This window comes from Rhopalosiphum padi, chromosome 1 (assembly GCF_020882245.1).
Source record: "Rhopalosiphum padi isolate XX-2018 chromosome 1, ASM2088224v1, whole genome shotgun sequence".
Classification (NCBI taxonomy): domain Eukaryota; kingdom Metazoa; phylum Arthropoda; class Insecta; order Hemiptera; family Aphididae; genus Rhopalosiphum; species Rhopalosiphum padi.
Window position 1 is genome coordinate 2,617,489 of NC_083597.1, and position 256,313 is coordinate 2,873,801.

General features: G+C 28.5%; 11 protein-coding genes across 20 annotated transcripts; 5 read left to right on the forward strand and 6 right to left on the reverse strand.

Annotated features, from left to right (window-relative positions):
• Nucleotides 1-402: 402 nt before the first annotated feature.
• LOC132918555 (netrin receptor UNC5C) lies at nt 403-117,358 on the forward strand. Of its 3 annotated transcripts, none has more exons than XM_060979825.1 (17): nt 403-730; nt 22,968-23,175; nt 35,422-35,859; nt 67,733-68,011; nt 89,252-89,419; nt 98,551-98,583; nt 103,953-104,117; nt 104,551-104,601; nt 111,064-111,210; nt 112,105-112,464; nt 112,560-112,769; nt 112,964-113,130; nt 113,244-113,486; nt 113,572-113,721; nt 113,964-114,247; nt 114,785-114,845; nt 115,402-115,542. In XM_060979825.1, the coding sequence occupies exons 2-16, from the start codon at nt 23,100-23,102 to the stop codon at nt 114,798-114,800; spliced, it is 2,787 nt and encodes a 928-aa protein (XP_060835808.1). In that variant the 5' UTR covers nt 403-730; nt 22,968-23,099; the 3' UTR covers nt 114,801-114,845; nt 115,402-115,542. The 3 variants fall into 3 exon arrangements, with proteins under 3 accessions (XP_060835808.1, XP_060835806.1, XP_060835807.1); XM_060979823.1 differs by having other exon boundaries at nt 405-730; nt 114,744-114,845; nt 115,402-117,358; XM_060979824.1 differs by having other exon boundaries at nt 405-730; nt 35,425-35,859; nt 114,744-114,845; nt 115,402-117,358.
• A 7,931-nt stretch (nt 117,359-125,289) lies between these two features.
• On the reverse strand, nt 125,290-130,200 carry LOC132927694 (peroxisome biogenesis factor 2). 3 transcript variants are annotated; one of them, XM_060992289.1, is made up of 8 exons: nt 130,063-130,200; nt 129,400-129,617; nt 129,109-129,186; nt 128,669-128,731; nt 128,436-128,603; nt 128,184-128,372; nt 125,662-125,877; nt 125,290-125,590 (listed from the first exon to the last, which is right to left on the reverse strand). In XM_060992289.1, exons 2-8 carry the CDS (start codon nt 129,418-129,420, stop codon nt 125,507-125,509), a joined length of 819 nt encoding a protein of 272 aa, XP_060848272.1. In that variant the 5' UTR covers nt 129,421-129,617; nt 130,063-130,200; the 3' UTR covers nt 125,290-125,506. The 3 variants fall into 3 exon arrangements, with proteins under 3 accessions (XP_060848272.1, XP_060848266.1, XP_060848281.1); XM_060992283.1 differs by having other exon boundaries at nt 129,784-130,100; XM_060992298.1 differs by lacking the exon at nt 130,063-130,200 and having other exon boundaries at nt 129,400-129,681.
• Nucleotides 130,201-130,420: 220 nt separating this feature from the next.
• On the forward strand, nt 130,421-135,708 carry LOC132927651 (SUMO-activating enzyme subunit 2). The gene has a single exon (XM_060992233.1). The coding sequence runs from the start codon at nt 130,850-130,852 to the stop codon at nt 132,692-132,694; it is 1,845 nt and encodes a 614-aa protein (XP_060848216.1). The 5' UTR covers nt 130,421-130,849; the 3' UTR covers nt 132,695-135,708.
• A 2,615-nt stretch (nt 135,709-138,323) lies between these two features.
• On the reverse strand, nt 138,324-148,894 carry LOC132927670 (protein kinase shaggy). 4 transcript variants are annotated; one of them, XM_060992260.1, is made up of 9 exons: nt 148,053-148,894; nt 144,323-144,513; nt 143,732-143,815; nt 143,556-143,666; nt 143,250-143,487; nt 142,341-142,534; nt 141,134-141,335; nt 140,034-140,224; nt 138,324-138,893 (listed from the first exon to the last, which is right to left on the reverse strand). In XM_060992260.1, exons 1-8 carry the CDS (start codon nt 148,135-148,137, stop codon nt 140,037-140,039), a joined length of 1,293 nt encoding a protein of 430 aa, XP_060848243.1. In that variant the 5' UTR covers nt 148,138-148,894; the 3' UTR covers nt 138,324-138,893; nt 140,034-140,036. The 4 variants fall into 4 exon arrangements, with proteins under 4 accessions (XP_060848243.1, XP_060848259.1, XP_060848237.1 ...); XM_060992276.1 differs by having other exon boundaries at nt 141,134-141,320; nt 148,053-148,892; XM_060992254.1 differs by lacking the exon at nt 148,053-148,894 and adding an exon at nt 145,854-145,961.
• Nucleotides 148,895-151,640: 2,746 nt separating this feature from the next.
• Nucleotides 151,641-159,360, reverse strand: LOC132927662 (aspartate--tRNA ligase, cytoplasmic). The gene is made up of 13 exons (XM_060992243.1): nt 159,132-159,360; nt 158,617-158,688; nt 158,059-158,146; nt 157,682-157,871; nt 157,519-157,621; nt 157,270-157,453; nt 156,066-156,206; nt 155,458-155,629; nt 155,238-155,385; nt 152,333-152,522; nt 152,187-152,267; nt 152,007-152,118; nt 151,641-151,922 (listed from the first exon to the last, which is right to left on the reverse strand). Exons 2-13 carry the CDS (start codon nt 158,652-158,654, stop codon nt 151,759-151,761), a joined length of 1,611 nt encoding a protein of 536 aa, XP_060848226.1. The 5' UTR covers nt 158,655-158,688; nt 159,132-159,360; the 3' UTR covers nt 151,641-151,758.
• A 3,366-nt stretch (nt 159,361-162,726) lies between these two features.
• LOC132918738 (protein Spindly) lies at nt 162,727-165,368 on the forward strand. Its single transcript, XM_060980176.1, has 9 exons — nt 162,727-163,078; nt 163,259-163,429; nt 163,550-163,729; nt 163,818-163,976; nt 164,056-164,262; nt 164,322-164,420; nt 164,483-164,601; nt 164,676-164,851; nt 164,925-165,368. The coding sequence occupies exons 1-9, from the start codon at nt 162,995-162,997 to the stop codon at nt 165,095-165,097; spliced, it is 1,368 nt and encodes a 455-aa protein (XP_060836159.1). The 5' UTR covers nt 162,727-162,994; the 3' UTR covers nt 165,098-165,368.
• Nucleotides 165,369-166,423: 1,055 nt separating this feature from the next.
• LOC132918739 (OCIA domain-containing protein 1) lies at nt 166,424-168,412 on the reverse strand. Its single transcript, XM_060980177.1, has 6 exons — nt 168,089-168,412; nt 167,849-167,972; nt 167,440-167,629; nt 167,244-167,380; nt 167,063-167,186; nt 166,424-166,671 (listed from the first exon to the last, which is right to left on the reverse strand). Exons 1-6 carry the CDS (start codon nt 168,140-168,142, stop codon nt 166,512-166,514), a joined length of 789 nt encoding a protein of 262 aa, XP_060836160.1. The 5' UTR covers nt 168,143-168,412; the 3' UTR covers nt 166,424-166,511.
• A 179-nt stretch (nt 168,413-168,591) lies between these two features.
• Nucleotides 168,592-179,812, forward strand: LOC132918737 (rho guanine nucleotide exchange factor 10). Its single transcript, XM_060980175.1, has 17 exons — nt 168,592-168,963; nt 170,169-170,440; nt 170,509-170,782; nt 172,472-172,610; nt 172,681-172,852; nt 172,994-173,149; nt 173,225-173,521; nt 173,582-173,674; nt 173,747-173,971; nt 174,045-174,206; nt 174,285-174,458; nt 174,561-174,732; nt 174,790-174,932; nt 175,345-175,565; nt 175,650-175,941; nt 176,014-176,142; nt 176,266-179,812. The coding sequence occupies exons 2-17, from the start codon at nt 170,189-170,191 to the stop codon at nt 176,797-176,799; spliced, it is 3,435 nt and encodes a 1,144-aa protein (XP_060836158.1). The 5' UTR covers nt 168,592-168,963; nt 170,169-170,188; the 3' UTR covers nt 176,800-179,812.
• Nucleotides 179,813-195,463: 15,651 nt separating this feature from the next.
• On the forward strand, nt 195,464-222,166 carry LOC132931969 (echinoderm microtubule-associated protein-like CG42247). 3 transcript variants are annotated; one of them, XM_060998111.1, is made up of 22 exons: nt 195,464-195,680; nt 197,669-197,753; nt 197,818-198,039; nt 198,992-199,192; nt 201,043-201,270; nt 212,639-212,848; nt 215,960-216,076; nt 216,138-216,375; nt 216,444-216,582; nt 217,050-217,199; nt 217,280-217,451; nt 218,026-218,121; nt 218,211-218,351; nt 218,427-218,558; nt 218,618-218,746; nt 218,808-218,936; nt 219,002-219,130; nt 219,678-219,840; nt 219,994-220,176; nt 220,242-220,337; nt 221,077-221,191; nt 221,351-222,166. In XM_060998111.1, exons 3-22 carry the CDS (start codon nt 197,845-197,847, stop codon nt 221,502-221,504), a joined length of 3,117 nt encoding a protein of 1,038 aa, XP_060854094.1. In that variant the 5' UTR covers nt 195,464-195,680; nt 197,669-197,753; nt 197,818-197,844; the 3' UTR covers nt 221,505-222,166. The 3 variants fall into 3 exon arrangements, with proteins under 3 accessions (XP_060854094.1, XP_060854095.1, XP_060854096.1); XM_060998112.1 differs by lacking the exons at nt 195,464-195,680; nt 197,669-197,753; nt 197,818-198,039; nt 198,992-199,192; nt 201,043-201,270 and adding an exon at nt 211,032-211,659; XM_060998113.1 differs by lacking the exons at nt 195,464-195,680; nt 197,669-197,753; nt 197,818-198,039; nt 198,992-199,192; nt 201,043-201,270 and adding an exon at nt 211,037-212,030.
• LOC132931970 (protein deadpan-like) lies at nt 222,159-228,736 on the reverse strand. Its single transcript, XM_060998114.1, has 3 exons — nt 228,297-228,736; nt 227,279-227,374; nt 222,159-224,970 (listed from the first exon to the last, which is right to left on the reverse strand). The coding sequence occupies exons 1-3, from the start codon at nt 228,408-228,410 to the stop codon at nt 224,023-224,025; spliced, it is 1,158 nt and encodes a 385-aa protein (XP_060854097.1). The 5' UTR covers nt 228,411-228,736; the 3' UTR covers nt 222,159-224,022.
• An 8,940-nt stretch (nt 228,737-237,676) lies between these two features.
• LOC132917929 (protein scarlet-like) lies at nt 237,677-255,444 on the reverse strand. Its single transcript, XM_060978930.1, is given in 17 exon segments — nt 237,677-239,624; nt 239,716-239,816; nt 240,087-240,192; nt 241,171-241,306; nt 241,495-241,722; nt 246,786-246,891; nt 248,862-248,893; nt 249,006-249,162; nt 249,717-249,912; nt 252,464-252,557; nt 252,642-252,770; nt 252,827-252,963; nt 253,050-253,099; nt 253,171-253,219; nt 255,032-255,152; nt 255,223-255,285; nt 255,287-255,444. Coding segments are annotated over 17 exon segments (1,914 nt in total). The 5' UTR covers nt 255,314-255,444; the 3' UTR covers nt 237,677-239,442.
• Between the last annotated feature and the right edge of the window lie 869 nt (nt 255,445-256,313).

Below are 256,313 nucleotides of genomic sequence, written 5' to 3' on the forward strand. Positions count from 1 at the left end.
TGAAGTGGGCAAATAGTCAAATAGATCTACTTGGGAAAAAAACCGAAATCCGACCAGCTGTGGGCCTATTTGCCAACAATCGAATTTATTAGAAGCACATATTATTATACTGCGGTCGTGTTTTTTCATCGTTATTATTATTTTATTTCACAGATTATACGGTTTTCATTCCTCCTCCGCCGCCGCCGCCGATGCTGTTAATAATAATAATAATTCAATTTATTATTATTGTAAGGTATCGAATGTCCGTAGGACTCGCCCTCGCACCGAAGGGATCGACGCCGCCGTGCGGAGTATACACACGTCGTTGTTCGCTATACGACGGACGACGACGACCGTTCGGTTGGCCCGACTGCGCGGCGGCACACCGTTAAAGAGCACGTCGGTTTTGCCTCCCCGCGTTCGTCGGCGGCCCCGCTTGAACAGTTTCGTTCGTGTGTTTCGTGTTGTCGGACGCCCGTCGTCGTTGTTGTCCGTTTTGTTTCGTTTATCGTCGTCGCGTCAGTCGTCGTAGTTTTTTTTACCGTCACGCAAACGATTTTAATTTTTCGATCGAACGGTGAATGTGTTTTTTGATTGTGCCATCATAAATAAAAGCCGAATACCGATAAAGTGCTGGAAATATAATATTGACATTCAATAATATCGTGTCTTTCTCCGTACTCGCAACTTTTGGATTATATCTCGCTAGTGGAGAAATCACCGAAACGTGGAATATTCACCAAAAAAGGTATGCAAAAGTTTTATTTTTGGTATATTTTTACTTTTCATCATCGTGTAAGGAATTTTATAGGGTTGGCGCGCAAACACGTTGCCGGTCGTGTAGTGGCAACTTAATTTAAATATTATGTTAATTGTTTACCGGCACCCTTTGAATTTTTCGTTTGCGTATCCATAACCTGGGTAGGTAATGATGGGGTTCGACAAACCTAGGAATGGTCACAAGATATTCTCTGGTTGACAGTTGCGATTACCGGTTTTACCTATATACATTTCCTCCTAACCTTTTATGACAGATTTTGTAAATACACTGTAAATTTGACTGTATATGTCGAAAGTATAGAACATTTTTGATTTTTTTTTTATGTATATTTTACCGTCAAAACTCATAAATCGTTATAAATCTAAAATAATTTTGTAAACGTATCCGTTAATTCATTCTACATTAATTTTATTTAAAAATGTATTATACAATATGTAAGATATACCTACTATTATAAATTATAATATCAAAAATATTGAAATATATTATGTGCAAATATATTGATTATAATATCAAGCTAGAATTCGTTTTCGATTAATTTCTGCAAAAATATACGCTAAATATTACTTTATTAAGTTTTATTTGTTTATTGAATAACATAATTGATTTAATTTTTTTATTGTTTCAACTATACACATATGTTAACATAATATTATTTATTTTATTACTATTTTTAAAATACCTACATTATTCGTACACCGTAAAATACCGTATAATAGCTAATATTGATTGTAAATACTACTAGGTATTTACAATTAATGGTAATACTATCATCCTTTTACCTTTTACCGTAATAGGTACCTGTTTATTTAATATATTATATTAAAATAAGACGTTTAAAAAAAAAAAAATTAAAACATTAAGTAGACATTTAGTATTTTTATTAAACATAATATTATATGTACATACATAGAATATATATATATATATTTAATTTAACGTGGTTAAATAAAAACATGTTATATTTATTTTTGCATTTACATAAAAATTAAGAGGGGTTTTAAAGATATTGGTGGAAAAATAGACCTCGTTACGTGATAAAACGTTCGTTTCAGTGATTCCGGAATACAAATAAATAAACTGGAAACCTGGTGATTCCTTCGTCTTCATGTAAAACCCTTGAAGTCGCTATAGTATTGGTAACAAGGGACCTGGCACGTAGCCTGTCAATCAATTGCCACCGACCGTGTGCTACCCTCGTTGAGAAAAAAAATTGTCGTTCTTAGTAATTAATCTCATGACAGGGGTTGACCATGATTTTAAAATATTTGGAACTGCTCCAAAAACGATGAAGTAGGAGAACTTTAATTAGTTAATCGAAGTATACTATAATATAATATTTTAGTTTAATTTTATTCAATTAATTTCATTTTTTTTATCTTATTGAGAATAAAAATTACGTAAAAATAGATATAATTTCTCTTAGTAATTTAGATAAATTCAGATAAATTATGTTGTACTACTTTTATTCAGCCATATTATTTTATTCTTAGTTTGTACTTAAAGCTCAAATCAAATATAAAACTTTATCTACTATATATTTACATATCTATGTATCTATTTAAAGCAACTAGCTGAGAACTAGTTATGTATATAGGAGCTGATATAGGTTTTCCAAACAAAATGTTTGATATTATAAGTGAGTTAGTGTGTGAAATTATACACTCGTCTCTTGGACATTAATCTCGTATTTGAGTGGTGGTAGGATTAATGAGATATGTAAATTTGGTTCACGACAGGTAGCACTAACTCTTTCACCTTAGCTCCCACATGCATGTATTAGGTAGGTAGTATAGCTACTCTCCGAGGTTTGCACAGATTTAATATCAATCTTTGTGTCAGCAGTATAACTAAAATTATTGTTTCTTAAATCAGATTTCGGTAGGAAGAGGTTGATAGTTATTACACTTAAACCATACAATATGCAATATTATCAAAATAATAATAGTAGCAATATGTATTGTCGATGACAGGTATTTACATAGGATTATCATGGTCTGTGTTTGGGGTACTCCGTATATGATTTATGAATACCACGATAAAACATCACGTCGTCGGTGGATGCAATAAAAAGCATTACCTTCCCTCTACATCTATATACTTTTTTCTGACTAGAAAACCCGTTAGATTTTCCACCGACCACAAAAATATTGCTTAGATATCTCTAATGCCTAACAATAATGGTATAAGTCAAAATGAAAACTATTGTAGGAACCGTGACTGGAATGGGCAACCTGGATGAAGTCTTTGAATAGGTATACTCTGGGTATACGTTATACAATTTTCCTGTAATTTCTTCTATCCTTGAAATACGTCTAAAATGTACAAGTGCAAACGTGAGGTCACGAACATTGATCATGTCAGTATTCGGAAAGTAATGTTGTATGTATACGCATACTTAATATAAAAAAAATCATTTTGTCTTAAATATTAATTATTTTTGAAAATATTGAGTTATCATCAAATTCTGTAACGCACTTTGATGATTTACAACTGTTTATAACAATTTAAATTTTATTAGCTACCTACAATGATATAAATATTATATCAATGAAAAATTAATGTTATACATAGGTTAAGTAGGTAATAAGTAAACGTTCTACGAATTAATACTCTAATGTTGTACAAAAAATGTATAGATATATTAATTTTTTTAGTGCCTTTATGGTTAGATGTGGCTAGATACTTGTTGTTGGATATTAATTCCTATAATACATTACAAGAACAATATTATCTATCTACCTAATACTTTTACAAATAATTACAATTTGAAAGTTAGGTATCTTCATTAAATTAAATAATAGGTAATAGTTTTTTGAATTGTTAAATATTATTAGTACTAACTACTGATGGAAGTAATATTAATTTTTATTACTTTACGCTGTATTTTATTTTATCAATATAAATAAACAACTTTACAATATACAATATTTATTGATTTGGTGATTTGTGTTTTATGTATCTATATATTTATTTATTGAAATTGTATGATAAAAATTAAAATTGTACACATACACTTTGTTAACTATACAAAAAATGTATAATTGAATAATGTAATAGTATAGGTATTATCGATATAGTTATTTATTTATTATATATACCTACGAAAAAAAACATTCAACAATTAAAACCCAATACGAGTCCTTTGTTTTGGGATTCACTTTATTTAATGGAACTTTATCCACCGATCAGCTTCAGGGTTCTAAAATATTTTGAATGCAGACATAAACGCCCTCAGGACTTTATGCACCCTATTTCTTAGAATTTGCTGGGACTGCAACTTCTTTTTCTTATCTTTATCTCTGTCTTTATAGTTGTTAGTGATCAGCCATCTAAACATAATATTTTACGGTTTTTATTTTTAGATTTTTAGATTAGTATAGATTTTTGGCGCCAATGATAATAATTGTTGTGGATTTGAATTATATTGTATTGTCATCATCATTGTTGTCATATTTAATCAAGCTAGTAAAATAACGATTGGTTTTTCTCTGGAAAGACTTTCAATCAATTTTAAGTGTCATCTAAACCAGTTCTCTATATATTATGTTATAAATATTTACCTCCAAATAACCATGTTTCGTATAGCGTGTGTGTATTTGTCTATCTATGTCTGATGTTTCGCTTAGTCATTAAATGTTAATTCCTCTTTCTCTCTTATACACATACACATATTATATTTCTCTTCTATAATGTCGGCAGCTCGACACCTGCCATCATCGCGTGTATACAGAGAGGTCGTGCTGTGTGTTGTAATCCTCGTACACGATGCTGTACGCACATATTTTTGTTTTATCTTTTTCAAGACTATCGACTTATAATATCGTAGTGTATTACACTATAATATAGTATACCTACATAATTTAGTAGCAAAATTCCACAGGTATTAAGTCATTAATCTAAATAAACATAAGACATAATATTCAAAGCATTGATATTTTTTCTATAGGTACCTACGAGTTCTGGCTTTGCAGTTTGTCTATAAATTTGTGCATGTCGACCATTTTACTAACAATAAATTAAAAATTAAAATACAAGTAAAATAAGTTTAAATTGTTTATTAACTTCCACACACGTTTTCATATGAAAAATTATACGAGTATTGCAGTTTTTTTTTAAAAATCATTTTTTCTAAATTTTTATACCTTTAGTTAATAATCAAATATTTAATTTATGTGACAATAATTTTAGTGAGTTATTAACTGTTGATTTCATAATTTTTGACACAGTATTTCTCCGAGGCATTGTTTATAATAAGGTTAAATTATTATGTTTATTTTAACATGTTTGATTAAAAAATATAAATATTTAGAAAATAAATAAGATTCTGTTGGTTTAAATGTATTTTAATAATAGTTTTTTTTATTAATATATATAAATAATTATTAGTAACATTCAAAATTATATAAGTATAAAAATATTTTATTATTATTGGTTATCAGCTTATTATTTTTTGATAGGCAACACATCTTAATCGATATTTGTCTCTCTTCAATAATAGTCTTAACCAGACGTTCACTTGAGCTATAAAAACGATCACGCCCATGTGTTTTTCATCCGTATATCCTTATTCCATAGTATACTCTTTCGAGAGTGCCTTATGATTTCCTGTGGTAGAATTAAATAACCATAGCGACATAAAGGTGATGTGCTATTTATATTTGTGAATTTCTTCAGTTCAATTTATTATTATCGTGCGCATATACCATCATGAAGCTCACCCTCTCATACCTTTGGGATGTCATGTAAACGTTCCAAGCCACTCCTGACAAGCCGTTTCCTACTTGTCTCGTCTTACTTGGAAACCCGTCGCACTCGATCTCCATATTTATTATATGTACTGTACATATTATGGTTGGCGTGGTTGCTAATTATTATGCCACGAAAAACGTAGATAGATTGGAGGTGAATGGGGTTCTTTTGTTTTTAAGTTTAAATGTTTTCCAACCCCCTTCGTGTCAGAATCTGAAACAAAAGAATGTGCCGAGAATTAATGAAAGTAATTATTTCGAAAACACTCGCACTAATATATATACACATAGCACGTCGTCACTGTTAACATTACAGTCTCGATGAGGTCGTATAATTCATTTTTCACCACTCCAAAAGCATTTATTGCTTTTATAATATACATTTTCGATTATTGAGCAGCTGGATTTCTATAGTGGTGTTTCAAAATATTATATACTATTAAGCAAGCACATTTATTTTCTCTTCTTTTAAATGTTATTTTTTAACGTTAATATGAAAAAAATTATGATTAATTCTATGTTCTTATGGTTATTATTCAAAAATATATATTTATATCTCATTAAAAATGTTAGAGTAACATATTTTATACATAGCATTTATACATTCCTATTCCTATGATATATATTAAATATATATCTACAGTGGATATTATTTAATTTTTATTTCTAATTCTTTAACATTTTTATTAATATCTTATAAAAAACATTACATAGATAAAATATTATCTGTCCGATATATATTTAGATAGATTATTATTTAGTTAAATAAATTATATTCATTAAGCTCATAAATAAATGATTTTGAAATTCTATATAATCAAATAATAGGTTTAAATTTTAATCACCTACAGCTAAAAATTATAAACATATTTTTTACCTTTTAGTCAGTGACAATGATAGATCAACAATTATTTTTAATTTTAATAATGACAAATACAAATATTAAATATCGAAACCAAATTAATTCTATTCATTTCGATAAATAGACTAATTTAATTAAGTAGGTATATTCAATTTTGTAACATAATTAAAATAATTTATCCAGTAATAGTTAATACAATAAATTTTATACAAAAGTAATTTTTACATATTTCTTACAATGCAAGAACAATTCTGTTAAGAAACCCTAATCATCATACCTATGTCTTTTATATTTTTATTCATGGATATTTTATCATTTTAAAGGAATCCAATTGTTTTTTTTTTCATCTATATTGGAAGACATTCGTTGTCTATTCCCTTGATATTTGATGAAACTGCAAAGATTTTTTTCTTCAATCGACCGATAACATTATGTATTCCGCAACCATACTATTTGTGCCGTGTATAAGGGGTGTATATTTTTCTTTTCTCCATATTTGAAAATTGTTTCTAGTACTTCATTCCCATGTCTTTTGGAAATTCAGTGGTATTATTACACTCTCATTAATATTAATAATTTATATATACCTATTTATGTTTTGATCAGCTTTAAATGATTTGTAGGTTCCTATATAATATACTATAGCCACTATAGACCATAGTAATTTTTACATATAAATAGGTACTTAATATTTATACTAGTTAAGTACCTGAATTTAGATGGTCAAAAATGTTTGCACATAATAAATATTTTTAAAAGTTGTTCAGTTATGTAAATTGGTTTGTGTTTTAAGTGTCATATACTCTTAGGTATAAATCTACGTTTGGAATTTAAATAATAATATAAAATAACATTTGATTTTTATTTTTAGAGAAAATGAAGTTTTTTTTTAATTAAAACTTTATTTTTTTTAGTATTTTGTACCTATACAAAATAAATACCTATTTAAATAGTATATATAAGTTCATAAATAGAATTCTTTTTAACTTTATTAGATTTTATTATTTCAAGCAACACTACTCATTGTTATGAAATTATCCCAAGTCGTAATAAAATTTAAATTACTATTATTACTATCGAGTTATTAATTTTTACAGTAAACCTGTTATTCGGAATATATGTATATCCATTTATTACTTAATGTAATATATGATATATATTACTTGCAACCGTTTTAGTTAATAGTCATTTTAAGAGTTAAAAACGTTTTTGGCAGTTTAGGGCTCCATAAAATGAACCCAATATCCCTGTTGTGTTTTGTGTATAATATATTATATGAACTCAAAAAGGCGTGACTACAAACAATGTGAAATAAAAACGGAGAAAAGTAACCGTGTTTTTTATTTTACTGTGCACTTACTGTGGTGGCTAGCCCTGTAGAGGTAACTGCAATGACTGGCGGTGTGAAAAGATTGTTTTTACGTCACCTATTACAATACACACGCTTGTGTTTTCTTTCTGTACACGTTTTTTTTTCGTTCCATTTCGTACTCGGACGCAAAACAATACAGCCGAGGCTTTTCGAACCCGATAAATCACATACAGAGGGTGTGTTTTTCGCGGGAAGAAACCGAAATCAAGGGTGGTTTCGCACAAAACACAGGTAGCCAGTGGTATAATAATATGTATATGTGTATAAATTTTAACCCCGCTCTGCTACTACACCAACAACAATAACGCACCGCAGTTAACACTACTACAACTACTACTACAATTGCAATATATATATACTAGCTACGGTCTGCAAAAAATCAACAATAGCTCTTGCTCTGGGTCGGTGGGGTCGACATGGGGATTTTCAAACGATGGATAGACCGGTTTGGAACGTTCGGTGTGTACCAAATCCTTAACCTAACCCAAGTAATGTGTTAATTATGTAAATGGCGTTTATTTAAAGCCATTGTTTTTTTTTATTTTAGTATTTTGGTGATATATAAAATAGAACAGGAAGATGGGAGGTCACCGACAAAATACCAAGGGATTATGTATATCGGTTCTTGTATCAGGACGTATCCACCCACAACTATTGAAAACGATGTACAAAAATCGGATAATACCCTATATCTATAAATGTAAATAAAATGTACATCATACGTGATGTAGTGTAATATTTCATACTTCACAAGTAAATTGACGAATTTCAGTTCAAAATAATTTCACGCTCAAGTAATTACTTTTTAATTAATTCAATACATACTTAGGTACTTATCTCACCTTTATCTAAAACAAAAACATCTACATACTAATTTAATTATAGAAATTTATTTTTTTTTAAAGTAATTATCAATAATAATAACTCATATGAATATAACATGTTATGTAATATTATTATAGTACATAATATATTTAAACAAAATGTGTTACATTTTATTTCTTATATTCTAATAAATACATGTTTAATATATAAATAAAATGTATAAAATATTTCATATTTAAATCAACAATTAAATTTGTTTAAAATATACAATATAGGTACGCAGATCAGCAATTTGCATGTTATGTTAATATTGTAGAGTCATAATATGTATTAGGTACTAGTTTTGGTTAACCGGTATTTTTAGTTTTTCCGCCATATACTTCTTTAATAATTGTTGCCTTATTGATTTAGTTTAAAAAGTAGAATGCTATTTACATTACTTTGTAATCAATTGAAATTATAGGCATGTTTTGAGGTATATTCCTTTTCAATCAAAATAATAAACTTCATCGAATGTTTAAAGACAAAAAAACTAATATCCATACCAAATTAAATTATTTATTCAAAAGTTTTTTCAGAGTTTCACACCCTTGTTAGTTGTAATTAAATTTAAATGAACTCCCACGGAATAAGTTTTATTAAAAAAACGTCTAACTTTATTATACAGTGTCGATAAATCTACTTAACTTGGAATTAATCCAAGCAACGTTAAATACGTGTATGGCTAAACATAATTTGTTGTTATAGGTACCCATTAGATCAAGCAATTGAAAACATATTTATAAGCAAATATATTAATTTATACCTATGTATTTTGTTTATGACTGAAATATGATAATATACTCACGAGTGTCTACTTTATTTATTGTTAATATCAGTTTAAATACATTTTTTACAGTGAATAATTGTAAAATAATATAACAGTATCATGTATTTTGTTTCTTATTATTATCAAAGTATGTTCACTTAAAAATTAAATCGGTATTTCAAATATTGTTATTTTAAAAATATTGAATTATATTGTATAATGAAGGTTGAATTTCGTGCGTTGTCTATAAAATGTGAATAGGTTGAACTGTAGAAATGATAATTGTATAAGAATATAACCAGTCACTTACAATTGACCGGGGAATAAAACAGTAAACAAAATAGTATTTCTTTATATTATTACGAATCATGATGATGTATATAGCTATATAACAAATAAAAATCTAGATTTTTAGATATCATTAATAATAAATAAAAATATAGGTGCTTATCTATATTGAACGTTTTACTAGTAAAATATGATGTTTCTAAAAATCTAATTTCCATATTTTTTTTCCTTAATTATATGACACATTATTATATACAACCAAAATTCAATGATTGTTTTTGGTATCGCGTGGTTGGGGAGGGGGGATGGAATTAATTGCTCGCGGATTTTATTATTCATGAGAAGTTTTACAAAATTGTGGCACACTATAGTTATAATAATGTATCGACAATCGGTTTCGCTATATGCAATAGGTGGTGGTTTTATTAACAAAAACTGCGAAAAATACCGGATAAAACATATCGCGAAGAGTTCAGTATAGATATTGTTATGTAGGGACAGGAACAAGTCATTAAAACGTCCCCTTGGGGACATTCTTATTTAGTTTTTACACACATGTTTAAATGGCGATTCTCGCCAATATTGTAACGTGTAAGAGAATGTTCTACAGAAATCTCGTTTAGTTCACGGCGTTCATATTTTTGAACGCATTGCTGAACGTTCATATACTTGCCTCGGGTAGTCGCCCGAGTTACCTTCTCTTCACTGATAAAAAAGCAAGTGCTGTGTGTGCAGCATCGGTCGTCACTAAAGCTAAAGCCCCCGCGTCCTGATATTCGCTAGACCTTCGTCCCATTACCATAATTTAATCGTGTTCACCAGACCTCACACGTAGCGTAAAAAAGCTACCGATGACGTTTCCGTGTTAATAATATAATAGTGAATTTTGTTTTAATTTTATAATGTTACCTACGTTTACCTTTTACTCATAAAACATTAGGAATCATCGCTGTCGTCCGCGGGTATATATATTTTCGAGATGTAATCTGCTCCTCAGGTAGTTCGCCATCGTAATTCGATACATGTTCACTAGACTGGACGACATTTATATTTTCATAAATTATACCGGTTTTTACTTGTGTTATGTACTATATAGTGTGCTTTTGTCTTTATACACCGTCTATATACCGCAACCTATCACCGCGAGCAAAGTAGGTACGATGGATTAATGATATAAAATTATAATATGCGATAAAAGTGTCATGAGCCGTATAATATACACATTATTACTACATTAGTAACTGGCGTCTTTATAATATAGCGATATACTTACCTAGAAACATTTTGTAGCGAATTCACTCGCAAAGCATTATTATAGGTAATTTAAAATATTATAATAACAATGTTTTTTTTTTATTATTATAACAAAAATATATCAACATTGTCAATATATTACGTGTTATTACACATGTTTGATAGTTAATAATATATAAATATTTATAATTTATATGATATTCACTATTTGGAAAAATATGTGTCTCATAGTTTGTGACAATAAATAATTGTGTTAATAATAAATAACATTAAGTTTGTGTACAAATATACATTACCTACTTGTCGTCATAAGAGTTAGCTGTGTTATCTGATAAGAGAATAATATTGTAACAGCTGTGATCGTAGGTTTCTATTTTTTTTATGGACCCTAATTTGTAGTAACACACTTGTTAGATTAAAAATATTTGAATCATGTTTTAATTTATTCTTGTAGAAGGTGTTACATTATGAATTTCCCTATTCCTAGTGAATCGTTGTGCCTGAAATAATACTCTTAAAATTCAGAAATTAAAAAGCAAACAGTTAAAGATAGCTAAACACAATTATTTTAATTTACATTTTTTACTAAATACTTACATTATTATATTACTCTGCTTTGGAAATACCGATAAATAGTTATAAATTAATTAATTGTTGATTATTCAATTTTATAATTTTTAAACATTATATTTTCCAAATTGTATTTCTATAATATTTAATATTTATTAAAAAATATTTAATTAATTTGTTTAATTACATTTCATTTTATTTTATATGGGTTTAAACTTTAATAAATTATTTTACAGTTCGCTTTTTTAAATTTAAAGTTTCAAGATCGTAATACACCTTGAGTTATAAATTATTATCTATAAAATAATTATTATAAAATCCACGTTAACAGTAAAAAGGTTAATTTTTATTGTTTCGAATTTTGTGTTTACTAAAAATATATTTCTCATTATTAAGTAAAATGTATTGCTAATTATAGCTTATTCATACGTTATAATTATTTATTTAAATAGTTATCACTTATCATTATTAACAATGACGTGTTGTATCTCGGGTTGTATATTAAGATATTTATGTGCGTGTGGTGGGATAAATTAACTCCATCTTTCTCTATAGCTATACATTTTATTCATTTTAAAACCAAATAAATGTTCTAGTCTACACATAATTTTTGTTCAGCATTTATTTTAAATGTTGACTCGCTTATTTTTTCAGTATAATTATGTAGTTTTAACAAATGGCAGCGAGTTTCAACATGGTTATGGACTTATGGTAAATGCCAATTTAACAAATAATTTAAGCTATGTATACATATATAAATACATTTTTTTTCTATAAAAATGAAATGTACAATTTTTAACAAATAATAATTTGTCATTAATTTTTCAAGAATATATTTAAATATTATCAATTATTAAAAAATAATAACTTCAGAATAGATTTATTTTGTTATGTTACACGCCTTCGATCTTTTTTAGCCGAAAGACTAAAAGGTGTGCTGACTGGTGCACCTGTCCCAATTTATCCTCTGAATATCAGAAACACACGGATCGTTATTTTTTCAAATTACATTTCTTTAGAATACTTTTATATTGGATCTTCCCCTCCGTTTTCAAGTCGTCTGCCAATAACAAAAAAATCCACCCAGCTCGTTATATTGAATCTATTGTATAAAAATATATATTATATTGCCACTCTTTTTCTTCCCACCCGCTTCTTGTAATTAATTATTAAATATAATCGAAATAGGTACCTAGTATTTATAAAGACTTAAATAACTAAACATTGAAAATTCTGATCGGTATAAATATTCGTATACTTGTAAGTTATAGATTATCATCATACTTTAGCCACTGCGTGTTATTGTAATGATAATCATCATAGTTACTCGAAATCGTGTTGTCACAGTTGTCAAAAAATTGATGATGTAACATCATTTTGACTGATTGCTATTCACGCCGAATCTTTCCGGAAGGCTTGTTTGGACAAGTGCCTTGATACTTCTTATTAACAAATATACGTACTGTACTGTGTTTTAGTATAACTATAATAAGTTAGCCTCGATTACAAAATACTTCGTTAGGTCATTGTGAATACCATTTATGAATTTGCATACGTGTCATACCCGAACAAGTAGTGTCTAATCAGTTAGTATCGACGTTCGAATGGAAACTCATAAGAATTTCAAAATCTAATTTGTATTCTGTGGATATATTAGTATATTACATACATAATAAGTCAGATAATAGTAGTTTTAAGCTACATGGTACATAGGAGTAACATGATGGCGTTTCTCTAGTGCTGGTATGTAGCTGAGTGGTGAAATTTATTCACTGTTTTTAAAGATAAAGACCCTTCTATGTTCTCATCCAACAGACATACATATACTTGACTATATACGTTCCAAGGCCTCTTCTGCCTCTCAAACACATCCCTCTTCATATCCTTAGAAGGATGCACGTTTTTAAACGATGTAGTTAAAACATTCTGTCGATACTTTAAAGATATTAATGTAAACATTTATTACCTAACTGGTAAATTTGGTTAAAACAATAACTTTTTTTAAGTAAAAATATTTTAAAAAAAAATTTCTTGTAAGACTGAATATATTAAGTATTATAAGTAGTATAAGGCAGGTTTTCAAAACTATTAGTGGTTAAATTGTACATAGTATAAGCAAACGCCCGTTTTTAGGCAACCGAAACCGTGTATGTGTTAACGCTCAGAATTGTGTTCAAGTAAAATATCAAATTATATTTCACTAAACAATTATTGGAAATTTAAATGTTAACTGCACAAGATTTTTGTTTTTATATTAAATTGGAATTAAAAATTAAATATTTACGGCATAAATAATTATACGGCTGACGTGTAATGAACTACATTTAACTAATAAGCAATATAGAGGATATATTTTTAAGTACAAAACATAATATTTAGACAGTGGATAAAACAATTATTTTAAAATCAATAACATTTTTAATATTGCTATAGATTTGTTTAAAATAAATTGTGAGAACATAGTAGTATAGTAAATACCTACTATTTTCCTGAACATCTGTAAATAACCTTAATATTGAAATATTATATCGCATCTACACATACTTAAAGACTATACTTTTCATTTTTAATAATTATTCTTTTTTTCATATATGAATGGAGTAAAATGTATTTCTTTATTTGGTAGGTATACAATTGAGAAAATAAAAAATATAAAAGTAAAGAAAGTCCATTAACGTTTGTTAGTAATTTTCCTTATAGATAATGACGGTGATGATGTAGTTTTATGATTTTTTTTTTTTTTTTACTGTGGTATAATTTTGTTGAAATTTTAAATTGAAAAAAAGATTATTATATTAAATCCAAGAAGGTAAGCCACTAACCGGTCAACAAAAATAAAGGAATGAATAAAAATAAAAAAACCCGGTAGATTTGTTTATAATGACCTACAACATTAGGGGCTATAATATATTATAACAATTTTTTGAGGAGACCCCCTCGTATAGTTATAGGTAGGTAGTAGGTACGTATTATGATGTTTATTGACTCTAATAACTTCGCAGCGGGGCACATAGGTATAGTTGCAAAAAAAATAATAAGTAGGTACCTATATATACATATTAAATAAATGGAAAAAAACCATATGGAGACAGTTTTTTCCCTTTTATTCTACAAAGACCTCCGATTATAACTTATGGCGTCCCGTTTGCCCTTTGTCGGACAACTAATCATCATCATACCGGCAAGAATTCCTTTAATAATATTTTTTATTGCTATGCCGTCTTCGCTGTACCTACCTCTTGTTACTACCCGGGGTCATTGAGTCTAGATAATTTGCTGCACATGTGGAGTGGATACAACACGAAAAACGGTCTTATAATAAATAATAATATGTACAATTTGCGTGACGACGATCTAACTTAATAGTTATCATATTTTAGTAATCGATGACATCATCCGATAGTGATTTTTTACGGAAACTATTAAACTTAAACAATATTATTTACCGGTTTGAAAGAAATGAAATATTTGACCGGTGGTTATATATTATATTATAGTTTTACTTCCGGACAATACAGTTGTTTATAGCTATTAAAAATATTACCAATGCCATATTCTTGTCACGTAAACGCATATCATCCGGTTATTTATTTGGTTTGTGTTTTTTTTTATCTTCCCACTCTTATTTATTGCTGTGCTATGATATGTATACGCAATGAAAATATCGATTATTTTTTTCTCGTGTCCACAAGAAATATTTTTTTCCTGCCCATCGTTTGGTCGTTAACGGAATCAATTAAAAAGCAATAAACCTATATCTATATATACGCAGCAATACGTCGTCCCTCTCTTTCACTCTCCCTTTTTTTCACTATCCGCAGATGCCCTATCACCCTACACACAATATATAGCATTATACATATTAGCTACATCCAACTCGACAATGTCACTAATTTTTTTCCCTCACGATTGAAAAAAATTTGCCCTACTTGCTTTAGTAACAGCGTGATGAAACGGTAAGAGGAACATAAGACTCGGTCGGCCGGAAAAATACCTGGAACACTTGGCTTTTGGAAACCGTCGACGCTTCTCTAATTCGCCGTTTGTATACGCGTTTAAAAGCATCTTCATATAGCCTTAACCCCTGCACTCCAGACATCTCGGCTACTCCAACTCCGAATAGCCGCCGTGATTACCTTGTTAAGATAATTTCGTTAGTCGCTATTGGGGCGTTAATTTCGCACACAATCGTCTTATTTTCATTATTTTTCAACACTTGCACCCTCTTTTCTCATTGAAACGTGGCAGAGAACGTGATGGTAGATGAGTGCTAGTACACAAGGTCTAAAGAAAAAGTACGTTCTTGTGTTTTACTCTTATGTTTAAAAAAAAAAAATAATAATAATAATTCAATGGCTTACGAATGTTATTTCTCTTCATATCTATCGCTCCACTGATCTCGCAAATAATAATTACGCATTAAAGTCCAAATCTATGCCATTTCGAGTTATCTTGCAAATTTACGATCGTGTAACGATGCCAAGTTTAATTAGATGCAAATAAAATAATACTTTGCACTTTCGACTGTACCTATAATTATAGCTACTGGATATATAGTTTGATAGGTTGCAGTGTACACTGTACAAGTAAAATGAGATTCGACATCATCGTTCGTATTAAACTCTCGATTAAATAACATACAGCTATGAATATAATAACAGTTGTTTTACTTTAATACACATAGAAACTATGAAGTGTATATAAAAATGTATAATGTATAATGTATAATGTATATATGTTTGGTTACAATAAATTATTATTAAAATGATTAATAAATAATTTGTAAGTATAAGTATTATTATAATCAGTCTGATATACAAAGTTTTATTTCTAACATATTATTTCAACGAAATCACTAAAATCTATTATATAGCGTACATATTATACAAAGTATACTGCGTGAGTCTAACTGTTTCTGAATTCGATTATATCATGAAAGTTGTAATTTTTTTCCTGGATCTTCATTTTTTTTAAAGTATTTAATGCTAAAAAAAAATTACATTTCTACATTACCTAATAGCTGTTCTTAATTAACGGAACAATTACAGATTTACTGGTTAATGTCTGCGAGACATTGTGCACAAATTGTATAATTTACAATTAGTTTTATAGTTCAATCTCATTCATTGATAGAAGTAGTTCTATTATTATGCGTGTCGCTTGTTAAATATCAATGATAAAATGTATTTATTGAACGTGTATAATACATATGATTATACTATAATAATATATGATATACCTACTTGTATAAGTATAAGAATATATTTGGAACAAACAATATATGAAACTATGAAGTATGAACAGTACATAATGTAGACGGTTAATTATTAAACGTTTTAGGCACATGCTCTTAAGACTTAAGAGTGTTAACTCGACAGTGGTAGTTATAACGAATTGTCATTAGTGTCTGTTAAGAGTTGAAATGCGCACATATATTAATTTTGAAACTATTGCGCGGTAGATGGGCACTTAAAAACCCAAGACTCCTGTAAATAATTGCTCAGGTTTTTACACTCCTTGGACTGGATCCAAAATTCATTAATTAGCTCATCGGTGTATATTCGTATAGCGTTAGATTCGAAGTATAAACTTACACACGTATTATGTCTGGTTGTGCGTGTTTTTCAAAATATCATAAAATTTAATAACAACAATAATAACACGACGCGTGTAAAATGCAGTCCGGGGGACGTGGAATTAATTACTTAGAGTCGTATATAGAGACTCCATGTACAGCGATGACGTGCGAACACGACGAAATTAAAAAGTCCGACGACACATTGGCTATGAGGATCACGATCTCGACGATAGAATGTACGAAACCATACAGTAGCTGACGATCGCAAACAACCAAGTACGCGTTCCTCTGATTAATATTATATAAATAAGTCTGAATTTGTTATATATATTTTAAAAATTATTATTTTTACTGTACCTACTTACACATTTTTTTTTATTGTTTTGAATATACAAATGTGCGTTAAAAATGTTTTTAGGGAATTAAATATAAATATAAATCATTGATTTTATTCTTTTCAATTTTTCATAATACGATCGGTCCATGGTCCATACCATACGCATTAATAAACTGCTGTCGGTCACGGTTTGCTGTTTATTTCTTAGGGCGTAACAATTAAATTATCAAGCGGCCGCCCATATTTGTTAGTATACCATTAAACGTATGTACTGGTATGCTATACGTATATCAATATATTATATTTTCCAATGCTTTCGCTTCTCAAAAAATAAAAAAAAATGTATGTACCAAATCGGTATTTAACATTTGTATGTCGTGCATTACATCAATTCAATTAAAATATGTATATTTAAAATATAAGAACCTATAATTATTGTATATTTAGCATTGTGATTTATTTGTGCTGAAAAATTCGTAATAAGCAAGTTTATATTTTAACGAGAAAAATATATTAGAAATAATAATAATAACTAAAATAATGATTTCAATGAGCTTATTATAATTTAAATATAATTATAAAAATCTGATTTATTTTGATTAACGTGACTTAAAAAAAACTACTTAGTCAGCATTTAAAATTATGTATCAGTCTTTGTCTCCATTCTATTAAGTTAAATTGAATTTTTTGAAACGTTTGAAAATCTTGTGCGAATGAATTTGACTGTAATAATCATAATTAATTTCAGAAAAATGTACACTAGTAATTCCAAATAGATTTTCTCGGAAACTATGAGGATCTGACTGAATTATTTCTTTGGCTCTTTTTAATTCAAATGTTTTTTTTATTCATATACTCTTAACTTATTATTTTATTAAGGAGTCCCAGACCCCTAAACATAGTTATGTATGTATATTTCACCCTTAAAAATGTCGAAAGAAAAAGTAGGTAGATATGTGGTTGAAACATGATGCTCGCAAATCTCGAAGACGCAGGGGGTCCCCGAGGCCTTGTTAGGTTGTTGAGTGTGATGGGGGAAAATATAATATGTAATAACAAAAAAATAATATTTCGTATTTTTTCCTTTTAAAAACGTCTGCCGTACACGATGTAAAGAGTTTCCCGTGTCCCTTTAGTTAGAAACCGGTCGTGTAAATTGATATTATATATATGAAGAAATTAGATATGTATACTGTATAGTAGTATAATATGCAGTGGTAGTTAAAATATCATCATTCTTCAATACAAATTAGATTTTTTCTTATTTTCATTATTGATTGTTATCCAATGTGTCTTATATTTAGGACTATTAAAATATATTATAATTTCATACACGATTAACTCATTTAAGTGTATTTAAGTCTAAAAAAGTTGCTATTTTAATATAATATTTGTCATTTGTTTGACTAATGGTATGGTAATGTAATATACGTATAGATATTGTAAATTGTAAAAACTAATATCCACCTTATAAAAATATGTATTTGGTTAACGTCTACGACTTTACGTAGATACAAAATATAGTTAAAATATAGTCTAATATAGTTATGTACTTTAATCAAAAACAAAGTACTATTTGTTTTTGGGTATCATCAGTAGAATTGTTTAATTTGGTTGAGAAATGTGCTTGAAATACTCTATTCATCAGTATTATTACAGTTACTATTTGCTAATTAGTTTTAGAAATTATTAATATAATTTAATTTAAAATTTTTCTTACCAAAAGATTTCTACAAGTAATATAATATAAACGAGACCATTCCAATAGACCACACATATGTTTATGGGGTGGGCAAGGCGCCAGAAGTTCCACTATGAGTTTCAGTTAGAAAAAATACTAGCAAGAGGAGAAGAAAAATTCGAAGAACGAATGACACAATTTTAATTGGGACCAGTGTTTTGAGTGCAACACGTGAATGGTATTATCTGTGAATATTCAAATTTTATGTTCTTTCCTTCTCTTTGTATACCGCGTATCGATATCGTAGGCGGACTTTTATGGTTGTCATTAACGATAAAATCGACTGCCTACCGCATATACAGTGTAATAAAATATGTATTCTATTCGTTTCTTAAAAAAATATATACTTATACACTTGAGACAAACACAAACGTCGGTCTTCATTTTTTTCTTTTTTGTGTGTTCATATAATAACTAAAAAAAACTAAATGTATAGTATATAATATATATAATAAAACGAAAAACAATAACCATATGGTGGAGACTAAATGTCCATTATCCATTGTCTATAAACTACTGAGTGGCATACATGTTCTAACGTATAATATTATAGTGACCATAACGCAGAAAGAGAAAGACGTTTGGCGGAAGTGATATATTATTTATTTGGGGGGAGGCCGAAATGACTTCGGGAGTGGTGGTCTAGTTGGTCAGCGGCACAATTGTGTTCCGTATCGTAAACAATATCGCGGTGAATGATAAGATAACAATAATATTATTATACGAGTATAATATATGAAAATAATGAATGGACATTAAACGCGGTTATTGTCTTGTTTTAGACATTTTTATGGTTTACGGAGGCTATGTCGTTTCATATTAGTTTATTTTCCCGTTGTTTATAATGACAAACCGTTTGTTTCATTCAAAATGTATAGCTGAATTGTAATATTATTTTTTATATATTTTTCATTAATATGAGCATTGTAATATGAAATACGCTGGTTCTTGTGTGGTCTAAGGTCTTGTTTTCAAAATCCTATCAACATTTAAACAAAAAATACCATATTTTTTATGGTATACTTGAACATTAAAAACTATATTGTTTGATATTTAAGATAAGTAAAATTAATCAATTTTTTTGTGAGAATAGAACAAAATAACATTTCATATATTATTATACTCAAAGATATATTAGATATTATAGTAACTACCCATATTAAATTCACAATATTCAACTAAATACATCATATATACTTATTACTTAGTACTTACACATATTATACATTTTCCTGGAATTCTTTCATTAATAAAAAAAAAATAATTGAAATAAAAATATTCTAAATAAATATATTTTAAGAATAGGTAGGTACTATACTCCATACTTACACAATGATATTATTGGTTTATTTTATGATATTATATCTATTTATACTAACCTATATTTTTACGGTATGTACAGAAAGGTGTTATTAAATTTTGAGTTTTATAAGTTGGATGAAAATTTAGTATAAATACATATTATTTTGAAAATAATGTGCAGTAACAATATTTGCCAACTAGATATAGGTATGTATAATATACTTGATTTTATTTAGTTCGAAAAATACATCAAAGCTTAACCAAAATTACAAAAAGTCGAAAACTGTAAGAATAAAAAAGTTTTACTACTAAGAAATTATTTTAAGTTCTTAGACTTTTTTTTATATTGACTTACCAAAATGTTACCCTTCCTGTTGAATCCAATATAGCCACTATCAATGTTTTTTACGGGCTATGAATTTATATTCTAATTTGAATTATTATGCAAACATTGTCTTATAATCTTATCTACGGATTTCAAAAAACGATCATTTTTCAAATTGTATACAATATATTCGCAGTGTTCACTTCTATAAAATCGACAATTTATGTATAGATGTTTATATTTTAAATAAATTCTATTGACATTTATATTATTTTAATTTAATGTTATGTAGAGTTAATATTATGCGTACATGTAAAGCATGGTGTATAAAAATAATAAATTATAAATATGTATACACGTAGTCTCAAACTAACAAAAGTAAAAACGCTTATTGAGAATAAAAATGTACCCCGTGTATATTTTATCGAGTCATTTACATTTATATTCAAAAAATGTTTGTACGCATATTTTTCGGTTCGAATCATTCAGGTACTTAACTGCGGGGTTTCTATAAGTGTTGTACAAAGCCATTTTATACAGTTTGACACTTTGACATAGACTTGACCGCTATCGATGGGAGACATATGGATACGTCGGTGTCTGGTAAACGTCTTCGACCCAGTTCGGTCGATTTACCACGAGGGGCTAAGTACAGAAACGTGTTTTACGGCTGCTAATTGATTCTTATTCAGTCTCGACCTCTGTATTGTATGTATTTATATATATACTAAAACCCTCCAATGTCTCCTATATAGGGACATTTCGAGTAGGGTTGTGTGTTGATATATATATATATATATGTATGTATAATAAAGAAGAACTACTTGACCCCGAAAGAAAAAAAAATGAGAGGAAAAATAACCGTTAGTGGAAGCTATTAGAATATTCTTGACCACTTGACTCTATTGTCCATTGTGGTTTTCACTCGCCGTCATTGAAAAAAACAAACAGAAGCGTACCGAGTTAATTTTCACTGGATATACATTTTTGTTTACATACTCATAGTGAGAATAATATGATAGTGCTAACTTCAATATATTCCAATTTGTGGATACAATTATTACTTAGTATGTTTTGCACGCGTTTAAGAAAATGCAATTACTAACCAATTTAAATTACCATGATACTATTATCAAAATAATTTATTCCAAGAGTAAAAATCTTAGTATTTGTATATATATTATATACATATGTTTAATATATCAATGTAAAATATTGTACTTAATTAACTATAATATTAATAATTCTTGAAATTATAATGTATGATTTAAATTTAAGTATGTAGTATGCATAGTTTATATAAAAAAAATGATCATATAAATAATAATAGCATTGTAGTATTGATAACAATTTTAAACTTAATTATTATAGAAGACAAAAGTCAATTAAAAAAATAATTTATTTGTATTATTAATATTTGAGTATACGTTTAAATTCAGCCAACCATGAACCCTCTAAAAAATGAGAAAAAATTAATTAATTTGATAAATAAATCATATATATATATATATATATATATATATATAATAACTTGCTGAGGACTTATTTAGAAAATAATAATTTCTAACATTATAAATCTTAACTGTTCATTTATTATGTATACAAACGAGTTAATTGCGGACAGTTTAAAACTTAAAATAGTTATGACAGACTCACAAATTTACAAAATACTTATAAAGGTACTCGAGTTTAGTTGGTCTTGTTTTTTTAAGTTTATACTTAACTCGTATCTATATTGGATTGATTTATACAAGAGGGTTCCGAATTTTAATTATTGTTAGAAGTCAAACTAAATAAAAAATATTAAAAACATTGTTTTTGTGTTTTAGTATTTATTTTATCTCATAATATGCAAACCATTGGTTATTTTGGAAAATTTAATTTATTGTATAATGTTAATTTAATTAGTCGGACATATTTTAATAATAATCGATAATAATAAGTAAGTAGACACTTACCTAGTTTAATAATTAAATTCATGGAAACAATGATTTTTGATAGACAGTAATATTTAGTACTTATTCAATAATTTTATTTAGTTGGTGCAGTAATAATATATTAGGATGTACCTACTACTGTAACGCTGCGTTATTACGTTGCATAATAATTAATACTGTAAAGGTATACTGCATTGTACATATTGTTATTTATACGCTGTCTACAATATATACATGTTTTTCATTGTTCACAGGATCCGAGTGAGCACTGCACGCGCGTTTTATTCATGCGTGTGACCTAGTAGTGGAAGGGACTCCTCTTGCGTATGATGTAAAAAACCAAGTGGACCGGACACGAAGAGTATATACACCCGTTCGGGAGAACCATGTGTGGTCAGGGTAGAAACCGGCCTGGACCTGTGGCCATGTTTACGTTACTGCTTGTACTCGTCAACGTCCAAGGTGAGTGTGTATAATAATAATCATATATCTACATACACAGTTTATTATAAAAAAAAAAATACCTAATATATATAGGTATATATATATATAGGTAGGTAATCTGTTTATTTATACGAGTATGCATTTCGTGTCTGTTGATATATTGTATCAATCGCGATACATGTTATCGTCTCCTCGGAAAATTATCCTGAAGTGATTTGTAATAGTAATTTAGTCCTGTAAACAGGATGTCAGTGTCGTGTTGATTAATGATGATTTCAACCATACATCGAACATAGAATATTGTTTTAACGTTGAATAATTTTTATCGTATTGAATAATTATATTTTTAGTTTTATTTTTGAAACAATCAACAAACATTATTTGTTCAAAGTATGTTACACTTTTAATGTCATATTATTATACAACTGTTTAGATTCTAACATATTTTATATTACCAGTTATTATAATAATTGGGTGAATGATATTAACGTAATTCATGTTCGTAATAAATTAGATTTTGCCATTGAATTATCTTTTTAAAAATGTTTTCATTTAAAAGAGTTGTTTATTTTTTGACGAGGAGTGATAATGGTTAAATAAGTTATTTTGATTATTTTTCCTCTAGTCGTATTTACTTAGTAGATACTTGAATTATTTTCACGAGACTTATAAACTACACATAGGAATAACTTATATCTTAATATTCTATTGTTAGACATGATATATATATTATATATGTGTGTGTGTATTTTAAATCTTTGTAAGCATATGCTAGGATATAATAATTTGTAAAGAAACGTTAAAATGACTTAACGACATAATTCTGTTTTAAACAAAATAATAAAATGTTATATTAAAGGTATAATAATTTTCACGATAGTTTGGATATTAAATAATTTAATTTTAATTCAACAATATATATTTATTATTTATGAAATAATGTAATCAAAATTATGTTATGATTTTATAATATAATATTAACGTTTATTCTATAATCAATAAATATTAATATTTTGCTTTGAGATTTTTTATTGACATAAGTACATAACCATATAGCATATAGTATTTAACTCCATTTCTAAATAATTTTTTTATACATGTTACAACAACTACAGTCTACTCAGTTTAAATTATAGTATTATTTTTGTCATTCGAGCGCATTACATATTTAATACAAACTATATATATATACAGTTGTTTGTTCTATACCAGATAAAACATATATTATATTGCTGATTTGTATTTTTTTCAATGGAAAAGTTTACAGATTATAAGGATGTTCACATGATAGTATGTGTGGCATTATGCAACAGAGTACGCGTATACATATTTGACTATGTAGGCTTGCATGTTATTTCTGTGAAAAAAGATGACGTTTTACATTTACATTTACGTAGTGATGTTGTAGACTGATTTTTGCCACCCTATATGAATCTTTGTGTTAAAAATAAAGAACAAATTTCCGAGAGATTCGATTTATTGTTCAGTGTACAACGGACTGAAAAATTGTGTTCGATGACCATGAAGAGAAAATAGTTTGACTTGCACAATGTGGGTGCGCTTTTCAATGTGAAAACGATGGTCTTTTTTGCGGATAAGATAATGAAAAAAGTAAGGGGTCCGTATGTATAGTGATGTTATGTTTAAAACCCATTTCTGCAGTGTATCGACCCTTATTGATTATACTGTTTAATATTTAAAGTTGAATTCGTGTATAGATACAAGAAATATAATTTTTTCCAACAAAAATGGTTGACATAATATATTTTATACCAATACAACATTTTATTTTATTTTAGTAAAATCAATAGCTTTTTGTAACCGTTAATATTAATTAGTATTTAATTTTAAGCCTAATATTGAGTTTAATTTTATTAAAAATCAACAATATTAAATTTGTTTTATATATTTAAAATTAATTTATTACTATATATACATAAGGCAAGTTAATTATAATAAAAAAAAAACTAGTCTGAATTGCATTATTTTTATGCTGGAAAATTTTGAGATAATATTTAAAATTTAAATTATTATCGTGAATGACGCCCTACTCTGATATATAGCTAACGGTTTAAAAAAATATTTTAACTTACATTGTAGATTTTATTATACATTACAACACTGCAATTATTATATGATCACGCCTTTACTTTCAGAAAACTATGCAATCCAATACTAGATTTTTATAATTCGGATCAATTTATATTATAGCGTTAGGCATTTATTTTATTTAACAATTTACATTATTTATGAGTAGTCATACTTTATTATTATTCAAACGTTTCAATAGTATTAAATCATGATATCCAGTGTTCCGTTGGCCCTCCCAATTGTGATTATTGTTGAGGGAGGGGATGCTGATTTACAAATAAAACTCAAAGTTACAATGGTCAACCGGAAACTATGAGTACGTGATTGTGTACTGGGCTATCGAAAATCAACAATCGATATATTTATTACGTGTAAGTCGGAAATGCTGAAATATGGAATAAGTACGTTTAATTATACAATAAAACAATTTTGAATTATACACACGTGCTGTGTATATATAATCGCCGCTTCGCACAGGTGTCATACTAATTGTGTACAAACAATTTCTATGCATAATGATGCTAGATTAATAAATTCTTTACGGGGTTAAAATTTGAGTAATATCATATTTGAAACATTTTATTAAGTTTTCATAATTTAATAAAATCATATTATTTTGTTTTGTTTTTTGAAGTTTTAATGAACATTTTCAATTAAAATGTATAGACTAGATTATTTGACAGTCAAAAATATTTTTCCAAAAGTGTCTGCCACCTTATTAATTATTATTTACTTTAAACATAAAATACAATGACAGGCATAAAATCAATATCACGTTTTGAAATACGAGTTTGACGTTTTAAACCTAAAAGCTAAAACTCTTTTTTGATAATATTATATAATAAAAAAAACAAGTTTCATTTACCCGTTCTATAGTACTTTAATGGTCTGATGTGTGATAGGTAGGTACTAGGTAGGTACAATAAATTACAAAGAATAATGGAAAATCGTGTTTTATGCTTCTATTAATGTGGTTTTTTACTTAAGATGAATAATGAAATTTATCACTGAATAATGATAATTAGTTTTGTGAACATAATCCTTCCATATAATTTATTAATAAAACCAATAGAGGTAAGTAATTTACGTATTCCTGTGTAAATTATTAAATTAACATATTATTGATACCATATATAATATTTAGATAATTAATATTAATATTTGGTAACAAGAAATGTTTTAAAAATTATAAAGCGCAATGGGATTATTAAAATTAGTTTGTATTGTATTTAAAATTTAAATATAAACTACCCGTTTGATTCTTTTAAAATGTACAATGAAATATTAAATAAATAATAGTAGATATAACACAAATATTTATTTGTCATCGTCTTTCATGAAAGAACTTTTTTTATTTGCCACCTTGTCAGAATGAACCAATGCCTAAGTTGAGCTTGAATAGGTGACTTAATATTTAAAAACTATTATTTCTGAAAAGAAATATTTTGATATTAATATCTTAATATTTTAATTAATAATATTTTTTTATCACTTGCAAGATATTATTATGATAGGTACTTCTATTGTTAAGTTTTTCTATTTATATATTTAATATTTTAATTATATTGTTTAACCAATACATGATTAGGTATACAGTGAATGTTGACTTTTTAAGTACGAGTTTTTTTTTAATGGGGTATTCAAAAATATATTTTAAATGCTTAACTTATAAATTGTTTATTTGTACCTTAGACGAGTTAAATAATAAATAAAGTTTACCCGTATAAAAAAAGTAAGATTAAATGTAAAGAAAATCTTATGTTTGAAATCAAAGCATTAAAACTCTAACGGATTATTTTGATTAAGTTGTTTATTAACAAATATTTTTAACATTTTCAATCAAAGCATAACTAAATGAGATATGATAATAATAAAAAAAAAAAACATTATTTTCATTCTTATAAATTATAATTTTATAATGTGATGTGCTGTCCTCTTTAATTGCAATATAAAACAATATAAACCGATAAAATGACATAGTTTTATAACAACAACAATATATTTTAATAGAAATTATTACCTACAAGAGAATATTAAATATTATCATTGGGCATAATTTGATACAGTCGTAAAAAAATATATCTGGTATAATCTATTTATCCATACAAAATACATTAGGATTAATAATATTATTATTACTGTTACGAAAATCATGTATTATTAATAGAATGAAAATCTTCAAATGCACATACATGCACACAACTCTTATAAATTAATATAGTTAAAGAGATATAAAACTTTTATAAAATCAATTTTCGATGATTTTTGATACACGCGAGAGGGCGGTTCTTCTTTTAAACCCGAACACGTTTTTAATGTTTCGGGCTTTCTTGGAGGTCTAATGATATATATTTATATATTTATATAATATGCATTTCTAGGCTTTATTCTACATTCTTGTATTCCTATTAATCTTCAGTTCCCTGTGTAACAAGTGATACGTATATTATTATTATTATTATTAACGAGTATGGGCAGTGTTTGTCTGGTTTTGATCGATTTCTCTATTAGCCCGCACATGAGTTATCGTGTACCAACTCTCACAGGTTTTTTTTTCTTTTAACTGGAGGTATTTACGTATATATGTATGGATTCCGTTCGGTTTAAAACTGGAACCGAGATTTGGTGACAAATGAATAACCTGCAAGCCTCCACTCATACTCCACCTAATCGCCCATAATCTTTACCCATCACATCGGTGAGAGTATAATAGTATTCGAGATCTGTCCGATATGGTGGCCAGCGGGGAAACGGTCGAAAAATAATTACTGTCGTGTAATAATTAAACACGTGCAGTCAAAATAGAGTTGTACCGTATATACAAGAGGCGGTTTACAGAATTTACATAATCTACGACCACGGTGGAATTCTAGAATATTGTGTATGTGTTGTTGGGAGGACAGAACATGGATTTTTATTCAAATTAACTAAACGAACGTCGGTGGTTGAAGCGAAAAAAATCGAGGAAATTTGTTAAACAAGACGTGTGCCAAGCAATCGTTTCGAGTTTTTTTTAACCTTGTAAAATCAATTGAACCTGCATAAGGATTAAACCATTAATTTAAAACAAAAATAATCCTTAGTTTAAATAAACGATTGTGTAACATAATTATAATACTACTTTTCGATTTAGACAATACAGGTAGGTAGGTATATTTATTTAGTTGGTAATTTATTGCTTCATTTTGAAACAGATATTTCTATAATAATTGAAGTTCAAAAAAAATATATATAATATTATTTTATATTATATATTAATGAGCGCTATAGTTAGTAGCAATAAGGCACATTACTTTGGAATGGAGACACTAGTAAAATCTTATTTTAAATCTTTGTTTATTCCTACGTATACAAATATTTTAGAATACGTACAACTGAAGTCGTAAGAAAATGGATTAGGTACCAAATATTTATTTTTGTTTTTGAAGAAGACACGGAATACACCCTTTGTCACTGTAATACAGACTAAGAATGAAATCTATTTAAAGAAGTCGAAACATTCATTACTGAATAGCTGTGTATAGTAGTTCTGTGATTTTTATTCTTCAACGTTATGTGAGTATAATTTTAACGAAAAAACTGCAATTTGTGGATATATTTATAACAATGTATTGTATAGAATTTAAACATTTTTGAAGAACGAATTTTATTTTTAATTCGTATTATACTTATACTTATTACAGTTAAAAATGCATAAAAAAGATTTAAAACTATACAAAGATCACGTGTTTATTCTTTATCCTACAAAAAGTAATAATAATACATATGTATGTAAATGTATCTTGGTTTTTGATTAATCGTGTTTCAATGTTGTTGTTTTATTTCAGATTTAGATTTTAATTATTGAAATAGGTAATTAGTCTGGTACCTATTTAATTTATTTTATTATTATTATCTCATTTATTGTCTATCCATTATAATATTAATTATCTCTTTCTAATGTTATTCAAAACAATTTTATAAAAAATGCTATCTATCTATCTTCTTTGCGTCGTGTGCATTCTAGAAAAACAACATCATAGCAATCCAGTCAATTCAATAAACAATAACTTACTAATATAGATGTCTAATTAAGAAAATTAAATTGATATAGGTAATATACTAATACTCTTATGGTAAGGGGGTATTGGTAAAATCCATTAACAAAAGAATTGGATTTATATGTTTTGTTCATGTATTCATTGCATAAATCTGTGAAACGATAATTTCCCCAACGGCTACAGTAGTTACGTATATATAACTATATATTTCATATATTATTCATATATATACTCGCCCTCGCATATACAAAGACCACCACAACCGTCGAATACGAGAGTCTAATTAACTTGTAGAAAAGTTTTTCAAAATAACAATATTATAAATAAATATTGGACATTTATAAATAATTACTAGTTGTAGCCACCGACTACGATATGTCTTATGGTGATTGAGTCGTGTATTTTTTCCTCTACTCTTACCTGTAACATAATATATGCAATGGGTGGCATTGTGTGTGTGTGTGTGTGTGTGTGTGTGTGTGTATACATTGGCTTGTTGTGCGATTACCCAAACGGATAACCATTATTAACTGTATTTATGTAGGCGTGGCAGCAGAGTGCTTTATCGGAAATGTAAAATTATAAGTCTCGCAAAACAACTGAAAAAAAAACGAAGAGAAAAAGTCATGTAAACTTCTTGGATATCTTAATGGAAGGCCACATTGTGTGGGAATTTTGTTTTAGATGTGTATATAATATAATCGTGTCGTCTAAGTCTCCGTTATATAAAATGTTATTTTCGAAAGAAAAAAAACTTAAAATACATTGAGATTCAAGTTTATATAATGTTTATTCTTTCTATAACAAATCCCCTACGATAAGTAGGTACGAACATATTTACAATCATCTCAGTTAACAAGACACAAACACAAAATTATATTTACTATTCTCGGAGGCTCAGTTATTGACGAACAAAATAATAACCAAACGTGATTTATAATTTATGAAATTTTTGACTTCATAATATAAAGGTTAATATGAAATTATTACCCCAGTGAAATATTCTATAATATAGTACATATTATAAACTAAATACTTTATGATATACACTTAAGATGATTTTAATATATACATACTATTTCATATGTATTTCCCCAACTAATAATTTAATGTTTAAGGAATAATTAAATAATTTTATTGTAATATTTAAACTCATTTATTATTTTAAATATTATTAATATCTAACTATAGATACTTTTTGTTTATAGAAGCAGTGTATAGTTTTCATTTTTTATTTATTGTTTTCTAAAAGGTCGATTGGTATACTCAACTTAGTTAGGTAGATAATTGTACATTCGACTTATTATTTATAAAAATGTTAGAAATTTGAAAAATATTTTTATTCATCATACCTATTTCATAAATATTATAATTATTTGAATTACTTATTTATATTATAGTATAATATTCGTATACAATTGTTAAATATACTACATTAAATATTATTTATCATGTCCGGTCACACATATGAAAGTTATTGGCCTGAATTCAAGGGGGTTACAGCTAAGATTTCTAAAGCACTTGAAATGTGCGCACAGTCAAATGTAGCAGTTCCGATGAGTGAATCTTAAAATACGCTTACGCCTTATTACCCTTCCGGTCAAGACCCCGGATGCGAGCGTCGGCTGAAGAAACCCTCTGATGTTATTCTCACTTTTCACAACAGTTATTTTTACATATACATATTATATCCATTATATTATATAATAAATCACCGGCTCGAGTAGTCAATGTTTTGAAAAATCGCAGCCTCTCCGCACGAGCCCGATTTTACGCCTCGCAATAATTTTCCTCTTCGCGTTTCTATATATATAATATTATATACATATATTATTATTATTATTATTATTATTCCGTCGGACATCTCTATCTACTGGACCACTCGTACGTGTCTTATATACACACATGGTATTATACTGCATGTGGTCGTTATGTGTTATTAAGTCACGTATATAGGTACATATATTATCGTTTTACACACACACAAACAGCGGCGGAATCGTCGTCAGTCGTGACCAGTTTCAAACACGCAAAGAAAAATCCGCGAACGCTTGTCAATTATTTACTTTGAGTTGTGTCCGTTCCGCTACATGTGTGTCATAGTTCAATATATATTATCCAAGTAAACATTATATTATATTCCCAATTCCCATCAAATAGATATGTAGGTGATCAAAGTCGCGGTAATAATAATATTATATAACAATCGTTGCAGAATAAGAGATGGAGTAGGTTCAATATCCCCTCGAGTCTGGGGGTTACGCCTTCCGCTTATATACTTATAATCTATATTATTAACTGAAATACTCGTTTATGACAAGAATATAGTAAAACTATAATACTAATGTAATTGAATGCAACCGGACTATATCGTATGATAATACAACATTTTGTATAATATTCGTTTATCCCAAGTCTACGTTGCGGTAGTTTGCACAATTGAGATATGTACGCAGTGGGCAATGATTTATTTTTGGTTCCAAAATTTTACATTTAAAAAAAAAAAAATAAGTTGACTTCACATATTACGTATGTCGTATACCAACAATCCGTTTATATTCGGAGGATGTACGGTTTTAACCTTGTTTCGAAACACGAAGGAAGAGAAAGGAAATAATAGTACCTGACGCTCCTGTATGCGTATGTATAGAAGATTAAAAGGAGAACAAATCCAGCACACATATTTAACTGTCACACAAAATGTTTCGTATTCTTACAATAATATTATGGTTAACTATGCATATTGTATACGCATTATAATATGAAGGTATTCCGACTTTGGGATAAAAAAAAAACGTTTTAGGAGAACAAAAATATGTATAAAAAATATAATTTTTAACACTGCACAGGACTGTATTACTGTGACGGGGGACTAATATTCGTAAAGTTTTGCTGTAGTTGACCCCCCCTTCTTAAAACATACACACACATGTAGCAGGTGCTACCGACGTGCCAACAAACAAACGGTCTGAGTATTATTTTAAAAATATATGGAAACCAGTGCGCGTGACGCCATCGCTACCGCAGAGACTACTATTATATATTATATTATTATATACGTTCGACTGCAAAAAAGAAACACAACATCTGTCTAAAAAGATATTTCGATGTTAACGCTTACACATTATTATGTTATTATTTATTTACGGTTTATTATGAAAAACGTAATTTATTAAATGATTTACCGCGGTCGGTATACATGTATACACGCTATTCGACCTACCTCAGTGTACGTTTCCGTAAATACTCTTTCTTTATTTTATTTATATAAATACCTACTGCATAGCGACATTGCTAAAATTATGTTATCGATAAATCTTCCGAGTCGCAAAAAAAAATATGATGTTTTATCCGCTGTTTTGAATAAAATTGCACATTTACATATTATTATTCATATAGATAGGTACTCAGAACACATGTAAATTATTTTTGGTGGGTTGGAGAAGTTTTTTTCTTTTACATTTATTACTATAATAAATCGATTCGTACTTGACTCGATTTCGGTTACGACTTAAGAGCGTATATATGGTTAATTGTCGTGTTCTCTGTGTGTCAGGCTCTGGGAATAGGTCAAGCGTGCATGTAAATTGAACTCGAAAAATGTCCAACGTTGTAGGAATATAGGTTGTTTCCATTATCAAATTACGGTCAATCCGATGGGTTCAATAAAATTACTTTTGCTGTTAATCCTAATCCTAATCCTCTTGGCTGGATATTATGTCGCATCGTTCCAACCGAGGTCATCCACACAAGCAGCTCAGGATGTTAGATATATTATAGTTGTATATATGTACTTTAGAATATAGTGTATGATTTGTTGCGTCACGCTAGAGCACGTCTGGGTCTCTAATATAGAAGACCTTTCCATGAGCGCGTTACTGGCTGATTATCAGTATTGTTATCAATAATAACAATCATACTGTGAACGCTTGGTGACTCGGAAATACAGAATTTACTTTTCCCGATAAATGTCCACTGTTTTAATGGATCTATGACATTATGAACGGGTCGCTGGCCACAGAAACAATTTATCGTAATATGAACTCATGTTACCCCGGCCTGATATTGTACTTAAGGGAACATGTAATATAGTATAGGTATTTACGAATATAGGTATTATAATATATTTATATACCTACTTACCTGAATATATTATTACTATCCTGGAACAGTTTATTTTTTATTTTTCGTTTGTATAAATATAGCCAGTCTTACAAAAAATAATAGTATTATATTTAAGTGTACCAAATCAATATAAACAGTAAACGCTGATCATAGCGAGGGTCGCGGGTGTAAATACACCGGAAATAATGGCTAATGGTGTAAACCCAATGTTAATCAATAATCTCTATTTCCATGAATATAATAATAAGCATCCACTGTTTATATTTTATATTTACAGTCTAGTTATAAACACTATAAATACAACTATTTTTATGGTAGGTAAGGTACTTAACTAAAAATGTTATTGTCATTCGGACAGTAGGCGTCTCATGGGATTACAATGAAAAATAATACGCTGTATACGTTAACACGCTATCATATATCTTTACGACTAAAAAATATTGTCATAAAACGTCACAAAACTATTTACACGAGTTTTAAAATTATTATCTGAAAAAATATCACCTATATTAACATGTGTCTATATCGTGTAATATTTATTATTTACTTATAAAGTAAATTATTGTCTTTATTTTATTTAAAAATAGTTGTAGGTATAAGAACCAGATGATTTAGTGAACGAATGGACTTTTATACATTATCGGGAGTCTATCGAGTGTTGGTGGTTGATGTGTGTAGATGGCATGACGAACTAGAAGTAAGAAACGAAAGATCTATTCTAAAACGTCGTTAAAGGATAAAGTGTGAGAGTAGAAACCCTAACCATCCAACCGAAACTATGGGTTTCGGAAATTGTTTTTTTTTTTTTTAATGGAATTCTCAAAGAAATTGGGTTGAATGGAATAAACAAAATGTGTTGATAAGTTGAGTTAATGGACTTTGATTATTTTACGTTGCGTATATTCAGTTAATTATGGTAATAATAATATGTTATAATATATATATTATAAACGTATATGCGTTCATTATAATATACTTGTCTGAGTGTATTTTAAAAAAAACGTACCATGTGTTTAGAGTTAAGATAAAATTATTATTATCAGTAGAAACTTATTCTTATATTATAGCTATTATTGGTTTATTATGCATTTTCAATACATTCTTTATAAAATTATATACATACAAAGATATAGATAATACAATAAAATATGGTCTTAACTATTTGTTATTATATAACCGTAATCAGTATAGTTATAAGTTCATTTAATTTTAAAAGTTTAAAAATCTATACCACATACTATTTATAAATACAGATCTTATTGTATTTTGTTCTTATAATATTATGCGGCATTATGAATTATAAAATAGTTAACACAAAAGGGTAATATTGTTTATGAAGTGCCAATGAAATGAAATGAAAAAATGCATGTAATGTGTTGAATGAATAGTTTTTTTTTTTTTTTGTCACACATTTTTTGCTCTTCACTAACAGATACGACAGTATATATATAAATAATATAGACAAACTGCCGATATATGGTATGAAATATTTCCCGTACGTGTTCGAAAACTGCTTTCTTTTGGGTATAATATTCTAATTTTTTTCCTGAAAACACCATAAAAACATTACTACAATCCTTCGACATTCTTTTATCGAGTTTGGTATATTTCTTTGCGTACAATACGTGGATTTTAAACTCGGTCTTATCCATTATTATTTGTGAAGTTATTTTTTTTTTCAAATGGATTGCATACCTATACATAAATCTCGATGGCACAAGATATGGTTAAAATTTAAATGTGTGTATATTTTTTGGTTTTATCTTTGCCGAAACAAAAAATATCTGATTGGTATCTTAGATGACCATATATAAACCTATATAGTGTTATAGTGTATAATGTATAGAAATGTTTATCAAAGACTGTGCTTATATATGATTATACATATAACTAACATAACATTATTCAATTTTTATTTAAATTTTAAAATCAGTTTTATAACAACGCTATACAATAGTATACGTTTACATATATGATAATATAATTGAGACGAAATCCTTTTTTCTAGCAGGTTTCGGGTCTTCGTCGGAAACCGGTGGCGGAGGTGGAGAAGTCGACGAGGGGTCGTACTTGCCGGGTGGTGACACTCTCATGCACCCGGTGACGGCGTCCAGTTTGGACGCTCCCGTCCAACTTCCGATATTCCTCGAAGAACCGATGGATGCGTACGTGATCAAAGGTAAACCAGCCTCGCTTACTTGCAGGGCGGCTCATGCGTTGACCGTACACTTCCGATGCAATGGCGACCGGATTGAAGATACTATGGGTCCTGTAGTAACCGACTTCGTGGACCCGCAGACCGGCGTCCGGAACGTGGAGGCTATTGTAAACATCACCAGGAACCACGTAGAAGAGTATTTCGGAAAGCACAACTATCAGTGTCAATGCGTGGCTTGGACTTCGCGCGGAGAGATCATTAGCAGACCAGCCAACGTGGTCGTAGCTTGTGAGTATCTATTACTATACTCAACATATTAAAACAATATACTAAAATTATTGGTTAGGTAGTTATAGGTTAGGTCAGGTCGCTCATTTCAGTGCACACTCACTACCTCCAATATATTTAAGTAGAGGTAGGTGAGTAGGTTTTTTACTCAAATCATGCCTAACGATCGATTCAAGGGCAATTCGAGTATACTAGACGTATGGGTGCACTTGAATTGTCTCTCATAATACAATACCCGAAAATGTATACACATCATATTAACCGATCACAGATATTTAACGAGTTTCATAATAGATTATAGATAATTCCATGTTATGTAAGCCTATAATACAATTTTTATTGATTTATTATTATTATTTATTTACTTTTATTTTTATTAAAATACCTAACATTTATTTTAAAGTATTCTTGACTGACATAGAAAGAATCTATTTATATATATTATCTACGAATAGAAATTTGAGTAAGGAGATCAACTACTTGTGGTAGGACTGTAAGATGCAATTCAAATAATACTACAATATATAATATATAGGAGTCAAATCGCAGGTCAGACTAGAACACGCAAGTGGGTTTTATGAGCTTTCGGATCGTTGTAAGGCCGGAAATATATCAAGCGTAGGTCCTTTGCTGTGACACGTAAAATAAAGCTATTATACATACATAAATACATTGATATAAGATGCACCGTGTACATATTATAATTTATAATTTAGATTAGTTCCCGCACGTTGTGTTTCTGTGTGTATTTTTTGCTATGTACAATATAATATTATATGCCACAGTATAGTCATGCTTTTTTTCAGCTAATATACGATTACTAGTTCGATTTCATATATTATGTTTTTATTATTTATTACCTTTTATGGTCTCCGCGTCGTATAACTTTGCAACCGTAATTATTATGACAGGAATGTATATAATTGTTTAATATACTCTTTCGTTTTATCAACCTCTCTGTACTTAGGTTGAAAGTATATAACTTTATATATTACAGACATTATGTGAATTGTACTTATACAAATAATGTGTTTATACTGATACACAAAAAACGATATTTTTTCTATATATATATTCATATGTATGTATCAAATAACTACAAGTATATTATATACTGCCGATTTGTTTTTATTGCGTGAGCACAAACGAGATGTGTTCGCTGTTCTCCACAACAGATTGTCATGTCATATCGTACCGAAACTCGTGACTGCAAATCTATGCAGACACGCGTGTAAAATTTATATATATTATATATATATATATACACACACGATAGGTATATCGTATGTAGTATAATATACTCATAGGAGGTGCTCGTCGAGTACCTTGCAGAATGTAATAATAATATTTATTATCAATGAACACAGATTACTCGCAAGACATATGCGACGTACCTACATACAATTATAATTCAAACGCTTTCTCTGCGCAGGTATATCATACTATGCACTGCAATATATTATGTTCTTTAACATACGTAAGTACTTTTTTCTTTTTGGTCTCGTATACAAAGGTTTTTGCAAAAGGATTACGTCAAAGGTCTTAACACGACGCGGAGAAGCTTTATTATGTAGGAACGAGAATATTTTTTCCACCGTATGGCTCCCTCACACTTACCGCCATTAATATCGATTGGATTGTTAAAACGCGTCCATGAGAAAGTTTGCACCATTTGTTGTCGTCGCTGCACGTCCCCGCCATACTATCCACAGCAGCCACCACCCGAAATCCGTTGAAAGCGATTTCCGAACGAAAGACGAGTGTAGTCACAGCTGGTGTGTAATCTGCTTAAAAGTTAAGTCTTGTTTTCATTCGTCTCCACGCGTGTATGCTATGTACTAGTTGCTTATACACACACGCATAAATATATATGGATATTATATATAGGTATGTATATAAATGTGTTATGGAAAACCGGCCGTTTAGACTTTTTCGCGACACGTTGTTGTCATAAACGCAATCCGTGCGGTTTGATATTCGAGTATTATATAGATATACAAACACTCATATACCGATTTACACGACGTATCGAAAACTTTCCGTGTCGTCAGGTTACAAAATACAAATCAACGATGATTGTTCCGTAATGATATTTTGTATATTATGGGCGAACGTTTATACATGAAATACTCATTATTTAATCGTTAAACATATAATATTATAATTAGTATGTACAAAACAGTATACGGTTTGGAACTATGGCACGAAATTTGTTAAATTGCCCTTTTCGGTAATAATAATATATTATTATAATCCTCGACAGCTGTCTATAATAAGATGCGGTTAAATCGTGTAGAATACTAAGCGCCACCGTGACCAATCTTTGCATTATAATATTATTACGAAGTTGAATACGATATTGAAAGCCGCCGCGACGTTAACAATATTATAATAGTATAGTGGAAAAATATACGATTTTTTTTTACATATTTTATATTTTAAAAATATCAGCAATAATAATTATTTCCACGAAGGCTGATCGTCCATGTACAAATAACAATAGTCATTGTCAAGCGCATAAAACACTGTCGTTAAGCCACGATCAGATGACTCCGATGAATACTTAATGAGAATAAATAAAGAATCGAATAACAGCGTAGTTCTTTGGGTGTATATTATATATAATGAAAAACAATAAAACTCCGTGTTTGGTCCAATTAAAAATGAAAACTTTGTCGACTTTAGACGCGACATGCCGGCATTAACGGATCGTCGGAACGCCTTTGTTTTATCCGAAACGAAGTTTCTTCCGGCGTACCCGGCCACCATTATACATATATATATATATATATATATATATATATTAACGCCACCGCTCATATCACTGCTGCAGACTTATGAATCGAATGCGGCAGGCCGGGCACAAGCCGACATTTGTGTTTCGTATATTTTATTATTTTTGCGGCCGATTAATGGTGCATCGTTAGCGGTACAACTGAACTATTCCGATAACGGTTTTAATTACCATTTCTATATCCATCGTCCCGGCACGGTTTCTCTTTACGACTCACCAGAACTTTCGCCCACGGTCGAGATTTATTGTTCTTTAAAATAAGCCCAATAATATTTTTCCGTTTTTTGAATTTGTTGACTATTGCCGTTTTGAGTGAAAACATTTACATAACAAGAATATTAAAATAATATACTCTATAGCTCTCGTTATCTCTGGAGAAATGGGGTGTTAATGTTAAAAAAAAAAACTGACAGTTTTGACGTTATATATTTTCTGAATGGTCGCGGTGAATAAAGGCGACCAGAGTAATTCCTTTAGAATATTTTTTCGGTTCACCTAAGCCTCAGTGTCTTTATTTTTAAATCTTAGCATATTTATTGTAGAATATAAATAACATTACATTATTTTCATTTTATGACAGGCGGGCGATTGCTTACAATTTTAACTTGTTATTCGTCTTAAATTCGTACTTATAGCAATTTTCAAACTACCACCAGAATTCCGTTAAAAAAAGAGAAAGATAATTTTAATTTTATATTTATATTTAATTATCTCAAACAATGAAACCCATTACCATAATTATACCATCATCAAATTTAAATAATATATATTTGTATGCGACACAATAGCTGTTTTTGCAAAACTCAATTATTAAATAAAGTTACTTAAACCCGTATTAACAATATAATATTTAGGTCCTATAATTTTAACCAAATTTGGTCGTCAATGCCTTAAAAACATTAAGTTAATTTAAAGGTATCAAATTCTTACAATTCAGTTTATTTTATCGCCACTCGTTTCAACATTATTGTTGTTTTTTCTTTTAATTCAAATAAAAATGACAATTATTTATGTAATTACATTTTGTCATTTTTTTTTTTTTACATTTTGTGTCCACTTTCGTTTCATACAAAGACTATAGTTACATATGAATTTGGATAGTACACATGTGTCAATCGAATCGTTCCTATATAACCTTGTGATGTGAATCACCCTTGTTTGTGAATCGTGATCAAGTGGTAGTTTGCGATTTTTTGAGTGTACACCTCGTATTTTGGGTTGCCCTTATGGACGCAAATTAGACCGGCGATAATTTCGCAACGATTTGTGTGAAGGGACCAACAGTTTTTGTCACGTACGTGTTCGTGCTTTTCACGTGACAGTTGACATTTCTAGTATAAAGGATAAAAAAAAAGAAAACTAAAGAGTCAGTCGCAGCTGGACGTTTTCGGTCCCTTTTAATAATCGTCGGTGTGTAGGAGGGTAAAAATTCGGCCACGTCAAAAGACCAAACCAGTGGGGCGTCCTAATAACTAACCATAGACCTCATTTCCATCATAATGAATACTCGATCCCTGGCATAGCCGCGTGCTGCCTGCAGAAATCATTAGGTGGTCAATGGTGGCAATAATAATAATTAGAGAATCGGCCCAATTACTACAAAGGTTTGAATTTTGTCGGTTTACCCCCCAATGGTCAAACTACATATAATTTACAAAACGTTTAGGCTCCGCTACATTGTTATGAACATGTCAAAATCACCTATATTCAGTTGGCTAATAATACATTATATATTTAAAAACTTATTTTATGTGTTAATACTATTTAAATATCCTTTTTTTTACGTTTAGATTTCTAATAAATTTTTATTACCTAATTGTAAAATACTTAAATAATTTTATTTTTATCTATACTTAACTATCATCATATTTCAATGAATTTAATTATATCTTACGAGAACTACACAATATGATATAGGTACAAGTGTACAATACTACTGCTGTTATAGGTATTAAATATAGTTATGTATGAATGGACTATTTGATATATTATTTAATCAACAATGGTTTAATTGAATAGGTAGTGCGAATTCACTAGTAACAGTGATCTCTATGTAAAGAGAATATAAATGTTGTATTTATAATATCCTCTATAATATCACGATTGAAGTACGAGTGCTTCCCAGCTCCTACAATCAATAACGATTGTCGTTTTTTTTTTTTCATCATTGATGTAGAGTTATTGTTTTAGTAATCGAAATCACAATAATTATGTTAGTAATTTATTAAATAATAAAGTAATGAATACGTTATATTTCATTAAAAAATCGATTGGGAAAGGTCCAAATATTGTTCCAATTATATAAAAATAACGTTCCGCAGAAAAACACTGAAACGTTCCTAAGAAACTTGCCTAAAAGTTCCAAAAATGTGACTGAAATGTTTTATGCTGTGTATTATCTTGTAACTATTAATGTAAGACATTATTTAATATAAATTAGGAATGTTTCCTAAATGGTTTTCTGGAACACTTCAATTAAATCTCATAGATTTTTTTTTTTTGGCTTTAGAACTTTTTTTATCGGTGTCCCATAATATACGATTATTCCTCTAACTAGTCTAACCTCTATGATGTTTTAATAAGAGGCTAAGGTATCAGTATGTATCAAATATCTATCGTTCATTAATAACTTAACCCAGAAATAATTAAATAATTATTATTATATTATAGGTACGTCCATAAAAAAAATAAGCATATTTATATTATATAAACACTTATCTTGAATTATTTCTGAATTATAAGTGATTACAGTAGGTTGTAACTTTTTAGTGATATTATTATATGACTTAAATAAGAAATAATATTATTGAAGAGCGAAGAGAAATAAATAAATAAACTAATACATTTATTAGAGAAAAAATGTTCAATAACAATACATGTTTATTAAAATTGCAGTAATTTAAAAATGTTATTGCATATAAGAATGTTAGCCAGTTATGTTGAATAAGTTAAAATAATTCCTATAGATTTCATAATTTAAGATTTCAGTGCTCCCGTAAAAATATCTGTATTATTTTAAATATCTATTAGATATTTTATACATATTCTATTATTTTTTAATAGCAGAACGTTCATAAGTTGGCATACAAATTATTTCTAATTATATTTGTATAATTCCCTAAGAACTGTCAAACTGAATATTTTTTAACAGAATATTGTATTCCTTCGAATATTTGTTGAGATTAATTTTAAATATTATTTGGCAATGTTCGATTTTTTTCTTCTTATATTTGTTGGCTTCGTGACTAAACAAAACCAATAACAATAATAATTATTGTTTATACAAGCTGTCGTGCTGTGTATAAGATTCCCCGTCGAGCCCATGTAAGAACTTGGCTCTTGTCTGAGTAGACAAGAGGTCTACGTGCCTTACGTTTTTATTTTGACAGTATTCTGATGTCCCACCGAGATATCCTATCACCATCCAATTCTCAAATACACTTAACATTATTTGTTTGTGTTTTTCAAAGTTAATAATATGTCTAAGAGATTTGACATATTAATTTCAGATATATTTTCATTACTGTAACTCTTTCTGCACCCTTGATTGCAAACAATGAATCGGAAAATTCGACTTTTTGCATATGTCATATTTTTTTTTGTTACAGCCTTACAAGGGTGGACATTGTTATGTTAGCACATGTTTAACACGTGCCCAGAGAGGTTTTTTTTTGTATAAAAAGGGGAGGGCATCTGTCTGTTGAGGGAGGCTTTTTACGTCAAAAAAACATCTAAAAGAATACGTCCTATAAAATTTTGAAAACAATAGCTGACGAATCATTTGTATTGCATATGCGATGTAAAAATGACGTGTGACTAGTGGTATAAGGGGAATAAAGGAAAAAGTAGTATGTAAGGGTGGTGGTGCTTTTTGTTATGCAAAACTCCCAGAGCTTTCGAGAAAATTAATTTTGAAAGATTATTTCCACTCGGCGAGTGGTGTTATACATTGTTGGAATGTTTGAAAAATTTACTCAGGAAGAAAATATGCGTGTATGTGTCATGTATCATTCTTCAGCGCATTTAAGAATAACATAAATGGTATAATGTACAGTAATTACAAAATATAATAATTTATTTTATACTGACAGTGTTTTATAATGTTGATTTTCTATCTAGAATATCATTGTTTGAAAGAGTTCACTAATATTATAGATTAAGTATTGTGGATTATAAAGAAACAAAATAATAGCCATTGTTGTTTGACAACATATTATAATATTATAGTACAAGAGACTATAATATATTATTAGTACTACACAAACCTAATGCATTTAAATTTAAAGAACAAATTTTATATTAAACATTATAAAAACTAGATATAAAAAAATAAACAGTTTTCTCTTAAAATATTTAGTCAGTAAAATTTTACCATGATAATTTATTATTTTTTTGTATATATATTTTTATACTGTAATTTATTGATAAATGTTAAATCAAACTATCACTTTTAATTTATATGTATTTTTTTACATATTTTTTTATGTTTTACAATTTAAACGAGTTTAGAGACCACGGGATAAAGTGGTCGTGTGTCATGAAGATAAGCAGAACTATCATTACCGTTGGCTAAGTCTAACTATGTCTGACCGCTGTCAGATGCAATGGGGTCTGTGCGTCTATTTCTTACAGGAACGTGGTTTACCTTTTAGTATGTTTTGAGCAAATGAAGTCACCACAGCATTCTAGTTGGATTTATTTGAGGTCAGTGTAGTGCAAGGAATTTATTGCTAGGCTTCTTCCCGGATTAGCTTTACACTTAAAAGGGTGGGAAAAACCCGTCTTCGTTGTAACCAAAGAGCCCTCGTTTTTAAGTCGGGCGAGATTTATTTTTTCAAAGGTCTTGAATAGGGAGTCATCTTACAGTCTAGGGTTGAACTTGTCTGGTATCGGCTTGTAAGAAAAAATGTATAAGTAGTTTACACCTTATAAACGCATAAGGCGTATAACACACATAACCCTTTTATGAAATCATAAGAAACGACACGGTACAGTGTATTTCTGCGCACATTTAACTATCAAAAATACCATTTTAAACCGTCACAAATTGACAAGCTTTTATTATCAGCAATAAGTTATATCAAGTTACTTTCTTGTAAAATTATTTATCCAAAGTTGAAATACCATATATATTCAAATAGATTACTAATTAATTACTAAATATATAAATTATAGGCATTATAAAAATGTATTTTATGTATATTGTAAATTTACAATAATACGATTGTTGCCATTTACTGGTAAGTTAAATGTTTAAAATAATCGTTTAAAATGTGAATAGAACATCGTGGAACTTCAAGCACACAGAAAACAACCCGTCAAGGGTTTGATGTTTACATTGGCAAATCAATAAACTTGACTTTCCTTCTTTTCAACCATGATAAAAGAACAATAAATAAATTACAGAGAATAGAAAGCCTTTTATAATCATCGAAAAAGTCTCTATTTTGACGTTTTCTTATCATTCAGTTTCCTCAGTTCTTTTAATTTTCAAACATGAAAATCCTGTATTAATTAAAAAAAAAAAATAAAGTCGAATAAGTACTCTTTTAAATAATAATAAAAAAAAAATAAGGGATGAAAAAAAAATTGAACAAAAATGTAATTAAAAACCTTTATCTGATCATATTCGCGTTTAATTAAATAACTAACTTTTTTCATCACAAAAGCTTTATCCAGTTAACTAGTCTGTGGTTTTGTTACGTGGGCTTGGAGGGGTTCTCGCAAAACAAACTAGTGTTTCCATTTCATCCAATTATGCGGGCGTGTGATATTAAATCTATGATTGATAGCTAGTTGTTAAATCATTTTTTTTATTTTTAAACACTACTTAATGATTGAAGCATAAGGTTTATTATTATTATTTTTTTTTATCCTTTGTGGTCTTTGAATGACTAATATAAGAATAAAAAAACGGCAGCTCTAATATGGAAATCGTGACCACCAGATGCACAAACTGTATTGGAAAGCCCGTATATTACGTACGAGTATATATTACATACGCCCAATATTTTTCTTGACGTGTGTGTGCGAACATTTAAACGGCATTGATGTTGTTTATGGTGTGGGTTTTCTGTGGTCATGTGACAATCTGACTACAGTTAGAGAATATGCAGCACCTAGACACGTATATAGTACAGTAACTTTGGATTAGTGATTTTTATTGGTAATGTTTAAGTTTGAATGAACGTGGTTTTCTATTAAAAAAATATGTTTATTTTTCATTTTTTCCCCGATTTTGTATAATCCAAAAGTAAAATTGTTCACCGTTTTTGTCATCAGTATAATATCTAATAATTAAAAAAAGTAAAATTTTTTATAATATTAGTATAAGTCATAAGAATAAGATATAGCTATAATGAATACATTTTAACTTGCCTTACTTTCAATTACACTTGAAATCAAAAATATGGTTTTTAAAACCATTTAGATAAATATCAACAAAAATATTTTCTTGATATAACAACTTTTAAACACATAACGCTTTACAAAACTATTCAATAAATATTTGATAAATATTTGTAAATATCAATCATAATATAATAGTGTATTATTTATAATCTATAATTATTTTAGATTAACTATTAGTGTTAAGTTGATGAAAGCATACAATAATTATTTATAAATATATAAATGTTTAGGTACAAATATAACATACATTAACATTAGTGACTTAAAAAATAAAATTCAATTTAGATGGCTTTAAAATAAAACATTTTAAATTCATTTGGTAGAATGTTTATATATGTCCATTATGTGTGTAGGTATGCGTATATCAAGTTAAAATAACTTATACATATAATGGTTGGTATTGTTCATAATGATAAGAATATATATCCTATGTAACGGAAATGGTTATTTAACGTAGGAATAAAGTATGTATTCAACTCCTTATTAAATGTTTATTTCCAATCGCCTTAAAGCATATACCATTGTCTCTTGTTTGTGATATGATCTTATAGAATATTTAAATTACATTGAAAAGTCGGTTAGTTGTAAACATTTAAGTACTAATTATTATTTTTTATTATTATTATTATTATTATTATTAGTGTAGGCTAATAAAGAATACTGTTATCTTGCGCTTATATTCATTTGATCTTCGTTGTGTATAATATGTTTCGTGTAAATGCAGCTGTGTAGTTAATTTGACTCATTAGAAATTATTCTTAGTTCTAAGTATAATATCGAACAGAATACGTTAAAATATTTTTCAATTATATAGCAATATATGAATACCCAAACACTGTCGTGTATAGTTTATACATTTTTATTAGTGTTTATTTGTTCAGGCTTTATAATATTAGTGGATTTGAAATAAAGGTAAAACATACTTTTAATTTCAAAATTGACTAGTTTCAATATAACCCCAAATAATATAAACCATTCTATACATAACTTTATAACAAACAAATATAATGGGTAAAATAATACTACGCTTCACCATACGCTATTGTCCAGACAACCGTTTTATCATACTGAATGAAGAATATTACATTTCAAAATAATCAAAGTAAAATAAACTTCGATGCAGTTCCGATTACCACCTATTGGGTCTATATAAAAAAAATTATAATAATAAAGTATTCTGCATTTACATTATAAATGAAAAAGGTAAAAAAAATTCTATCGAAGTACCAATTTGCTGATGAAAATAATGTAAATAAGTGGATTATAAAAACCCTAGTAATATCCGATTTCCAATGGCTTTCAAAAATAGTTTTTCCGATGTTATTGAAAAGTTTCTAATTCCATTAATCGTCCTCCCCTCTAGGTTTAACTGGACCACTACAGACGCTATATAGCACTGCGCCGTATTGTGGTCAGATTACACGATCCAAATACAACAGTAATTTAATTCCCGCAATTTTATCCGACAGTTTTTATTAATCGATTTAAATTGTAGTTTTTAAACTTTGCTCATAAAACATAACTGGTTCAATTCTAAAAGACGGCAACTGAGTTTTCATATTATTTTTCGCTTTATGTACTTTCTAAATTATACTAAGGTTATTTTTATTTTACCTATTTCGTGATAAATTAATATCTTAAGTATATATATGGTTACATTTTGAGATTATTAACTTTAAAATAATAAGCCCAGATATGAAAACAATTTTTATGGGAACCATATTCGTTTTCATGAATTTTATAGCATGTGTCCATGTAACGTGTTCATTAGTAAAATCATATGCACAAATTACGGAAACAACGGATGAAACAGTTTTTGGAACCGATTTTATTTTGACGATATTATATTCCCTAGGGGGTCTATCAGAGGTTGCAAAATTCAATCAATTGCCAGATGTTGTTGAAAAATATAGTATCGCACATATGCATACACCTTTACACTCGCATAATATATATAGTTGTTGGTATTTACGTATTATTGTTACACTATATCAGGGGTCACCAATTAATATTTTTGAAGTGCCACATTAGGAACCTGAACATTTTTCGTGGGCTATCAACATTCTAAGTACATATTTACATTATTTAAAAACCAATAATATTTAACAAAAATAATAATCTACAACAATAACACACATATAATATTGTCGTGATATGTGTTATTTATTCTTTGTTAGCGGACCGCTATTTGGTGACCCAAAAGTTATTTTAGTTATATTATTATAAATATATAAAAAGATCATGAAACGTCGGTAAAATCTAAGTTATGATTTACTACTGTCGTGTTTATCTCAACAGTATTTTTAACGTAATATTTATTTTATTTAACTAATTAATACGTTTTAAGACAATTTATTACTATTGGAGAAATTATATGTTAGAGTTAAAAAACTGCGACCTCAGCATTTAAATTATTACAAGCATGCAATATATTATGTTACGTTACAGGTACTAGTTAAGTTATCTATTAGAATAGGACGAAAGTACGAAAACCATTTATGTCACTTTAAACTTATTATTTTAAATTAAATTATTTTTAATCAATTAAAAAAAAAAAACTACCTCAAATTCCAAGCGGCAACTCTTTAATTCAATACAGTGGGGTCGTTTTATTTAGATTCTAAATTAGGCTAAGTACAATGCCAAAAGTCGCAGCTACTATATATACTGCATAATCTATAATGTGTGCCCATTTACGGACTTAAGTGTTTCCCTGTTCTCTATGGATCCCATTAAGGCTGGTCTGTCATTGTTTTTTTGTTTTTGTTTGCATGTCGCCGCACAGACAATGCATATACGTTTATATTATTCCGGTCTGACATTTTAACACGTCCCAGCAGGTTGTCGTGTTACTATTTTTTTTCCTTATCCTTCGCTCATGCATTTCATTCATCAACACACGCCTTTCTCCTCTAGCCCTGTGTGCAACGTATTTGACGTACGCGCACGCGTACATTCATGTACCTATATGTTATATATAAAACAACGGAAACAAGATCATCTCGAGTGCTATCAAGATCGAACGTGTTGGTAGTAAACCTAGCATAAAAAATAAATAAATAATTGTATCGATAAATATTTTGTTGGAAAAATATTGAATTGCTTTTGTCATTTTTACATAAGAACTTGTGGGCGAAGTCACGTAGGTACATGGAAATCAATAGATATAATATGCGTGTATAATATACTCGGGCCAGTGATTTTTTTTTTTTTATTTGTTTACATGGCGTTTTAGTTTGAGTTGCACATCCGGATAGACATCGTATAAATTTACATTATACCATTGTAGTAATGTCTGAGACAATCACGATCGAACCAGTCAAACGTACAAATGATACTATAAGCCGCTCATATTTTACCGAATTATGCTGTGTCAGTATACTACAGAACTTAAATAGTATTAAATCTAATTGTAAGCACCCGTTGATAGTTAATCCTGTTTTATATCTATCCATACGTACATAGTGGGAATTAATATATATATAATTTTGATCATCTATATAGTATTAGCATAACTAGTCCTAGGTTCTCTATATTATGTGAAACAGCTGAAATTCATTTAAGCATTTGTTGCTCGGTTGCTCATTATCTACGTATTCGTACCAGAATTACAACTAATAGCTAATAATTTGTACAATTTTATAATGACAATGTACGTACATAATACAGTCAAATAAATAAACCGTTATTATCTATAGGCTACGATAAGTATAAAAATAATTATTAGTCAAATAATTTTAATTTCAGAATGTACCTATACTCTCTATACAATATGCAATTCTACAGAACACGTAGAACGTTTAAACATCGATTATTGGCGTATTCGTCGTACATTATAAAAATGTTCTAATACATGCTATGCTTATTGCTTACCTATGAACTGCAGACAATGATATTTCGACGCATGAGTCATGACAATAACAAATGGGCTGTAAATCAACTTCCCCTTTCTTTTGCACGCGACTCTACCGCCTGGTGGAGCCACAAGTAATTATAATTTTATTTTTACTACCTATAGGTAGTCCCAAATCATAGGGAAAATAATACATAATATACAAATGCGTTCGGTCTACCTTTACTGTGCCCAAGAAGACCCCCGAAGGTAATTATATTTTATTGGACGTTCGTGACTGGCTACGTAGCTTTTGGTGTATGTGAAAACACGTTTACTGATGTATGGGGTGTAGTATTAGTGTACGTTCTACAGTGAATTGTACGTCTCATAACATTTTTTTTTCGTTTTGCCCTTTACACACCCCGGTCGGGTCGGCATCCTTTTATTTGGTCGCTTTGATGTTGAAAAGACAATTTTTTCTCTAAAAACGCTGATATCATAAATATTATACATCATATTGTCGGCAGTGTATTTGTTGTTTATAGCGGCTTTTCGGTTGGTGAAAAAAAAATAGAATTTGGCCTTCAGCAGTAAGTACCTATATACTCATTTTGTCCGACGCCATATAAATTGGGTTTTACATAAATATAAAAGAAACACGAAGTTGACTGTGCTTGAGGACCACAATTCAGTTTTAAAATAAATACGGTTTGAAATATAATAAGTATATTATACACTTAAATAACTACCATTCTGAACTGCTATATCTTATGTTAACAATCCATACAATTACCTTTTTAGATATTAAATTTTTAAACTAATAATATAGCTTGAATTATTTCAGCTATTTCTATTATATCGGATTTGATTTTTTTTTTTTAATTTACCGTCACATACCAAGACTAGATCCAGAATAACGAAAAATAAATATTACATATTTTATGCTGTCCATTTCATATTGTATTGTATAATAATTCGAATAAATGAACTTTTAGCCAGTCATAATTTGCATATTGAAATTTCCCCTTGTTTGTTTTATATTTTACAGTGACGAATTTAGAATAATAAATGCGTTCCTAAATATATATGTACGACACACGAACGATGTGTCATCGAGGTGCAAAAATTCACCCACCACGATGTCTTGCGTGTATTAAGACCGTTATTTCAGGTCTCTGACATTGCCGCCGCCCATATTTCGCCTTTTTGCTTTACGCAATCCATTGCACGCATTAACAATATTACAAAATAATGGCGATCGATTAAACTCTATACATGCAAATATCCTATGCGTCGATGAGATCATAATAATAAATGACTTTTCACTGTACCTGCACTCAGCAATGTATCAGATAATAGTCGTTTAAAAGTGCATTGTCGAGTAAATTTCTTCAGTCCTACATATCTATTTCCAACAAAAGAAATCACGCTCGACACGCTAATGGCCACTGATGCTCACGGTTATATAAATACGTAATACTATTATGTAAGTAATATGTTTATGGTATATAGGTACTATAAATTAAATTATATTTTATGTACAAATGCACGATAATTTTAAATATAACTCGCCAAAGATAAATATTTCTAAAATATTAAATGTAGTTTTTTGAAATACCTATGAAATACTTTTTTCATTTTAATTGAAATCTGAAGTGTAAAGATTATTACTAATTACTAATTATTACGTATTTCACTAGAATAAATTCTTCCAGTATTGTTTAGTTACATACCTAAATTGAAATAATCATTATACCATCACATTATTGTTTACTTAAATAATATAATAAAAACATAATTGATTTGGCCATTTTCTTTCTTAACGCGTTAGCAAATTATCATAGATCACTGTATGGTACAATTCCATTAGAGATTCGAAAATTATTTTCATCTGATGAAATTAATATTTGATGTGCGCCCATTAACTACACCCGGTAATTACGCTTTCTTCTCTCCAAAATATTCAACCATAAATCCCCATAACTCATCGTATACACTTCAACCAGAGTTGATAAATTTATTTTTAATTATCGTAATATCTGTTAAGACTCACATGTGTGCCACATTCCTTCCAAGATCGTGCCGTGTTGAGTATAAGTCAACTGAAATTGAATGGTTATATGTACACTATTTATGTCTACGAATTTCTGGTAAACCGGATTTTTAAACTTATTATTAAAATTCCAAACATAAATTGATTTATTTTTATGATAAAACAAAAAGTATAATATTGGTATTATATTATATATGAATAAATATAATTATTTATCACAAATAAAGTTTGATAAATTTCGTTCTAATCTAAATAGTACAATATCATTTGAAAGCGTTCCCAAAGCATGAAAAGTACCGCTATTTTTTACATTTTGACAAGTAAATATTTTGATTATTCTACGAATGACACAGTGATACTTTTACCATTGTTATCTTTAGTAGACACATGTGTACAATTTTATTTTAATTTATTTGTTCACGATATAGTAAAATCATGTACTGCGTTGTTTTTATCGCTTAGCACTAGATTATAGAGTATTTTTCATAGAAACTTATACAATTCCCATAGTTTGCAAAGGGTTGAATGTAAATCGATTTCGTGTTATTTTTAACATGTGGTGTAAACAAAATAAAGATATAATATTATATACTATATGTATATTTTTGTCTTAATTTGTCATCACTTTTTGAACATCTTAACAAAAAATAAATCTATATTTTTCATTTATAAATATCATTCAATATTTGAAAGTTATTTAAATTTATTTATTTTGTTGTCACTCATGTATAATATAAAAACAAATAATTTAAAATTACAACCCTTGTTTATTTATTTTTTAAAGTTTATTTATAATGGTTATCGATTACATGTCAAAGATAAAAGAAGCCAGTAGAGTGCAAGTTGCAGTTTAGTTTAAAGTAAAGAAAACAATATATACAATACACTCCTTGTACGCTAAATCGTCTAGTATTACATACCTTCTTTAATGGGATTCAGAAGTCGTTTTCTGTGGTTTTTCTTCCCCCGCTATCAACGATTGGGTTTACACCAAAGGTTTCTTGAGCCCATTAGCTATAAAAATCCGTACAGAAAAGTCCTGTGAGACGGCTGTATGTTAGGCAGTATTATGGTAAGCGAATTTAACTGCAGAAGTACACCATCACCCATCTTTACTGGTTTATTTCTTGTACGCACATTGTAAAACATTGAGGATAACATTTTTTTTTTCATTATTCTTTTGTAAACCACACAATGTTGTGCATATAACAATAAATGTAGTTTAAATACGTTGTTTTTTCTACTCTTCTCGTGTTCGCATAAGCTATTGCATTAAAACAAAAATAAAAAATAAAAGTGCTCTGTTAACAACAAAAATGTACTTCAAGACACAGAATACTGTGGTGGTGTTTGAAAACTTTTAACATAAACTAGTTCTTAGAGCGAATTGCATTAAAGTTGAGTACGATATTTGCAGTCGAGATGAAAAAGAAAGTCACTATACATTCAATTCTTATGTGTACTCTTGATGCCTATTAGAGTGCCTACCTACTCGAGCATTTTATTCAATTTTGAATAGGATCGTTTCAATTGAATAGGGAAATTAAGTAAAATATATTCGTATACAAAAACCATTTGTCGTCCCTTCTCGGTTTTATAAATACAATTCACTTTAAATTCTCTACTGGATGACGAGAATGCATTGTGGAACAACATTGGTGGTGGCTATAACAAATCACCGATGACTTGTTAGATATCTAAAATAAAAATTAAAAAAACCTGTAATCGAAACAATAACTCGAAACCCAAAGATAACTATCGAAATATTATACGCTTGGGACCCCGAGGCCGTTACGTAATAATTAAAACCAGATTTCCTTTCTCTGTCTATACGCCGAATGGCATTTCAAATTATAAATTATACTTTGGTGTGATATTTTTGAAACACCGGGCACACATTATGAGGGGGGCGTAGGTATACTGTTGTCCGTAATCAAAATCGAACGTTCATTAAAAGCTTGTCAAAACACTGTTCGCTATACATAGAATCACTATGTGAGGGGGTTTGCAACCAGGATTTGATGATAAATTATAAAACTGTTTTTGACCTAAATTATAGTCAGGCATTGTAATAGCTAGGGGGACGTGGCTTGGAGGGAGAAATATTGTGTTATGGTTAATAGCAAACGAGGGAAGCTAAAGACTAGATGTATTGTTTTTCGTATGTCACGTAAATCAACAACGGGGCATGCGTACTGTAAATGTTTTAAAAAATATGTTTTTATAAAAAATCTTTAAAATATGCTTGTTGAAATGTCTCTAGGTAAACCGCATGCCGCATGGAAATATTTTAGTAATCATTTTAAGTTGTTTATTAGTATAAAATATTTAACTATATTTAAGTTATTTTTAATGCAAGAAAAAAATAGGCATTTTTATCGACATTTAAACTTTGTGAATAACTAAATTAAAATAATACTTTAATTGTAGATGTGGCGAAGAACACAGATCTGACGTATGCACTATGTCACCAGAATCTCCGGCCAGGTGTGCTTTATGCCAAGGTAGCCACCCTGCCAATTACAAAGGCTGTCCCGTTTATAAAAAACTTAATTACAGACCACCTCGTCGTAAACATTTCATATCTACTCCCAAATCTCATACAAACTTCCTTAAATCCACCTTAAATTCCAATACCGATAAACCATCATATGCCGAAGCCACTTCCTCCAATCATAACCATTCCCACCTATCTCCTAATATAGAAACTTTATTTACATCTTTTATTACCGAATTCAGTGCAATCATAAAACCCCTCCTGTCTCTCCTAACGGCTTTATTAAATAAAGGTAATTTGTAATTCCATATACCGTTATACGTCCACCATAATATATTGTATCATTTCATTTTATATTGTTATCTAATCACCAAATTATCCAAATTATGCTATAATTAAGATTCTATTTATTGTAAATCTTTTATACATATATTATATATTGTAATAACTGTCGAACTATAATAGTTATATACTGAAAGTTCTAAATGAAAAAAAAAAAAAAAAAAAAAAAAAAAAATACTTTAATTGTATATTTATCTTATCAACCTTTTTATTTTTTTTAAATAATCTTATTTTTATTTTAATGCTAACTTCAAAAGTCAATTTAATAAACCTAGTGTTTCTTAAATGTTATTTTAAAAACTTAGTAATAATAATAATAATAATAATAAAAATACGTGTACCTATTATAAAAAGTTTATTAAATATAATTATTGTTCGTGTCAATTTTGAATATCGTGGTTACAAAAGAAAGTCTTACTAGTATATAATTATTTTAAAACAAATGTTTATTCGTGTTTGGATAGTAAAACGTTTTTCTTTTCTTTTTGGATGTTCTCAACGTATAATATAAATATGTATAATTTTAATCAATAAACCGCATCTAAATGTTATTTATTTCATTTATTTAATCAAATTATACGATAAGTCTGCGTGCAGTGCCGCGGCGTAATATTACTGCAGTCGTGGTTACGGATTCGCGATTGAAAATCTCGTGCACTCGTTTCAGATCGTGCAGACTTCACCACAGTGACCCGACCCACCGAGTTGATGATCGTAATGGTATACAATAGTAATAATAATAATAACAACAACAATATAATATATTCTGTACTGCAACGGACAGCATGTAAAAAAGAAAAAAATTCAAACGCATTTATAAACGATAAAATAATAATAATAATAAAAATGCAACCGACGAGAACAATGAATGTTTAAGCGCACACAGCGATTGCCATAATGAACGTCGACGATTTCGTGTCCGGCAATACTGCAACAGCGGTGGCGGACCACCCGGACACCAGCTACCGGCGACAAATCAATCCCGAGAGATCGGCATCATAAGATATACACAAACCGGCTGTTGCTGCCGAGTGCGATTACCCGCCGCAAGTTAATTAGAAAGAAAAAGAAAAACACAAGGCGATATATTTGTGTGTGTGTGTATTCAATCGATGCACATATAATATGAGATGATGACCACACTACATAATAATATACGTATAATATACCTACACACTACTTACATATTTTAACAAAATATATAGGTAGTAGGAGCATCGTGCACGTTCTTATCTTTAAACGCGGTCTTAAAATACAGAAAGAATAGACTCGCCGATCGTTTTACTAGCGACTAATTTATGTGAGTTTACCTACATCGAGTCCGTTGTGTAATACACACGATGACAATTTAGAATCATTAATTTAATCTACGACATTTGACCCTCTCACAGTGTACACTTTATGTGGTTAGTTGGTTCGATTTAGTTTATGTTTTTTATAATAGTTTTTTCTCGTCCTGCCCGAAGAAAGAAAACAATTTTTATTATGTAGACGCAGTGCATCTTGTTTTCCATTTATATTCAAAATCGACAATTCGTTTTGATTTTTGGCCAATTATTAGTTCTATTATTAGTTCTTATATTTCTAAAATTATAATTTGTATAAATAAATAGAATACATTTTTATTACTCATAGTAATAGGCTCGTTATCGTAATAATTGGAGTTATATAATAACCGTGTGTTTTTAATAAAGTAATAACTGTTATTTATGAATTTTTATGGTATGACAACTCGCATGTATAAAAAACAAACAGACGGTAGTCATTTTTTGTTAGAATATCTATACCTATATATTGAGACTCGGTAAATACGTCAATAATTAGGTCGTGATGGTTCGTTCTTTTTTTTTATGAGTTTATGTGTGGGAAATGTAGAACGTAATAAGGTCGGAAATCGGATAACCCGTGGGTCGTCATAAATCTGCCCTGTTAATTAATAGAAAAAAAACACCACGTGTCCAATTAACGACAAAACAAACCGTAACACGAAACCGATTCGACATGCAAATGGTCCGAGGGCTTACGATTTGTGGTTCGTCCTTCATTTCGAACGAATGAAATAATGCTGGTTATATATCTATAAAATATACTGCGGTGGCACAGTGGTGATCCCGATCAAGTTAGTTGTACACCAAAAAAAAGGAAAAATAAATCCGCGAAAACGTCAGTTTAAATTTCATATGTACGAGTATATACGAGTTACGATGGTTTTCGAAATTACGTTTTCCCGAAAAGACAATCGCACCGGACGCGCGTGGGTGGTCTGACTGCGCCGAAAAACAATAGTCCACGACAACGACAAGGGCCCTAGATTTATGTTGCCGCTGCCGTGTAATGAAGAGACTTTAATAATAAAGCGATCGTGTATACGTATAATGTATACCAAGCTTGGCGCGTATAACCGGTCGTGGCGAGATTAAACAGTAGTAATGTAGTATAATATAATATAGCAGAATTACATATTATATGTATTATATAATGGTAGTTCGAAAATTTAGCATAATCAGCAGTCCCATTGTGCACTGGACAAATTGTATACGAGGATTTATACGTCCGATTCGTTGAAAATAGGTTTTTTTGTCTATACCGCTCCGTTTTGTTTAACATAATACATTAGTATATGTATATATTTCTAATTTATATGTATATACTTATCCACTCATATAGAATTTAATTTTTTTGGTGTGTCGTTGCTTAATGATTTCGGTTAGGAAAAAGTTTAGTGATGGAATTGTAGAAACGTCGAATAATACATATAAACGAACATGCAGGGTTTTAACGGACTTTTTAATTTTAGTTTAATCCTTTCTGTCGTCAGATGTATTAATAAAGGGTTGTGTGCAATACCGACGAGATACATTTGATTTAAATAAAGTTTTGAAATTTGAATCCCTGTAATAATAAATAGCTTTTCAAAAGTTGTATTGTATGAGTATGACATAAATTATATGCCCAGCACCCTAGCGACCAGACATGCATACATATATATAATATTATAATAGTGTTGTTGTTATAGACATCTATATTGGCGTACTCGACGACAGTTTTTTTAAATTTTAAAATTTTCACGCATTCCTTTAAAATTAAATTATCAAAATTCCTACGTGAGATCACAATTACGAACTTAAAGTTTAACAAAATATTATTTTAACACTATTCAAATATTACACCTATTAATAGGTTAGAATTTATTACATTGATACATATTTTCTAGTTGTTTGCCTATATAAAACATGTTTATAAGTAATCTATTATTAAATAAACTATACTAAGTATAGTCTAGTACATAGTACAAGTCTTGTACGTAGTCCAAATACTAAAAAATAATTATTATTGAGTACTTAAGCAAATTCCTGAGTACGTTGTACATCACTGATAGTGATAGTGATTGCTGTTAAATTTACAAGTCACGTATTTATAAACTTATTATTGTTCGAATATACAATATATATATATATATATATATATATTATACTTGTACCTTTTTACTATTGTTAATAATCTCACATTTTATATGTAGGTAATTAATTAAACTGGATAACATAATATGTAACAGAAAAATACAATTTAATGGTTTTTTTTAAAAAAAATTTGTCGTCATATAAAAAATAATGAAAAACGAAGGATTGTTTTTCTTATTCTTATTTCAATCGTATTTTAGTACGAAGGATTGTTTTTCTTATTCTTTCAATCGAATTTTAGTACGAAGCCATGTTTTATAAATAAATATATGCATATCGTTGGCGTAATAATTTTACTTCACTTTGGATAAGATAGCCAATTCTTCATACGCCTTCGTGGTTTTCCATTTAAAATTCAATTTATGAATCGCAAAAATGTTTTAATGTTCTTTCGTATTCATATTCTTGTACATATAAGTCTCGCGTCGGACGATTAAACACGCTTGTTTTTTTATACTTTTTTTTTTTTGGCTAAAACATCTCTGAACTTACCATTTAATAATAACTCTACAACGACGTTGAAATAGTGCGGTGGCAATTTTTAATGACATGTCCGTTGACCTTTTATCAGAAGATTATGTTTATATCTATTAAATTGTATGAACGTATATTTTCGATTATATCATTTCTGCGGATTCGAAAAAAAAATTATCGATGGTGACACGTGTCATGTGTGTACACAATTAAATACAATTTCACAATCATAAAAAAATTACTGAATGAATCGCAATAATAAATTATGACGTTACACGCGAATTATTTGATCTCAAATAATAGACTTCTAAGTATTGGCTGTTCTATATTTCTTAACTATAATTATTGTCTTATAAAAAATTCTAAGAAAATCAATTACTTAACCTAACCTAACCTACCTATCAGACGTGACCAATTAAAATTTTCAGTTAGTTGCATATTATATATGTCAATAACATTTAATCATTTTAAAACACCTAATTCATATTTTCTCCACTTTATATAATATACTCATATATATATATATATACTGTATGTACGAGTATAATATAATATTTATACTTATATTATACAGCTGGTTTATTATATGGTATTATTTCATAATATAATACATTGAAAAATAATTAAAAATCTAAGAACGATTTTCAACTATTTTTTGTTTTGATGCCAACTAACAGATTATAATATATCCAATGTCTTAGTGCGACGATTGTCATATCATTGTCATCGGTCGAATACATTTATAATAATACGTAATATATAACACGGTGCAACCATAATAATATTGTTCGTTCAGTCAAAATATTACTGTGCAAAAAACTGTTGTTGTAGTGACCGTTTATGAAATGTGATATAATATTAGCAACTGTATAATATAGTGCGATGCGTAAAGCGCATGTACGCGGGGAGCTTTTCATTGTCATCATCTAATGGACTACACGAGCCCGGGACATTAATGAACTAATGGACCTTTGCGTGATCGCGAAACCACAGCGCCATAGGGGTCTGTGTGCCTGCTGCAGCGCCACCGTTACAAAACCGACTGCAGAGTCATCATCCTGCTCCGCACTGATTTCTTCTCGTCCAAGTCGTTGATTAATACATGTATTATGTAACCCGCAGCTCCCCTCTACCGGTCGCTATCCTCGCGTCACGCGTTATCGTTGTGGTGAGGGTGGTATTACAATTTTGTTCGATAAAATTAAAAAAATAAATATTTAAAAATTGTTTACTTAAAATAACAATAACGTATAAATTCGACCACAATATAAACATTTCGCGTGCGTGTGTGTTTTATATAATCTGTTAACGTGTTCTTCAATTATTGCGGGGCGGTAAATTGCGTCGGTTGTGCATGACTCGCGGTCGGTCATTAACTATATAGGAAGGTACGCGCGTATAGACGCACGTCGTGTATTATTTACACCTGATTTATGGTCGGCAATAATTACACACACGTAGGACGTTTGCGCGACACAATTAAATCCTCGTGTACACGCGATATATATATTCGGATCGGATATTTAATGAATTCCTTATAAAGCAATAAACGCAATAATGTACTCGAATATATTATCATTATTATGTTCAGATATATTAAAAATATAATCGATTAACGAAAATCTCTGCGTGGGATTTCATACTTCAAATAATCATATCGAATTAAGAAGTTAAAACCTAAAAAAAAAAAATAATAGTTTTTTAAGTAAGAATCACTTCAACTTTATTATAATATACGCGCGCGTATTGTATTTTGATCCACGCACTATATAGGTCTAGTTTTTCCTGCAATTCATGCAGTATAACCCTTCATGTTCATGATAAGCGGAAACGCAAATTATATTTTACAAATATGCGGACGAGAGTTGAATTAAAATCATCAAAACTTTATTTTTTATTTTTATTTGCTGACCCATTGAGAATTGTTTGTTTTTATACTAAAGACGAAAATATTACGAGAAAAATTTAATATAAAATAAAAAAGGGTTAAGAGAACCAAACACTAATTACTTTGGTTATGAATACCGCGCAAGAGTGGGCTATTATGCTTTTTAGTAAATGAACTCATCTCTTGCCTTTTTTGTTTTGTGTTCACTATTTCTTTTTATTTAATACTTTTTATGTATACATATATAAAATTAGACGTGTAATTTATTAACATCATATATTTCTTAGCTGTCTTTTGAAATCTCGGTCTACGTCTTTATCCAATTCCACGGGAAAAAATAGCACTAAATTCGTCGTGTACACGTTTGAGGTTTATTGTCTGTGAAATTTGTTCGGGTGCGTAACTTTTATTTTCCATGCAAACGGCAAACGATTTTATTTCTTTTACAAATCCTTTGAGTGGTTTAATGTCATTATTTCGATGTCATTGTGACAGGAATATTTATTATTTGAGTATGAAGAATATAATATATAAACCTTATATACTATTATGTCACTGTATACAATAATCGACTTAAATACGTATAAATACTAGGTAGGTACAACATTTTATTACTATTAACCTTGGAAAAGATATTGTTATAATATTATTTGCTGGAATAAAAATTATAATCTCGCCTACCTACGGAATTTCGAAGTACATTTCAAAACTTTTCTTATAATAAAATATATATTATACATTATATACATATCTAATATTTTGTAAAATTAAATTGAAAACCCGTTACTTTCGTTTAGCAGATTTATTTGTTTAAGTTGGAAGTGGACAGCTTGAGAAAAAACGAAATTAAATAAAGGGTTGGTAAATCCAATTCAGGAGGTCTGGCATTTGTTCAATTAACTCTTTGTTTCTTCCTTCATACGCAAACATAATAAGCCCAGTACCTCTTAAAGTTATTACTTTAGTCCACTCAAAAGAGAAAAAGATCATCCTGACAGAAACTGTTCCAAACGATGACGTTTTTCAGGATTGGATAAAAAAAATATATACGCGTCGGTGTTCCTATATTATAGTGTATATTCCTATAATACACATCACATACATGGAATTGTACTGACACCTCGGGCAAACAGTGTTTGGGCGGCAACCGAGTGATATTGGACTAAGTGTAACATGAGCATTCACATAAAACACCTCTGTACATTTCAATGTCTTTTCGTGATGTATATTTCTTATATAGTAATATGTACATGTTCAATATTATTTATTCTTCTATGTTCCATTATCCTTTATGTGGTTTAAAACACGTTGCGTTACTTTGAACTAAGTAGTTACAATGCATTGTATTTGGAAATATTTTATTTCGTATATTATCGTTATATTTAATTTATACATTATTATATTATTATATTTCCGGTGTTTTCGACATTTATTATGTACATATATTTTTAAATATTTAAAACAAGTTTTAAATAATTGATTTTAAATGTGGTCAGTAAGAAATATGCCTATTAAAACATTTCCGTCGACGTTTGATATTTGAACAGTGTATATTATATTCAATGATGAATGGTAAATACTAAATATCGTTAAACTCTATATACCTACTTATTATTATAACTGCAGCCGCACTGTGGATAGTGGACAACCTAACCTAGTAGTATACGCAGTAGATATAAGGCGATTGATTATTTTTTTCAAGTATGCAATAATACAAACGTGTCGACAATATCTGCGAGAAAACATACAGTCTCTATATTCTATATATATATATATATATAATATATGCAACCGATTTCAATTTAACGCCACCGCATGAATCACCTTGTCCAAAGCGCGTGAAATAATACACTTATTTCTTAATGGCTTATATTATAATATAATACGCGTACAAAACGATTTATTCAAGCGGCCACGTGTGCCGTGCGTCGTGCCCCCACGACTCGACGAAAAAAAAACAGTGTATAATAATAAGAATAATAACAACAACTAAAAACGTTTACCACCGCAGCGACTCGATGAGATTTCACGGCCGCGCACTGTCATAACACTGTCTTCTCGTAGCGTTCCGCGATGGATACACATTATACAACGGCCAGGGCAAGCGTCGTCTTCGCATCGCGTCTATATGTTTAAAAACACACGAAACCGTAATATATTTATCATTTTTTGACGAAACCGCGTTATAGATAATGTGTATGGGCGAGTTTATTACCTATAGGCTATGTATATGTATAGTTGTACTAGTTACAGTCATGTTAAGTATAAAAATATTTTAGTATTAGGGTCAGTAAGTGTAAGCGGGCTAGTGATAAACGTGGATATTTTGGAAAAAAATATGTGATTATATTATATTAGTCGATATTTGTTAATATTTTTTATTTATATTATAATGGCCATTAATAGTATGAGTTTTCGTAGTACAATAAAATATATTTTTTTTAGATATGCCATAATATGTACCCGAAGTAAAAAATATTTAATGTCCGTTGATTGCAGTACATATTATACACATATTTCTTGTTATCTCATTTATTTATTTTTAAATTTCTGGTAATCTCCGTCAAGTTTACAACATCGACTGCAACAAATGCATTTATTTTTATTTCTCATGCTGTAAATGTGTGAGTGGGGGAGTAAAAATTATATTAGTATAAATTTATAGTTTTTCCTGGACGTGCCTAATTTTGCACAAGCCTGTACTGATTGCGTGTCATCGTTCACCTGTCGGCAAACAACTTCAGTTTAGGACTACAGCGTGCAGTTGATGACAAGACGAAATAGGACAACTATACGACACCGACGCGATGAATACGAGCACGATTCCTGTTCGGATATTATAAAACGGATGATTCGTGTGATAATGAAACGGAAACGGTAACGGGGGAAAAATCTTTGGACGCGTACCTATATACTTACGTGTGTATATAGAGAGAGTAGAATGCGTTTTTAATTGGATCCTGAATGCGAGAAATCATCTCGCGCGCTTTCGGTTAATCGGCAGCGTAGGTACATAATAATAATATTATTATTATAGTGCAGGTATGTGTATTATTATATAGTCGTTGCGGTAATCATTCTCTGCTGACGACACGGTAAATAACGTAGTTAAGCTCCGGACTCTACCCCCCTCCATCCCGCCCATGCATCACAAACTCGCTTTTCGTTTATAATAATATATATAGCTACTGACAAAGACCGTACGCGAAACAAAAAAAAATATATAAAAAACCAGCATAATATAATAATATATACACTCAAAGGGATATTGTGTATTTATATATATATATATATATTTGTATATGACATTTTTTTAACCGCCCTCCTTTTTTGTGCTCTGCCTGAAATTCGATTATCGTATCGATTCGAAAACGCGTCCACTGTAGACGGCCGATTGGCATTTACATAATTGGCATTTCTGCAGTCGCGTTGTATATTCGTCAATTATTATATAGCGGTCCTGCAGATTTTGCGTAACAGAAGGTATGCCTATATGCTTTGAAATTCGATCGACTAATCTCTAGATCGTTATCTTTTTTCATATTGTATTATTAGTGCGTAGTTATAATAACGCTCCTCCGTGTTTCTTTTTTTTTTAACTCCCTGCATGACAGTGTCATTTCTCATTTGTCAGCTAGGATGCTGTGCACGTCTCACCGGACATTTTAGATTTAATGCGCTTTAAAGTTGACCCCATTTACAATTTATATGTAGTGAATTCAATAACACGACTATGAGTAAGATTTTCAAAGCTAATTAATTCTACCGAATTGTGTAAGTTTTATCGTTGGAGTTCATATATGCGCCGTTTAAAAGTACTACATTATAATAGGTATGTATACATCACATATACAACTCGAAAACTAAACTCACAGAACTTTAGACTCGTTCGTTATAATAATATATACATACCAACCCCATACAGTCCGCACGATCTGTTATAATTTATAAAGGTACATATTGTATTATTATTGTTATAATCGGCTGTGGGAGATGAACCGAGTCCGTCCGCTTCATCACAGCAACGTCACGTCGTCGCTTCGTATACGCACGCCCGTCAACGCTCTGTGCCTATATGAAGTTTAGTGACCCGCCACTTAGGGTTTACTTTGGTTTCTCGTGACGTGCGCTAGGCAAAACATAATAGTGTTTATAATAATCGTGTCGCGTTAAACCGTCGGTCGTTAATCACCAACAATATTATTCGTAGCCTGTGCTGCTGTAGTCATTCGTCAAAATAACTTTATACATTATTATGTGTGCGTTTGCAGACAAAAGAATGCAAGAAGCAAACACAATTAACACGGTAACTAAAAGGAGAGACACGAAAAAAAAATTGTTACCATAATAACACGCATAGGCTAAACGAAACAAATTGTCTTCTTCCTTGTGCCAATCGCGGACATAGGTCGCAACAAACTCTATACCTACATACATTTATGATCTATACTAGGTCTACCTATCTGAGAATAAACCATTTCCTGTTTTTTACAATTCACAAATTGTCAAATTGCTAGGTATAATATTGCTTAATAAAAAATATTTAAACTACTGCGAATAATCAACTGATTGCACATGCACGTATTCTTTGACAATAACTGAAAGTTTGCAACTATGATTGTAAAATAATGTAGGTAGATAAAACCAATATTATCTAAATATTAACGAGTCTATGAGACGAAAAAAATAAACATATTACATATTAATTTTGTACACATTAATTTTTGTTTAGAAAACAGACGCGTGTTAGTCAAAATAAATAATTTACTTGGTAGAAATATACTTAAAAATGTTTTGTTGGAATAATTATGTTTAAATTTACGAATTACGCTATACTATATCTGTCTATTTATAACTCCAAAATAAAATCAATGAGTTGAGTAAATTGCTTTAAAAAATAAATGATTTTTGTCATAAAAAGATTTCTAAACTCTAAATTTCTACTTTGGTTATAACAATTTTAGGTATTTTTTTTTTCACGTATATATGAATATAGAAATCTATAAATATAATAACTATATATGTGATGTGTGAATGATTCAAAAAAGAAAAAAATGATTTAAATCAAACACGTTTGTTTAACATTTTTTATTCGTCCGGAATCATACACCGCTGTAGCACCACATGCCAAAGACTTGCGGTCGACAAACACATAAATATATATATATTCGAGGACATGAGTTTTTTTTTTTTGGTAACACCATATATATACAACGCACTGTAATCCTAAACCTTTATCATAACAACCGTACCGGATTATTTTAACCAGCCGGAACAGTAATAGAAGTATACTATTTAGGTGTCGCATTATCGTGTGTAACCCCAAAGCGGATACGCATCTCTTATTTTCTATACATTTTGTTCTCCGGTAAATATAATATATATATATTATTATAATATACTATGCACTGCAACTGCAGCAGCAGTTAGTATATATGAACTGTCGTCATCGCCGCCGCGCCATATACACAGCGGCCTTAGTAATAATATATAATATGTTTAGGATTTTCGAACCAGTAGCATTAGCATAAAATTTATAACACTATGCTCTGTTAGTATAGTATTTTTTCACCCGAGGATAAAAATGTTCGTATTCTAGTCGTCTCCCATTATCGTTATTGTTATGTGTGTTTGACGCCCACAAAAATTATACATAATAATAATAATAATAATAATAATAATAATAAAACTAACAAAAAACTGTTCTTTTGTCAGTCGTCGGGGGAGGTAAAACGTCGTGGGTACCTACTGACTGAATCGATCCGGTCGTGACAGAGGTTAGATTATCGTAAGTTTGTTACTACCTATTATTATTATTTTATAAATATTTCATGCGCTATATAGTAAGTGGCAAAGGTATATAACGGGGAGGTTTACCGCTATATAGGTATTATATAATAATATGTATTCCTATACTATAGTATATTATATCCTTCCGCGTATAATAGTTCTCACTCGTGTCAACCGACTGGTGGATTGAAGCCTGACATTGATTTATTAACTGGAGTTGCAATTAAGAGGGTTGGAGAGGTAGAGAGAAACTGTACAGTGCACATATACACACGCGCGCGCGCACACACACTGTCGTGCAATGCTGTGTATTTGATCTGATAAATTATTGGCAATATAAACTCTGGTGGACGGGTTTTTTATTTCCCTCTTTGTCCTCTTAACTCGCTGCATTGTTTTTTTTTTTCTTCGGTGTTTTTTTCCGTTTTTCTTTCTCTCATATACTTATGTACAATAATTTGATTTATACCTCAAAGAAGAAAATAAAAGTAAACATCTGGAAGAAAGTCTTCGACTTTATCGCGGCGTATTCCACACTTCGGACAAGACGGCTTCGTTGTCGTCGTCGTCGTCGTCGTCCCTATAGCTACGTATGTACAGTGGTACCTTCGGTCAGGTTGGATGATTTTTTTAGGCGTTGTCGTTTTGGTAGCCGGTTTCGATTAATCTTCGACATCATCAATCAAAATCTATTGTTATTTACTTTTACACCTCATGCGAAGCTCCTTGTTCGACCGAATTCATTACCTGTATTTGTACGCGTCGGGCGACAGAGTAATCGACTTCCCTCCTATTGTCGGGTGTTATATGTATATATTTTTTTCATTAATCACGTCTCAGACAATACGAATTCCATTACTACCCATACCAACGGCGCGGGAATAATACGGTTTCGATATAAATCGGTCTATGCCGTTCGTCGTAGTCGTCGTCGTCGTCGTAGTCGTCGTCTGTGTTTTCTGTATACTACACCTAAGTATACACTCATATATAGTGTGTAGTGTGTATATTATTATATACAGTATAATAATAATATACTCATCCTACAACAAAGACCCCAAAGGCAGGTGCACCACTGGACTCGACTATTGCGGTCGACTGAAATATATATACATAGTATGTATATGCCTATACACATAAGGGTTACCAATACAATATATATATTTATATATATATAGATTATAGGTATATAACTTCACCGCCGGCCCCGTTTCACTGCGTTTATATAGGTACGTTTGCTGCTGTGCCGTATATATGCATTTACATTAAACACACATATATACACGTAGAGTGTGCAGAGTTTTGTATATACCTCGTTTCGGGAAAATAATATGTATAAATCCTTCCTTAAATATACGGTATAGGCATGTTTGCATAGGCTTAATGGGTCGTCCCGCTCGATAACGTAGTAATGTATATATGTATATACATGAAGTGAAACGGGAAACGGTCGTTTTTGTTTTGTTTCGTGCGGTGAATCGAAGCCGATGTACATAATATACGCGTTCCGCGGTCTCTCTTACAGCGGACGGATACCGCCGCCTCTCCCTCGGAAACACTACGTCGTTGATTGATTGTCTCCCGGAATACGCGAGCGAGCCCGCCGCGTTTCTCTACACAGCACATATGTCTTCCGTATATTTGTATAATCCGTATGACTAACAAAATAAACAGTGTAGACGACGAACGACTGCAGCCACTGTGACATGAATGCGGGCAGTTCGCTAAAAAAAATATAATATACACATCTGAAAGAAGGGGGCCCTATCGTTAATGCGTTTCGACATCGATATATATACGTACGTTTTCATTGTATCGAATTTCGTTGTTTTTCATTTAATGCGTGGGACCGATTCCGTACATACATAATGTTGTTATAGCCCGGAGAGTATAATGTTATAGTCTCCAACGCGCCGTTATTTGTCGTTCATATATTTTATGCTTATATAGGCATTGTATCCAAAACACTAGTATGATATCACATTATATATATAATAATATGAAACTATATATTATATAGTTGGTATATTTACGCGTACGAGTAATGGAATTCAGGACGAAATCGCCTAAACTAAACAATTTAGTATAATATGTGCATCTCACTTGGCGCCGTGTTATGATGAGGGAGAAGACCAGCCTCTGTCGTCAAGCTTTTAGTGGCGTCAACATTTTTAAATTGCTATTTTTCTTTTTTTTGTGTGTGTGTGTATTTATATAACATATTATATACTCCTACTATTAGACATTTATTGTGTACATTAAATAATGATAATAATAATAATATATATTATATGTGACTTAAACGCTGTTTTTATTTATTTTTCACAGACCTGAAAAAACCGTTCACGTCAGTTCCGTATTCAGTGAGTGTGGAAACGGACCGAAACGTTGAGCTTCGATGCTTGCCGCCGGATGGTGTTCCACCACCCCGGGTGTATTGGTTGCGGAACAACGTGCCGATCGAGCCAGACAATAACATGATCGTGTCCAGCGAAGGAAACCTGTTGATCGGCCAGGCTCGACTACAGGACACGGCCAACTACACGTGCGTGGCCGAGAACGTGGCGGCCAAGAGGCTCAGTGACCCGGCGTTACTCACAGTCTATGGTGAGTTTTCTTTTGCAAGTATTACACACTATTATAAATGGTTTGCGTGAACGTCACGAAGTTAGGTTGTAAAGTATACCAATATCGTTTTCTTAAAAAGTTGTATTGAAACTTTGAAGTTTGCTGCAATATTATTTATAAATAGAAATTATCGATTTATATACCAATAGTACAGATACCGATATTGCAAATATGACCTAATCGCTGTTTGCACTGAAAACGTGTGTAATATGCATGCACATTTTTACTCCGAAAATTGACGAGGTTTGCTTTAAAAATCTTTAAATAAACAAATCATACAATTTGGTTTATAAAAAATATTTTATACACTCCAGAGTTTAAGACGTAAACATGGGAAATATTTAGTTGGTTGAGATAATATTTCCAAAAATATCGCATATAGGTAGCTTATAAAAACAACATCGATGATGATATACGAATAACTGAGTAAGTCCATAGTATGTGAATAAATAAACCGTCTAAAAAAAGACTATAATGATTTGCTGAATGATAAAAAGCTTCAATAGCGTCATGCAATTTATATTTTTAAAATAACAATAAAATAAGCCTAACCTAACCCCTAGTTTATCGAGGAAAATTATTTAAATATCGCTTTAAAAAAAAAAAAACAAAATAAATACTGTTTAAGTCTCAACAGTTATTTATTTCTAATGATTCTTTCTGAAAAAATAAAAAACAAAATTGTAGAAAACTGGTTTTAACATATTACTGCCGTTGTTTTTCCTAATTATTAAGAATATAACCGTAAATGCCCTTCTGTTCATTACTTTTCCATTTGACCTCGTGGATATATTATTATATTATATATTATTGATATGTAGACATAAAAATTTATATGTATTACGGGTTATTTGAATCTCGTTGATTTTCCAGGAATCAAAAATGCATTTTCCGTAGTTGTAGAGAGGGAGGCAGAGTATGTGGTCGATATATATATAGTGTATAGGTAATAAAGACCTACGATTTTTTTTTTGTTTTTATTGTGCGCGCGTTAACCTCTCTGGGTCTCCGACAACGCGACTAAAATCGACGCGCGTGTTTCACTCGTCGTTATAATATAATAAACGTGTGTATAAGAAATGCAGTGCGTATACACTACTGAGCGGTTTATTGCCTGTTGCCCTTCTGTGTGCGTATTTGTGCGATGGATATTTATTTTTTATTATTATAATTTTTTTTCCCCGGCGCCGCCCCGTTCTTTCGCGACCAGTGGCGGCGGTGTATCGTAAAATAAAAGAGCGCACATTGACGTTATGTGCACGCATATTTCGTATACGCGTATAATATATATATAGCTTTAAAACGAGTATATAGGTCGTATATGTATAATATAAATATATATATAATATATGGTGTGTATATATTATATAGTACATAGTATATTATAATATAGTAGTAGCCCTTCTTCGCGTTTTATGCAAACACGCTTCGCCAATATCGTGTGCCCGTCATAATAAATTTACATCTACCGTGACGACGACGGTGTGTGTGTGTGTGTGTGTGTGTGTGTGTGTGTGTGTGTGTGTTTATGCGTTGGAGCATATATAATATATAAATATATGTTGTATAATATTATTATCATACGTGAGCCTGGCCACAATAGACGGCGTATTTTTTGATCAGTTGTCGATCTAGTTTATCAACGGCGGCAGTAGCGAAAAAATAAAAACTGCGTTTGTTTTCCTTCGCACAAAATATGTTTCGGATTGTGTTTCGGCGTTTATTATTCATAAACTAGATAAAAGATTTTTGTATACACTTTAAAAACCACTCTCGAGGTCAACGACGTAGAAAACGGCGGTGAAAAACGAAAAGCCGTTGATATACTACCTCTATAATACAACACGCATATTGTATAATATATTCTAATATATAGTACGCGTGGTCGGGAGGTGTATCTTGATACTCCGCTCCGCCCGATTACAATTATTAGCATCATAATGCGCGTAGCTATTTCCTTTCCGAAAATATAGTGAGCGTATTACATATGGATTAGATTATTTAGTTTTTGATGGACCTATAAACCAAACTGGTGAATAATATTGCCTGGACACTTAGAATCATTTTTTTTTTTACCTCGAATTGAGATTGAATTAATTAAATTGTTTTCATTATGTTTCTGTAAATGCATTGCACGTTGTATCATCATACTTAAAAGTTTATATTAAATTCACACACAAGCACACACATATAGTATAAATTTATACATATATATATATATATTAAACACACGTGATTAGAAGACGGTGTTATTTACACATTATATTATTATAGTCATCTCCAAAAACATTAAACAAATAAACATAAAAATCAAACGAAAAGTATAATTTTTATGTATGATGGGAGGCACCTTTATATTATACTATGTGTTCTCCGAAAAGATATAAATAAAATAATATTTTTTTGTTTCCAAACGGTTTTACGATGATGGTTTTTAACTATTAATTCGAAATGCAATAATACGACTCTCGAAGGTTTGCACCTGTCGACGCTTTCGTTCGTTTTCTTTTTTTATGCCCGATTTTTAATTTTTTTTTTCTCTCTTTTAATCAACGGTATAGATTTCTAACATACATACTGATGGCCATAAATTTACTAATGAAAACAAATGATTTTACCCGAATGTCATTTCTATGTAATATTATTTATAGATAAATACTTGAATGAATAAACGAATATTTTTTTTTTTTGGTTAAATCATTTGTTTGTTTATAGTCTCATTAGCGATTGCTGGTCTAGTTAGGCACTCCTTTAAAATAATGGCCTATAAAAAAATTGCGTAACGTTTTCAATGGATTTTATTTGAAAAATAACGTGCGTATAGAAAATTATTCTAAACCTACATAATATTATGTATTATTATACAACATACATTTTTACCTCGATCCCACCCACACGCATACACGCACATAATATATATAAATTTATTTATTTATAAATAAAACGCTTTGCCAAGAATATACGGACAATTTGTATTCAAACGTTTTACCCAGTCGTATTTCACGGTTCCCCTTAAAACAACCAGCTACCACTACCACCGCCAATGACAACACCACCTACACTCTTCCGGCCACCATTCGGAGTAAATCTTATAGGGAGGGTAAAGTCGTTTTCGAGGAAAAACGACTCTATTACCGCGACTGGTTACCGCGGGTTAGGTGGCCGGGATATATACGTATATTAGTATATATACCGTAGTGGTGGGTATTTCATTAACTCGGCGCCTTACATAAATATTCATCAGAAATTAATGAAATAGAATGATAAAAACAAATGGAAATCGTCGGCGGAAAGTATATATATAAAGTTATATTCTACCCGTTTTTATTTTATTTTTCACCAACACCTCGATCTCTTGCTGCCACCCCGACAACAACACGCCCCCGCCGCGGGGATCGCTGGTAATGAAACCCGCTGCAGTGGTATAGACTACGAGCGTTGCATATATATTTTAACCCCTCCAGTAAATCTCGCTAGGTACCTACTTCATGTATATAGGAGAGAGAGAGCTTATAAATATTCCTTTTCAACGGCTATTTGTCATCGGTATAATATTATATTGGACGTCGTTCGTCGGTAGGTATACTCATCAAGTCCGACTTAAAGGATTTATATCCCCTTCGTAATATCTATACATTTATATTATGTACATGCATTATTATACATATAAATCGAACATAAGCATTTCGTCAAACACGAGCTTATTGTTCTATATTTATATTTATATTTTAGAGTATATTCTTAGTTCCGTAGGGGGGGGCTATATATACGACTTCTCAAATATTATGTCTGTGCATCGCTTTGAATAATATGAACGTTAACCCTTTCCACACTCAGCTATCGCAATGCAGGGGCGCCACTTCGACAAAAGCCGAGTTTTTCAATCAAACTGAGACGACTATACGCAATATATATATATATATATATATATAATACGATAGTGATGCCCTCCTAAATGTTTTTTTCTCCCGGCCCGTGAAAGTGATTGATAGAGTATTTTACATAACGTAATAGATAGTGCCTCGTATACGTACAGGAAACGGCCGTTTTCCTCGGAAATAATATGCGGACCTTTGTGCACAGGCATTTTTGAATACCCGATCCATCAGTTTTATCGAATAATACCGAGGCGGGTGTTTGTAAGTAAAGGTACGAGCGATTGAGGAGAATATGTAGGTAATCTAGAGAGCGAAAAAAACCCGTCTTGATTAAAATGTTATTAGGTATAGGTATTTTTTTTTTGTATATACAAGTAATAAACCTCATTGCGTTTACCCGAACCGAAAAAATAAACATCAATAGAATGCCGGGAATTAGTAACGTCCATTACTGTTTCCGTCCCAATCTGTATAATGGACTTTATGTCTGCTATTTAATATTTGCCCTTTTATAAAAAACAACATCTCGTTAGATTTATTATTATTATTATTTTGCTTTTATTCTTTTTTTACCGCGATTTAAAATATGACTCGCCCTCGGGTATTCGTTAGACGCCATTTGAGTCTCGTATTGTAATAATTATAATTATTATTGCATGTATTGTGTGTTGTTTTATTTTTTATTTTTAAGTTAAATTTGTCATCGCGTGAGATCGTAGTGTATTCAACGTATACGTTTTATTTTGTAAGATAAATTTACCGTCACCTGTGAAAACAAAAATTGATCGCACTCCGTAATTTACTCGGTGTAACGAAACTGTCGCTCGTTATTATGGTATTATAACTAGGTAATGGAATATTTTATTGACCTGAATGTGAAAATCAATTTTACTTTAATATATGTCTGCGGTTGACGTGTAAATAATAAATATATTATAATAATACATAGTTTGCAGTCATCGTTAATTTTAATATTCGGTCAGTCATGTGCGGTGTGTGTATTTATTTATTTGAAACTCCTGTATCGAACAAAACCGTTTTGTATTGTTTTCAATTATTAATGCACCTACCTTAATCGCATGATATTGCGGGAACCAGTTCGTACGCGTAGGTCGAATATCGTTTAGTGAAACTCATCAATACCCGAAAATAATCTTAATTTTTTTTTTAATACAAGAATATAATTCAACGATATAAAAGGATAAACCCGTATTTAAATGGTTTTTTAAATAAACTATAATGAAAAACAAAATGGCTCTTGAAAACACCGTGATTGCTTTGTGTGTATAGGTACTGCTGCTGCTATTTATGAACTCTGAAGGCAATAACATTTTGTCGTAAGTGCCTATAATTATTACTCGATTTGATTTACATTATAAATCCAACAAATTATTTATATTATTATTATTAAAATAAATATGTAGCTCGAAATTTTAAAATCTAAAAAACATGCGACAATGGAATTTTAAATAAATTACGTTAGGTATATTGGTATTTATAGTATAGGTACAATAATTGTAGGATAGAGATATAAATATTATTTTTAAATCATTCGATGAAATTTATTTATTCGTTCAACGCCTCGTCGATTTGGAATGAAACCAATAACCATTTCATTTTGAAATTTTTCACTGCGCAAAACAAAAGATTAATAATACAATAACTATACATTTTTCGATAGCATAATCTAGGTATATAATTTTCAAACCGCATATTAATATATGTTACCTTGGAATAACAATATTTTTTTAACGAAACCCGCTTTTTGAATGCGAATAAGAAGCACGTGATTTATGAGGCTTCGATTTTTTTTTTAAACAAAATTTGTGATGTAAAACCAAAATTATTGCCATTAAAAACTTAAAAAGGTTGTACGTCATAATAACTACGTTTAAACAACGGCTTAAGATAATGTATTTTTTCGTAGCACATCCGTCATCGTTGTTGCTATTATTATTATTAATATTATGGAGCGGCATCAGTTAAATCAGTATAATATAGATACTATAGTCTTTAAAAACGAAGCACTTCAACCGATAGACTTGCGGCAGAAAGGCGTACGCGGCGGGAAAATGAAAAAAGCAAAATTATAAATAAACATCGTAGTATATAATAGGTACTACCTACCTATGTACGTATTATATATATATATATTGTTTAATACGATTAGCCGATATTGTCTTACCCCGAGCCGTATACCTATGTATATTTTATGTTCTTTTGCTATATGAGTAGAGTTGTATACAGTTAGACACGTTTGTCGTTGAATACGAGCACGTAAAAAAAAATCCGCGAAGAATTTAACCGAAACCCTCTTTACCGCCTCTGTTACTATGGCGGTGGGAAAGGGGAGATAAGTGGCGACGTTGTCGACGAGGGGTGAGAGAGACCGTAAATTACGTGCGCCGAGGCCAGAAATAATTAGCCCGTTATATATGCGCGCCGACTACGACGACGGCGGCTGAGTGTAAGTCCGCCGAGTTGTGACTTTTATGCGGCAGTGGTAATTGAAAATCTCTGGATTTATTATTATTTGTCCGCGCAACACGACGAGATGCTATATTCAAGAGTTCGTTTGTGTGTGTGCGTTGCAGGTTTGTTTATGATCGAGAGACACGTCTCGCTAAAGTGTCGCGAGCGGGACACGCGCCAAGATAAAACAGGAAATATTAACACACAGACGAGACGTATAAACGGTTTTTCGGTCGAATCTTTCTAATGTGTAGAGACAATTTTAACGGGGAAAAAAAATCAACTAATCGAAACGGATATAAATAAAAAAAAGTATAACTTATACTGCGAATAAAATATCCACAGCACAACTAAGTTTTGGCTAACCATAACCTAACATTCAAAAGTATAAGCAACACATTAGATAGATATTTAAAAAATGTTAGTAGAATGTTTAATTTTTATTTTCTTTCAGTAGTTAGTTTTTGGTTAGAATATTGCGCATTAAGTAAGGATCTTTATACATTGTTTTACAAACGACCAATTTACTTTTTGTTTATTCGAAATGATAAACATATACATATAGATAATATTATACTACATATTATGCATTTATTTTATTTTAAATACACTGACTGATGTGATTAATAACGATTATATTATTTTTGATTTGTATTATGGAAATCGAAACAAAACCGATGTGATTTCAATGTTTTATTTTTCGATTTTGTTTATCGTTTTACCACAATGCTTGGTGTACTGTTATTTTAATTCAATAGTCACATGTATACTATTATGCAAGAGTACATAATTTTTTGTTGTTACTGATTTTTTTTTTCACCACCAAAAAACAATGAAAAACAGGTGGACTAATATTAAAAATAACAGAGATGGTTAAATTAATATTTTTGTCTAAAATTGGCGTTCGAATGCGTTTTGTGTATACAAAGCCTGAAAAGTCGTGTTGTCGAAGTTGAATACGTGATTTTAGAACAAAAGCACGCAGGATGTGACGGATAATGAATCCGGTGAATGATTTATGGCAGAGTCGCGCGTACTATATAATATTATTTTATCCCATGTCCCTTTATACGTACTCTCTAACCCTCCACAGTTGTACACCCACGCGTGGGCCGGTCGATTCCATGTGTATGGTTATATAGGTATGTAATAACATATATAATATAATAATAAAACTAATGGACCGAATATCCGATAAGGATTCTCACCGGTCGACTCGTACGCGGATGCTCGATTAACGATGATGTACGTATAGGTATATATTATATACATTATAGGATTGAACACAATTGCGCATTAACCGCTGATACGCACTTTCTCCGACAAAAACAGTTTATCAAACGCCGAAATTCGTCGTCAAAACACTTAGACGCGACTAAATACATAATAATATATATTGTTGTACAGTATTTTATCGTATAGTTTGGGCGGGGTCGACGACAACTTATTGTAATACAACAGCTATGACACAATTTGATTCGTGTAAGCGACGACTAAATTCAATCGTATACGTCATCACAAGGACACGTATTTTATTTCGAATTAAATTGTTTTAAATAAACATTTGATATCTGAAATGTTTGATAATGCGTATACTTCAGAGTAATTTTAACATAATTCGATCCTAACATTTGGGTTTCGTTGTACTTAATTATGATGATGAGTTAAACTGCAAATAAGAAGAACTCGTTATTTTTCTTTAAATTCAATACTAATATTTGTATAGTTAGCTACTTAATTCGATTGTACGAACTTTCTACATGTGACATAAAAAATGATGTACATAATATAATATTTGATCCCTTCGGATTTTCATTAATTATTACCTAGCTATATAATTGCACAGCAGTAACATGTTATAGATTATAGGTATGTCCGCATTATTATGTGTTGAAAATATATTTTATTTATTAATTTCCTGTTTTATTTTCTGACAAGGGTCATGTTTAAAATTATCTTTTTATAAATGTATAGCGGTAAAAATTGTCAGTTTTCTAGTCATCAACTTATTTTCCAGTATTATTCAAGGAACTCGCATGAATAACCAAATGTATACCCCGTTTTTAACTCATTTTAAACAAATAATATAAGGGTTGACTTCTCTATAAATATAACAAGGATCCGATCGTCTTTATTACATATCATCCCTTCACATGAAATATGTTGTTGTTATCACAAAACTACCGGTTACATATTGCACCTTTATTTAACTTTTTTATCGATTTTTTAATGTCACAATTGACATGTTGTATAATATTACTCTGTAGCTAGAGTCCATATAGATGGTATTTCCAAAAAAATATTTGATTTATTTTGTTTTTTAAGTAAAAAATATCCAACAATTCATTTTGTAAGTATATAGGTATATAATTATACCATAGCACATTATTTATTTTCTAGTGTATTTTAAATTTATATTAAAAAATAGACTATAGTCGAGCTAGTGGTAATATTATATTTATATGAATCCTTTTCCATTAAAAAATAAACTTATCAGTACTTTGTTCGTACCAGCCAGGATGAAGCCATCGACGGATAAAACGTACAACAATTCTTTTTTTTTATAATAGCAGCTGTTTGCCTCTTTGTTTTTATGCTTGAGGTATGTACAATTAGGTGTAAAAGCTTTTTATCGAAATAGGTTAAACCAATCAATACGTAACTATATTATTATATAATATATTTATGATATTTACCATGTATTTATCCGGAACAATTTATTACAGTTTTTCAACATATTTGCATTTTCATAAAAATTCGTGGTAGTTATTAATATATTATGTCATTAAAATACAATATCACTAATAACACAAATTAATAATATTGTCGCACACGTGTACCACATGGACTGAAAAATATATCGGTTGTTTTACTAACATATTCATTGTTAAAACCACTTATTATTTTTTTAACTTTGCATTTATTTAAATATTTAGTTATTCAAGTTTTGAAATTTTTCCGTATGGTTAAAATACCGTCATTTCAGTTTCTTAAATTTTTATATTCCATTTAAGGAGTTCTGTGATGATACAAATTTCATTTTTTTACAAATTTAAAATTCCTTTTTTACTGTGTTTTTAATCAGATAAATATTATTTCAATTTTTATGCATCTAAAGCAATGTTTTCCAACTTATTGGTCGAGAACTAACATTGGGTCACGAAATATTTTTGATGAGTCGCGACTTGTGGTCTTTGTACTCAACAAACAGTAAATTTGTAGATCGGCATTACAAAAAGGTTGGGAAACACTGATCTAAAATATAATCCAATCGTTTTTTAGTATTTTACTAACTTCACAAACGAACTTATATATTATGTGATATGGCCTTATCGGTATACTATATACTAAATGTTTGAAGTTCTTATTTAGCCAACCCGTACTATTATATTATCGTTATCAATTTTCCTGCTAGTTTATCAAGTTTATGTAAGGTATATTATATTATATAAAATTCTATATCGTGAAATTCTCGCATAAATCGTAAAATCGTATTATAATTTATAAATACTGTAGAATGTTTACCCAATACACCTAGCTTCTATTTATTGTTTTTATTTACTACAATATTTAATATAAAAAGGAATTTTAATAACATAAAAATAATCAACGTTTTAAAATTGAATTCGTAGAAAAACAATGTTTTTTTTATTTGAACGAATACGTAAGACCTGAACATGAGAAAAATAAAAAAACTGCGCTTCTGAAACTCGTGAAATTATATATTGCTTGATCCCATGGCCGCATAATAGTAAAAAGTTTGCCCGACAGTGGTAAAATTCCAATCAGTCCTGGATAATTGGAATGCAGTCCCCTAAGCAATTATATATCTTTGGCGGTGGCGTGTGTACTTAAAATTCTCGAGACACTCAACAACGATGCTTTTTCTTTTGGTAAATTTTCGGCCATTATTGCATTCTGTCGGTACCGCGAAGTTCGTTTGAAGCGGACGAAAAAAACCTGAAAACAATTTTTTCTTCTTCCAAAAAGTACCACCGGTGGGGTCGTGACAACACCAGATATAACTTTGCGAAATGGTTTTTCTCTGCAGATATTGTTAAATATGAAATTACTTTCCGGCGACAGTCGTTATAGGTATATAAGGACAAATATGGACGCAAAGAACCGTTCATTTACATTTTTACAATAATAATAATAGTAATATAACATTTTATATATTGTTTGTATATACCGGAGTAGGTATATACTATATATACGCGTATTGGTCGGCCATTGTTGTTAGCCATTTATTTTTTTCTTCATTGTTAACGTGTGTGCATTTCTTGGCCTGCTACAAAGAGTCCACGGGACAGAGCGGAAGGGTCATTGGGGTCACGTGGATTCCCACTTTTTGCAGTTGTAATTATTATTATTATCATTATAGAGAATAAGCACACATTTTCCAGTACATTTTAAAAATAAAATAATAATAATAATAATAATGAAAATAATGAATAAATTTCATTCATCCGTTTGTGGTAAAATCGATTGACGATAAATTATGAACGGTATAAATTACTCTTCGGAATCGTGTTGAATAATTTATGAACGTCAAAAGAGTTGTGACTACCCAATATAAAATGAAAACCTTAAAAGGTGTTAATTGTTAATGTCATTCGTTTTCAAAGTTACTCTTTAGTTTTATTATAATTTAATTCGCATGGCTTTGGTTTTCATTTAAAAATTAAACCTTTCAATAAAATATATAATATTTTAGATGCTTTATTTATGTATTATACTTTAATGTTTATAAGAAGTTTTAAAAATTGTCCTAAATATGCCTTAAAGTATAATTCAGCTGTTTTTTATGTTTAAAAAATTCAAACCAATAGAAAAATAATTGAATTATATTTTCATAAAAAAAAGTTGAGGCTAATTAGTATAATGCTAATCGACATCGCAGTCTGCAGTTAGTCGAATCATATTTTAATTATTCTTAAAAATAAGAACAATAATATGCTTTTATTATATATAATGTTTTTTAATGAAATATTTACGTACAGTAATATTGTGGACACAAAACATAAATTATAATAAATGAAAATATAGTAGTATTTTAAACAAATTTTGACCAAACAAATTTACTTAATATGTTCCTTATTGTATATATATAAAAAATTACTTGTATGCATTCATTGTCCTGGCTAAAATTAGTTATTGAATTTCATTTCGAGTTTTGTTTAAGTTAAGTAAATATCTTAAGGGTATTATAAAAGTTATATTAATTACATAAATGTATTTATGTCTCACATTTTTATCTTATTTATAATCTTTTTAAAAGATAGCAATATTTTTTCACCCATCAATTTTTCTCTAGAAATCAACCAATTCACTTTGATAAGTCAACAGTCATCCACATCTAAAATAAAATTTAGAAGAGGGAGTGTAAAATTAAGCATTCTTTACCCTTCAAACTTCTTTCACGGATTGTTTTTCGGTGCACATTTTGGCAATCAAAACTTTTTTACCCCCTTAAACTATATATAGTGACATAGTAGAACTGCAAGCCGCATAATGAACTTATTTAAATAACTTATTTAAGCACGTATTTTACGAAAGCAGAGATTATGTGATTTATTTATTAAATATAAACATCGTTATAAGTCTCAGGAAATTATAACTTTAAATATGATTAAATTCACCAGAGTGGAAAAACCTATTGCAAAATTCATATTTTTCAAATCAAGGTTATTTAAATTCGTTGTTAACGCCATGAAAGGCTATTATTTTTCATTTTTTATTATATACATTAATTCAAAAAAATAGCTGAAAAATCTCGGAAAGAGCACGAAAACGTATAAATTGTTTTTTGCACTCTGTTTCATTATATTATATCTAATCGGTTCCTAAATTTACCTAATATATAATGTAACCGTGTAGGATATTTTTTATTTAACCATTCAAGTATGATATTTTCGTTATAGTCATCAGCTTAAATTCAGCTATTGTTTGTTCTCTTTAGCCTATGCCATATACTATCCAATGGAAATGGTATTTATTTAAACGTTTTAAAATCATATATATTTTTATATATAATATCATACTAGTATGATAATAATCCTTGTATTATATCCAAGCTATGCGGGATTTTAACTATTGGGTCACGCGTGGCGCAACGCCCGGGATATTATGTACAAATAATAATATTCTAAATGCGAATAATTATATCGGACCACAACCCCTCACAACATAAATTTCGCTATTCGTTTTTACGATGGGTCCTCGGTCATTAAGCCGCGTGTTGTATAGCCGTGTGGGTGGCGTTTCAGGACAAAAATATAAAAAAAAAAAAATACCGAAACGCAACTATATGTGCCGTGGTAGAACCGATTCCGGGCGTAAGAGGAGGAGCGACAGGGACAAACCTATCGTAAATTTTACACGCATAATATTATTATATACATATACACAGTCGCAATCAATTATCGCACACAAGAGTCCCTTTCATAAACACTCTGAATCCGAAATGCTGCGGGCGGCTCGTCGAGGGTCTCTTTTTCACTCGGGCTCGCTCACACACGCTCGTTGCTATTATTGGGCTAATGATCCGGAACTAACAATACCGCGAGCGTAGAAACGCCAAAGCGTGTGCAGTGTGTATAGCTTATAATATTAATAACAATAATATTCCTACTTGTATCCGTTTTTGGTCGTGTGCATTAATACACGTGGGTAGGTATATAGGAAATCGAAAATTCACTTCAAGTATTATTATTATTTCTATTTGATCATATTATATAATATAGGTGTAAGGTGTTATACTTTATATAGTCGTCGTCCTCGAGCTTATTAAAATCGGGTTTGTCGACAAAACATACACATATAGGCAATCAAACTCTTTTGACTATGCCTCCCCTCCCATCATATAGATGTGCCACAGCAGTACTTACGACAGCTTTTTAATCGCTTTGGCAACGTCATCGTCAGTCGTTGTGGTCGTTAAACAGGCCGAAGTGAAAAAGGTAAACGTGATATACAATGACCGGGTCTGTAGTGTGTGTGTGTGTGTGTGTGTGTGTGTGTGTGTGTGTGTGTGTGCGCGCGTGCGCGCGCGTATTTCTAATGTTTTACACAGGTATACACGCGTACTCTTTTTACGTAATATACTTAATTCGAAAATAATGGGTTATTTTTCACGATCGATTTAGTATTTACGATCAAAGCAAAAATCACTCTATTGAAAATGCTGTACACCGGCGCACGTTTTCGAGATTCGAACGTAATCGTATTATATTTTTATTTAAAACTTGTTTCTTTTACAGCGTTCCTTGTACACTTTTAGCTACTTCGAAAATGGTCACAAAAAAACTATCCTCTTTGTGATGCCGTACAAATTACTCTGTACACACACTGCACTGTTCCAATTATGTTTTCTTTTATCATTGAACTTTTTTCGGTTAAGGAATCAATTATAACGTATTTATCATGTATATACTAAGTACTATATATTGTACTGTTGAACTACTATTCCACGTACTCAAATTTAATTGTCAGTTACAATAGTCATCGATTTTACACGGAACCCTTCGAATAATTCATCAATTATTTTATATTTTGTATCGCCATAAAAAGAAATAGGTACTATTATATTTTAACACTTAATACATGTGATATAATTATTTCGATATGCATATTATAATTAAATATTTTATTATATTATTATAGTTACATTGATTAGTTAATTATGTTTTCTAGTAAAACGTATTATTATATTTAAATAATAGCGTTTATAATTATTGCAATATTATTAAAACGAAAATAGGATATGTTTTTTTTACAGTAATAATTATTCGGTGGCGTCGCATTTAACATCAATTATATAATTATAAAAATAATAATGTGTAATCAAAGAATTTGAAAATCAATCATCTCATAACTGTGGTGACGCGACAACTGGTAGAGGATAATGTGGAAATTTTCCCAATTTAATTTGAACAGTAGAAAAGTTAATACTATTGTTTGAATCGGCCTCACTTATTACGATTGAGATTTAATTAACCACCTCGTATGATCCTTTTGATTTTTCCGTTAAATTATGTACTATTGTTATTATCATTATTATATGAATATTGATGTATAATATATATAATTTGTATACATAGTAGTAAGTGCTAGGTGTAGTTGTTATAGTATTTAATGATATCAAAACATGTGTTTTCAAACCGACGAAAATAAAATTATAGCAAACTTATTGGGGTCGATTGTGATTTATATGTCCCCGTCGAAAATAAAAATCATAATTCCAAAAGAGGAGACTGTCATCACTGCCCGCGGGACAAAAATCATCTAATACAGTCAATACAGAACTCATCTATTATATTATCAGCCGCATGTGATATCATTATTTGTGCATATAATAATACAACACAGGCGCCACATACGGTCGTGTCATTGTCCCGTAACTACGCTGGACGATCGGCGTGTGCAGGCAAAAAGTCCGTTTACATATTTTGTTTTTTTCCCCCGTATTCGTTTACACGTACTCACGTGGCGTTTCCCAGAGATGTATCTGACGGGGCTGGTGGGGGGGGGGGGGTATAGCCATTGCGCGTGACTTTCCGGCAAAAAAAAAGCAATTCGAACGTACAAATCGAAATCCCACTGCGTCTTTCCTGCCACTCTGCGGCACCCCATAGTCGGTCGACCCGTCACACTACGCCGCGCGCACACACATATACGTATAGTATGCATAATATCTTCGGTTTACGTATTGTAATATTTTATTGTACGCATATATTCACGCCGCCGCCGCCGCAGGTGTGTGCGCACGTGTGGTGGTTTGCGGGTAAAAACGTCTTTTGTCGCGGGCGCGGGAAAAGTTTCGTTATTGAAAATCTCGTTAACGAGACGGAAGTTTTTTCTCCTCCGCCGCAGCGGCCCCGAACTTTCCGCTGCAAATCGGCGACCGACAGCGAAAACTCAGCAATAGCAAACAGTGGTGGTGCCTTGTTGATTCTCCGTACGTGATAGTGTTGCGCGACCCCATCAGTGCGGTAGCGTCTTCACGAAACGCGCCTCGTACAATACAATAATACGAACATAATTATATTATTTATATGCTATACATACCGAGTTTGGAAACGCGTTTTGTACGATTCAAACGTATAATATTTTTTGGGAGGGGGAGAGCTTTGTATATTCCTTACTGGAGAGACCCTCCGCCGAGCCAATTTTTCCGTGGCTCACGAGAAGTTTACATTTTTTTAAACTATATAAACCGTAATCATAAAGTATTATAAATCCCGAAAATTACCCGCAAACCATCGTATACTTTTATTCGTGTTTTCGAATGACGAATATTGTCGATACTACGAATGAATATTCTCAAATTCCACCAACCAATTCACTTGTGCAATGGAAATAAAAATAGATCAGTAGTTTGTCTGAGAACTTCTGCTATGTCGGTTGTTATAGATTTTTGAAGAAAAATTTAGGCCATGGCGCTAAAACAGTTTAGAAGCACTGCTATGTTATAAGCGATAATAATATATTATTATGCGCGATCGGCGATGATCGTTTCAACTGCGATTTATATTATATATCTATATATTTTGTATTTAATTATAATAATATGTGGTACACACGTACACGTTCGTCGCGAGACGGTCCTATAAATACAATATATATTTATAATATATTTATAAAACAGATAAAACGTAATATAATATCCAATCGTTATTGGATACTAGCATATTACACGGCGAGTGTTATACACACACACAGTGTTGTATATTGTATCGTATATGCACGCGGCGGGGTGAGAGTAAACATTTTTAACGACCCGATTGCACCGACCGCGCGTCGCGGTCCTTATAATGAAAGTTGTTATTACCGACTATAAAATGCGAAACAATATTCGAACGTTTATGTATATAAGTACCTAGGTACATGGTATATTATTATGTATAGGTGTAAATTATATTATTATGGTGTATGTGTGTAGACGTGTAGCAACCTGTTTGCTGCAGGAGAGGCGAACGTCTCAATTTATACATTATACATTTTAAGAAGGTATTAAATACGATCCGTTTAATGCATTTTCGATACAAGAACCTGGTAACAATAGGAGACTGAACAGCTCCTAAAGATACTACTTCAAAGTTGCCTTTATCGTTTCTAAGTCAATTTACAAGAGAAACTTAATGCTTAGGTATCTCAAATTACAACTATTTAATATTTTTTATTCCCGGTGTATTTAAAAATTTCCAGAACATTTATAAATAACACGAAATCTAAAAATATGCTGGGAATTTTCATTTTTAGAGTAGGTAGTATATTCCAAAACATTAGTAAAGCCTATTTAGAGGTTTTGCATCGACTTAGAAATACATTTATATCGTACATCGTATAAAAAACAAAACTTGGCAGCTTCGTCATCACGATAACATCATTACATTCCTCAGTTTCTCACACTTTGTATTCAGTCTGTCTTGATGAAACACGTAGTATAGTTCCGACTGATTGTCAAGCTCTTTACTATCGCGACATAGCTTCTTGTAATTTTTGATTATCTCTCAAATATTGTCGTTGAAATGGTCCACTTTTTTAATCATGCAAAGATATTCTAAAGGCTAAACTATACGCTCTTCGCTCAAAAAGACGTTCCAAAAATGCTTTTACCAATGCAGTATCACCTCGTACGTTAATAGTTGATATACCTATAGTAAAAAGCATACTTTATATTTAGTCTCTCTCTCTCTCCTTCCCATTTTCTCGTCCCTATATCCACCCCTTGATGGTCATCAGTCATCACACTCCCCCATAGTCGATAATAATATATCCTCATAAGAACTCGCAATGTTTTAAACAATATAATAATAATCACAATTTTTATCATGACTAGACGTTTTGCTTTGATCTCTGTTTGAACAATCTATGTTTTTTAAACTTTACCGGAAAGTCATTCTGCGCCTACTCACGTCTCACGTTGCTTTTTTCGTTTTCATCGAAGCCCTTACTAATTTTTCTTTCTCTTGTATAATTAATATAAAAATAAACTAATCACGTTCTTAATTATCACTAAGATTAAAAATCACGCCCCATCGATACGCGCTATATATATAGTAGATATTATAATGAAAGGGCGGCAACGGATTTTCGAAGGAGTTATTTTTTATTTTAAATAAACATAAAACATATTATTACATTGGAATAACCGAATATCAAATTAAATAGATATCTGTGCATTTTGCTTATAATATATTTCCTCAGAATCACCAATGTTAATATAATATTTTAATTACCGTGTAATTCACGATTTCTCTCTTCGAAATGCATAGCGTTCCGCCCCACAACTGCAGTGACAGTTAAAATTAGTTTTTAATCAACGTCTATACCGTGCATACGGGCATCACAATTTTTTTCTCTTGTTATATTATTATTTTAATTTTATATGTGGTCCGTCCGGAAACCGCTTTTGCTTATCACTCATGGACGGTCGGCAATAATACAGCGTATGTCCGCCAGCCGGTACTATACGGAACTCCGGTCACGTGTTTCAATTGCATGGCAGCTAGTGTTTGCAGTTTAAAACTATAAACACTCCAAATTCCTAATTCAATGCACTAGCGATGCTCTTACCTATGATATAATATATCGGTATGCACTCGATTCCGAAACGATTCTTGCTCGGGAAACACGATATTGTTGTAACTATAATATAATGTATTCCCGATTCCGGTCTGGAACAAAATATGTATCATAGCGATCCAATAGCACTATAGCAGTATATATAATATATATATATATATATATATATATATACTATGTAGGTAATGTTTTTACTACGGGCAATGAACTTTTAAAAAAGTATTCTTATTTTGTATAAGTATTTGTGCAAATATATTATGTTTTTGAGTTAGGCAAATATTTAAAAACTACGATTCAAGTTTAGTTTATTATGAATGCATTTGATAATAATATACGTATCATGTATAATATAACCGTCATTACGAATTTGACGAATTCCCGAAATATCTATGAATTATTAGTAACATTTGTTACACATATAACTATCGTATTACCCATAATTATATAATATTGTACATACCTAAACTAAAAAAAAATTCACTTAAGTATAGTCAACAACCTACTTTGAATACCCCGCTAGGATAATGCCCGCTGCAGCGGAAGGTACATACTATAATAATTAAATTAATTATTGTTTCACATTATAAGTGAACTGCAGTTCACTTATATATGCTGAACTATTTTGTATATCAAAATGTATTGTAAATAATCTGTGTATTACAATAAAAATATGATTAAAATATATAAAATCATTCTTCTTTTTATAATTTAAAATTAAATATTTATATACTTACTATCTACTTATAAATTAATTTTTCCTTTATAGATTTAAATACATAACATTCAAAATATAACTTATTTATCCGGTCGATCATTGTATATATATATAAAAAAAATGCCTGTTCTGCATCAATTGTGATTTCTACATTGCTTACTTGCATGCATTAGGCGTTCTACACCATTGTTCAGACATTTAAAAAAAATTGTCCCGTTTTCCACTTTGAATTGTTTATTATTTTGTATTATTTATTACTAAATTTTTACTATATTAATCATGTGAGAATAACTCTATGTATGGCATTCCGTCACCTACAAACCGTTTCGTACACGCCTGTCGGACAATAACAGCATTATATATATATTATTATTATTATTATTATGTATAAATGTATAGTACACTCGTACAAAATATAAGAACGAAATCTTCGTTCGAATTATACAATAATGATAATATATAATAGTAGTATGCACGCGTGTGTCACTCCTAGCCCGAGTCTCTCATATACGTCAAACCAGCTTCAATGTACCTCTCTTCTCGTAGTATATTATTGTCATGTACCTACATCCGATGCATAGGCATATAATACTCATCATCATATTCGTGCGCAGTACGCGTCAACAATGAAGCGCGCAGTGAATCGTGTTGCGAGTCAAATTATATATAATATTCCGACTGCGCTGTATAGACACGATTTCGTTTTGTCTAACAGCATAGTTATGTACTTAAAAGAAAAAACTTCTACAATAATACGACTCTATACATTGTTGTTCTTTTATTTCTCGCGTACATCGCATAAGTTGTGCATGTGCAGAGCGATTATATTTAGTGGAGAATTATTACGTTTACGTGCTTTTACGTCGGCAACCCTCCCCCCTTCACCATAGACATTTGGATTTTTTTATAATTTTGTCTGCTGTTACAGTTATCAACGTCACACGGGACACGTGTGTTTTCGTTTGTTTGTTTATTTATTATATTATCATCATAATTAACGACTTTCGATGGGCTCGCGAGTATAAGACACGACACGTTTTGAAAATGAAAAAAATCGTTCTAGATTCGCGAAATTAATAGTGTGTATATTATGCTAATGCGTGTTGTCACGCCCGTTGACAATTACATTTCATTATAATAAAAACGTTCTACAAAAATATTAAATACTGAAATCTCAAGCTAAAATGAAATACAACAATATACACAAACACCATATCATTATTATATATATTATGTGTATGGTATATATACGCCGTACAACAACAGTCTATTTAGTATTTACGTTTTCATGAAATATTCAACATTTAAGTAGTTGTTTACCTTAATTGTTTACACGAGTCTTGCGGATAAAAATAAAAAAGTTCTAATTGTTTAATTTTGTTGAACGTTGTATGCTTTTCATTGTATATATGCACGCCGGCGCGTGTACATAACAAATATTTAAACGCGTTTCTACGCATATAATATATGTATATAATGTTGAGTATATAATTCGCATTTACCTTATCGACTGGCTTAGGTACATAAAATAACGACTTTGCGTGAAATTTTTTTCCTTATGGGAAATAAAGGGAAGAAGAGGTTTCACAAGTCGTCAAGAATACAACAAATGCATACAATAGATATATCGCGCGTATAGGGTATAAGACATAAGTATAGCGATTATTATTTTATGATCACTATGAAAATCATTTTATTATTATTATATATATCTAGGTACGTGAAATCAAAACACGGCCGACAGGACAGCATTATCGTGACATCGTCTACTGCTGCAAGATTTATGGGTCGGGCGAGACGTTTACGGGTTCTTGACAGATGGTCGCGTGGACACAATTTTTTTTTTTTTTACTGCACTGTATTATATACATACAGGTGTATATAAATGAGTCGTCACCGCGCAGATTTCGGTTTGACGGTGGACACAAAAAATGAAAAAAAACCCGAAACATTCAGGTGTACACGTATATATTATCTACCTGTACTGCTGCAGCAAAATAAGTCAAATAAAACATTTTTATTGCTTTTATTTTCGGAAAGAATCAACCGTGTGTTTCACGGTTACATATCGCGTATATTGTATGCGCTCCGTAAAATAATATAATATAACGTAGGATTATCGTCTTAACCGATCTGCGGACATTTTTTTTCTTTCGAAAAACGCGATTTATTGTCTGGTCGGCGTGTGTACACAATTGAGACACGAAACCGACGTGCTCTAAATCACAAGTTCGTGATCTTTGGTCGCCGGCCACCACGTCCACTGCAACCAGTGCATCTCGGTGTACGTATACGTTTATTTCGCTATCACGATTACGACGCGCCACAAAATGGATTTATATATAATATTAAATGTGTTTAGCAGTGAGACGAGCGGTCACGTGCTCTGGTTGTAGCGTGTATATACCTTATATACCGCGATTATTAAAACGAATAAAAGTATAGGTATACTGTTGTGACGCTTATCCGATTTCATATAAATTATTATGAACAAAACCCATATAATGCGTGCTCGTGGGTATTGATTCGCTTACTATATTGTGTATATATTATTTCTTTCCGCAGTGAACGGAGGCTGGTCGCCGTGGTCACAGTGGTCCGAATGCAGTTCCCGGTGCGGCAAAGGGCAGCAGAAAAGGACCAGAGTGTGCAACAACCCGGTGCCGCTCAACGGGGGCAAACCCTGCCCAGGGTCGGCGGTGCATAAGGCCGAGTGCACTTCGATCTGTCCGGGTAAGTTTAGTTAATAAAAATTTATCGCGTTGTTAGTTCGATTACCACGCCTCGGTATTCAACGGTATATAACGGCGGTGGCCGTCTGTATACATATGGGATGTCGAAAGTTCATTAATCGCGAAGTTAAATAGACTTTAAACTTATTCTATAATATACTCCACCGCTGTTGCGGCGTACGCCATAATAATATATTGTTATTACTGTGTACAGCGAGTATAGACCAAGCGATGTTTGTTTCAAACGTATATATAAATACTATATGTTAACAATGCCGCCGCCGCTCACTTGTCGGCAAACTAGTTATCCACTAACGAGTTTTCTATAGAACTCGATGGCTGGGTCTTTATTGCGAGCCTATACATATATTATTTATATATATATATATATATATATATCGAGAGACTTGACCGATAATAATTACCGACTATATGTATATACACACAATTACCTACCGATGATTTTTTAATTGCTGTTCGACGAAAATAATATTGTATATATATTTTTTTTTATATATTATCCGTTACAATCAGCAGCTATATTAATATATTGATTATATTATACCTATTTTATATTCTCTCCTGGCTGACCGGGCACGTTACCGGTACATTTTAGATTATAATATTATATATAGGTAGGATATTGTATATTATGCGCGACGTGCGTGTGTTTTGTGCGTCGGTCTAACAATATTATTGACGCGTTATCCTATTTAGCCGCTATTTAGTAAATTATTTCACTCTTAATATCTTCTCCGGGAGATATTTATCTCGCACGTACGATTTGTACGACTTAACGTCGAAAGTCTTCTCGCGCGCACGTTAGGCTTCATTAAGTACACCTTTTAAAAGTCTCACGAAATCGTGTCGAAAGAAAACTGGTTTCATTAATCTGGTATTCCCACGCGTGTCGTTTTCAAATATCTCGAATGATTAAAAAAAATATATAAAAAAATGTTATAATAACTGAAATTTTGATTAAAATTTAATTTAGTTATAATACATGTTATAGTAGCACTTGTTCGTTGTAAATGAAACTATCTATAAACATATATATTTTATGTATACATGGAAATAAACACGTATATGTACAAGAGTAAAAATCATATATAGGAGGACATTAATCCAAGTTGCATGTCAACGTTATTTTATTTTTTTTTACAAAACTCAAAACGTCCTGCAAAGGCAAATAATTATAACTGAACAACAATATAATATAATAATATCCCCAAGACTCGGGGTAGTATATCCATTTGGGGGAGGTAGGTAAGTACACACGAAGCACATAAAAATATATTTATTATTTACACGGTTTATATCGTGCGAGTTCATTCGCCAACAAACTCATAAGAAATGCAAACTGCACTTTGCCGACCGAATGGAAAACAAGAAACGGAAAAATATATATACCTAAGTATATATACCCACAATTGGCCATAAAAATTGTATATTTGAAAAAAAAAATCGGTTATGAAAAAAAAAGCGAACGGTAGCGGGTGGTAATGCAAGACATATTACGTGTTCTGTATTTCACTTATTTATACAACGCGAGTACAAAAAAAGTATCTGATTTGAATTTTATTTTTACAATACTCAGACGAATTAAAAGTTATAATACTTTATACGTCTTGTATTATTTATATGATATTACAGTTATAGATGAGCCATCAGCTCTCTAACCCGACGCACAAGGAAGTTAATATATGTAGGTATCTATATTAAATATCAATACAACAATGTAATTTACATAACAACATATAAGTATGCATTGTTATAATAAAAATTAATATTTTAATTTGTAGTAATTCTCAATTATGTCATACCTTAGAAGAGACACACTAGCATTATAATAATTGATATTGACATAATGTCATATACACATGACATATACATATCCAGAAAGATATTTTTGATAGAGGATATTTAAAATTAATTATTTGAAAATTTATAGAGAAAAATGAGTGTCTCATAATGGGTTATTTATTATAATATATACAAATTACATAACATAGACGTGTTTTGTTAAAGGTAAAAAAAAAAAATGATAAACACCTTAATTTTTTTTTCTTGCCACTCACCGCCTAAAATCTTTGTGTATTTCTGCGTTTTACATAATATTAAGCGTGCGACTTTTTTTGCTCGTTTAAAACGTCCTGGAAAAAAATGCAAAGAAAAACACTGAGGGGATAAAGGAGACACTGGTTTCTCTCGGGCAACAATAAGGGCTAATTGTTCCCCAGCAAGGGATAGAATCGCAAAACAGCATCTGTGCCGCCCATGCACTTAGTTTAATTCCTGTAATTTGTATTCTAAATCCGTTGCGCGCGTTGCTCACGTGAACAATAATTAGTACACCGTGCAGTATTATAATGCCACGGAGTTCGGTCGGATCTCGCAAAAACCTGGTCACGAGCGTCCACTTTTGGGTGCGTCGGGTCGCGGGCCGAAAACAAAAAAAAATATATATTCCAACCCAAAACAGTAGTTAACCCTATCGTGCCGTTTAGCTTATAATATATTATATTATAAGTACTCATCCAATATTCCCCGCTTAGAACGACGCTTTTTAGTACATATTTCCAGTCACTGGGTATAAGTGTATACATATACCTAATATAATCTATAGGTACCTATTCACTCGTCATCATATTAACGTACCCAGACAAATTGTGGTCTCAGATATCTATTCTGTTCTATTACCACAACCAAATATATAGCAATTAAAAAATATATTTTCTAATAACGAAATTACCAGAAAATTCATAATAAATTATAATGTAATAATTACTCAATAACATTTCATTTTCTGCAGTAGATGAATTATTATTTTAGTTTTATTTCTTCGAAATACACTAACTTAAACAATCAAGTATTACCTTATTTTTATAATAAAATAACAAGAACAAGAAAATATTTCTTAAAATGTTGAGTACTTATATTTCATATAATTATATAAATAATAATAAGGAAAGTTCACTTTACGCGTATTTACATTATATTTTTCCGGTTGTTGAGATTTTTTAGTATAGGTAACTAATACCTATTTATAGTTTTTATTTTTACTAACATTTTTATCTATTATTTTTTTACAGCGCAAAAACATAATTTGTCATCTTTATCGAATTTTACTTATTAAGTTATTCCTGTAACTTTTATTTTTATCTATTTTAGAATTTTTCCCTTATCGTGTTTTTCATTCTAATTCATGTTGATTGGTTTTTTTTTCATCGTCAATAGATGCAACAAATATTTTCGACTCACAATATTATATCTACATACTTTCAATATTTTTGTACGCTTGGTAAATTATCCATAACTTTATCGTATGTCATACTGTCATCACTCATCGCCAATATAGTTATTTTTTTTACATAGTTCTTTTATAGTAGTTAGTATATAATATTGTTTGCGTGTTTTTAGGTACCTAAATATTTTAACAATTTTGTAGACCATAATTTACACAATATAATATTATATTATTTTCGTAAATTTATATAAATATATATTTTATCCGCATTAAAAAAATCTCGTTGTATACCTATACATAACATATAAGAATATATAGGTCGGATAGGTATTTATTTAGAATATGATATATACCTACACATATAAATTTTTTACTCATTATTTTTAATTTTATAAACCGTTTTTATTCCCAGTGTACCTAAACTTTTTTTTATGCATCATAATAATTACTATTCTCTTTTTGGATTTCACCCCGCTGACCGTGATGGACGTATTTTTTGTGTTATATACAATCGATCGTCAACCCTTTTGCACGCTGCAGAACCCCCGTTTTCGATCTTTTGTGTCAACGTGCAGACGATATTATATGCAACCTATAGTGCAACAAATTTACCACACTCAACCACTCGCGTCAATGTCCCTTCATGCAAACAAATCCAAGGCGACCATCTGCCGTTAATTGTTGTTAATGGAAAAGTCACGTTGCTGCCGGGTATTTAACTAGGTATACCAGATATTCATAAAACTTATCTAACGATTTTCACTTTTTGTTTAACGATCGTTTTATTTCGACCGTATATTACGGCGTTCATATATACTATATTCGCGTATTTAAAAATTAAATTATACAACGAAATTTTAGATGCGCAACGCAAATATATTTAAAAAAATATGTAAAAACATAATTTATTTAACCCCAGGCTTGATGTAACCACAGTTAGTCGAAAGCCGGAGAATTGAACCCACGAATAGTCGAAATCCGAAGATAAACCACAAGAAGGCGGGCGACAAGACGAGAAGTTTACATGTTATTCCGAACGCATCTTTGACTATAATAGTAATTAACGGGTCGATGAAACCGCGGGTGGGCCACCGCAAAATAACACGTATGTTGCAGGTTGAATACGCCCAAATTTATAATGGAATCGATCGTAGCAATTTCATTCCAGCTCAATGCTGATTATATATTTCTAATATTTTTTTTCCATGACAACTTCTTGTAACTAAATACGCAAGAAACGATTTCAATCTAAATTAATAGTATGTATAAATCCATTTATGCATACAACATATTATATAATATATTACCATTATTTTATATTATTTTTAATCAATTCTATACTTACGATTCAAGCGAAATACTGACTCATCTGTGAGTTTTCTATTGATAAAGGTGTGTTTGTTTCAAAACGTTTTGAAGACGTGATTAAACGGTTACTAATCAAAGTGTTCACATAATATGCTCGTCGGTGTTTTACAAGACTAAAACACGTTTTGTTATAAATTGCCGCCTAATATATAACGAAGAAAATCGCACGTGCGAGCTTATAAACGATCGAGAACTCCATTATTCATGACCAAATTCAAACATCAAAAAAGTAAAGCCGGGCAGTCTGTGCTGTTGTATTCACATCGAAATCTCAAAATTCAATTCAATTCATGTATTGGTAGTAGTTTTTTTTTATACCTGACGCTGCGCAGATAGTATATAAACAAAATTTATTCGTTAAAATCCGCACCCAAACCGTAAGTGTATCAGTGTATGGAATTATAGACCGTTTAAAAGGTAAAAGGTTTTTGTTTTTGTAGACGCTTTTTTGAACAAAATAAATCGCCAGTGTTTTTGACGCATATAAATTGGTACGCAGTTTACCGCATAAAAGATCACACAAATTAATGTCTGTTTTCGATTAACTGTAGCACGGCGTGCATATTCTTTATCGGTTATTCGGGTCTATCGTATGTAATTACTAAGGACGCGTATCATACTATTATTATTATCATTATTATAATATATGCATATTTTCGAGCCGTCATAAATCCTAGTGTCGTATATCTTTTAGTTGCAGGTGGTATTTTCATTTTCCACGTCCTCACGCACTTATACCACAGCTTGCGTAATTAAATTTAATGTTGCCGCGTCGTGTGTATAAGAACGCGTCGCTTAGTCATCACAGGCCATGCTTATTCAAACTTGATCTCGCGGATAATAAAAAAAAATAGTATACGTATATTTGATTAAATATCGTGAATGTTTCTGAGATGGGGATAGGTATCATACACTTCACCCGTCCCCTAAACGAATATAAATTATTTAATAAAACCGATTATATTGTATATGATACAAACCCATCCGAACGTCTGTTTTTATATTTTTAAGTATTAAGATTATACTACGCCACCGTGGTACGTTAAATTTTACAAAAATGTCACTTACACATCAAAGTCTACCCGTAGTACACCCTTCGTTTATATGTACACGTGTCACTGGTCGTAAATATTAAACGCTCGGGAATATACGATCCCTCTCAAAATGCGATTTCACACGCGGCCCAGGGTCACTGGCCCTGTTATAAAGTTGCGTTCATACATTTTTTAAATAAAATATTATATTCACATTCAGATACGTATTATAATAATTTAAAATAACGGTAATTCATTTGATTAATCTTTGTTGAATAACAATAATTCCACAAAATTTAAATTCATGTCTTTTCATCTTTCATATTTCCTTGTTTAATCACTTATTTAAATATCACTTAAGAGGATGTCAGCGCAATATTTGTTTTCTCTGGCCCTTTTTTTTAAAAAACATTTTTGAGTAATATTAGAGTAAAATCATCCATTAAAAAAACGATAGAGAATAATATTTTTGAGAGTATTACATATCGATTTGTCTAAATATCGTCTAAAAACAATTTAAACTTGATTTAAATCTACAAAAAGTTTTTGTTATTTTAAAAGTCGAATACAAAATCAAATAACTAAAAAATATAAAATCGAATGTCATTCCTTCAAAAATATTATCCTCTATAATTTTTGTAATAGGTGATTTTACTCGAAGATTTCTCAAAAATCATAAAAAAAATGATTTTATGTGAAACTGTTTTATCTACAAGTTACACGTGGGTCTGACAGAGAAAACAAACATTGCGCTGGTCTCTTAAATTAATTTATCTTATTTCGTTGTCACTATTATATTAGGTACTTCTATACGTCATATTTGTTGTCAGTAATGTCAGTTGCCACTGTAGTAAGTACCTACGTATAATAATAGATAAACAAAGTTCTCAATGTAAACTACATATAGTACATATCATATATTATTTATCTGTATGATAAAATATACCGAAGTAAATTGGACTATGAAAGCGATTTAGTTTATAGCGGTCTATGGGTTTCGAATATTTACTAGTGATTATGAATATTAATAATATAATAATGTGATTAATATGATTTTAAAATACTAAATTCTGAGATATAAAATTATGTACATAAATAAAATATCAATAATTAATTATATTTATTATAGAATAGTTATGCTTAAAAAATAAAAACAGATCATCGATCAAAAAACTAAAATAAAACTTATTCTCGGACATAGTGGTGTTCAAAGAAAATGTTATGATATTATTATTTATTTTTATTATCGTAACATTTGTCGTTATTGCTTTCGATTTAATAACGCTAAACCCACTTGCGGCGATACTTCTTAAGTGTCCGTTAAACGTGTATAAGTATAATTAAAACAATTTAAAAACAAATGTTAATAAAGTAATTTAAAAGTTACCTTATAGTCTCAATAGACATTATATATAGAACCGCACGCAACTGTTGTAGTTTTAAGCTTAATTAGAGGGTTTGGACGATGTTTTATAATAAACAAGATAATAGATCTTTACTGTATAATGTATATATGTATATATAACTATTATATAATCCTATACTGCAGTAACATTATTAAAAACGTTTACGGCTGCAATTCTATGATTGACAATATGACCGAGTATATGCGACATTTTAAAAGTTTGTTAATGCCTGCCTATACCTACCTGCTATAAATTATATTAAATGACTGCGAAATTGGATTCTTGATCTTCTGTCAGCTCACCGTGTCAAAAAGTTTAAGGTTCGAGTATTGACTTATATACATATTTCTACTTGGATATATTATAGAAACAGTATAATATACGTTCTTAAAACCCGACGATTTTCTGTATAGTAATTTTAACCTCCCACGCCCCGAAGATCCTTGTCATAATATTAACGCGCATAAGTTCAGATTTTCAATAACATGTAATATGAAGAACGGGACAACATATTATATTATTGCAAAACTTGTCGAACGACGATGATGCGAAACAGTGCTTAAGTACATCTTTCTTGATTCCGTTATCTCTGAAATGTATAGACGGCAATACGGCAAGCCTGCAGTACAGCAATATTATAATATGTTTAATAATATTATGATATTATATGCGTTTACGTTATATTAAACTCACAACGACGCGGGACAGGGCGGCGGCGGTGTTTATGATATTCCAATCAGCACGCGGTTAATCCTATCTGTGTAATTACAACTAGGGATCCGGATTAACTGTATTTGATGAGGTTATATTATTATATTTATATAAAATACCCTCGAGTATAATATGGCAGCGTTGCAACAAAACCAGTAGAGACGTTAATGAATGCGTTGACGAGGGTTAAAAATATTTCGCGGGCTTTTAGACCGGCGGTCGTTTTGTGGCTCGGACCATGTATTATTATAATAATATTATTATTATTATTATTATTATTATCATTATCGTTATATTAACCTGTTTTATCAACGTTTGCAAATTAATACGCCACCTGAAATCGGATTATTATCGTCTGTTTGGGAAACAGTTGTGGTGGGAGTATTTTTGGTGATACAATTTGTAAACACTTCCAATATTTCCTCAATGATCGGTGGGTAGTAATAAATAACGCATCTTTAAATAATAACGTTTGCGTTTTTTAGTCATTAATGTTTTTATACAATATAATTGAAGTTTTTTTTACAAATCGAATAAGTAATACAATAATTAATTTTACTTTATTATATATTTACCTAAGCTAATTCGTTCTTAATAGGATTGAAAATGTATATAATGTTTAAAGATGCACTATATAATATATTATATATAGGGGTACAATTAAGGTACTTTAATTAATGAAAGCGTATAAATTGGTATATCTTATTAGAATTTTAATTTTACTTATAAAATTTGTACTCGATGTCTCGGTATAATTATTACTAAACTTATCGAGCTTCTTGGAAGTTTTATAACGTAAGCCAGGGTATGGAGAAGGATCAATATTTGTCGAATTACAGTTAGGTAGTGACAAAGCTTTTATTATTATACGAGAATATCATAACGTGCGACGCATTTGACGTCTTCGATGGGTGGTTTATAGGTATTGATCATTATACACGACGTTAAAGTAAATCGTGCATCAGACACGACTTTTGCTTGCTAGTCCTACACTCCTACGCCAACAGTTCGTGCGACGGAGACAAGACGTGCGATTATATACGTATACGGCGTAATTGATAACATCAAGTGTACCGAAGCGATAAACGAGGCGGTCGTGTGCGCGTATGTATACTGCTCGCACCCTTCGCGGTGTTGTCCCGAGCTGACAAATTATCAACTTGTGTGTCGTCGAGACGGAAGACTTCACATTAAGTTATCCCCGTGGGATTATCGTTCGTGAATTTAGAAATTATAATACGCCCGAGTTTCGTGCACGTGTTTATGTATGTGTGTGTATGTGTGTATCTGTTATCAATTTGAATTGTAACTTGTGTAAGTCTAAATAATATACAAATCTGATTTCTCGTTATTTGTTTGATTTCAGACGGCGAATACAGTGACACCGTAGCCGAAGAAGGTAAATAAAATATTTTATAACTATTATTTAACCTTTTTGTTGCTTAAAACTTACCAAAATTTGTTTTATTTTTTTTTCTGTTTGTAAAACATATGGCGCCTTTCGTGTATCCGTTATAAATATTATCGTCGTATAATTACGCACGGCGGCGTTCCTTTATTATATACCTGCAGAGCTTCAAACCAAACGGGTAATCGATCAGGTCTAAATTGAATAGGCGTCTCCCGTTATATTATTATTATTTTTTTTTTTTTATCTAAATAGAAATAAATAATTGAACCCGTAAATCGATGTCGAACCGTTTCGTTTATTTTTTTCGACCATCTTCATTTTAATATGATTAACTATAGCTATACTACTATATACCTGCTGCTAGATTATGTTCACGATCGGTATAGTATAAATTATCAATATGCCGAGATATTAAAATCCCATTGCGGAAGAATAAACTCCATTTGACCTTATCGATAGGTATATTAAGCGCGTTTCACTATACAAGTTTCCACGCCAGAGGATTCGTGGACGCATTAAAAACGTAAAAATAAAATAAACGGACGCAAGTCGCAAAGCATGTAGCGCACATAGCCGCTCGAATACGTTTTTATATTTTTTTATTGCTAAGTTAAAATTGTTTTATAAATAGGTTTTTTTTTTGCCATTGTTTGCCGACTAAAAACCGTATTTTTTGCGCATCAAATATTATAAGATGGCGGCGGCAAACGAAATAAAATTCTTAATTCGATCAAGGGCGTATAACTGCAGGAAACGTGTACCAGGTGTTACTCTGTATAAACGACGTGGACGAAAAACTCGGAGGATTAAAAACTGGGCGGCGAAACGTATATACACCCGGTCGTCGTTTTTGCATAATTCATTATAAAGTTTTTAGCGCTCAACTTTGCACGACGATAATCGCAGTCGAAATTTTATTCCGGCGTTTACCCCCTTGAGGTGCTGGGTGGGTAGAGTACTCGGGCTGGTATTATAGGCATAATGACAGGCGAATAATAAAAATAAAAACAGACAAGAAATTCAGTACATTTTACAATATATTTACATATACGCGCGTTAGTTAAAACGTCAGAATAAATCATTTGACGACAACGGCGGTAGTGGCGGCTTCGACGAGATATGTGTGGCGCAGCAGCTATAGCCATATTATAGTATATATAGCGTATTTAGTAAACTTCGAGGGTGACCCCCCGACGATTTATGGGCATTGAAAGATTTTTATCGTCAACTGGCCAATTAAATTTTGGGGGACTGGCAAGAGTCAGTGGAAGAGTGTATTGTGTATATATATACGCGTTGACCATCGTCCACTGCCATTAATGCTGCAGCGAATTCCCTGTACACGCGACTCTCTCTCACACCCTCTCTTCCTCGATCTCTATCACTATCTATCTCTCTCTCCGGTACGGATGTCTCAACCATTGTGTTTGTGTGAATATTCATTGTGCTCCGGGGCATAAATTAACCGTCGCGGATGTGCGGCAATAATTGCCGGCCGTGGCTTTTCCGTACACCGAATGGGACGGACTGCTGCAATGTGCAGCTGAGCTGCAGAGGTCGTAGTGGAGGTTACAGAAGATTGATCGGAAGTTGGATAGTGTCGATTTTGGCAAACCGACCGGGTACTACTATTACTAGTTACTACTACTACTACTAATTCTACTACTACGATGACGACGACGACTATAATATGGAATGGCTCTTGGCCAAAAAAATAAAACGCCGAAAATCATCTATATCCGACGAATATGTTCGCTAATGGAATTATATTGATTTAAACCCCCCTCCTCCCTTTTACACCACTAGACATGAAAAAGATAACAAATTTCCAAACGGGTGTCTATATTGTCTCAAGCCAAATAAATTATTATTTTAAAATACCTATCTTTTTAAGCGTGTTATATGTATATTTTTCTAAATATTTATATTGTATCAACCAAACAATTATTATAAATTTGTTTTATCAAATACTAAGTTAAATTTTTATTCAAAAATAAACATTCCTAATATTTTAATTTTAAAAACATTTTTATTATAGTGTACTGTTTATATAAGTATAATTACTATATTTCTATACTTTTACTGTCATATAAAGTTAATTTTTTTTTATATAGTTCAATGCTTAGATAAGGGATTCGTTTAGATATAGGGGACGTTTTGTTGTAATAATCGATGACGTTCTAGATCGTATGGCGGTGATGGCGATGCTGATAGTCGATATGGTGGTTGGTAGTGGTGTCGCCAATACGACACGAAATTATTAATATTATATATAGCATAATATATCGTTAGTTATAATTATTTATTATTTTTTTGGTACTTAAATGATTTTTCCCCCGCACCACAATGGGTGGTCATTTAAAAACAATTTGCTCGTAGATACGATATAATAATATGTATAGGTGTTCCCCGGGGACGCGGTCGTCGTGCAGCCATTATATATTGCTATACATGCTACAGTACGCGAGGCCCCTGGGATGATGATGGTGCCGCTGTAGCGCAGGAGAGACAGGGCGCACAAGACAAATGACCCCGAGGGTTTTCGAGTCACGCACACAAACACACTCATACTCACACAAACATATATACGTAGTCAAATTTGAATTGAAACAATAGCCGAGCACTAATTCAAAACTGGTTAGGGTCTCGCGCGGGGTGGTAGGAAGTAGACGGGTCGCATTATTGCGGTTGTTTGGATATATACCGGCAGTATTGTACACAAGTATATATAATATATATATATATATGCGTGTGTCTACGTCGGTCGGTACGACGAAAGGGGTGTTGGTGGCGTCAATTCCGGCTTGCTCGCTGTGTGTTAAATGCACCGCGAACAATGTGCCTGCGGGCCACGTGACAGTTGGCAAAGGACTGAGGAGATTTTATTCTCAAGTGTGACTGTCGGCCGTGAGCTACAAGCTATAACTATGTATATAGGAGCAGAAGTGTATAATAATAGTCATACATAATATATATTTTATATTATAACAAACGGTTTCTGTAAGTTGTCGCGGTGTATTGTGTTTGCAAGTGCATCGCCACGACGACGGACATCGGGTGGTTGATTAATTTCGAAAGAGTAGGCGGTCGTTGTGTATTGTGTTTCAAATAAATTTTCGAGAATCTCAGTTTACGAGATACATTAGTAAATAGGAAGTAAAATCATTCTATTTCACCGCGAAAAGACCACTTATAAACTGCGTAAATTCTGGAATGTAAGTATATAATATTATTATATCTGCCCTTTATACATTTTCTTAAAAATAACCCAAAGAAATTTTCCCCCACTCCCTATTCATTGCCTATTTAGTATTTTTATTATAAGAAATTATATAAATAACAAAATATTTTTTTTTTACTCTAGTTTCATTTTTTTTTATTAAAACTAATACAAGTTTTCAAAGTTTTCCTCAACAAATTTAAAATCAAATGTATTATCATTTACCAATTTTTAAAAAGATACATAGTATCTTGATTTGTAAGATACTTTTAACTTTGACTGAATACAGGGCCTGCGTGTAATTTGAGTTATTCGCGATAAAATAAGTGTTAATCAAAATGAAACAAAATTTCAATATCAATCTTAACAAAATATAAATACACTTTAGAAATCATTAAACAAGTCAAAATTACAAAATGTCTAATGCAGTTATGTTTTTTTTGTGATATCCATAACATTGGCGTTGAATATGTGTATGTCACATGCCCTATTTTACTTTCAAATATGCATTATTGTTGTTAATTCATTTTAAATTAATATTATATGAGTTCGAAAATTAATTTATCTTAAGGGGGCTATGAATAATTTTGAAGAGGTTAAGTTTCCAGCCTCTCCACTAGTTACGCTAATGCAGTATGCACAGTAAATTTAAAATAAAAGATTTAACTATACAGAAAATGATAAATTAATAGAACAATAATTTAATAATTATAAATAATAAATATTTAATGATAGATAATATAATAATAACAACTAATTAACACAACAATACCGATATAGTTAAACAAATATCGATAACTTATTACGGAAACTTTATTTATTAAATATAAATTTTTATATAAAACAAATCAGTTTTTAGCTTATATGCTGCAACGTCACAGTAACGACGAGTTTGTGATTTATCAAAGTAACATTATATACAAGCACATTCGGCACGACTTATCGGTCGTTTGATAAACGACTGTATAATGTTATGTATGCGTGCGGGCGTCTGCCGCCCAATCGTACACGCGTGCGCACTTGTATACAATTGTATATTATAGAGGTATAATATGCAGCCCACCGCGTTTTAGTGCCGTTTACGCGCCGAAGAAGGCGCCTGTTTAAAACGCATTTACCACCGAACCCTCTTGAGAATAGCTGTTTTTGAACGCGTATAAGGGTGAGATCAACTCCGCCGAGGGCCTTTTCTACTCTGACCCCCGTTCGAGTGCTAATGGCTCGGCGAACACTCCCCCGCCGTATATATAAGACGAGGAGAGGGACCCGGCTAGAAGTTGACCGAGAGTTGAATTATTATAATATCGGGTCAGGTACTGTGCGAGAATCTCCGACAACGACCATCGCGGTTTTCGGCCCGACAAACAAACTCGAAAACCATCGATCATTCGCGACCAGTCGTTTGTACAAATATTTAAATATTTTGTCGGTTTTCTACTTGATATTATATATTGTGTAAGCGGCGCGGCCAAAAGTCCATTTGCCCCAAACTTCTTTATTCTCGCGGCGTAAGCTGATGATCGTTATCGTCGCGGTTTAATCCACGCCAAACTTTTTCGTCGTATATATTACGCGCGGTATACGTCCAATATAAAAAAAAAATACAAATGACAAATGTCTTCTTTTTTATTCCTCCGAGGTTTTTTCTCGCTACACCTATATCAGAGTAACTACACGCACATAGGTACTTATATGTAACGGCAATGTAAATTATGTGTTTATGGGCATCGGAAATGTGTGTTTAGAAGTCTTTTATATAAACACTATATACGTTGGCCGTTATAGTTAAATCGGCCGGAAAACTAAACTCACTGAATCTGCAGACGCGCGCACAGCCTAGATCGGGCTTTCACGTTTTTATGGCTGAAATAAATATATATTACGACTACTGCAGCTTTCAAGTCCCCTAACCGGACAGTATATCTTATCTCGCTGCAGTCGTCTTTGCTGTTAAACCTATTTTTTTTTTTTTATCCTTTTTTCTATTCTAACCTATTCACCTTTGAGCGTGCTCGCAGTACATGTTTTAACACGCACTTGCAACCAACAACGTATGATATTATATGTAAACGAAAAAATAAATTTTCACACAATATAATAATAATATGTTATGTTTTTTTTTATTTTTATTTTATAGCCGTCGACGGTCATTGGTCGGCGTGGTCGTCGTGGTCGCCGTGTGGTCCGGACTGTCGTCATCATCGAACCAGAACTTGTACCTCCCCGAGCCCTTCGAATGGAGGAAGATACTGTGTAGGTCGAGACTCGTCAACTGGAAACTGTTCAGGAGGATCTTGTATCGGTAATGATAACACTATGTCTTCTAATATGGTTTTTTACAATATTATAGGTTTATGCTACCGTATTTTAAACACATATTATCGCGCTATTTGATAATAAATATTAACAAAATATAATATTCCGTTTTGATAAAATATTTACCCACTCTTTGTATTGTACATTTCTAAATTTCTTATAGTATGTAAATAAATGTATTTAGTTTGCATACATTAACTACGCCAACCAAATATTATTATCCTCTTTTCCCGCACGTATAGATATAAATTATATAATGTACAATATTTGTTTATATTTTGCGAATGGGAGTTGAGCACTGGCACTATTAAACATATTACTGCTATATACTAATAAAAAAGCGAATTTTATGACGGAAAATATTACCCGTTACACAGAATAAAATATTACATTTATTATTTTTATTATACTTGTTTCAGGTGGCAGAGATGACCCTGTGAATTATGATGATGAACAATTCACCGAGGAAGGTACGTGTTTTTCGTTACATGATACTTATATATTATATTATAGTTTTTATAGTCCGACTGTATTCGTGATGTTATGACGAAAATGTGTATTGATTGTTATGGCCTTTAGGGCTGATAAAACGAACTACCACAATATACAAGGCATAAATTTCAAGAAGCTTGCTTATAAAAAATAACGTTTCTTTTTATTTAAGATACTTATTCTTACCGCATTCCACACAAATTGACGTTAAAGTTCATGTTAAGCATTTAGAACATTTTTAGCGTGTTTATATGCCATTATAAGAACGTTTTGTAGAAAGTACAACGCATTATTAAAAAATATTGATAAAAATAACAATCATGATAGTAAAAATAATAGTATAGGTAAATATTTTTAAATGATATCGAAAAATAATTTGTTTATGTAGGTAAATAAAAACCATATAGATTTTATTAGTTTTATTATGATATGTGCGCGCGGGTATTCGTATTTCATTTAATTTTTTGCCGTAGTGGCCGCAACAGTTGTATGTCGTGTATAGTACACCTACTTAACATATTTATTTTCTTTCCTAGTGAGGAATACATATTTAGTAAAATTATAATCGCATAAAAGTAAATTTGAATAATAACCATAATTTTTCCAATATATTTATTTCAAGTATAAGTATTATAATCATTCTTTATTATAGTACCTATTCAAAATGACAATTTTATCAAATTATATTTAAAATATTCTATTGAATTTATAAATATTTTTCTCGTTTATAAATATTATTAATGATATGAATGTGTTGTATTTTAGTACTACTTATAGGAGGGTATATTTTTGTAAAATACTCTGCTACAAAAAGTTATTGATATGGACCGTAAGTTAAATTTCGCTGAGGTCTAGTGCAAGAAATCTTTAATATTATATTTTCTGGTCTATATATTAGCAGTTTCCAGAAAGTTTGGCAGCTTTTATGATTGGGTTGGGAGGGAGAGGGTAAATGAAGATTGAATCTCGCGTGCTGCTGTGCAGGATATACGGAGAAATTCAATTATATCAACAGGAAATTAAAATCACCCTATGTAAAAAAGGGGGGAAATAGCAAAACGATATGACCGTTTTAATTTCGTTCAAAAACATTGGCCATCCGTTACGAAAAAAATATTTACCTAATATACACATAAACATGATTCTCGATTTTCCTTTTTTTTCATGCTTCTTTTGATAACTTCATTATTTAAATAAACTTAAAACACTTAATGCGCCAAAATTCGATTAGAGTATTTGGGTAGGTAATTGAGTTTTAAAAAGAGACGAATTTTTGTGACTATAAAGTTCAGAATTAATGAAAAAACCGACAGAACTTCCTGAAACATTATAATACTCAACTCAAAAAGAGTGTGCACTATAATGATGCGTAATTCAAAACGGTTGTTATATTCGATTGTTTAACTACGATTAGTCGTCGGGCTTTACAGGACACAAATGGTTCTTTCACGACCATCCGGAAATTACGAGAGAAACCCTACGTGACAGGAAATCCATTTCCACGCGTATATATTCGCTTTTTGTTTTCGTGTTTTTGGACGGATTTCGCATAGTTGGTTTTTGTTTTTTTTCTAGCGCGCGTAAAAGCTCCAGATATGTTTCAAAGAACCCTAAGGCTTTATTTATGAAAGTGTGCAGCAACGACCCTCTCATGTGCGATCCTGTATTTAACGGTTGTAAACGGACAGGCCCCCTATCACTCGCGAATGTGTCATATTAAATATTATAAAATACGAAATAATAAACCATCTTTGGGGTAAGGCGACGGATGCATTGGAATGCTATACTGCAGTGCTGGGTAGTAACGTTACTTGTGGGGAGACAGGAGGGCTGTTGAATTTTGTACGAATATTTAGGATCTCGCTACCCAGGGTGGACGACATGGTTTCCGGTGATGTGACGTACGGACAAATTGTCATCGTAACGACCCTGACATGTAACTTCCAACCCCTTAGCTTGTTCCGAACAAAAGAAGTCTATATATATACGCGAGGGATGATGAAGCGACACCGGAAGGAACAAGTTTATTCGCGCAGGGGAATGAATCGTAACTAAAATAATTGCTGTGCTCCGGTTTTCGTCTTGGGGTGGAGTGTAAATCACTAAAACGTTGACGACAATGATAAAGCCAATGAAAACATTAGTCATGCGGTCCATTTAAACTGGATACTAAAATCTGTTGGATATTTTGTTATCTTAGAGTTTTTTTATACATATACTTATATATACTTGGAAATAATTTTGTCAATATCATGAAATAATATAATTGATTTTCGTTAGTAATTTACAAATACTATTTTAATTGTAAAATTTCAAATAAAATATTTACTCAACATAATAACTCACACAATTATTGATTATTATATGAGTATTATTAGTATCGTATTGAAATGTAAAGTATGCATCATCAATTTCTCAGGCGTCTATGAAAATTATACTTGGATGGTTTTTGAAAATTAAGTATTTATTAATAATACTTACGATCCCCTTTGTCTAATATTGTAATCGCTTAGGGAGTTTCATAAAGAAAATAATCATTTCAAACACAGCGGTAGTTAATGAAAAAAACATAACTTCTGATTAAATTAGATTAAAACAATAAAATAACTGAAAAAATGATTACATTTTATCAAAACGAAATATATCATTAATTAAAATATCATTTAAAATCAATACATCCGTTAATTTTTTATTTAAAAAAAAAATACGAGTACAGTTATATAATAACGTGAAAACCAATTTTAATTATGATTATTGACTAATTTAAATTAAATAAACATTTTAAATACATCCGTAACCTTAGTTTAAAATTATTTAATATAATGCCGTATACTATTTTATATAATATATGTGTTTAAATTATAAAAAGCGTCCGGATGGTAAATTTGTCGTCAGCCGTATAATGTAATACGTAAATACATACGTATATATAATATAATTATTGGACCGTGTTTTCGATTACATCGGTTTCCGATCAAAGACGAATCGAAACAAAAGACTCGCATTCAAACTGACACGAAACGATGGGGAATCTACCGTCGGCCGTTTCTTAATACTTATAATGAAATAGTTCCTTCGAATCGCAGACGAATTACTTCAGGATCTATATATTGGGTCTTTCATGTACACAAGACAATCCGTGAAAAGGATACCACTGGTGGACTTACCCTCCCGCCATCGACGATATCATTCCTTTTAACATCGGATTTTCTTCGGTTGATTGGCCGACTGATATATAATTGAACGCCAGTGATGCTTTTTGACTTCTGACAGTTAGCTTTTATCTCACCAAAAAGTTCGACTTCTTTTTGCCCACACACGCGAGTCTTAATTAAACTTAAAACCGTCTGCAGCACACTCCGATTCGATTGCAAACATTCTCCAACGGATTCCTAAGAGTCCTGCAATGCGATGGGTCAAATATTTCAGTTTATTCGAACTTATACTATATAATACTGCTGGACATTGGTGAAGTTTTTGCGACCTTACCCGCGTGGTATGATACTCACACGCGCACACACGCGGGCTTTCGCACGGTTCAATACTATAATATGGCTTACGATTTCGCTGGAAATAAAACACTGACTTAAATGAAAAAATCGATTAAACCTCGGCCGGCATATTAAAACTGTTCGGCGTTTGCTGCTGCAGGTCTCGATGTAGACTAATCCTACGTTTGTTGATAGCCAACTATAATACCTACCTAGCCCAAACTTAATTGGTTTGCAGACTAACTATTGTTCTGCGATGTCGTGGAAGTAGTTTAACGCGTAAAAGTTTTTTTATTTTTTATTTATAATATAACGTTGCAATTCGCCTTAACATTTAATATAAAATTGGACGGTGAAAAGAACGTACAATTTTATGGTTGGCGTTTTAAAACAACCAATACATAAACTCGTTTATATACAATCGCGTGGTACAGAGATTAATAAAATGCCAAAAACATCTACTGTGTTTTAATGAATTTTAATTCCAATGGCAAAAACATACGTTTATCCGTGCATTTTAATCCTAAAGGGCTTATCGATGTAATCGGCTATGAAGTCGCGTCCAACCTAAAATAAGTGAAAGTCGCGTAGAAAATAATAATTTATACTATTTTATATTATATGCTATATTTTTAACACGGAATAAAATATAACAATAAATAATGCAGAGACCTGCATTTTAATTAATAATATATAACCTTAAATCACTACCATATCGTCTTTTAACTTCTGCCCATCATTTTTAATCCAATCATATAATTATATATTTTAAATCGTAAACTGGTTTATAAATTATAATATATTACCTCTACTTATTTTACAATTATAAATTTTTATCTTTCTATGATCTCGGTTTTTTTAACGTCTATATATTAAAACCACAATTTAACTGAAGTAATGTTAGAATTAAACGATCAAATTTAATCACTAAAATATTGTTGATGTCCGCTGTTCAAACATGAATTTTTAGAAAAAAATTGTATTTTAATTATTAATGACTCATATTTTAAACTAATCACCAACATACAGCAACAACATGTATACAATAACTATAAAGTATTTAAATTAAATTTTGTAGAAAAAAATATGTATATATATTATATACCTATAATAACTATTAATTAATTGTTAACTCTTTTTGTTATTGCAGTATGAATAATAAATTAAAACGTGTTTACGTGAAATACACACATAGCGTAATATGTATAAATCATGTTTATATAGGTTATGTCATAAAATATAATAAGTGATTCGAAATCCCTCATTATTAGATATATTTAAAACTCGATTCTTCTTACAATTCGAATAAAAACTCGCTTTTCTTATCGAAATTTCAGTCTGTCGTAATACTTTGTGGACGGACGATAAATTATCGTTGATTAGTCATCGAATCGCGTCGGTCCACATAACATACTGATCGAAAGATAATATGGATCTTATAATAATACGCCGCGTCCTAAAGTTACCAAATTTATTTATTTTGCGAATTGTATAATTAATGTTTCGATCGAAAACTAAAAAGGAAAAAAAACGGCAATCAGCCGAGGTTGAGCAAAAATTTCGGGTAGTCGCACTACTCAAGTACAAACATTTTAGTTTTCGTTCACGCGTGCGCGGCCAGTGTCCTGAACCAGTGAAACGATATATTATGTATAAAAATCAGTGGAAATGTAAGGCGAAGAGTGTATATGCGGTCGATTCGTGTCAGAGGCCAGTTATAGGTCTGATAAAATCAATTCACGCGAACACAAAACTGGTCGCCGACAAAGTTTTTGATAAACCGTCTCGGAACACGATAGGAACCCGGCACGACGATGTTTTTATTGGACGGCCATCGATTTTATTGGATATTATATTGCTGCGTGGCGCAGTGACGGTTCGGAAATAAGAAATTAGTCCTAAGCCGTTAAGTGTTGTTGTTATACCATCACCAACAACACCACCTTATAATATGCCTACGGCTACCTATACCCCTGCTGTGTTATATATACCACCACCGCATAGGCGTGTAATACATCGCGTGCAATAAATCGCGAATTTCGATTGGAGACTCATTTCTAAATTACTTCGTTTACTTTCTTCAGTTACTAACAAATGTACAAGGGATACTACAAATGCTTAATTATTTTATACATCGATTATTATTACAAATGGAATTTTTATTAAAAATAATAAAAACAACCGATTTTTGACTGCCGCCAGATGAAATCCCCCCCTCATACAAAACATTTGAAAATTTATTTTCCCCTTTATTCTGCTATATAATATTAAATACACAAACCACTTATACAAATCACACAGTGGAAAATGTATTTACTAACTTTTTCTTATAATTTATAATATTTAAAATCAAATCCCGGAAAACTTGCAAAAATATAAAATATTAAGTATATTACATGAATAAATTTATTTCCCTTCGATTTTTAGTTCCAATAAAATAGCACATTCCAAGGAATAATGTAAAGATCACACTAAGCAATTCATTCTGTATAAATTGATAATATATTTTTAGTTTTTATATTCGCAAAAGATATGTATATAAGATACATTATATAAAAAAATAATATTTAAAATTTATTTAATGGTATCTATAATTAATGTTCAATCTGGCTTCTGTTAGTCACACAAACAACATCTAGTTGGTACTAGATTTCATTAAATTTATTTTTTTAACTCCTCTGTGATTAATGATAATATTGTCTTCAACACATCTCCAAAAAAAGTAATCACCTGGCGTAAGGTTAGGTGACCTTGGAAGCCTAGTGCAATGCATCGAATAGTTTATTTTGAATTACTCTGTATATAAATATCAATATCATATACGACAATGTATTCATTTTAATTCGTAATGTTTAAAATTTATTTATCTAAACACTATATATTGCATAAATGAAACATGTAAAAATTATTAATTTAATATTATGTAATAATTTGTTTCGTTTGTTTTAGCGGCTACTAAATCGGCGGTGGAGACAGATGTGGCACTGTACGTGGCACTCATAGCCGCCTCCGTACTGCTTGCTGGCATGGTACTGTTGTTCCGACTGTACAAGAACAAAGGCCGGGATCACAGCATGTACAACATGGCCAACTCGGGTATGTTTCTCATCAAAACACAATATCATACTTATTATTAAAATACAGTGATTATAATAATACTATTATCACATGATCACATTATACATGTACGGTGTACCTACCTACATACGCGTTGTCCTTGAACTCGGTCGAAATATAATAATAAATCTATCGATTGATTCGTCGTATGAATAACGTTTTAGGCATACGTGTTTAATGTTCACCGAATGATAGTTATAAAAAAGTATAATCCGTCCTTCGTCCTCCGACCTACACGGTAGTTATAATACGCGTTGCCAGTTAGGACAAAAGTGAAAAAACAAATGCGTATTATAAAAAAAAATGTACGAATGATTGATCCGTCTAACAACAGCATTTAATGACGTGATTATCGTCTTCGCTGAACAAAAGAAATGTTGAAAATGGATCTTGTCGCGATAATTATTTTTTGCTCTCATTTTTATTGACCGACAACTTTAATATCATCACCGGAAAACCGTAACGAGGTATTATAATATAACCGTAAAACTAGGGTTATTTGGGTATACCTGTATATGGTTGGTAAATACTACTACAACTACAGTGACCGAGACTTCATTTAAATGTCAATCGTTATTATTCGAATACTAACAAGCGACCTGTGTTCTAAAAGACTGCGCACCCTCTCGAAACTGTAAATTATAGTTTCCTTAATTGTGTTTGTATAATTTCGACAACGACGACATTACGTGAGTGCTGCAGTGGTATATTATATAAACTACTCAACATAATGTGCAAGCAGAGGCGTTTGTAAACAGCCGCAAGAATGATTAATTACTCGCATACGGGTTCATATTTTAAACGTGTGCAAGAAAGATATTTCAATAATACTTATTAAAAGTAATGTTTATTTTTTTAATCGTGTTCGTACAGATTTTCAACCGGAATTCTTCCCGGATCAAGAGAAAAAGACTTACTCTCTGGAATGCCATTCACGGAACGGTGGCTGCAACCATTTCCAGCAAACGCAACCAGATCTAACCAGAACCGTAGTAGTGGTACCGTCGTGCTACGAGTACCCGTTTACCAATGACCAAAATGCGTACAGCTTGACTAGGTCTTGCTCGGAACACCATTATGACGTGCCTCATCACAATGCAGGTGGCGGTGGCAGTTCAACGGTTACTACGGCCATCATGGCACCGCCGGTTCCGTCTGTGGCCCCAGACAGTCCGAACGCGCTCTCGTCTAGTCCCGAATCTAGTCACAGCTTGACCAGCTATACTTGTTCGAGTAAGTAAAGTGATTTAAATAGACGGTCACCGGTGGGGTAGTCTGACAAAAAATTAAAAGTTGTCATTTTTTTAATAATAATATCATATTAACAGGCAAGTCCCAGTCAGACTCAAGTGGCATGGCGTGCCATTGCAAAGACTACTTGTGGATGAAAGAGACTGCTGTGACGTCGACAGGTTGTCGTTTAGAGTGCAAAGAATACGGGTTGTCGCTGACTATTCCCGAAGGAGCCGTCGCTAAGTCTCAAAAGGAACCCGTACTGTTTGCCTTATTACAGGACGAGTACAAGCCGATACTCTCCGGTAACTATGCACACAAATATTATTTAAATTGTCTTATAAATCGAGGTGGTGCCCTATACTGTATTCTATATAATATTTATAATTATATTCATTTTTGCGATAAGATAACTTAGGCAATTATACAACAATTCTTCAAACAATAGAAATGGATCTTCGTGATTGTCGTTTTTTAACAAAATAATTTAATTTTCCAGACGGGCAAACGCAGTTAAGTCCGGCGGTGATGTGTGGCCCTAACGGAAAGAGCTTCAAGAAACCAGTAATCGTCGGAATGCGACACTGTGCAAGTCTGATGCAAGGGCCCTGGGTGATTTCGGTGCTGAGTTGTGACATGCCCTTGGGCACGAAACCTAAATGGAAGGTATGGCTAACCTGAACAATCAAATGATCGTATTTTTAATATTAACACAATTCTAAACGATTCAAAAATAATTTTAATCCAATATTAATGAGTGTATAATTTTGTGTCACTAGAAAATTCTGACGTTGGGAGAGGAAACGATCAATACATCAGTGTTTGTGCAAATGGATGCAGAACACGTGTATCTGATGAGCGAAACGCTGTCAAAGTTTGTGTTGGTTGGCGAACCGGACGTGACGGTAGTTAGCAGTCCGCCCGCCAAGACGCTTAAAGTGGCCCTGTTTGGATCGCTGAATCGAAAGTTTAAGTACGACATCCGGGTTCACGTGGTCGACGATAACGGCGTGGCTTTAGAGGTGCGTACACAAACACATAGCGCGCGTACATCTTTTGTCGTTCTTTAATATACATTTATAATAAACAATTTCGATGTATGTGTAGCGGCTGAAACACCATGAACGCAGTGTCAGTGGAGGCGTTATGTTAGACAAATCCAAGTCTATATGCTTTCAAGAGGGTGGCGGCAACCTAGTGGTTACCGTAGACGACATTGGCGCCAATTGGAGGAGTAAACCCCAAGACAATTATAAGGTCAGTGGAATACTGTAAATAATATACAATAGTTTTTGAATTGCTGATAGTATTGTATGAGTTTCAGCTAAAATATTTTAAATTATGAATTTAAAATTGACCAGGAACTGAAGAAGGGGGGAATAATATTATATTTTCGTATACCATCTCGAATATTATCATTTTGGCTAAGACTTTATATCTCTATTTTAATGTGTATCTTTACACATTTATATCTAACCAAGCACCTTTTCGCTCCACAGGAGATCCCTTTCCAGACCCTGTGGAACTCAGGCGGCCTTGCGGTGTTCTCACTAGAGCCGTACGAACAACAGTACCCGGACTCGTGGGTGAACGTTTCATGTAGAGTGTGCGTATCGCAAACTGCAGCCACTGGGTCGCTGCGTAACGTTAAGCACACATTCAAGGTGAACCAGGACCCGAACAGCCTGTCATCCGTCGGCCATCAGCCTAGACAGCCGAGGACAGTGACCAGCACTACAGGCAGTGGATCTAGCGTCACGTCGTGCGATCCAACGCCATTTCGGTAAATCTGCGTACATACATAATAAATTGTTTCTATAACACATACACACATTACTATATTAAGAGGGTACAAAAGGACTATTTCCCGATTTGCAATTTTTTAATTAATTGAAAATATAAGAAGAAAAAAATAGTTTTCTAATAAACAATAATTTTTAGGGAAACATATTAATAGTTATTGAAAACAGTGGTATATTTATGGGGGAAGGTTAGTGAGATTATCTCACCTCTTGACCCACTTTTAATTTTTTTTTATGGGTTGAATAGTAATAAAGGGTGCAGATACATTCGTTAATAAGATACTACATACATGTGGCATATTATATAACTAAAATATATTATTATATGTGATGATTTCCCTCTCCACCATCGTCGCCTATTTTCGATTTATTTATGTTTTTACGTTATTTCTTTCCCCGTACGTATAGTAAAATATGTGTTGTATATGACATATAGAAATAAAAAATAATTTATTAATCTTTCGGTTGTTTGTTCAGATTCAGTAAAGTCTTACGTAAGCAACTCTGTCAATGTTTAGATCCACCAAATTCTAGGAGCAACGACTGGAGGATGTTGGCCCAACGGCTCTCCATGGACAGGTGAGCGTCATATAATGGACAATATTAACATATTGCTTAAACGTGCTATACATATTATATCGTATTTGATGAAGAGTGACGTTCAAATATATACGGTTCAGACTTACCGTTATTCGTTTTGTACATTTTTTTTTTGCGTGCTTATCACAGTATTACCTACATAACAAATAATTAACAAAACGCATTTTTATTATTATACACTAATATTAATGTATTTTATTAAGTTTGATAAATTTAGACAATATCTATAAATTTATTGTTCTGATGTTATACGTATATGCCCGTCTAATTTCTCATTAAATTGAATTTATATCTTTTGCTTGATTAAAGAAAAAGAAAATACCTACCGCGTATCGGCAACGGCTTCAAACTATTTTCATCGACACTGCTCTACACCATAACCGCTAATTAATAATTTTCGACCTGAAACCGAATAGAACGCGTAATTTTTATCTTATGTCATTACGAAACGTCTCTTATTTGAATTTAGTATATAATTATACTAATTAATACCTATATTATAATTATATAATAATCTTGTGGTGTTCCCTCAAAGGTACATTAACTATTTCGCGGTCAAGCCCAGTCCCACCGACCAGATATTGGACCTGTGGGAGGCCCGACACAGGGAGCCCACGTCCGTCACGGACCTGTTGAACGTGCTGAGACTGATGGGACGCACGGACGCCGCCTCGCTGCTGGAACGCGAACTAGGCCCGTGGCTGTGAGCAGCACCGGGAGCGGCAGCGGGCTACGCTCGTCCCCGGCCGCCGACACCGACGCCACCACCACCGCCACCATTAGCAGTTCCTACGACGCATATTTTTTTATAAGTCTCCACGCCATGCGATTTAGTTTCTTTATTTTATGTTATTATAAAAGTTTTTTTTCTTCAAAATTTTATGTGTACATTTTCTTGTTTTTGTTTGTTCATTATATTTTTTAGATAAAAAAAAAAATTGAAAAAAAAATGCTAAAAATTATTGATGAATAACATTATCACCGACAATCAAAAAGTTATTAATATATATATATTATATTTATGAACAATATGTGTGTATGTATATTATTATATTATTGAAGCGCGCGTTTTATCGTTATATTATATTATATTATTTTCTTCTCTCTTCGGTTCGTTTATGGATAGATAATATCTTACCAATACATGATATACATATATTACAGTATAACAAAAAATGTTATTGACTCGTAGGTATTTATTGTCAAAACACGCGTTAGATTTTAACATTAATAATATAATATGTGTATTTTTTTTTATATTTTCCATACTAGGTATACCTAGTACCTACCTAATATTATTTTGAAAAAAATTTGAGTCCCGGATAAAAGACTATATTTTAGTGATAGATTATCTGTGATAAAACATTAATTGACGAATGAACGAAAAAAAATTAAGCGGAACTCCATAATAATAATAATAATACGATGATTATGATGAAATCATACATATATTTCTGGAAAAAACAATAAATTCTCATATCCGTTTATATGATAAATACATATTATATAATATTAATTATTAACGCCGTTAAAAAATAATATAATCGCTCCATTGATTTATTTTCTTTCCTATCGCTATATCGTAATACGCGTTTTTGCAGCGCACTTAAACCGTACCATAATAATACACTTAAAACTATATACATAAACATATTCAATATTGTGTAAATTAACTGATTTGATATTATATAAATATGTAAAACAAAAAATGTGTAAAACTAAATCTAATATGTATAATACATTAATACTTTAAACATCTATAGTACCTATAGACTATATACGTTATACATTATATATATTATTATGTACACGCGCGGTTACTTGTATTTACGACGTGTACACAGAATATATATATCTATACACGTATATTATAATATTACACATACGAAACAAAGACTATTATATTATATATATTTATATACATTATGAATGTATATTTATTAAAAATAATATTTTCGCGTATTCGCGTTGTATTTTTGTGTTTATATAATTTAATTTGTAAATAATTGTACCGATTATGTATATTTAATCAGCTATATATTATTATTATTATTATTATTATTGTATATTGTTGACGACTCACTAGTTTTCATTTTATTACTGCCTATTATTATTATTTATTTATTCTATTATTATTATTATTATTATTACTATTATTATTATTATGATTTATGATTATAATATTATGATTGTGCAACGTCGTGACCAACGGCGGTCGTCAAACGATAAATTAGGTACATCTATTATACTTATACCTATACATTATATGTAATTATTTATATATATGCGTGTGTGTGTAGGTATACCTATGAAAATAATAATATTTTATTTTAATGAAAACGTGTAAAAAAGAAAAAATGTAGTGTTAACGTGCTGAGCCAATGATTTAGTTGATTTTTTTATATATATATATATGTGTATATATAGTCCATTGGACTTTTAACGAGAAATAAATAAACTGAATATAAAATGTTTGTTATAGTGGACAATAATATCTGATGGTTTTTATTTATTCGTCGTTTATTGTCATTTAAATGTTTCCCATCATTAAGACATCAATAATATGTATTCCGTATGCTGTGGGTCTGTGGACCTGTGGTCCTTTGTAAAGATTTTTCACCTAGCCTTAACATAAATAAATGATTGGCTACCGGTTATAATAGTTAATAGTTATTTTAATGTCAGGATAATTAATTTATTTGATTACACTTTTAGGTTTTGTTACTTATCAGCTCAACTAGGTTTTTATGTATTTGTATTTCACTAGATTTGAATACTTTATAATATGTATAGGTATAAGTAATCAAAAATAAAATAAAATAAGTAATTCAATATTCAATTTAGGTTCATCTACATTATTTTATGTTATGCAATGAAGTGTATTATTGCTAAAATTTCATTTTTATTGTTTTATTAATACAATAATAGCTCTAAATTAAAATGTCCTATATAAAGACGTATCTTTACACATATATAAATTGTGTTACAAGAATTAAAAAATATACTAATTATTAATAATTGCTTAGTCTGATAATACCTATTCGCCTCTATTTATAACAGCATAAAAAAACGAGAGAAACCTCTACCGTTTTCTCATTATTATAAAATATTTCAAACCGTGCAGCTCGCGCATATACTTATACATATGTAAATAATTACTCGAACTATAAAACATCACAGCAGTCGAACCAAACTATTTTCCTTTAATTGACTTATGTTTCGACCCCTTAAAAATATGGCGTTTGGAGATAAATTACAAATGCCGTATACATAAGTAGGTAGAATTATCAAGTTCCAATTTAGGTGGCCCATGGGAACTCAATGACTTAAACTTTTATGAGCATCTAATTTTGCACCTTATACATTTATAATACTGTAATGATTACTGATAAAATATTTTGTGTAGGTACCTATAAAAAAAAAATAATGATTTTAAAAATAAAACATGTCTTATTGATACTTTTTAATTTCCTTCTTGGAATTTAATATTATTATTAGGGCGTGGATAACAATGCCCTTAAAACCATACAAATATGCTCTAAAAAAATAGCCAAAAATGCACTTTAACACAAAAATGACCTTAAAAATGCCCTATAATTTGGTAATTTATAAATAAGGTATTATTATTATATGAAAAAAAAAAATCTTAAATTTGAAAAATTGAGTTGATGTGGCGGTGATGTGACATTCATATTTTTTGGGACAGTATTATCCATTCTAAACATACATTATTTAACCGGTAAACTTAAAAAACGTAAACAACTTAAATATCAAGAAAAAAATTTATCTTCAGTTAATATTTTAAATAGGCTATAAATTTGTATAGTATAATGGTAAAATATAAAACTAACAAAATCACCCAATACTTAATACCTAATAATAATAAAAAATGCAAAATATAAGTTTCAGGTTTGAAGTAGGTACCTACCCGTTAGATACATGAAACGAATTGTGTACTTGGAAAACAATGTCTAAGATCAACCAAAAAAAGATGCATTTGGCATTGAAATCTGGGCCCTAATTAGTATCAATGTAATGAATGATATATGATACAAAAATTTAGTTCAGAAAAAACTAGACAAAACTTTCAAAGTGATTACTTATTTATGATTTATGTTTAATATTTTATGAAAACAAAAATACAAATATAGACAATTTTTTTAAATCATTTTAATGCTTTTAAAAAATTAGCCCTGATGGTGCCTCAAAAATCTTGATCTGCAGGGTTTAAATAATAAATATTATGCAAATATACACAAATTAGGAAAATATAATCATGGAAACACGAAGTGAGAGTTTGTATCTATCGAAAAGCTTAGGTTATTTATTAATTTAAATATTAGTAACAATTATTATTCAGAATGATCACGACACTACCGGGGACTAAATAAAAATTGACGACTTAGCGGTTAACTAGAAACAAGTAATAACGCAATAATAGGCATTGGAGATAAAAATGGGTCGGCGAGAGACGAAGCAATGATGTAGGTATGCAACTACGCAAAGAACCACGGTCCCCCACTCCCTCTAGACTTCAATCCAAAAAATTGTCGGTTATAATTTATTAATTTCTTAGCAAAAATTCGACTTCCTTATGATACGTGAATTTTAATTACACGACAACTATATAAAATTTCGCACAGAACTATCTTTCACTCGAGCGGTAGAATTGCAGAAACTATATATAGAACAGGGGTGGCAAACCTTTTGAACACTACGTGCCAAGAATTACCCTTTTTTTCCGAGCGTAGGTACCATGAAAAATATTATATATATTATATTTAATATAATAAAAAAATTATTGTAATCTTATTGTACGATTAATGTATTAATATAAAAAAGGTTAGTTTATATACATAATATTACATACTAAACACAACATTATATATATATTTTTTTTTCTACAGACAGTTGCGGTATCTTGAAGGGGGTACGTGAGGGTGCAGTTTCACCCACGATAATTTATCTAGGGGGGCAAAAGTATCATTTTGCACCCATGCGGCCACAGACATCAGTCAAAAACATTATACCAATTTAAATATAGTCAATATAGAATACAGTTTTACATTAAGATTTTTTTTTTTATTACTTTTGTAATAGCAGCAGTTAAATATTAGATGGTGTGGGGAAACATACCCCACAGGTTTGTGAATCACCATAAACGTTTGCACCCACGTGAATTTCTACCAAGTGCCGCTTATGTCTACAGATAAATTGAATAATCGTTATTCACCGATAAAAGCAGTATGCTCAAAATATTTTTACCTATTATAGGTATATATAGTAAAATACTTTAATTTTTCGTGTACCCTCAAAATCTTTTCGCGTGCCACCCCGAAAAAACTGCAGATTACATCTCTAGGAGCTTGATGCTAAAACTAAAATAAATGTATAAGCGGGGACATTGATTTTAGTTGTTACTGTGCGTCTGTGTGCACCTAGTTGATTGGTTTTTCAACTTCTCCCCAAGCCAGAGACTGAAAGACATACGCCTCGCGTATAACCGATGATGATATTATTTAATATTTGAAATGTTTGAAACGAAAATATTTGAATACCAATAATGATGACATAAATAATGCGAGAGCGTATATTAAGGGAGAAACAAAGTCACTATGGTTTTGCTTTATGACAACTTACAATCAACACTACAATAATGGGTTCAAGTTATTTGGCAGTGTAAATAATATTTGTACGGAAAAAAACAACAAAGAAAACCATTGCAAACATTTAAATTGTTTGGCATATCTGTTTATTTAATGTACAATAAAAAAAAACAGAAAGTCCAATGCGAAATAATTAGATAAATGAGTATTACGGGTATAATAAGTATAGCGATGACGGGTTGTGAGTAAACAGCCAACAGGCAAGAAATTTATTTTGGATAAATACCCATGTGGTTAAATGTGTAAATATGTATTTATGCAAATTGCCCCTTCTCCTTTTCAAATGCGAGTAAGTATTTTTACGTTATTTTCGTATATTTTTATGGTTATTGAGTTATTCTGTAACGCCATCGCGTGTTTATTACCGTTTATCTTTCATTTATTATTAATATAAACAACTTGAATTAATTTTTCTCGCATCATGTATAAGTATATACGGTTGCAGATGCACTGAATGCCCAAGTACTAAAATGTAAATCAGTGTATATCTATTATAATTATTACTAATAAGTATTATAATTTATAATAACAAATAACAAAAATCACTTTGTCTTCATTATTTTAGACAGTATATATAATATACAATCTACCATATACGCGTTGTGTATTTGCTTTATTTTCCATTCAAGATTTGTAGATGATAATAATATTAGGTAAATTACATTATTACAATGTGTTTCTAGTGGCAAGTGGCATTTTTCCATCAACAATGTATTTATCAAAGATATTTTTAATAACCAATGGCGTATTTAGGAAAATATCAAATCGAGTAGGTACTAGTCACAGAATAGATGAAATGTCATCATTCTGTGTAACTACTAAGTACACAATATGAAGTAATGCCCGTTGTTAACAACATATATATTATATACCTACAAAAGACACAAATAATGTGATAAGTGTCTCGCACAAAGGTGATACTCTTTTCGTCTACGTCTTCTTTTCTACCAAACATAATAATCTAGTTTTCTCTTTAAATCACAGGGCACAGATGTCTATATTATATATATATATAGACATAATATAAGTATATATAGTAATATAGTATTATTTAGACATCTGTGCTTTAAACATAAAACATAAACCTAAACATAATCGCATTTTTTGCTCGCGGTTTCACGTTTGAAATTTTAGGATGTACTGTCTCGAAATTAGTTTAATAAAGCCATTTATCATAACCCATAGAACACTACGAAGAAAAGCGACTTCTATTATACTCTCAAAAAATGTATTGTGTAATGTATTTGAGCTTATAGAAAAGTACATTATTTGACAAGCATTTTAAAAACGATAACGAGTCAAAAATTATTTATCAACTACCACTTATTATCAGTCATTTATGATACCATTACAAAAAAAGTAATATAACTAGGTATATCTATTTGTTATTTGGCCATTTTTGTTTATAAAACTTAAGCATCTCAGTCCTCAGAGTTTTACTTAAGTCATTCACTTTATATATTTTATTTTATTTTCACGATTTTTATTACATTGTAAAATGATTAAAGAAACGTGTAGAAAAAAATGAAAATCCATCATTGGTATTAGGTAATTTGATCATAAGCACCGTCGCCCTCTAAGAAAAATCAGTATTTGGGACCCGGGATGATTATTCCTCTGAGCAAACGCCCTTTAAACACGCCACTGCAAATAACGAGGTTATTTATCCAAAATATATTTACAAACTTACCAAGTATTCGTCACATCGACTAGCACTGAGTGTGACTGTCGACTGATGAATCTAAGTGTATCACAATTATTGTGCACGTAGTTAAATTCCATATCCGGGACGCCCAAATACAATAATTTTTAAATCTATAAAAATGTATACTATTTATGTGAGTCGTGACTATATTAAATACCGGAAAATGATCCCAAATTTCCAATATAAGTTTGCTACAATCATCTGTAAGAAAAATAAATGAAAATTCGCGTCGAAACTGAGAAGTCGGTTTTCGTGGAATTAATGCTATTTGATGTTTAACAGAATTAACGAGTTATGCGTAGAACGTGTACATACATATTTTACATCTCGAGATCTTATAAGAATTATATATTTTATACTTAATAGTTAATGGCAATAGAAATTACCACGGTTACTATTGCTTTCGAGTATTTACTCCATGATCACCGATTTTATACACAGATCGAATTAGGCGGCCGTCACACAGACGGACCACAGATTAAAATTAGATGGTCTTCATTAGAATTTAGAGTGCCTTGATCTATCGAGGCACTCTAGTCTTCATTCATTTCCTGACACACGTCAATATACGTCAATTAATGTATCCGAAATCCTGAAAGTATTGGCCGGTATACCAATTTTATTATTTTTGTCATAATTTGTTATTAGTAAATTAAATTACATACGTATACCTACATATTTTGTCAAATTGTTACAAATTTGTCAAAAAAATAACACATTCATAAACATAATATGAAACCTATTATAATGATATTTTATTATAATTTATATTTGCAGATTTCACTCAACTGTTATTATGGCCGAACACAAACTTATAAAGATCTGTCTCGTCCGGCACACGCAGTGAATATATTTTGTTTCACAATACGCACCTACGAGTTTGTCGGTTTAAATTTGTTCGTCTATGAAGAACGATCAGGTGTTTACGCCATTTACGGTGGTCTAAGAAATGCCAATAATATAGATTCAAAACGTCAATACGTATATGATGCCCGAAATCCTATATAAAAACTTGTAAAAGCGGTTTCGCGGACTAGTGTAATAGCTACAGTGAAAGGGAATTACGCTTGGGTCAGACGAATAACGGCGGTGATTCGACATGGCATATAATAATTATGTTATATTGGATTAACCTATTATACGACTCATCCAATGTGTGAAAAAAATTGTCTCCTAGGTTTGTTTCCTACACGAGTATACAATAGTCAAAATAATGCCATTCCACTTTATGCGATTAGGTACTCATTTTTTTTTTTTTTTTTAATCATTGTTTGCGTAGCCGCATAGGTATATATGTATTATAAAAATGTGTATGTTTAAATGTTTGTCTCAAAAGTAAATAATAATAGTAGATTTTCTATACATTCATACCATAAGCGTGCGCCGATTTTAATCGCAGATGCAACATACAGTAGCATGAGCAGCCCACACCGACTTTGACTAAACGGCTATAACTTACACCACCGGGACCAACAGGACAATCAGTCGGCCCAAAAAATGTTGCAAATGCAGCACACGAACCAATATAACTGTACTGTCTAGTGTCTGTACTATTTTAAGTGGGCTTCCGCCCGTCAATATTAAAATAAGATAAAATATAATTAAACGAAACGATTTCCAATTATTAATAGTTTTAAATTAAAATACTGGTTTCGTGGAAATATTTATTTTACTCGATTTATTTTTACTCAATCCAAGAATTAATTTTATTCCGTATCCGGCCCATTCCCGCATTATTAAATATTATTTAAAATTTAATAGGTATAATAGGATAATATTATTGCCAATAATAGTAATAGTAATAATTTAATTATTGTGTAAAGTTAGCTCAGAATATTGTTCAGATGTCGGTTTTTTGTCAAATTGCGGGTCTGTGTACTTTTGAAACAAACATACGAAAAACCGTTTTAAATTTTAATTCTAAACAACGATAAACGCAAAAGTTGTAAAACGCTTTAATTCTAAATAACATAAAACGAAAATTTTTTTTCAAATGCAAGCCCTGGTCCGAACAAATATGTTCGAATGAATTTGTGTTGAATAACTTGAATAGTATTATATAGGTACGAATGTTATATTTTCCTATTTGAACATAATTACGAGTATACCAATATGGCTCATAGTCACAAATATTGAAATATAAATATATAATAGTGATAATACACCTAATAATTTGTTGATAGGTATACTTTTATGATCCCGTTATAAGCCACCCATAAATTCGGCATTCGCGTATATATAATATTTTAGAATTTTTAATGGAAATTGTTTATAATTTATCTTTTTAATACATTGTTTTTCAGATAAACACATAATTCATAATATAATATAAATATATAATTTTGATTATGATAATTTAGAATTAATTTTAATACCGATAATATAGTGTATTATAATATATTATATATATATATCATAACTATAATAATATAATAGTATATATATATATATATATATATAATCCAAGTATTTAGTATACTTATCTATGAGATAAACCAAGTCAGTTTAGAAAAATTAAATTTTGTTGGTTTCACGATAAAAATGTTCGAACACTTTTCATTAGTACACATAATTTAACACTATGAAAAATATGAAATATTAGGTATATTATTATATTTTTGTTTATTTTATAAATATCAACAATCAAAAATTGTTTTTGCCATTTTTACTTTGTAATAAGTTTTAAACTCCAAGTTACTATTTACAACCACAAAATGAATCCTTTTTGTTGAGACTTGAATTATAAATAACAAATATCATTAATAAATAAAATAAATTCAAGTATTTTTTGGAAGTAGCAAATTGAGATCCTTGCTAACACAAAAAAATGTATGGAGACTAAAATGTCCACTTGTTACTTTTTAATAATACCTGTAGTCCGAGCATTATATGGTATCCCTTCACAAATAAATTTGGTGTGCTCTACTTTGACCAGAAAGAGCATCACCTAAATCATCATTGCTTTTGCCAATTTAGAAAATATTGTTTAAAATTTAAAAACGTATTAAATTTTTAAATTTATGTACATAAAATAAAAAAATATTAAAAATGATTATAATAAATACCACATTTATTTTCCCTTAACATAAAAACAAGAAAATATAATATATATTATTTGTTCAACAGTTTCAATAAAAAAAAACTACTTTAAAAATACATTAAAAATAACAAACTAATTACAATTTACACAACCAACAAAAACTAAAAAACCAAAATATGTACAATACTTTATTGATATGTCTCAAGCATTTTGAGTAACATAAATAAATTTAATCGAGTATGACCGGTATTATATTAATTTCAAAATGATAACACTCGGGGCATTCAAATTTTTCATCAACCATTCTCATTGACTGTAACAACAATAAATTATAAAATTATAATTATTTAGGACAATTATATATCATATTATTTTTAAACTTACACTTATACAGTAGAAACAAAACACATGAGAACATTTTATATGATGTGGTAACACAGGTTTTTCTTGACAAATACTACATACTGTCCTAGCACATATAAATGGTGGTTTTTCGATCCATTTTTTGTCATTGGATTTTGAATTTGAATGCATTAATCTGAATATTTTATGTTTTAAAGATTGATAATTGATCAGAGGCAATGTGAATAACAACAACTCCTAGAAATTTATAAACTTAATTTATATGCTAAAATGTTAACTAGTAATAAATAAAATTAACTTTTCAAATCCTAACTAAAAATATATAATAAAACTTGTTTATAAATCAATTAAATTTAATAATTGAAATTTATTTTCAAACCACAATTAAAAATTATAAATAATCTGTTTTAAATATAAAAAAAAAAATAAAATAGTTTAGGAGTTTAAGTAAATAATAATTTATAAATTCATTAAAAATTATTAACAATTAAGGGGCCGCTACATCATTCAACATTTGTTTTCTCTGTCTATCTCCCACATAATACTATAGAAACAGAGATATTTTCGATTACGACTCTGGTTCGGTTTAGGATAAAGGCACCTATAATATATTTTATAAAGAAGAATATTTCCTGTGCATTGATAGGATAGATTTTTAAATAAGTTATTGATGATTAAAAATAATCAAAATTATTTTAAATAAAAACATGCTTATATTTATAAAATACATGTAAATATTAAAAATCTATACAATCAAATGCACAGGAAATATTCTCTTTTAAATATTCATCGTACATAATAAGTAGGACTTGGTTTTTAATAATCACAAAAACTTAAAATCATACACTTGAACCATGTTAAATTAAAAAAAAAAACTTTGATTCCTGTAATCTATTTTATTTTTTTATCCTATTCAATCAGAAACAAAAATGAAAAATTTTATTTTTGAAATAGAAAAAAAAATATTAGAATTTTATACATTTGAAATCTGAGTAGTATTAATAATTAATAAATTATAAGAAAATCTATAAAATTACTTAATTTAATATTTTGCTATAAACGTTTAATCTAACAATTATCAGTTAAATATATGTATATATAATAATTATAAACATCTTTATGAATTAAACTACTAATCAGTTAGGTAGAAATTATACAAATATATCATACAAAATTTAAGTTTTTTATTTTAATAAATATGATTCAAATTTAGTATTAGGCTAGTATAATTAATTTAATCAAACATTAAGTTTTTTAGCTATACTATTTCCCATGCTAAGACATTCACCATCATAATATCTTCAGTACCTACTTTTGGTCAAGTATAAAATATAATTAATGTATTTATTTGTAAAGATTAAAAATCTACACATTTAATATATAGTTGTTGTAGAGCTAAGGATGGAAAATTATAAAATTAGTTTCAAATATAATTTAAATGTATCAAAAGAATATTAAGTTTTACTGTACATTGTTAAAATATTTTTGCATAAGAGAATACCTTTGTGTTAAGTTTTACATACATACAATGTAGCAAAGTTGTGTTTAATAGAACCCATTTTGTCTTGTTACTAACTTTTTAGATTTAATATTAGAGAGAATTAGTGAATTAACTTAACAAAATTAAATGTGGGAATATTATCAGTGTTTAAGTGACTTTTTTCAAAATATTTTAATTTTTAAGCTAGAAATTAACATCTTTATCTTAAATATTTACAATTCTCATATTATCTTGCTCAAAAATTAAGCAAATGTAGAATCTTCTTAAATTATATAAATGGTTTAGAAAATAATTATTTAATGAAGGAGTACACTATCTTTTTTAGAATTGATATCATAATATATCAGCATGAAATAATAATTAATATTGATATTAAATATAAATAGATTAGTTGCTTAGTATCAACATTATTAGGCATTTTTTTTTTACACTCACAGTTAACTTTTAATAAATTTATTACTTATATTATATTTATACAATAAAAAAAGCAAGCAAATAAAGTTATAAAAATAATATGAATGATATTAAATAATATTTGGTTACTTAGATTCAATATAATACAGTATAATACTATAATAGCCATTAATATCTGATTATATTGTTACATTTATTTGCTATCAAAATAATAAATAAAAGTTCTAACACAGCACTAGATTGGCAAGATATCGGCATACCAAGTTTTAGAATTTCTAACATTTGATTACAGTTATAGCTACTTACTTTAGAGTTTAAATAATTTGAATCAATTAATAAAAAAGAAAATGGGACCAAACACTCAAAACCGGCCCATATTTTGAAGGGCCCACCGAGTTTTACTTGGTAACTCGTCGGACTAATCCGACCCTGTATATTGATATATTTAGTATTTATTATTTTACTGATCAATATTGGAAAATTGGTTGGGAATCAAATTAAAACCTCAATATTTTTCTGCCTCACTAAATATTAAAATAAATGTCTATCTTTAAGTTTTATTATGAATTATAATGTATGGACTACAGGCAATGTACATAATATATACAATATATACAATAATACATACAGAAAAACCATGCCACAGCAGTTCTCTTGTCATATAAGTGTATTCAATATTTCTTTTACGGGTCGACTCTTGTGAAAGACTTAAAAGCCTTTGAGTCAATGTCGGATACTTGCCTTGTTGCAGGAAAAGCAGAAAATTCAAGAAAGATGCCGCTTTCAAAACATCAACAATTAAATGTAAGACATTTATCTGAAAATGTTCAATCATTAAATATTTTTATAATCAAACTGTATAATATGATAAAATATTTACATTGTTTATAAAATTTTTTGAAGGACTTTCTACTTTTGATTGTATATATTCTGCTCCAGCCGTAAACAATTGAAATAGAACTAACTTTGTATCTGTCAGCTGGTCTGGATTGAATCTAATCCCGAGCAGTTGTTGACCAAATGTTGCTTTTGCTTTTGTCACAGAATACTAAAAATAAATTTTATGTAAGATAAACATTTAATAAATAAATCAAATGAAATATTTTCACTCACATATGTCAATAGGAATTGTAATATCACATTTATTTCTGACTCGCAATTATTTAAAATCCAGGACTGAAAAAAATATAATGAATTAAAATTTAGCATCAAGCAATCAAATGCTTAAGAATTAAGAGTTTTTATAAAACAAAGATAAGATACTGATAATAATAAAATAAATTATTATAAATGCATATAATTATAGTTTAATTTTTAACTATACCTATTTGAACTATTTTATTAAAATATGTATGTTGTTTTACACTTGATAACAAATTGTTAGTATGCTTCTAGTCAGGGCCAGCAATAGGTGAAGGCAAAGCGGGCCTCACATATTTAAGAGCCTTGCGCTTTTAATTACACCTATGGTTATTAGTTAAATAAGTTTTGCCCAGAGCCTCGCAAAAGGTAGCGCCAGCCCCGTTTATAGTAAAAATATAGTAGGTACTAACCGGTAAGAACTTAAAAACCTTTAAGGTCTGGCCAATGAATATTTTTGAAATGTGATCGTCAAGTACATGGGCATCAAGCTAGAAAAAACAAAAGTAAATGAATGAAAAAAAATATAGATATGTAACCATGCATTCATCAGTATTTAAAAAAAGATTAAAATTTGAATATTTTGCACAGTATTAGGTTAAATATAATTTAATAGTGACATGTTGAGCAGTAACTTGATTTATCCAAGTGGCTGTCAAACATTGCATTTTAATAGTTACATTTTTTTAATTTTTTTAACTTACCATAGTCACACGAGGTGCCATTTTTACATTTGCTAAGGTTTAACCTGAATTAGCAAACCATTCAAAAGAATCAATAGTAATCCGAGGACAACTAATGATTTAAACAATTTGTGTCCGCCCGTTCCAAAATGGACAGTAGCATTATTTTTTTAAGAATCACCATTAAATTGTATATTTTGGAATCTAAATTCTTGTCAACCACTTCAAGTTTCCAAATACTTAAACATGTAAAAGTGTTTGATCATAAATCATTCATTTACAAAAAAATAATAAATAATAAATGGCAATGATAAACAAATACTTATAATTAACAGGTGACGAGTACCGATCAAGAGGTAAGATATTTATAGTATAATTAATTAATTTACATATAATATAATATACCTAATACGGCGGTGGTTAAGAATTTAAGATGACGGTATTAAAATACTTATTCTACATCGTGGACCGAACGGAATGCACATAAGCGGTAGCCGGCGAGAAACCGACTACCGAGTACCGAGAACTAAAATGTAAGGACTGAGGATGTGACAAAGTGAGATATTGTTGAGATTATAATTTATAATATTTAGCATGATGAAAAATCTATTTATGATACTTAGTAAATATTAAGCATTTAAATATTAATATTTAATTATCTTTAATAGCTAACATCTTACATACTTGAATAATTTTTATTTAATATTATAGTAAATACTAAATAGTAAATAGTAATGTAAAAATGTAATATCAGGTCCGTAAATGATAACTGACATAATATCAAAATCATGATAATAATCTATCGTTTTTCATTCCATGAGCCGTGTTTCCGTAGATGTTTACTGGGGGGCTTCATTATTTGTTCCAATCACTATTTGTTCCGCAAAATACTTGTTCCAAACGTGGAAAAAGTAATTTGTGGAACAACCGAACAAATAGAGAATTATGATGAAATAGTTGTAGTTGGAACAAATATAATGTGGAACAAATATTTTGTGGCACAACTTGTAGTGATCCGTTTACTGGTATCATTAAAATATTAAATTTTGAACCGCTATTGAGTTTTTGGTGGCTATTGTAAATCGTTTACTCGGACGCTTTGACACCGAGTTGCAGACGCTAATACGCCATTGGCCCTAAATTCTACTAAGTATAATTCAGTAATAATCTTAACCTATCCAACATTCTGACCAATAACCATCATCGTCTTTGGCGTTCGGTTTCCCGCCATAGTTTACTGTTGCACTTCACGTAGTTTTTATTTGTAAGTCTTTTAGTGTTTACTTTTATTGCAACTCGCGAGTGTCAGTTTATACCTTGAGTACTGTTTTTTTTCTCCGCTTACCGCCTACACCACGAGTCACTAAACTCACGAGAACACTGTCCGTGGTAAGTAGTCTTGCAGTGACGCCGCGTGTGAACGCCCGACTAAAACTTCAAGCCGTTTGTACACGAGAGCCCCAAGCCGACCATGGCAGCCGCCATTGCAGGAGTCTTCCAACCCGAAATGCAAAATCTCATCAAAGAATCCAAGGTCTTGTTAGTAGGTGCGGGCGGCATTGGCTGTGAGGTTCTCAAGAACCTCGTGTTGACGGGTTTTAGCGAACTGGAGATCATCGATCTGGACACTATCGAGGTGAGCAACTTAAACCGTCAGTTCCTGTTCAACAAGGAGTCTGTGGGCAAAGCCAAGTCACATGTTGCAAAAACCAGCGTACTGAAATTCAACCCCAATGTAAATATCACGTCGCACTTAGGTGACATTATGGACACAAAATATGGTGTGGCGTTCTTCAATAAATTCAAATTGGTCATAAACGCTTTGGATAACAAGAAGGCACGTAGCCATGTGAATCGTATGTGCCTGTCATGTGACATCCCTCTCATTGAATCTGGTACAATGGGTTACACTGGCCAAGTGGAGTTTATTAAAAAAGGAATAAGTTTGTGTTATGAATGTTATCCAAAACCCGAACCCAAATCGTATCCAATGTGCACAATCAGAAACACCCCAAAAGAACCTATACACTGTATCATATGGTCAAAGTTCTTATTTGGACAACTATTTGGAGAATCAGATGAAGACGTGTCCATGGATGAAGCTGTTTCTCAAGACGGCTCTGAAAAAATGTCTGCACGTAATTGGGCTATAAATAATGAGTATAATCCAAAAAAATTGCTTAAGAAAGTTTTTTATGATGACATCCAATACTTGCTAAGTATGGAAGATTTGTATAAGGATAAAGAAATTAAGCCAGTACTTTTGGATGAAGCACTCTTTAATCAAGAACAGGTCGATTACAACCACGTACCCGATAGCGAATTGTTAACCCTGGAACAATGTATATCTATGTTTTTGGATTGCACATCATCAATTAAACAAAAATTAGAAACATCCAAAAATGGATGTTTAGTTTGGGATAAAGATGATGATGACTTAATGAACTTTGTTGTATCAAGTAGCAATATTCGTTCAGCAATTTTTAACATTCCATTTAAAAGTCACTTTGATATTAAGTCAATGGCAGGAAATATTATTCCTGCAATTGCTACCGCAAATGCTATAATCGCTGGGCAGATTGTAATACATGCTTTGAGAATTTTAAGTGGAAAATACGAACGGTGTCAAACTGTATTTTTAAGAAAAATGCCTAACCACAAAGGTGGACTTCTTGTCAAAGACAAACATCTCGAAAAACCAAATCCAAAATGCATGGTTTGTTCTACTGATGGAGAAATTGTATTATCTACGGATATATACAATTTTACGGTGAAGCAATTTGAAGAATTGGTATTGAAGAAAAAATTAAACATGGTAGCACCTGATGTTTTAGTGGATGGTAGAATGATAATTTCTAGCGATGAGGATGACGAAGTCGATTTATATGGGAAAACATTAGCAGAAGTGGGTGTGGGTGATGGATCCAGATTTAGTGTTGATGATTATTTCCAAAATTATAGTATCAAAATCAAGTTATATCAAAAAGAAAAATCTGAGGAAGAAGATCCAGATTTTGAAATTTTTGGCAATCTAGAAGAACTGAACAAAGCAGATGATATAAAGAACAATGTAGCTCAACCTGAAGAAAATGATGATTGTTTAATTGAAAAGGATGAAAATAATGTAGATGGTGATATGGTTACCATCAAAGAACAAGAAGACGATACAGTAATCAAAGAAGATACAATGGATAGTGATCCAGAAGTTGTAGGTATGGATCAAGAACTCAGTAATGAAGAGGTATTGGCAATCAAAAGAAAAGCTGATGAAGCAATTGAAGATATTAACGGAGCTAAGAAAAGCCGTGTCGACTAAGATACCATTCATAGTTACTATTAACAGTCAATTTAAACTTAATAATATATACATTCACAAACACAAATGTTGAAACCTATTTTGATGTTCCTTTTTAGTAATACTGCTGTAATTTTCATGTTCTTATTATCAGACTACATTATTATTAACTTCATCAAAATTTGTATTTTCATGATTGTACCTACTAATTATTATTTTTTTGATATCCAATTTATAAAGAGAAAATGAATTCATATTATTAAAATTATTTTTTATTTATATATGCATAGGTTTTATATTTTACATGTATGAAGTTTTACTTGTATTTTCTGAGATAAAATTAAAATTAACTCCCTGGCTAAATTGCTTAAATTATTTTCGCTTTAATTAAGTATAGACGACACTTTTTATTTGCAAATTAAATTTTTTTTTTTTTTAATACTGTCCTTAATGACTATGAGTTGAGCTAATGCTATAACCTCGTACAATTATTAGATTTAACAATATACAAATATTTATAATTATTTATTGCATTTTTGTAAATGTATTCATTTACTTGGCGTCCTGTGTCAAAATAATAATTATCTACTCACAACATTGTAATATTTCGTATACATTTCTAAAGCACGAAACAATGTTTTTATTTTCGTAATGTATTCATAGTATCAGTAGTGGTATTTTACTTATGTTGAAATACAAATTGGTTTAAAACGCATAAAAAATTTAAAAAGGCGTATGGTATAAGGGCCAATCAACAACAATACATCAAAGCTGGGTGTTAAGTTATCATCATGTATAAGTTAGTTTAGTCAATAACTTATTAACTTCCAACTGACTTAGTAAATAAGTTATTAGATGTTAAATAATTAGCTTTAATCTTGAATTACTAAAAACAATACATCACATCAAAACTTGACTTTGATCATAAAATATCTAGTTAATTCAATAACTTTTGACTGAATACATTAAATAAGTTATTTTATAACATACTATTAGATTTGATTATAAACTAATTTTAAAATTAATTGTTTCAATTATATAATTTTATTTAAGTCTATTAAGATAAAATGTAAGGAAACTTGCAGTATGCTCAAAAAACTATATAGACAACTATCGACTGCTGATCAAATAATGCAAAGAACTTACATAACATGGCAGACAATATTTTAAAAATAAAAATTGATTACTCGAATTTAAAAATTAATAATAAAAATTTACTATATACATGCATATAAGACTTATTTATTTTATGGTTTTTTTTTTATGTTTTTAGGCTAATAAATAAGTAACTGTTAATTAAAAATTATTTGATTTAAAATTAAAGTTAAGTTATTAATATATATTTTTTTTATATAATTTAAAGCACATTAAACTTTTTGGTGAGGTGCCAAAAATGTTCATTTTTGTAAGTTATTATGTTATGTGCTTATTAATTATAATACAGATACCTTTCCATGTTTATTTAAATTGTTGTTTCATTCTTATTTGACAATAAACATAAGAAACAGCTTAACAGTACATCACTTGTTGTTCACTTGTTGTAAATTGGCCTTGTTAGAAGGGGGGGGGGGCTAAAATTATAAACAGCAGGCCCGCGGAGGGCTTCACTCCCACACCCTCTACATATAAATTTTACAATTTTATTGTAACATTTATTATGAAAAATGTATATAAAAACTTCAAAATTATTTATTTAACGGCGTTTAATACATAATTTTTTATTGTTGTCATTATAAAATATTAACGTATAGCTCAATCATTTCAATTTTATTACAAATTTACAATACAAAATTCATACATAAAACTTTAATGTTCACATAACACATACATATCGGCTATCGGATATTCTGATTAGGAATTATGTTTAACAACTTATAAATTTTTCTAATAAATAAATAAAATTTCTTGAAAAACTTAAAAAAATGTAGTGTGGCTAATCCCCTCTAAGTCCCCCCCCCCCAATTTATGCCTATGGTCCAAGTAATCATGCCGCCCTAATATTCATACTATTCTCAGTGAAATTGTATTATAACATTATTCCTATTGTGAATATTGATCATTGATACAAAATTAATATTTTACTACAAAAATAATTAAAATTAACCAAACAATTATTTCTATAACAAACTATCATAAATAATAGATTATTTTAATATTTATTTTTGAAAAATTAATTTATTAAGAATAAACATTTTATACAATATAATTTTATATTAATTTTGCTGTTTTTTAACTATAAGAGTTGGTACTTTTTTGTCAGTTTAATATTTATTTACTTTATCTAAACCTATAATGCTCATTATTAATCTGTGGTTTGATATTTAACATTTTTATATCAAAATATTGTACTTCAAATTTGAAAAAATATAATTAATCATGACAACTTGGGAAATTCTTTTAAAAATAATAGCATTTATTAATTGTCAAAATAACAGTGCGAGTAGGTACATATATAATTTTACAGAGTATAGCAATATGTAGATAGGTATCTACTATAAACTTGCCAGAAATAAGTAGGTCAAGTATATATGGCACGGTGGTTATCGTTAGGTTTCATCATATTTTTTTTTTATTGCAAAACTGTTACTTACAACACCTTTGAAGTGGCAGGAATATTGTTGACGTTATATCTTATATTATGATATAAATATAACATATTATAACGTGAGAAACAAAACTGTCTTCCAGAATTGGACACAAGACACAAAACGTAATCTTTTGATTACAACATCATGAAACATCTGAATCTGAATCATATTATATTATAAACAAATACTTGTTATTGTATTTTCTTTCTATTAAATTTATCTATATGAAATATGTTTTTTTTATAAAATGTAATACGTTAATAATAATATAAATATTATATGTATACTATAAATAATAAATTGTAATATGTTAGTATTGTATTGAACTTGCTGCGCCCACCACAAGCTATGCTTTGGGGCGGCATCATAAATTGTTTTATTTTTATTTATTGTTATCTTTATTATGTAAAATGTTATTTTGACAATAAACAATTATTATTATTATTATTTTTTTTATAATATATAGAATAAGCTATAGATAGATCCCGTTCAAACTTTATTTTTTACGGAATACTATTCAAGATATGGATATGAACCGTAGTAGTGATAATATTTGACTCTCTGGAGACCCTAGATAATAATCTTACCTTAATTGTTGTCTTAATTTAATTAAACTTTGTAAAATAATGTTTATTGAAATGTTGAAAATTTCGTAATTTTGGTGTGTCATCATTCATCATGAATATATTTGAAAAATTGAATTTAGGCAGCATTCATACAGGTACTTTGGTTGGACGCCGTTTTTCTCAACCGAACCATTAAGTAATAACTAGTGTACTAGTGTTATTTAAAAATCTATGGTTGAACATATGACAGAACATTAGCATTAGTTTTTAAATTCACCTTTCCGTAACGCCATCAATAACAAAAACAATACTAAATTATGTAGGTATATATCATATACTTATTTGCATATTATTTATTTTTCTACGTGAACATGCTGCATACATATAATATATATCTATGATGCACTGTAATGTTCATTGTACACAGATTGTATATGTAAATATATAGATATAAATATAATTAAATTTTATAAATTTAAGAGTTATGAACTAACAAAAATTTTTATACTTTCATAACTAAAATCTTCGGAATTTTACATTACTTCCTTTGATACCTATATCATTATTTGGATGATTATACAAATGTTAGAATTTTTCATGATCAAAATTATCAAATTTCTAGTACGCAAATAATATTATATATATTATACAACAAAAACTGCAAAATCAATAATTTATTTAGGATATAGATAGTCCATGTAAGTATAATATAAAATATAAATTATACATCAATACATACCACGGAAAAAAAAATGTAGAGAGACAAGAACATAATTTTAATTGTATACAATTTGAATAGTTTTCATATAATATCAAAAAAGAAACACTACATATGCAATAAACATATATATTTATATATGAGTGTATCTATATACATAAATATATAAATATATATATAAAAAAAAAAAAACAACCATTTGAAATTAAAGTTAGTATTAATAGTCTGTACGTTGTACAATTTGTATAATTAAATAATAAAAAAAGAAAAAACAACATATTATTACTGTATATGTTTAACTAGCCACAAAACTATATAGTCATACTATGCAAGTTTTACATATATATATTATGAATATACAATATTATTGTTAAATACTTTACACTTGTACACAGTTATACAGAGCTTCTAATAAAATAATAGTTCTCTATTATAACAACATTGAGCTCTAACTAATATTGTATCTATGCAACAGCTGCATCGGTATTGTTAAATATATAATATTTAATTAATTATTATTTTTTAATTTTTTTGTTTAAGCATAAAAAAAAACATTTACGTACTTGATTATATAATAATATTCATGTATGAACAAGTATGGTAGTTGGCAATAAACACAATGGGTTTATTATTATCATATTATACATATAAATAAATTACGTTATAATAACATAATACGCCAAAAGAGCAATATTTTTGTTGAACTTTTTGCCAAACAATCTTGGGTCACTATATAAAGAAATATATACTATAATTGATGTTAAAATGAAATTACGGGCTTCTATATTTTACATGCAATGAATTATATTAATTGGGAATACGTGCCAATAACATAAATTGCATGTGATAGTAACTAATTTGTACATAATTTTGAATAGTCATTACTCATTACATTTGATTTTTTTTAATTAACAATTTCAAATCAATGACTAAAATTAAAAATCTATTTAGTTTAAAAAGCTTGTTTTCTTTCCAATACTCGTATAGTCTTGAGAAAAGAGAGGAACCCTTGAGTATGACAAAAAAAAATCAGTTTGGATTAACTAAAAATATACACGTCAAATAAAAAATTGTATATATATTATAAGTATAATATATAAAAAATAAAATTAAAACATTTATACATTGGAATGAACGTTTTATTTTTGACAAATATTTTTTTTTCAATTTATTATTAATAGATTGCAACTATTATGAACAATAAAACAAATTTTTTCACAAATAATATACATTAAACCCATTAGTAAATATTTTATTAAAAAAAAAAAAAAAGAAGAAGATATGAAAGGACAGTATATTACAATAGGTATCTGCTTTATGTTAATTAATATATAATCATTGAATTTTAATTATTGCTACCTCAATATTAAATAGATGCAATTTTGTTTAAGGTAATTCTATTTGTATAGATTTTTTGAGGTACAAATTATACTTATATAATAATCTACTAACAATATTGGTTATCTGAATAAATAATATGAATGATATTTTATTTTTATTAGAATTTTGGAAGTCATTATAACATATGCTAATATTTAAGTAGTCTACTAAAAAAAAACAGGAACGTTAGATATGCAAAAATATAAAAATTATCAATGCAATATGCAATAGAAGTTTTAAAATCGCTGCACATTTTGTATGATATACAAATTGTCTGTAGTTTATGAAATTAACTATTACTCTAGACTTGTATTAATATGTATTATGATTGAAAAAGCATTAGACCTACTCCTTCATAATATGGACATCAATTACGCACATAAAAAATACACTACAAAACCATAAGAATTTGCACTATATTTACACAAGTTTATTATAGTATATATATTAATACACATTTAATTGTTTATAAAATTATCTTTGGACTTAAAAAATAACACAAAAGGCAAGTAATGGGGAACTAAATCAAAATTTGAATTTAATTTTTAAAAGGCTACACGTTTGACGAGATCCTTTGGGAAAAAAAAAACAAATATCTTACCATAAAAAAAGGAAAAAAACAACAACATAATAATATTTGATTAAAATAAGACTGATTATTAGTTCCAATAATTTTGTTTCAAGTTTGTAACAACAAAAAGAAAAAATATGGTTGTTAGTATTATTGAAAATGAGCTTAAAAACGTTTTAAAATTGCGTAATTCATTCATTTCATAAGGCGAGTTTAGGTATCAACAAATTTACCTAATAACAAAGTTGACAACCTTAGACTGTACTTTTTAAAAAAAAAACTTAATACATAAAACAATACAGATATGATGAATTTGTAATAAGTTTTTTTCGGTGTACAAATATATTACCTTAAATGTTTGTGAGTGGTTTGATTGCCAAGGCATTTTTTGGTCGCACTGTAAACAAAAAAAAAACACAATATTTATAATTAACATATTAAAGCATTAAAGGCCAAGGTCCTTTGTTTTAACAGTTTAGTTTCAATAGGTTAAAGATTATAAATTAACAAATGCATTTAATATTTGCTGTAATCATCATTTAATACATTTAATTAAGAATTACTAAAAAAAACCACTTAATGTAGGTAATATATTATAGTTATTATTAGCTATTATAAGAAAATAAAGCCTCATTAAATACGCTTATTCTTCAGTCACGATACATGGTAAACTTATTTACCAATTCTACACTAGAAAAACATTTTTTTATCATTCTAAACAGTTTAAAATTCACAGTAATTTATTTGAAAGTAGAGATAATATTAATTATCAATATACCAATCAGTTAGTTGCACATGCTGCTGTTTTTATTTATTTATTAGACAATAAGATTAATTAGTCTAGTTTTAATCAAATATTGTATCTAAATGTTATTGTCATTGAGAAATGAAGAAATAAAGAAATAATATAGTATGTAAAATATTAAGATAATAAATAATAATTTACAAGTAGATCAGAATTCGCAATTTGTACATTTAAATTTTATTTTTTATTTAATTCCGATCTATTTTTGTAGATACATTTTATTTTCACTACTTTACTTTAATTTATGGAAAAAATACTTAGGTAAACAATAATGTAATAAATTATTATTATTTATAATTATATTAATTAATAATAAGTAATATACTTCATTGACAAAACATTATTGCCAATATTTCATTAAATAACGTCAAATTGCTTTTGTTACCGTTTGAATCAATATGCATGCTTAATAACAATAATAAAGAGATTAAAGAAAAGGAAAAAATTATAAACTTAGTTATTTTTGATTTGGCAATACATTTTAATTAATGTTAATTGCTAAATTTTATGTTATAAAGTATAAAAATACAAAATATGGGTATAAATAATAAATAATTAGTATAATTTTGATGAAAATTCAATCAAATATAAATTTAAATAACTCACTATTTAAGAATATAGGATTTTAAAATAAAAATTGTAGTTTAATAATGAGTTTTTTGACAACCCCATTAAAATAAATTCACAGAAACTTATCTTTATCTACATAATAAATACATAATTTCCATTTACCTTTTAAACTATTTCATTTGAAGGTTGCCTGGAAGTAGTTGATGATGAAGGGTGATTTGGACTGTCGGGATTAATATTCTCTGGAGTAGATGGACCACCACTAGCAGCAGATGCTTCATTTCCACTTCCCACGGAATCTTTTAAATGCTTGGGTATCAAAGCAGATTTCAAAGACCCAGCTGCACTTAATTCTAAAAAAAAAAAATAATAAAATAGTTTAGTTTGACATTTAAATTAAATTAAAAACAATATATTAACATTATTTAAGATAGATTGAGAAATAATTGCAATCAGTGGTGCCTCTATTTTACAAATATAAAATTTGCATAACCAACTTTATGATAAGCTTTGATATTAGGATAAATTGGTCAATTATCAAACTTTTAGATAAGAATATTATCTATTTGGTTTTTCTATGCTGGTTCTTTACAATATTTTAATCTTTAAAAGAGATGTGTATTTTTAATTGTTATATTTTACATACCTACTTGATGACTTTTTTTAAAAATGTAAAGAACCATAAGATAAACAGTAAACACTGATAATATTTTAATCAATTGAATTTGGTTTAGGCTAATTTACTGTAATATTACAGCTAACAATCAGAAATTGGTTCTGCAGAACGTAAATTTGTAAATTATTTTTAACTGGTACATTTGTAAGATACAAATAACACATGCACATGTAACACATTCTTAAAAGGACGCCATACCCGTATGTGTTGTCTCTGTCTTACTAACGTACATCATAACAAATTTTCGTTCAGCAGAATACATTTTGTGATGTTAGCTTTAATATTAGAGTAAATTTACCTATTATCAACTTTAAAGGTTAAAAGGGCTTGTTAGGCTATTATCTAGACAATTTCATATGCTTATATTGATATTATTATTTTAAAGTGAGTTATAGCTATGTAAAATTTTACGACTTTAAAATGTACTATAATATTAAAGCTAGCATCACAAAATGTATTCTTCTGAATGAAAATTTGTTATGATGAACATTAGTAAGACAGAGACAACACATGCGAGTATGGCATCCTCTTAAAGAAAATTTAGTATAATTTTTGATTTTATAGGATAATTATGTTAATTACTTACCTAATTGTGTAAAATTGAAAAGTGGAGGTAATGATCGTCCATTTGGTAATCTATGGAGTGGATCTCTTAACTCATCGAAAAATGCATGAGCACAAGCTTGTAATGGAGACACCCTAAGTGATGGAGTGTATTCAAGTAACACCGACACTAATTCTACAGCTTCTGCTGGTGTCCGCATACGGAAAACCTTTACAAATGACGCCTTAAGGTTAACACATAGAATATACGCTTCAAACACACACACTTCATTGTAGTTAAAATATTAAAAGAAAACTGCATAAATTAAATAAATATGACAATTCAAAAGACATGTTAGAGCTCTAATTTTCTTTAAGTTCTACGGTAACTTTCAAATATAGCAGTAATAACCACAAGTCGAATACCACTTTTACGAGCAAATACTTAATTTGTTTTAAACTTATCAAAATATAATATTTAATAAATTATTATTATATAAAACTGAAATTATCTTCATAAAACATTATAATTATAAACTAAATAATCAGTCGTGTAACCTCTGTAGGCCAGTTGTTAAGACTCTTTTAATATAAAGAGTATGTCAAAAGGTTATAATAATTGAACAAGAAAAACCGGTTAGATATTCAAACGTCTCATTGTCATTTTTTGACTTACTCTAATCTTTTGATGAACATTGCTGTTTTTTGGGAACGACATGCGTTGCAGCATAAACTGCAAGGTACAATATGTACGTTAAAAATAAAAGTATAGATATTTCTCCTCTAACATGTCTTACTAAAATGATATTAGTAAAAAAATAAACATAAAAAAAAAAAAGAAATTGAAAAATTAGTTTTATTATTTGATAGATAAAGAAATAAAAACACCCTGTAAATTGAATTTGCTCACATAATTTAATCTTTAATAATCTAAACTTAAAAATTAATAAATAGACAATAATGCTTCTTATTTAATATTTTTTCTTTATAGATTAGTTACAAGTAATTACTAACAAACTATTAATATACTAACTATAATACTTACTATATTAATTTGTATCATCTAGATCAAATTAATTTAACTTAAACAAGATTTAATTGACTACAAATAATACTTTGAATTTAGTAATGTTTGTAGAAATGAAATGTTTTGAAAAATACCTATGAGCAAACTCTAAAATTATGTTATTTCTTTAACCTTACACATATTAGTTAAATTCAATACAAATATAATTCAAATAATAACTTACCTTTGACCAAGGATGAGATTTGATCTGTGGGAATTTGAATTCTGTATAGTTGGGATTCATTTCTCTAATCTGTTCTCTTGTTGGTGTGCCAAGGACTTTTATAATTTCCACTAACTGATCAACACCAGAGTCTCCTGGGAAGATTGGCTGACCTAACATAAGTTCTGCTAATACACATCCAGCACTCCATACATCTAAGAAATCAATATTTCACTAAGAAATTAAATAATTCATAAATTATCATTTTAAAATGAAAAGTTTTTAAAATTTAATTATTTAGTACCTATAAAATATAAATTAATAAAAATAAAAATACATAAATATTAAAAAAAAAAAATCTAGTTTTGAAAACAGAAATAAATATTTAATAATTTTACAAAGATATTGGAAAATTTGTATTTTAAATAAAACTTAAGTATTGTAACTGTTGAGTATTGATAATAAATTAATTAATCAGTAATAAAATTCTATAAAACACTAAAATTATACCAACATCTTTAAAAATATTTTATTAAGTAAGGGAACTGTAGCAAATAATTAGCTTTCTAAACATCATCTTCAAATATTGGTTTTAGATTATCATATAAAGTATATAAATTAAATATATATTCTATATAAGTAAATAATAATTAAAACACAATAGTTGCTGTTAAATATGACAAATAAATAAAAGAAAACAATATTAGCGAATGTTAAATGTATGTATAAGAAATATTTTTAATTCGAAAACAATAAGTTATTATGAACTAATAAATAATTATATCAGCAATAATTATTATAAAATATTATAATTATTTTGAATTAATATCTCAATAAATAAATAATTTGTAAATATAGAAATTAGTATAGGCTCACCTAATTTTTATAAACCTTAAGAATATCTAAATAAAATGTATGAAAAAAAATTACCAATTTTTGTTGTGTAATCTATAGCACCGAATATCAGTTCAGGTGCTCGGTAGTATCTTGAACATATGTAGGATACATTAGGTTCACCCTTGATAAGAGTCTTAGCACTGCCAAAATCACACAATTTCAATACCCCTGTTTCAGGGTTTAATAACAAATTTTGAGGCTTAATATCGCGATGACATATGCCTAATGAGTGAATATAAGCCAAACTTCGGAATAACTGGTACATATACAGCTATAAAATAAATTAATTAATACCATTTTCTTTCATTAGTAATTTTATAATTTGTTGAAGAAGCAAACCTTAATGTAGTTGATCGGAATTGTTTGCCTTAATTTGCTATAATGACGAGCAACTTTATATACAGTATCTGGTATGTATTCCAAAACTAAATTTAGATAAACTTCATCCTTCTGAAATAATCACATTTATTTAAAAAAATAAAAAGATATAACTAGTTTAATAATTACAAAATTACCTTGTCACCACTTGAATAAAAGAAGAATTTCAATTTCACTATGTTACAATGGTCTAGACGTTTCATTATTTGTAATTCACGATTCTATAATAACCCATAAAATTAATATTAATAAATACATAACAAAATATTCATAATTACTAATTTAAATAAAAAAATAATAATTTACAACTTTTATTTTTAGAGTTAAAACGGGGATAAAAAAAATTTTATTGGGAAGCAATTTAAATCATTTTTACTTCTAGGCAAAATACAAAAAATAAATAAATAATAATTTATGGTACCTATTTAAGGATGATATTTTATTTAATTAATTGTATACATATTGTAACTAAATTCCTGAGTAATATGCCAAACCTTAAACAAAATCTGTCGCTGAGTAAAGCTCAGTTAATTACAAGATATTAAGCAATTTGTACCAACACATTTTTCTTTAATTATAATACTTATGTAATATTGAATAATTAATGTAAAAACACTACATTTTATAGGCAGTACAGAGGAAGTCCTCAAAAAAATCAAATATTTTAAAAACAAACTAACAAAAGCAAGTTCATATTTTACTGATAAGTACAAAATAGTAGAACTTACTTTAAATCTTTTATCTTGAAGGACTTTTTTAATAGCAACCATTTCTCCAGTATCACATAATTTGGCTTGGTACACAACACCAAAACTTCCATTGCCGATAACCATTGTGTCTGTATACGACACCTCCAAGGGTCGATCTGGTCCTTGGCACGGATTTGCCACAACTGTAGTGACTTTACTGCCATCTTTACCTTAAATAAATAAATTACCATAACTAAATTAAAAAACAAATAAGATTAGGACAAAAACTATTTGACATCAATATATTTTAAATGGGTAGGTAATATTATATAATAAATATTTACATATTATTAATTTAATTAACAACTGCAAAATGTTTTCTAATAAAATTACATTGAAAATTACCAACACTTAAATATGTCTAATAGTTGTGAAATATTGTACTAAATAATTTAAACTAAAAACAAGGTTATTGAATTAATATGTTATTGTATAAATCACTATTAGATATTATATTATTATGATTTAAAACAGTGACTATCATGTTGCTTATCAATCGTGGAATAATGAATATTTAATACCTTGATAGGCAACAACAAATAATAAAGTCACTACTAATATTATAAATAAAAATGTAGTTATTTAATAAATGTAATTCTATTAATTTACCTAAGTTAGAAACTATTTTTAGTATATGTTTTAAATACATGTATATGTAAATAATAAAATATCTGGTAGACATAATTATTAACTATAAGGTATAAGGAAAATTATAGAATTAAAAAAAATAACCATAATTTATGATTAAAATATATAAAAGCAGTAAACTAAAAACCAAAAAATAACGAATCTAAAAAGGGTGGTAGTTTAATAGTTTTAATTTTTTTTGTTTTCATTGAGTATTGCCTATGAGTAATTTTTAAATAGTAAAATTAACCTTAATATTTTTAACTTCTTACATTTGATTAAATAAAATAATTTATTATTTGCCTGTTTAAAAATTAAGCATTCGATAGAGTTCTTATCATAGTTACAAAATATTTTATATATTTTCAATATTAAATAAATTCAACAGAAATAATGCAATTATTAAGATAAACTATGACAAGAAAATATTATACAAATACTAAAAAGAATATTAATTCTAAGAAATTAGGACTTATAGTTATACCTAATCATTTATTTTAGTTAACAATTATTACTTAAAATACTATATTATTTAGTAAATAAAGTCATTCCAATGATATTTAATATTAATAATAAATAATAAAATATAAAATATATAGAATAAACATAATACATTAAATATATTATTCAGATTAATTGTATATAAATAATCATTAATTCAAGTATGAATTATAGATTTTAACTGTTCTTTAAATTATTTAGATAACTAAGACTTCTTTCAGATCATACACAATAGTAATAAGAAAACGGAATAAAAAAATGTTCATTTAAGTTAAAATTAAATTTTAAAAAAGAAATATGTACCTATTAAATTATTTATAGTTGAGAATTTATAAAAGTTTTTAAATAAACCATTAAAGGGTAATATTAAGAAAATTAGTACCTTGAAGTCTTAGACGTTCAGAGTTTGCTACCACAGTTGGATTCCAAATAGGAACCACATCATTTATTGAAGGATCCTCACACGGGAGATGTAAATCCATCACTACTTAGCTTACTAACATTTCAAGCTAATGTATTGACATTGAATTGGAAAAAAGGTCTGTCATTTCAAAATTAACTTGGCACAATGAAATCAACTGACCAATATATTTTTAGATTCAATAAAGGTTATTTATTTAAATAAAAAATTAAAATTGATAAATTTAATTTGTTCAATCACTTCACTAAGATACTTAGGTAAGATATAACATTTTGATACCAAAATGTAAATCACGCTTAATTTGTTTAATAATAAATAATATTTTCTGTTTCATAACTAATAATAAATCGATAAATTATATAAGACTATAGCATAAATTGCATTTATTCAATACCAACCAAAATTATTTTAATTAATGAATCAAACTAATTAACTGTATAAGTACCTAGATAGTTTTAATAAATTAATTCATGATTTAGGTATATGCAAGTAATAAAGACAAATGGGCGAGCATACACCTGTCACCTAATTAACTGGCAAGTAAGTAACCATAGATACATAGGTAAAAATTATTATTTTTATTCGGCTAAAAGAAATACATATACTTCTAACCTAACCTAACCTAACCTACTTAAAACATAAAAATATCAAAACTCTAATTAGAAAATTGTATACCTAAATAAGGTCATACACTGCAGGTTAAAATTTTATTGTCTTCCATTGCGACAGTAAAATGTATCCAGCTACATTTTAACGCCAATACCACTGCTGCAGTGTGTGTAGACCTTAATAAAAATATCCTCTAAATATTTTAATTTGATCATAAATCTACCATACTATAACATACCTACCACCAAATTTTAGATTTTCTATAGAAATTAAAAGTACCAAATTATTTGGAATTTGAAAATTTTATATAAGTAAGTACATCCTTATTTAACGGCTCTATAATAAATATTACACAGCATTAGAGAATTTATTAAATGTACTTGCATAATAAAGCACTGATAAACACATTTTTTGCATAAATAAACTTTCAAATATTGCATAATGAATTGAATGCAATTGCATTATAATTAGGAACAAAAAGTGAATTCTCAAAAGAGAATATTTTAGTTTAATTAGATAATACAGATATTTACTATCATATTTAATTTTGAATATACATATTCATAAATTTAATCAATCATTTATAAAAAGGTTATAATAATACATGATGCAGAATTTATAATTTACATTACAAGTAGGTTAGGTAGATATTAGTACCATAATGTGACTAATGAAATAACAGTAGGCCTAGACAGTTTTTTTTTTTTACTGTGATAATAATTAATATTTTATCTAACATAGTTAGGAGAATGACGTATTTAAGTACATTATTTAAACATTATACCTAAAGGTGGATAATTTTATGATTATAATTCAATAAAGGATCATAACTAATTTCTTTGTTGGAAAAATAAATATTTATCTCTTTGTAAATAATTATGACCATTGATTGATTATAGAATAGATTATAGTAAATTCTATAATCAATGCTATGACTATAGAAAATATCTGAAAGTATTGTCATATACATAATTAATTAGCTACTTTGTTAAATCACAAGAATAGTAATAAGACCTTAAATGTAATTTAAGTAACCTAAAATCATGCAAGATTCTTTAATTTAATGTATACCTAATATTTATTCATTAACCCACAAATAATATAACAAAATGCTAATAAGTTATAAAAAATTAAATACAGAATAAGGAATGTATATCTATACATATAACCAAGTACATAACATGCAAGATAAATTTAGGAAATTACCTTGAAGGTAGTGTATCATAGATAATTTAGTAGAATTACCTATTTGATAGGGATAAAAAGCCGTAATGACCTAACGGTAGACCAAAAAATGTACTACAGTCAAATAAAACAGATTAAATCAGTGATATCCCTTCGCCACTTCACAAAAAAGTATAACAGTATGCAGAACATTTGATAGATCGGTATAAATAGTGTGGGTCAATTTGTAAAGACAACATACTGTCATCGAAAGTAAGTATTGCGATTATACTAGTTACCTAAGTAATTTTGAGTGCACTCGAGAATGGATGTATGTAAGAATGCAAATGTGTGTATGAGTATATACGTGAACGTGTAAGTACATACTTATGACTTTAATTCCGCCCAGAGGAGGATTCGGAGAAGTTTTATTTCCTTCAGCAAAGGAAGTAGTCCTGGGCCTTCCACTCATGTCCACCGGTGGGTGGTGTGAATATTGTCGTCGAGTTCTCTGTTCGGAGTAGCTCTTCTATCAATCGTCGTCGTCTTCGTCGAAGTAGACAGCACTACAGCAGTCGTCGACTAAGTGTGCGGCGGATGGCTGCTCTTCGGTTTTACATAATTCGTGCGAACTCGCGAATTCGGCGTAAACACACACGGGTGGTACCTAAAGGAAAATATGTGCCGTACAAAACGGAACGAGAAAAGGAAACGTGATTTATTGCTCCGCACTTTTTTTTATTGATAAAAAAAAAAAAGAAGAAAAAGAAGAAATTTTTCTGATACGCCTATCTGGCCTGGTTCGCGGCCCACATACTACGCTACTACCTGAGGGTAGTGGTGGCGGCGGCAGAACAGCACATTGGAAAACGACGGACTGTACGCAGTACGCACGCACACTCAAACACGGTACACACACACACGAGAGCGCGCACACGCAGACCGCGGCTTAGCGTTAACGGACCGACCGAACTCCTCGACCGCGGGAGAAACGGACGAGAATATTATTGTTATTCGCCTTTTTCCGATAATGGGAACCTACAGAAAATACTGAAACGAACGCGCTGGCCGTTACTCGTTTACTTGTTTGTACCGTCGTCGTCAGCGGTAATCGAGCTTTCGCCTTGGGTCATTCGTAAATGGTGTTTTAATCACGAGTTCGACACGGCTGTGTCTCCATTTTGGAAACGTCGGCGGACGCAGCACCAGACGGCAGACATTGACCCAATCGGAGCGGTTAAGGGGACCCCCCGACCCGCGACCACGGCTGACACACCGCCACGGCCCGCACACGCCATCGCGCAATGTCGAAAACGTGACTGTGACGTCAGTCTATTGCGTAGTAGCGGCCGCCGACTGCCGCGCGCGGCACTCCGGCGGCGGCGGCCCGTTCCGCCGCTTTTTCAATATTTTCATATTTTACTATTAATCCTTTTTGGGAACGGCGGAACATTTTATTTTTTTCCAGTGGTTCGGACGTTACCGATCGCCGACTTTTTGACAGTCGTTGACAACACCATTTATATTGGAAATTATCTATCTGTTCGATCCGCCAGAAAAAAAAAACTTCCTATATATTTCTTTCGTTGAAAATAAAATTGCCTTGTATGCCGACCGTCTCGTCGGTGCATTCAAGGCGCGCAGGGTCAGCTCGAACCTCGAACGCACGTCATAACGATACCCATTATCTGTGTCTTTCGATTTATTCGATGTAATCTATTCCTTGAATGTTCGGTCAGACGACTGGAACGAACGTAACCTTAAAACCGCGTTCATGGATTGAAAAAGAGTAGAAAACTAAAAAATAACCACTTGCCGCCGAATTTGGTATTTTTATTTTTTAAAGCCCGCCGCCGACGTGATTACATTATAATTATAGTAAGCGAGCGCACGCGTTAAACACCATACTTTCTTAATTCTTTTACTTGGAACTTGGTTATTATTAACGTTCGCGTGGGTCAGGCACTCAGACTTTTGGCTAATACGATTGACTGTAATTTATATTTTATATTCCCCAAAATTGCATTTTTTTCACTATCGTATTATATTACAGGTATCTAAGTACCTATTTAATAATATGTAATGTCTGCGTTTGAACTCTTTATACTCTTTTACAAATTTTAATAACTAGTTAGGTATTACGACCGAAATATTAATATTTCCCAATTACGTACACGCAAATATTTACGTTAATAACGATTTTGGTGACGGGTGACGTTGCATTTAGCCCGTTGATATAAAGTAAACGTGTACCTATCTTTATCCGAATAATACATTCGTCAATTCGTCATGCTATTTAGGTTTATTTTAATTACGTTTAAGACGCTTGTAAATTGTAATCTGTATAATTTAAGGCAAAATGACTTTATTGTTTGTACCTATTACACGTAATGGCCAATGTTTAGTAGTTTAAGTTAAACTGATCAATGGAAAATATTAAAAACAATATCTGTGAAAATTCCAAATAATAGGAAACAAATTGTGCTTATATGGGCTACATACTACATAGTCTATAATTTATTATGTTCACTTTCTTCGTGAAATGTTCAAATGTTATTACATCTTCAATAAAGAGCTATTGAACAAATAATTTGACTGTCGAAAACAATAAACATATTTTCCTTATGAAATTTATTCAACAATTAATACACATAAAATAGCTTTATTCAGTACCTAATCTTAATAACACTACTGCTATTTTCAGAATCTCAGTAATCATTTATATTTTGTATGAAAGCGCCAATATCGTACTTAGACCTAGGTACACAATAAATATTATTTATACAAAAAGTTAGTAATAACTAAGAATACGTAAACGTAATAAATTTAATATCATCTCGAAAAACGCACTAAAAACCTTTATAAGTCAAAATATTCTGTTTAAAAATGATTTGTATTAAAGTAGGTTCCTAGCTACTTAAGAATTATAATTTAAAAAATATTTCCTATTCATTTATATGTATAATACGTCAATACTACAATTTGCGTACAGAACACGTAAAAAATGTATAAAACAAAAACTAAATAGGTAAATAAAAATAATTCATAAAATATGTGTAAATTCAGTGGCGCCAAACTCATACAGTCATATATCACGTGAAACAATCGTTTCACTTCTTAAATGGGTGGGTGGATATAGGTAAATGACTTAATGGGTGTTATGTATATTATAATTTATACACCTGATACCATGAAACATAGAAGTTAGATATCCACATCTATATGGCTATTGGTAGTATGTATTTTAATATCATATTACATGACTGAAAAATTTGGGTGAATGGGTGAGACCAAAATTTTAGTTTTCACTTCATAAAAAAGTCTATTCGGCTACACAGTGTTAACTTTAACTGTATTAATTGACGTAAATTATTAAAAATATCAAAAAAATAATCTTAAAATAACAAAATAATAGGGCTAAGCCCCTTCCATAAACCTAATATTATAATATATAGTAGGCGTTTAAGGCATTGATTGGGTGTACCTCATCATTGAGATGGTGAGAGATGTTTTAAATTGAAATTCAACAATAAATATTATTTTATAGGATGAAATATAATTCTAAACAGAGACAGTCTATAAGTCTGTATTAATAAGTGTATTGTATAGCATATTTATATTGCTATTAAATTAATTAATTTTATTATCAATAATATGCTAGGTTAAATTTATTTTTAAAATCATATCTATTAAATCTATTAGCTAAATATTTAATATGGACATAAAATAGCTTATTTAACAGATATCTTTAACTCATACGTTAGATATTAGTAGATATGTACAACTCTATTATATAATAGAACCTTAGACCAATTTGGATTTTTTTGTCAACTACATACTATATTAAAAAAATAATTTTTTAAGAATTTGATAACTCAAAATGTTTAGCAAGTTGAATTTTTTTTTTTGCACCTCTTGAAATTCAAGTTACAGAGAGTCGACTGTATTTTAAGTATAAATATAGAACACAAAAAAATTCAAAATATTTTTTTATTTTTTGTTATTTAATGCGCGTCATTGATCTTCAAGACAATTTCATAACATAATTCATTATTAACATACTTTATTTAAAAATAATAATAATAAAATTAAATTATGGAGTAAGTCTTTTAGGATCACGGGGAAACATTGATGCTTTTCTTATGTTGTCTAAGCCTAAGTACAACATGACAACTCTCTCTAACCCAATTCCACCACCAGCATGAGGAGGACATCCATACCGGAAAGCGTCTATATAAGCTGCAATCTTCTCAATATCTAAACATATAATATTATATCAATAATAAACTTAATAAAATCATTATTAATTCATATGCCAACATAATTATAAAGTAAACATACCAACTTGATGATGTTTAGCTCTTTCTATTAAGTAATCAGAATCATGTATCCTTTGAGCACCAGATATAATTTCTTCACCTCTCATAAACATATCATAAGAATTAGAAGCTACCTATTAAGAATATAAATATTAGACCAATTTAAAAATTTTAAATGCTAAAGCACAATTCTAAGAATTACCTTTGAATCAGGATCTGGCATGGTGTAAAAAGGTCGAATGGCAAGTGGAAACTTATCCAAAATGTAGAAATCTGTATCATACTATGTAATAAAATATAGTTATAAATGAAAAAGAATTATTTAATTTAGTAAAACAATGATTATACTTTTGCTTTGACTAAACGTCCAAGTAATTTTTCATTTGGTGTTGATAAATCATCTTCATCGCCCATTTCAACTCCAGCATCGCGAAGCATATTAACAGCAGTTGGAAATTCAAGTTTTAAAGGTGGATCCAAGAATTTAAATGGTTCTACAGGATATTGTTCGCAAATGGTTTTAATTTCAGATTGATAACTATAAAATAAAAATATATTTGTAATATTTTATAAAATGTTTACATATAGATTTAAAATAATATTAAAAATATCGATTGTTTTATTTTTTCTTAAGAATATTTATAAAAAATAATATGTATTTAAAGATGTATTTCTATTTATTTCTATTTATAATAACATCAATAAAAAATGAAAATGTATGTCCTAGATTTAAAAATTTAAAAAAATTAAATTTATTGGTCAAGTTCAAAAGTTCAACACAGGAAAGTTGATATTTTTTCTATCAAAAGTTTTTTACAATCTGTTATACATAAATAAATAATAAGTAAGAAAATTTAGAACAATGCCATGAAAAATGTGAAAACAAGACCATTCAGTAATAGAATCTCAGAATTTAAAATTAAAATTTTTTTTTTCATATTTTATTTGAAAAGGTCTCTAGAACAGTTTCGTTTTAGTCAACAGATAATTTTGTGGCAACGTAAGACAGGACATATTTTTAATAAATATTATGTATCATACAGCACTTATGAGTTATGATAAGCCTTATGATTAAGTTGATTGACTGGAAGGTTTGAATAGGGTGAACGTTAGGTAGAACTGCAGTCATAATGTCTGGACGATTTTTTATTTTTATGTACTGAAAATGACCAATTTTCACTAGATAGGATTTGATTATTTGAAAGTATTACAGTATGACAATGGGAGAAGATGTTTAAGTTAGAATTAAAGCCCATCATGCCAAACATAATCAAAAACCTGGGATATATTTAGAAATACCTTACAATAATTTTTTTTATTTTTAAGGAGGCTGAAATTGAATTTATGATTCTATGAATTTATCATATTGTGTTAGGGATAGACCAAATTAAGATTTTGGTAATGTATTATGTTTGTCCATAGATACAAGGTATATTAAAAAATTAAGGACCATTTAATATAAAAAATTATAATCATAAGAAACAAGTTTTATTAGCACATTTTAGTTTCCAACAAACCTACTTCACTTTACCACAAATTTACCTCCACGATAATATGCATCCTTACAACTCTACCAAAACCAAGGAGAAAATTCAAGATTTTCATTGACAACTTTTTGACCATCCACTATACAGTCTTGACCTTGCACCTAACGATTAATTCCTCTTCTTGCACTTCAAACAACCATTCAGTAGACAATGTTTAGAAAACAATGAGGAACTCAAAAATGCCATTGTCAACTTGATCAACTATCAGGCATGAGCTTTAATGGAGAGGCGTTTAAGAAACTGGTTCAGTGGTACAAAAAATGTTTAAAAGTGAACAGCGATTAGTTGATAAGTGAAGTAGGTTTATAGGAAAGTAAATGTGATAATAAAACCTTTTTTTTATCACAAAATATCCCTTACTTTTTGAATATGCCTTGTATGTACAATAATGTTTATTGTACATGACATATCCACATATCTGTATATTTTTCAATTAATGGTGAAATTCTATGTAAAAAAAGTTTTTCAAAATACTTTGTTAATGTAGGTAGTAAAGACCTGCAAGGACCGGGCCGTCTCAAAGCTTGGCATGTCTAAGATTGGATCAGGCTTAAAAAAAATAATAAAAAGGGCTGGATCAGGCTTTTTATTAGTAGAACTTTTCGGGCCGGACTCAAATTATTAAAACCAAAGATGGACCTGGTTTTTTTTAATATAACTTTTCGGTCCAAGCTTTTTTTTAGCAGAAATTTTTGAACCAGGCCAGGCTGGTCTTAAACCAAAGTTGGATTGGGCTTTTTAAGAATTTTTTACATCTCACTTGGACATTTTTTGGTTTTTTTTTTTTTTTGTATGACAAATATAATCATTATTTAAAATTAAAATGATAAGTTTACAGTTCGACGTTGTAATACTTATGGATAATGAATATTATGTAATTCGTGGGACTTGGGTTATGGGTATAATAATAAAGTTATTTATATTATAATTTATAATTAATAAATATGTCAATAACAACATTACTAAAATATACAGATTAGCGGGATAGGGGTACTTGTTTATTAGTGGAATTATTATTTCTACAGTATCATAGTACTAACTGGAAACTGACAACTAACAATATAAAATAGAGAACAGTAATTTGACCAAACTGAATTTTTTTGAATTATTTTTGGGCTAGGCCTGGGCTTTTTTCAAAAAATATTTTGGACTGGACCTATCGGGCTTTTTTTTATAAAAAATAACTTTGGACCGGACCAGGCTTTTTTTTATCAAACAATGTTTTAAACCTGATCGGCCAGGTCCGGGCTTTATAAAAAAATATCCTTAGTCCGGAATGGACTTTTTAAGAGCTCAGGATGATTTTCGGGCTGGGTTTGGGCTTTTTTTTTATAACATTTCTTGGACCGGGCCGAGCTGTGATTGTATGTTCCTTGCAGGTCTTAGTAGGTAGTAAATTGATTAGGTGATAAAAACTTGTGTGGTGTTTGAGTTGATTTAGTTTTGGATCAGTCATTCTCAAAAATGTATGATCCTCAATACTGTTAACCATATATATAAATATCTAATACTGAAAGTATAAAATACTGGTAAATATAATATCAGCCTAGGCACAGCCAATACAATTCATTATTGAAATTACCTATATTACATAGTCATGTTTATGATTTTTATTGTTATATTTATATTTCTTAAGGTTATTTAATTTTAGTGGTTAATAATTACTTATTTAAAATTAAAACGTTTAAATGTATAAATGTATTTACTTGTCACGTAATCCTTTAAATATGTTGGTAAAAAGTGAACCAATAACATCAACTACTTCATGATAGTGATATTTAAAAGCCATTTCTAAATCTAAGCCAACAAATTCAGTCAAATGTCTATATGTGTTGCTATCTTCTGCTCTGAAGACTAAAATATAAAAATATTAGGTAATTAACAAATAATTGATGATATTAATAATTATAAAAAAAATAGTCATACCTGCACCAATTGTGAAGACTCTATCAAAATCACCAGCAATTGCCATTTGTTTATACAACTGAGGTGATTGAGCAAGATATGCAGAGCCTTTGAAATATGATATTGTGAAAACATTTGCTCCGCCTTCACTTGCTGCATTTATCATTTTTGGAGTATGGATTTCAACAAAACCCTAAATAAACAAAATACTTCAAAACTCTAATTGCAGTTAAAAAAAAAAAAGTTTAAATAGGTTAAATTTGCAAAAGAACAATAATAGTTGAGTTTACTTAATATTATGTTAAGTTGTTTAAAAAATATTATAAAATTGTACAAATATAAAGAAATTTAATAAAAAATTTTAAGGAAAATATATAGTAAACACTATTTTCAAATCAATAGATTAAGTAATAAATAAAAATAAAATATTGTGTCAAAAAAGTTATAACAAAACCTGATTCAATTAAAAAATGTATTAAATTAAATATAAATTTAGTTTTGAATTTGAATTTGGATTTTATTATTTATTTACCATAAATTGAATATTTCATCCATATAATTAATAAACACAAAATATCTTTGGGTCATTAAATAATAATTGAACATAATATATTTTATAACTAATTTACTTTTGCAGTGAGCAAGTCTCTGAATAGTTTACAAACACCAGCTTCAAGGCGGAAAATAGCTTGATTTGCAGGAGTACGTAAATCAATTACTCTATTATCTAGCCTTGTATCTTGATTGACTTTTATATTTAAACCTTGATCCTAAAATAAACATATAATTCATTAATTAATTATAGGTAAATAATCTGTCAATATTATCAGATATACATATTGTGCTAATTATCATAAGCGTAACTAGTCCTTTAAGTCAGGGGGTCTAAATTCCTAAAAATATTTTATAGCAAATTGTTTTAATTTGATTATTATTTATTGTTTTTATTGGTGTATACAACTGATTTGAATGATTAGATATTCGTTTATATGAAACATTATATTTTTTAAATATTATAGTAAAAATAAAGTAAAATATGTTTATATGCACATACATTTACCCAAAAATTTTAGGGGGGGGGGCTGAAGCAGATCCTAGTTATGCCTATGCTAATTAGTATAGATTATATATTTTAAATAAAGGGAATAAAATTAAAAATACACATTTTTAGTGTAAAACATTTTAACTTTTGGACACGAAAGGTTATATTATGGATGTATGACAGATAAAAATAAATATATAATATAATGTCGGGAAACTATAATAACAAGGTTGTAGTTGTAGGAAAAAATTGTTATAAATTTTAAGTAGTGTAAACATGCATATATATTTATATATACGTATAATATAGAAGATTATCATTAAGAGGACATCGTGCCCACATAATATATATTATTATTAACATATTATGTTGTCTCAAATTTGTGTTCTGCAAAATCCATTTTATACTGTTAATTTTATTAGGTCAATTGACCAATTATCAAACTTAAATGTAAGAGTATTATAAAGGGCATCACACGGCTTTTGATGAAGTGAGTTATAAGTATTTAAAAGTTTTAATATTTTACATAGTTATAACTCAGTTTAAAATTAAAAATGAATAAAAGACTACATGATGCCTTAGATAATATTCTTATTTTTTAGCTGAATAAGTTAAGTTAAATACAAGTAAATGTACTCTACTGTAAAAGCAAACAGCATAAAATGAATTCTGCTGAATTCAAATTTTGTACGATGTACGTTAGTAAGATGAAGATAGCACATGCGGGTACAACGTCCTTTTAAGTGCAAATAATGCACATTTTACTAATATCAATGTAGATAATATTTTACATCATCATCCCCTTTAATTGGCCTTGATGCATCTTCAATAAGTAAAGGAAGTTGATTAGCAGACTGACTAACAACCCACAATTCTTCAATATGTAATTCAACATCTTGTTGTGAGCATGATCCAATTTTAGAAGGGGTTTTTGTAACTTTACCTTTAATGTCTACTATAGACTCCTTGTTAATACTACAAATCAAAATAAATAAATAATTACTGATTGTATTTAGCAATTAATATTTTTTCTTCCTTACTTAGAACAAAACTTAACAAATTGTTTACTAATAGTATCAGATACTACAGCTAACACCTGAATAGACCATTGCTGCTGTCTGACAACCATAAAACATTGTTTACCTAAAATTAAGATATGTTAAAATGCATAAAATAAATACTATATTTTAATTTTTTAATTGCCTTTGGCACGACTAGTATGAAGTCTTCCACGTATCCAAACACTATTATCAGCTAAAACAGGTATAATGTTTTTTACATCCACAAATATTCGATCGGATATAAAATTTTTTGAACTTTGGATCATTTTTAAAACTCCATACTTTCCAACAGAAATATCTTCACCAGATGCTTGGTCATTAGTATTTGCTTTCTATTTAAATTAAATATTATAATATAAGATTCAAATTTATTTGTGTATCTAGTGAAATATAAAATTTAACTTAATGCATTATAATAGAACAGTCATAAAAATTAGTAATTAGTTGATAATAAACCGATTATTAATTTGAAACTCAATTTTAAGTATAATTAAAAAAGTAAAAATATTATATATTTACATTTATTGCTTTGAATTGTTCCTTCTTCATCGCTTTAGCTGCAAGTTTCTCTTCTTTTTTCAATTGACTTTTAGATTTAACTTGCTCACTGATAAAAATTTAAAATTAATATTAAAAATAAAAAATAAAAAAAATACTATTTATGAAAAATAAAGATTATACTATAATATTACATATAATACCACTTTAAAATTAAGTTATATAAAAATACATCTATAGTTACAAAATCAGTAGGTATTATAATTTTTTAATAAGTTATTTCACAAATTATATAATTACTTAGGTAATTATTTATATTCACAAGGACTGTATGAAAAAAAATATAACTATTGAATCCTAGTTGTTGAAAAATATTTAATAAAAATAAAAATACACATCTTACATGAAGGAACAAGCTAAGCTACTAAATAATAAATTTCAAGGTGGTTTTTTTTCAAACAATATAATTCTTAAATGAAAAGGAATTTGAATTTAATGAATAATGATGTACAGTTGTAGAACATTTTTAACTAAGGAATGTAAAATACATAAGAGACAGTTATAAATAAAATAATTTACCCTTCAGACACTTCAACAGCACCACTTTTTGACGTCATTTTTCAGTTTTACACTAAAATCTGATTGAAATATCTATAAGAAAAATGAAATTTATAATGACTTAAGCAATAGTATTAACACAAATAGAATAAACCATGTTGCAAGTTATAGATAAGCATATATTTATTTGAGATTATAAATTAATAAATATTTTATGATTAGTCAATATAAAGTGTGTTTATTATGTATTATAATAAAATATACTGGGGACGGGGTGGCCGAGCGGTCTAATTCGTCGGCTGCGGAGCAGCTGGATCCGGTTCGATCCTCGGCCACTGGGCGGCATTTTTCTCCGGGTAAGTCACGGTGTCCGGAGAACAAGTGCTGCCATCCCCCCACCCCGGGGCATGGCAGAAACCTACGGGTGCCCCATTAAAAATTCTGCCAATCAGGCGCCGGGCTTACTCCCGAACTACATACGCCATACGAAAAAAAAAAAATAAAATATAATTAATACAGTAACAAAATATACTTACAAGTCTAAAATTGTACTGTAACTGGATGTCAAATACCAATACCACAATATTAGACTTCCAAAATGAATTTAAGTTTGAATGTACAAACTTAAAGTTTTAAGGATTACGCAGAAAGGGTAAGTCGTATAGAAAAAACAACTGATACAAGTATACCTATACTTATTACTTAATGACTATTTACCACGGCTTTAGATAAAACTATTAATTATGAAATGAACTATTATCTAAATGTTAGTAGATATTATTTTTATCAACTTCATCTTTATCAACTGTAGATAAAAAAAATTCCACAAATATATGAAAATATATAAAAAATAATATTATTATTTATATTTATTTTATCTGTGAAGTCTTATATAAGTATCATGGAAGAAAAATATAATATAAATTAGTTTCAGCAGTATCAATATTTGGAATCTAGAAAAAATACGACATTTTATAAATAAAAATACACATTTAAATAAATAAATAATAATAATAAAAATAAATTATATAGATATCATATCGAATAGTACCTATACGGCACGACAAAAAACATTAAATGCAGTTAAATTTAAAATTTCAAATAGATATTAATTAAGTATTAATATTATTCATTAAATATATTATAAAAAGTCAATTATTTTTAGTTAATTATTAAATTTCCGTAAAGTAACGCGTATTCACGTCGAACGATCAAGATGTAACTGACACCTAATGTTTTACAAAATATAGTAGAACCTATAGTTTATACATCCTAAGTCGTAATTTCAACTTTTATTATACTCAATAAGTAAAAGGTGTCTGTTCTCTATATTATTATTGTTATCGTTGCGACTTTACTCATCAAAATTACTAAGGTACGATTACATTTTTAACGATAAAATTTGGTTTATCGCAACCGATGTGTATCATTGTGGCAGGTATACAAATATAACTTTAGGCTAATGAGTAATGACCTGTGATGTTGAAGCCTTACTTCTAATAATATATATATATATATATATATAACTTACATATTAAAAAAATTAATATAAATGTAAAGTTTATTTCAACAAGCGTACTTTCGAATTTCGATGTAATTTAAAAATAATTTTATTTATGACGACAATTATTTTAATAACTTTTAAGTTTTAACCAAAATTAACGTTTTTCACTTAGTTGTTTTTTTCCTTGTCGTTTTTTACAGATTACCGATATTTGATAACTGGTAAACGAATATAAACGAATATAAACAAATATAAAAAGCAAAACAGTATTTTATATTTTTATGAATCTGTATTATCTTTTATTGAAGAATATAAATCTTTTTAATAATTTTTGAAGTTTTGTGAACTCATTATGGATAGACGTACAAATGTACAATTATCAAAGTTGTACGTTCCAATATTCCATCTACAGTAAAGTTGCATCACAGAATATGTCATTCAATTATAAATATAAATCAACTGATCAAAATTATACAATCACTCTAATCCCGAACTTTTACACGGAACCCCTAATTATCATGATATTTATATCTCTTATAGTCTTATGAGTCTTATGTTCATTCTTCATTCGTGAATTCGTGATCACGCTTTACAAATTCACAACATATTTGTTAAGTTTTGCTAACTTGAGCTAAAAAAATGGATTTTGGTAATTAATAAATTAACACTTAGCATTATTACACTTATTACAGACTTAAGTAATATCTTGAATACAGTATTTAAGTACTCTAATAAATATTCTTCTTTTAAATACTTTTGTACTATGTAATAGTAATAACAAAATAATAATACAAAACAAATTGTATTAACTTTTCAACAGATTATATAAAAAAAAAACAACACAAAAGTTAATGACTAATATTACTTTGCCTCTTTGCAGGTTACTTTTAGAAAATGTATTTAATATTATATTATTGTCAACAGTAATATCTTTTTCAATATTTAATATTACTAAATTAGTAAAGCGATCTTGAGCCAAGTTGGCTCGAACCTGCAGTGGCGGTCAAATTATTTTGTCATGGAGGGTGGTTAATTTTTTAATATACACAATTTATCTTTAAAATATAATTTATGGTTATGCACTTAGCACTTATGCCCACGATTTAAGACGGTGTCTTAAATCGTGCTTATGCTTAATATTAATTTTTTAAATTAAGGTAAATATTAGTAGATACTTTTCGTATAACAAGTGAGGAGTGTGTTGTTATTGAATATTCACGATCATGGAGTGGGGTAATTCCCGTATATATTTTGTATAAGCAACTAAATATTTAATATTAATAGTAAAATAGCCTTGTTCCTAATGAGTCTATTAATAAGATAATAATCAAGTACGCTCATAAGTCATAGGCGTTGTTTTGACAAAAATTAATACATTAACATTATAATTTATAGTACAATATACATAAATTTAATTGTTTTTTTTTTTTTTTTAAATATGACTTTATTTTGAAATATTACAATCTATACAGGGGTGTACAATAAGTAATAATTATGGTGAAAAGAAAGAAACTACGAACTAATGATAACATGGTAGGAAATCTCTCATTAGATACACCTAGTATTTTATAAAATTTAATTGTTATAAATATAAAAGAAAAAGTCATGGGGGATCTATTCCGATCATCCCCTGTTTGCCACCACTGGTCCCTGAAAAAATAACCCTATAATAAAAATAATTGTGTTTCTACTCAATTATAAATGTGTAATACAATGTCAATCATTTATAAATATAAAACAAATAATCGATTTTTTCAATCACGGTAATTTTTTTTTGAAATATCAATAATATATAAATAAATAAAAATTCAAAATAAATGTGTAATACAATTTCAATAATATAATAATTTACGTATGTATGTTATAAAATATAAATTGTACCTATTATACGTATAAGGTATAACGCAATGATATAATACTAATATTTAGATCAATTTGCAAAATCTCATATGGGGTTATTTTTTTTTGCGGTACCGGCTCGAACATATATATTTGTTAATCCTTTTCAAATATGAAAATGACCTTTCGCATATGTCTGAATTCACAGGTAATGTGATTGCTACTTGCTAAATTTTAAATAAATTAGGAAATGCTTCTTTAGTTCTTTATCTAAATGTACTCTTTAATATTTTCAGAATTTATTTCTTTAAACATGTTTTTAATGACATTCATTTTTCATTTTAAGTTAGAACAATTCATGTCAAAAGTATGAGTATCCTACATACAAACACAAAATTGATAGTTAAAAAAGTATTTTTTAATTCCTAAAGTATTATGGAATCGTCTTATTTTTTATTATAACGGGCCATTTTAAATACTGTAGTTTTTGCCTTGTTAAGAAAAAAGAATAATTTATTATTTAATCATCTTTAATTTTATATGAAAAAATATGTTTATTAAAACCCCTTATAAAAACATATATAGAGAATATAACTTTCAGTAATACGGTTACTTCTACGGCGACTAAAGTAATAAACACTGAACAAGTATCATAGCTATGGTTACCAACAAAAACCACTGATAGACAAGTGATGAGTGACAAATTTACGGAAGGTTGGCGCAACTGTGAAACTCATCCAATCAGTAAATTAAACTTAACCGTTTTTTGTATGCCAACAATGATTATATTATTGAATTCAATTTTAACATTTTTAACGCACCATTTTAAATTCGATTAAACGATTAACTATGTTAATCAGTATCAACAGGTTTATATTTAAAGGTTCCATTGTTTTTAAGTTCTTACAAATAATAAGTGGCTAGTGCTTATACTTCTGTCATATTAACTACCCGGTAATTATTATAAGTTCTAACTTCGATTGTTTAATATTCTGGTGTGACGCTCGTTACAAGATTTTTGTTCTCTAGTTTTAAATTTGAAATCATCTAGACAAAATGAATGAAAATTCATCTCAAAATAATGAAAGCTCTGTAAGCGCATCATTAAACTATACTCGTCCTAGTGTGACTACAATTGATGTAAGTAATACGTATTATAAGAACAATTAAAAAGTTCAATGATACAAACAAAGATGTTTAAATTATAATTATTTATGAACTATTTACTTTCCTGTACAATGGTATTAAGATTGTCTTCAAATAATAGTGTTGAATTAAACCTAAATCTTGTTTGATAATACAAATTTGTTGCTTATATAGATTTTGAAACAAGAATTATATCAAACACAACTGCAATTGAAAACCAAAAATGCATTTATTAGTGAACTTCAAAACGATGTAGAGCAATTACAAATAGTCGAAGATGATAATATTAAATTGAAATCAGAAATTTTAACAAAAGAATCAGATTTAAGGCAATGGACTGTAAAAGTAATTTATAAATTACTTATTGGCTATTAGTTATTAGTATTTTGACAAGCATGTACAATTTCAGCTATAAAATATATTTATAATTCAACATTAAATTGTTTCAATTTAATTATTTTCCAGTATTCCAATTTAGAGTTCAAATTATTAGACCAACAAAAAGACCATTTATCACAGATAGATTTATTGAATGAACAACTATCAGTTTTAAAAAATTTAAAAGATAAACCAAAAGAAGATTCCCCAGTAAATTTAAATGAAAGTATTATAACAGAATTAAAAACTGAGTTAAATGAAAAAAAGGTATTATTAATTATATATAAATATATGATAGTAAAATATACTTGGATTAAGATTGTCATTAAGTAACGTTTTAAATTATTTTTTAAAGGAAAAATATGAAGAGATGCAAAATATAATAAATAATCAAGAAATTATCATTATGGAGTTGGAACATTCAAAAAGTAAAGCTATTGAAGAATTAGAAGAATTTAAAATAAAAGTTGATTTTAAAACTGATCAATTAAATGAATGGAAACAAAAATATGAGGTATAATTTCTACATTATCAATTTTTTTGTTTGCATTTTTTTTTTCCAAAATTATTATAGTAATAATAACTTATGTTAGACATTGCAAGAAGAATGTGAAATGCTCAGGTTGCAGCTCAATAGTATAAATAACCTGAATGATCATAATAAAAGAGGAAATTCATTGTTTGCTGAAGTGGATGATAAAAGACAAGCATTGACAACCGAGTTGGAAATAAAAAGAGAAAAATATGAGACTTTAAAAAAATGTTTATCAAAAGCCAATCATGATAACAATCAAATGAAGGTTTTAAAAATTGTTAAATTTTCACTTATACAAATTTATTTTAATTTATTATTATTTAGATGGAAATGATGAGATTGGAAAAACAGTTGTTAGAAACTGAAAGAAATGATGACTTGGAAAAATCTACTTTAATTCAAAGTTATAAAAATCGTATAAGCGTAAGATAATTTATAACAAAAATTGGTATGCATGTTAATTTACTTATCTTTACTGTTTATAGGATTTAGAAGCCAAAATAAGAGAATTAGATAAAAGACCAGAGACTCCACAAGTATTAAAAATAGATAATTTAAGTAATGATGGCATGAATGTTGTTCTTCAAATCGTATCTGATGTCCGGTATGCTGTAATTTTGAGTTATTCAAAATATTATATTTTGATTTTTCATGAATTATGACTATTTTTTGTTTCAGAAAAGAGAAGAAAGCCTTAGAAGAAGAAATGAATAGAAGGTCTATTCGAGATATGGAAGCTCGACAACAGTGTTTTAAAGGTGAATGTGAAATTCGACAGCTTAAGAAAGAGATGAGAAGAGACAAACTGCAATTAAAAGAATTAGAACAACAAATTTCTGTATTGAAATCTAAATGTAAAGAAATTTCTAGTATATATTCCTTGTATAGTTTTTATACTCGTTATTTATTAATTTTTTTTCTTTCTAGTATCTTCATCTAAGGAAAATATTGGGGAAGATAAACGGATGACATCTAAAGGGGTACGTTTTCACAATAACTGTAAGATAGAAGATGGAGGCCCTTCGTTGAAACTAGCAAAAAAAATACCACAACAAGCTGTTTTGAACACAATTGTTTGTCCAAAATTAGAAGAATTATAAATTATAATTTATTAAATTGTTTTATTATTTAATTTGATTTATAGCTCTTATTATATGTTTTGAAAATATTCAATTTGAATTTTAAAATTAAATTATCTGCTACCAATTTTTAAATATTAATTTAAAATCAAAACTTCTATATTGAATTTATAACAGCATATATGTATAATGTTCCATAATCATAATAATTATATTTCAATTTATATAGATATATAATAATATTAATAATAAGTTTATTGTAACATAAAATAAAACTTCTGTATAAATATTATTTTGTTATTTTTATAATACAATGTCAAATTTCTTACCAGATAAAAAATACTTAAATTTTAACATACATAAACACATGCAACATGCTTGTATGCTTTATTGAATAACTTTGAGGTGGAAAAAAACCATGTTGACACTAATCTGTGCCTGTCTACTAAATTATTGTACATGGAAATATTGTATACTTTTAAATAATTTTCATTTAATTTTCATGAATTGTTTTTAACACAACAAAGGGTTGTTATATATTTTTACTAAAATCAATATTGATAACTTTGGGGGGTCATTTTTAATGATATTTCATATTAATAAGTAATAAAATATTTTTTTTAATACTGATACTGTAGTTTAGTTTATAGGGTTACTGGAATAGGTGACAATATTTTCAGAAGAACTTTATTGAGTTTTTAAGACACAACATATACATATTGAAAAACCAATTTCTATCTAAAATTTGAACAGATAATATATTATTAGTACATATTTAGTAATTGCAGTGAACATTATACAAATATTTCTATAATACACTATCCCACAAGAGAAACATTAAATGGCAGTTGTATATTTTTTTGTTAACTTACTATTATATTATATTACATACAAATTCAACAATGATCACAAATTAGAAACTCATTTGATTGTATATTGTATAATGAATAATGACGCATACTAATATCATAAAATATTATCTAATATTTTAAAGTAATTATTACACATCAGTGAGGTGCCAAAGTAGGTTTTTTTGAGGCAATTGCCTCATGACCAAAATTATGGTTAGGTGGGCATCAGCCAATGGATTTAGTATGATAAAAAGTTTTCACTGTTCAGTAATAATATTAATTAATAATTATATTATTAAGTGAAAAAAAAATTGTAAATTAAAAGTTGTTGATGCATCGCCACATGTGTGGTCGAATAGTAGGTGCTTCAGGTTTGAAAATTGTTCAGCACGCCACTGGTATACAATGTTATTCTGTGCTCATATTATAAAATCTACAGTAGTCAGAACTCAGGGGATGACATTCTAAATCAATAGCATATGAATTAAAAATGTACTTTCGAAAGCTTAAAAATTTATTAGGTTATAACAAACAAAACTAATATTATATTACATTTAATAAATGGGAAATGATTTTATGTATAACTATACAACATCTCCATATTGATTACGTGATTCCCTGTGTTGAGGAGTCCTTGTTTGATCAGAAGGTGGATAAGCTTGATTATTCCATATTGGTTGAGTATTTGATGGTGGATAAGCTTGATTATCCCATATTGGTTGAGTATTTGATGGAGGTGGTGGCCTAAATATTTAAAATGTAAACAGTTATAGTCAATAGTTATTATTATTTTTTTTTCAAGTTTGAAAATAATTTTCAAATCATAAATAAATTAAAGCAAATCATCACTTATCACTATTTAAATTAAAAATAGACAATTACTATTTATTTATGTCATGAACATTGTTACTAGTTATTTATGTATATAAAACAAAACAAAACATTAAAAAAAATATATACTCTATTTATATTAAGGAGAAACCTCAGCACCAGTTTTCGCTGGGCAACATTCATTTGTCACCTATGTAGTCAACCATCTGAACACCTATAAATTGAAGGCCACAAACCTGTGCACAAGTCATCAACCTAGGTTTTTTCTTAACATGAATAGAGTATAATTATTTAAATGAATTACCTGTAAGTTGGTTTATTTGGTTGTGTTCTATCATAGTCTTGTCTATTACGATTCCTAAGGTCTTCATAAGAAGTAGGTGTAACATTTGACAATGAAAGTTCATTATCCTTCCTAAGTGGTAAACCTATTTAACAAATGGATGTAAAATATGAAAATAATAAAATTAAGGATATAATCATACCATCATAATTGGGTCTATAATCTGTATCTAAAGAATTCATAGGTTTATGCATATCAATATCTATATCAGATTTGTAATCAGTCATAAGTGTTGGTACATCATTTCCAGCTGTAACGTTTGTTGGACTAATGGCATTTCTGAAAAATAAATGAAGATAATTAGATATAATTCATTGTGTAATATGATTCTCTTTTACCCTTGGAAAAATTCACCACTCGTTTTTCCTCTACGTTCCCTGAGAACTCGTCCAAGTTCACTATTGGGTAATTGCATTAATTTTTCAGCACATTTTGCTTGATAAGAATATTTACCAATTAAATAACCAAACAGACCACCAAATATTACTTTAGGCCATGGACCCCATTTCAAACTCTTCTTTAAATAACCTTAAACAATACACAAATGACAAATTAACATATAAGATATAACAGTATATAAAATGATTTCTAGGCAATTTAGACCAGATTTAAAAGGTTTTTTAGGCAGTAGTGTACAAATCTATTACATACTTAAAAATACTTATTTTTGTTTAAAATGATAGTTTTGAAATTAGTATTTTAGTGCTATATAAAAACAAAGTAAAACACAACAAGGGATTAGCTTACCGGCATTAACCGCAGCATATGAAACAGCACCTGTGATCAGCGATAATGGTAAGCTTCTCTGGAAAAAACTTTCGGAGTTGCATTCGTTCATGACTCTGGTTTCTTCTGGCGAGAACTGATAGAACTACACAACAAAGAAAAATCGAACTTAAGTCCATACTATAATACATTTCACGAATGCCAGAACATAGACACGATATAGAGAGGTGCAATAGTACTAGTCATCAAAATATGATTTACCAGAGAATCTGGAGATGGTTTCTGCTGCGGTGCACCGGGATGTAGATTTGCCATCGTCACTCAAGTATTTTGATCGGATGGTATTTTTATATTACACTCTTTTGGTGTCGTTAAGAACGCGGGACTTCGACAAAACAAAAACGTAATTCGTTCATCAGTCGGGAGCCGCGGACTGCAACAGTGCAGCACTAAACTTGACAATTGATTATTTAACAGTTGAGTGGTAAATGCATAAGCTGCAAATTACAATTATCAAAAATCAGAAAGCCTTATCCCGTGTTTTGTGAACCTGTACCCGGTTCCCTGGATTGTAGGATGATAAATGTTATGATTTTTGATTTTCAAGCGTTATCGTTATCGTTTCAAAAAATCCAAACATGGAGGAGAAACGCGTGCTATGACCGTGATAACGGCAGACAGTCAACTGAGCGCAGCCACGATCACTGTTTTCCAAACGCGTCCTAATAAATAATCTGATCACCACTCCATCATTATTCATTTCATTACTATACAGGTACATAATATAGTATTGTTTTTTATGTACGGTTTTTTTTTTATCCTTCTCCCAAATCACACAAGTCGTTCCCCCAATAATGTCAATTAACCAATGTTGTTATTCTGATTTCTGATTAAGTATTTTTTACTGTTAATTTGTAAATTTTTTTTATTCGTTGTACTTGTACACATTGTAGTCTATGATAGTTTCGTCGGATGATTTCCCAATAGCTGCTGTGTAGTGTTATCGTCGTCGTCGTTGTGATCTTTAAAATATTAAGAATTTTATTTCTAAGCAGTCAAAATGTTATATTAGTGTTTGTGTTTCGAATTACATTATTGTACCGCTGGCAATGGATAGTATTACAAAAAACGTAAAGGTATTAATCATTTTTGTTTAGTTGATATAATATTTATTTTTTTACGTAGAACAATTTATAAAAACAATATTAACTGTAGGCGAGACCAAATGATAACACTTATTTCGTCTTTTATTACTCACCCCAAAATTTAAAAAAAAATATATATATATTTATATATAAATCTATTAATTTTGGTATTATAGTCTTTTGTTTCAATATCTAAATGTTAATCAAAAGTTTATATTTTCCTCATGTATAGTAATATATTTATTAGTCAGTAATATTATATTTTAGATGAGGTAGTTACTTAAATAGATTATTATATAATTTAAAAATCATGAATATTGAACTTATTCTTAAGTTTTATTAACATATATTTTGTGGACCACCTGTATCAATATTAGACAATTTAGTTGGTTACATAAAATAACTAAATACCAGCTCAATTCTAATACTTATATTATGAACATTAGTTATGATTAATTGTTAAGTACTTTAAGTTTTTAAATATTAGCTAGCAACTATAGGTTATTTTTAGTTACATAAAATTGTCTTATGGCAGTTTAAATTAAACATAATCTTTTGTTAATATATAATATTTAATTAGAACATTGGATATTGTTTTGAGCCTCCGTATTAGTTTTTCTCAGTGAGGCCCAGTAATCTTTTGATATTAATTTAAATAAAAAATATTATTATTTTAATATAGGTACTTCTATTTTATTTGCAACTTATTATTATTATTTTAATTTTAATTATTAAATATATAATATTTTGGCTCTAGTTTTTGATATTTGGGCCTTCAATTTTTTTAAACATGAGATAACATGTTAAAACTTTTTCAATATGAATATATTCATTATTCATACATTGTCAAATGTCGAACATAATTATTTTATAATTAAAATTATATTTACCTACTACTTTTAATACCATTCTATATTCTTCTTTTGTTAAAATGTTATTACTAACTTTCTTAAATGTAAATTGTACAATATGACTTGTAAAAATGGGTCCATCCCATATAATATAATATAAAAATATAATAATAACAACTATCAGATATTTAAATTTCTGTTTTGATCATATCTTACAAGTTATATTGAATCATTAAATACATTCATAATTTCGAAATAGGATAATAAACTTGCTTAATTGCATTTTAGATTTAAATGTTAAAAGTATCTAGGTAGTTTAATAAATTTATTTGCATATATGTTTAGGTATATTATAGCTGATTAAAATGGCATCCAGAGATAAACAATCACAATATGTGGATGGTCGACGTACCTGTCCTCGGTACAGTGGACCCGCTTCCAGCAACGGTGACTATGCTTATGCATATTATGAGCATGGTCCTCATGGGTCTAAACCACATTCATGTTCAAAACATAGTTATATCAACCGATATGGACGTGAAGAGAACATATATGAAGAGATTGGAACATCTAAACTTGATGAAGAAGTTAGATATGTCCACTCAAAACATTTACAGGCAAGTATTCTGATAACAACATGATATGTATGATGTATTTTATGTATAATTATGTATTTTTGTTTAAGGTTTTGGATGAATTAAATTTATCAATGGAAGCGATGATAATGCCTGACAATGGTGCATGTTTAAACAATAATGGTTCATCTGGCCTTAATTTAGGAACTTCCAGAGATGGTTCACCAGTAAATTTGAGTGTAGATAGTGGGGTTGCTTGTGATGCTAGCAGTTGTGGAACAAATAGTTTAAGCCGGCCTCGTAAATCTCATTTTAGCACAAAACGGTTTTGGAATAAAATGCCTACATTAATTTCACCAAGCCCAAGTAAAACATCACTTCCAGGTTAGTTGATTAATTTTTATTAGATTCTGAGTAAATTGATAATTTTTTTAAACATACACAATTTTATTTTAGATTTACAATTAGTTATAGATGTATCTCATAAATATCATTATGCACATATTAAGAACACTTAAAAAACATTTTATATTAGTGTTAAAATCTAAAGGTTAAAATAAATATTTATTTAATTTTAATTTTATTAATATTCATAAAATACAAGCAAAAAATTGAAACATCGTGTTGTTAACTAATGTTCTTTTACAAATATTAGGTTAAACGATATTGATAATTATGAATATTTTACAATGAGTAATAAAAATAATTTTATCTATTTATCATGGTATTTAGATAGTTCTATTTTATAATTTAAAACATTGATAAAAAAAAAAAAAAAAACATATTCCCTTTAGTAGTAACAATTACAGGATGCATGAGATAACGTATAAATTATTGTAATTATTTCATATATTGGCTGGACAAACTCATTGTTAATATAGTTATTACCAGGGCTAAGATTTGTATGCAATAAAAAATTGTAAAATATGTATTTAATTTTTTAAAAGATATACACAAAAATGTATTTACAAAAAAAATATTTATTTATTGAAATACATTAGTAATTGGCTGTTTGTCTTAATTTAATATAATTGAGAAATAAAATAGTTTAGAAATAAAATTTATAATTCACTTTCACTTGTGGAAAATTGAATTTTATGTTTGAATAATTGGAATATTTATGTTTGATAAAAAAAACTAAATTTTATACTTTAATCAACAGGGTTAGAATTAAATACGAAATATTAATATAAAACTATAAATATTAATTACAAAATATACTATAAAACATGCATTATCCAAAATATGCAGAAGAAAAACACTATAATTTATCTCATCATGAGGTGATTCGTGGACGTTACTAACAAAATCAATAATCAGAAATCGCAAAAAAGAACATACTGTTGTATATAGCTCTGGTTATAACTATCAACCATATAGTGATTTTAAAGTTGGATAAATAAAATAATTAAAAATAAAAATGACATATTGTGAATTGTTACACAATGCAACAAATTTTTAGCTTGGTTAATATTGTATATCACTTAAACACAGTGATTATTTTATCATGAATCACTTATAATTTAAAAAAAATTATAAATATTTTTAAAAAACTGAGCTTTAGATATTTTGTATAAGTTTTTACTTTTTTGAATGGTAATATACATATTTAATTTTATATTCTGAAATAGAATATTTTGGAATATTTAGACACATAAAAGTCAAAATTCGGACAAGTAGTTTTTAACTTTATAAGTATTTAAAGTTTAGGTAAGTTTAGGAAGGCCAACATTTTTTAGGGTATCTTTGCACTACTCCACCCTACTCACCTAAATGAAATACTTATAACTTAAAAACTACTCGTTTGAATTTAGATTTTTATGTACTTATCAAAATATTCCAAAAAATATTTTGCTTTAGAATATGAAATTAAGAATGTTGCTTTTTTTTTACTGAAAATTATATCTTATTTGTGGTTTGTATTTATATAAATTGGATTAAAAAACAATAACACAACTTAATATATTTTAACTATAATAATTTTTATTATTTAATTTGGTTAATAATAGTTTTAAAAATATGAAAGGATAAATAAGAAAAATGTACTTACTTAAATATTTCATTTATAAACAGATGAGTCTGTGCGATGGCGACAAAATTCGTGGGATGAAGTAACACAATCAACCACTATTAATGAACGCCATACTCCTTCACAAAAAAGTTCAAGTTCTGATAGAGATCCAGAACTTTCATCAGAAGAAGAAAGTAACAAGTATGTACTTACTTTTCTCTGCTATTCTCTTAATAGTTTCTTTTTTCATGTTTCTTATTTTTATTTTTAGGAGTTATGATACTAGAAACAATGTTTCTAAGACATTAAGATGGACTAAGAACCCTCCATCTCCAGATCCACCTTCTAGTCCTGGTTTATTATCGAGATGGTTTTCATTAAGAAGATGCTCTCAATATGATCTAGATGTTCGACCAAATAGTAAAATGCCTCTATTACCAGAGGTATATTAATATTATCATTTTAGTTATATTTAAAAACATTGTGTAAATACTTCCATTAGAAAAACAAAAAAAATATATTCTAGTTGGTATAATGTTGGATATTATAGTAATATTTAATGTTAAATAAATTGTTATTTGTAGGTTGAAGAAGACTGTTTTTCTAGACGACTTATTCCACCAAGTCTTCCACCAGCACCTCCTGATATTTCTGAACAAGAACTAAGACGTAGATATATTGTTGATGATATTGTGAGAAGTGAAAATTCATATTTAGCTACTCTTCATAGACTTGTGAATGTGAGTTAATAAAAATTTATTTAGCATTTTAAAAGTATATTATTTAATTTAAAACTGCATATTTTATGATATTAGGATTATAAAAAGCCTCTCGAACAAAGTATGCCATCAATTTTAAGTCAGTCAAAAATTTCAATACTTTTTCATCGAGTTCCAGAGATACTTCAGTGCCATACACTATTTAGAATAGCGTTAGCGGAAGCTGTTGCAAATTGGGATCGTGATCATAGAATTGGTGATGTTTTTGTAGGATCTTTTAGTAAAGCAATTGTGTTGGATATATATAGTGGGTTTATTAACAATTTTTTGAATGCTATGGAATTGGCTAAAACTGAAACCAAAAGAAAAGCATCTCTTGCAGAATTTTTTAAAGTTAGTATTTATATTTTACTTTTGTGTTGAACATAGTTTATTTTTATTTTTATTTTTTAGAATCGACAAGAAGCATCCCATGACCGTCTTTCGTTTTATAGTTTAATGGTTAAACCTGTACAACGATTTCCACAGTTCATTCTTTTCCTCCAGGTTTGTATTTTATATTATTTTAATTTAAAACTATGATTTAAATATTTTTTATTACATGCATTTATTTTTTAGGATTTATTACATAATACAGGTTATGGTCACCCTGATAGAATGTCTTTACAGTTAGCATTAACTCAATTGGAATCATTAGCGGAAATGCTCAATGAAAGGAAACGTGAGAGTGAGCAGGCTCAAGCATTTAAAGAAATGTTAAAATCTGTGTCTAGTAAGTTAGCTGTTCGTCCAATAGCAGACAGCAACAGATGTCTCCTAAGACAAGATGATGTTACTCAAATAGTGAGTTCTTAATATAAATGACAAATTTTTATTACTTTTTAAAATAAATTATATTTATTAATATTATTCTTAGGAAATTAATCATGGAGAGGTCATTGGAAAATGTAAACCTCGACGTCTGTTATTACTAAATGATTTGCTTGTATGTGTCTCTGTCAATAACAAAGATGATTCCAATAGCACATCTCAAAAAAGATTAACATTCAAATGGAGTTTTCCAATTGCTGAAATTCAAGTATGTTACAGTTATTTTATTTTTTTCTCTTAAAATATCATTTTTAAATTTTATTTTATAATATATTTTTATTTATAGGTCATTGACACATTGTCATTACCTAGTGTTTCACGTTCAATTGCTGGTAGTGCAGGATCGCATAATAGTATCACAACAGATAATTTATGTAATGAAATGAACCATCTAATGCATGATTATCAAGTAATCAGTCGTATTGTTGAATTAGCATCAACATTAAAAGGCACATATTTGGTTAGTTTTAATTTCTAATTATATAATTAAAATTATTAAAATTATATTTTTTTATTATTAATAAATAATTTTTCTTTTATGAAATGATGCTTTTGTTTTTAGGATCTTGCTCCAGATAATTTAAAAGGAGTCTTAAATGCAATACAGTGTGAAGTGCAATACAAAGGAGATCAGGTAGCATGGATGGATTCTTGCTGTCTTCAGTTATTTATTAATCGTCAAGGATACACTTTTCAAATGGAAAATCCTGATTTACGTAAAGGGTGGATCACTGGTAAATTTAAGATTAATTATGTATTTTTACTTTTCTTACTTTAAAAATGTTTTGTAGAATTAAGGCTTGCACGATTAGCTCTCGATCCAAATAATTCTCCAGCTTGGGAAGTTCCTGACCAGGAGTTGATGCGACCGATGACAAAAATGCCTCTATTTGTTGGTGCTCATCCCATAACTTCATCTAGTAAACAAGCAGAGGTAATATTTAAATTGAATTAAGAGGAAAATACCATAACTGCATATTATGTTGTGGATCCATTTTAAAAACATACAACATAACAAATTTAACATTTGTGTTCATTAGATCCTATTATGTGTTGTTAGCTTTGATGTTGGATTGAATTAACCTATTATTAAATCTTAAAAATAAGAAAATTATTTTATCTTTCGTCGGTTTTTTACAATGAATAATAAATTATTATTCTTACCTTTATGTTTGATAATCTGTCAGTTTATTCTGGTATTAAAGTTGATAACACAAAATCAGTTATACTAAACACTAAACGCAAATGAGCCATGTTGTATGTTTGTAAGATGGAGACAACACATGCAGGTGTCTTCTTAGTATCTTCTTAGTTAAAAATTAAAGTTATGTTTAATAACTGTACAGGTGACTTGTGGATGTTTTTATTCTTCTGGCTGTGGTAAATTTTCATATTTGTGGGTTTGCACTACAAATATTCCGATGAATACACATATAGCCATCATGTCTGTTAATAATACTTGTATTCTAAAACAAATTACAACATTAGATTTGCCACAAACTATTGTAACTGCTATAGAGTATGTTAGAGCATCTGATACAGTTTGGATGGGTACTAATCATAAAAGGTGACTAAAGTATTTTTATAAATCTTAAAAAAATATTAGTTTTAATCAATAAATAGTAATACATTTTTCATTTTGATTTTACAGTATTTTAATTTTTAATACCGCTGATATGTCGGAAGAAGCAAGTATTTCATTACCAGGCGAAGACGAGAGCCTCAGAGTCACAGCAATCAAACACCATTGTGATACTGTTTTCGTAGCTTTATCAAATGGCTCATTGTTACTTTATAGAAGAGGTAACCAGTCCAAAGAACCAGAGATTGTAGTATTAGGTCCTGATGCGCCTATTACATGTATATTACCCATCAATTTATCATTATACGTAGCGTGTGGAAAACAAGTGTTTGTTATGAGTGCTATCACTGGAGAACTTCAAGTAAATATCAATTTAAATAATATATCATTATTTAGTATTTCATCAAATAATTGAAATATCAATTTTATTTAGAAAAATTTTACCATTCATCATGGAAAGAATGTTAACCTTTTGGCTCATTCTGGTGTTGGACTTTGGCTTTCGTTAATGAATTCAACAACTGTTTGTTTGTACCATACTGAAACATTTAAACATTTACAGGTAAGATTTATAGTGTCTATAGTAGTATAGTGTTTGAATAGTATAGTATTTATTTTATTTATAATATTAATACTTGCTTAAAAAATATATATATATATATATATTGTTGTTTTATTATTCTAGGATATTAATATTGCATCAAATGTTATAAGATTAAAAGGCACTGCTACACCAGTTAATGTTACTGCACTGATGGCTTGTAAAGGCCTTCTGTGGGTTGGAACTGATGCTGGTATTAGCTTAACGGTTCCATTACCTCGTTTAGAAGGCGTACCTATAATCAGTGGCAAAGTAAATGTATCTTATCATGGGCATACTGGTCCGATATCTATTTTGGTGCCATTACAAGATCCACCTACTGTTTTGAAACGCCCACCTTCAAAAACATTAGCTAGTGATATTTATGATCTATATGGTCGTTTAATGTGTGTCAAGGATTATGATAAAAATGAAGATGTTTTAAATTCAAGTCGATGGTCTTTGCGGTCAACTGATGAATCATCAGCAGTACAACATGCAAGATCGTCAGATGTATCAAAAAAAGATTTTACTTTAGTGACAGTGTCTTGTGGACGTGGTTATGTCAATTATCAGCAACCGTGTTGTTCAACCATTGAAAATAATGCCTATATAATACTTTGGGAGATTAAGTTATAAATGTAAGTAGGTAATGGTAATTTAATTTTAAGAGTTATTGAATTGTAGGTAACTCTAAACTCGTTATCTTTAACCTACAGGGTGTTTCTGAAATTGCTAATGTAATATTTTAGAACATATAACTATTGTAAAAACAATTAAAAGCTAATTAAATTCACCTACGTAATCAACTACTTAAAAATTAACAATAAATAAATTAATAATTATTATTATTATTATACATTGAATATTGTGCTAAATTAAAAAATAACTAATATTCAAAACTAATCTTGGCTTTTAAAAAAAAAAAAAAAAAAAATTCCAAATTCTATTATTTACTTTTATGTTTTTTAAATAAATATATACTAACATATTTCATGAAACACCTTTTTGAAGCCAAATGACCATTTTATCTTGCCAAATCAAAACATTCTTCTTCCTTAGAGCTGTATACTGTAGCTGTAAATAGTATTAATAATACATAATTATAAGTATTAAATTAAAATATTGTTGTGAAAAGAGTGATTTTTTTTATTTTCTTAATTACTTGAGTAATGAACCTTTTTGACTATGATTTTGATTTTTCATCTTATAATAAAATTATATATTCTAATATTGTCTATGTTTAAAAAATATGTGATAGTTATCTTCTATGTATATTCTGAAAATAATTATGACAAAATATAAACAGACAATTAGTACAACATGTTCCTTTCAACTTTCATTACATTTTAAACAATCAGTGTTTATCACTTAATATTACCTAACTTTTTTTTTTCATGTACATTCTCCTTCATAATCAGTCTTTTAGTACTATTTATTAATAATTATTTTAGTTAAATTAATACTTTAATATTTTTAGTCGCTCAATAATTAATTTTTATTCCACAATTATTACTTTTATTATTATTAACTTTCTATGTATTACTTAAACAATTCTAATGCCGTGAATTTGTTGATTATAAATAGTTATAGTTAATATATAATTATAGTATTTAAGATAGTATTTATTATTGTATTTGTATACAATTAATAACATCATTTTATATGTGCTGTGGAATGATTTTGAAAAAATTATTAATGTATACGTTGCAATAATAAAAAAAACCATACAAATTTGAAATTGGTAGATAATTTGAATAGAATATTATTGTATGGCAATCCATAGTTATTAAATTATGTATTATGCATGAATTTCCAGTATTACACTAACACCCAAGCACATTTTTCCCAATTTAAATACTTGAAATTAGTAATGTGAAGTATTAACCAATTTTTTATATCTTTACATCTTCTTTCAAACAAACTATTTATTTTTGTTGATAATATTTAATGATTCAATGACAATTGTCAGTATTCTATGTTACTTTAAAATGTACACATTAATTTTATTTATAATTCATGCATTTTATTTGGTTTATGATTGCTCACTACTCTTTTAATTGAATCTCTATACTATATTTGTATCAGTTTATGATCAAAAACACTATAATATTCTCAAATTTTTTAGAACGTTTATAGCAATATTATTTATTTAAGGCTTAAAAATTGCCATCGGATGACTAGTATTATTAGTTTTTAATGTAATATTTTTACCGGTGTCTATTTTAATACAACCTTGTTGCTCCTCATTGCTACTTGTACCTTCAACTCATTTAAGCCCTCGAAGAAACAAAAATATAATATAATATATAGTGTATAAGTTTTACCCATGTTTAATACTGTGATATTCTTATTACAATTCACCCAAATGCTTTAAAATCATTTTAATATATATTAAATATATTGTAATATTATCATAGGTGATAGATAATAACTTAAAGTTTTGTATTATTTTTTATTATTATACCTATTTATCTAAGGCGTTGACAAACTGTAGTTTACGGTATTAGTATTACACCTGATACACATTTGTCACTTACTATTAGTGCATAATAATAATATTACATATATTTTATATATTTATATATAAATGATTTGTGTTTCTTCCTAGATACTGCGCCAAACTTTTAGTTTTATTTAAGTAATAAATTAATTACAAAAACATACACAAACATATATATTTATATAATATATATTAACATGATATATTTAGTCAATTAAGTACAAAATAAGAAAAATATACACAAACACAAGTGCACATACACAAATATGCTATCGTAAACAGAAAATCGCAATTTTAACGCTAGTTCGCTAGTAGCTGTAGAAGTTTTACGATGGTTAACTTATGTATTAATTGTTAAACTTAAAAAAAATATAATATTATGTTCTCTCTATTCGTTACTAATCAGTATAATATGTTAATATGTTTTAAAACTAATTTATACCCTCACACATTTATTGTCAATTTATATTGTATAATAATAATATTAAAAAATAGTGTTTGCTCGGTATTTCTGTATACACACAACGCAACAGTACCTGTAATTGCTTATATAAAAAAAAAAAATCGATTATGTATTATTACTACTATTATTACCACTAATGTTACACGGTGAATTATGTTTACATTTATTATAACTGTTTGTATTTAAATGATTACCTCTCGCGCTGCTGCAAAAGAATGGTATTTTGAGATTTGTATTTGTATTTTATTTTTATCGCTTTTTATACAAACATTTTATTTGTTTTCCTTTTGTTTATCCGTCTTGAAAAAAGATTATATATATTATTTTATATTATATTTTTATTACAATACTCCCATTATATTACTATATTTCTATTATGTAGTACATAATTTAATACAATATGTACTAATTTTAATGTCTATTTGAACGAGCTGTGTCTACTATGTATATCAAAGTCGAGAATCGAAATTTTTAATCATATATTATAACAGTATACCTATATATATATTTTTTTTTTTACGTCAATATGATATGTTATAATTATTGAACGTGGTTGTAATATTGTATACACTATACATGATTATAATTTAAACCAACTTAGTTTTAAACGATTTTATTTGTAAAAAGAAATTCTTTTGTATTTTGTGTAAAAAAAAAAAGAATAAATATATGTTTTTTCCTTTAAATATTATGTAATATTTATTATGTTCGTCTCATCGTTCATAATTATAATTAATTAATAATCTCTTCTATATACAATATCCAGAATCATGAGCACCAATTGAAGGGGTGTGGCCAAATGGGTCACTTGACTCTCTTCCCTGAACAGTGGTGTAGGCAGGATTTTAAAATGGGGAGGGGGCAAACCCAAAATACTAAAAAAACATAATCAACAACTAACAAATTAACAATAACATGTTCATTTTTATATTAAGTTGATACAGTCTGAAGGGAGGGCTCGGCCCATTGATCCTCCTTCCCCGCATGGCTACGCCATTGCCCCTGAACAAATAATATGAACTCATAACTTATTACCAGTATATAATAAGACTTAAAGTGTATACAATTTTTATTTCTTCTTCCCTAAAATGTAACCTATGGTCGCCCATCATGTTCAGGACATCTCGCAGTGTTCATCTTCGCATAATACACTGCACCTAGGCAGCTGGATTGGTAAATTTTGGTCCCGGTAAAAAGGTAATAGGTAAATCGGTTTCTAGGAAAAAACAAATTGCATTATATTTTTTAATATCTAACAACGTTGATTAGAAATCGGCTCAATAGTAGGTGTATTTCATAATAATTATGAAGTTTGTATTACCACGGGACACTTCTTAAGTGGTATAAATATTTTCAAGAATTTGAAAATACAGACTTAATAAGTAGGCAGTTCTGAAAATCAGATATCGAATAACTGCATAATTATAGCAAAAAAACGAAGGCGCTTACTGTGTATGAAATATTAATGGTAATACACAGTCGTTAATAACATTATTACAAATTACAATCATATTCTTTTGTTGCTGTTTTGTTCAGTATAATAGCTACATAATAAAATATTATAGGTACCATATGTCTATTTGTGTGTAACCTAGGCACATATATTTTGTTACGAACCCTTACATAGGAGCAGAAAAAAAAGCGAAATTACCATATTATAAATATTAAAACGACAATTTAACGAGGTCAACGCAATAAAAACTAGTACACGCGAACCGCAAGAAAGCACCGAAATATACTACGCTTCGATCGAACTAAGTTCTTATACACACGTACACATATACGTAGTGCAGCATGGTCAGTATGGACTCTTGAATGAAAGATTATAAAAACGTTTATTTAAATTTTCCTTATCGGACACTAAGCTAAGTCCATCGGTTGGTTGGTGTGTTTATTAAATATTTTGGGTTGATCTGTTATTAAATATTATATTTAAGTAGTATTAACATTTATAAATTTATATCGTCCAAATAAAACTACCTAGACTATTATATTATATAATATATTATTACGCTTACACGCCACCTTTCATTGACACGTGACCGCATTTTATATTAATTGTATTATATAAGTAGTTTTTTTAAGGGGGGGTAGGGGGAATAATAGTCTATTATAAAATCCATGATAACTATACCTTATTATCATAAAAAATAGCTGCCTGTCTATATATGTATATAGCTATATAACGAAATTTATTATAGTAATGATTGATATTTTTATACGGGATAGTGGATATATATAACCAAACATGTTTATTTATTTTTCTTCAATATTTTAATTATTCAAAAACTTACTTGAATTTTTTTTATTACTTATGGATTATACTGTGGAGATACAAACTTTTGTTTTTAATGTAAGGTAACCTTTTTTTTCTACTGTAAATCGTTTAGTAGAAGTAAAAAATATCAAAAGTTTGAAAGAATGGTCTTTATAAGTATATTTAAAAATTCCAAACATTAGAATTAGAGTAAACTCATTATTTTATGAGAAATTGGGAAGAGTATCTATGTTTTTTGAATAACCCAAAGGGGTTATTTAATCAATGGTCAGTGGCGCAACTAGAACTTATTGTGTATGTACTCTGGAGCCCCAGTGTAAGTACCACCCAACACCCCCGCTTGTTGCGCCACTGTCAATGGTATAAGGCGGGTAACAACGATATAGTATATTCGCTATAAATGATTTAAAGCTGACAATGTAACATGATACTTTCAAAATTCATTGATGACAATTTATTATGGTGTCAAATTATTTTGAATTTGTTAATCTATAATTCAGTATGATTTAGTATTTAAATCTTTCCTTGTGTGCTTGCCAAATTTGTATGTTTTTATAATTATTACAATTTTTTCTCAAATCACATAATATGCTGTAGTTTATTTTATTGCACACGTTATGTTACGTATCTAAACATTACATATTATTATACAATATGGATATGCAATTTCTGGCTGTATATAATTTGCGCATCGTCTATTTATCTGTGCTAAAATATCGTACATCAAATGAGCATCAATATTCTGAACAACAATAGGGTAAAAAAAAACAATTTTTGGTTGAAATATTAAACATTTTTATTGGGGAAATAATTTATTTTTAATTAAAAGACCAAATAAATTAAATAAATAATTTAATCTATAATTATATCTTTTTGTATAAGTAATAATATATAGTTTTAATTAAAAATATTTAATATTAAAAAGAAGATAAATAACAACTTAGAACTTGAATTTATTAAATATTGAAAAGTTGTTTAAAATATAAAAAATTATAAAAAATAAATCTTTCTAATGTTTAAAATAGAATTACTAACTATCTATTAATTTCTATACCAATACCGACTTGGGTGTTATTAATTCAATGAAATCTAACTATAATACGAGAGTACACGTGCCTTACATTTTTTCATTTATTTCGATAATTTTTTCAGTTACTCAAGTACGTATACATAATTTCGATAATATTATCATATTATAATTTTACTTATTAAAGTAACACGGCGTCCTGAATTGGCAATTTAGCTACACATCTGAGGTTTTATTGTAATAAGTGTATGGAGTATGCTATACCGAAATATTAGCTATTACATACAATACTGGGTCCTGCAGTGGCGTATTTACGGTGGGAGATTAGGGAGATATATCTCCCTCGTTGACCCACCTATTTTAGCTATTTTTATATGGTCGTAGTTGTGGTTTTTTCTTTTTATCACCCTATACCTACTATCAGTATAGGTAATACAATTTTGAGTCGTTTGGCGTCGAAATTTTAATTATATCTCCTCTCTTAAAGAAATCCTAAATACACCACTAGGGTCCTGACTCCAGAAATTATTGTCCAAGTGACATAAGTGTGATCTAACAAATTATTTCCCTTTGATTTTTTTGGACGTCACATGGCAACGTTTTGAATTTGATGGTTTGGATCCAAGAAAAGTCATTATGTATCTAAGTATCTTATATCTTGGGTAATGATGAGGTTTCGTTTATACCTGTCTTAGGGATTTATAGACTTTTAGGTATAGTGTTATTTTATAAATATATCATCAAATTGAGCGTACCTATAATAAGTAGCTACTTAATACTTTGTATTAGCTTCAAACCTCTCTTAAATGTTATAGCTGGGTTTAATGCAAACAATTAATTGACGTACAATGTTATTGATGAAATAAATTTTTTTCAATTACCATCACATGGATGAAAAATATTCAATTTTAAGTATAATATTTATAAAAAAGGTTTTTTAGAAACGTTTATTTAGTTGTAACTTGTAATAAATTATTTTTTTTTTTTTTTTTTTTTCTATCTACCACCTGTAAGCAAGCTTGTGATGATGGTAGAGAGTTACAAAATCTAGTGATTAATACAAAAATTAATAAAAATATAAATAAATAAACAAATACATGAATTATAATATACATAAACGATAAACACTAGTCTAAATGAGTTTCTAACCAGTTGAAAATTAATTTTTTGAGATTCGACTTTTTAAGATTCCTGGAGTTATCGTTTATATTTATTTTAATATTAATTGGCAGTGAGTTGAAATATGTGGGACTAAGATAATTAATAAATTTTTTCCCAAAAGATTTTTTAGTATAAGGTATCTTAGCATTGTATGCTCTATTTTCTCTTTTTTCATTAATGTTAACGACGTCCACCCATTGATAATAATTTTTAATTATGAAAAATATAGCTATTTTTTTGTAAAGTTTTTCTAGTGATAGAACATTGAATAGTTTAAAGTTTTCTATTGTTGATCCTTCTAGGCTTATTTTACTCAGACAGATCCTAATTATTAATCTTTGTTGTATTACTAGTGGTTGTAGTGCGTTTTTGGCTACAAAAACGCACTACTTTTTTTATTACAATGCACTTCATTTTTACATGTATGTATTCAATCACAAATATCTACATGATGTCATTGCAAATACAAAGAAAAACATTATATATTATGTACGCTGCAGCTATACACATAAAATTTAATATAATAATATATAATTTATATTACATAATATGTATATAGTTGGCATAACTATGTTTCGTGTTAATGAAGAATTGTATCGTTAAATGTTTTACTACTATTTGAGTTGTAATAATATATGTTAGTCAATTTGTATACAAACTACACTACAGGCCATAAAATAATTTACAGACCTTAAAACATAGTTTAATACCTAATAATAAATATATAATGTGAAAGTTTTAACATAACCAAGAATTTACTATAACCAAAATCTAAAATATAAAAATGAGAAAAATCTTTTACTTGCGGCCATATCATAGACTTTATTAGAACTTCATAGATATTGGTCGTTCAAAGTCGTTTAATTTTAATATGGACTGAGTGTTATTTAAAAAAAAAATATTTTATTGTTCAGTATTTTTATAGACTATAGTCAGTAGTCTAACTAGGACTTAAAAGTGGAGTAATCACACTTTAATTAGTCATGGATTTTCAAAAGCCGTCTAATAAATTAATAATTATATTTTGGGATAGTTGCATAATAGGTTGAACTTATTTTTGCCAAAAACATTACATTTTTATGTAATTAAAAATATTATAATAATATTTTGTAATAACTTATTAATGTATAAACCAATACCATACAGGTACCTAAGGTACCTATAAGAACTATAGTGTGTATAAGTTTGTAGTAGAAATATAGCTTAACCATTGTATAAATACTTTTAAAAATTGTATCGTATATAGAAAATGTTTGTTTTTTTCCAAATATTTTGAGGTGTTCAAAAATTTTAATTTATTACTTCCCAAAACACCAACTAGACATAATTTTCTATTGAAAACCACCCTCAAAGTTGAATAATAAATCATTTATACTGTTCCTAAAAGGTGGCGTCAGATACAAAAAAAATCACATATTACTGATGTAAAAACAATTCATTCACTATCGCTCACATAGGTGGATAGGTTATTTTTGGTCTACCGGGAAATTTTAAAAAGGGGCCCCCACATGAAAATAAAAGTCTAAAAAGGGCCCCATTACCGAAATACGAAGTGGGGGCCCACCGGGAAATGCCTGGTTTCCCGATAAGCCTATCCGCCCATGAATTCGCTCCACTTTTAATTTAAAACCAATGAGGTATACTCGTATAATATCGAAATAACCCTTGGATACGCTTGCTATACTATAGCAATATAGGTAGTCAGTACATTATCTCAAATTAAATATTATCACGAGTTTATTATTAACGTATTCCCATAATGTGCATACATCGTGGCACTGCGATTAAAAAAAATATTTTTAACGATTACGTATTGTTTACTTAGTTCATATATAGAAATAAATTATATTCAGATTAAACCAAAGTTATTGTACTTTGATAGTTTTGTTAAATAAACTTAAAAGATTCATCATACTCATGCATCCGTCAATTATACTGTATACTATCTTCTGTAAAAGAAGTGAACTGTACGTCTGTATACATCATTTATACAGGAATACGAAAATACATATCGCACTGTTGCTTATGATGATTATTCGTATAAGTAGGTCAAGGTATTTTTAATTCGTGCATATTAAATACTTACAACTTCAAAATATTATTTATTATTTTTAATTTAAAAAGAAAAGAAAATATATATATACAAACATATAATCTACGAGTATTACATCAAAATATATATGTACATATTTGGTAGTAAATATAACACGCGGTACAGTACCTAGTACTTTGCAAAGGGCTGTCGACCTTTTTATCACAATAATTACTACTTTGTATACTAGGTATAATAATATATATATGTTTAAAGTGTTGGTGAACAAAAAAAAAAACAACAACAAATGTTAAGTTGACCGGATTGTATTAAAACGAACTCCAAAATATAAAAATAACAAATTCTACAACGCATTTCACAATTCGTGTTAAATTATATATAGGTACTATAGAGATACCCAATACAGTTTTTTTAACAAGGTATTTTTGATAAAATTTACTTTTATTTGAGTGCTTAGCTTTGTTGCTAACTATATTGTATGTATTTTAAAAGTAAAATGTATACAATCTTTTAGTATAGTAAAATGTATAATATTTTATTTATAATACTATATTTTATTACACGACTTACATATAATTGATTCTGCTATATAGATTTCGAGTTTACTTCATCATTGAGTAGGTCATTGTAACGGATGTGTTGAATTTGAATTGTATAGTATACAATGTGTCAACCTCGTTTTCCAAGGAAAATGTATTTTCTTATTTTTATTTTCATAACAATATAATAGACGATATTTATACAATTATGTAAAATAAGTTTTTATAAATTGCTATACGAAGAAAATTTAAAATGATATGAATTTATTCTTAAAATTATTATTAATTTTAGTGATTTTGACAAAACTGTGCTCTTATAATATTTTCCATATTTTTAAATTACTGTTCGAATAAAACTCATGAGGAATCTTGTTGTGAATTTCAATCATTTTGACCAAAATAAAGAATTTTGTTATTATAAATCGAAAAAGTTAAACAATTTCTAACTTATATATTTATATTACTTATAGTTCAAATATAGTAATAGTTAAGTTATTTTTAAAATTATATTATGTTCAGAAAGTACTAATATAAATATTTGATAAAGATTTTATATATCTGCGGTCATTCATTTTTTTTTTATGATTGTAATTTTTCTGTTATAAAAATAATACTCATTTGTAATAAAATAAAACTTTATCGTAATAATATATTACCACGACTCCTCCCACAGAAAAAAAGTACTTCCCTACGATAAACATCCAAAATTGACATACTTACTCGACAATATTCGTCTAATAGCATAATTTATCATACCTACGTATTCTACACACACCACACTTACGCGACTGAAAGAGATCGTAAGCAAGATCACCAACAGGATGCCGATAATTCAGTCTACTATAAGCTTCCACCTGAAGCGCTTGTCACATTTTGACAACCACCGCTGCCACCCATACCGTATCCGTTATTAATAAGTAATAAAAAATCGCTAATTATTTTTATTATTGAAGTGTATGTTATTAATTTATTATGTTAATCTACATGATAAATGATTATATGGGTATTTAATATTTATTATAATGTCGTATTGTGTAGGCGGTGTTCGCTAATTACCACTTTTTTTTATTATATTTTAATATTATATACCTACCTATCGAGTACCGTGTACTTGATATTATGTTATGTTATAATTAGGGAACGGATTTTATTGTAAATACATATTTTTATTGAAATGAGATATTTTTAATCTGATAAAAATGTGTACGATTAAGATCAATATTATAACTTATAATAGAATATTATATTATATTGATTCACAAAGTGTGCGCTAATCGCTACTTGTTATTTGTGATGTATATAATTTTTTGTGTATTGTGTGTACAAAATTCTTATCAATTTTTATTAGGATAGGGACTAGCTGACCAAACTGCGTTCCATGATAAAATAGCCGTAGGTAGTTCAACAAATTTGATTTCCAAAATCTTAATAGGTTTACCTGACTGGAACACACTACACTATCAGAAAAATAGCCTAGTCAAGGATTTTCCTTACTCACGTACAATCCTGATTCAAATACAAGTAAAATTTTCTTGCCATTGGCTCTTTTTCAATACCATGTCTAGTATATTAATTTGAAAAACTATTGCTATTTAAGTATTTATATGCTTTTATTGGTCAGTTAGGAATTTTGTTAGTAGTGTATGTATGTAAAGAATAACATCGTGATTATGATATGGTGATTCTAAGTTTCCTCTCTTTTCCCCATATGTATTTAGAAACACTGCTTTTAAAAGAGATTTCATCAACATCATCACACATAAATTCATCAAATAGTTTCTAAAAAAACTGTCTCTAGGGACCAAATATATAATTTAAGTAGATTATAAAAAGTTAAATAATATTAATATGATCAGAAACGCGAAGTTTAGTAGGTACAATAGGTACATATAAATATAATAAAGCACAAGTACACGCACTTACTCAGTTCGTAAGTAGGCCAATGGGTACCTATGTATATATAATCTAAGACTTGACCACGCGATAGAATACGATTTTCGGCGGGGTGTAATGCCCTAACGATGGCTATACACTGTGTATAATACGAAGGTGGCGGTAGCGGTGGTGCAAATGCGTCACGGCTATGGTCACGAATAGCTGTTTATCAATTTCATTCAACGTAATACGCACGTTGGACCGCGTTTCGGTTATTCGTCGGCTTATATGCATAGCTTATATACCTATTTACATAATAGAAATCTGACTATATTATACATTTATATACAACCTTTATATCATGACTATGTGTGCTTGTTAATAATTATTATCACAAATTTACAAATGTATACAAAGTGTTCAATAAAGAATGTCTGGGTTTCAAAAGATATATTTAATAAGTAATACCTTATTATCTTAAACAATTGAAGTAGGTAGGTATCAAGCTTATCTCCTTCTTTTTTTCATAGAATATGTTCTTTCCTCTCTATCGAAGTTTATCATATGAGTTCGCAACTCATCCCAAACCTAGTTAACATGTCAGGTGTAACTAAATCGATTGTAATTTCAATTCATTCACCAAGTAACTTAAAAAATGGTTCTTTAAAAGTTTTTGGCATAGGTGGAAACACTTTAATCTCACCAGGTTCATTTGAAAACTGATAAATCATTTTACAACTAAACTCTATTGAATTATGACTTTTTGAAAGCCGGATAAAAAAATATGGTTTTTATTAAAATCGTTTTGAAATTTTTATTTGTAGATTTACCTAAATAATTGCTATAAAATTAAATTTACTTTAGTTTTATGTATGGTCTAACTTAACATAACCTACTATTAATAATTTTAATAAAACTCGAATTGTTTCAAAGAATGATAGTGATCTAATCGTCGTAACCTATCTTGGGATATATTTATATTATATTATTAGTATAAACAATTGTTTTACTTTAAAAATGAAAATTAATTAAGCAAATAAACTTAAACTTATTATTTTAACATAAATTAATATATGAAATTAAACTCTTACCAGTTATTTCTAGACTAGTTCTTTGACTTTTTCTCCTACACAAGTTTTTCATTGCAAAAATTCACTTTTCCATATTATGAAACAGTTACGGTTCTGAAATCTAAATCTGAAGTCTTAACAAGACTAGCTGCACATAAAAGACTAAAGTTGTATTTAAAATGTCACGTATTCGTTACTGACACTAGAGTCTTGATACTAGATGAAACTTTCCAGTACGGGGAATCTAATTAATTGAACACTGGATTCTATCAATAACACGTTTTCGTACAGTGATTTTAATTGGTTTCATCTATCATTGATTACAGTAACAAACAAAACATTTTGGATATAACTAAAAACTATATATATAACGCACGAATTCAATGATTAATGTTTATTACATCCATTTATCGATTTTGTTTTATGTTCTTGTCACACGTGCACTATTATTATATAGATTTTTAATCTCATTAAACGATTGCCATGCGATTTAAATAAATAAAGTTTATCGTCAGACTCTTGACAATAACTTACGATAATTAGAATTTATTAATGTTTTATTTTTTTCAGTTTCCTGTCCATAAAATTATTACTTTATTATTATTTATAACTTTAATACTTTATAGATGACAAGTAATGGCCAATTGGTTTAAAAGTAAAATAATGAGATTCTTCTAAATTGAAATTCAGAAAATATTACACATATACCTATAATTTATGCACCTGTACGATATTTTGGTTAAATATTTACACAAATATATGTCAACAGATGTTATTTTATCTAATTCAACGATGATACTTTATGGTTAAGTAATATTTTGTAAGCTAAAGGTATATTTTATTAATGTAATCATGATATCCGAATTTTCAGTTTTGTTTTTGTTATACATATATTCCGTAAAAAAATAATAGTAATATAGATTTACGATTTATGAATTTATATATATATATATGGTTGTTTAGAGGGTTACCGGTATTTTTCCTGAATCAAAATTCTCGAATGAACTTTTTACCGAACGGTATTTTATCCGAAAATCCGAAAACCCGTAACCCTTTTTCTCGAATCGATATTAAAAACGATAAATTATGTTATTTATAATGCATATAAAAAATAAAAATTAGTTAATAAAATTAATAATAACATAATAAATGCAGTAGTGTTATTATTATTAAATATTTTAAAATCGATAAATTATAATGCATACCTAGCCACTATAGCTCCTAGTTATAATACAATTTTTGTTTCGGGAAAAAAAAATTTCGGGTTTTTGGATTTTCGGATAAAATACCAATCGGGAATTTTGATTCGGGAAATACGACGGGTACCCGTTTGGAAAATACTAATTGAAATTCAGAGTTTTATACTAAATGAGTATATCTAAATTTATAACAAATTTTTAAATATTAAAATTAAACAAGTTATCACGGATATGATAGGTTTTAAGATCTATGTAATTGTCAAATTTTATATTGAGTTATATTGCACTTACTGTTAGACACACGCGGTTCACTATATGTAATCAAACATTTAACTAAACAGTAATATTCCATATTTCCATATGTCTATACATGATTGATTTAAACAATAATACAAATTATGTATTAAATTAAATTATTTTTAAAATAGTAAAATTATACCTTTACGATAAATCTATAAAGTGGAAAGCGGAGTAGTTCCGTACGAGAGGCCAAACTGTTACTGTATGATAAGTAATTGATAACGTTTACTGAACATTGAGAAGAGATAAAAAAAAAATGATTGATGTTTATTTATCCATAACCAAATTATGTGATCTATAACTACTATTAACCCTTCGACCATATAAACCTAGTTTATAATTTGTTTAACCTAGTTTATATGGTCGAAGTATTAACCTCATTTCTAATAAATTCCCGCTCAAATTCCTATTATCATAAAAATATGTAGGTATGATCACTACTTTTTTCACATATTATAATTAGAAATGTTTATTCAAATTACGAAAAAGTAAATACAGATTATTGAATAATGTAATTTGGAAGAATATTGCTTATACTTTTTACTTAATTGCTGTTTATTTAAAGTCACCCACTGTGGGGAAAAACCGTTGGGACAAAAACGTAAGTATACCATACGGAATTGCCACAGCGTTACTATTCACACGTGGCTATATATATTATTACAATATTACGTGTTATAATTTACTTGATAACTTTTTATTCAAGACAGGGGTGGGCTGGATAGTGCGCGGCCCCGGGAGGGGGGGGGGGTGTAATCAACTGATTCAACTTGACCTATTATTATCACATTTCAACTAATAAATATTTTTAGCATGAAGATTAGAGATAAATCTCTAATCTTCATGATTTTTAGTCAATATAGTACTGATAACATTCTATTATTATATTATTGTATATTCAGATATTCTAATATCTAAATATCTAATAGTAAATAAATGGTGTTTTACTATTATATTTTAATATTAAATTTTATATACACAAATATATTATATAATTTTTACTATGATACTATCGAGGGCTAGGGAAGCGATTGTCCCTTTGCCTCCCTAGCCAGTCCATCACTGATTTAAAATTGTTATGACGTAGTTAATATGTATTACAAAGAATATGTATATGTTACCGTCAATGATGTAAAGTAAGTAATGAAGTAAATTCCTAGCCAATATCATAAGTTACTAACATTAGTTGACGATATCGTCAATGAATAAGCATTAACTGACAACATTGAACATAGCCAATATTGTGAAAATCGAATATTTTGTTAACGCATTTAAAACTTTGCCTAGGAAATCACCTTAATGACCTTATACTGATATACAATGTTGATAATTTTGTTTAGTGAAATAATAAATTGGGTCAACATTTTAATAATATAATATAAGATAAATTATACATAATTATTTATTATCATAATTTAATGAACTGTTACACTTACACTTTGAATTGCATAAAACCTTATTTTTTTTACAAGCACATCTATTAGTTTTGCACCCTGTTTTATAAATACATCTAGTATATCCTTGTAATCCCAGAATTCCATAACCAACAATCACACAAACAGTAACTTCTTTTCCGGTACAGTCGCGATTTTTTGATAGTCTAATATATTTTTATGACATGAAACCAATTATGATATAGTGACCATATGTTTCAACATTCCATACTCAGTACCTAAATAATAAATTTAATATTGTTAACAATTTTATCAATTATGTCTGAAACAGCCCGGAATTATCGTCATTACCTAGAAAATATTTCTAAATGCATCATTGCCTGAAAATAATGGTCATTAATATTATTTCCTAATCGATATCTGATACTATCTAATTTGATCGGAAATGTTGTTATCGGCTAGGCGTTTAATTATATTATAATGTATAAATGTATAATACGTTATATTATATGTATTGTCTATACACCGTAAAGAACTACAAAATGTTGTTATATTTTATAGTAAGAAAGGACATTTTCATTTGAAATTTACAGGACACTATTTTTATTTGGCATTAAAATTTAAGTATTTGAAAACATAGTCTAATTTAAAAAATTAAAATATGGATAAATGCGTTTGTGCTATTAAATGATAAACGTATTTTTTTTTTATTGTAAGAGGTGTCAGTATGCTCGGTGAATGATTTTGCAAATAAATGTATAATATAGTTTTTATATATACGAGTGTATATATTTCAATATATAATTTAATATACTGTATTTATGCGTGAACAAAACAATGAAATGTATATCTTATTGGCTATCATTCTTTAGACATGCTAGTTAATTTAAATACAATTAACTTTTACCAGAAATATATAATATAATTATGGGTTAATATAATATAATATACTATACTTTTGTTATCTTAAATAAGTACAATTTTTTAATATTTTAACCTTTATATATTTGTTTAAAACTTTGTGATATTCTTCAAAATGCAGGTCATCAGTCTTTATTTTGACAATAAACGAACCATATCTCATATTCTCACGCTACAGTATAATTTGTAAACTAAAGTATCAAAAATACTAGTTTAAATATGTATGTGTATTTTGATTTTGATCACGAATAATAAAAAATACTTAACCCAAATATTTCAGTTAGCTTGTATAAATTAAAATAATAGTTTTTATGCTTATGATACCTAATTGTTAATTATAATTTGATAATTATATACAAATTCATATAATTAAGTAAGTTTTATTAATCAAAGCCTAGTTATAGGATAATATAATATATAATTACCTACATAAACATAACTAATAGCAGTTAAAATCGAAGTTTAACGTCATAAGTATTAATCATTATTAGATTTTAGTTAATTTTTAACTCTGCAATTAAACAAAAAAAAAAAATATTAATTTATTGAAATAAATTATATTTTTGATTCTGAGTAGAGCGACGAATGTATCGATTTTATCATGGTGTGTTTTAATTTTTTTTTTGTAGACGAGAAGTTGTTGATAAAATGCTTCGATTTTAAAAATGGGAGTGGTTTTCGATATAAAATTTAAAAATTCTTAATTTAAAATAATTATTTCTCTTCAACACATTTTTGATATTTTATTTTATTTAAAAAAAATAATAATAATAGATACTTGATATTTTTTTCCAAATATTTTTATTAAAATTTTCATTATACGATAAATGTTCAATATTTTTGAATAATTGATAGGTATGAGCATTTTTCAATGTATTTTAGTTATTTTTCTATAGATTTTGATAAAATATTATTCGTTGTTTTAACATTCTTGATAGTTTAATATAAGATCCTATAGTTATTTTTATAGCTGTTAAAAATTATTAAAAATATATAGGCATTATTAATTTTAAATGCATTTAAAGTTAAAATTTAAATGAAATTCGTCAAAATCGTAAAACGATACAAACTATTTTGTAATTGAAAAATCATAAAAAATTTTATTTTATATATTTAAGTTTTGAAAATTGAATACAAAATTCTTCATAAGTAGATCATAAAATACAATATTTACTTGACTGCCAGTGTATCTCCACGTTATCTTGTTAGATTGATTAAAATGTACGTATGATATATACTCTATACAGCCGTTGTATTAGAAATTAGAATATAATAATAATCGGAATATTGTAAATGCACTGTATTAGTGTTTTATTTTTAAGTTTAATACTACTTTTTACAGTAGGTCAGTAGACACAATTTATACACCCATCATTAGACATCGGTAGATAAGAGTAGTTACTTAATTAATTAATTTTATACAATGGTATATAATGAGTTTTTTTTTCGAGTTCTTAAACCAGAATTTAATTTAAAATCAATAATTGAGCTAAGATGACTTCATAAGTTAACATTTTCTAAATTGGGACATATCACAATAAGATCATTTAACGCGGTCACTCCTTTTAATAACATTTAATAGGGCTATAGCATGTGAAATGCTCGTTAAAAATTCGATTTTTACGTATTAAACTATGCATATAAATTAGTTACGTTAAAAAAAATATGTAGAATAAAATGATAGTGTGAGATTTACATAAATAAGAATACATTTAAAAAAATGTTTATGTAATATCTATACATGTAAAGTGTATAAGTACATTATATATCTATGTACATGGTAATTTTTTTTAAAGAAAATTAGAAAAAAGAAGAAAAATTAATACCTACCCCTGAAACTCCTCCATTAATTGTTCCAGTCATAACTTAAAAAAATTTGTAATTTATTTGTCCACTATACGATTAAAAATATATTTTATAAATATATTTAATATCAATATAATATTAATTAAAAAAAGAAAACGTTATGTATTTATTTAAAAATAATTAGTTTTTTAAAAATAAAACTACGATACAAATACTGTATAGTATAGTAATCCTGTTGTAAATATTTGTTTACTGATATTTTTTTATACGACACTTCGTATAGTTTGACAATATTTTTTTTATTTAAAATATATAAATAATAACCCTGGTAGATAACCGAATGTCCACCAAAACAAACGAATTATTCAAGATAATAATTCAACACTTAATTTCCAGACATTTTTCTAGTCTTGATTTTATCCGTGTTTAAATAATGAGAAGTCTGTCAAATGTGTTTCGGAAAAATTACTTATATTATATTGCCAGCCAAACGTTTTCGGCGATATCATCTCAACGTTTTGGTTAATTTGAATCGCAGTCCGTACAGACTAATGACTCGTGCATGTTGATATTGTGTCTTGCACATTTTGCGCTAGCAAAACTTACCCTTCCAGCTGTAATGCCCATGCAAAACCTATTGAGCTCAAGGTAAATGTGGCACAAACGTGGTTGGTCAAGAATTGCGTGACCTGTGGTCAACAGTCGCCAGTAGCGCAAGGGGTGTGCTTGTCGGCCTTCTAAACTCCATCCGTAGTTTTACCGCTGTACAAGCCAAGCGTACGACGATTATGTCAGTGACCGACGTTACAATATTTTTGCTGTTATAATTACAAATTTGTCAATCTCGGTTCTGTTATATTTTTGTTACTTTTCATCTCAGACGATCGCTCAATTCTTCTTCCTGTTAAAATAATAACGATTTGGAACAAAAGTAAGTAGACAGATTGCTGCACTGTTTAATATAATGCGTAAATGCGTACAATAAATATGTAAAGACTATGAAGTTTGAAATTTCAATACATAAATTAAATTATATTTCGATTTTAATGAATAGAACAATTTGTTTAAGTTGTAAGATGACTGATTAATTGATTATTTATAAATACATAATATAAACGTTTGCCAATTCGGTAGGTTTATAAACGCGCATGTTTTATATAGGTAGATGAACTATTAAATAATGAAACAGTGCGTTATTTAATAGGTACGTAATATATTTAGGCGTAATAGGTTTTTTTTTTAGGTCATCTTTAATATTGAAATTCTGGCTTAAAATTATACGAGAGCCGAAGTGCTTATTTGAACTAATGCCACAATATTACTAAATAGTCCACGAAAATACTTTATTTACTATTTACACAATACACGAAATAAATTAGTAAACTAAATTAAGTATAATCTTAACTGATAGATTATTAATATATATTTTTTGTTTTAAATTATTAATTTAATGAATCTATTCAAGTTATCATTTATTTAAATTTTGAAACAATTATTAAATTATACAAATACTATCATATTTTTATATTATTATGCCAAACTATAATTTTAAATATTTATTAATAGTATTTTGGATTTATTTATGATACGTTTCTATAAATATGAGTGAAAAAAATATTAAGAACGTAAACAATGATAGGTATAATCATTACAATATTAAATTCATGCTTAAAATAATCCACGGTTAGAAAAGTACACAAACTATAATTAACAGATAATACTTACATTAAGTACTAAATAGTTTAAAGTAATAATATTTACGTAATTTAATTTAATATGCTTGAATTAATTTGATTAAAACATTAAACTAAAATAAATAAAAATCCAATCAAAGCTTTCAAATTATGAAGTGTCACCATTGGGTGGTTGCTTTTCTTGATGTCTGTCAAGTGATATATCGTAAAATTAAAGTATAAAAATAATTATATTGATAAATTTTTCATTATCTATTATTCAATAGGAAAATAGGATTTTATTATGACACCTAATAATGTCTTTCTTGATGCTCATTTTTAAGTCTGAATATTTAACATTCATATGTAACTTTTAAAATTGGACATCGTTAATAAATGTATACACTTATTTAAAGACTTCAAAATTTTAATTTTCACTTGAAAGAACGTAGTACCCGTATGTGTTCTCTTTGTTTTACACACGTACGACATACCACATTTTTGTTCACCAGTTTCAATATTGTACTGTTAGTTTTGATATTAGAGTGAACTAACCTATTATAAAATATAAAGGTAAGATTACTATCTGTGAAACACAGCTTTTTATTTATATTATTATTTTTAAGTAAGTTATGTTTTTTTCGAATCTGTAAATTTTTTTACCAAAGTTTAAATATTAACTTTTAGAAAAGGTGTAATTTTGTTACAGTTTACCATCTCCCCTTTTTTTATTTCAATTATCATTAATTATTTAACATACATTTTAACAATTAAATTTGTACGTACTTATTTTGTACACTCTTATTTATTATAATTATGAGTGGATACTGGATAGACAGATAGTATAAATAATAACTGTAATTTGAAATTAATATACATTATTTGATATACTTAGTCAAGAAAACATGACCTATGTAATTTTAAATATAATTCTGTACCGAAAATATAATTGATAAAAATTAAATTTCAAACCCTAGTGTTTTGTTATTGTAATAATTAGACAACTAATGGGTTTTAAATAGATATTAAGAAAAATTTGCTATTTTTAATTTTAAATTTATTTTTGCTTATATACTATGTTTATATTATATTACATATGTTTTTTAAATTATTAAAAAGTTAGATTCATATTATACAATTTTTGGAAAAATATTTTACTTATTAGATTACCAACACATTTAAGGTTATTGAATTGTTTAATTATTAATTGTGAAATCAAATAATCGTATAATCATATGTTTTACAGGATAACGAATGGAGAAAACTATGTACTTTGTAGTTACTTTCTAATGATAAAGATAGTTTCACGAAAGTTACATACGTGTATATAGGTATTTATTTTATACCTGAGATCTAGCTGTAAATATTTAATATTTTTGTTCTTTTAATATACAGACGAAACATACTTAATGAACTGTCAAAATGTTGGCACCAACTGTTACTATTCAACCATCATCCCGACCGTCCAGTACGATGGGAGAACGAGAAGTTATGGCGTCCGCGGACGGCAGCGAAGAAAAACATGAACCAAATGTGAAAGAGATTGTTGCCCCTGCAAGATTAAACGTCCCTCAGTCGGACAACAAGTCAGAAAGTGAAGATGAAGATTATCAAGAAGTAAGATGGTGTAACATATTAGGTCTAATGATTATGCTGAATAATTTAACTTTTATTGTAAAATATTTATTAGGTGCTGTATAAATTATTTCATTAACATGTTACCAATTGATTAAAAAAAATATATGGATTTATAGTTTATCAATAAAAATTATAAATTGTTTTAGATTAGTGAAAAATGTATCAATTAATGAAAGGTGAATTGATTTAATATGCTAAACTTATTAAATCAAACAAGTCTCATATTTTTAATGAATTATTAAAAATTACCTTATTACCACATAAATATAAAAATGTTCATTGTTTTTAGCTTAAAACATTTTTAAGTTCCAAAAATATGAATTATAATACTCATATGTTTAGTTTTAAATTATATAAAACCAATTCAAATTTAAATTATAATAATGCACTGAAAACTGCTCTATTATTTATTTAAAAACATTTTAATTTTGGTTTTATAACCTTAAAGTAAAATAATTGCATTATTAAATGATGCTACAGGTAAACTAATTTTTGTTAATGGTACTGAGTTTACTATGGTATGGTTACTTTTATTGTATACATTAACAAATTTATCAAATATTTATTTTATTTTTTATATAAAATTACTCATGAAACTATGTTAATAACTATAAATCATAATAATATGAATATCTTTTTTACTGCAATCGGTATTATAAAATAAAGTATCTTTAAATTAACATTTGCCATTTATTTTTAATAGTAATTTTTATGATTTAAAGCTTAGAAACTAGTATGGCATTATTTTAATGATATTGAATTATTTAAATTTATCCATTGAATAGTGGATTATTACGAATAAATACATTTAAAACATATAATTACAATATAATATTAAAATATAAATTACCAACTGTATACATTGGTTTTACATATTTGAAATTTATTATCGAATATTAAAATATATTAAACCTATTAATTAAAATTTCAGGTATCACGACACACACAACAAATAGTACATGTCGGACCACCAGGATATTGGCAAAGTATGCCCAATAGTAGAGCAGCTAGTCCTGGAAATGACAACGGGAGCGAAACATCATCAGTTATGCCTGCTCCAGTCCCTGGATTGGCTGCTTCTAGAGTAGCTAAAGATAAATATAATCATCTATCGTATTGGAAAGCTAGAAAAGTGAGGATATTTTAATTAATAAAACATGGGGAAAATAGATACAAAATATGTTCATGATGTTTACTATAATATTATGTAATACTGCCAGGTTATCCTAAATGTAACTAAAAATATGTTATACAATTGTTAAATGTTATTATATAATAGTATTAATAATTACAACACAATTTATATTCATATATTAAATGTTAGTAAATTATATTTAATTTTAAATTCTGAACGGAGTGATAAATGTATTGATTTTACAATGTTGTGTGTGTGTGTTTTTTTTTAATTTTTTTTTTTTATTTTTGTGTCTGTCATCACTTTTTGGAGTAGTAATAATGCTTCGATTTTTGACTTCAGTCCTTCTTTGAAAAGGAAAATTCATCTAGTTGGTACTTTGGGGGGGGGGGGTCAAAGGTAAAAAATTTCCAATAATTTTCAAAAGCGTCAGGAAAAACCCTGAAAAAATTACGGAAAAACGGGAATTTTTACGCGTAACCACTTTTTGACAAAATCGATTTTTTGATTTTGCTGTAATTCAAAAACGAATCGTTGTAAATATTTGAAATTTTCACCAAATATTTATATTAGCGTTATCTATTTACGATTAATTTTTCAAAATATTTTGACCTTTTTTAAGCTACTTATAGACAATTGAAATTTTCGACTTTTCTAAGTTTTTTTTTCTTAGAATGCCGATAAAAAAAATTTGGCTATCCAAAAAAATCTTTAAAATTTAATACAAGGTTTATTATAAGTTGTACTATCGTAGTAAAAAAAAATCAAAAATCGTTAGTCACAATTTTTGTTTATAAGCATTTAAAGTTCAAATGTTTACAAAATATATCAAAATCACGAAAATTTGCAAAGAATTTTGAAGTGATTTTTGTGATTTATACTTAAGGTTCAAAAATACAATACTAGGTTATCCATAAGTTTTCCTTCAAGTAACTGTAAAAAAAAATTCCATTGTAAATATAGAAAACATTTTATGAGCGTATTTTTTACGAAATCGCGTAAAATAACGATATATTACAATTTAAATATAGGTAGTAATTTAATATATCCAACTAATTATCATTGACTGATAAATCATCTCCATTCAGAATCGTTTTTCGTATATAATGATACCCGTCATTGCATTCAAATTTAACACATCCATTAAAGTGACCTACTCTCCATCTCTACTATACAGCAGAGCGATATCCACTTGCCCACCTTTTTTTATACATTTATATTATACATTATTCATATTATGTACACAGTTATTCAATAATCATTAAATATTAATACAATGTTTGATTGATACTTGGTTGTAAAAATTACTATTTAAAAAACTACTAATTTTACTAATTATACTTATCAGTTATTGTTCATTATTATTGGTCAATAAATATTATTCTGTCTATATAATAATTATTATTTATTAATAACAATTTATAATTACAATTTTCACTTTTGTTTGTAATTTTTATTTAACTTAAATGCGAAGTCAAAAATTTTATGGAATCATTTCCAATTATAATGTGTATGTAATTTTTTTAAATGTCTTTTTAATAAGTATCTTTTTTATAATGTATTTACAATTTTTTCAATTTTTCGATCGCTGTATCCGAACAGTTTTATTAATAGTCGAACACTTTTATAAGAATTTAAAAATTATAAGTATAGTTACATTTTATTATTATTTTAGTTTTTAAAATCATTAAATGATTACACTACGACAAATCTTTTCTATCAGCTATATTAAGTGTTAATAACTATCAGGTTAATTGAGATTAGTTAAAAGAATAATCTGTTATTTAGTGAATACATAACTTAAACAGTATTATATAAGTTAACATATATATTTATTATTCTTATAGGTAACGTTTTTTAAAAATGGAGATTTATACTTTCCGGGATTAGAACTACGTTTCAGACCTGGGAGAGATATTGGAAATTTAGAAGCGTTATTGGACAAATTATCAACACGAATGGATTTACCTCGTGGTGCACGATATTTGTTTTCAATGGATGGAATCAGGGTTGTCAGTTTAGACCAATTAGAAGATGATCAGTCATACGTGGTTTCTTCTTATAAAAGTTTCAAGGTATTTATATCATGAAATTTTAATTGAATGAAAAAAATTAAAATTATGTTATACGGTAAGATATTACAGCTAATCCTTCTAATACTTTATACTAAGATTTATAATGTCATTAAACCAAAATTATTATAAATTGTTATAAAATTCTTTTACTAGCGTATATAGGACAAGTACAAAATAATCATAATTGATTGAAATACATTTCAATTTAAGTTAAAAATTTTTAGTGAAGTAAATTTGTAATACCATTTTATATTGTATTAAGCTATGACATAATATAATTAATTAAAACTATATAAATTCTTATTTTAAATTTTAAGAAATAAAATAATTCAAACAATATAAATTTTAATTAGTTGAGTATTACTTTATATGTTATCAATAAACTCTAACGAAAAAAAATCCATAAAAATAATTTATCTTTGAAAATAATAAGTTATATTTATAATTCGATTCTAACATTTACTACAAAGAATAATTTGAAAAACAATAAAAATGTGATTATAAGATTAAAAAAAGGTGGGTAAGTGGGTATTACTCTGGTGTACAGTACGTGTCGTGTAAATCATTGTAAAGAATTAATGATATATCATCGTATACAAAAAACTACTATGAGCAAGGCCGAACCTAGTATAATAAAAATTAATACTTCATATTTCATGAATTTAGATACAAATTTTAATAATAAGTTTTAAATTTATTAACAATAAACGAAACAAATTATATAAATTGAACAGTAAATAAAAATTACAATACAAATACAATAAGTTTCAAAAAAGTTAATATATAAAACAAAAACTATTTTATCAATTGATTCATGCCTTATTTGAAGACAATTTTCTTAATACTTAATTTAAGTTTAATAATTTTAAAAAATCATTTTCAGAATATAACATAATTTTTATATCTTAAGTTGTCTTGGGTTTGATTGGTTCTATATACTTATTTTTTATTCTAGTTAATTTTGCAAAAGCTCTTTCAGCAAAACAATTAGCCATAGGAATTGTTGAACATATTTTTAATAAAAATAATTTATTTTTTAACAAAGGGTCAAAATATTATTGACTTATATTAATCTTCTATATTATATACTAAGTTTAGCTTTAAAAATGATGCTTTGAAAGTAAAAAAAAATTCATAACACTTTCAAATTATTTATAGCTCAACTTTAAATTAAAACATTTTAAACTAATTTATATTTATGTATATTATATTGTATATCATAATAACTACAATAATTTGCTACTTTGAACTTATCATGTTATTATAATATAGACTATACATAGTATGTATATTATAAAAAAATTGTTAATTTGTTAACTTTTGATTTCATCATTTTGTCAAAAATGAAGATTATCAACAGAATTTTTTATTTTAACATAGCAGTATAATAACTAATACATTACACAGTAGCAACGTGAACTGTAATAATATTTAACTAAATTATTATTATTTGTTCGCAGATAATTTTATTTTATTTGTATGAGATTTAAAATAAATAAAATGAGACTAAGTCAATGTATCATAAACACCACGGGTTGCTATAAATAACTTCATGCATCGAGATAAGATATATTAGTATTGTATATCTTATCTCCATGCGAGCGATTTTCCGTGATTTTGTAGGTATTTAGTTGATAAAAAATGGTTTTTAAAAATATAGGAAAACTGTTCTTTAAATTCACACGTATATCAGCCTAAAATTGTATGAGCCCCTTTTACTTTAGTACTTGAGAGGGCCCGGAGCTTTCACCCCGGATAGACTCCCCCTTAATCCGGCTTTGATTATGAGTAGAAACAGTCTGTTAGCTTAAATATACGACTTTTAATGCCTTTCATTATATGTACCTATATAAAAAATCGAAATATATAATTTGGATAACATGGTGAAACGCGTTAGAATGTATTCTCCAACAGTATAGATTTTATTATTTAAGTTATTGCTGAGGTTTTTGTTTATCAATGACGTATAACGTTTGAACTTTGAGGTTAGTTAACTGCATTTTTTAACATTTCTATTTAGTCTATATTATATATATAAATAAATTTTATTTTTTTTTTGTTATCATTTTATCTACAATATTTAGTTACTGTTGTACATAATAAAAAAATTTGACATGAAAACTCGTTTTAAAATGACCCCACACTAAATATAAGTTATCATGAGTGTTGTGTTTACATATAATTGACTTTTGTTTGTCGAACACTGAAAAGATCCTTACTGAGTAGATTATTATAATATATTTTTATAGACATGTTAAATTTTTGATTCAATTAAAAATATAGAATACAATGATACACGTGATTCTGAAAATGTTCTACTGCCTATAATTAATATATATTGAGCTTGAGTTAGGTACAACATGATAAATAAAAAAATTGAAGAAAAAATTCGTTATTTTTTATTTGAATTTCCAAGTTTGACAAAATTTTAAGTTAAGGAATGAGTAAACCAGTTATAGCACTATAAGAAGTTTAATTTAAACATTCTTGTTCATGCCAATTAATATATAATATATTTTAGAAATATCTGATACTTACTATTATCATTATTATATAACATATTTTTAAATCATCAATCTATTATTAAAATTTTTTAAATAATTTTATTTTTTCTAAGGAATATATTTGTAAATTATTTTTTGCAGATATAATTAATTTTTAAACAAACGGGTCGTAAAAATGTTTGATTAGGTATTAAAATGACATATTAACATTAGATATCTTCTAATATACATTTCTTATTTCATTTATATATTACTAAATTAGAATATGTAAAGGTACCTAAATATTTAAAATATTATACATATTGTTTTATATGTCTGTATTCAAATTATGAGCGTTTTATTCAGATTAATTTTTAGATAGTAGCAAAACTAAATACTAGATCGCGTGAGTCTTACCCAATTATGTCTACTAAGTATAAAATAATTAACGATTTTGTTTAAAAAACCTCAAGAAAATTCTGTTTTATATTTCACATGTTCTATAGTTGAAACTATGCTACTAATTGAATCTCCTAAAGCAATAAAACTTGTGAGTGTCCGATTTATAACTGTAAAATATGATTTACAATCAAAAGTAACAAATACAATCAATTATTTAAATTGTATATAATATAATATTTGTATAAAAATTATATTTAATATTAAAAAGGTAGATAAGTGGGTACTATTTTTTTTATACGTTAGGTGTCGAGTGGGTTAATATTTTAGGTGTGTTAAATTTTAAATTTAATGATAAATCATTTATACGGAAAAGGTCGATAAGCCTATAATATTACTAAGTTAAAGTTTAAATAGCTATTTATTTTAAAATAATTCATTATATTTTGAATATCATAGTAAAATGTATTAATTTTATAATCTAACTACTTAACTAGTACATATTAACCATAAACATAGTTGATGAAATCTGTATATTTATTATTAAAAAAAAAATGTTTAAAACCAAAAAATCGTTTTTGTTAAAATTACAGAAAAACAAAGAATCTAGATTATGATTTATATTATGTACTGGTGCAATTCATCAACATCATCCCCATCTTATAATAACAATAGTTTGCAGTGGACCAAGTAAGTAATCCTTATATCCCAGACCTGGGTAATTATTGTAAACTCCGCCAGAAAAAGATTAGATAAAAAGATTATAAAAAGGCTTAACGTAAACTCCACTACTTTTAATTACTTACTTTTAATAGGTATCTGAAAACTCCGCTAGCGTTAAGGCTTTTCCACATTAAATACATTGACATCCGCTGCGATGACAATATGTCATACATCGAAATTGCTAAAGTTTAAGCGTCGTTTAATTTAAAAATAATTTTATTTTCGTACCTGATATCAGAAAACACTAAACAATATTCCCCATGCTGATATTCTGATTAAGAGTAAGTACGTTTTTGGATTACCTTATTGACAATTATATAAGCGATGACGCAGCTTTTCCCCTTATTTGTGGGATGGTCAAATTGCAAATTTTAACTGAACTATAAATGCTTGCGAATCCTTTCATAGTCATCTAAAAATTAATTTTATAAGAGCCACCCAAATATTAGTAAAATTTTTATCAAATTCATGTAAAACTCAACATTAATCCCAACCAAATGAACTTAAAAATTCAAAATAAAAAAATAAAAATGATAATATTAGAAAAGAACGCTATAAATAGTTATAATAATGGATATATATTAGACTTAGAATATTTACAAATTATATTACATAATTTTAGTTTACAGTTCAAAATATAACATCAATTATTTAATTATCTACATATTTTATGATTATTACGATTATTTATTATGATTGTTTCACGGAATACACAAAAAAAAAATTTGTATCATTGATTTATTCAGACAATTACTCGTATTATTTTTATTTTTAAATTGTATATATTTCTTTGTATACGCGTGACTTTTTTTAATATGAACGTTTATTATTATAAAAATTATGATTTTTTTTAATAATATATTATAGGTATTCATTTTATACTGTTAGTTGATTTTTTTCTGGTGGAGTTTACACAAAAAAAGGTACTTGTGACGGAGTTTAAATGCGCTTCTCAGTCCCATCAACTACCAGTCAACATCAATTAATTTGTTTAAATGATATAGAATCATAGGATTCTAAATGGCACGTTAAAATAAATTATGAAAAGCCATTCATATTACTTTTGGACTTAATTAAGATATCCACAGTTACCACAATTCTTCTGAACAATAAAATGTTTCCATCAATCTCTATATAATATAATACAACTATATTATAGTATATAGTAATCGAAATTTAATTTGACATAAGTTATGCGTCTAAGCCCAGGTAGAAAATATTAAAAAAGTGATTTTGTATAATTTCAGATTAGCTTCTCTTTAGTTTTAACTCACTTTAGGAAAGCATTGAAAATTTAGCTTAAAAGTAAAATTTTGCTGCACAAAACACTTATAAAGCCATTAATGTGGTATTAAGGCATTCGATTGCTGTAAAAAGTTCTAATACAATACACAAATAAAATAATAAACCTTCTAATGAATACCATTACATATAATTAAAAAATAAATGCGTCCCTTTATATCTAAAATGACTCAAACTATACTCTTCACTTGAACATAAAAATTCAAACAATCTTAGATACAGTAACTGCCGAAACTTTTTCTTGCACATCTTGTAAATCCTTCAAACTTACTGATTTTTTTTTCTAGATTCTAATATATCTCAAATAATTCGATAAAGACGCTGAGACATAAGATGGCATAGAAAATTGTTAGTGTAAGAAACGAAAAAAAAAAAAGTTATATAGTATTATTGTTTGGTAATTCCTTCTACATAATTTGTCTTTTGTAAATATATATAGTGTGAATTTGTACATTATCTTTCTATTTTAATAAAAGTAATGTTTAAATGAGAGTGTATGTGTGTATGTGTGAGAGCCAATAGTCTATTTCATTTATATTTGTGAAATTAGTACATTGATAAATGATAATCTAAATACCTCAAAGTCAATTTTTAAATTTTGAATTTTGAAGAGGGTTATCACAAAACTTTGTTGGAACATGAAAAACGAATATTTTTTCGTTAGTATAGCATTGCCATTAGTTATATAAAATTAAATAGTCATTATAATTGTATATAATTGATCACCTATATAGTATATGTAAAAAATATGTATAAATGTTTTTTAATTTTCGTTAAAACTACCCAAATGTCAAAAGTTAAAAATATGTGTAGTTTACTGCTAATGAAGTTAAAGATAGGATATATCCACTGACATTATATAATTTGTCACGAACAATCGTTTAAAATCATCTTTTCAAAAAATGTTAATACATTTATATATTATATAGGTATTGAACATAAGAGTATTGAGAATCGAGAGCCATTAGAATAAATAAATATAGGATCATAAATAATATAGATCCATACTGATTTTTATTTAGAACAAAATAATTGAAACCACGTTTTATAATTATGTTAAGATATTGTAAATACATTTTTGTATATTTTGATTCTGTATCCTAAAAATCATCTTATATATAGTCTATAGTCTTATAGAATAAATTTAATTAAATTTTCAACGTTACAATTTAATATGGTAAATAGTTTGTTAAAATGTAGGACAGAGTATTTTAATTTTCATAAATTATTATAACAAAAAATAATTAACGAAATAATATAAAAGGTCATAACCTTGTAAACTGAAGTTTTCAAAATATAAGTACCATAAATTAATGTACCACAAATATATAATTACGAGTGTTGATTTGAATAGTTCTAACTTCCAAGTACTACATTACTATACACTGTTTGCACGCTAACTGTTAAACCTTGTCACATTGAATTAAATGAATATTTATTAAAGCTGCGTTCGTTTAAAATTATTCATAGAACTTCCATACATTTTACACAAAACATTATTTATGTTTTATAAAAAAAAGCAATTCAATGTAATTTGTATTTTGAGTAAATATAATTTTGTTATTAAATGAATCAATGTCAAACAAATATTTTATATAGCTATATAAGAGTATGTAGAGAGTGTTAAAAATGTAAATTTTAAGAATAACTAGAACTATTATTTATATAACACAAGACTTTTTGTACAAAACGCTGTATTAAATAAAGTATAGTAGAAGTAACGGGTGTTTCTGGTGACTTAGTTTTATTATTTAGTGGTAACTTTAATGATAAATTGTTGTATTTAAAAAAAAAAATTAAGATTGGTTTATACAAAAATTGTCAAGATTTTAATACGAAAAATGTTTTAGTGTGTTGTTAATTATTTGAAATTATTATAGTCATAAATTGTTTTATGTTTTATATTCTGCGAGGATCTATGAATAATCTATATATAGATGCTAAGCTAATGCGGTTTTTACGTTTGTAAACACTTCATACGTATCTTTCAAAGCAGAAATAATACTCCAAATGTAATTTGTGACTTAAAGAGTAGTTTCTGCCATTTCTGGTATTAAGTTGAATCTAGTTAGTACTTTGGGAAGTCAAAATTAGGTAGAAATGTCCACAGTTAGTACCCGCTTACTTTAAAAACTAAAAAAAAATATTATTTATAGAGATATAAATAGCTCTTCGCCATTTCATTTATTATTATTTATACTGTGTTAACTATAATACAACATTTATGATAGGTAACAGTTAATAAAATAACTGATGGAATCTAGTTAATATTATTATAATGAATGGTATATGTGATTTTTCTTTGTTAAAAATGAGTTTTACTTACCATATTACTAATTATTATGTAGATTAATAATAAAATATCCTTAGATAAATTGCTGATATTCTATTTTTGCTCAGAATTGTTTTTTGTATATCATGATTTATAACTTAATTCGAAAAATCCATTATTGAGGCTTAATCAACGACGAATCTACTACTTAACACCTTAACAGTAGAGCAACTTCCTAGTTTTAGTCGTTTTTAATAAATGCCTACTATGTTACTTGGGTACAGAGTAAACTATACTAAAACGTAATATCGTAATAAACAATAGTTAATTATAAAAATTTGCAAACTAATTTGTTTTTATATAAATTAAAAACATTATTGTAGGTTAAAAATTAGAAGCATGTAACAATTTTATGTATAAAGTACAATTTAACTGCAATTTAAATTTGAATAATATTATTTACAGTTAAAACTGTATTAGACAAATATTTTTCAAAACCTCCATTAATCTATTTTAACTTTTTATTGAATATTTTAATTTGCTTATAATTAAAAAATGATATGCAATTTTATTACTATAAAATATTTCAACCATGTTAATTTACCTTATTTCATTCAATTCTAATCATGTAGTATTACTCTTATTAAATATTAAGTTAAAATGTCATAATAATTATGTACTAATATATTTTAAATAATATTCAAAAAATGTTCTGAACATACTTGTATTATACCTCAAACTTGTGTACGCATTTTTATCAATATCACAATCAGTCTAAGTTTTTGTCTACTCATAATATGTGTTTTTAATTTCTTTATTAAAATTTCCATAAAATACGAATGGCATTAAAGAAAAAGTTATCTATTGAGTAATAAAAGCTGTGACCCAAAAGTATAGCGATACCTTAGGTATTATAATTTAAGTTAATTACCTTTTGTTCGTGTTATGTTAAGTAGGAGGTATAAAGTTTTATATACCTATATGGTTTCAAAATATTATATTGCGGGTATGTTATGATTTCGGTTTTGTTCGTGTCGGTGGTCATTTTGTTATGACCTTCAGATTAATTTTTACATTTTTACAAGAGATCTTGAGTTGTTCATTTATATTTTCACATGAGACTAAGAGCGGTCAAGGACTCCAAATGATTTTAGTTTGTTGAAAAAAATGCATGTACCCAACATAAAATAACTAAAAATTAACGATATAATTTTAAAATACAGCTACTTAAAGTTAATTTGTTACGATTTACTTATTTTTTATTTGCATAAAGTAGTTACACTGAAAAATGAAATAGAACCTCGTATAATAGTAATATATAGTAAATTAATAATAGGTAAAATAGAGTATATTATATTATGTGTTATAACGTATAGTTATTATTCAAATATTTAAAATGTTAGTCTAATACATCAATTAGAAACTAAAATTATATAATTGTAAAAATGTAACGCATAACATCTAAGAAAACAACAACATTTTTAATGCTAAATGGCTGTAATATTGAGTAATATTTAAAAAAAATAAAACTACCCCAAAATCCTTATAATAACAATATAATAATAACCATATTAACTATGACAAGTTGTTATATAATCCTAGTAAAAAAAAAATATTCATCTGGCCTTAATGTATCATTACTTCTTTAAGACTTATTAAGTATTATAATTATTTACATTGCGCATATATCATAGGTAATATTATATTATATCATCGATAGCTAATATTGAATCTATTCATATTCATTTTTAAAAAGAAAACATATAATTGGAGAGAAATAAAATTTTTATCTATAAACATCAAAATCTCGAAAAATACGACGAAAATTCTATAATAGGATTGGTAATTCATAAAATACTATAGTTAAGATATTTTTGAGAATGACTCAACTTAACCTTTGCCCCCGTCGCCAACATTTTAGGGGCAAATGACCACCCCCCCCCCCCCGGCCCCACACACACATACACCAAAATTACACTAATGGCTAGACTGATTTATTATTACAGTTCCTGTTATCCTGTTATCCTGTATCCTCCCGAAAAAAAATGTTATGTATATTCTTTATATTAAGACTTTTGTATGAGTGTGAGCGTGCGTGTGTGCGTATTTTATTATCGCGGTGGTGTTGGGCCCTTCAGGCGAAAAACATCATATCCACGCGACAATGACCGGAAGCGCACCTCTCCGCCGACGAACCCGCGCGAAAACAATATACGCAATAATCATATTATAATAAATATACGGTATGGCGTTTGCATGTCTGCGAAAATTATAATAATAATAAGTATGGTAATTATCAAACGGCGGGGTGAGCGTTGGAGTTCGCTACAGGAGAATATAATATACGTACCTACCTCAATCGTATATTATAATATGTATTATATATACTACCGATGTACCATCCTACCTAAGCGTAGGTATACGCAAATATAGCACCTTACCGATCGAGTCGAGGAAAGGGTAGGTTTTTGTGGGGGATGGTCAGTGGGAGGTCATAGGGGTCGGATGAGCGGTGCGGTGTTGTGTATAATTGCAGTCGTAAAATTGGTGCGCGCGAAGATGGTCAAGGGCTCGGGGTATGCGCGTACATTATACACGTGTATATGCATAATATCGTAAACACTGTCTTGACCACCGCGCCCCAGACCTTGACGCCACCGTCCGTCTGTTATAGAACCGCGATATTATCATAATATTAAACAGCAATCGTGCGGGTCGTATATTTACGCGCAAAGCAGTCGAAGACAGACTTCCTCGTGAGACTGCTGCTGGAAATACATCGCACATTTATAACATTATACGTTTAGAAAAAGATATCATTATCGCAACGGTTTGCTCGAAATTAAAATCGACGTGCTTTCGCCGTGCAAATCGTGGTGTTTCGTACATCGCGCGCGTTGTGTTAAGTCGTTTATAATATAATATTTTATAAAAAGTATACGCAATCATCGTGTTTAAAATCACTTATTTTCAGTGTATCGTCACACACACACACACACACACACACACTTATATACATATCCGTAAAACGTATCGCGTATAAAAATAATTATATGATACATACTTCTCCTGTATGTAATATATATTTCCCGTCGAGGTCATTGGCGTGGGCTTTTTAATTTTCCGCCCGGCGCAGCCTTCTCGCACACCAATGGAATGGCAGTCGCGTTCACCGTGTTGCACTCGTCCATCGCCGAGCACGCCGAACAGGTACACAACACTGCGGATAAATATGATGTTATATTCTTACGTCTTATTGTTATTATTATAATCAATAAATTAATTATTGTGTACGCATCGTGGCCGAATGCTCGCTAAAATAAAAACGGTTTAAATCATTTTTCTTCAGACAGTGGTAATTTACGTGCCCGACTGTATCGTAGACATAATAATATCGTCATTATTATTAAGATCAAACCTAACTCACGTGCGCGATGAAGTTTTTGTTCGAAATACTGATAATTTTTCGATCGTTGTATTTTTTCGACTGCCGTCGCGGTAGCACAATGTAGTAAAAGTGGTGGTTCGATCGCGTTATGGAAACGTCTTATAGATTTGTCACTGAACCACAAAGCAATGACGTATGTAATTGTTTTTGTATAAATAATTAACTTTGTACGAGTATACCATATTGTTACATAAAACCATGTCTTTTCAATATTTTTTTGGCACATAACAATTAATATACCTACGTAATATATGATACCTACCGTAGATGAGAATTTAGTGCCGAAGACAAGCATTTTTAAATTTGTTGTACATTTTAACGATATAATATATACGATTTATATATTTGAATGAGCAATAATGCAAACAGAAAATAATACTAGAATCTCAAGCCTCAAAGTGTTATTTTAAAATGCTTATTAATTAAATACCTATGTTTGACTAATGTTTTTCGGTAGAGATTCTAATTTTGGAGGGATTAACTTCCCTGTCCCATATTTTAGCCGCTGTCAATGAAACATTTAAATAAATTATAGCAATAATAAACGAATGTGGTAAAGTAAAATCTAAACTATCATAATGATATTTTGTGTAATGTAAAAATTCTATTGCAATTTGTGTCTACTTAACTGCAGATATTAACTGTTTTTTATATACGTTTTATATTTTGAAGTTATTTTCATCATTAGTATTATATAAAAGATAAGTGATATGTATAATTGTTTTAACTTTTTTTTTATAGAATGCAAACTACGGTAAAAAATCTGGTAGTTGGAACTCCACAACTGCCCCGACTACAAGTTCGGGTTGGTCGAGGCAATCGTCCATGAGTAGGAAGCAATCAGTAGCTGATGCTAACGAGTTGACTTCAGCTACTTCAGGACTTAATATAACCAAATCATCTACAACTAGAGTTATAAGGATTATTAACAATTTCGATCACACAGTACAGGTCAGCATTGAATTTTAATATTACATTTTTTTCTAAACCGTTCATCGTAATTTTTAATTTTCATTATAATATGTTTTAATATTCTAAAAATGCGCAATTTAAGATTAAAAAAAAATAAAACTAAAAGGTAACAATAACAAAATATATATTAAAATATGAGTTAAAAACAATAAAATAAAAAAACTGATTGTAAGAATTGTCCATATTTCATTGTATTCAATAATCTTAAATTTTAGAGAAACTCGATGTGGAACTCATTTACTATAGTAATTTAAGATATTAAAAGCTCATACAATATATTGTTAAGATTTTCGAAATATATTAGATACAGTTCAATTAGCTAAATTATTAATAATTCAATCTTTAATATAAATAGTTATAAATTATAATACTCTAAATTTAAAACAATTAATTGTAAAATAAATAGCAACCCTAAGACTTACTGTATTATTAAAGATCAAATTATTTTATACGTTAATAAGGTTTGATTTAATTATAGAGAAGTATCAATCAATTTATCTTGAATTTAAAATCCTGTCTTTGAAATTAAAATTTAAACTTATATAAGTCATTGTCATTTGTAAAGTAACATTCACCACTTTTCAAGTATTAGATTTTACTAAAAACTATTGTTTTACGTTATGGTATGAATAATAAAATGGTGGAAAATTTACAGTACTACACTTTTAGATCATAAAAATAAACATGATAATTTATTTTAATTTTTCTAAATTATCTATATATTTAGCAAAACAATTAAAAATATAACTAATATAATTATTCAATTTGTAATAATTACAAAAAAATAACAAATAAAATAATTAATTAAGAATTTATTTATAGATTACACTTTATAATGTAAATTTAATACAATGAACCAAATTTAATTTTTTTTGGAAAATGGCAAAATAATCTTTAATAGGTAATTAATAAAAATTTGATTGATGTTAATATATATTTAAATTTTAGTGATTCTAAATTCAGTATGAAAAAATTATAAAAGCATTCAAGACTATTATTACTTAAGTCTTTATTAAAAAAAAATGTTGGTAACGAAAAAAAATTATATTCGTATTAATTTATCAGAATTATTAAAAAATTCTAATCAGAAAAAAAAATAACCTATGTATAAAATATAACTATATACAAACTATTAGAACTTTTAATAATCACTAGCAAAACTTAATATATAATATAAAAAAAAATTATGAAATTAAAATATGTACATACTACAATATGACTATTATACTTTATTTTTATTCTAAAAATTTTAATTAGTACTAGTAATAAGTTGTAGGTCTAATCGAAGTTGCAGTTGTATAGCATAAAAGTTAATATTAAGTTTTTAAGTTATTCAGTTAAAATGTGACCTTGAAGAATAATATTTTGATACAAAATATAATTAGCTATACAACGATATTGAACTTTAACCTGCTTTAATGTAGTAAACATCTACTGTATATATTATTATTGTTACAAAACTCCTATACACGCATGCACCTGTTTTGCATAACCTGAACGCCTGTTAGTAATTTATAAAAAAAAAACTAACAATGATAATAATAATTTCATAAATATAAATAATATAAAAAATATTTATAATATCTAATATTCTTATTTATTACACACGAAGTTATGTTTTAAACATATTGAATATAGTTTTTAATTTTTGTACGACTTTCAAAATTATTTTATAATATAAATAAGTAATAAGAATAACCGTATAATATAAGTAATATAAGGAAATTTTAAGAATAATTATTAATAGCCATGCTTATAATTTGAAAGATTAATTTTAGAGTTTTAAAGTTTTATAACGCATAAGTACGTTTATTAAAATCCTGAAGCTAATTATATACTTACGAGCTTAATTACTGAAAATAAACATTGCTCGTATATTTGTAGAAACCAGTGACTTGTAATTTTTTTATTAATATTTAAATAAAAATCGAAATTAATAACATCATAAATTCATAATATTTTATGTTGTATCAAAAAAAAATTAATTTATTTAGTAAAGCGCATTTTAGATTCTGAACAAAGTGAGGAATGTATTGATAATGTATGATTTTACAATGATTTTTACGCATAATCGGTTTTTGACAAAATCGATTTTTTATTTTGCTTTAACTCAAAAATGAATCATTGTATATACTTGAAATTTTTACCAAATGTTTATATTTCCGTTATCTATTTATGATCAAATTTTCAAAATATTTTGAGTTTTTACGCTATATTTATAGACAATTGAAATTTTCGATTTTTCTAAGTATTTTTTTTGAAATTTGACAATCCAAAAAATCTTTAAAATTGAATACAAGGTTTATTACAAGTTGTATTTATCGTAGTAAAAAAAATAAAAAATTGTTAGTCACAATTTTTGTTTATAAGCATTTAAAGTTTAAATGTTTACAAAATATATAAAAATCGCGAAAATTTGCAAGGAATTTTCAAGTTTTTTTTGTGATTTATACCTAAGGTTAAAAAACCCAATACAAGGTTATCCATAAGTTTTCCTTCATGTAACTGTAAAAAAAATTCTAGCGTCATTTTAGAAAAAAATGTATGAGCGTATAAAATTTAATTTTTTTACGTAATCGCGTAAAAATAACGATATATTACAATTTAAATATAGGTAATAATATAACATAATATCCTACTAATTATCCTAGACTGACAAATCAACTCCGTTCAGAATCGTTTTTCGTATACAATGATACCTGTCATTGCATTCAAATTTAACACATACCTACTCCCCATCTCGATTATACATATACAGCAGAGCTTGTCCCCGCTTTTTTCTATTGTTATCACCAGCGGTAAATCCAAACTGAAACGTTTCAGTGTGTTTAATATATTTATATTGAAGACAATATAACGTAATCAATCAATGGGTAATATAGGTTAATTAATATTAACGCCAATACAAATTAAAATCCAATATTCGCAATAGGTTATGAGTTAGTTAAAAATTATATTATTTTTTTGTTTTACAATTTTAAGATATTATTACCAATAAACAACTAGCACTTATTTTTTTTACGTATTAAAAATGCTTTAAATATTATACAAAACTTATTTATTTATGAATTTATTATTTTATAATTTTAGTGTCGCGTTCTACTTAATTTAAGAACCACCCAACCTTTTGAAGAGGTCATTGAAGATTTAGGACATGTGCTCAAAATGAACAATGCTAAACGCATGTTAACCGTGTCTAATCAAGAAGTAATAAGCAATGACTGTTTTCCTGGTACATTTATTTTAAACAAAAAAAAAACTGATTTAGGTTCGTAGTTTTTCTCAACTGAGAAATGAATTTTCGGACGTGGATACATTTTATATTACGTCGGAGTCACGTGTACTATCGCCGCCATTTAGAAGGTCAAGATCCAGAGGGGCATTAGCGGTTGAACCGATTATAAATACAGTTCCTACAAAGGCGGAAAAGCAAAGGAGAGCGAGAAGTAAAAGCCGACCTCGTGCACTATATGCAGCTGATACAGATATTGTTAAAGTGCCTCCAGGTAAAAATGTTGATGTAAACTAAGCTATTATACAGTTGATAAAACAACTACCTATTTTTACATTTAAGATTATACGGTTTTGGATGTGATGAAAGAAGAACCAATACGCGTGCAAATAAGAGGGACAAGAAAAACATTTTTCCCTCCAATGGTCCATTCTCCTGCAGATGATTCACCGCCAGACAAAAGATTAACTTTAAATTGGGTGTATCCTTTTATGTAATATCAATATATACGAAGTAAAATAAAATAAATTGTTCAAAAATATTAAATTATATATAAAGTTTATTATACAAGTTAAACCAAATGTATTGTAAGTAATGTTTTTTAAATATATACTCGACAATTGTTTGGTTTAATTTAAGTAAAACTTACTGAAACGTTATATCGTTATGAAGTTGTTATTTATTTATCACAATAATATTATTATTATTGTAAATTACTTTAACAATATAAATTTATATAGGTATAATATTGGCCGTATCTGTTAAAAAAAAAATGGAAACAATTTGTTAGCATCATACCATTAATTATTATTAAATTTTAATTATTTTGGAGATTTAACTTATATAACTTTATTATAACTAATGTTTAATCAAAACATTGATATTATCACACGTATAAGTAATAAATAAATAATTTTAATATTATTCCTTCACTTCAGAGTTAAATAGTTATGGTTATCGAGGCATCGATACAAAAAGAAACCTGTGGGTATTGCCTACCGGAGAACTTTTGTATTACGTCGCGGCTGTAGCTGTACTTTATGATAGGGATGAAGAATCACAAAGACATTATATTGGACATACTGAAGATATTCAATGGTACTAAAAACAACCTGGAGTATCTAAAATATTTTAATTTAAAATATATTTAATTTATTCAATTATTATTTTTGTTACAGTATGGATATACATCCTTCTAAGGAGATGGTAGCTTCGGCTCAAAAAGCCGGCAGAACACGAAAGACACAGGCTCACATTAGGATTTGGAGCCCCGAAACTCTGTATACTCTGTACATAGTTGGCAATGGCGAATTTGAAGAAGGAGTCAGCGCATTAGCATTTTCTCAACTCGTATGTTATAATGATTTTACATAATTACTAAAATAAATATAATACAAAAAAAAGGGAAAAAATTAAAAAAAACACATAATCGTAAAATCATAAATTTATTGTTCCGCTAAGAATCTAAAATATATAATAAGCAAAGTACTAGTTTATTAGAGAGATAATAGTCTGTATAATAATGATATAATTTGGAATACAAAATAAATTAACATTCCAGGTTATACATCCCATATTATATACATTATTTAATTCCCATTTTATAAACTTATACTTAACACTTATTTTTTAATATTTTAATCCAAAAAAATTATTTAAATTATAATTATCATAATGTGTGTTTATACCAACCAGTGACAAATTATAGTAGAAACGTGGGAGAACAATATAACGCAAATAATTGAGCACGTATAATAATCTTAATATATTGTAGTGTATTAAATTATTATACCTACTTGGTAAAGTTCCCAGAAAAAAATGTATAAATGACATATGATTTGCATCACGATCATAGAGCGAGCTAATAATTGACTCATATATAAACATACACAAATAAGAAATAAAATAATTATTTTATTTTTAGACTGGAGGAAATTATTTATTAGCTGTCGATTGTGGAAGAGAAAAAATGTTATCTGTTTGGCAATGGCAATGGGGACATTTATTGGGTAAAGTAGCTGTAAGTATATTAAAACATTATTTTTGTGTTCTAGGCAATTGTATTAAGTATAATATTTGTTGTTTTTAATTTTTTATAACTCGTTGTAGACGATGCAAACTGAAGACATACTAGGTGCATCTTTTCACCCTTTAGATGACAATTTAATGATAACTTATGGAAAAGGTCATTTAACGTTTTGGACCAGGCGGAAAGATGGATTTTTCGAGAAAATTGATATCATAAAAGCAGTAATATATATATATATATATTAAAAGTTGTTTTTAAAATAAATTGGTTTAAATTACAAATGTACTCATTATTAGCCTTCGAGGACGGTAGTTACCAGTTTACAGTTCGAACAAGAAGGGGACGTAATTACGGCGGATGGCGATGGATTTATTACGATTTATTCTGTAGACAGCGATGGCGCGTATTATGTCAGAATGGAATTCGAGGTAGATATCAATTAAATTGGTTTGTGTTTCTTAGATATCTGTTACTGTGGTTATTTTAGGCACACAACAAAGGCATAAATGCTCTTATAATGCTACCGGAAGGAACTCTATTGTCTGGGGGTGAAAAAGACCGTAAAATTATAGCTTGGGATTCATTACAAAATTACAACAAGATAACTGAAACGAAAGTATGAAGTTTATGATTAGATAAATTAAAGACAATTTCGCTTAACAAATTTATTTTAATAGTTAACTGAAGTTTATGGTGGTGTAAGAAGTCTATACCCTCAACGGCCAGGGAGGAATGATGGTAACATATACGTAGGAACGATAAAAAATCATATTCTAGAAGGATCAATGCAAAGAAGATTTAATAGAGTGAGATTTTGATAAAAAGACTTAGACTTACTCAAATGTATATATCATTTACAAATGTATTACAGATAGTATTCGGCCATAGTAAACAATTATGGGGATTAGCAGTTCATCCGGACGATGAACTTTTTGCCACCGCGGGTTACGATAAAAATATAAGTCTTTGGAAAAGACATGCTTTACTATGGAGTACTCAAGTATGTATTGTACACAATATATTATCATAAAATTCATTGTTAATTAAATAATTATTTATTGTTGGGCACCTGTGACAAATTATTTAATCTTAAAAACCTGTCTGTATGATTATTATTTATATATATAAAAAAAACTGTTTATAGATCAACATCTGTCATCTATAAGTTATAAAATATATTTTACGCATAACAAAATATATGTTTTATTATTTAGACAATTTTCATTTTAAACACAATTTAGGGCTAGTGAACTCATCAATAAACTATTTAGTTAAAAAAAACTAACATCACAAGAATTGTTTAATTTTATTTTTGTTTTTATTATTCATATATTATACGTCATATTTTGACAGTTACAATACTTAATATTCATAGGATTGTTATCTATTATCCTTTATAAATAACTGATTTATTTTATAATTATATTATTTTTTTTTTAATAATTTAAATATTATACTTTTTAAACTTATTAAATCATCCAATATTAAAATATATTTCCTATTTATTTTTTTAATATTTGAAATATATATAAGTTATGTCTCTATAGATTGCATATGACTGTGTATCACTTACCTTTCATCCATTTGGTACTGCTCTTGTGGCTGGTTCAGTGGAAGGATATTTGATTATTTTAAATGCTGAAAATGGGTCTGTGGTGTCAAGCGTTCGAGTGTGTGGTTCTGCCTTGACGTGTATGGGTTTTAATCCAGGTACAAAATAAAATAAATATAATATAATTATACATTTTCAACAACTTGCCTATTAATATTGAGTTTTAATAGTAATTGTATGTTTTTGTCATTTCATTAATTTAATTATTTAACAAATCGATGTATATATTAATAAAAACTAAATGATTTTAGCTGGTGATACAATAGCCGTTGGTTCTCAAAATGGTAGTGTATATCTCTATCGAGTAAGTAGAGACGGATTCACGTTCAAAAAATCGAATAAAATTAGAGGAGTTCAACCATTGGTGCATTTAGACTGGAGTACGGATGGAAATTATCTACAAACAGTAACTGCCGAATATGACCTAGTTTTTTGTACGTAACTAAAAAAATATGAAAATATCTTGCATTCTATAAAATATTTATAATTACTAATTTAGGGGACGTCAAAGGATTGATACAAGAAAAAAGTGCATCTGCAATGAAGGACGTTAAATGGTACACATATAACGCAACTATAGGCTACTTAGTTTCTGGTAATTATATTTTTTAAATTAATTTAATTATTCACTAGAAGGTTATAATAATTGAGTGTTCATTTATAATATTAATTTCTTCTCATTCTTTACTTTATTTTATATTAATTATGTTTCTATGAGTTTTGATTTTATTTTTAATGTTTATTTATTATAATATGAAATTAAAAAATTAAAAATCAACTTACATGTTTTATTTTTTATTCAAAATAACTGTACCTGAAGTTATCTAATATAATACATGTCAGTCAAGATAGATTAATCATTTCTATTATGTTGAACATTTAATTGCTTAATTTTTTTGGAAAGAGTTACGATTATTTTTAATGAAAATTACGCAAATAAACACCTTTAGTAATTATATAGTCAATATTTAGTTATTTTCTATATAACCATTTAATTTGACAGTGTAAATTATTATAAATAGTATGAATATGTATATTTTTGTATGTTATTTAAAAAAATTATTATATTATTATAATTATGTAAAAATATTTAAACTTAAACCGTTAACCAATGGAGAGAATTTCTGATTTTGTATAATTTTCCTATAATTATTGTTAATACCTCATAAAAACTTATTTTAAGTTGTCAGCTCGTATGATTATCTAGCGGTTTTTATATTTTAAAGAAGAAATTTGAGATTTTGAAAGAATATTATGATTTGATTAATAAACAAATTTACCAGTTACCGTTAATAATTTTGATTGTTTATAATTTTCGTTATGTTTCATTATAGGTATTTGGCACAATAGATATTATCCAACTTCATCAATGATAAGCACTGCCAACAGATCAGCAGCCCATGATCTTTTTATAACCGGAGATACAGATGGGTATCTCAGACTATTTAGGTACACAATCAGAATATATTACCTAGTATATATTTTCATATGTATGTCTTTAAATACAATTCTAAACTGTTAGTTAATTTTAATTACATTTTAAATTCACATTAAGGTATACACACACCACTAAACGCACCTAATGAGTCATTTAAATTTAATTTGCAGACATCCGTGTATTTTTACCAAATCAGAATACAACGAAGAGAAGGTTTATAGTGGACAAGTATCGAGCGCTAGATTTTTGTATAACGATAGAAACGTGGTGACAGTCGGTGGAACGGATGCGGCTTTAATGCTATGGGATGTCATAGAAGATTAAGTACAAAACCGCTTTACAAACTTTCATTTATTATTATTATTTTTTTGACTCAAGCACAATTCGATTTCTTCATCAATTTATTTACTACGATCCGATGTCTACGTGATGAAATCAGAAAAAAAACGTAAATGGATAATGAATTACCAGCATTTAAAAAACCTGCCTATACATTAACGTAAAGTACGCCAGAAAGAAATATAAAACGTCATCTAACTGTTTTGAATTATTTCCAAAACCTATTATAAAAAAGTTACCGTTTTAGAAAATGTAATAATAAGGTTCACGACCATCATTTTTTATTATGTATACATATAATATATACTTACGGTCTTTATTGACATCACTGCTTAATTTTATAGTAACGCAATTTGATATTCTTTCAGCGAGCTAGAAATATTTTTCGTGATCTGTGATTATTAATATATAATATATTTCTTGTTATGTTCAGATTATTTTTCTAATGTCGGTACAGATCAGTTAATGATCTGAAAATGTTGGTTTATTAGTATAAACTATAGACACATCTTCACTATATCAATATCATAACTACACTGCCTGGCATAGATATGTTAATATTATATTTAATTTGTATGTTTTATAAGTATCATATAAAATATACATACATAGTATATAAATAAAAAATTAATTTAACAATTTTGAAATTTTAGACTTGTTTTTATTTATTATCCTTTCATTTATTTTTGTGCATTGAGATGATACAAATATTAACTGTTAACTCATTATTTGCTTAATACAGGTTAATATAATTTCAAAATTATTATTTCTTCGTCAAAAAAAAAACATTTAAAAAAAATGAAAAATAAATGAAATACGATTCAAAAAAATTGTCGTATTTATAACTAATAATTACAAATATAAATACATGTATAAAAATAAAACGAACATATAAGAACAAAAGTAAAATATAATTATAGTATTTTAAATATAATGTTTGATAAATTAAGCTGATGTTCATGACAGATAATGCCTGACACCGTATAATAAATTAACAAAGTTGTAAGCAAATCTTTACACGGAATTACAAAAGTAGAATGAAAAGAATATTATAAAAACATAATCTAAGTAAAGGCGTACAGGTACATAGAAATTATAATATAATATTAAAAAAGTGCCGAAAGAAAGAACGCGGATAAAACAATATAATAAAATATAATGTATCTTAATTAAAAGTCGTAAATAAGAAGGGCGTATTATATAACTATAAAAATCTTTGGTAACATATAAATAGCATATAATAAAATATTACGTATGTAATAATCATATCCAAGCGTTGAACACGAAATCCACGAAATCATCATAAGTAATTCTAGAGATCTAAAATTAGTAACACAGTTTTTCGCGTAAGAAACGACATAACATATACGTTTATATTATTAGTGGTTTTTGGTAAGTTACTTTTGAGATGTAACCAAGTTAATAGTAACATGAGTGAGGGCCGGTCAAACGGCGGAAGAGAGATGATTGGGAGTATATCCCTATAAATGTTTTTAATATTTATAATAATATTATAATATTGTATCAAAGATATATTTTTTTTAAAAATAATATGAATACTTTTTTTTGTGGTCTGATAAAATATGAATATTAATTAACAATTTTTGATACAAAAAATTTTAAGCTTTGGTGAAGGTAAATACTGTTACTTACAACATTTACTTTAGGTTAAAGTAATATATATATATATGTATATAAAATAATTATTAATTGAACAGTTCAATCATAAAACATTTATATAATTCATATTATAATTTTTAAGTTTTTCTTTCTTTATTTTATAGTTAGTAAAAAATAATATAATAAAATGTTGATGTATTTTATAAATGATTTAGTTATTATGTTAATCTAAGAGTCTAGCTAGCGGATGGCTTAGCTATAATGACTGTCTGTCGTGGACTCGTGAATATAGCCCCAACTTAGGTAGATGAATCGACAAAAATAAAATAAAAACACATTTTACTAATTTATATACATTTGGTTATTAAATAATAAATCAAATCGATCTATATAATCTTTAAATTCTATTTTTATTGATCAATAATATTTGAATGTCAAAAGATCAGCCCTACCCGTGACTAAATTCTTTGATCGCCACTGTTGTAGTTGGAAAGTATAACAATTAGTAAAATCCGGAATCACAAAAGCGTCTTTTTATTTTATTTTTTTCAACAACTATATATTATGAAAATATTTTAAATTTAAATACGAGATATCACATACGTCTTTCTAGTTTTGTGTTATACACTATATAAACGGAATAATTCGCGAAGTCACCGTGTATCATTAAAAGTACATATAATATAACTCCGTTATATAATATATAGAAATACAAGTTGTACAAGAATAATATAAATTTTGCAACGAAATGCACGAAGACGCATTCTTGCATGTAACGAGGGTAACTAAATACCCAACACTGCGGCGAAAAGTAACTGAAAACATCGCCGCTACCTTCACTACAGCTGCAGTGTATACTATCAGAAACACGACGCGGATGGCGTCACCAGGGTCTCCACATGTTGGGGTCGGAATCAGGACCGTCGGACGGTCTGACTGCGGCGGCCGCGGCTTCCGGCCTGCGAACACGCGCAACCGTAGGGCCGTCGCCGTTTGACGGCGCCACCGCTGACTGCTTGTGCGAGGACGACGCGTTGGCCGTAGGAACGTTTACCGGTATATCGCCCAGGGGCCTCTTGTTGCTGCACCCGACCACAGTTTTTTTCATCGAAAAATCAAGCGGCGGGTACTGGGCAGCTGCCGCCGCTGCCATGTCTTCGGCCCACGAGCTGGTCGATGACACGTCCGGTTCGTCGCAGTACACGAAAGGCGTTGAACCGACATCCGGTGACGGAAGCTGGCCATGTACCGCCGTGAACGCGCTCGTCCGGGAACGCCCGACTTTTGGCAGCGATGGTGGCGGGACGGATGGCGGCGGTACGGTCGGTGGCGTCAAGTCTCTGATCAGCGATTGCTGCAAAACCGGTAGACCGCTTGACATCGGGACCGACGCGGTTGCGGCTAATGCTGTCGCCGTTGCAACTTGCAGGTCGAGCCGATGGTGCAAAGAGTAATTATTATTGTTGACGAGTGGACGCGGCGGCGGTGGAGGGGGCGTCGTGCCTGCGGCCGCGGCGACATACCTCATTTTGGCCACGCACGAGTCCAGATGTGACATCAACCTCTTTTTGATGTCTTCGTCCACCCCGTCTAACCGGTCGACGAATCGATTCACTTCGCCAGCACACTCCTGGTAACCCGTCTGAAACTTTTGCACGACTACCGCCGTTAAAGCCGCGGTCGATGATGAAGGCGACAGCGATGATTCAACGGTTGGACAGGCGGCCGGAGCCAATGTTCGGCTGGTACTGCCACTCCGGTGCAACGACTGCAGGTGCCGCACTGTCATTTCCAAGATGTCCGCTTTTTCCAACTTTGTGTGTCTTGCTGGCTATAAATATATTATATAATGATATTTTCAATATTGACATCAACCATATGCGCATAAGTAAAATAATATAACAAAATATGGGTACAACCAGTGTCTATCTTGTTTGAAATTGAGCTCTGACGCCCCATTCAAACTTCAATAAACAATTTAACTGCCTTTTAATATATTGCAATAATATTATTTTATTTAAAAATGGTCCAAGTATAATAAATACTATAAATCCTATATTACATATTATATTTTGTATTTTTGTAAAACCATTTTTAAGGACTATTATCCGTAATATAAATATTTTATTAAATAAGAAACTACTCGTTAAAAATTTGAATTGGGTATATTATATTTTTTTAAATATTATTCACTAAATAATTTACTGTAAAAACAGAGGTTCTCATTTGAACAACAGAAATTTATATTACTAGTGACTACAAGGACACTCCTTAAGTAATACAACAAATCTCAAGAATTTAAAAATAAGGTCCTTAAGTTTATTCAAAAATTCCAAAAATCATTATTAAATTTAAAAAATAGGTGTGATCATACTTTGTGTATCACTCTGTATATATTATATATTACGTGATTACGCGCCTAAAAAATATCGTCCATCTGTATAGCCTTAACCTAGGTATTTGCGCAGGTACAATGTAAAAACATTTAAACATACATCTGTACTATAGTCTACAGAGTACCCGAAACGTGATAAATATTTTAGAGATTATCTTATCTAACTGTAGCTGTGTTATATGATTTAAGTTTCATTTTTTTTCCATTTCATTAAAATTACATAATATATAAATATTAATAAATCGCATGTATTGCATATTATAACTGTACAAACCAATACATTTTAAATATAAATATATTCAATATCCAACTATATACAGTAAAATTTATATTCCATGTTGATTAAATCTTATAAGCCACGTCTTTCCCTTAACAAATTGAACCTTCTACTTGTCACTTTATGGAATAACGAATTGACAGCAAGAATGTTACGATAATACACGATGATACCAAATTCAGTAGAAATAACAAGAATATATTTATAAAAAAAACGGGGACATTGCAAAAAATAAATATAATAATAATATAACGCCGACAATTGAATGTTTATATACTATATAATATTATAATCAAGAGAGCGTATAATCCTTGAAATCAAATAACTTATTTTTTAGATCGTGGTTATGTTTAAAATGGAATATTATTACACAATTGTGTTTTTCTGTTTTATACCTACATATAATATTTAAAAAATCATTTTTTTTTATTCTGCTTATGGAAAGTATTAAATACAGTTATAAACATATGGTTAAAACTAATATATTATTCATTATTCATTATAAATATTCACATTATTAATAGATATAACTATATTAATTTTTTGGATATTGAAAAATAAAACTGACAAAATTCTCATAACAACAGTCAATTGACGAGTGTCAACTATAAAATATAAAACATTTTGTGAATTCAAAACGATAAAAATTTCGTAATTTGTTATGACTATTGACTAAAAATGATAAAAAGAAAATAGATATGAAGTCAGTTGAAAAACACAATATATGGGACTAAAATACTCAAAAATTACTGTGATAAAATGAAAAAAAAATATTTTTGATACATGGAAATATTAATAAGATTTAAATTATTAATATTTCCAAGATCAATCATTTATCATATTAAGAGGACGCAACACCCGCTGTGTTGTTTCTGTCTATTACAAGTATATAATATAGCAAATTTACGCTCAACAGATTACGTTTAGCTCTTTTAGTTTAAAAATTAGAGTTAATCAACTTATTATAAGCCTGATGGTAAGAACATTTCCTATGTTTGTAGAATGGTTTCTACGATAGTTCAATTTTTTAGCAATTTAAGCGTATATAATATAGCGTAAATTAAAAATGCTCATAACAGTCATAACTCATTTAAAAACCGAAAAATCGTAAAAAATCAACTTACAAACATATAGGTAATGTTCTTACGATCAAGTGTCATAATAAGTTGATTCACTCTAATTTTTAAATTAACAGAACTAAACGTGATCTGCTGAGCGTAAATTCGCATACTTGTCACGCACTTGTAAGACAGAGATAAGAGACAACGCATGTGGGTGTTGCGTCCTCTTATGGTATAAACCATCTTCAAAAACACTATTTTATTACTATTTGATATTATTCTATATATATATTATAGTGATCCTTATTATTATTTACTGGCATTACTAAAATTGTATAAATGTTTGTTTTTATATTGATATAATATTGTATTTTTATTTTATTATGAAAAATTATAATTAGCTTACGTCTTTTTTCAATGCATCCAATATAAGTGTTTTTAGTTCATTCAAGCACTGATTGATTCTGGCTCTCCTTTTTTTTTCCATAATTGGCTTATTGTTCTAAAATAGAGAAAATACTAAATTTAATATTAATGTATCATAAAACATTAATTTAAATAATTTTAAATTAAAAAAAAAATATATTTCCAAGTCAAATTTTATTAAAAATTTTTTTAATAATGTAATCGAAACAAAATGTTCAACAAGTGTCATTTATTGAAATTCCCCGTTTTACATACCTATTTATCAATGTTATAATATAATTATTATAATATATAATATTAAAATATTTGAAGTAATACATATTTTAACTGTCTTAAGTTCTATTTTTTTCATAACTAATTATTGTTTTTTTTTTTTTATTGTTGATGAGTATAAAATAAAAGTTAATTAAAAGAATAGTATTAAGTTAAGAATTATTAATAGTAACATCTCTATTTTCTGAGACAGGTTCAAAGTATTAATATAATATTGTATCGTGATCTGTTAATAAATAAGTATAACTAAACTAGATATTAATTTGTAATATTATAACAATTGAATAGCTATATTTATCAAAACAAAACTATTTTCAAACATTAAACAACTTTCAGGAGAAATAAAAAAAAAATTTCGCACTTAATCAATCTTGTAAAAGTACTTGAAACTTAGGTATATACTATATACAAAGGTATACGTAGTGGTGGCTTGAAGATTCTGCCCCCATCGAAAATAATAAAAAAATATATGTAATAAATAAATATATATAAAATTTGTATGAATCCACTCCCTGATTTTTATTTTTATGTACATACATATTAAAAATATATTATCAATTATCAAAAATTATTTTTAATATTATTATAGTTACTTTAAATTAAATAGAAAAGAAATTAACAAACGAAAAATGATTGCAGCGACATATTATATATTCTTTTGAAAAAACTGTTAATATTACTTAACAAATGAGAATAGTTAACATAAAATTAGATATGATATTTACCTTTCGCAATTCGGATTTCGAAAGCTCGTAACGTCTGGGTTGGCCAGAGGATGACATCCCGGACGAATGAACCCTTGGATCGTCATCTTCTGAGTCATTGTTCGTCGATGACATAATATTATTTTACCTATATTTTCGTCTGACGAGTGGCACAACGAGTACAACTGCGGCACGTCGATCTCGCACAAAAATATACATCGGAAAAATTTTACCGAACGGTTCCGTGGCGTGTTTCACGTGTCCGTTAGCGTTTCGTCGGAAAAGCGAAATTCAAAAAAATCGTTTATTTTCGGCCTGTTACGCGCGCAATGATCTAAAACACCGACAAAAGCGAACCGGTCCATACTGCTGGGTTATTTCAAAACATAATGGCACGGGGCGCACGGTTGCGCGAGTTCCCACGTTGTGCACGCGTGCAACAATCGCCGCGATTGTGCCGCACAATCGCTACGATAACTACTATATATAAATATTATATATTCATTATGCGCGCGTACCTTGCGCATAACAATTTATTCTATACCTATATTTTATACTCCGATAAGTGATAATAATACGCGCGTACCCACCCACCCCGTACGTAATAAAATACGCCATTCATATTATTTGTGACCTAACTCATCGCTACCTAACTGTTTATTATGGTTTACGCGGGTAACACGAACTAACAGCTTTTATTACTCGATAAACATAAGCCATGTAGGAAACGTAGAAGACATTTGGATCATTTGATCGTGCTAAATATACATTTGTGTATTTATAAAACCCAATAGTATAAATAATAAAAAAAAATGATGTGGTATACATTCATAGTTAACAGATTTTACTATTTGAGTAACTTTTTCAGTTAATAGAAAAATATTTGGGCGGGCGGAAATAAATTGTAAATTAAGTTTTTTATCAAACGATTCACAATTTATATAGTTTGTTCTGAAATTGGTAGATGAAAATTCTGTCCATGTTTTTGGTGAAAAATGACAATCATCAAATCTTAATGGTATTATAATTAAAATGATATATTTCCTAGTTATATGTACGTATGATATCCAATTTGAATAATAATAAATAATTTTTATCGAAAAATCAATTCGTATACTTTATTTTGACTAGAAAACCTATTCTGTATTTTTCATTCATAGTATACCTACCTCTATATTATCATACACCTGTTATTTTCCTTCGTGTGTATGTACTTTATTTTTTATTTGGTAAACTTTTTTTTTATTACTGAGATTCATATTCTATACGAAATACTTTTACACAAATATAAAACAAAATTAATATATTCATTAATATCATAATATGTATAGTACATTAACACAAGTTATACATTACACAGAATTATTATTCGGTCGGCCAACTTCGAAGCCTTGAAACACCCTAATCTCGGAATTTGAGATAAAGACAAACCTTCCGTGATAGCTTTCAAGTCTCAATATGAAATGGATCATATGGTTTAATATGTTGTATAATATTATGATAAATTTTAATGAAATATTTATGTTAAAAACATAAAAACATTTAATTTGTAGATGAACAATATTATACTTATGCATATATGGTAGAGCTACAATTATTTTATAGAGTATAAATAATCTTTCTATACCCGGTGTATTATTTTTATAATTAATACATTTTAATATTATAATTTTGAATTGTTATATATGTATCTATATTATGATTTCACTTATCTTTTGAGATGGTAAACAATTTAATATGTACAAATTATTATTGAATTAATATATTTAATTTAGTAAGTTGATACGTATGTTAAATTTATTAAATATTTACATAACCCATTGATAACTAATTCCAACATTTTTTAATTACTCCACATTTGCTAAAATAACTTAAAAAAGAAAATATTAAACTTAAACCTACACTTTTAAACATAAAAGTGGGAAAAAGACGTAATCAATCCTTATTTAATTCTTGTCAATAAATTAGAAATAAGTTTTTTTTTGTATATTATTGCATTTTATAATATAATTTTATTTTTGTTGTTCTGTACCATAATCATTCAATTAAAAGTTAAATTCGTGTTTTAACTTTTTATTTTTTTTGTTTTTAAATCATTCGTTCTACATTTCAGACAAAAGTGTTTTCTGTATTATTTTGGTTTAACTGTACTTTACACGCCTTTGTGTTTACAGTGTAGGTATATAGGTATATAATATTATTATAAAAGAGCTGTGACTTTTTGTCGTATTATTATTATTATTGTTACAGAGCAAGCGAAATTCAAAGGGTATATTTAATGATGGCGCACCTATACACATAATAATATGTATACGCATTAAAGTAGTTCTTATAACGCGCGATGACGACGACGAGCCAAAAAACCACTCCGCCGCGCGAGGGTATAATAATTGCAAAATATAGCAACCCGCCTACTGTGGGACCCCGAGACGAACAAAACACATATTGTTATGCCCAGGGCATATATTATGTTTTGTTCGTCTTTTGTATATTTTCTTTCGCCCCTTTCTGTATAGGTAGGTACTTTTATTAAAATATATAATGTACACAAAATACAACGGGTAAAGATTATAACATAGGTACACAGAAATGGAACAATTTTTATTCGTCGCTATAACCGTAATATTTTGGCGCCACATATTACATATACTCATTTATATATAGACACCATTGTCACCCCATTTCTAAGTCCTGATTAACGTAATACAGGTATGTCGCGAACGGATTGACCGATTTTTATGTCATGTTTTCGTTTCGCATGAAAGGCGGAGGATCGTGTGTGTGTATGTACTGTGTACAGTGTACTGCATATAAATGTTAAATGTTTTTACCAGCTACTAATCGATTTCAGATATTTAATACAATATAAACGTATTCCTATAGACATATTTGATTTTTCGCTGTTTATATGTATTCGTATATTGTTAATGAAGAGGTTTAAGCGATTCGCTGTTTTAATAATTATCTAAAGTATTTCTAATATAATAATTATCAACTGTATTGAGTATTGATCCATTATATATTTATAAGTGAACATATTTTTAGTATCTATATTATATAATAATTGATTGACCGATCAATTTTAAAACATAATTGTAATATGTGCTTATGACTTTTCGAAGTCGTAGTGCAACAAATAAACACTATTAAAACTATTTATTTATCACATTGCCACTTTCATTACTAGTAGGCAGTAGCTGCTGACGTGTAAAGGTGTTTATTTTTTAAACGAATATAGTTATATTAATTAAATATATTACAACGTGTTATGTGTACAGTGTGTTTCCTATTTTGGATGTAACTGCTGTTATACCTAGTCTGTTAATTGTCACCATAGTTTGTTAGAGGAAAAAACGGTTTTTCGTAAAATGCGAATTTCGTAACGGTCTCGCGCGATATTCAACAGCTCACCCACACCCCACCGTTATTTTTAACGAAATACCGTCGCTTATTATAGGTTCTGCGGGCGCTGTGCAGGTACAACAGATGTCCAACCCCATCTACCTATGATGGGCATTAACACGTGGGGTGGGGGTGTTAGCAGCCGAAGCGCACGTTCCGGTGCGGAGTCAACGTGAGAGATCCGCGGCCGAGTTTCCGGTCCACAGCTCTTCCTTCAGATAACGCCGCGTGTATAATTGAGTTTCCGTCGTCGGTCGGTCAACCGGTGACTCAATCGTGTGTGGTGTGTGATGTGTGTTTGTGTGTGTGTGTGTGTCCGGATACCGTATAAGCCAACGATACACATGTATAGTAATAATAGACGATAATACGTGTACCTCTACATAGGTAGCGGGCATATAAAGGGGCGATAGGTTAATTACTCCGAGGGATGTCTATTATATTATATTATAATTCCGACGCACATGTTGGTTCATGTGCGTGTATGTATAGGTATATATTGTATACAATATAAAGTATATATATATATATACTGATTACTGACGGGCGACCGTCGACGGCCGTGGGAACCGGACCGACAGCTATAGTTTTAGTAGTATATAGTAGGTTTCTGGTATAGTGTAGTTGTAGTACCTATATACCGTATAGTAATGGTAGTGGCAGTGTTAGTGTAGTATACTATTTATGACCGAGTGGACGTAGCAGAGAGAAAGGGGGGAGTTGATATAATATCGTTAAATGCGCGATAACGTACGTAGGTACAATATATATATATGTATATGGTATGAGTGCATGCGTGTGTATATAGGTATATGTATCTGTCAGGTATTATAATATATGTGAGGTAGTCGCAGTGCGGTCACCTGTTCTCCGTACGTCTTCCGGCATATCCGTAAACTATAATAATTATTATTATACCGGGTGATCTATTTAACGCAAGACACTTGTTGTTTCAAAAACTATTAGCATTTTTGAAAATATTTTTTTTTCATAATATTAAACCTTAAAAAAAAATTTTTTCTAAAATAAAATATTTATATTTACTATTTTTATCGTCATTATTTTAAATTTTTTTAGAATACTTCATGTATAAAAATGTAATTTTGGATAAGTAATTTAGAGCTATAATATTTTATATGTATTTAAAGTTTAAATGAGCTGAGTAGTGGAGTGATACATGGTCACTCCGCAAAATGTTTATCAATAATACACCACTAATCTAAACTTCAAATAGTTATAAGTTTATAACTAATAATTGTACTGTCTACTTGTCTGAAATAATTTCATTTTTATATATCAAAATATTCTAAAAATCTTTTACTTTGGAGTATGAAATTAAAAAGGTATATTGTCATATAAATGAATAAATTCAAGAATAAACTCAAGAAATAATAAAGATAAAAAATTATATTATTGAACAAAAATGTTTTTTATAATGACTTACAATTATTTAAAAGAAATATTCAATGTTTTCTGATACAATGAATATCTTACGTAAAATGGATCACTCCGTATATATGTGTAAATGTAGGTACGAGTGATTTTATTGTCTTTTCCGACGTCCGCCGACACCGCCACTGATACCACTACATCATAGTATAGGAATTTCGTAAGCGTGGCTGTCAATAAATGCGTAATAATATACAACATATAATATTATTGTATTATAGTATTATAAGGTACCGTACGTTACGTTATATTTATACGGTGATAAAACATCGATTCGCAGCCGTGATAGGTATTCTTTTCCGTTTCAACCCTATAACGAACAGTGGTGTTATTGTCTATTGTTCCGCGCTTGAAACGTAAAATATTGTGCCGCAACCGTTTCCGCCCTTCATTATCCGAGATATACTCACGGGACGAAATTTGTTCTACGGACAGACTTAACAGACGTGTCTGCACGGTGACCTTGCCACTTCCGGAAGATGACCTATTTTGTTTCTTCTTATTTTTTAACCCTTTTAATTTTAAATATCATGTAAAAAATTATAACATTTTTTAATCAAACATATAGATGCAGATACTTACTATCTATCTATTTATATATTCCTATTATTAAGAGTCTGCAGATTTATAGTTAATTCACAAAGTTCAACAAATATCGCATTACAAAAATTAATTTTATTTTGTAATTATGTTGATGTTAGTTTTAATGCTCAGTATAAATCAACTGCAACAATAACTAACGAATCTAAACGTTTTGATTATTTTTTTATTTAAAAATATCACTTTATAATTGGATGAAACTATATGTGTATTTACAAAAATCACATCATGAACGCTCGGGCGTATTTCATGTTATGAGAAAATAATATACATAAAAGATTTAGTTACAAACCAAGGACAAATTTATTCATTCAAAAACTCTTTTTATGTGTTTCCGGTTTGATCATCTTTATTAATAAGAGATGAACGACGTATTTTGAAATCGGGTTAAATCACGGAAATATATTTATTCATTATACTATCAGCCCATTCAAATTTCAAAAGAGACCGGAATGAATAACAAAAGACTGTCGATCTCTTATTGTCTTTTTTATGAACCAGACAGGGATTTATCACAAAACAACGACAGTAAAGAAAAAAAAGTTAATATATAATTCGAATACATTATTATGTGTGTATGTATGTAGTTTTACATTTTAACGTAAGAGGCGAATAGGCACGCCACTTCCATCATACTAATATACGTATATTACGTTACACATTGCTGTATACTTTTGTAAATTATTATTATATAATAAAAATATAATATTACATCTAAGTATTAAAGACAAAGAATTATAAAATTTGCTTAAACATAATGTAAACACACAAATGAAAGCGAATTTGCCACGGAACTGGAGTATCGCTCCACAGCCCACACACGTTCACACCTCGATTGCTTTACTGCAGTTCGTGTGCGTTATGCTTTTGTATAATACATGTCACCATGTTATATATAATAATAATATATTATACATTTATACGTAATGATTACACATCATAATAAACGATATTAAGTGTTTCTTAATAACAAAAATAATTAATGATCATAATGAATAATATGTAAAACAATGAAATTAAACAATCGGAGTATTAAAATAAAAATTTAAAACGTAAACGCGATTTATAAATATTTTACAGTTCGAATTATAGTTTTGTGCGTGGGATTTGTGATACATTAAATTTCGCCAACCACATAATAATAATATACGACACGTAATAATAATTGTCAATCAGTGGGTGTAAAAATGTATAATATACGAATAGCTATCAAAATATGCACAATATTTATACAATAAACACATTATCTTATGATTCTAACTGACGCGCGAATAATACAGCACGTTATCATAACATAAGTTACAGCGAAAAAAAATATACTCATACTTTAATAATATGTTTAATATAATACGAATTATTACGATACAGTTTTACTTTCACCGGTTCCCGAAAGGCTTCGGCTGATGGTGATCAAGTATATGCAATATGCATCATAATCACGAATCAACGGATCGCTACATAATATATAATATTTTACGTAGATACATATATTATTTATTGTTATTATTATACCTATAGATGTGCATATTCGATCCGTTACAATTTGTCGATCGATAGTCACCGATAAACGCGTGCCCATATAATATTATAGGTATAATAATAATATTGTGCGCGCGTGTGTACATCGCAGCCGCAGCCGTAGTTCGTCTCGATCCCGGGCCATTCTCCACTTGCGGCGGAGCCCACGTTAATCGCGGAGATACAAAAAAAAAATAGTATAATATTATTATTATGATATTGCGAATGTACCTGCAACCTATGTGTATAATAGTGTATAGACGACTGTTTGAACGAGCGCGCGTTCTTGTCGGCCGGTCGGTAAACGTGGGAATGTCGATACGGATGAAATCTGCGGTCCCACGGTAGGTCACCTGTTGCCATCGGTCGAGTCATCCGGACGACGACCACCGCAAGTCGTGTGCACCGATACGCCCTGTGCCGCACGCGCAGTAGGGTTTTGCAACCAGTCACTGTGACACGAAACGAGCGTGTAAAATGTGAACCGATAAAAAAATTATTTTTAATCTTTTTATTATTATTATTATTATTATCATTGTCGTTGTTGTTATTACTTTTCTTTCCCTTTGGACTGTACAAAGATTAGGTTCTATATATAATATTTATGTTTTGGATCATGCCGAACGCATGATTATTATAAATCCGATGTTTTGCAAGCTTTCCCCAGAAATTACTTAATAAACTAAAAATGATGATAAGAAATACAATTAAATATGATTACTTTGAAAATAAAATAGAAATAGCAAAGTGGTATTTAGAAAAATGATTTATCATAAAGTTAAATCCCTGAAATAAAAATTATTTTTCTTAGATTTTTTGAATTAAGAATAAATCACATAGATTTATAAAAAAAATCTAAATATCCCAAATAAATCATCATGAAACAACAACAATTTATCTAATAATGTAGGATACTTACACATACACTTTTAATCAGTGATGCTCAATGTTATGTGCGGAGATCGCCCCCCCGGCTTACGGAGCCTTGCCACCAAAAAATAAATAATTTGAAGATAATTATTAAGCAAATAAAATGATATTTTTGTACAGTTTATACTGTTTATAGAAAATGTTTTAGGGATAATGAAGATATTATTTTAGAATAAATATATATTTTAAAGTATTTGCTCTATATTAGTAAATTTAAAAAAAACTGGTTTCAAAAGAAAACTTGTCCCTTGCTATTAGAGTTGATGAATTTATAAAACTAAGTTATAATGGAATTATACAGTTTATTGATCATTATAAGGTATTTTTTATATTATTTAAAACCTAATTATTTTATAAATACTCAGTAGGTATTAAATTAATATATAAAATTATAAATAAAATATTTACTTTATGTGATTTTTCGGGTTTAAATATACTTGCCAACGAAGTCTAAGGTCAGAAATGATGGTTGCTAAGAACTATCTAGTTGAACCTATAAAAGAGGTGATATTGAAGATATTAAAAAGAATATTTCACCTCAAGTATTTCCTAATTTTTTATAAAATATTAAATTTGCTTTAACATAACCAATTAGTTATGCTGCGTGTGAAAGAAGTTTTTCGGCTACAAAAAAAATGTAATAAACTTTTAATCTTATATATTTGACAAGATAAAACTAAAGCTTTAACTAATGACACTATTTTAAATACATTTAACAAAATAGGTTAATAAAATTAAGTTAAAAATGGTAATTGTATTTTTTTTTAATTATTTCTTTTATTTTTGTGAGTATTAATAAACGAGATAAATTATAAACATAACCTTATAGAAATGTATCAACTTTAATTAATGAGTGCGTAATTATAGTTAATTATATAATTATAATTAATTTATATATTTAAAGTTTAATTGTGTTTTAGCTAATCTTATTGTTAAATGTTACGCTATTATAGTATTTATGACTTATGTTATATTTTATTATATTATTATTTAATATGTGTATATAATTTTGTACTTGAGCTAACTTTGGCGTTTATCTCAGTAAATAAATATATTATGGTATACAAAATAGCTCTATAAAATACGCTGATGCTATGAAAAAATTAAAAACAATCAACAATACAAATGTATTATTAATTATTATAATAGATTCTTTAAATTTTAATTCCTTTCATTATAAAATGTATTGAGCTCAATGGCCATATACAACATTCATTTTTTAAAGACTTATTATAATGCGAATCTTATAACAGATATTTTACTTAGATTAAATAACGGTTATAACTATAAGGGTATGTATTGTTTTTTGTATTATTATAGTTGTTATGAATAACTCTATTTCCTGATATGAATAGTAAACGTTAACATGTACTTATATAAGCTACTCCACCCCCATAACATTTCAATAAACATACAAATAATTCAGTTATAAAGATTTAGTGTACTTAAATAAGATATAAATTGTTGATAAAATGGTTATTAGGACAATAAAATATTTTAAAATTAATTCAAATGGTTTATTGAAATTAAAATATTTAACATTTTCTTTTATTAGCATTAAATTTAACTTAACATTTAATAAAAAAAAACCCAATGAACAGGTGGTACGTCTCATTTTAATGACATGAAAACATTATAATATAGTGGTAAGATATGTACCTACTTACCTAATACCTATTCGATTTTATTTTTTATAATACGCTAATACTTAAATGGCTCATTAGACTTTAAAAGAAAAATGTGTTCTCGGGAAATATATCCATGCAAGTATATTACGCGCATTATACAGTCTATAATAGTGTGCTATTGTTTAACTTAAAATGTATAACCATTATTATTACAAATTACAATATAAAGTTAACATACTTCCAGACAGCTGCGCGATACAAAATAAAATATTTACAATTTATTATAAATTACATATATTATGTTAGTACATAAGCAATGAATTACTTTAATATTCAATGAAATGTGTTTATACTAAGTGTTAAAGTAGGTAACATACATTAAATTGTATATAATTAAAACAAAAATAATTATGATGTATACATTTGAAACATACCTATATGTGGTATTTAATCTTTAAATTAAAGATAAATTAAACTGTCTATAATATTTCTAATTGTTATTTGTTACTCATATTTTATAAAGGTATTTATTTCCCAAATAAATATAATTAACTTTAAAATACAAAATATATTTTCATTCTGTAAAATATTTATTATTTGTGTTCAAGTATGAAAATAATTTGCTTATATAATATAATAAGTCTTAGGTATATGTACCTATTCATAAACATTCATTTAATGATGAAAAAACAGTTATGACTTTTATGTATACATAGGTATTTCTAATTTATAGTAAGACACGCGATTATATTTCGATTTGAAATGTTGTAGATAAAGGTATTTAAACGAAAATATAAGTAAAGAATTATTCATATTCATTATTCACAGTAAAATAAGCGTTAAGCGTACACCTTCATATTATGTAATGAAACTTGTATAATAGAAATAAGTTTTTTTTTATTTTTTTTATAAAATATCACAAAAATGTACGTAATTAAATCATTGATTGATTATTACTCCATGTTCTATATTTAATTTAAAAATATTGTGCGAAACATCACGTAGGTTGAATGAATTTCCTTTTAAATGAAAGTTGTAAAATTTCGAAAATAAAAATACATGTCCATGATATAAGCACATAAAATATTTGATTTAACCACCCTACTCTTGTTAAAAAAAAAATTAAAAAAAATTAGTGCGTGGACTAAGACGTGGTAGTTATTATAGTGAAATCGACGGAGCAGCTGCACCCGTGTATACGCAAAACATGTAATATCATGGCTAAAAAGGGTGAGGGACTCACTCTACAGTGTGACGGTATGTGAGAAAACGATCAGACTACGGTTCCCACCTATAAAAATGTCGCAACAGTCAAAACACAAACGCGAACAAGAGGCGAAACTGACCCTTTGCAAGCGATGACCCCTTCCCTTTTTACACACATATTTGGCTTTAGAATGATATAAAAAAAGGTTTACACCACAGCTTCTTCATTTTACAAAATTCTATTTCGTATTGGCTTTGCAAAATAATACTTATATAGCTATATAAAATCTACACAATATTATAATATATGAATAATACTATGAATAATACGTTTAAATTAATATAACTTAAGTTTTTTTTTTTTTATGTGTTTTATTCGTAAATATAAAAATATTATGATTAAAAAAATACCAATAGCTCTGAATATTCTTGTTTTAGAACAGTTTGTTCAGGTGAGCCCTAGTCACGAAGCACACAAATGATATGACGTGAAAACCAATGTATAACCAAATCATGGAATAAATATGTGGTATCAAATTAGTTACTTTAAATTCATATTTATCCAAAACTTCACTGCCGTCCATCAAGCATGGTACATCTGGATCTTCGCTACATGCTAAAATCATTATGTATAATATATTAAAAATTTTGCACGTATAACAATCAACAATTTAAAATAATCATATTTTAGACGCATCATTATTTACCAATGTAAGTCACGTTTTGCCAATGAAGGATAGTAAGCGCTTCAAATCCAAGTTCAAACCAAGATATTTTAACTACCCAATGTAGAAACCATGGTACACTCCTAGAAATTATTATTTTTATAAAATCTTAGAACATACATTTTAAAAGTGTTCATAAAATATATCTTTCATGTTGTAATTAATGAGACTATATTACACAACGCTGAATTATGTCTATATTATATCTTAAAAGTAAATAAGTTAATATTGTAAGACCAGCTTGATTAAAAATCTATTGCTGTTTTTTGTTATGTAGCTAATTCAAAACTTAAATATCAGAAAGTATTTAAAAATGTTAAATTTAATTATCTTTAAAATCTCATTATATAGACCTGAGGTTTACAAATATTCCGGATAACATCATGATAACATTGTCAAACGGCTGGACAAATGTTAACGCCAGCGACAAGGACCCAAAAATGTTGTTGAACATATAACCTATATATATATATAACAAATGAATAAATATGGTGATTAAATCTAATGTAGTCAAGTGACTCTACTGATATAATTATATATTAGTCAAAACATGCATTTTACTAAATGCTTAACAAATAGTCAAACAATTTAATTTTTATGAAATTTTACTACCTACCTAGGCATTTAATTAAATTGCAATTTAGTTATTATTTCAAGTCTGGCAATTAATAAAAACTAAACATTTTATTTAAAAATTCAATTATATTTTATTATTGATTATTTATTGCAATTTTATATACATAAAAAAATTATATATTATTTATTAATATGTAAAATATGTAAGTATTTAAATGAAATATTTTTGATTTCATGTCCTTAGGTACTATTGTTTTAAAATTTAAATTATAAATAAATATAGGTAATTACTAATTAGGTATGATATTACGAGTATAAAAAATGAATAAAAAAATTATATTATAATTACAATATTTTGTTAATTTTTCATTATTACTTGTTTTTACATGTAATGTAAAAAGTATATGTTTGATGCCATTTACTAGAATATTTAACATTCTTTTTTAAACAAAAACATCGACAGTTTTATCCATATTTATTTATACTTATATTTAAATAATACATAATTTGTTTTTATATAGAATAGCAATAAATAATTTATAAGAAAATATAATTAAATTTTTAAAATAATTATACAAAATATTTCATTTTTATTATTTGCCTAACTTAAAATAAGCATTTAACTAAATGTCTAGATGGATAGTAAAATTGCATAAAAATTAAATGCTTTGACTATTTGCCTAGTATTTTAGTGAAATCCCTGATTTAACTATATGCCTTTAGCATATATCAATATACATGTGCGAGTATGTGAGTGTGTTTGTGTATATGGTATATCATTTTATATTTATGACATTATGGCATACATAAAGAGTAAAGTTATCAATATAGGTTATATATACTATACGTGAATATACGGACCACAAGAAGTGGATACGGCCATTACCAGAATCGTGATGATTACCGTGAGAAAATATCCATACAGATCAGTTTGCATACCGGCCATACAGTAAACGATTGTCGTGTACACCGTGGGCTCAATGATCAACGTGGGGATCTGCACGTGGGGGCCATTGGACAGGACAAAAAAAAAATGCAAAGAAAAATGAACTAGCCATAATAATAATGCATAGTATAATAATTAGTATGTATAAATTATACGTTGTAATATTGTCGTCACCGCACGTATTATCTGCTCGATCAACGTATACCTATAATAAAACGGTTGGTAGACAAGATACTTACGAAGGACAGTATGTTAGCGATGTAGAAGGTTGGGGCATCGTAAAGGCCCGAAGTGTACTCTCTCCTGAACAGGGGCAGTTGTGTGGGCAGTTGATTCATCACCGAATACATGGGCGTGAAGAAGTTCTCTGTGATCAGCATAAAAAATACACCCTGGACCGATTGTATGCCGACTTGGGTCTGTTGCACTGTACCCAAGTAACACAAGCCGACCATGACCGCTATTGCCTGTAAAGAACAAAATTATCAAGTATAAAAATCATTTTACGTGTCTAGCTCTACATGTAATTATAAGGATTATAAATGTATTATAATTATATTGGTTGTGTTTGTCACATGGTACCCATTCAATAGTGAGTTATTTTATAGCATTAGTGAAAATAAGATTACTAAGTTCTATGTTATTTGAAAAAAAATTTACCTAAGTAGTAAAACCAATGGCTGAATGTAATGTCCGCGTGAATTTTTTTTTCCTATGAAGCAATTAACTTAAATAAATACCCACCCACCAATTTCTTCTCACATTTCAAACAATTTTTCAAGAATATAACGCGGGGTATCTAATATTTACTTAGCTATAGGTATGTCGTTAGATGTGACTATGGAAGTATAAATTATAGACTAGTTTAGCTGTCTAGGTCCTGAAAATTGAAGTCATTGAGATACTCACCCCTATTTTTGCATAAGTCAGCTGCTTCAAAAAATAGCTATTCATGCCGCCACTGGCTGAATGACAGTTAACATGTACAAAGCTTATAATTTATATATCACATTACGGTTTAAATATTTTAAATTCAATAAAGACCAGACAAAAAATTGTATTTTCTAAATTACCTATCTATAATATATATATATATATATTTACAATTAACTGAAATAATATTATAATTATAAATTGAAAAAATAAATAAAAATAAAACAACAATATTCACGGTAAGAAACTTCATTCATGATGAGCCCATGGGATAAAAAAAATATATAAAAAGGAAGTAAAATAGGTAACCGATCTGCTGTGCAATAGGAATCGAATTTATCTCGTCATTTATGATATATTAAATAATATTTAATAATAAACTTTGGTGTAACTTTTAAGTGTTCAAAAATAACTAGTACATAATATAATGTTTAGGTACATTTATTTTAAACTAATTATTGTTTTAATAAACAAATAAACAAATGCCAAGGCGCTTCTGTAATGGCATATGCGTATATACATGACGAAGCTAGGGTTGTACTTATATGATTATATTCCACAATCCACAATTTTTCGTACCGAAACGATTGTTATTAATTATTACTGTGTATATTATATATTTATAATATATATATATTATATAATCAGATATACGCATATACAATTATTTGCAAAATGCGCAAACGATTGCGTTTTTTTAAACGTCGATGCAATAACGAAACATATATAATGTATAGAGAGAAAGATTTAGTGAAATCGAGGAAAATTATACGACGTGTGTTTCCCACGCTTTACGTATTTATAATATATAGGTAATATATATTGTGTTATATATAAAACACCTATTTATAATATTATGTGTGTTTGTGTGTGTATGTGTGTGTGTACGGTAACGACCAAGGCGGCATTATATCGTCTGTCAGAAGGCATGCCGTCACGCAGCCACGTCTTACGAAAGAAAAAAACAGAAATGATAAACAAACGAGTACGTCTCCAACACGTGAACTATAACGCGAGCGCCTAGACGAACGCGCGCGTGCTAGGCACACGTGGGAGATTATACATAATAATAAAACAGACACGTTCGTTTTATACACAATAAAATAATAATATAGTATAAATCGTTTATAATAACGTTTAAAGGTCCAGGAAAATAGGTCTGAAATTAAAAAAAAAAAAAACAATTTATTATTTTTATTTGTAACTTAATTTTTTTATAAAAAATGTTAATATGTCCTTATCCTTATCTTGAAATGTTTTATTCATTTTATTGCCATAAACCGTCGATAATATGGGCCAAATATTGCGTGGTTAACATAGATATGCAATTTTTCTAAATTCACTAAAAATAAATATTATTATATCCGTATGATCGTTATAAGAAATATCATAACAGCCGATACAAATTAACATAATAATATAACACATGATAGAAGTTTTGCTAAAACCTTTAATTTTAGGTCATTAAACCAAAAATCTCAATACAATTGTTATACTTAATAATAAACGATTTGTACTGTATATTAAAATATAATGAAGTATAAAATATGGTATAACTACTAACTATTGATGTTCATAAAAAATATGTTCTTATTTTATGAAGACGCCCCCGCCACCACGATACATGAGTGGCGGCATGTCATCGCGGGGTCACTGGTGTGGTACTCGTCACATGCGCCTCTGTGATGCTGGACAGCGCCGAAGATAGCGTATTATACAGTGTAAATATACGCACGTAGACCCGGGATATGATGGTTTATTATTTTTTTTGTATCTTATTCTTCTTAGTCTATACGGAATGGTCCACTTAACAAAGACACTCATTATATCAGAAAACACGAATATTTTTTAAATATTTCTTTTATTAAATATTACCCTTTGAATGACTACATATATTTTTAATTTCAAATCTGAAGCCAAAAAAATGTATTAATTATAAGTATTTTAATTTTAAGTTTAGATGATCAGAAGAGTGGACAAACATTTTGCAACGTACTCCTGATCCACCCATCCACCCCGTCTATCATAATTTTTAAATTTAAATATCATAACTCGATCATAAGCTATACTCGTCCAAAATTTAATTTATATGCATTGAAGTACTCAAAAAAATATTATGCTTTAGAATAAGAAAGTAAAAATTAAAAAATGATAACAACAAAAAAATTGAAAAAATATTAATTTTTTTAGAAATATATTGTTTTTTAATGACGTAATAATAAACATTTTCAAAATCGGTTATTCTTTTTGAAATATGAGTGTCTAATGTTAAATAGATCACCCGATATGTCTAGTGTATAACTGCAGTATATTGCCCTAAATAATTATATTATATACACTTCACGCACAGGCGCACGTACGTACTATTTATGTTTAATGTAAATAGATATTATAGGTATAATATACCTGGTATGTACATGTCTTATGTGGTCGCGTAAACATTCTTAAGCTCAATAATGTAGTATACTTTACTATTATATGCCGACGAGATGAAAATAAAGATAATTATACTGAATATTACTATATCAATATACTTTCTAAATAATTTTCGTGATTTTGGATTGAACTACTATTATAACTATGTTGCATCAGTAGCGACTCTAGGGTTTGATTGAGAAAGACCAAAAACATCACAAAATTGTTTTTTTTTTTATATTTTATGATAAGTATTTTATACCTGTCTTATCAAAATATATTCAAATACTTCAAAATCAGTGCTATAGATAACCACATCAACCATTAGTCATACTATTTATTAATTACTTCATTGTAACCAGAGCATATTTTAACATATAAAGTAGGTGGCATGCGTGCCACCTTGTGGTTAATGAATGTGCCTTGTACCCCATGGCTCATGCGGTCATGCCCCAGGTCATGGGGCACATAATTATTATTATTATTTCCTTATGGTTTTTAATGCCAACTAGTTAATATTCTTAAAATATGCTCTGGTCGTAGCAATTGTAAAATGTAAAAATATATGTACATATAAAAAATTATAAGCTTTAGAGTTTAGAGCATATATCAAACTAAAAACATAAGCCTGATTCATTAGAAGTTGGAAAAAAATGTTGTAATTTTGTTATAGCTTTTATTTTTTATATTTTATTAATATTTAAATATTTAAATTTATCATCGTCAAAATTTGAAATTTTCTAGGGAGGTCATGAATAGATCAATTTTAAACTGTGTGAAAGTTTGGTTTGTTATCATGAAAACATTTATAATATAATAATTAAATAAAAAAGTTAATACCTATGTTGATTGTTAAAATAATAATGTACCATTATACTACAAAATAAAATATTTTAGTGGTCACTTTTGGTCGTTATCTTTTATAAAATTACCTTGGTAAAATTATGCACAGCTACAAGTATTGAAACAATATTACTCTGAACACGACAGTCGTTAAACATATTAACAGTAAGAAATCAACCAAATTAGAATTATAAATAGAGAACCTGAGAGTCCTTATTGGAATACCACGTACGTACTACGTACTGGCGTACTACATGAAAATATAAGATACCTTATAACGATATCGAGTAAACTTATATAATATTATATTATATACTGTAATAATAAAAGCATATATTATATTCAATTCAATTGTATTTTTTATAGTTATTACTTATTAGATATTCTGTGTTCTTTTTTTTAGAATTTTTGGGGCATAGCTCCCTTCCCCTCACCCCTAAAGCCAGCACTGCGTTGCATAAATAATTTAATAGGTATTAAAATACATTATTTTTAAAAGAAAAAACAAACAAATATTCACAGAAAATTAATTAGTAAAAACTGATGTGTTGAAAAATAACCTAAGTTAGGTTATTAAGATATACATTATAAAATATGCTTATTTTCATTTATTTTTATGAAGTTTGTTTAATATTAAAATTAAATATCATTAATCAAATGTTATGTTTTTATTCCTATAATTAGATAATTTAAATATCAAACACTAACGTCTATGACGAATTGCGATACCTAGTTTTTACGATTTTGTTATTGATATTTTATTATTCAATTAAAAATAATTATAAATAAATATTAAATTTATTCAAAATGAATTAATTTAAATCTAATATTTCATAATTTTACTAGTACTTTTCGTTAAAAATTTATAAAAAAAAAATTTGGAAAGCTTGAAGTTTCGATAAATGCGTAATAAATCATTATCAATTAATCTATCTGTAAAAAAATTTTAAAATATCAAGGTAAACAGTTTTCTAAACTTTTAATACCATTTCAGTTCTATATGACTTGGATATTAATCTATGTATATCTATATAGTAGATACTTTAGATAGTATTTCGAATTTAGATACTTCTATTCATTTCTCCATAATAAATATAGATTTAAAATAAGAGACTTTTTTTAAAAAAAAAAAAAGAAAGAAATTAATGTAATTTAACATTGATGATATTCTTGCCACTTAGAAAATCGTGTACAACTGTTTATTTCAATAAAGTCATTTAAATAAGAAATATATTATATTTTCAAAATATATTGTTAGGTAGTTAGGTGCTCGCGATATATTTGCTTACAAGTTACAACTGAACATAATATATATTAGAATAACGTATCGGATACTCACGACTTTTTGCAAAAACCTGTGAATGTCAATGGTGGGGTTGCGGACTTTCTCCAGAAGATATCTTCCCGTCAGATGGTACAGTTTCACCGGCCAAAACGGGGATAAGCTATAAATTATTACAATAAGGAAAAGTATTAAATACCCATATAATATAACATTTTATACTATACGGTAGGATCCATTTAACATAATACACTCGTTATTTTAGAAAACACAACACGAATGTTTTTGAAAAATATTTCTTTTACACAATTTTAAATAATTATAAAACAACATTTTTGAAAAAAAAATATTTCTTACTATTTTTTACTCTTCGAATCATGATGTACATTTTTAATTTCTTATTCTAAAGCAAAATATTACTCAAAGTATTTCAATTTATCAAAATTCAATTTCGAATAAGTAATTTATTAGTTAATTCATAGGCACAAATAAGGGGGCGCTTAGAGGGTATTAGCACACCCAATTTTAAAAGTAGCGCCCTCAAATATTTGTTTTACACTATTACAATCAATAGCTATTTAACGCTATGCCTGGAAAGTGAAGAGATTAAGCACCCTCAGTTTTTTTTTATTGAAATTGCGCCTATGTTAGTTATAAGTAAGTATTTAAAGTTATAACTAATACACTACTCAGTCAAACTTCGATTTTTATAAAGAGAAGTACTCCAATAAATAATCTGCTTTGGAATAAGGAATTAAAAATGCATGTTTTCATTAAAAAAATAAAAATATAATAATAATAAAAATTGAAAACAGTAAATAATATTAAAATGTAGTTTGTTTATTTATTTTCAAAAACATTTATAGCTTTAAAAATAATGAGTGTTAAATGGATCACGTGGTATAAGCAATAAGTATAGTACCCATTAACACAACTATTACAACATAGGCGACACGAAAATAATATTATCGTTGTCAGAAACGTGTCTCTGTATTTAGTCATATAGACAACAATAATATCTGTATATAGGAGGTAGGTATCAGCATTGTTGTTATTGTCGTTGACGCGACTTACTAACTATGAGGCTGTATTATGCCTATGTTTATTTAGGCCCTTAACCATATGGTAATCTGGTTTCGTACACTATAACATGATAGATACCTAACCTACCTATTATAATACATGCATTAAGTAAACATTATTATTAGAGGTTTCTTCTTCGCGTATACGATACTCTTTTACATATTGAAAATTTAAACATTTCGTTTGAATTATACATTTTACTTTCTACTGCAAAAAAATATATGCATATTTTTTATCTCGTTGTCTGAAACAATACGCACGTTTTTCTTTTGTTTTTTTCTTATTATCACAAAATTACTTCAAATTTTGTTTCAATGTTCACATTTACTGCGACATATTCTTATTTCTTTCATTATACGACATCTAATTCAGTCAATACGTCATGATATTGAGATTATGAAAATTGTAGTAGCTTGGTGTTGTTAGGTTCAAACGATTCGTGTATGGTAAAAGATTACACTTAATTGCAGTCATATTATGTCCCAAATGCACCATAACCTATATTCATGTGGGACAATTGCCCTTTATATTGAGTTTGGGTATATATTATATTCCTATAAGAGTAAGATTTAGGCTAGGCCGCTAGGATCCTATAAAAAACGTTAGTGTGTGAATTTAGAGTATTATTAGTCCTGCATATATTTATCTATTACGGCGCTACTGAATATATAAAAATGATCACATCAGCACGACTTAAAATATCATAATATTATATAGTTTCTACAAAATGTAATTAATCAAATTAAAATATTGTAAAAACTTTCAAAATAAAATGGATCAAAAATAAAAATAACTGTTGATATAAAACTTGACTAACCATCAAAATCTTTAAAAAGGAAAAATAAAAATTATCAAAATGTTTCAGCCTAAAAACTTAATTTTAAATTACATTGAAATATTAATTATTACTTATATAACTAAATAATGTAGATGTATCTGATAATTAAAAGTTAAACGCATAACTTCCTAATATAATTAGCATTTGAAATTACTTGTAATTAACTATCTTAATACATAAAATTACTTAGTAATAGTAAATATACGACTCACTGATTTCGAAGTACAGATAAACTTGAGGTATCCTGAAATTTAAAAATTGTGTACGGTTTAAAATATTGTTTAACCAAGCATAAATTTAAAAACAATATACATCCTTTATAGTTAATACTCAATAACAACAGTAATAATACTTACATAGTATATTTCGTTCGAAATAGCATTTTTTACTATTTCTGCGTGTTTACTAGCTGCGAATTCATCACAAATTGAATTTACAGATTTGTTACTATCTGATAATGTTTTCATAATAAAATCCGCTGAGTTATAATTATCGGGACAGCGATAACCAACACTATATAGTATAAAAAATAATTAACATTTATTCAGTGATCTTGAAAATGTAATTTAAATTTTATAGTGAATTCATTAAAATTTATTGATACAGCAAAAGTGTTGTAATAAATATTGAATTATAAAATTATTTTATTTTTTATAACATTTATAAAAATGCGGACGGTCACCTAATAAAAAAATAATACTTGGACTTTGTAGAGAAAGATAACTAGAGAAATACCACGAAGAAGTCGGATAAACAATGTTGATGGAATTTAAATGCAATGTTTCAAAAAGATAGGACAGTTTGCAAAATACCGTATTATAGATTCTCAACTGTTAATATTATTACATTGTAAAACTGGAATTGATGTTAGACTGATGTTGGAATTATTATTTATTTGGAACAATGGTTTAAATTTTAAAGTTCAAACATTGATTGCCCAAGTGCTATATAAAAAAAACACTGTTATCTACATCACAAAAATTTTTAATTCATAAACATCATATGGCCTATATCTTAACATCCTATTGTTGGGAACAATTATAATTGAGATTCACAAATAATTTTACCTCTCAAAAAACGAAATAGCCTTGTTTGGCGGTCCCGAATAGGCAATTCTTCCATCAGCTACTAATATCAACTGATTAAATACATTTAAAAGCTCTGTACTAGGCTGGTGAATTATACAGACAACTGTCTTTCCTCCGTCAGATACTAATCGTTGCATAATTTTAATAACTTTTTGAGCACTGTATGAATCTAATCCTAAAACAAATTATTCACATAATCATATTATATCACTGAGAAATGGAATACAAATCATAAAATAAACATTATAATATTATGTTTGTTGTTGTTTTTTAAAAAGATTTAAAATAATTTCTCAATATGTATCAACAACTTTATGCTTTAATTAAACATAATATGTATCTAATAATTATATAGTTCTGTTTTTTTAACTGAAATTTTTATGCCAAACTGACATAGTATTTTTTATGATATTTTGGGATTTATCAAACATATGAATATTTTATCGATATTTTATTTGGATTTTACAAACATATATAGTATACACTATATTCATACTACAAATACAATATGTGCAACTTATAGATAGGTATAAATGCACAAAAACATGATGACAGGTACCTGTCTATAAGATAGACAAAATATAATAATATAAGGATGTTATAAAGATGACAATTATATATGTAAAATTATGACTATAGGTATTTTTTTTCCAACTAACACAATAAATCACGTTTATTCAAACAATTAAAAAATACGTACACTACTTTTTTTTCTTATGAAATAGTCAAATAGACATGAGTTTTGTAAAAAATTGAAAATTTTAGAATTAAATCTATACTGACAATTCCACATTTGTAATAATTAATAACCATCAATTTGAGAAAACGTGGTCGCAACACCAAATAAGCATACCTCAACTTATAAATTGTTATTTAATAGGTATGTACGAGTATGATCATAAGTGTAGTACTTAACTCGAATATATTTGTAATAAATATTGAAATTGTAATATACGAAACAGTTATCGTAGTATATATGGATAATCAGTACTATTTATTGTGGTTGCAATTTTCATCTCTACCAAGCGTGGTTTAGGAAATTGCAAAATGTGGGCTTGCTAATCATTATATTTACGGAGACAATAACGATAAAAAATTTTTAGTTATATTTTCGGTTTTTATTTCTTACAACCCGAGAAAGTTGAGTACTCTTTTGCTTTTGATTTTATTTAATTTGGCTTATATACCATCTAATTTTTAGATAATCCAATTTTGCGATTATTTAACAGAAACTCATATGCAAGGAATATTCCCTCCTCTGTGGGCATTTTAATCAGAAATTATAACAAATATTATATATAAATCTCTCTATTTCAAATTTAACTCCGAGATTTTCTTATTCTTTCAGCTTTAAAGGCCATTGAGACCCATGGCTACAAAACAAACTTTTTTCCATTTGTCTTTGTTCAAAACTGCTTCATTGATATTATTTACCCCAAAGTTGTTTTAGTTCTTTTTGCTTTTGTATATCTATCTATGTCGGTCTTCAAATCGGTATCTTTCCCTGAGGAATCCAGTTCATTACATCATTAGCTATTGATTCAGCCTTTAATACATGTCCAAGCCAACTCAGTGTATTGTGTCATTTTTTCGCTTCTATGTTTAGTTTTCTAAATAGTTCCTGTGGTTGTCAGAATCCATAACTATATAAATGTATAGCTGTTCTACAGGCTACACGGCGTTAAAGTTAACACATATGTATTTAAAATAATTGGTATTTTTTTAATTTAATTTAAATATATATATACATATATTCGGTTATTTTTTTTATCTTTTACAATTACATAAAACATTTTAATTTGATCGATGCATTTATTTATTTTTACATAATATCGTTGTAGTTGTCACGCTTAGTAGGTATTATGTACTCTGCTATCAGTTTCATAGCAATATTTGTAAAATTTATATTTTCTTTTGTCACAATTTACTATTTAGGTATACTTCAAGTCTTAGAAAAAAGTTTATTTTGTTACAATTTACTATCTCCTATAAAATAGGTAGGTACTGAACATCGTTACATCCTTACATCAAATTTAAACCATATTTCTCTGTCGTCAAAAGTTTGTAAAGTTTGTAAGTATATAACCTTTGCACAAAGTGCACACTCAATATACCGGTTTTCATAATTTATGCCGTGCTTTACACATGTTTATCTTAATTTCGTAAGCAACGCATCGTTAGGAATCGATTTCATAATTTAAGGAACCCGTAAGCATGTATTGGTACATAGTTAATTTAAAATATTTAGATAATATTCAAGATTCAGGTTTATGTCAAATGATAAAAACTTATTGTAAAAAATTTATATATGATATAAATATAACATATTATACCAGTAGCAGATTGGCGTAGACTTAATGATAATAGTGTATTTCTATTAAAATTAATATTTATACTATAGAGTTTTTAATAACATGACACGATCGGGGGTATGGGACTCCCGTCTTATATAAATGGAAAAAAAACTGTTGTTGACTAATATTTGAGAAGCTAATTTTCAAATGGTGGGCTAAGACACCATATTTACAGGGCAAGAACCAAAAAAAAAAACAAATAGGTTTATTTATTTTATAATTATGTATTGTTTCTATTAATAAATTAATATTCTACAGTAATATAATTGTTTTATTTATTTAGATAATGATAATCTACTCTAATCTCTACTATTAATTGTAATGCATCCGTGAAAATTTAAAAACGATTAACTGAATTTGTTAATTGCTTACCTGTAGTGGGTTCGTCACAAAATAAAAATGATGGGTCAGTAAGAAGCTCAGTTGCAAATGACACGATTTTTCTTTCACCGCCCGATAACATTATCTACAATATAAAATATATATAATAGGTATAATAAACAAACTTATGTCATCCTGTATTCCTGTTATAAACTTTCCATTTTAGTACCTTTCCATTTTCTCCACCAGTCCCAATTCTAGAATTCGCACATTGGCCAAGACCTAATTCTTCAATAACTGCCGATACACGATCTTTCAGATTTTTGTCAGTTGTTCTTCTGTCTAGTTTCAATTTAGCCTAGAACAACGTGTTCTTAAATTTAAAATGACATAAAAAATCATTCGATAACTTACCATAAAATAAAGGTGCTCTTTAACGGTTAAAACTCCACAGAATAAGTCTTGTTGGTACATATATCCAAAATTGTGACTTTCAAAATTTCTAACAGAAAGACTTCCTATTTTCGCACTTCCTTCAAAATCCATTTGAGCTTTAAAAATATTTAACTTAATCATAATAAAAAAAATATGCAATATGACTTAATGTATTTTGTTGCTTAATAATAAAAAAAATTACCTGGAAGTTTATTAGCTAGAGCAGCCATCAAAGTACTTTTACCGGCACCGCTAAAATGTTGTTGATTATAGTTTAATTTTAATTTTAATTAAGTATTAAACTAATATTGGTTCATACAAACCTTGGTCCCATAATAGCTACAAGTGAACACGGTGGTATATATCCTTCGACTTGGAAAATAAATAGAATTTGTTTATTATAAACATTAAAACACGAATTCATAATATATTATAACATTAAATAGGTATATATTGTATATTATAAAGTGATGTTAATTATAGACTGTAATGTTGGATATTCAGAAGACTTAGATGTGTAGGTACTTTATATATAGATGTATACATTTATTTTCCTTATGTGAATAGATACATAGGTAGTAGGAACTATTGGAGCCGAACTCATTGATACAAATATGCATAAACATTTCACAGCAATAATATTTATTGTATTGTGCAAATATATAATAACGAAATAATTTAGTTAAAATAATCTAATTACTTAAAAGTTGTAATTTATAACCAATAAAATATTATTAAGTATTGAATAAGTATAGATTTAACTATGTATCACAGTTATAATAATAATCTACAATCTAAAAATAAATAGTTACTTATTATAGGTATCAATAAAAAAAATTAGTTGGTGTATTTAAAAAATTTAAATCACCCTTTTTAAATATTATATTGCATTAAAACGACCATGCCTTGTTAATCATACTTACTGCTTATATTTAATAATTACATAATTAATATTTAGGTAAAAAAAAATTATCTGATATATTTTAACATTAATCGTTAATATTATTGTACTTAGTAACAAAAATAGTGGATGTGCCTCCAACCTAGCTACCTAATATCTACTTATTAACAAATAAATGAAATTCAATACTTGTGATATCTTTACGTAATACGATAACATCAAATAACATTTAGTTTCTGAAATGAAAAAAATGAAATTTTTTTTTAATTGATTTTACCACCTAGTATTTTTGAAAGCTTATTATTGAATATCTTTATAGTTTATTCTGTAATATTAAAATATTTATATATTATTATTATATATTATTTACCTAAGATAATAAAATTAAAATTTAATAACTCAGCATTTAAAAATACATTATTAAATATTTTTGTATAGCGTGAATAATAAAAATATTAATTTTTTTCGTTGAGTTTTAATGTATTAGATTTAAATGATGTTTATTTATCTATATAAGTAATATGGGTTAAAAATTAAAATCTGTCTAAAAAGTTTATAAACCAACAATTTACAGTGACGACCGAGGAACTGGGATCATACAGGTATGGTGACATGGTGTAATAACTTGCATAATAAATTAATTAAATTAATTAAACGTATAGTTTAGGTACTATTATAGTGTATATAGTTGTTTAATATTTTTAGTCTATTACATCATATAGGTAAATTATGATTTGCTCAATACCTAAATAATCTAAATGAATTTCTAAAATAGAATGTTTTCTAAATGTGTAGATCACACATATCGAAATGTAGACTGTAGTAGATAATGATAAGCTGGTTAATATATTTTCATCATCATCTTAAATAACGATGGTAATATTTGAATATATTTGAATTATAAAAAAAAAACATTTTTTTATGTATTTATTGAAAGGAGGAAATGGAACATTTTTTTGGAGCTGAGAATTATAAACAAATATTTTTCAAATTTGAAAATGCTCAAAAGGCAACTTTAGACTTGAAATAAAACTAAGAAAGTGCTATTACTACTACTTTATAGACTGTGGTAAATTTAAGAGTGGTTCCCACTAATAACGCCAATGAGAATGAATTTAAATAAAAGGAACTATTAAATAAGAAATTTTCTTACACTTGCAATATATACTATTATATGGTACCTAGTATCTGCCTAATAGAAGTATTAGATACCTATACTATACAAATATTGTAATATTTAAACTTTAACGCAGGTATATGTAAAATTGTAAACTGATTCTTACCTTTATTCAGCAACAATTTTCTAGTTGTGATACTTGAACGCAACCATCGATCTTTTTTAATCATTGCGTGTACACTCAAATTTTCCCAATAGATCGGTAAACAGTTTTCATTGTTTTCGCCCTAAAATATCAATATCTGTAAGTTTAATAGTCGCGCGTCATAAAAATAACATATAACATTTCAAAATTACCCCATTGTTTGTGCATAAATGGAGGGTATTGTCGTGATCATCGGGCACGTTTGTGTTGAAAAAATACAGTGTATGTAGACGCCAAATCCATTGTTTATTAATATTACTTAAGACAAATAAATAGTAAATACTCTTTCACTACTAAGAACGGCTCTACCGGGCGAATTGTGTTAGAGCTCTGTCTATTTCACTGAAACTATAGAGTTCATACAAGCCATCATGTAGGTGTTCAGTGTGTGAAGCCAAACACAATTAAAAAGTATCAATTGCATTTCTGAATTATATAACAATATAGGTATATTATGTTGCTCAACAAAATAAAAATTTAAAAAAGTGAGAAAGTAAGGAAGTAGATAATTATAATTTGCTGTACAACAGATGTTGAGTGTATCTCCTCATTGATGTGTAAATCACTGTAATGTATATCTGTGATTGTTAAATTTGAATTCAACAATAAATCATTGCATGTAAAAACAATTCAGATTGAAGAGTTTATAGTCTAATTATATTGTGAAGTAAATTTTATAATGTACCTATTTTTGTTGATATTAAAAATTATTTATTTAATTATTTTACACTATTATTAATACGGTGGTAGATTTCAATATTTTTTTCCGAAAACATTGTATTTAAACAACCAAGTTTAAACTTTAAATGTTTATGAAAAAAAATTGTGCTAGTATATTTTTAGATTTTCTGACTTAAGTATAAACTATATTATGTTCAATGAGTTACCGCTATCTTGTATTCAATTGTAAAGTCTAAACAAAAAAATTGAACATTTAAAAAATTTGTAATTTGTTAAAAGTAAGTGTTTTAAAAGAAATATTAAGGTAGGTAAGTATAATTAGGTACTTATATAAGTTTAATATAATTATTATCTATAAATATTTGTTTGTTTTTTTTTGTAAAAATTTCAGTTTTTCCCGATTATTTGAAAAGAACTGCGAGAACGTAATGACTCACAAAGTGCCAACTACATTTTATTAGTTACCAAAAACCACCCTCAAGATTAAAAATTGAAACATTTTTACTGCTAAAAAATAAACAAACATAACTAGGTACTTGACTCACCATTACTCGTGAATGTT

Excerpts from the sequence above, each read along its gene's own strand:
- LOC132918555 (XM_060979823.1), top strand. The coding sequence starts at position 23,100 with ATGTGTGGTCAGGGTAGAAACCGGCCTGGACCTGTGGCCATGTTTACG. Across the intron at positions 111,211-112,104 it reads GTACAACATGGCCAACTCGG|ATTTTCAACCGGAATTCTTC; the intron begins GTATGTTTCTCA and ends GTGTTCGTACAG. Across the intron at positions 113,131-113,243 it reads GCACGAAACCTAAATGGAAG|AAAATTCTGACGTTGGGAGA; the intron begins GTATGGCTAACC and ends TTGTGTCACTAG.
- LOC132927694 (XM_060992289.1), bottom strand. The coding sequence starts at position 129,420 with ATGGCACCTCGTGTGACTATG. Across the intron at positions 128,732-129,108 it reads AGGTTTTTAAGTTCTTACCG|TCCTGGATTTTAAATAATTG; the intron begins GTTAGTACCTAC and ends TATTTTTTTCAG. Across the intron at positions 128,373-128,435 it reads CAAAAAATTTTATAAACAAT|ATAAATGTCTTACATTTAAT; the intron begins GTAAATATTTTA and ends GAACATTTTCAG.
- LOC132927651 (XM_060992233.1), top strand. The coding sequence starts at position 130,850 with ATGGCAGCCGCCATTGCAGGAGTCTTCCAACCCGAAATGCAAAATCTC.
- LOC132927670 (XM_060992254.1), bottom strand. The coding sequence starts at position 145,953 with ATGGATTTACATCTCCCGTGTGAGGATCCTTCAATAAATGATGTGGTT. Across the intron at positions 144,514-145,853 it reads TGAACGTCTAAGACTTCAAG|GTAAAGATGGCAGTAAAGTC; the intron begins GTACTAATTTTC and ends TATTTATTTAAG. Across the intron at positions 143,488-143,555 it reads TTCCGATCAACTACATTAAG|CTGTATATGTACCAGTTATT; the intron begins GTTTGCTTCTTC and ends TTTATTTTATAG.
- LOC132927662 (XM_060992243.1), bottom strand. The coding sequence starts at position 158,654 with ATGACGTCAAAAAGTGGTGCTGTTGAAGTGTCTGAAGG. Across the intron at positions 156,207-157,269 it reads CAATTAAAGGGGATGATGAT|GATCAAGGTTTAAATATAAA; the intron begins GTAAAATATTAT and ends TGTTTATTTTAG. Across the intron at positions 152,119-152,186 it reads TGCCAGATCCTGATTCAAAG|GTAGCTTCTAATTCTTATGA; the intron begins GTAATTCTTAGA and ends TATTCTTAATAG.
- LOC132918738 (XM_060980176.1), top strand. The coding sequence starts at position 162,995 with ATGAATGAAAATTCATCTCAAAATAATGAAAGCTCTGTAAGCGCATCA. Across the intron at positions 163,430-163,549 it reads TAAGGCAATGGACTGTAAAA|TATTCCAATTTAGAGTTCAA; the intron begins GTAATTTATAAA and ends ATTATTTTCCAG. Across the intron at positions 164,263-164,321 it reads ATGATAACAATCAAATGAAG|ATGGAAATGATGAGATTGGA; the intron begins GTTTTAAAAATT and ends ATTATTATTTAG.
- LOC132918739 (XM_060980177.1), bottom strand. The coding sequence starts at position 168,142 with ATGGCAAATCTACATCCCGGTGCACCGCAGCAGAAACCATCTCCAGAT. Across the intron at positions 167,973-168,088 it reads AACCATCTCCAGATTCTCTG|TTCTATCAGTTCTCGCCAGA; the intron begins GTAAATCATATT and ends TTTGTTGTGTAG. Across the intron at positions 167,381-167,439 it reads AGTGGTGAATTTTTCCAAGG|AAATGCCATTAGTCCAACAA; the intron begins GTAAAAGAGAAT and ends TTTATTTTTCAG.
- LOC132918737 (XM_060980175.1), top strand. The coding sequence starts at position 170,189 with ATGGCATCCAGAGATAAACAATCACAATATGTGGATGGTCGACGTACC. Across the intron at positions 174,459-174,560 it reads CATTAAAAGGCACATATTTG|GATCTTGCTCCAGATAATTT; the intron begins GTTAGTTTTAAT and ends TTTTGTTTTTAG. Across the intron at positions 174,933-175,344 it reads CATCTAGTAAACAAGCAGAG|GTGACTTGTGGATGTTTTTA; the intron begins GTAATATTTAAA and ends ATAACTGTACAG.
- LOC132931969 (XM_060998111.1), top strand. The coding sequence starts at position 197,845 with ATGTTGGCACCAACTGTTACTATTCAACCATCATCCCGACCGTCCAGT. Across the intron at positions 216,376-216,443 it reads TATTGTTAAAGTGCCTCCAG|ATTATACGGTTTTGGATGTG; the intron begins GTAAAAATGTTG and ends TTTACATTTAAG. Across the intron at positions 220,177-220,241 it reads CGAATATGACCTAGTTTTTT|GGGACGTCAAAGGATTGATA; the intron begins GTACGTAACTAA and ends TTACTAATTTAG.
- LOC132931970 (XM_060998114.1), bottom strand. The coding sequence starts at position 228,410 with ATGTCATCGACGAACAATGACTCAGAAGATGACGATCCAAGGGTTCAT. Across the intron at positions 227,375-228,296 it reads CGAAATCCGAATTGCGAAAG|AACAATAAGCCAATTATGGA; the intron begins GTAAATATCATA and ends TCTCTATTTTAG. Across the intron at positions 224,971-227,278 it reads TGGATGCATTGAAAAAAGAC|CCAGCAAGACACACAAAGTT; the intron begins GTAAGCTAATTA and ends ATATATTTATAG.